At 38.2% G+C, this 254,744-nt stretch overlaps 5 protein-coding genes across 5 annotated transcripts; 3 read left to right on the top strand and 2 right to left on the bottom strand.

Moving 5' to 3' along the window:
* Positions 1-4,861: 4,861 nt before the first annotated feature.
* DHCR24 (24-dehydrocholesterol reductase) lies at positions 4,862-23,882 on the bottom strand. The gene is made up of 9 exons (XM_070939518.1): positions 23,212-23,882; positions 10,735-10,890; positions 10,126-10,231; positions 9,795-9,913; positions 9,444-9,707; positions 8,386-8,529; positions 7,117-7,314; positions 6,407-6,585; positions 4,862-5,681 (listed from the first exon to the last, which is right to left on the bottom strand). Exons 1-9 carry the CDS (start codon positions 23,440-23,442, stop codon positions 5,528-5,530), a joined length of 1,551 nt encoding a protein of 516 aa, XP_070795619.1. The 5' UTR covers positions 23,443-23,882; the 3' UTR covers positions 4,862-5,527.
* A 12,442-nt stretch (positions 23,883-36,324) lies between these two features.
* Positions 36,325-55,517, top strand: TMEM61 (transmembrane protein 61). Its single transcript, XM_070939517.1, has 3 exons — positions 36,325-36,403; positions 51,928-52,346; positions 54,904-55,517. The coding sequence occupies exons 2-3, from the start codon at positions 51,997-51,999 to the stop codon at positions 55,193-55,195; spliced, it is 642 nt and encodes a 213-aa protein (XP_070795618.1). The 5' UTR covers positions 36,325-36,403; positions 51,928-51,996; the 3' UTR covers positions 55,196-55,517.
* Positions 55,518-67,518: 12,001 nt separating this feature from the next.
* On the top strand, positions 67,519-73,316 carry BSND (barttin CLCNK type accessory subunit beta). Its single transcript, XM_070939516.1, has 4 exons — positions 67,519-67,695; positions 69,695-69,822; positions 72,011-72,244; positions 72,890-73,316. The coding sequence occupies exons 1-4, from the start codon at positions 67,519-67,521 to the stop codon at positions 73,314-73,316; spliced, it is 966 nt and encodes a 321-aa protein (XP_070795617.1).
* A 22,958-nt stretch (positions 73,317-96,274) lies between these two features.
* Positions 96,275-134,620, top strand: PCSK9 (proprotein convertase subtilisin/kexin type 9). Its single transcript, XM_070941303.1, has 12 exons — positions 96,275-96,366; positions 112,968-113,159; positions 118,137-118,260; positions 119,323-119,456; positions 121,145-121,286; positions 123,299-123,495; positions 124,932-125,115; positions 127,713-127,883; positions 130,797-130,945; positions 131,093-131,273; positions 131,889-132,070; positions 133,557-134,620. Exons 1-12 carry the CDS (start codon positions 96,280-96,282, stop codon positions 133,755-133,757), a joined length of 1,944 nt encoding a protein of 647 aa, XP_070797404.1. The 5' UTR covers positions 96,275-96,279; the 3' UTR covers positions 133,758-134,620.
* A 2,385-nt stretch (positions 134,621-137,005) lies between these two features.
* Positions 137,006-214,052, bottom strand: USP24 (ubiquitin specific peptidase 24). The gene is made up of 67 exons (XM_070941302.1): positions 213,630-214,052; positions 199,775-199,943; positions 195,929-195,996; positions 194,513-194,656; positions 192,276-192,398; positions 189,977-190,012; positions 189,348-189,413; positions 188,945-189,010; positions 188,496-188,570; positions 188,033-188,191; positions 185,947-186,061; positions 184,653-184,756; positions 183,485-183,592; positions 182,830-182,925; positions 182,529-182,690; positions 180,132-180,239; positions 179,183-179,332; positions 178,907-179,038; positions 178,413-178,524; positions 177,780-177,856; positions 176,793-176,933; positions 175,964-176,017; positions 175,560-175,675; positions 173,247-173,313; positions 171,498-171,608; positions 170,435-170,533; positions 170,198-170,359; positions 168,860-168,945; positions 168,622-168,715; positions 167,693-167,848; positions 166,622-166,719; positions 165,071-165,166; positions 164,741-164,969; positions 164,424-164,583; positions 164,113-164,268; positions 163,319-163,389; positions 162,432-162,592; positions 161,333-161,394; positions 160,412-160,603; positions 159,185-159,302; positions 157,881-158,025; positions 157,569-157,688; positions 156,311-156,436; positions 155,766-155,864; positions 155,587-155,669; positions 154,956-155,097; positions 154,249-154,368; positions 153,564-153,784; positions 152,778-152,902; positions 152,099-152,240; positions 151,178-151,328; positions 150,216-150,311; positions 149,412-149,515; positions 149,204-149,317; positions 148,793-148,889; positions 148,341-148,457; positions 146,901-146,993; positions 146,113-146,215; positions 145,845-145,966; positions 145,476-145,589; positions 144,833-144,898; positions 143,805-143,871; positions 142,574-142,652; positions 141,939-142,014; positions 141,632-141,718; positions 140,912-141,022; positions 137,006-139,013 (listed from the first exon to the last, which is right to left on the bottom strand). The coding sequence occupies exons 1-67, from the start codon at positions 213,963-213,965 to the stop codon at positions 138,951-138,953; spliced, it is 7,818 nt and encodes a 2,605-aa protein (XP_070797403.1). The 5' UTR covers positions 213,966-214,052; the 3' UTR covers positions 137,006-138,950.
* Between the last annotated feature and the right edge of the window lie 40,692 nt (positions 214,053-254,744).

The following is a 254,744-nucleotide window of genomic DNA, read 5'->3' as shown; positions in this document are numbered from 1 at the left end:
GAGAATAGATGGGGGCGGGGCCAGTCAGAGGTGGTATTTACCGGTTCTCCAAACTACTCAAAATTTCCTCTACCAGTTCTCCAAAACTGGTAAGAACCTGCTGAAACTCACCTCTGGTTAAGTTTAAGAACGTGAGCTTGACTCCTGTTCTAGCTGAAAAGCAGCAAAGGCAGTTTTATCAGGGGGAGGAGGTAGGTAGGACAACCCGGTGGTGTATCCGTTCCAGAATTGATTCAAAGATATGTGTAAATAGATAAAAGCCCTCTATGGATGTTCACAACTGGGGTGTGACAAGGAGAAGACCAAATGACAAGTGCCACCTCAGCTAAAGCTCTCCTACAGAGCCCCAAGGAATAATTGGCTAAAAAGTAGTTACTCTAATGGAATTTAGACCTCCTTTTTGCCTAGAATGATCCTCATTTGAGAAAAAGGAACAAAGGATTATAAACATGGATTAATGATTCAAGGGCATCATCTGAATGGTCTGGTATGAATGAATGGTGTGAACTGATGCCAATGCTATAAACTCAAATGCACACATCAATAGCAAATCAAAACCTCTTGACAGGGAGGATGTCTTGGCTGAAAATGGACTGCAAGGATAGGCTTATATTTTGCCTATGAGCAGAAACATACTCATGTTCCGATAGTGATAGCTTTATCCCATATTACATACTCAAGGCTCCAGGGCCACAAGCTGTTCCCCCACTCACAAACTCTCTAGACAGTTTCATATTGTTTTTGCTGTTGCTGTATTAGATTTTTATTACATCCCTCTCAGCCAGTTATAAAAGAACTGTTTATAAATATACTAAACTTAAGCGCATTGTATAACATTTTGGTTTTGTTCTGGATTGCAGCCCATGACAAAAAATGTGTATCCTGCTTTATCCCATTGGATCTCCCCTCCTCAAATAGTAATTGTGAAAGGGGACTGGGTTTTTCATGGTCACAGGGGCAGTGGTGAAATCCAATTTCTTTTACTACCGGTTCTGTGGGCGTGGCTTGGTGGGTGTGGCAGGGGAAGGATACTGCAAAATCTCCATTCTCACCCCACTCCAGGGGAAGGGTATTCAAAATCCCCATTCCCTCCCCGCTCCTGGGGGAAGGATATTGCAAAATCTGCATTCCCACCCCACTCTGGGGCCAGCCAGAGGTGGTATTTGCCGGTTCTCCGAACTACTCAAAATTTCCGGTGCTGGTTCTCTGAACTATTCAAAATTTCCACTACCAGTTCTCCAGAACCTGTCAGAACCTGCTGGATTTCACCCCTGCACAGGGGTGATAAAGTGGTTCAGAAGAATTTATATTAGCATAGACAATTATACTAAAAAGATTAATCCTCAGTAAACATTTGTACTTTTTGAATGTATCATTCCTTCGTTCTCATGCTTCCCTCTGGAGCTTGCTAGTTGGAGAATTCTGGGAGTTGAAGTCCACACATCTTAAAGTTGCTAAGATTGAACAACATTGCTTAGGAACTTAATATTGAATGATATCAGTGGCACTTTGTTATTTAACATACAGACACTTAAAATATTAAATAGATATTCATTGATTTACAACAGTTCGTTTAATGACCGAAATTACAATGGCACTGAAAAAGAGACTCATGACTGTTGCAGCATCCCCAAGGTCATGTGATCTGAATTCAGTTGCTTGGCAACTGATTTATGCTTATCAGGACTGCAGTGTCCCAAGGTCACATGATCACCATTTGTGACCTTCTGAGAAGCAAAGTCAATGGGGAAGCCAGATCCACTTAACAACCGTGATACTTAGCAGCTGCAGTGATTCACTTAATACGGCAAGAAAGGTCATGAAATGGTTCAAAGTTTACTTAACAACTGTCTCTTTTAGGAACAGAAATTTTGGGCTCAGTTTGTGGTTGTCAGGCGAGGATTACTTATATTTGGTATGGAGTAGAGATAAAATTGAAGCATATTTGGGAGCCAAGCACTTAATATTCATTCCTATTCTCAATATATTTAATTTTTTTTGAGAATCCAAACTTGAAAACAATGGAATAAGATCGTGACAGCCAGAGAAAGTCTACTAATTAGTATTTCTGACAGCACAAATGATTAGTGTTGGTATCCTAATCTCATACATTTTTGCCTAGGACTGTACTATTCATCAATAGATTTTTACCAAGGATAAGAAATCAATTTTTTCCTAATTTAAATGTTAACTAAGGGCAGTAACAGCAGATCCATCACATACCTATGAATCCCATTGCACCAAATGACTTATATTAGATGTATAATAAAGGGAAAAAAGTATTGTCAACACAATTTTATTCAGGCACACCATAGCTGTTATTATAAGGAAATAGTACAAGTTCTGCCCAAGTGCAGCAGTACATCACTGACAATTGCAAAACAAAGTATACTGATGCTGTTATTATATTTACCTGCATGATTGGAATAGTGTGCTGATTGTTGCAACAAAAATCAAACTTGCAGATACAGTAATACCTTGATACTCAACTGCTTTGAAACTCATTGAATTTGTATTTTAACATGTTTAAAGTGAAAATTTTGTTCCGGTACTCATTGTTTTGATAGTCAACACAAGTCAGTGTCAGCTGACTTGTGATTCACTACATTATTCCTTATGACTAAAATTTGTTTGGTGCTCATTGTTTTTGGTACTCATCACACCTCCTGGAACCAATTAGTGATGAGTACCAAAATACCACTTTATTTATCTTACTGTATATAACCCGAGGCACATTCCAGAAATTACACACAAATATTGAGCCCAGTCTAATTTCTGATTTGCTTCTGCATTCAACTTATGCCTGATGCTCTGATGTCATTATGCAGATATTTTATAGGTTCCACCATATGGGAATGGTCCTCAGATGTCTGGGAAGGCACTAGAAGAGTTGTAAGCAAGTTTTTCTCTCAAGGAATGTTTAGATTTCAACATGGATATGAGCTATTTCTGGATTAGTCTAAAACGGGGGGCTCCAAACCTGGCAACTTTAAGACTTGTGGACTTCAACTCCCAGAATCCCTCAGCTACCATAGCTGACGAATTCTGGGAATTGAAGTCCACATGTCTGAAAGTTGCCAGGTTTGGAAACCTCTGGTCTAAAATATGCTCTTACTGGTTCACTCTACCACGGGTGTCAAACATACATCATCATGGTAGAGTCATGTGACATATTAGGACTTTTTCCCCCTTCGCTAAACTGGGCGTGGCAGTGGCCAGCTCATGAGGCATCTGGCCCGTGGGCCGGGAGTTTGACAGCCCTGCTCTAACCAATCTTTCCATTAAATACCAAAAACTGTTTAAAACTCTATAGACAGTTCAGATGTTAAGATATTGTAAGTATTAAATGCAAATAATTAATTATTTGCTAGAACTGTGCATATCTTAGTCCTTGGATCCAATTTTGGTTAATATTGGTGACATTAAAACATACACAAAACTCAAATAAAACCCCTTTAAAATCATGTAATTATCGACTGTTCTTAGGGCTAGCCAACCACCTATTTGCTGTAATATTAAATTATAGGAATACATTGATGCAGGAGACACTTTTCTAGCTTATCTATTGTCACTCCAGTCAAAAAGCAGAGAAAGGTTTGAGTGTAAACTATCTCAAGTCTGAATCAATTATTCCAAAGTGCAGGTCACAATATGGGACAAAACTCAGAATACTATTACAGTATCTATTCCAAGCAGCTTTGTTTCAAGTGTTTCAATTATCAACAACATCCAGATAATTATAAAAATTGATATATCAGTAGCGTGTATTTATCTAATGGTGAAAGCTCCCAGCAACGCTGCCTTTACCAGTAATGTTAAGTGTTAGGTGGGAAGTGGTTAAAGAGATCCACCCTCCAAGTAGTTTTTTTCAAGCATTTCTCACATCCACTGTATTCCTGAAAATAAGAAGGCCTAAAACAATCCAGTTTCTTTCAGGTGATTTAAGGCACTAAACAATCTGAGTAGAAGAAAAATATGACAAATCCTATAACAGTAACAATGGAAAGAGGAGGGAGGGAGGAATACTTCTTCTATATGATGCTATTAATAATTAACCATCTACCATATAAATCAGAGGTCTTCAAACTTGGCAGCTTTATGACTTGTGGACTTTAATTCCCAGAATTCTCCAGCCAGCATAGCAGTGTATTCTGGGAGTTGAAGTCCACAAGTCTTAAAACTGCCAAGTTTGAAGACCTCTGATATAAATCTTCACCACCACTCACAGGTAGTCCTTGACTTGCAACAGTTTGTTTAATGAACATTCAAAGTTACAACAGCACTGAAAAAAGTGGCTTATGACAGTTTTCATACGCTCAACCATTGCAGCATCCCCATGGTCATGTGATCAAAATTCAGATGCTTGGCAACTAGTTCATATCAACGGTTGCAGTGTCCCGGGGTCATGTGATCCCCTTTTGCGACCTTCTGAGAAGCAAAGTCAATGGGGAAGCCAGATTCATTTTACAACCATGTTCTTAACTTAACAACTGCTGTGATTCACTTAACAACTGTGCTAATGGGGGACAAGCCATTTAATAACTGTTTTGCTTAGCAACAGAAATCCTGCACTCAATTGAGGTTGTATGTCAAGGACTACCTTTACCATGAATTTCATGAACAAAATAAGCATAAAATAGGTAGACCTGACAATGAATAGAATACCGTTGCTATTTATATCAGATTACTGATAGCCCTCTTTACTATTAAAACAGAAATACAAACTTGTACTATGGAGAAATACATTATGGAACTGTTAAACCAGCATTCATAATCCAACAGACAGATTACTGGAAGGCAAAAAAAGCAGTAACATTTCTAAAACAAGGGGGAAAAAACGTTTTAAAAAGTTTTTGTCTTCTTCCTGGGGACATGTCTGTAACAGTCTTTTTTTTTCCTTCAGCACATAAAACTTTGATGAAAACTATCAAAGAAAAAATGTCAGCAAAATGAGAGACACAGAGAGAGGGAATTGTGAAGAACATATACTAATTCAAAAAATAGTCTCCAATCCATAGTATTCAAAGCGTTCAGACAGGTTATAATTATGACTTTATTGCGAATTATGACTTTTCAACCCTGGGCAAAGAAACCTATCTGATATAGGCAACTGTGACATTAGAAAGGCAGTTTTATTTGGCACAACTCTCAGAAAGAGCCTATGGTACATCTGTAATAGCAGACCTTGTATACATCTCCCACTCATTTATCTATAAGTTATTCTTCTATTTTAAGGTTCTGATTTTTCTATTCCCCTTCTACTAAATATATCAATCTATACCTAAGCTATCATTAAACCACAGTGGTCAAAAATGGAAATTCCTAGAAAGAAGATAAAGAAGCATACACATTTTTAAGACAAATACTACCAATTATATTTTCATACAAAGGCAGAAGTATTTCTTCTAAATTTCACATTTTGAATGGAGTCTCTGAAGTAGCAACAAGAGGGGTTTTGGAAAAGAGCAGAAGAAATAGTTTTTATTTAGACCCAAATTTTTCCAGTTGCTTCATGGACCAGCTGGACTTAATGTCTTGCAGCTTTGCAGACTTTATCATACACTTCAGGAAAAGCCTTGTTACACTGAAGTTCTTGTCTCAGTTTGTGATAGAGGGAGCCATCAAACATTTCCCAGAATTCTTCACGGGTCATATAGCAGTCTGCATATAACATCTGAAAACTAAAGGAAATAAGAAGGATGTTAAGAGCTCTTGCATTAGAAGGTGACTATTAAGATATTTAATTTAATAGCTGGAACAATAAAGTGTATAATGGGCCAGAACACACAGTTGTAGTTGATTGGTAGGAGAGAGTGGGCTCCTGCATGAGGCAATCTACACAGTGATGGGATTCAAGTAATTTAACAACTGGTTCTGGGTGTAAAGGGGGAGTTTCCCTTTTTTCCCTGCCTTTTTCTTCTGTCTGCTCTGTCTGTTGTGTGATTTACCTGACGATTTACCTCATGATGTAGTGATGTGCCTATCTTGTCTGCTGCAAAATATGGAAGTTAACTATATTTATTTATATAAAACTACAAGTTTCTATCAGCGTCTTTGACTTAATTTGGACACCTGTTGCACACAGTTTGCATATATCATATGAAAACTAAAGGAAATGAGAAAGATCTTAAGAGTTGTTGCATTAGAAGGCAACAATGATCTTTGCCTGCAAAACAGGGCAAGCCACTCAGTCAGAATTGATGTCTTTAGTTCATGTTTTGTTCTAGCAAACCAACAAACCAAACCTTTCATTCAGCTGCGTATCCCAGCAAGTGCGCTGCAGAACCAAAGTTGAACTACTGTACAGAATAGCAGGATAATGGGCTCCAATCATGGTAAGAATTCAATTGCTAGAGAGTTCTATACTAGTAGAAACAACTCTATTTTCCAAGGTTTAGATTCTTACCCATGAACGTTCCTCACAAACTTTTCTAATTGTCTGGTAGACGCCATGGCTTCAAAGTGTTTTGTCTGGGGAATCCCATAGGCTCCCACATCTACATAGAGTTCCTCTTCATCTCCTTTTGGGTGAACCATTCCAGGATTGTGAGGCAAGATGAATGGACACAGCCATAGGGGATAAACCTAGGGAAAAGAAGAGGAAAAAGAATGCACTATGGGCCATGGTAGCACAGTGGTTAGAATGCATTATTGCAGGCTAACTTTGCTCAATGTCTGAAGTTTGATCCTGATCAGCTCAAGGTTGACTCAGACTTCCTTCCAAGGTTGGTAAAATGAGGACCCAAATTGTTGGGGGCAATATGCTGATTCTGTAAATCGCTTAGAGATGGCTCTACAGCCCTGTGAAGCAGTATACAAGTCTAAGTGCTGTTTCTATTCTATTCTATTCTATTCTATTCTATTCTATTCTATTCTATTCTATTCTATTCTATTCTATTCTATTCTATTCTATTCTATTCTATTCTATTCTATTCTATTCTATTCGTTTGATGGAAGCTACTTTTGTGCTTTCTGAATCCTACCACTGATCAGAGAGTTTACTATAAGCATTATTTATTTTTGGGCTTTACAGAAATGATCTTCATGTATTAAGTAAGAAACCAATCTTATTCCTGCTCCCATGACCCATCTTGGATTTAGGAAAGTTGGTCTTACTTTAATGACACTGTGGAAGGTTTGAATACATTGTTCAAGACTCTTCATGGGGATCATCATGTCTTGTATCACGTGGTGCTGCTCATAGAGCTTTCTCATGGCTTCGCCTTGAGTCAATTTTAAAAGGGAGATTTTAGGAGGGACCATCCAGCCAAAGAGATAACGAAAAATTGGATGATTGCCAAACGGGATGATGTCCTGTAACAGAAACAATGCTAATAGTAAGAAAAAAGAAAGATTTAAAATCAGTGTAATTACATGTATCAGTAACTTTAGTCAGTATTTTAAAAAAATTCTCCATGACTGAATGTGGTTTGAAGGCCTGGCTCTTTCTCTAGGCACTGAGTAGGGTGAGATGTGCAGTCCCTTGTTAATTCATCTTTTGTTCTATCAGGAAACTATCTCTCTCTCCCCACCCCACCCCACCCTGTTTGTACCTGTTTTATGTCTCTGTTTCTATTTCTATATGCTACTCTGCTATTGCTGATGAGTGACTTTAGAAATCTGAATTATCAGTTTATATACTTGTCAAGATATACTGGATTGGAATAATAAGATTTAAGGAAAAGTTTTAAGAGCTAATTGGGTGATATAAGAACCAGCCCTTTAAAAAAAATACCAACATTTGTTTTAAAAATCTTCATGAACTGATACCCCCGATTCTTGATTAACAGCAGATCTAGATGAAGTAAAAATGCTAAGATAAATAGTAGGCCTTATCTACACAAGGACTATTAACTCTACTATCGTAGATACTAATTCTTCCTCTTTATCCTTTTGGCTGTGAACTATTTACTGGCTTGAATGACCAAACAAGTTAGCCATCTAACATTTTACACATGGCACCTAGTTTAGGTTTGCCTTTTGTCTTGGAAGAGGAAAAAGAGAGGTATTAGGTATTAAGGGTATTCAAAGCTTCAAATGGGCATTTTGCTTCAAACAAAGAACTTGTGGAAAACTATTTTGCAAAGCAGCTTGGCTACCTCACTTGGGTAAGAATGAAATGAAATGACAATGCTGCTTCACCTAGCTCTTTTCCAAAACTCATTTCAGACTTCTGCAAAACATACCTCCTCCAGTGTTTTTATATATATTGAATGTTGTTGTTTCTTAAATCTTATCAGTCACAGAGTTAGTTGATTAAGACGGTTGGCCATATAAAACTACAGAGTGAATTAATAATTAAGATAGGAACTATCCATAGGCTAAGCTGACAGAAAAGCCGTTCTTAAGTATCCACAGTGTAATAAATTACAAGTAGATCCTTACCTGGAGCTCCCAGAAAATGCTCCTTGTATGCCTATGATAATAATCTCTTGCTGGAATATATTCTGTTCCTGTGATATTAGCTTTCAAATAATTCTCCACATGCTTAAAAAACCATGGCTTGTAGTACGTCGCAATTCTATTGACCTTAATGGAAAGAACAGGGAGATAATGAAAATATAATTCTACTGGATGATATATCCTTACAAAGTTACAGTTTAATTGATACAGTTTAATTGAAGATGTGTTTTAAGAATGAGGCAACTTTCTACTACTATTGACATAATGCACCAAAAATGCAATGCATTCTGTTTGACACATTTAATACATGATTGTATAGGATTAATGTTGGCAGTGTATCATTTCTACAAATGATGATTATTCTGGATGCCAATAATGGACATTTACACTAAATGTACCTCACTCACACGAATGCAGACACCAAATGATGAAAAGGCTTGCTGGGCTGGAACCCTTCTAAACATTATAAGCTCCTTTAGTCAAGCCTTTCCTTCCATACTGCAATTCAACTGTCTTTAACAAGTCTCGTAATTTTAATTTGCAGAAAGCTAAGAATGTCTTAATTCATTTAACTTAGGTTTTTCTAACTTGATTTCTGACAAGCACTTCTATTGTCCCGTCAGCATAGATGTTGACTTGCTGGAGATGTTAGAGCTAGTTATTTCACAGACAGTTTTAAAAGGCATACGCCAGTCCTAAAGGACCTTTAGAATTATTATTCTGCATGGAACAGTAGAAAACAATTTTAGGGCAATGTTTTTCAAACTTGGCAACTTCAAGATGTGTAGACTTCCTAGCTAGCCATAGTGGCTGGGGAATTCTAGAAATTGAAGTCCACACATCTTAAAGTTGCCAAATTTGAGAAACACTGCTCTTGTGGGAGACATAGTCTTTACAATACATAAATATGCACTGACAGTATAAATGGACTCTCTAGTTTTTAGAAGAAACAACTTGCTTTTTCCTCAGATAAAATACAATTTTGTCATTCTGTCTCCTGTGCCTCCTTTTACTTGACAAGGATAATAAAGTTAGGTTACCTTTTCTTGCTCAGCTTCATTGGTCAAAACTCCAGTCATTATGACAGCCTCTTCCAAAGAATACACAATGCCCTCTACAAAATGATTCTCTTTCTTTTCTGATTCTTCAGCAAATCTCTTGCAGATGGCTTTCAGTCCTCTCACGGGCTCATAATGTATTTTCACATAGTTCTTAGATGGGATCATTTTTATTTCTGCTGCAACCAAAAAGCCTAATGTGCCGCAAGACCAAGGCACTGCATAAAATAGATCTGAGTTCTCCTCCTGCAAAAAGCACACCACACTAAGCAGCAACTCAAAATCAAACTGGCGTAACTTCTTAAATCATGGCAAAGGAATATAATTTCTTACCGGGGTACATCTCACGTGGCTGCCATCAGCAAGAACAAGCTCATAGGCCACACAGATATGCTGAAATAATCCATAGATATGAGAGGAAGATTCAATGCCAGTTCCCATGAGCAGACCACCTATGCAAGAGACCATAATCAGGAATAAGCTGAAATACTTGCTAAACCTTATAGAACAGTATTTCAAAACAAGAGAAATAAGAGAGCCAGCAAAACAAAAGAAATATTATAGGCATGGAACGTCTCATGCTTAACATTCTCGTATGTGAAATTATGATTTGGTGGTTTAATAAAAGTAGTAGTCCTTATTTCCATGTTCCAAGGCTTCTCACCTACTGTAAGATCATCAAGTTCTGGTACCACTGGAATAGTCCAGCCTATACGATTCAGGTGTGCTGTTAATTGCCCCATTGAGACCAAAGGTTCCACCCGAACAACCTACAACAGAACACATTTTGGGGCTTACATAACACCCATCAGTTTGCATACAATTTCCTTCATTTGAACAATAACCTATACAGTAATAGGATCATCTGAACTGGAAGTGATTGATCAGGAATAGGATCCTAACATCATAGTGATCAGCAGGATGAAAAATGTCAACCCAGTGTGTATCTGTTATATAAAAAAGGCAGATTCTATTCTTGGAATCATTAGGAAGGGATACGAAAATAAAACTATTGACTATAGCAAATGCCCTTATGAAAATTAGGATCATACCACACTTAAGAGGATCATGTACAGTTTGGTCATTGCATCTTAAAAAAGATTATTATAAAGCTAGAAAACAGAGACCACCAGAAGTCCAGAGCTGGAAGTAATTGCAGTGCTGGAAAAAAAAAACATCCTGGAAGAAAGCAATGACAACCCCACAACAACCATATGGACTAGTTGTTTTGCTCAGCATAAAAGCAATTTCATCTGGAAAATCCTAAAGGTACCTGTCGCTCAGTGTCTACATCTAAAATATCCATCAAGTTGATTGTGATGTTCTTTAGAGTCTTCTTGTACTTCCCAATACGAAGAGACATAGTAAGCCAGCCAGGACGGCCTGTGCACATATATGTTTTTTGGCCTTCTGCTTTCCATTCTCGAACCTACGAGAAAAGAAAATGGAATCACTTCCTTGTACAGCTTGAAGCTAAGGCCAAATAGGTACTAGCTTTGGGCACTAAAACTCAGGGGGTATCAAAGCTGTCCCTCCTTCCAAATCATTCTAAAAACGTAAATCTTTGCATTGTTCGGAGGTGGCACTATCAGTCAATGTGGCCATAAACTGACACCAATCTCATGTATTATTAAGAAATTTACTCCCAATTTTAGTTGTTAGCAAAGAGCTTGCAAACAAGAAACTTAGTTCTGACTGCATCCTTACAGTATATAAAGTTTTCAGGAGAAACATGTTAGGTGAATGCCAACTAAACATGCATTGTTTATTAGCTAAACAGGGCTGCATTGTTTATTAGCTAAAAATCAAGACCAAAATAAGAGCTAAAGGAGTCCAAAGCATTAGAATGTCAGTGCCGAGGTATAATTAATAAAAATTTGTTCCACGTTAACTTTCAATGTTATTATCTCAGTTTTTAAATAACAGTGACTCTTGCAGAGAACCAAGAAACAATAAACTGAATAATAAATTGTTATTAGAAATAACAGCAGATTTGCATAGATGGGCTTCATTCATATCGCGTATCCAACGGGGAAAAAAAGCATTGAAAACCAATGTTTTATTTGGTATGGCATTCAGGTAAATATTCCTAAACTTAAATTTAAAGCTTTACCATATCATAAGCTATAATTTTCTTCTTTAATTAATGAACAGGCTGTCTAACAGATGCCTAACACCAAAAGAGTAATTGCATTGTCTTGCTCGCAATTCTGCCTTTTTAAAAACTTGCCGTGCAGATGCTCCCTGAAATTATCATAGCTCTTCAGGAAGGAACATAGTCAGTAATCCTTGTAAGATGGAGAGTGTGAAAATATAACTACCTTGGAAAGTAGACTCTACCTCTCAGGTGGGTCCAAAGAAGGAACAGCAAGAGAAAGCCCCAACCCATCTTCAGACACTACATGAGTCTCCCAAACCTATTTCCCAGCAAAACGGGGCAGTGAGATAGCAGAGTATTGTGGATATCCAGCTCATCTGTACCACCCTCTCCCTGCCTGCCTTTCTCCAGTTGCCCTTTAAGCAGTGGTGGAATGTAATTTTTTTTTACTACTGGTTCTGTGGGCGTGGCATGGCAGAGGAAGGATACTGCAAAATCTCCATTCCCACCCCACTCCTGGGGGGAAGGATATTGCAAAATCTGCATTCCCACCCCACTCTGGGGACCACAGCCAGAAGTGGTATTTGCCGGTTCTCTGAACTACTCAAAATTTCCGCTACCGGTTCTCCAGAACCTGTCAGAACCTGCTGAATTTCACTCCTGCCTTTAAGTCATGCAATGAAGAGCTATTTTTTTTTAAAAAAAAACTGGAGTACTGGACTTTCCTATCTTGCTCCATTTGGCCACTGCTGACTTTTTGTCTTTACTATCACTTTTATACACTTTGCTTATCTTTCCACAAAAATGTGTTTGTAAGAACAGAAATCCCACAGCCTCTCCCAAAGGCGACACAAGTGTTTTCCGTGTTAACAAGTGTTAACACACACACATACCCCCATGGCTGGCATGCCTCACTCCTGACTACTTCTGTGACTATTCTCCCATACTATTTCACCTATATTTATGCTCCCTGTTCCCTTTCTTGCATAGCCAAACAATTCCCAGATACCCATGGATTGTGCACAGTTCCACTATCACGTTCTAATCTTTCAGGGTTGCTGGAAAATTAGCTCTCTTGCCTCCTGCTCCCACCTGGTTGGTTGTGCTGGGGGAAGGGAGATACTATTCAACCAGTAAGGGTAAGTCACATGATTTGTGGCTCATTGCCAGAATTAACCCCCCTCCCCTTTTTCTGGAATACTTTATGCCACAAGGCAAACCATAAGGGTATTTTTCCATGTTATATGCAGCGCCCAGCATACAGCATTGATTTGCAGGGCCCACAATAAAATGAAATCAGCACATTATTCAAGATAATTACTAAATTACTAAAGTTGGCAGAGTCCTTATTCCGCACATCAAATTTAAAGAGTTCAAAAAGGATACAGATCCAAGAAAGAGATAATGCTCACCCATGTATGAACTTTCTTTTATTACGCTTATTACAACAAACTGCAATGTAGCACTGCTAATTTTTCTCCCAGGCAAGCCAATATAACTGCAATGGGCAAAAGTTTTTAGAGGGATCTTTTTTTCCAGGGGTGGGGGGGATTTATTTACTATAATTTATTAAGGTTTTTTAAATAAAAAAATGAAATTAACTGCACGATTACAATATACTATTTTCAAAATTATTTCTATTGGTCTTCTAGTGATGTTTCTATGTTTTACAATTAAAAAAAGAGAAAATAACAAAATATATAAGTGCAAATGATGCAAACCATTCTGGGAGTGTTTGCATAAGCACAATTCAAACGTATCAACTGTAAATATCCAGGGGAAAAATATAATAAAACATCCTCCTTCGTCAAACGTGTGTTTTTTTCCTAACAGAAAAGATTATCAGACATACAGAAACACCTTCCAACTCAATATTGCAGAATAAATGCCATTTTCAGATTTTAGACTTTTAAAAAACTCATCCCCCACCCCCAAATAGTTCTGCTCATCCCAACTATATTTTATATGTTCAGAACTTTCAAGTCATGATTTTGGAGAACATTCCAGGTGTGGAGCTGGTAGTAGACATCCAAAGGACAGAAAGATGCAACAAGGAAGCACACGAAAATGAATTATCATGTATTCCATTGAAGGGAAACAATAAGGATATAATAAATAATACTAGAATATGATATACTGGTATACTAGATTCTGTAACCATTAAGTTCCTGTAATACATATATGCTTTTGTATTTGTATGCCTTTATATTTGTATCTCCTGTAACAAACATATTCTGTTATTAGGCCTCTGTAATGTATCTGGTATTTGTCAAGCGTATGTTCCTGCCATTTAATCTGAACCCATATCAATCTTCTTCCTGTTTTTCTTGTGCCATCTAAGAGCATGGTACGTTTCTCACATCATTGGAGGGATAATTTACACTTCAGCTCTAACTTACACCTTTGATCTGTATAAGCTCGTTCCTTGCAGAACCAGGGGGCCAAGTGAGCAATTGGGAGAACAAAGGAATGCTCAAGGAAAAGATAATGCTAATTGGGAGGCTTCTATTCCTTTGCAGGGCAACAAGGAATACACAAAGCTAAACTAGGAGGCCAGAATTGGGTACGAAGCTGTTGTCTCCGAGGGTATAAAAGGATGCTATATCTTCCCCAAGGTGTGGCTATCTCCTCGCATGCATTGTATCTGTATGTTCTGGATATAGTCCCACCCAGTATTTTGTTTTTGGCTATAAATAAAATCTGCTTTTTTTGCAAGCCTCGTCTTGATTCTCTCTCTTTGGCATTCTGGTGACTCAAGTATATTTTGGGACCTTACACCATGCCCCTGCAATGAACCCAAAGTAGAAGGCCAATCTCTAGAGACAGAAAGGAGCCCCATCTTCAGCCTCTCCACCAGTTCTCAATTTCAGCTGCTCTCTTAATGCGGGCTGCAAGATCCCACCAGGCTGTTGACCACCCAGATCGTCTGCCGCCCCTTCGAGTCTCTTTGACAATTGGTACTGATCTCCTCACGCCCCGTCTTGCAATCGAGAAGAACGACGTTCCCACGCCTTTTAGCCCCTTCCGTCAAAAACGCCGGCATGGTGCCAGTCTTTTCCGCCCGCCTCATTCCCCATTTGGCTGCAAAGCGCTCAAGGAGCCGGATTCTATCCAATCTATGGATCAGCTGTAGCACCAAGTTTGGATTGGCCGATGGCGCAAGAGACTCGGGCAACCAGAAGTGGAGACCACCCACACAGTTGACTCAAATGTTTCCGAAGAGCAAGAAAGAGGCGGGAGGATTTCTCTGTCTCAACCTATTAAGGCAAGAGTTTGGCAATGAAGCGCAAATTTCGGATTCCCAAGCTTCGTGCTAAAAAAAATTCAGGATTCCCGGATGTTTGGTATGGATTTTTGTTTTGTTTTGTTTCATTTTTCATAAAATCGGTATAGGAAGTTAGCACCTACCCCTTTCCTAGAAGAATGAAATATTTTAGGAAATATTAAAAAGTCCACCATTAAACCATCTTTCCAAGCAGTCTCCATGTTTCCAGTGTCTTTTCTCCCACTTGGAGCTGAACCCAGAAGGATATTTCTTCCAACACCTGCTTTGTCATGGTGAATATTTTCTTCCAGGGTTAATTATAATCACTCCCTTCGCCTTGAAACATGGACATAAATAATAATGATTTAAAAAAAAAAAAAAACCTATGTTGTAGGACACAGAATTTCAGCGAATTTGAAAATCCAGTTGGTGCTCTTGGCATAAAATAGTTGCATTGTACAGTCAACTTCAAAGAAGCCCATTCTTTCACTTTCCCTCACTCTGGTTTTGGTTGCTGATCCTTTTTTTTTTTGTGAAGGGCCTTATATAAACCAAGTTTTGTCTTTTTTGTTTCTTTTGTTTTTGAGATCCATGGGAACTCACGTGGCATACAATTCTGCATCAAGAATCAAGAATGAATAAAGAAATGTCTTTTGTTATCACTTATCCTCCTCTCCCTGAAAAAAAATCTGGGGAGAGGCATATGATTTAATTTAAATTATCTTCTGCCCTACATCTCATGTTGTGGATAATTAATCCTACCATTATCTTCCAACCCACAAGTAGTAATATTGTAACATTTTATTTATTTTATTTAACATATTTAGAGACTGTCAATTTCCTTCCTAGAGGACTCTGAGCCATGCACAAATAGATATAAAAACAGAAAAGCTATATATAAATATTATAATAAAGCAGCTAACAATAAGAAGAAATAATTAAAATCCAGAATTAAAAAGACAGGGTTGAGGGCTTCAGTGAGCTAACCAGCCCCATGGCTGCATGCCCCTCTGTGGAACATTTAATAAATTGACTGATCTGTTTCAAAAGAACAGCCTCTGAATCTATTGTAGGTAAACATGTTTTAAATACATGTTTTTCCAAGTTAGCAAACTTTGTGAGAAAACAAGGAAATTAATTGTCCCGGGTTGGCTAATTTAAAACTACTGATCGTATAAGTGCTGCAAAGAAACACAGTACAATATTAAATTCTGTGAGATTTGGAGCCCAAGATTTCATTGCCGGTCCCTCAAAGTTTGCATCAGGATTTGAAGACTTCTTGCATGGAGCACTGAGTAAGCACTAAGATTCTGGACAACGCCACTAACATGATTGCATTGATTTGATGCAATATCCAAGGGATGAGATGAGAGGACATAAACAGAAACCAATTAGCAAAAATTACATGGTTGAGAGGAATGCTGATGTCCAAACCCAAACCACAGGTGGTTGGTAGGGAGCCCATAAAAACACTCTACTGTTCTTGAGTTCTTGTGTTTTTCTGCTGACTGAATTGTATGGTTTCTAATTGTTTTAATGTTTCATATTGTTTGTATGTTGGCTTTATTATTTTTGATACTGTTTTAAATTGTAAACTACCCAGAGTCATGAATGTGAGATAGATGGCTATATAAATTGACTTATCAATAATTAAATAAATAAAATGGTTAAATCCCAGGTATATTATCGTTTTTACTCTTTTTATTTTTTGTAAGCCACCTAGAATGACTGAAAGTGAGTTGGCAACTATATAAATTCTCTAAATAAAATAAATTTTGTAAAAAATCGTCAGCAGTTGAAAGGATAGGCTTTCCTCCAGCTTTGCAAAGCCACAGGAAAATCCCCTTCAGTATTGAAATTCAGGCAGGAAAGGTGTTAAATAATGTACATTGGCTTCTGTAAGTACCTTTGGTGAACAATATTGCCTTTTTTATTAATTAATTTTAGATTAAGAGTAAGAATCATAAAATAACAGCAACAGAATTGGAAGGGACTTTGGAAGTCTTCTAGTCCAACCCCTGCTATGGCAGGAAACCTTATACCGGTGATGGCGAACCTATGGCAAGCGGGCCACAGGTGGCACGCATAGCCATATCAGAGGGCACGCAAGCTCAGCTCCAGCGCACATGTGCGTACCGGTCAGCTGATTTTCGGGCCTTCTGGGCCCACTGGAAGTAAGGAAACAGGCTGTTTCCTGCCTCTGGAGGGCCTCAGAGTGGTGGTGGGGAAGGGCTGTTTTTCTCTCTCCTCAGGCTCCACAGCCTTTCTAGATTGGACCGGAAGTTGACAAATGGCCCATTTCCTGTCTCCTGAGGGCCTCCGGGGGTGGCGGTGGGAAAGGCCTTTTTTGCCCTCCCCAAGCTTCTAGAAAGGCTCTGGAGCTTGGAGAGAGAAAAACGGGCCATCGCGTGCCAGGAGCGGGGGGGGGGGGGGAGGTCACGCACACATGCACAGGACACATCACTGCCCTATACCATTTCAGACAAATGATTGTCCAATCTCTTCTTAAAAGCTTCCAGTGTTGGAGCACCCACAACCTCTGAAGGCAAGTTATTACATAGATAAATTGTTCTAACTATCAGGAAATTTCTCCTTAGTTATAGGTTGGTTCTCTCCTTGATTAGTTTCCATCCATTGCTTCTTGTCCTGCCTTCAAGTGCTTTGGAGAATAGGTTGATCTCCTTTTCTTTGTGGCAGCCCCTTACCAATATTGAAAAATTGCTATATGACACACCTAGTCCTTCTTTTCATTAAATTAGATATATCCAATTCCTGCAAGCGTTCTTCATATATTTTAACCTCCAGTCCCCTGATCATCTTTGTTGCTCTTCTCTTAAGAATTTAAATGAAAAGTTTTACTTGAGGCGATTGGATTTATAAATGAGCAGAATAAGATAAACGTGAATAGTAAATTATGGATTGTTCCAATATCTCATCCTTCTAATAGATGTTTACTTTTTTTCAAATTAAATATCAGAAAAATAAATTTTGAAAGATACACACACACACACACACACACACACACACACACACACACACCAGGGATCCTGTCACCTACAGTTTATTGAAGTTGAGGGAGATGAAATGGGGGAAGAGATGCCTAGAGCAGAGGTTCCCAATATCGGCAACTTTAAGACATCTCAACTTGAATTCCCAGAATTCCCCAGCTAGCAATTCTGTAATTGAAGTCCACATGTCTTAAAATTGCCAAGATTGAAAGCTCAACCAATGATGAACTTGACCAAACATGGGTTAGAGCCGCTATTAAGGCCTACCTTGTGGTGGTAAGTGTGAAGAAGTGACAGTACTTCTTTACCCATATTATGTCTACAGATTGCTGTCCCAAGACTCTATTTTGGTTGATGCATAGGAAAAGGGGTCCAAGGAATCTTTGGAAGGCTGGGTGGAGTATCTCACAGTCACTCATACTCCAGTCACCTCTAGTTTGGACTAGTGTAATGCTCTCTACATGGGAATGATCTAGAACAGAGGTCTTCAAACTTGGCAGCTTTAAGACTTGTGGACTTCAACTGTCAGAATTCTCCAGCCAGCATAGCTATGCTGGCTGGAGAATTCTGGGAGTTGAAGTCCACAAGTCTTAAAGCTGTCAAGTTTGAAGACCTCTGATCTGGAACCTTCAACTCATGCAGAATGCCATAGTATGTTTGCTCTAGAAGACCACATATTACATCTCTGCTCTAGCAGTGGCATTCTTCCAGGTCCAATTCAAGGTGCTGGTTTTGATCTTTAAGGCCCTTCATGGCATGTGACTAGCATATCTAAGGGATGGCCCTTCCCTGATTACATTAACCTGCTCTATTAAATCTGGCAGACAAGGCATGAGGTACCATTTGCCAGCAACATACATTTAGTGGGTCCCAGGAGGTGGGCCTTCTCTGCTGTGGCACCAGACGTATGGATCTTTCTTTCTTTCTTTCTCTCTCTCTTTCTTTCTTTCTTTCTTTTTCCTTCTCTCTCTCTCTCTCACAAACACACATTAGGTTGGCTATTTTTCTGGAAGTCCTTCAACATTGGATTGTATCACCAGGCCTCAGGGAATTAAAGATGTTCTTAGTTGTCTCTACTGTGGTTGATATATTCATTGTGTGATTTGCATATTTTGGACAATATTTTTATTTTTAATAATGACTTTTTAGAATGATCATTTTTAGGTATCTATTGTATTATGCAATTGTTGTGTGCAACAAGTAAATAAATAAGTCTGATAAGCAAGCATACAGCGACAAATAAAGCAATATATTCTTTGGTTTTCATTTCAACAAGAAAGATCAAGTAAGTATAGAATTCATTTGCTAATTATATCTGTGGATCTTGCTCTTAGGCAACATCTGAATTCTGAAGTATTTTGAAGTCTATTGTTTTTGACAATTAGCAAAAGAATGCTTTTGGCAAACATGAAAGACATATTGTTGGAAGAGGCTACTATAGCAGAGGGGTCCCCAACCCCTGGGCCGTGCACATGGTGGGCAAGTACACGCAGCTCCACTTGTGCAAGAGGCAGGCACACTCACTCACATGTGAAGCTCCATTTGTGCAAGCAGAACCATCCCCTCTTCCCCCACCCTGCCCCCAGTCTGCAAAGCTGGAAAGTTTGGGGATTGCTGAACTATAGTATCTGCTTTCTTAAGGAATTGATAGAGAATAAGGAGTTACACCATACACCCACAGATGTGAAATGATAGCCTATTATTATATGGGAGGAATAAAAATAAAATGAGGTAGTGAAGTATAATGTACCCCTTTCACCGATTTTAACAACTAGCAAAATTCTTGCCAGCTGCTGCTAACAGTGTCCTAACAATTAAGCCTGGAACACAATTGATGTCTTAAATTAGGCTGACTAGTTTCAATAATTTTTGCAGCCTTAACCCCCCATTTATATAGCATCAGATTAATAGCATGTTCTCCTCAGAAATAGAATAAAATTCTTTATTAACCAGGTGTGAAAGAATGTCTCCAGTGCATAAGCTCTCAGTGTACAAACAAATAACCAAGTAATAAGATATCAATGGAAGGTAGTATGAAAGATGAGAATAATAATAATAATAATAATAATAATAATAATAATAATAATAATAATAATAATAATAATAATAATAATAATAATAATATAGCCCTATTATATGGGTAAATATCCCTAGAGATGAGACAATGCTGTGGGAATTGGGTGTTTAGCAGAGTGATGGCATGGGGGAAAAATTGTCTCTGTGTCTAGTTGTTTTGGCATGCAATGCCCTGTAGCAATGTCCTGCGGAGAGGACTTGAAACAGTTTATGTCCAGAATGTGAAGGCTCTGTAGATATTTTCTCTGCCCTCTTTCTGACTTGTGCAGTATACAGGTCCTCAATGGATGACAGGCTGGTTTCAATTGTTTTTTCTGCAGCCCTAACTATCTGTTGAAGCCTATCCTGTTTGGTTGGTGTACCAAACCAGGCAGTTATAGAGATAAAAATGACACACTCCAGAATTCCTCTGTAGAACTGTATCAGCAGCTCCATGTGCAGCCTGAACTTTCTGAGTTGATTTCAGGAAGAACATTTTTTGTTGTGCCTTTTTAATGATTTTAATGTTAGGTGTCCATTTCAAGTCCTGGAAGAATGTAGAACCCAGAAACTTGAAAGTCTCTGTTGATGTTGTATTGTCTAATATTATAGGAGGGGTAGAATAGGAGGGTTTACTTTACCTTGTGCAGTGGAACAGCTTTCCCTCTTACTCAGAATACAAGCATCTGTGCTTCCAATCTGACTCAAAATCCAGTATTCCTTTCGTACCTTGCCATTCTCCCTCTCTGTAATTTATCTGCTCTCTGTTGCCAAGCTGATTATGTTTAAAAGCTCATTTGGACAAAAGCGCTACATTTCAGCCTTCTACTTAAAACAATCTGACAAACTGTGCTAAATTACAATCTCTGGGATGGGTCTGAAGTAGCTTAGCCAACTAATGGCACATTTCCAAGAGGACTTCCCATCTCAAAATGTTTCAGCAACTGGATACACCCCCCATAAACATTTGTTATTCAATGATTCACAGAATTCCCAGGCACCCAGTTAGACTGCACCTGGAAGTTGTAGTCTGTGACATCCTAGTGGGGATCCAAGTTGTTTGAAATTGTTTCTATCCTAGGACAACGTTTTGAGAACTCTAGCAATGGTATGCTGTATAAGATAGACTTGATTGTCTATAATCGTGATGGCGAACCTGTGGCACGTGTGCCAGAGGTGGCACATGGAGCCCTCTCTGTGGGCGTGCAGTCACCAGCTGTTCTTCTGGGTTCTGTCACGTGCATGCGTGTCGGACAGCTGGTAGACCAACTGGACGGTATACATGCATGTGCCGGAACCTAGAAGAGAGCAGCTGGCCAGTGTTCATACCCATGACAGAACCCAGAAGAGCTGCTGGCAGCTGCACTCTCTTCCGGATTCCAGTGCTCCGACACCCACATGCGCTCCAGTTTCGGCACTCAGTGCCAAAAAGGTTAACAGTCACTGGTCTATAAGTTGTCAGCAACCATTTCCACATTGCAAAAAGCAGATAATGAATAGAAAAGCCTATGAATTTCTCAGCCAATTATATAGTTGCTTTTAATTACCTTCAATATATAAGCTAATTTTTTCCAATCTACAAACTTTTAGCACTCTATTCATTTATTGCATTTGTAATAATGCTTGAACCTTTAAACTTAATGTCATATCAATATGAGGAATCTGCTAGTTTTCTTTGCTCATTCATTTCTAGATAAAATAATTGATCTGGTTTTGCTTTGCCCACTCAGCAAAAGCACTGCATGTAATATGATAAATATCAAGAACATGCAGATAGTCTATTTCATGCCATCTCATTAGAGGCATATGAGGTTGGCACAACATGAAAGGCTACTCTGAAGTTAATTATCTGCTCTTGATAATTATCTGCTCTTGTGCAAGCTTGAAAACTACAAATTTTTTTAAGCCTAACAAAATGATAAGAGCATACTTTTGTATTTGACTAACACTTGTTCATGATAAAGGTATCACATATAATTACATTGCCTGCATATATGATATAAATCTCAGTGATTTATATCACAATTTGTAAGGCATTGAAACCCTAAAATAAAATTTGCTGGCATGTTCAATGCAACAATACTGTAGCATTTTATTAGCCTGTGAATAGGCTTGAACTTGTAAAAGCGTCCTTATTTTGTAGTCTGAAAGTAACACAGAGTCCCTACAGATGGTAGAGTCCATGTTCTGCATACAGAAAATTCTAGAGTCAGTCTTTGGTATCTTTAAAAAGAGCCATCAAACACCAAGAAAGACCACTGGTGAAGGTCCCTTCAGCTGCTCTTGTCAGAAGAGGTTCCATCCTGTTAATTAATCCTAATTCAATCCTCCAATCCTAGAATAATTGAAGAGTAAAAGCAGGGCTGAATGTTGCTATAAATGAAAATGTGGAATTACTACTTCCATCAAGGCATTACAGAAAATAATGCCAGGCATGACTGATCAGTGGAAACACTGCATAAACTAATTTCATCACTACCTGCCTGTTTCCTCATGGATACACTTACCCTGGTAGCCATAGGCAACGTGAAACTCCATGCCGGCGAATGCACCAAAGCACAGTCAAGTGAGTGGACTCCCAAGGGTAGCATGTTCTGGGCATCTATTGCAAAAACTACAAAGACTACCCCCCCTCCTCCATATCAGTCCCAAGTGAAGTATTCCCTCTGTTCCCTGCAGTTTCAACCAACTACTATATTTCCCACCCCTCAAAAAAGTTATTAACTGGGGTGGGTTGCATTGTAGGATTTACCAGGCTGACCAGTGTCACGAAGAAAATAGATTTGGCTTAGGTAACATAGTACAAAACAAGCAACTATGCCAATTGGCATTGGCTTCAAGCATCTTTCCCTGCTCTTCCAACTCAGGCACCGCATTGATAGAACTGCGGGGGGGGGGGGGGCGGGGGGAAGCATGGTATAGAAAATAAAAGTCAAGCGCATCTTAAGGATTTCCTTCCTTATCGACAAGTTTCCCCTCCTCACCCACCCAATGTTGATCAGTTAAAATCAAAATAAAGGAAAACCCTAAAAAGAAGAGTATTCTCATCAGTCAGATTCCTTTTGGCTGAATAATAGTTCAAGAGAGCCAGACAAATGCAATTCGGAACTGGGAGAGGAACTCTTGTTAAGTCACGCTTGCAGCCTTTTTCCCCTCTCTAATCGGAAAGCCCCACAGAAACACCCTCAAGCTCATTCAGGTCACTGAACAAATGCCTCCCCCCCCCTTAGCCATTCTGGATTTGAAAACAAAGCAAAACAAAACAAAACTTTTCCTCCCCCCCCCCCCGCCCCTCTCAACCCAAGTAGTTCCTTTGGTCCTTACCTCTTTCTGGATCTTCCGAACGCGCAAGTCATGCTGCCGTGGAGCACAGTGCAGCTTCTGCACAACCCAAGCCCGGAGTTGGTAGTAAATGTCGAAAAGGACAGAAAGGGGCAACAGGAAGAGGCACACGAAAATCCAGCGGTGGTGGACTAGCACGTACTCGAGGCCCCTATAGCGAGCCCAGAGCAAGAAAAGCAGAAGCCCAATCCCTAGAGACAGCAGAGGCCCCATCCTCACGCAAGCCTCTTCCTCTGGGAGCTCGCCAATGCCGCTTCTCTCTTTATAACCCGGGCTGCAAAGTCGCACCAGGCTATGTACACTCCTTTCACGTTAACAGTCACCACTTTCACCAACCTGCGCCTTCCTCTCGGCCCCACCTTTCTCCAGCCGCTTCCTATGTCTTGCAATCCAAAACTGCGCCTTTTTTAAGGATACCTCCAGATTGTTCTACTATGCTGCTTTTTCTTCTTCTTCTCTCTCTCTCTCTCTCTCTCTCTCTCTGGCTACTAATGCGTAGCCCCTCTTTATACGCGGCGCTCAAGGAACCCCCAAAAGTGCATTCATAAGGTCAGAATAAGATGCTTCCCACTTCCAATCTTCCACTCAAGAACCCCTAAAAGTCTATTCCTAGCGGGCTTTGACTCCCGCTTCCCTCTCGGTCTGCTGCACCCCCCCCCCCCCCCGATGCGAGGTCCCCTTAGTCGAACGGATCACTGAAACCCACGGATCGCGCCCACCGGCACTAATCTTTTACAACGCCGGCAAGCCACCTCCCCGCGCCCCACTCCGCTCTCCCGAGCATCTCTCTTCGGGTTGGCTGAGCGGTGAGGAGAGGGATACCGTTCGACCAATGGGAAAGCGCCGTTTGGATCGGATCAGGCGCCGAGCGGTGGGATTGGCCGAGGGAAGCCAGGGCCGGTAGAAGGGACGAGGGGGGGGGGGGGATACCCGAAACTGGAGATCGGGTTTTCGGAACGGCGCGAGAGTGAATGGGCTCTTTGTCGTCCGCGCCCTCGGAACGGGTTTGCAAAACGTGTTTTGGCCGGAAGGAGGGCTGAGACCCAAATGGAAGGTAGCCTCTGAGCATGGGGAGATTTCCCCAGGAGCTGATCCATCAGAAAGGCACGAGCAGGTGTTTGTTGAGAAAAACCGGGCAAAAGGATTTATTGGCAGGATCGAATTTGATTTTGTCCCGAGCTAAGAAGAGAAACTTGCTTTTGCCGCCCGGCTGGAAGCGCGGATTAAAACCTTCGCTCCAGGGAAGGGAACAGAAATGAATTGATCTTTACCATAAGTAATTTGGCTGCCTCTGAGTAGCCATAACTGCTGATGGTATGGTTTTTTGGGGGGAGAAATAAGAATGCAGGCTTCAATACATTCTTCACGGACAGTTTCCTCCCTGCAAAAGATGTCTCATCCTTCACAGCTTGTACGACTGAATATAGCTCTTCACCTGCCCTGGATTATTAATTATAGCCGGTCTCTTCCCCATGAAATGAGTTTAGAAAATAACGCTGGGCAACCGACCATTTCTATAAGCTTGAAAATGTAACTGGCATGCTCGCATGAAAGAGCAGCCAGGCATTGGCACAAGCACCGCGGGGGTCCATTTCAAGGCACGCGTTGATTTGTGGCACGTTGCCTGGAATGGTCTCCGGGTCTCCTCTTGTCCCCTGGCATGATGTCATGGCACGAGGCAAACCATCTGCAGGATCTGGGTATTTGCCATATTACATGCAGGGCTGAACAAGTCAGGAGTTTGCAACGTTTGGACATGGCAAATTCATTAGTAGGCAAAATAAAACCAAGTGGATCCGCATGTTACCTAGAACGAATGGGCAGAGACAGTTGGCAGTGCCCTTAGACTGTACCACAGCACATTTAAAGGATTTGAGCAGGATACAATAGCATGGCAGGGATACCTTTCAAGGCACGTGCTGATTTTTGGCATGTTGCCTGGAATTCTGTAGGTTTAAAGTGTGGCCCAAGGAGTTTCCCAAGACCCACTCGGTAGTCCACGAAATCAAAATGGTTTGCCAGATATGGAAATTTTTTACAAAAATTTAAAACAATGCCTGTCTTCTCATTAGTATTTCTATTTAAAATTTAAGATTTTTTTTCATGAAAAAAGGTTTATGTGAATGTCTAGGTCAGGGGGTATAATATTCTTATTTTCATATGATTCAATAAATATTCATTTGTTTAATTATTATTTAAAGTTACAGTTTTACGGAAAATCTGACTTACAACTGGTCCTCACACTGATGATTGTTGCAGCATCTCCAAGATCGCATTATTAAAAATTGGGTGCTTTGCAACTGGCATGTATTTATCAAGGGATTGCCATTTGTGATCTTTCCAGCCAGCTTCCAACAAGGAAAATCAATTGGGAGGGAGGGAAGACATTAGGAATCACTGCTTAATGACCTCATGATTCATATAGCCACTGCAGTGATTCTCTTAACAACATTGGCAAAAGGGGTTATTAAAATTAGACTCTCTTAACAATCGCTTTGCTTAGCAATGGGAACTTCAGTCTCTAGTCACGGACTTTCTGTACAAAGTCTATATCTATTGGCAATCTGCCCATAGGTCGATGTACAATCATCTTCATTTTTGCAACAAATACTCCCAAATTCTATAGCAAATGAAGGTTGGAAGGTGATAAACCTTCATGTTTTATTGGTTTTGAGAAAATACTTTACCCCTTGATAACAATAGTATTTCCCTTTGAGGTAGATGAGGTTGTGTATGTGTAGGAATGCGGAATATCTTGTGTGGTGACAAAATAGAAATGTAGTATCGGTATTACACAGAAGCCATGTGCCAAAACGTATCTGGAAGTTCCAGTATAAAGGCCGAATGGGTATAAACTAAAATTCTTTACTTTATAAAACTAAAACCCTTTCTTAAAGATTTTTTCCTGTTATCCAAATGAATACCCTATATTAATTCAATTCATTTTACTGAGAGGCATGTAAGTGATTTCATCTTGCTTCTCCCAAACTGTATGGTGGAAGTTGTAGTGCCACAGGCCTGGATTGTGCCAATTTGTAAAATGGTTATTGATGAATTAGAATGATTAGAATAAGGCAAATAACCTTATGTTATTTCTTTATATCTATTTTAACCTATCTACTACTAGTGCTTTTGTAATCTTCTCATCATTTTAGTAATTTTTTTAAAAAGATAAAACTAGAAAGAAAATAGTAATTTGTAAGATTACCGCTATTACTCCAAGAAACTCAATTTTCATGAATATTTTATTTCTTTCCCTGAATTGTTTTTCTTGGTCTGATTCACATGACCAGTTGACCCCAGGGTCAAAACAGCTCAAAGAGTGCAGACTGGTTCATCTACATTTCACTTAATTCTAGGCAAACCGTTCTTCTCTTCCTCTTCCCCCTCCTCCTCCTCCCCCTCCCCATCCCTCCTCCTTCTCTCCTCTCCTCTTCCCATCCCTCTCCCCCTCCTCCTATCCCTCCCTCTCCTTCTCCTTCCAATATATCTACCATTATTTTTTATACAAGCACTAATGAAACAGTGAATCACTGAACCAAGTTCATTGATGTGATAGTGGAACAGTAAAAGGATGGCCCTGTCTTTTTTTGTCCTATTTTTACCAGAGGAAACTTGACAAGCATTCTGTCACTTCTTTGCTAGTTCAAGGCACATGAGAAATGGGAAAGAAAAGGAGCAATCCACCGATCAGGAGCCATGGTATATAAGAGATAAGAACTTCCAAGCCTGACTGACCAGCCTCACCACCAAGCCAAACCTTAATGCCACTCATCAGACATGAAAGAGAGGACCCTGAGATGGACAAGTAGAGACTAAAGACTTTTCAATCCCCAGAAGACAGCTGGAAAGACTATGGGGGAGGGTGGAAATTCATTGTGAGGTTTTCTTTCTTGCCTCATTTATGTTGTAATCAGTTAAATGGATTCATGGAGGGATAGCATTTGGGAGGTGACGAATTAGCATACAGGGAAGAGGTCCAAAAGTTATCCACATGATGCTCAGGAAACAACTCGCACCTAAACATCAGCAAGATCAAGGAGATGGTGCTAGACTTCCGGAAGAAGAGAGAGGAACCTGCCCCACTTTATATCAAGGGGGACTATGTGGAGAGAGTCTCCTCTTCCAAATTCCTGGGAGTCCATCTTAGTGAAGATCTCACCTGGAAAAATAATACGATCCAGGTGGTCAGGAAGGCTCAACAGAGACTCCTCGGGATCTTGCAGAAAAACAAGGTGGAACAACGACTGATGACCTTCTACCGGTCTATGATAGAAAGCGTTCTCATATATTGTGTTAACGGTATGGTATGCTGGCTTGACAGCTGCAGATAAAAAGACATTACAAAGGGTGATGAGTACAGCACAAAATATCAAGGACTGGCTGTCCCCTGACCTCATTAGACAAAATCAATGTCTTAGCAGGGTGAGGAAAAGGTTTGAATTGAATTGCGAGTGGTTGGCACAGCAAGTTCTGAACATCTTGGACTTCTGTCTGGTGGGAGGGAAATTTGTCCAGCATATTTGTAGAAAGTAGCTACCCACAGAGACACAAAGACACACCCCATTCAGAATCAGACTGAAGCTAACTGCTTCACCTAATTCCACACAAAGCGTCTCCTAGACTCGTTTTTGCTCTGTGGCACTAAGGCCCCAACAGTCATATCTCCTTGCCAATTCCATGGGGGAAAGGACATCCCCCTCAGGCAATTCCCTCACTGAAGAAGTAGCAGAAAAGAGATCTCCAAACCCAAGTCCTGATTGTGACTCACAAATGATGCTGCCCAGTTGCCCAATAAAAGCAGGATATGTTGCACTGTTGGTCTCATTAGTAGGAGTCCCAGGGCTCATTGTGCCCAATTTGAAAAATACTAAATAGCCTAGATTGCACACTGGCTAATCCCAATTTGGCCTCACAAACCCTGCATGCACTAAACAACAAGCTAACGCAGGATCAGGAAGCAATCCTTGGAAACGGGCAGCCTGTAGTTATTTAAAGCAAAACCATGGCTGTGTAGAATTTTGGGGATTGTGTTTGCTTAAAACCTGACTGGACGCTCACAGAAAGTGATATCTAACATCTGAAGGCAATTGGCATAGAAAATTGGACACTGAATTTCTTTCCAGAACTTTTGCCCTAGTTGCTAGACCTTCATGGGTTGAAAGCTCTCCTCTTGGGAGTTAAGAGCTACTTTTCTGCTGCCTCTATCAATGCCTCAGCCTTTGCATCAGAAAAATTAAAAGCACCTATCAAGTCTCCCTGATCAGATCAATTTTTAATTTTTTGCCAATAAAATGTGTGTGCTACCCACATATGACAAAAAGTGGGGATTGTAGAAAGTTAGCACCCATCCCTCCTAGAAGAATGAAGTATTTTTAGAAATATTAAAAATATTATATTTCCCTAAAGGAGAAACATGTTTCTAAAGGCAGAAACACAGAACCTCAGCGTCCTGCTCCCAAGCAAATACTAAGATGAGATCGACCTTTATAAATGCAGATTTGGTAATCCATTACTCCCAGCAGCAAGGTCTGAACAAAGGTAGGATTAGCCCTCAGACCTTTCATTGCATCAGCACACTTCAACCAAACTTGACTTCAAGGCAAACATGACCCCACATGGCTCCATGGGAGTTTGACAGCAACCAATAGAATACTGTACATGCCCTTGCCCAGGAACAGGAATTTCAAGGGCAAATCCCAAGAGAGGGTATAAATAACCCTCAATCTCCATTCCATGTGGTCAGCTACCCAGAATCACATCAATCCTTTCTAAGGTAGGTTAAATGAGGACCCAGTTTGTGGGGGCAATAAGCTGACTTTGTATAAAATATACAAAAGTATGAAGGCTATTGCTGAGCACATTGTAAGCCGCCCTGAGTCTCCGGAGAAGGGCGGCATATAAATCAAATTAAAAAAAAAACAAAACAAAAAAACAAAACATGTGCTTGGTGGTCCTGCTTTACCATTAAACCATCTTTCCGATCAGCCTCCATGTTTCCAATGTCTTTCTCCCCACTTGGAACTGAACCAGATGGATATTTCTTCCAACATGAAGATCTTGACAAGTTACTTGGAACTGAATGGGTCTCCATCTATTCTTTGGATTCCTGCCCAACATGGAGGATATCTTCATGCAATTAAGTGTCGAAACAGGTCTTATGGACAATAATGCACCACAGAGATGGTTTTTTGAAATAGCTAGATCTCTTCAGAGGCTATTCCGGATTTTTGCAGATTAATAATTAGAAGCTGTTTTCTAACTTTCATGGTTGAGAAAGGTAACAGCGGAAGTGGTTAATCAACTTTAAGCAAGAAATTGATTATCTAGATCTGTTTTAAGTTAGAAAAATGAAGCTAGAAATGACTTTGGACAGCCTAGCAGATGAATTTTGCAAATTACCTGAATGAGAGAATGCAACCATATTGATTATTTTAGGTGTCATTTGAGATGTAGACACTGCATTGCAGTAGTTTTGTTTTTTGGTTTTGTCTGAGGTAAATCTCATGATGGCATTTGGCGCCAGTTGGTCTTTAAAACAGAAGCTGTTATAGGGAGTCTCTTGGATTTCATTCTGTCACTATTATCTATATAAAATTGCTGGATGATGTTGTTCAGGAGATTTAGTGCTTGGTGTTATCAATGTGATAATGACAACCACACCATCATTTTAAATAATGGCATTATCTTCCTAAAAGCCCTATTTATATGCATAAATGATTAAGATGATCCTTGAGGTCCCCTCCTATTCTATTCTGGAGACATCTGGATTTGGGTCTGGTGGTCTTTTGATCAGGACTTCTTAATTATTGCCCCTAGACTAGAGTGTGAAAGGTTCCCCTACTAGATATGTCTATCTTCTTTAGAACAGTGGTGGGATTCAAGTAATTTAACAACCGGTTCTCTGCCCTAATGATTTCTTCCAACAATCAGTTTGCCAAACTACTCAGAAAGTTAACAATCAGTTCTCCCAAAGTGGTGCGAACTGGCTGAATCCCACCACTGCTTTAGAAGTATTTAAGAGACTCTTAAAGTCTCCCCATCCCCCTGGGGCATCCAATAAACTCGTCTGCCCTCCCCATAGAGAAAGCTAGTAGGGCTAGCAAAGGTTTAGAAAAGTAGCTTTTGGGGAATAACTGTTGAAAGTATAGCAGCCAGCTCATATGTTGAATGTAGATATGTTTGCATCTGTGTGGATATAATACTGGGAAAAGTGATTTGTAAATGATGGTTGCATTTCGGAGAAATTGTTCGTTTAAAGGTTATTCCCAAAATGTATTGGCATCCCAGGTGGTTTCTTGGAACAGAATATTCAGTTTCTCTTTGTTTAGATTTCAGGTGCTTTTCTAAGAAATGAGTATTTGTTGTTGTAACTGTAAATGTTCACAGTCCCTGGCAACCACTCTATGATGGCACCTATACAGGCTGCCCTCATTTAGACATCACAGTTTGGACCAGCAACTCAGTTGTTATGGTCACTAAGTGAAACTATGTTTATGCTGACAATCTTACTTCAGCTTTTGTTTGCTGTACAGCCTGGGGAAGGTCATGCCTTGGTGGTGCAGCGGACTAAGTACTGTTATGTAGCACTTAGCTGCCAGCTGCCTGCAATTAGTGCGAGTTCAAATATCACCAGGCTCAAGGTTGACTCAGCTTTCCATTCTTCCAAGGTAGGTAAATTGAGGACCCGGATTGTGGGGGCAATAAGCTGACTTTGTAGAAACACCGCTTATGGGGGGCCAAAAGCCCTAATAAGCAGGTATATACAAAAGAATGAAGGCTATTGCTATAAGTGCATTGTAAGCCGCCCTGAGTCTTCGGAGAAAGGCGGCATATAAATTGAAATAATAATAAATAAATGCAAAGTCCGGTTGTCAAGTTATTTTTTCTTCATCATCACTGAACGAAGACCACTTGTGATGCTTTTTCAAAAACCAGGAGTGGAATTTAAATCCCATCCTACTGCCTGAAAAAGTTTCTTAATTTTGTCAGTAGAAAGAAGTGAAAGAATGAGCAATGAGACAAGAGATTTGGAGTTATTTAAGTGCTAAACTACATGTCATAGAGTAGACTATCCATAACTCTTTCTTCCAATACTTCCCTCTCCCTTGAAAAGAAATAGCAAAATGCTGAATCAGGGAGCAGGGCATTGAGAGACTGGAGAAGGCCTGTTGAATGCCTTTTATTCTTGAGGAGTATCTATTCTAATTTACTACCCATCCACAAGATCTTCTAATTCTTGAAAAGAAAATAATGCAAGGTCTGAATAACTTTCTTTTGGGCTGAGAAGTCAGCATGCAGCTGGAAGAGAATGGAAAAAGATCTCCCTTCAGTAATTTTGCTCTAAATTTTCGCTTGCAGCTAAGGATAGTTAAAGGTAAAATTTGAGAGAAAGATTCTCTCAATCTTTCTTTGTGCTTATTACGACTAGCATTTTGAGACATGTTAAATTATAAGTCCTAGCATAATCTTAGCCGCCTGTCAATATAAGACACGCTCATAGAGCTGATTTGATCAGGTAGGGTTGGTAGATTTCAGGATCCTTCAATTAAACAAATCCTTTCAACAGGAGATCCCAGGGAAGTAGAAAGCCTGTGAGGCAGGGGTGAAATCCAGCTGGTTCTATCCGGCTTGGGCGAACCGGTAGCGGCAGCTGCGGGAGGCTCTGCTCCACCCACGCGGACGTCATGACGTCGCTTTTTTGCAACATTTTAAGCCTCCGCGCATGTGCAGAAAGCTTTGCACATGCGCTGATGACGGTGCGTGCAAGCGGAGGGAGCATGTGCATGGCACGTGCACATTGGTGAACCAGTATGGAAGGTAAGTAAATTTCATCCCTGCTGTGAGGTAGCTTCACTGTGTGTAGGATGTTGGGCCATTCTCCTTGATTTCAACTTTTTCAACTGTTATATTCAACTGTTATTATATTGTTTTATAATTGTTTACTTGATTGTTTTATTGTATACTACTTGGAGTCATGTATATGAGTCGGGTAGTTCTACAAATCTGATAAATAAATTTGTGAGGAACCCAGAAGTGTGCTTTCACTGTTTTAGTACCTGCCCTCTGGAATGAGGTTCTCCCTACCCAAACCCTCCCGCCCCATCCCCCGATTTGAATGGCCTTCACTCTGTTGATGTTTTGCCCAGGCCTTTGACAAATGAGATTGAAGCTCCTTTTTCTACTTTTTCTTTGTTCTCATCTGGGTTTGTCATCTCTGACACCTTCGCTCTTTTTGGTTTTGTCTGGTTTCCTTGTTTTTAAATGTAGTTAACAATTTGTAAACTGCCCAGAATCCAGGGGTGAAATGCTCCCGGTTCGGACCAGATTGCCCGATCCGGTAGTGATGGCAGCGGGTAGTTTGGAGAACCAGTAGCAAAAATCCCTGCCCCCCCTCCATGCCCAGCTGAGCCGCACGCTCATCAGAGGCTTTTTTTTTAACTTAAAAGCATTTTTTCTACAACCTCTTCCTTTAATGCTTTTAAAAGTTTTTTTTAAAAAAGCCTCTGATGATTGCGTGGTTCAGCTGGGATCATCAGAGGCTTTTCAAAGCATTTTTTTTCTGCAACCTCTTGGCCGAAGAGGTGGTAAAAAAAATGCTTTGAAAAGTCTCTGACGATCCCAGCTGAGTTCCCTGATCACTAGAGAGGCATTTTTTAAAAAGCCTCTCTGATGATCCCAGCTGAATTCCCTGATCAGTAGAGAGGCATTTTTTAAAAAGCCTCTCTGACGATCCCAGCTGAATTCCTGATCAGCAGAGAGGTTTTTCAAAGCATTAGAAAAAATGCTTTGAAAAGTTTTTTTTTTAAAGTTGGCCACGCCCACCCAGTCACATTATCCCCCATCACCAAGCCACGCCCACAGAACCGGTAGTAACAGATTTTACATTTCACCCCTGCCAGAATCCCTGGGAGTTGGGCAGTGTGTGAATTATAGGAATTAAATTTATTATTAATAGCAGTAGTAGTAGTAATTGTAGAAATATATCTCAACCATAGTGAGGAAAAATTTTGCCACTGTCTTTTTTCCAAATAGTTTGCAGTCTCCCATTGAGGCCTACTGGCAGGCCTGAAGATCCAATGCAAAAGATGGCTTCCAAGCAATAGCGCTAAGACTTATATATCGCCTCATAGTGATTTACAGCACTCTCTGGGTCATCATTTTACCGACCTCAACCTTGGAAGGATGGAAGGCTGAGTCAACCTTGAGCTGGTCAGGATCAAACTCCAGACTTAGGGCAGAGTTAGCCTGCAATACCACATTCTAACCACTGCGCCACCAGGGCTCATGGATTTCTGATGGTCTCACACCTAAGTATTAATCAGATGCAATACTACTTAGCTTTTTAAGACCAGCCAGAACCAGCTAGGTGTTGCCATCTACCATACTAAAAACCCCAAGCACTCCTCTATGCCAAAATTCTAGAATTGTCCACATAGCCCTGCCTATTTTGCCTAATTCAACCACCACTCTTTCCTCGTCTTCCCCCTGCCACAGATGCTGTGAAGATTGGTCTTTGGCTGGCAAATAGACCTTTACCTTGGATTCTGTTTACAAAAATCAGAGATGGAACCCTACCTTATGATTGAATTGTGAATTGTTCAGATGGATCAGTAAAATGGAGAGTATAAAAAGAGAAACAGCTTTCTTGGTATTCATTTTTTTTTTAATACCAAGGGTTTTTTTTCCCTTTTGAAAACTCCCTTTTCTTTTGTATTTATGGCATTTTTTTTAATAGAGTTCTGTTATTGGATTATGTTTCCTTTAATCTTCTGGCTCTTTTCTCAGCAACACAGAGATAATAAAAATTAATCTTTGCTTTAGCTGAGAGCTCTGAAAGATGCCAGATTTGCTTGAGGTAAGGACATATGCAACTTGGGAAGCCTGTATCAAAATTAAAATCAAACTGAATATAAATGCTGGGTGGCTTTTTCATCTGGTTTTGCTAATCCAGCCACGAAATCAACCAGGCAAAGGTGTCTATAGTTATGACTGCCTGGCCTAGAAGACATGCAGTCTATGCTACTGTGTGGGCTTTGCTCCATAATACAAATTGGTACATAGCAGAAATGGTCGTAAAAGAAAGGATTTGGTTAGAGTCAGATGTTTCAAGTAATCGGATATGAATAGCTGCATGACTTCGTTGGAGATTCTTCAAATGGTAATTTGGTGGGCTGTTGAAATGTATGACTCCAGATCCAGATGATGTTGTTGTTGTTGTTGTTGTTGTTGTTGTTGTTATTATTATTATTATTATTATTATTATTATTATTACTTTTTCCTTTTCCTCTTCCTCCTTCTCCTTCTCCTCCTCCTCCTCCTCCCAGGTGTTGAAATGTATGACTCCAGATCCAGATATTATTATTATTATTATTATTATTATTATTATTATTATTATTATTATTATTATCATCATCATCATCATCATCATCATCTTCATTAAATATGGAAGTCAGTCAACTGAACATTCAAAAATGCATCACAAATACGATTGACTGGTGCTAATGATTGATACAGGTTGCTGCCAGCGTCCTAGGTATCAACCAAGAACTTCTTATTATTATCTTCTTCTTCTTTTTCTCCTCCTCCTCCTTCTCCTTCCTCCTCCTCTTCCAAAATAGTGGCAAACCTCTGTTCATTCTGGTATGGCTCTGTTCCTCACCTGATTTTATAATAAATTATTTAATTAAATGGATTAAATGTTATAAAACCAAGGATCAACTTCAAATATCACATTCATGTTAAAAGTGCTCCTGGCTCTTGCATGGATTTCCAATACTGTGTGAAAAATGTTAACATAATAAACGGATGATGGATAAGTGTGTTGTTTGGGATTATGGTGACATATTCAGAAAAAAATGCTAAAGGAAGACTAGCTGCATTGGAAGAGAACATCTTGAGCAACTAAAAGGGGTGGCCAACAAGCATCTTTGTCCACTTATTTCACTGATTGGCAAACTTGACAGCTTTAAGATGTGTGGATTTAAGCTCCCAGAATTTTGCCACCACCAATGCTGGCTGGGGGATTCTGGGAGTTGAAGTTCACACATCTTAAAAGTTGCCAGACTTGAGAAAAACTAATTTACTTTTTAATAAATAGATATTTAGGACAAGTCATGACTTTTGTGGAAGCTATTTTGAGAAAATGGCCTTTAAATGTGCTCAAAACCCCAAATATGTCATTGACGTCCCCTTCCTGCCCCCAGGTCCCAAAACTACAGAAAAGAGTTGTTAATGAGTTATTATTAACTATTGAGATGCTTTGCACTTTTCTCTTAAAGAGACAGGCACACTTTCTAAAACCATCCTACGCTTCTACGCCAGGCTCTCTCTAACGTTAGAGGGCGCCTCTCAGATATCTGCCCCACTTCAAGAGTGAGCCTGGTGGCGCAGCAGACTAATAGCCTGTTATTAACATTCAGCTGCCTGCAATTACTGCAAGTTCGAATCTTGCCAGGCTCAAGGTTGACTCAGCCTTCCATCCTTTCTAAGGTAGGTAAATTGAGGACCCAGTTTGTGGGGGCAATAAGCTGACTTTGTATAAATATACAAAAGTATGAAGGCTATTGCTTAACGCATTGTAAGCCGCCCTGAGTCTCCAGAGAAGGGTGGCATATAAATCAAATTAAAAAAAAAAAAGTGCTGAAATGCAGGGCTCCCCACCCGCGTTCCCTCTCTCTTTCCCCCCTCCTTTTTGTCCAGGGATGTGGAACAGAAGAGTATTTAATGCGATCATTTTGCCTCATTAGTATAAGGCCGTGTTTCTTTAACTGACAACTTTTAAGATGTGTGGACTTCAACTCCCAGAGCTCTCCAGGTGGCTGGGGAATTCTGGGAGTTGAAGTCCACACATCTTAGAAATTGAGGAACAATGATAAAAACCGCTTCGGCAGAAAGCATCAGCGCAGAATTTCTGCGCCGGGATGTCCTCCCCCCCCCCCCCGCCAATTCCAACAGAAGTAGGGCGGGGAGAGACAATCCCGACTTTTCCCGCTGGAGGGCGCTGTTGCAGTTTTCAAAGTTAGCGGCGAGGACTGTCAGAACTGGCGAGAAGCCGCGCTTGCAAGTCCGCTTTTTCCTCTGCCGCCGAAATCTCTCCGCGGGTGGCTTCGTCCGTTTTGCGAGGACCGCCACTTAAAAGTAGATGGGAAACACCTGAAACTGCGGCCGATTCGTAAGTACATTCCGGGGTGGGTGGGGGGCGGCGGCGGGAGGGGGTCGCAAGCCGGGTGGGCGCAAAACGGGCGGGAAGGCGCAAGGTTGGTCGCTTCTGCGGGAGCGTGTCTAGCAAGGCGCTACGTGCTGACCGGGGCTGTTCACGAACTGTGCAGTATGTCTTCCTGACTTGAATTAAGCCATTTTGCCGCTTGTAACATAGCGGAGAAAAGAATGCCTATTAGGAGTTTTCCCTTATTTTTTTTTTCCCCTTTAAAGCTGATTTTTTTTTAAAAAAAGAGTTGAACCTAACTGAGGAGGATCTCGCCTAAGAGGTCGGATCCACTTGGGGTTCTGGAATCGAATTGCTTCCAGAGAGCCTGCCGATTTTTCTAAGGGGCATATCAAAGTGACAGATTGATGATGATGATGATGATGATGATGGAAAATGGTATTGACTTTATATCCCCTTTCTCCTTATTTATCCTTGTGCATTGGACAGCCAAAACTTTCCTTCTCTTGCTTTTTATACAGTAAAAGAATGAGATTTACCCACAGGTTTATTTATAGAAAGTGGTTTAGATTCAGGCATCCCCGTTTACAGGGTTTGAAAATGAGTCATAAGGATGAGCTGAGTCTTCAAACCATCTTTTGCTCAGTTGTGGGTAATGCTGTTCTTGGATTAGCTGTAAGCATGAAGGGTGGTAATCCGAAGGAACAGTCACACACAGTGAACCTGAAGCTGTTCAACCAACTTGTTGTGTTGTTGCCTCAACTCCCTGCGGACAGGCATTTTGGATCTTCTAATACCCCACAGCTGTTTTTGATAGAGCGGATTGTATCATAAAATGAAACGATGGGTGCTTAGCATGCAGAGCTGCATAAAGAAATTTAGAATTTTTTTTTGCCTGTTTTGCACGAACTTCCATAAAATCGTAGAACTGGAAGGGACCTCAGAGATCATCTAGTTCGGCTCCCTACTTGGTGAAGGATCTGCTAAAGCATTTCAAAGAAATGGCTGTCCAGTCTCTGAAGATCTCCAGGGAAAGGAATGGATCACTTCACGAGGCAACTTAGAACAGTTTTTCAATGGGGACATTTCTCTTCTAACCTGGGTCTGCTTCTGTGGAGTTTCAAACCATTGGCTCTGGTCCTGCCTTCCAGAGCAAACCCTCCTCTGTGTGATAAACTCCTTAGATATTGGAAGAGGGCTACTGAAATTCTCCTAAATCTTTTTTCTTTTTTTTTTTTACCAGCCAAACCTGCCCTGTTCCTTTAACTGTCATAGGGTCTGCTAGTCCCCTCACCTTCTTGATGGCCATGTTCTGAACATGTATCTGAGCTCTACATACTTCGTTTTGTAGATTGGAGTTCCTAAAACTGGAGCCAGTATTCTCTCAGCGACCTGACTAAGAGGGTCCTGCCCAAGGTAGGGTAATATGGGGCAGTTCCAGGGGTGAAATGCTCCCGGTTCGGACCAGATCGCCTGATCTGGTAGCGATGGACGCGGGTGGTTCAGAGAAACGGTAGCAAAAATCCCTGCCCTCCCCCCCCCATGCCCAGCTGAGCCATGCGATCATCAGAGGCTTTTTTTCTTTTAAATGCCTCTGACGATCCAAGCTGAGTTGCCTGATGGTTAGAGGCCTTTTAAAAAAGCCTCTGACGATCAGGCAACTCAGCTGGGATCGTCAGAGCCTTTTGAAAGCATTTTTTTACAACCTCTTCATCGAAGAGATTGTAGAAAAAATGGTTTTAAAAATAAAATTTTAAAAAATTGGCCATGCCCACCCAGTCACATTACCCCCCCCCCCCCGGCCCACCAAGCCACGCCCACAGAACCAGTAGTAACAAATTTTAGATTTCACCACTGGGCAGTTCTGCCCTGTTATAAACACACTGTGTTCTTCCTGTTAATACCCCCCAAATAGCAAGACCTTTCTCAGCAGCTGCATCACACTGTTGGTTAATGTTTAGTTTATAATTTGTTAGAACATCTAGATTCTGTTCACATGAACCCAAGCCAGGTCTCCGTCCTCCAACCCATACGTGCCTTTCATTTCTTCTCCCCACATGTAGGACTTTGTATTTTTCCCTCTTAAATTCAGTCTTGTCTGTTTCAACCAGAGGTGGGTTTCAGCAGGTTCTGACCAGTTCTGCAGAACCGGTACCAGAAATTTTGAGTAGTTCGGAGAACCGGTAGTAAAAATTCTGACTGGCCCCACCCCCATCTATTCTCTACCTCCCAAGTCCCAGCTGATTGGGAGGAAATGGGAATTTTACAGTAACCTTTCTCTGGAGTGGGGTGGGAAGGGAGATTTTACAGTATCTTTCCCCTGCCATGCCCACCAAGCCACACCCACAGAACCGGTAGTAAAAAAAATTGAAACTCACCACTGATTTCAACCTACTGTTCAGAGCAGTGTCCAACCTTGGCAACTTTAAGACTTGTGGACTTCAACTCCCAACTCAGCAAAGCTGGCTGAGGAACTCTGGGAGTTGAAGTCCACAAGTCTTAAAATTGCCAAGGTTGGAGACCCCTGGTCTAGTTCTTTTTGAACCTTCACTTACTCTTCTGAAGCATTAGCTACCCCTCCTAGTTTTGTGTCCTGTGTAGTCTTGATCGTGCTCTCCTCAATCCCTTCTTTCATCCAAGTCAGTAATAAAAATATTGGTCCTAGGCCCAGGACAGAGCTTCATGGCACTGTATTTGATGCAAATCTCCAAGCTGATATGGAGCCACCTCTTTGGGGTGGGTATCATTCAGCCACTTATGAATATATATAATGGTTGTATCATCTAACCCAGTGGTCCCCAACCTTTTGAGTACCAGGGACCAGTTCCATAGCAAACAATTTTTCCATTAATGGGGGAGGGGGGCATGATTCACATGCTACCTAGATCCTGTGCCCATACAGATGAAGCTTCATTCACTTGCCCCGCCCAGTTCCTAAAGGGCTGCGGGTCTGCAGTCCAGGAGTTGGGGACCCCTGAACTATCCTATATTTTACGGTGTTAGTAATGAGGATATCATAAGAGGTTTTGTCAAATGTCAAGTTCTCATTACTACTCAAGTGCTCAAAAACATGTTGATAATTTGCTCAAGGACCTTGCTCAGCGTCAACATCAAGTTGACAGCTCTGTAGTTTTCCTAGGTCTTCAGTTTTTCCTTTTTTGAAGATAGGAACATTATTTGCCCTACTTTGGACTTCAGGCATCTTGTTTGTGGTTCTGCTTGGTCACATCTGCTAGTTTCTTCATTACCCTATGATGAGTCAGCAACCCGCGGCTCTGGAGCCGCATGTGGCTCTTTCATCCCTCTGCTACGGCTCCCTGTCACCAGTTGGCTCCACAATTGATAGGGCTTTTGGTTAGGATAGGTAGAGGAAAAAGGATGCCACACTAGGAGGAAATGCTATGGTGGGGGAACCAGACTTCCGGTTGGCTCCAAACTTGAACAGGGGACTTCCGGTTAGGACCTTTGTGGCTCTTTGAGTGTTTAAGGTTGCCGACCCTTGCCCTAGGATATAGCTCATCTGGCCATGGAGACTTAGATCAATGATACCATTTAAGTGTTCTTTTACTTGCCTATCTTGAGCTGTCATTTCCTTCTTCAACTAGAGGTACCCTGAAGACTAGTTAGGGCTTCATTTCCCTTCTGAGAGTAACAGACGTAAAATACAAGTTAGAACAATCTGACATCTCACTATTACCTATCGTTTTATGTTTCTGACATCTGTGATTTAGACTTTCCTGGAAGTGTTTATAAAAGCCATACATAACTGTCTCATTCTTCAAGTTTCCTCCTGAAAATGACATTTTTTCCTGAGGTTTAAGGATCTTTCTTTGGGGACATAATATTCAGGTGGAAATTTAATCCATTCAGAATTTCTGTATCGGAGAAAAGACATTTGAAATTATCATCAACTTTCGACAGTTGGCAGGTGACAAAAGGTATAACTAAATAAAGATAAAGAAAGTATGTAAACCATATTTAGAGGCTCTGGATATGTTCTTTTGGGGCACTCTAACCCTGAGAAAACTATAAATGTCCCTCTCTATAGAATTGGCAGGGGAAGGAAGAGTTTTATGAGGAGAAAGTACCGCTGCTAAAATCTTTCTATCAATGCTTAGATAGAAACTGAGCTGTTTCTCACCCGAATACAGGAACCTATGAATTAAAAAGCCTCACATGCAGCTGTGAGCTGGGCTTACAATACTGCCTTCTGAGAGTCAGTGATTCGCATGGATATGAACAAATGCTAGGCATTGAAACTGCTAGTCATTTGATTTGTGTCTTTTGGGAGAGGGGTCCAAGTTCATTTCTAACCATTTGCACAGTCTTCTACTAAGAGCTGGAATTTTGGCCCATTTCTGCACACAAGCTAAATGCAGAGAGATCCAGGACCAAAAAGAAAGAACACCACTTCTTTACACAGTAGTTTCATCATTTATTCATTGTCCGAAACTAATATTTCAGCGAAGAGGATATTACAATACATCAAATATAAAACAGTGACATACAGTTTTTAAAAAATAGAACTTGTACAGAAAAGCCAGAAGCAATTAACAGAGTAGGGCATCAGATGATTCATGCAGGCCATGGCTATTGTTAAAAATTGAGTAACTTTATTAGAAATAGCTGAAGTCTGTTTATTTAGGAGAAAAATGATGACCTGCTCAGAGGATGTGAATTATGAGTTCTAACATCCATTTATTATATGTACATGTGAAACAGATTTTACTTCTGTATCAGAACATATACAAGTGTAGTCTTCTTAATCACATTTCTATAATATGAGTTATTGCCCTTACATGTACTTTTATGATTTGGCCAAAGTGAATAATCTCCTATGGGAAATATGGGAAAAGATAAAAAGGTATCTGGGAATGGAACAGGGGAGAGTGGCTATTATGCGGTAATGGAAGTGGGAGATCTGCTTGGAGATCTAAGCTTCAGATCATCAGCAAAAGGGCAACTATAATTTATCAAGGCTGGGACCAACTAATGTCAGAAAAGAAAAACCTCAGAAAACCAGGTGAAGATTGTTTTGTCTTTTTAGGGAAGATTCACACCTGTCTGATAAGATGAAGTGAACCAATAATGTTCTTCACGACAAAGTCTTAGGTGTGCTCCAAAGGAAATGCAGCCTAATTCCAACTGGTTAAGGTGGAGTAAGGAACTCATATTATAGCCTTTACAATTTTGGATTAGGTAGCTTCTATCTTAAAAGCACCCTTATAACAACCTAACTGGGCACCATATACATCGAGGCCAATATTTTAGCCTTGAATAATTTAACAGCTGCTAGTACATAGTTGTTTATGACATGCATATTTAATAATGGCAAAGGATTTTTTTGTGGCTTTTATAAAAAGGTCCTTTTCTGGATTAATCCAACTCATAGGTGGTAGGAGAGATACGATGATCATAAAGGTGATTTTCCCAGGGTGCGTCTCATCCGTTGCAGATTGTTCAGTTGACTTGCCATGCGTGAAGTGATGGTTATCAATTCTAACAGTTTTAAAAGGACTCCAGACTAATTTATGGAAGGGAGGGTTCTCGGTAGCTACTAGTTTTCCTGACTGCATTTAACCTCCAGAATCAAAGATTGGGTGCCTTAAAGATCAATTGTTACAAAACAAGAATAGAAGAAAGCTTATGCCCGTCTGTGATTTATTTATTTATTTGCATCCCATCTTTACTATATATTTCTCCTGCTATTTTTCCCACAGCAACAACTTTGTGAGGTAGGTTGGGCTGAGAGAGAATGACTGGCCCAAAGTCACCTAGTGTTGTGACCTAGACCCAAGTAGTTATTACCAGACACAATCAGTCCTAAACAAACATATTTTATTAGAACAGCTGAGAATTACTTCATTCTCATCTTAGTCCAAATTAATTCCAAAACAAGTCCTTCAGAAAAAGTCCTTCGGCCTTATCACAAACCTTTGGCACCCTGCCAAAGGCTTTTCTTGGCAAAGCTCCACAAAGTTCAGAAACAAGAGTTGCCAACAAGAAACAAATGTAGCAACGTTGCTTTCCTACAAAGAGCCCAAGAGCTGTTGCTGCTCTTTTAAGTCTTATGGGAGGGACCAATCATCTCCTGGCCTTATTCCCGAGTCGTCCTTTTTGCTTTAGCTGCTCTTGCCTTCTTCGCATGCATGCACTAGGAACAGGCTCTTCTTGTTCCTCTGCCTCTCTGGTGTCCGCCTCTGGAAACTCCAGAGTCTGCGCATCACTCCCAGATGGCCCTGGCTCCATCTCTGCCTATGACTCAGAGCCCTCATCCAGGCCTTCCCCTGACTCCAGGACTGGCCCATTGTCCTCCCCAGCCTCCTCACTGTCCGACTCCGCTGCCAGCTCCTCAGGCTGCTGGTGGACCACAACACCTAGCTGGCTTTCATGGCTAAGATGGGACTTGAACTCACAGTCTTTTGTTTTCTAGCCTGGTGCCTAACCATTAGATGAAACTAGCTCCCCATACTCTCTCTGTGGATCTGATCAGCTATTGTGGATTCAGAATGTTAGGTGAGTCTACAGTGGTTGAACTTCTTATTGTCTCCATGTGCTTTGTATATTTTTAGAATTTCTAAAGTGCTTTTTTAAAAAAATATATGACTTTTATACTTTTTATGATGATTGTTTTTTTTATACATTGCTGCTTTAAGTGATTGTAGTGCACTCCCCAGAACAGTTTTAGTTTTATGAGATAGGTTTAATTAACAAATTAATTAACAAATAATTAACAAATAAATTCCAGGGTTGTAAATGAGACTACATGTAGATTGTGGATTGCCACCCTGATATAGAAATTGTGTTGAGACTGGTGACGAGGTCAAAGAAAGAGAGATTTGATGCTATTGAATCCCTTTAAGAAATTTTAAGGTCTTGATACCAGCATAGGAGTGTTGGAAGAAATGTCCTTCTGGGTTCAGTTTCAAGTGGGGAGAAAGACATTGGAAACATGGTGGCTGCTTGGAAAGATGGCCTTAATGGTGGACAGGACCACATGGTTTGAGGTCCTGGGGAAAAAGGGAAGAGATGCTGAGAGTCCCTGGGTTTTAGACCCTCTCTGGGCTTTGAACTTCCTGGGGCACAGGAAGAGTATCCTGATTGGTTGCTGTCAGAGGCCATAGCTAGCTTTGTAGGCTGTCTGTGTCCCTTGCGGGCTGATATAATCTTCCCAGGTGCCATGTGGTGAGTTCTGTTGCTAGATGGGTAGAGGGCTAATCCTACCTTTGTTATGTAGAATAGACTGGCTGGGGCCTTAATGGCCATTGACAAAGGTATGTATGGGGGGCCTGAGTTTCTGCCTTCCTTTTAGGGGAAATATTCTGCCCTTCTAATATTTCCTAAAATATTTCATTCTTCTAGGAGAGGGGTGGGTGCTAACTTCCTTCAGGAGAAAGATGAGCAGTGGTACAGATTGCAAGTATTTATGATAATGACCGCCCATGTTCCAGTGATGTTCAGCAGCTGGTTGTGTTGGAAGAAACATCCTTCTGGGTTCTGCTCCAAGTGGGGAAAACAGACACTGGAAACATGGAGACTGCTTGGAAAGATGGTTTAATGGTGGACAGGATCACATGGCTTGAGTTCCTGAACAGAAAAAGGGCAGATACAGTAAATCCTCGGGTTTTTATACTCTCTCTGGCTCTGCATTTCTTGGGGCCCCGAAAGAGTATCCTGATTGGTTGTCAGACTCCCAGGGGGTGGGGGCCTTGCTGGCTGATGGTCACATGTGCTTCCCAGGTCACATGTGGTGAGTTTCTGCTGCTATTGTGTAGAGGGCTAATCCTATCTTTGGCAATTCCTACTATGGCTCTGCCTGAAGGAAGTAGATCTTTGTTATGTAGAATAGACTGGCCCAGGCCTTAATGACCCATTGACAAAGGGTGGGGGGCAGGAAGGTGGGAGCTGCTTTGTCTGTAAAATATGCTTCTCATATTTCTCATCCAGGGAAATATAATATTCTGCCTTTTTCATATTTCCTAAAATATTTCACTATTCCAGGAAAGGGGTGGGTGCTAACTTCCTACAGTTGCTACGTTGCCACATTAATGGCCTGGTTCACCCTCATGCACCATTCGTGCACTTTTGCAACTATAGTCTCAATGCATGGGAGAGGTCAGTGCATTGAGTGTCCTATCGGCACCATCCCTGTTGATCTTGCCATACATTTTTTCTTTCTTCTAAGTAGCAAATGCAACATTGTGAATTCAAATTCTGGGTTTTTAAAAGTATTCCAATCATGTTTCTGGAAAATTAATTTTAAAGAGCTGGTTTCTTTTTTCTTAACATTTTATTAGGTTATTAGGTAGGGTACAAAATACAAAAGTAAATAGGAAGACTGTGAGGCGAAAGGGAAGTGAGGAAGGGCTGGGAAAAAGAAAAAAAAGCGTTGACCTCCGACTCCCTCTATTGCAGTAAAATAAAGCATTAACATCAAACTGCAACTTTTTGCTTTTGCATAGTCATGTAAACTAGGCATTTCTATAAACTCCTATCAATCTAATTGCTAAGACCCAAATTTTAAAGAGCTAGTTCTGAGCAAGAGACCCAGTTTGTTGTAATGATTTAAGACAGGGGTCTCCAACCTTTAAGACTTGTGGACTTCAACTCCCAGAATTCCTCAAAGCTGGCTGAGGAATTCTGGGAGTTGAAGTCCACAAGTCTTAAAGTTGCCAAGGTTGGAGACCCTTGGTTTAAGATACCAGGCTAAAAACCAGGAAATTGTGAGTCTAAAGAATAAAGCTACTTTGGGCCACTCTTTTCTCTGCCCTAGGAAAAAGGCAGTGGCAAGCCACTTCTGAGAATGTTGCTAAGAAAATTGCGTGGATTTGTCCAGATGGTTGCCAGGAGTCAAAAATGACTTGAATGCACATGTACACACACACATATACACATTTCAAGGCAATCTACTGACAGAGTTTAAGCTTACTGATTAATTTTAAAATTGCTGTTTTCAACAATGTAACTGTATTGTGTAATCAAATGACCCTATTATATTCAACAGGGCTTATTCTTGAGCACGTATTATCAAATTCAATGTACAATAACAACAGATCTGCAGCTTAGGAGTTTTTCTGGACTCATGGCTATTGGATGCCTAGCTGGAGGTCCAAAAATGACTCACATCCCCATCCCCATCTAAATGGACTGCACTAATAATGAATTATATGCAGTGTTTCCTTTGAAGACCATTAGAAGGCTAACTATCTATCTAACCTGCTGACAGGTAAGAGCCACAGCACATGGGTGTTGCAGGTGCTACATTGTCTTCCAGTAGGCTTCCAAATGCAATTCAGGGAACTTAAGGTTGACTATAAAAGCAGTGCCGCAAATAGAAAAGCTGAAGATGTCCCACAGTTGTGAAGGGAAGGTGTGTTGGCCCAGAGGTAGGGTTTCTCTGAGTGGTTTCTTCTTATAGAATAGCTTACCTGAAAAAGTTTGGATTGCACATGCTTTAAATATTAGGAGAAAGCCTGGAGGACAGAGTTCTTCCAAACCTTTTAGGAATGAGTAGGGGCAGCATTATGATAATTAGGTATTATTTCGTTGCTTTGATTACGTTGCCTTTTTTTGTTGCAAAGAACTCAGATTTCACAGAAGCCAGTCGTGTACAAGTTAACCAATCAGCCAACCAACCATCTAGTAAAATGCATACATCCAACATTATTTAAAGCTCGTGTGTTGAACTGGGAATCGTCTTTAATCTTCCCAACTTTAGGGGTAGAACGTTAATTTTTCTGTAAAGAAAAAAGTGAAGGACCAATCACTTTATTTTATGCATCCAACTGTATCCGACTTCCAAAAGCAGATTTTGTCTTTAGGATTGCCTCACCCTTAACAAATTTGCTTTATTTCCAGCAGGTCCCATTTAAAGATTTAATTTGTTAAATATATTTCAAAAAGCTCTTTATGATGAGAAGGCCCGTTGGGATAGTTAAAATGTAATCTAAGTACATTGGACTGTGGCTGATGCTTAGAAATTTTAATCCCGAGAAGACTTGCACAGAATTTACCGTAGCAATTCTCAGTGAGGGGACCCACTGTATCTGTGTCTCCTCCTTTCCTAGCTGCGTGGGCTGGGGATGTTGGAAATGTTGCTGTTGCAGCTTTTTTTTTTTTTTTTTTTTTTGCCAGGGAGGGAAAAATTCTTTTTTTTTCTTTCTTTCCTCCTATAAAACTGTCACTCTCTTATTATTTTGTAAGCGACAGAACATGTGTTCAGCTATTAACCTCCCCCACAAAAATCATCCTGGAACGTTGAACTGGAGAATATTTGCTGGGTTGTTTCACATGGCAAAAAAAATAATAATAATAGCAAACTGGTCTTGGCTGAACTGCAAAGAAACTCTCCATTTTCAGCTACACTTTGGTTTATTATCTCTGGCTCTTCCATTCACAAGGGCAAACTCCTCTTCATTTCATCTAAGGCCTTGCCCTTATGTGAAGGCCAAACTAACTTTTTATCATCAGAGTTTGGGACATTGCGAAGATATAAACGAAGAAGAAAATGCTTTTAGCCAATTCAGACTTTTTCCAGTACAGCCCAACATTGCCTGCTTAGTCTCTTATCTGCCTAGTGAGTTTAAGTTTGAATTAGATATTTCACATTGCAAGGTTTTAGGATTCTATTTTGTTTATGCTTCCTAAATGACAATGAGCATAGCAGGTCTTATTTGGAGAAAGTTTGTGTGAAATGGCCCTCTTAGGAACCATCAACTAGTATTCTTTGTGAGACAATGGTGGAACTTTAAAAAAAAAACAATTTACATTGTCTTTCATAGAAATAAAGGACAATTGGCAAGCCTGTGATTGGGAGCTTTTCCCCATTCAGGTTTCGTCAGATATTATAAAACTTTCCCTCTCATTATCTTTGACCATTAGCCCTGCTATTTTAAGATTATTTGAATTTTTTATCCCTATGTCTGGAGGCACCAAATTGGGGAAGACTGGACTGCAGCAACAGACAATCTAGAGGCTATTTTGTGGCTCCTAGATCATTCCCACTTTGCCCCACCAAAATTTGGCTACAAAATTTATCATTTGGAGCAGTTTGATTTTACAAGGGTTTGTCTTTGGCCTCAAAATGCAAAATTGATCCAACTGAAGCTTAACAAACTTATTTTGCATTGTGCCACTTCAGAAAAATTTGACTGAAAAATATTGCCACCATCTTTTACAATAAAATTACACTAATTACTTCCCCCTTATTTTTTAAAACATCTCCCATGCAAAATGGTAACCTGTTCCTGATCTAGAATTGTCTCTTGTCTTTAAATGATAAAATAGGAATGTATCCTGCCTTAATCTGTTAATGTTCCCTCTTTTTAGTTGGTTAGAAGGGCTGAAGAGGAAGCAGTGACAACACTGCTTTGAAAGTTTGGTCTGGATTATCCAAGATGTTGAGAGATACTTTATGAAAGCTTTGAGATGCAAGGAGCCTGATCCCATAATCCAATTTACCGAAAACAGACTATTTCAATAACATTAATTAATTAGTACTGTTCAGATGTGGTAGTCAGGCTTAATGCAATCCTGTATAATGCAAATCCTTCTAAAGACTTTAGAAGGAGTTGACAGAACTACAACATGACATTCCTATAAAATCAGTACGAATTGTTTCAATAGAGCGAATTCTTACATCACGTTATAAACATGATATTCCTATAAAATCAGTACAAATTGTTTCAATAGAGCGAATTCTTACATGAAGGGGTCATGTAGCTTTGGCCATAGTGCTTCTTTTCCTCAAAGTACCACTGGAAATGCTTTCCAAATATCTTGAGGAGAAACTGACAAGATGACCTATGTCAAAGCTAAAAGCTCTTGTTATTCCTCTTTTCCATCTAAGTTGAACATGTTACCAAGCATAACTCCAACTTTAGAGATCCAAATGGATTTAATAGATGTAAGAATCTGTGCCACCAAGATTTTCTGGGAACTAAAGTAAATAGAGAAGAAAAGACTTTAATGAGGATGGGATGAACTCTGTTCCCCCCCCCAAATATAATTGACTAATAAATGCTTTGATTAATTAATTTATTTATTTTTGGCTAAAGGGTATATATTTTGTCCTTCAGCAGAGGACAAGCTCTACAGCAGCTTTATTTTCCTTGACTAGAGATTCACTGTTTAGAGATTCATATCTAGAACTGAAACAATATACTGGATTCATTAACTTCCATCATCATTCTGTCTGTAGCTTTAATAAACCTAATGTCACTGTATTAATAAAACCTGATTTTACAATATCTTTTCATTAGATAAGGATAAGATCATGCAAGATTTCTTTCAGTGCCTCATAATTCAGTCACCCATAGCCCAATTCAAATGAAATGCAATTTTGCTTGTCATAGATTTAATGAATGTCAGTTTTCTAGATTTCAATCCCTCTGCATCATCATGGATTTTTGTCATTCTGGGAAATACAATACCAACACAGCAACAGGAAAGTTGTTTTAGAAAATGTATTTTAGAAGCAGGTGAAATGAGAACCCCTGATTCTCAAGCCAGAAAGAGACATTTGATAAACAGGTGGCAGAAAGTTTTAAGGTTGAGAAAAAAGCATCCGAAAATCCATTATAATAGTCCTCAGGTTATGATGGCAATTGGGACCAGTGATTGTCATCACTAAGTGATGCAGTAGTAAAATGCAATATCACTTGACTGTGTTTCTTAGCAAAAACAATCCTGGCACTCCCATTAGCCACAACATGCATGGGTTGTTAAGTCGAAAGCAACGGGAGTCCCAGGTAAGGAGCAGAAGGATATCACTGGGGTGGGGGTGGGGTCCTTGGGAGCAGATGGTGCACAAGTGCAGGAAGACCTGGGGATGGAGGGTGTGATGGGGTGTGAGCACAGGAAGGAATGAGCGACTTACCAGAACGGCTTTGGAGTTTCCTGCTGGCTTCCCCATTGACTTTGCTTGTGACAAGCCAGCAGGAAAAATAGTAAACAACAATAATGCAATTGTGACTCCACTGTATCCATTGGAAGTGCAAGTCAATTGCAAAGCCAGAACTTTTGAGGACTGGTCATAAGTAACATGCTTTCACAACTTTAAACAATTGCTGAACACGTGGTCAATAAGTGAAGCCTCCTTTTAACTTAAAAAGGTAGTAAGGACAGGTCCAGGAATTGAACTTTGGGACTAACATATAGGAGTTGAATCTTGTTCCTGACTTATACGTTTACTGTGCACTGCTCAGTTTATACAGAATTATTGGAATGCATGGCTTCCTAATTCCGCACTATAAAGCTAGTGATCTACACTTTTTGCATTTGTTTGTGAATACAGAGTGGAGAGATTTTCACAGCCATTCTCTTTACTAAGTTTTGACAATAAACAAACACCTACCTCTATTTATGGTAAAAGATTATGTCTAACCGAATAAATACATTTATTTCTTTCTCTTCCCTTCTGTTTTTCATGCTATATCCAAGTAGAACCATGACTTAATATATATATCATATATATATGGGACCATTAATGGAATTTTTATATCCTGCTGACATGAACAGCTAAATGAGGTAGTTTTTGAAACATTATTTTTCTTTATTTCATTTTGCCCTTTTATTTCACTTGAAACCACATGTATGATGATTAACATCTGATTCACACCAAGCCTTTTTACACTGTTAGTAGCTCCCCCATATAATTACAGTGCTCACATTGCACATAGATGTAGGGGTGCATCTTGAGAGAATTCATTCCAACATTTAGCTACTGTGCTAGCAGCTGTAAATACAGGATGTGCAAAATAAAAAATCTTCCTCAATCTGCAAATTATTGGTCATTGGATGGGGGCAGTTCATTCCAAGAATGGAAACTCGTTGGTAGATAGGGGTTGATTAAGCCCTCTTTGACCTTTGGAAATTATGCCTTGTATCGTCTCTGTAAATGAGTGTAGAAATGAGGACAAAAGTGCTAATTCCAGCCTTATAAAAGTTTTTCAGAGTTTAAAAATCCTGGATAATTCAAGCTTCTAAATTCTGTAGACTGTCGAAGCCTGTGTTTTCACAAATGAAGGCAAATATGCATGTCCCAGGATAATGTTGCAAGTTCCAATCTGGGTCGGTCACTGGGACCAGAGATTTATTCAGTAAACCTCTGGTTCCTGTGACTGACCCAAATTGGATCTCACAAGACTTTTCACACAGTTACCTGGCAAAGGAATATATATAAATCTGAAAGCATAAGAGAGTGTTGCTTGTTGTGAAAGAATGAGTTGATTAGTAAACTATGCAGTGAGAGATTCATAAATCAATTTCTTGGTAGTGTCAAGAGTTGAATTTGGGAAGAATGGATTGGAGAAATGGAAGTAATAGAAAGAAACTAGAGTGACAGTAGAGCATTTGCAGGAAATTAAAGTAGAGATGCTCAGTAGGAACAAGGTGAAGGTAGAGCTCTGAGTCATTGCACAAATGAGGGGCCATGGGCGTGATCCCATCAATACTAACTGAAACCAAACATAGAAAAAGGAGAACAACCATAAAATAGGAGCTCCCACACCCAAAAGCTACCAAAGCACAAGATAATAGGGGTTTTATCTACTAACATATAATTGCACGTTAATGGTTGTACGTCAGGTAGCATATGTAATGAAAACTATGCCATCCGTGTACCACAAAAAATATCAACAGGTGCTTGATAAGAAAAATATTAATCCGAACAAGATTCCATTTACTTTATCTCATAGAACAAAACAAATGTGAGCTCCTCTCCTTGGTCATGGTATAATTTGAGATTTGTTAGGAATTGACGTGTGTGTGTGTATGAGATAATGAAAATATGCATCAAAAAAGTATAACATAACCTTTGTTATGTGTGATTATATGACATTGGCTTCTCAAATCTGAATCTCCTCCAGAATTGCTTAGAATGCACAGATTACCCTTTATATCCTTTTCTCTTTTTTTTCTTTTTTCTTTTTACTACAAAAGGGATTTTTGTGTTAATCTTTTCGTCTGAATACAAAAATCATATGGCAAGAGAATACACATTAAGATGAATGTCAGATTTTAGCTGAGCTCACAGCTGAACTGAATACCATCTCGGTATTTCACTCTGAGTAGGCAAAGTTGAACGAAAGGTTTAAAATGAACCTGTGATGAAGTCCTGTAAAAATAGGATTGCCTAGTGTTGTTTGGATCAAGATATAGGTAGATATGTAAGACAGTAGGGATCTTCTTTATTGATTTCTTAAAATTCTGTAACTTCATCTAATTTCCCTGTAAAAAGTGCATATAAAATGAATTTGCTGTAAATTGTAGCGGGATTTATAAATCCATTTGACTGATCTCAAAAGCAAAAGCTGTAAATTTGCCTCCCAGGATAAGTTTAACTTTTATTGAAAATAGCCACAAAATGGCATTTGATTTTTTTCTTCCATTAAGAAAGCTTTGGGCTATTTTAAAAGGCAAAGAATAAATCTTAATTGATTCTCTTTGAGTCTAAAGTTTGTGCTTTTGTTTTGTTTGTCTTATGGTCTGCTTGTATCTACTCACCATTCATTTTCTTGCTTCTTTTCCAGTCTGAGTGTTGACACCAGGACCTATCCTTGTAAAGTATTTTATAATCTCTACAGGCCTCAGTCTTTAATATGGCAATAGCTTCTTTGCGTCACGGAGTGACCATCGCTGGAGCTATCCTGCTGGTGACGGGAACGCTGTGCTTTGCTTGGTGGAGCGATGGTGAAATGGGGGTCACTGCACCCAGCAGTGATCCCAAAGTCACGCCTCAAGGAGAAACGGAACTTATGACCAGGGCTTCCTCTTCCAGTCCTGTACTCAGGTCAATCAGCTTCTTCTGTTGTGGAATTGGTGGGCTGCTTCTTCTGTTTGGACTCCTTTGGTCAGCCAATGCTGGAATAATTTCCCGGCACTACCAGTACCATTTTTCCAGTGACCTTCAGTACTCCACAGTCGAACCTCTTGAAAAGCAGACATGCAGGTTAGCAAGATCTTCGTAGCCAGACCTGAGAGATCAACATAAGCCTTTTAACTAGCCCAGCAAATAATTGTCAGGAAGTGTTACTTCAAGAGAAGCATCATACAAGAGAAGAGAGGGATAGAAGGTTAATTTGTCAGAAGCCATCTAGCTAAATGACATTCTGAAACAGGTCTTCCTTTGAAGACTTTTCCAGCACCACATTTATTCTTGCAGACCATTAAGCCTTTCTCAACCAAAGGTCATGCTTGTTGAGCCATCACTGTTGCCAAAAGAATATCTCCGTTGTAGTCTACCTCAGTTTCATGATTTATAAATGTGTTGTACATGGTTGTAAAATTATTCAAGTTAAGCTTGACTTTGGTAACTTTATGGAACTGTCAATATAGAAGTAGTTTGCCATTACCTTCTGGGATGTTTTTCAAATTCCTAGTCTAGCCAATAGCCCTTTTTCTTTGCAAACCTTACATCCACGTTTTAACCAGCCCTAACCATGATTAGCTTTGGAGACAAAAACAAGGATAGCTAGGTGCTAAACTACCACTCCATAATATTCAGCCAGGACAGCAAGTGTTTGGACACAATAAGAACGATAGTCCAAATTTTAGGAGGGTATCATATTGAGGCACTTCATTTTAGTCAGTGTATCAATTTCTGCAAAACTGAACAGTGACACAATAAGAGTATTATTAGCCCATTTTAAATATGATTGTGAAACTCAAGATGGCTGAATTGTTAGAATTTTGATTCTGACAAAGAAATTTGATTCACTTGCACCCCTTTCTCCCAGGATTGGGGAAGGGTGAGATTAAAAGTGTAACTCTTATACCTAACGATAAAATTACTTTCTCCAATTAATTCTCCATATCAGAGATTATGAAACAATGATTACATGCTATATTACAGCCATTTTCACCCCTTTTCTTCCTTTTAGTCTAGGTAGAGCAGTCTCTGCCTGACTAATCTGGTTTCATGATGATTTCAACAATCCCTATTTGTAGTTATTTCCACTTCTAAATTATTTTCCCCCTTGAAAAAGAGGAAATGAGATGAGCAAAGGTTATGCGAAAGTTTTATCTGTATACAAACCGTGTTGTTTAGTAAAATACAATAGAAAAAAAATGGGTCTGTTTTATGGCCCATGCAGTAAAGATTAATCAGTGGTCATACCTTTGAGTTTTGATACTGGGTGTTTGTTAAGAGTGTGGAAAAAGCTGAGGTCCATTGTTTGTGAATACTACACTAACACTGAAGAAATTTGCAGCACGATCTGCTTCTTACCTTGCTCTCAGAGGCTGAATGGGTAAGACAGCCTCAAACTGTCTTACACGTTCAGTCACTGTTTTCTAATAGTGAGTTTTTCTGTAGTGAGTAAAGGTTTTGGGGCACCCCCAGTTTAAAGGCATTATGGTTTCTGTTGGTACAGGGCAGGGGTGAAATCCAGCAGGTTCTGACAGGTTCTGGAGAACCAGTAGCGGAAATTTTGAGCAGTTCAGAGAACTGGTAGCAGAAATTTTGAGTAGTTCAGAGAACCAGCAAATACCACCTCTGGTTGGCCCTAGAGTGGGGTGGGAATGGGGATTTTGCAGTATCCTTCCCCTGGAGTGGGCTGGGAATGGGGATTTTGCAGTATATTTCCCCTGCCACACCCACCAAGCCATACCATGCCCACAGAACTGGTAGTAAAAAAATTGTGATTTCACCACTGGTACAGGGTGAAAACATTTTTGTTTACTTTCACATTTTCCTCACTCTGTCTTCAAAGCCTGGAAAGTGATCATGTAGGGGTATGACTTTGATTGGGCATAGAAAGTCTAAATCCTGCCAAATGCACTTTAGTTTTCCTCCCCATTCTGTTTGGATAACCATGTTATGTGGGTGGAGCAGGAAAAAAATGGGAGCCCCATATATATATATTTGTTGAGGTTGTCAACATTTGTAAACTCCTCCTTCAACTGCAGCTTGTAATGCACCCTCAATTTTGTTTCTCCTGCTGGTGATAAGGACAGATTATTATGATTTATGGAACTTGGCTGGTGCCGGAGGATGAGAATTTCATTACAATAAGTTTTTATTAATACAGTATTTGCATATTTTTTTCATATGTGGCAGAGGAAGAACTTGAGATGTAAAAGATTTGAATTTAGGATTTTGCAAAATTGGCAGATTCATTCATTCTTATAAACCTACAGGAAATTTCTTTATGCTCAGCATGACTTAGCTCCAGAGATATATAACCACAATTTCAGAGCTATTTGAATATATCTCTATATTCTCCCCCTCTCCCTATCTAATATGTCTGTCTGTCTATCTGTCTTTCGGTCTGTCTGTATCTATCTATCTGTCTATCTATCTATCTATCTATCTATCTATCTATCTATCTATCTATCTATTTTATGGGACAAGTGAAGATAGTTCCCCCCCTCTAAGATTCTAGCTCCTCTAGAACAGGTAACAGTGCTCATGCTTGTCTTTGTAAACTTTATTTTAGAATGAAATATTGGATTTTAGGATACACCCACCCCAACTGATTTTCTTTGTGGTCTTGATTCTGTTTCAGCACCTGGGAGGCCACCAGTATTCCCACTTACGAGGAGGCTTTGAATTGTCAACCTGCTGAAAATGCCTCCAGTGACATGCAGTCTCAGATTTCAAAGGAGATCAGACTGCCCTTATATCAGGTGGTGGATGAAAATCACAAAGGGCAGGGGAGCCGAAGACGCAGTTCCTCTGACGGGGTTTTGTTTCGGAACATTCCACCCAAGCCAAGTTTAGCGTCACGGGATGAAGCTATTATTGTCTGTGACACTCCACCCCCAAGCTATGAGAGCATAGGCTTGGGTGATGGATGATCCAGGCATTTTTTATAGCACTGTGTAGGAATTTCTGGATTGCTGTAGATATTTGTTTTCGTTTAATTAATTGTGGCACTTTGGGATAAAATAACTGCTGTATATATTTTTTTGTAGGAGCTTTTGCTAAATTATCCAAGGGTAGTCTCAACATTGTTTTGTAGTATGTGATTAATATGTATCCAGTCAACCTCATGGATGTTCAGATTCTTTGGAGGTGTATCCAAAATATGAACTAAATATAATACAATTAACTTGTGGAGAACTACTTGAAAGAGGCTCATGAACAGGCCTAGAAGGAAGGTTCACAACAAATTCAGGTTCTGGGTTAATGGTTATTGAAAAAATAAAAATGTTCTTAATAAAATCTATTATCAATTGATGGTCAGCTCAACTTTATGTGCATAATGGGATATAGCTGGATATAACTGCTTTCTGAACATTTCCAGTAGCAGCAAAAAAAAAAAAAAAAAAATCTGAATTGGAAGGATTCATTTATCTGTGGCCAGAGATTGCACTGGAAAATTATAATCAGAGAATGAAATGATTTTTAAACAATGAAAATTCTCTTACACCTCACTCACCCATTTATAACATATGCTTTCTCATATAACCCCTCTGAGATCCTTTACAAGAACACATGCTCTTATTGGCTTTCACTATTATATCAAGTTGCCTGGGACAATGTTTTATTACTATTTAATCTAATTGTTTGGTACAATGTAACTCAGCCAGTGTTGCATATCCTATTGGTGGTACCACTGAAGAGGTCTAAGGACTTTTCCCCATTGCTGAACTGGTGTTCTTCATTCATCTTTGAGCCAACTTAAAATTATGCCAGCATGGTTGACTTCACTGCAGTCCCATATCCTGTGTTGGGCATTTCCCCTTCTATTTGTAGTTAGCTGTGACTTCCCATTCCTAGGGTAAAAACCTGTATCTCTTGAGTCCGCCTTTGGACAGTGCTGGAGAAGTGGGGAAATACTCCTTTAATACTGATGTAGCTCAAGGAGATTTAAGCCTGTCTCACTTATGAATTGGGAAGGAGATGAAAGTAGCATCATGGGAATATGGCATAAAAAGATGTTGCTTGTAGTGATGTGCAAGCAGGGAAAAACCACAAATGGGACATAATTTATTTCACAATTCGGAAAGACCCCATGAGAAAGAAAAGAGAAGCGGGCAAAAGAAAAAAGAAAAGTCAAGTTGGATGAACGTGGAGAACTGAGCAAATTAGCAATGTCTATTCTGGAGCTGAGAATTGGAATTCTCTCAGAAAAGTTAGAAAACAAAATAACATTTTGTGTTAGTTAACAATCTCTCTTAATGTATTCCCTGATGTGTGTTTAAGGAATGTTTCTCTCACTAAATCAGCCCAAATTAGCTTTCTCTTATAAATGTAGCAGTAAACATCATTTTCAACAACATTACTGCTTTTGATATGACCTTAAAACATACAGTAACTAAAAAATAGACTTCTTATTTCTAACTTGGTGAGACTCGGGTTCTTTGATGGAAGGATTGGTAGAACCTCATATATGAAAGATGGAGAACCAGGAACCTAAGAAATCTTCTGAGATGCAAATTCTAGGTTTCAAATCCAATGGGACAAAAATATTCATGAATGTTTCATTAGTGACTTCAGGAGGAAGAAAGCTGCATTCATATTAGCCATTCTTATACATATACAACCTTGAAGCCTAGCGACATACAGTTTTTTTTTTAACCTTGACTATGTGTGAATTTCATGGCTTATAATAAACACTAACCTTGTTAAGGTTGTTGGATTTTCAGTGGATCCTTATTGCAGTTTACCACATCATATGATCCAATGGAATCATAACTACACACATAACTAGCTGGTTTATATTTTATTATTATAGCTATTGCTTTGCAGGTCAGACCTTCATGTAGTTGTCCATTTTGTATAGGCTAATAAAATATAACAAAGACACTGTGGTCCATAGCGATTTCTGTTATAATAAAGTCCTTAAAATTCCCCCTAGCTCTTTGTTGGTTTTTGCTCCAAGAGAATATGACTCTACATTCAATTGAGTTACATAATTAGACTGAATTTGCATTCTGCTTTACAAGCCCAGAATTCAATTTTATTGGTTGGCTGGGTTGACAAGCCAGAATGTGATTTGTTTGATTTCGCTTAGTCAAAATCCTCTACAGGATTTTTATTTTAACAGAATAAGAGTTGGAAGGGAGTTGGAACACTCATTAAGGAGCTTCTATACCTGGCAGAGGGATTCATCCTCAAAGTTGCAATGTAGATAAGATACCACTGAGAAGTCCTGGCCTAAAAGTGGGGGCGCAGAGGGGCATTAGCTGTCGATGTTGGAAACAGCATAGCAGAAAACCTTCTTGGGATGGAACTGACTAACTCTAACTGCCCAGAGTCAGGAGTTCAATCCTGATCGTCTCAAGATTGACTCAGCCTTCCATTCTTTTGCGGTCAGTAAAATGACCCAGATTGTTGGAGGCAGTATGTCGACTCTAAACCGCTCAGAGAGTGCTGTAAAGCACCATGAAGCGGTATATAAGTCTAAATGCTATAAACAGGCAGCAGCCAAAACTGGCAAAGAAAGCATGGCTGAACAGAGGGTAATCCCACCCCTTCCTATCTACGGTCTGAAGTAAAGATTCCACCCTGCCTGGTTATATCCAATCACAAGAACAAAAGCTTGGTAAACGCCAGAAACTCTGAACGAGGCATAGAAATGTTGCTTTTGAAATTTACTTTAAAAGTGTTAGGAAGTGTCTTTTTTTTCCAAAAGCATTGGTTGTAGTCTATTTAGTGCCTCACAATTAACAAATCAAGATGAGGAATAATCACATATAATCTGACACACGGAGGTGGGAAGGAGGACATGAATGTCTCCCTTAACCGTTTTCAGCTGAAAATATGTCCAGTCGTGCTACCGAGTCTGCCTCTAAATCTGAAATCAGTGAGGATCCAAGATGCAAATGAATAACTTATCATCTGAGTGTTTTGTTTTCTGGATGGCGAGGTGGAAATATTAAGACTGAGTCACTTGTTTATTCTGGGGTGATAACAGGGCATTAAATGATTTCACTGCTGCTTATATACAAGGGAGGTTATGGTCTCAAATATTGCCTTGGTGAAACTCAATATATCAAAAAAAAAAAAAAAAGAATCCAGACTTTCTCTGAAAATATAGTACAGGTAGTCCTCAACTTACAACAGTTCATTTAGTGACCATCCAAAACAATGGCACTGAAAAAAGTGACATGACCATTTTTCACATTTGCGACTTTGTAGCATCCCCATGATCATGCAATCAAAATTCAGATGCTTGGCAACTGGTTCACAGTTATGACCGTTGCTGTGTCCCAAGGTCATGTGATCACCTTTTGCAAGCAAAATCAATGGCGAAGCCCAATTCAGTTAACAACCATGTTACTTATCGACTTCAGTGATTCACTTAACAACTGTGGCAAGAAAGGTTGTAAAAGGGGGCAAAACACACTTAACAAATGTCTCACTTAACAACAGAAATTTTGGGCTCAATTGTGGTTGTAAGTCGAGGACTATCTGTAATGCAGGAGATTTTCACAATGCTCAATTTCAGAGACTCCTCATTTTCAAATGAGGTAGTCAAACTTACCCCAAAACAGATTTTATAGCTTCCAAAATAGTCATAAACCTATCTTGAATTATTTCCTTGTTCATTGTTTAACATAACTGATTAAAAAAAATCTTTCTTTTAATTTCTAATCTCTTTTGAATTCACAGTTGCTCATTTCCCCTCAAGTCTTGTTACCAGTTTACTAAACTAGAAAAAAGCTTTCATCCATATAGTATTTGGAATATTTCCTAACACTGTGTGCAAATATCTTATTTCATATGAGTAATTAATGTTCTCATTTCAATTAATGTTTGTGAGCAAAAATATAAGAATGTCATCTTTTGGATGGCATGGGGTGTGTGTGTTTTTTTTTCAGAATTAATTGCTTTAACTCTGCTCTAATAATCATTTGACTTAAAATAATTTGCAAATGACAACTGCAAATAGTCTCAGATGAATATGCCAGAGGATAGATTTGAACAATGATTGCAAGGCTAAGAGTCAGCATGATGTAATCAACCATCATCTGCTGGCCATATTTCCCTTCTCTGGCTTAAGGACACAATCTTATAATAATATTAATCATCATGAACTAATGATGATTAATATTACACTTTAAGCTGCTGAGGCTTTCATTTGCATATAAGAATTAAAGGCACAAGGGAGTGATGGAATATTATTGATTGTTTTAGCCTGTTGTAAATTTAAAGGGACGTGGTGGCTCAGTGGCTAAGACGATGAGCTTGTCGATCAAAAGGTCGGCAGTTCAACGGTTCGAATCCCTAGTGCCGCGTAACGGGGTGAGCTCCCATTACTTGTCCCAGCTTCTGCCAACCTAGCAGTTCGAAAGCACGTAAAAAATGCAAGTAGAAAAAATATAAAAAATAAAATATATCACTTCACAGTGCTTTTACAGCCCGCTCTAAGTGGTTTACAGAGTCAACATATTGCCCCCAACAACCTGGGTCCTCATTTTACCTGACCTCAGAAGGATGGAAGGCTGAGTCAACTTTGAGCCAGTGAGAATGCTTTAAACAGGAGTCCAACATAGATGAATTAAGGGTCTCAGACATGATACTCTTGGTCCGGAAAAATTTCATGTGCTTAATTTGTATGGTTCTGGCTGCTGCCAGATGCATAGGATCAGAACTTGTAGAAGAATCATTAATTCTATCCAGGTATGTAGACCTTGACTTACAACCATTTGTTTAATGACTGTTCAAAGTTATGACAGTGCAGAAAAAAGTGACTTACGAATGGTCCTTGCACTTATGACTGCTGCAATCATGTGATCAAAATTCAGACACATGGCAACTGGCTTGTATTTATAGCACCCCGAGGTCACTTGTTCACCCTTTGCGACCTTCCCTGGTGCCTTCTGACAAGCAAAGTCAATGGAGAAAGCCAGATTCACTTAATGACGGCAGGAAAAAGTGTAAAATCCGGTGCGACTCACTTAATGACACATCACATAGCAACAGAAGTTCCAGTTCCAATGGTAGTCATAAGTCAAGGACTACCAGTAAATGGGTACTTTTTGCTTCTTAAAAGAGGGATGGATGACTTACTGTATCTTCCTTTAATTAAAATGTTTATTTACAGGTTTAGAACAATGCATTTTTTTTTAATCTTTGGGGACTTAAAATTAGGACAGGAAAGCTGACCCCTCTGACCTGCTAGGCCTCAAATTAGATTCCTCTCCTGCCAGCAGCCCATACCTGTTCCTCCAAAGTAGATTGTGTTCCATCTGTTCCCCTTGCAGAAGAAAGCAAGGAGCTATTCCTCCCCATCTTCTCCTGCAACAAAAAAAAAAAAGCCTAGAAGACGTGCTCTGTCACATGTTTGATCAATTCTTCCTTCAAGCTAAAGAATAGGTTATGTGGGTGTTAGACAATGGATCTGGTGGCAGCATCAAGAATGCAATTAAGTCTCTGATATTTTTAGCTGGGTTGCACCCTTTTATTGGTTAAAAGGAAATATTCTTCTCTAAAATTAGTTATATACAGTATGGGATTATTTTAAAATTGATTCGTTTCATCAACTTCCCCCATAGTGTTCAGGGCAATCTGTGCATGTTTACGTAGAACCAGGCTACCAGGGCAGAGTTAAGTGGGCACAGCACTATGGCCATCATTGGAAAGTCCATTTCACCTCACAAACAAAGAGTTGCCAAGTTTCTAATAGTTCTACTGCTGTGCCTTTTTTTTTTTTTTACCTCCACCTCCAGTCATTTTATCTCCTGGTCTGTCAGGAGACATATAATTCATGTGCTTTCTGCCCATTGTCATGTTGTCTAAAGGCAAGGAGGAAAAACAAAATGCCAAGGAACACTACATGAAAGATGGCCAGCCAAAGAAAGTATTTCAGTTTTTAAAAAACTATATATAGCTTCATTTAGAAATTAAATTTTACGGTCCTCAAATTATATTACTAATAGTAATAATTACAATACATAGATTATGTGTTTCCAAATACAAATGCTGTAAGCACAGCCAATTTTTAAAAAAGGAAAAAATGACTGCCATTATTACTGCCTACATGCCATGCCCTTTAATTCCTAACTCATATTTATTTATTATTTATTAGTTCGATTTATATGCCGCCCTTCTCCAGAGACTCAGGGCAGCTTACAATGCATTAAGCAATAGCCTTCATACTTTTGTATATACCTGCTCAGTAGGTCTTTTTGGCCACCCCTGAGCGGTGTTCTATTTTATACAAAGTCAAACCGGGTCCTCATTTTACCTACCTCGAAAGGATGGAAGGCTGAGTCAACCTTGAGCCTGGTGAGAATTGAACTCGCAGTAATTGCAAGCAGCTGGCAGCTAAGTGCTACTTTAACAGCAGTTTAGTTTGCTCCACCAAAGCCCTTATTTTCTTTTCAGAATATTAACAGCATATTATGATCTTGGTCAGTTTCCCTTTTATTTGTATGTATTTCTCTTTATATAATAGATCTGTTGTTGTCTACATTACATGATGCTTGCTCTACAAAAATGGATACGGAGGGGGCATTTCCATTTTAAACATGTTAATTAGGTTTAGCTATGCTGCAAATCCGTGATAATGGGAAGGAAATTTGGCTTTTTTAGGAGATCTTGTGTTCAGAGCCTCAGTTTGATATCCCTCAACTGTATTGGACTACATTACTATCAATAAATTTAATAAATAAACAAAATCTATTCGGCTACAATTGGAGTATAATACAATGCAACACAATGCAATGCAATGCAACACAGTGCAATGCAATACAATGCAATGCAGTCACTTCCAATTGATACTGCCATGATTGTAGATAAAGTGACTTGTAACTCTACATTGCTGGAAATTACCAGTGCTGAATACAAAGAATCCATCCTATTGGAAGAGTAGCTCTATTCTTTTATGGATATAGGGATTATTTGTTTTTTAAGCTAATTTGTTTTTGTAACCATGTATATTAGAACCTGATTGCAATTGTGAAAGAGCCTAATTGCAAGCTTAGTGGATGTATCTAATTCACCATTGTGGCCAAAGAGATGCTGAAGTATATGAATCTTGAACGGATCTTATCTCCTCGTGAAAGGAATCTCATAAATGTGGACAGTTCTTGAAAACCTGATAGGATCAATAGCTAGATCCTAAATGAGCTCAGAAGAGTTTAAATGTTAGATTAGTTCCTATTAATTCACGACTTCTGACTCCGTTTTGTTCTTCTGTCAAATCTGAGCCTCCTAATTTGCCTTGAGTGAAAGTGGCACATTCTTTAATTATATTAGTAAAAGTAGTGGTCAGGATCAGCAGCAGCAAAGTGGAGCATTGGAGTCCAGCCATCCTATACAAAGGCTGGCCAAGCCATTTGAACTGTCAATTTGCCAGGTGACGACATCCGCTATCAGCTATGCATGTATACATATATTTAGACAAAATGGAGAAGCCATTGAAGTGGCTGTACAGAATCTTAGTCAGGATATGGCACTTCAGGAACCATGGGCTCTGAAGTAGTAACAAAAACAACAACAACAACAGAGAATTGGAAGGGACCTTGGAAGTCTTGTAGTCCAACCTAGTGCTCAGGCAGGAAACCATTTCAGATAAATAGTTGTCCAATCTCTTCTTAAAAAACTCCAGTGTTGGAGCACCCACAACTTCTGGAGGGAATTCATTCCACTGATTAATTATTCTGTCAGGAAATTTCTCCTTAGTTCTAGGTTGCTTCTCTCCCTGATTAGTTTCCATCCATTGCTTCTTGTCCTGCCTTCAGGTGTTTTGGAGAATAGGTTGACCCCCCTCTTCCTTGTGGCAGCCCCTTAGATATTGGAACACTGCTATCATGTCACCCCCTAGTCCTTCTTTTCATTACACTAGAAACCAAACTAGTGCTTGGTTAATTTGATTTGCCTCTTTAATTGGTTCACCTGGCATTCCCACAGCCCTTCTTAAAATCCTCCTCAAAACCTGATAGATGTCCCATAACCACACAACTAAAATTTGACCATATTATTATCCAATTTTGATGGAACACTGTCAGGGGAATGGATAAAGGGGGACAATTAATGGGTTGTTCATTGTTATGCTACAGGAAGCATGCGGGAGAATAATATTTTTGGTTCTCCTTTTTCCTGAAACTCCTTGTGGCTCTTCAAAAGCTGCTTCAAATGGTTGGACATCCTTCTGGATATAAGAAGTCCAAGTCCAATGGCATGGATTCCTCAGCAATTCATAATCCACTGACCATAATGGGACAGTAGATTGTACATAGAAAGTTAAGGATTCACTGTGGGTTCCCTCTTGGTCTATAATTTTTGCCATCGTGTGCCAAAAGTGGGGGGAGCAAGGGTGGGTCACGCGTGCGTGTGCCCACATCCATAATTCAATGCGCCCTGCTCCCCTGCATACGCGTGTGACCCCCCCCTGTGCTCCCCCTGCTTTTGGCACATGATGGCATGGTAGGCCCGTAGGCCTGTTTTTTGCCCTCCCCAGGCTCCAGAGGCTTTCTTGGAGCCTGGGGAGGGCAAAAACGGCCTTCCCCCCCCATGGAGGCCCTCTGGAGACAGGAAACGGCCCGTTTCTCGACTTCCGGTGGGCCCAGAAGGCCCAAAAATCAGTTGGCTGGCTCACGCATGCACGCCATAGCTAAGCTAGGGCAATGCTTGCGTGCCCACTGATATGGCTCAGTGTGCCACCTGTGGCATGCGTGACATAGGTTCGCCATCACGGTTCTAGTCTAAGAGTTTTAATTTGAGCTTTCTTCTATTTTATTTCTCATGCACATGTACACAAAGCATGTGGTCTTTGATTCTTTGCCTGATAGAATAGAGTCACCTAGATGCTAACTGACTAAACCATTTCATTAATTATGACAGGTAGCCGTCAATTTACAACCACAACTGAGCCCAACATTTCTGTTGCTAAGTGAAACATTTGTTAAGTGAATTTTGCCCCATTTTACGACCCTTCTTTTCACAGTTGTTGTTGTGACCCAGGCCCAGGTAGGTAGTAGTCGATGCAAACAGCTCCAAAACAAACAAACTTTATTAGAACAGCTGAGAATTAACTCATTCTCAGCGTAGTCCAAACTAAATCAAAACAAATTCTTCATAACACAAATTCTTCAGTCTAATCACCAACCTTGGTATAATTAGGCAAACTGGCAAAGGCTTCTCTTGGCAAAAGTTCAGAAGCAGAAGACGCTGACAAGAGATAAGTGCAGCAAGACAACAACAAGTCTATCAGTGTTGTTTTCTGACAAAGAGCCCAAGAGCCGTTGCTGGTCTTTTAAGCCTTATGGGAGGGGCCAATCATCTCTTGGCCCTACTCCCGAGTCGTCCTCTTTGCTTTAGCTGCTCTTGCCTTCTGGCAGCTCTTCTCATATATGCACTAGTAACAGGCTCCTCCTGTTCCTCTGCCTCTCTGCTGTCAGCCTCTGGAGGCTCCGGAGTCCGCACATCACTCCCTGATGGCCCTGGCCCCATCTCTGCCTCCGACGCAGAGCCCTCATCCGGGCCTTCCCCAGCCTCCAGGACTGGCCCTTGTTCTTCCTCAGTCTCATCGCTGTCCGACTCCATTGCCAGCTCCGCAGGCTGCTGGTGGACCACAACAGTTGTTAAGTGAATCACTGCAGATGTAACATGATTGCTTCCCCATTGACTTTGTAAGAAAGTCACAAAAGGGGATCACGTGACACTGGGACATTGCAACCGTCATAGATATGAACCAGTTGCCAAGCCTCTGAATTTTGATTTTTTTTTAAAATTTGATTTATATGCCACCCTTCTCCGGAGACTCAGGGCGGCTTACAATGCGTTAAGGAATAGCCTTCATACTTTTTTATATTTATACAAAGTCAGCCTATTGCCCCCACAAACTGGGTCCTCATTTTACCTACCTTAGAAAGGATGGAAGGCTGAGTCAACCTTGAGCCTGGTGAGATTTGAACTTACAGTAATTGCAGACAGCTGGTGTTAATCACAATGCTTTTAGTCTGCTGAGCCACCAGGCCCTTGATCATATGACTTTGGGATGCTGCAACCGTCGTAAGTGTGAAAAATGGCCATAAGTCAGTTTTTAAAGTGCCATTGTAACTTTGAATGGTCACTAAATGAACAGTTGTAAGTTGAGGACTACCTGTACTCAGGTCAGGTTCTGCTTTCAGGAATATTCACATGCATTCAGAGAATATAGCAGAGGTGCTTCAGGATAGGTAGTAGAAAAAGGTATAAATGATGATTGCCAGCCTGATTCTTCCAACATGGAATTTTTATTGTATCCCAGCATCTTTGATAAATAGAAGGATCCTTCTCATGAATGGGATAGCTAGTCAGGACAGGACTAAATCCAATGAATATTCATTAGGATCTCCATGGCTTCTCTTTGGAGTTCAATCTCCTTTAGATGCTGACTATCTCTCAAGAAATAGAGACTCAAGCTCTTCTTGTTTGAGAAAAAAATATTTCCACTGGGGACAAGGTAACAATTAAAGCCACCATTCCAGGTACCAAATTTTGACTAGTAAACCGAGATAGATCCAGGTTTGGTCAAATTTGACTGTTGGATTAGGGTTAGGATCTATGCAAAAAGCAAGAAAAATGAGAATAAAACAGGTCTGGGGAAGAATATTTAGAGTCCTTAATCCCCCTTTCTTCATAGAGAAACAAACTGACATCAAAATCAAGCACCAACAAGCAAATTTACAGTGAGTAACTTTTCTATTTGCAAATTGAAAGCCCCACTAGATGGCAACCTACTCCCAAAATATTTGTGTTTATACTGTAAATCTGAAATGCTTTTAAGGACTGCTGTTATAGGGAAGAAAATAAAGTGCTGTAATTGAAATATTGTTATCCATTAGAAAAAAGAAAGAAAGAAGACAAGAAGAAAAGGATACTTGCTGTAACCCACAAGCTTGATTAGTACATTAATATATATATATTGCCAGGTTATACTGCCAGTGTAACCACAATTTGTATTAGATTCAGGATGAAATGTTTGAAGAGTCTTCTGAAAAAAGATTAAGTATGGAAAATCTTTAGATGAATTAAGAGTAAACCCAGAAGACTAAGTGTGATTGGAATAACGGGAAAATACACTCTTGGATTACAATTTAGATTGTAACTATTGAGACTGGAGTTTTTAAAAATAATATCTAATGAAGGAATGTAGAAACTGAGGGATGATTATAAATATAGTAAACACATCAATCATATTTATTCACATTGATGTAGTGCAGTTCAGTTGAGTATTTTTCCCCACTGGGAAAAGAACATGGCTATAGCTGAGGATTCCCATCAAAATATGACTCTTCTCACTAATTAAGAAAGTAAATAATTCATAAAACTTTCTTGTCATTTGCCTTTCTTAATATGACAATTTCATTTTTCAAAGCTTGAAAATTTTCCAGAATACTTCATTATTAATTTGCACCAATGGTTTTATTCATATTTTTGTATATTAGTCACTGGAGTAACTGCTCATACATAATTTAATTTTATTCATAATTTTACTCATAACTCGTGTTATATTTTAAAATTATTCACTACTTTGGTGTTTTATATTTTGATACACATTTTATATGTTGTTTCTGTGAATTTTATATACCATGCTGCATTTGCTATAATCCCTGGACAAAGGATGTTTAAGAAATGTTTTCAATAAATAAACCAGGTTAATTACATACACACACATATTACTTGAGAGAAGTTATATTTTAATTTGAGAGTAAAGTATTGAAGTATGGTGTAAATAGTACTCCCTTGGCTGTCTACCTCCTCCCTAATTCACCATTCACCAGTCAGACCCTTAGCTTTGACTCTGATTGGAGCCTAGAACCTCTAACTTCCTCTCCACACACCCTTGGCAAATCATTGGCAGCTTTTGCACTGTCTGTAGCTAGGAGGAAGGTTATAGTAAAGCTCCCCCCAGGCAGAGTTACTCAAATGTGAATTTAAAGATCTTGTTTGCATTCATTACAAACCCATTTAAAACTGGCTGGCTGAGATCAGGGCAGGACTAGTCTGAAGGTGGAGCTGACACTTGTCCCCTTGCTGCCTCTGGAAGAGGTACCTGTGGATTGTCTGGGTCAGGGACAGGTGAAGGGCTACCCTGGATTTCCTTCCTTCCTTCCTTCCTTCCTTCCTCCCTCCCTCCCTCCCTCCCTCCCGATTCCAGTTCAACCTCCTTTTATGAATAAGCCTGTCTACATTAGATTAGTTTGATGTCAATTTTGCTTTCCGAAGGGTAGAGGTTACAATGGCTGAAGAAAAAACATTTCGCTATGGACTTATTGTCCTGGGATTCTTTCTGGTCATGATTGGCATGTTCATAATGAGTGTGGAGAAACCACAAATCTATATCACCTTCTGCACCCTGGGAGTCTTGGTCATTGCTGTGGGCATCATCTGGAGCATGTGCCAGTGCTACCCAAAGGTAGGCAGCATGTTTTTTTTTAAAAAAATGCCTAAAACAATAGTTAACACCTCTTTCTTTCTTTCTTTCTTTCTTTCTTTCTTTCTTTCTTTCTTTCTTTCTTTCTTTCTTTCTTTCCTTCCTTCCTTCCTTCCTTCCTTCCTTTCTTTCTCTTCCTTCCTTCTTTCCTTCTTTCTCTCTTTCTTTCCTTTCTTTTTCTCCCTCCCTCCCTCTCTTTCAAAACAATGTTAGAGTGATAACTTAAATCTATTGCCTGGATATCTAGAATTAAACTGAAGACATGTTTCTGGATGTATTAGCTTAACAACAATAACAAAAATTCTATACATGTTGCATTTTCAGCCTGTCATTTCACAAAGTTGTCCCAAAGGTGCTTTTTCAAGAGGCAACTGGACTTTCTTGTTTCCTTTGAAGACACTTTTCTTCTCATCCAAGAAGCTTCTTCAGCTTGGATCTGAAAAAGCTTCTTCGATGAGAAGCGAAATGTCTTCAAAGAAAAACAAGAAAGTTCAGTTGCCTCTTGAAAAAGCACCTTTGGGACAACCATGACCTGGATGACTGAGAATCTCCACAGACTGTGTTTAACCTTTACATAACTGAAACGATAGCTAGGGTTTAGGTGTAGAGAATTGTTCAGGATGGGCTATCTAATTAACTATTATTGAGACTGAAACTCTGCGTAATATTGATTTTGCCAATGAAATGTGTGTTGTACATGTGTGAATCTCTTAATTTGATTGAAACTGAGGAAGGAAGGAAGGAAGGAAGGAAGGAAGGAAGGAAGGAAGGAAGAAAGAAAGGAAGGGTTGACAAATACAAACCAATTAAAACTCTTTTATGGCCAATGGCTGGTAGTGATGGGAACTTCCGTAACATCATTTTTGACCCTTGACTTGCTCTTTTCCTTTGAACTCAAACTAGATGGAGAACTTCCTGCAACCCTTGTTTTTACTTATATCTTTACTCTCAGACAGGGCAGGTACACATGGAGCAAAAGTAGGAATCCTAACGCAGTATAATGGTTATATGGGGTGACATCATCTCCTTTCTCCAGGAAGAACTTGACATCCCATAAACCTTGGATCAGGAGACTTTTGACATCGCTACATGAACATAATTAGCCTACTTCTTCATTGGCCAGACACTAGATAGGTAGCAGGAGGAGCAGGTTAGCATGGGTTATGTGGTACCAGGTTTCTATTTTCTGAATTCTATCACAAACTTCTGTTTGTTTTTCAGCTGTTTTTTCTCCCTAACTCTTTAAGTTGGGAAGAAATTCACAATGGGTTTAAGTATTTATTTAAGTATTATACAACTGGTTGGATGGAGTTAATTTAATCCTTTGAATGACTGGGATAAAATTTAACTGCCTGCAAGTTATTTGATTAGGTCAGTTAATTCATTTATGGTGTTCCAACAATGTTACTTTCCATTAGCTCAATTAAGGATGTTGTGGGAACAGGATCATTCAGACCTGGTGGGTACCAAAAGCATTCTTACAAAGAAATGTATTAGAGACTGGTACACTCCAACTTCCTGTTAATATTTTTTTTTATTAAAATAAACAATTATTTTTTAAAAATTAGGTGGGAGGGTAAACAAGATTGGCACCAAGGAAGGTGCCTAGGGCAACATTTGTTTCATGGACACCATACTGCGAATGGCATTATTGTGGGAACAATTACATTATTATGGACACAATTATATTATTGTGGATATCATGTTGCTTATTACATTATTTGCTTATTATATTATTGCCTCCCTAGAAAGAAAGTGAGGTAATAATGTAATATATAACTAAAGAGAAGCTGGGTAGGAGAATGTATAATAGGAGATTGAATTGGATTTCTGCAGTTGTATAGTCCTTTACACGTACTCAACAATGCAAACTTCTAAGGCTTGTTGAAATGATACCTAGTGAAACTATACTGCTGTTTGCATACTTTACACAAAACACAAATGGATCAATAGAGCCATTTTTTTCTAACTTTTCCTCTAGATCAGAGTTGTTTCCATTGACTCAGAGACTGAGAAGTTTCTTGTAAAGAACCCAGAATCTGAAAAGTTCCTTGTGAAGAAGTTGGCTGCCTCATCATCAATTGAAAATAAGATTCCTGAGAAGAAAAGGTATGCTTATGAAGACGTCAAGCCACCAGGCTTCAACTCAATAGTCTGCAATCTACATTTTAATTAGAGTACTAGCCAGTAGATGCTAGAGGCTATGTTCCTCTGGAGCAGGGGTCTCCAACCTTCTTGAGGACATCAACTCCCAGAGTTCCTCAGCTAGCTTAGCCAAGGTTGGAGACCCCTGCTCAGGAGGACAACATCAAGGATGAGAAACACTGGCATGGGATAGCAAATTGCATTAAATATATCTGTTGATGGTTTTTTTAAAAAAATTAAACTCACCATTACCATCTGTAAGAAAAAAATGAAGGGCATCTCGAAAACTATTACTCATTTAAAACAAACTCATGAAATTACATTAGATTTCCACCTGCTAGAAACTAAAGGGTAATCTTGAGGTTGTAACATTCAGCTTCTTCTTAGTATTTACCTAGACCTGGTAAATGTTCAGGATTTGAGGTGAGTAAAGAATGTGCTTGCTGTTAGAACAATTGATCTTTTGCCTTCGTGCGTCTGTAATGTGTTAAGGCTAAGAAAGATTATACAACCCATTGAGAAGATTCCCAAAGAGAAAACAATAAATCCCATAGAAAAGTGTAAATCCCATAGAGAAAACTATAAATCTTGGACTCTCCATCTAAGTCATACAGAAGATTCACTTTTCTGAAATTGGTATTCCTCAAGATTGTAAAGGATGGCAGAAACTAGGGCCATATGGTTCATTTTTATGAACTCTGCTAAGAATTATTTTCCTGATTTAAGATCTGAATGTCATTTGCTGTGAATTAGTCTTAAGTCATTCATCAGTCTTTCTTAATTAAGGCCTCTTAACAAAGAAAGCTTTTCATAAAACATGGTTGCATGCCGAGTTATAAGCTAGAGAATAGTATTCCCTTTGATGCAGCCATTCTAACGTCTGACAAAGATGCACCACAGTTTAAGTTTGGTTTATTCTTGGTGCTAGCACAGTTTACCGAATTAACAAGGGTTCGGATTCCAACTGGGAAAAAGTGGCCTGTACTGAACTGCAAAATATTGACTCAAAATATTCAAACTGGTCAGCATCTTCTTCAAGGAACAACCTTTCATTCAATGGGAAGGGCCAGAGGGCATCTTCAGGGAGAGAGGCAAAAAAGTCCAAGTAGAATTCACAAATGTTTTATTGAAATCCTATTCCTTTCTGAGTGTGTGAAATCAACACCTGTACAAAGGAGGTGTGTGCTTTGTGGCCCTCCCCTGAGCACACCACTGGCAAAGGGGCATATCTCAAGGATACGAGAGTGACCCTCTAGCCTACTGAACTTGGAGCAGCCCTCTCTTAGCAAAATTTTCATAGGACGATGGTTTATTTGAGGACGTCCCCTGATTTAAGAGCTATCTGGACCAGGTGGGGAAGGATGGCCCTTTTATGACTTGTGGACTTCAACTCCCAGAATTCCTTGGTAAGCACTGATAAGTCCAGATAACCTGTTCTGTTCACAAAGGGAACAGGAAGCACATACCTCATAAGTGTGGAAGAAGGAAAATGTGATAGTGGTTTCAACACATTATTCCTTTCCTGTATGTCTCAGTTAGTTTGAAAAAATAATCATTCCTTTTTTCAACACCAGTCCTTCAAGGGCCCAAGATACCTCCTCCTATATCTTCCTCTTGTTCAGTTGCCAATGCTCTAGTTAATTGCCCCAGCTCATTTTAGCTGTTCATCCTTCCTTCCTTCCTTGTTTGTTAGATTAGATATTGTGTCTTTCCTCCACAAACTTAAACCAGCAATGTAGCACTTTTTCCTCAGATTTGTGTCTACGGTAACCATCCAATGGGTTATGTTGCCCTACAAAAGACCAATTGGCCAAAGACAACCAGTGAGTTCTATGGCTGACAGTAGAATAAAACCTTGTTTGCCCTATTTGTAGTCCAGTCTCAATCAATACATCACTTATTGTTAGTTTCAGTTCCATCTGGTCAGTTTCATGTGGAGAGATAAAATACAATAAAATAAAAAAATTATTATGATTTCAATATTACCATCAATGCATGATGACAATATTCTCCATAGGATCTCCCAAAGATCAAAGTCATGTTAATAATATTAGGAGTGAGGTCCATCTTTATGTCCAGGGATTAACTGTCTTGAAAATAAATTCATGGATGGATGGATGGCTAGAAATGAATTTTATCCTACTTTGTCCAGTTTGCAAACCCAATACACAAGCCAGAAAGAAGCTGACATATATGAGAAAAGCCTGCCGACTTATGAACAGATCCAGACAAACAGTTCTGCAGAATGCTTGGGAACTTTGCCTGTCCCAGTACCACTGGTCAGGACAGGAAGACATCTCCAGCCTCATGGACATGCCAAAGCAGAGGTACACAGGGACTCAGAGAGTAATGGGAGCCCTAACAGAGATGCAAGAGGACTGAACTGGTGAGTAACATATATGAAATGTCCCTGAATTAGCTTATATTAGAGCAATAGGATTTGGACTGCAAAAATCTAAAAGACTCGTAGTTGGAAGCAAGGAGATACAGAAACCCTTAATTTTTTAATTACAATGTAGGGGTTGTCCAGATTTATGTAGCTGAGATCTGGCAGTGCTAATTTATATTGCGTAAAACTGATGAATTATCAAATCATGTTCTGATCCTAGTTAAAGGAAAGATGAAATTTCTAAAAAAATAAAAAGGGTTGTTGAATAAAATAGAAGCAATCTGGTTTCCATCTTTTAAAAGCCAATATGTTGCCTAGTACAGTTTATTTATTTATTTATTTAAATTTCTATACCGCCCTACTCCCGAAGAACTCAGGGCGGTGAACAGTTTAGTTCTCCTCCCATTCTTTTATCAAGATGCTGATGTTAGACTGGGTTGGTCAGTAATAAAATCTAGTCCTAGCAACCAAATTCATAACAAGGAAATTGGTCATTCTGGACTAATAACCTGGTACAAGCTTAACATACACATTGCTTCATTTACTGTAAACTTCTCAGTTGAAACCCAAAACAGTTCGGCAAACAGCCTTAGAAGGAATGCCCTTCACTGAATCCTTTTCTTCTTCTTCTTCTTCTTCCAGCCCATCTAAGAGGTTTCGAAAGGCTGCACCATTAGCATCTCTTCAAGAGGAAGTGGACACTTCTTCCCTGGACTCAACTTCCAACAGCCCATTTTTACAGAGATGGAAAGATGTCCCAAATCCTGTGTCTCTAACAGAAAGCCAGCTCCAATTCAAGCTTCCTTCTTATGAAGATTTTGCCTTGATTGATTCCCTGGCGGTGGAAGGTCAGGGGCAAAGCAATGAAAATACCGTGGCCCCAAGCCAGAGCCATTGCTCTGTTCCTCCTACAGCAGGCGATGGCATTGTGGGAATAATAGACCGTGGTCCTCTGGAATGTAGTAGAGTCTTGCAAGAGGCAGAAGAAGATGATTTATATTATGGGATCCAGGAGGATCCAAGAGACACGTTTCCTTCTGCAGTCGCTGTTGCTGAACCAAAGCCATAAACCTCCCCCCACCCCCCACCCCCCATACCAAGATGGAAAAGTACAGAATTTTCAACATCTTTACATTTCAAATTCAGGGAGAGTGAAGGGGGATGGAAAAGAGATAATTCAATCAAATCCATGACATTAAGGATTATTTTTGCTGTGGGATGGAAAAGAAAAAGATGTGGGGGTGGGTGGGAATGGTCAGAGTAAGAAATAGTAAAAAGAAGCAAGGCAGAGAGGGAAAAAAAATCTATTCCAAATCCAAGAACAATATGGAATGTACGTGCCACTGTGTCTAAGGAGAGTGTATATATGTTTAATATATGTTTATTTTAGGACAGTGTTTCTCAACCTCAGTGACCTTAAGATGTCTGGATTCCAACTTCCGGCCTGCTGGCTGGAGAATTCTGGGAGTTGGTCTACAAATTTTTAAAGTTGCTGAGGTTGAAAAACACAGCTTTAGAGCAGGTGTGGGGAACAATGGCCCTTTTAGGACTTGTGGACTTCAATTCCCAGAATTCCTGAGCCAGCCAAAATCTGTCAAGTGGGCTATGTCTCCTTTCATAAGAGGAAGCCTCAGCTTCGATTATTATATGGGATAAATAAACCAGCTACAGAGACTATCAAGTCCCTTTTATCATTTTTATTGATTATAACAGACCCTTTCACCCTCATTTGCAGTAGCAGATTTCTGCAGATGTTTTGGAATGCAACTTTTTCATTATGGTGTTGGCTACACATTATGGGAACTGTACTCCAACAGAACTACCACTCACTCTAATCTGCATTTGATGCCTGGAAAGTTTATGTATGCCTCCAATTAAGTTCATGTGTTTGAAAATAAACATATATTAAATATGTTTCCAGTGACTTCCTTCTGAAGGAAACCGAATCTTATTAAGAAGTTCTTAATGTTCTAAGAAGTGTGATGGAAATAATGATACAAAGTAGGTACTTTCCTATTGGGCAAGTTCTGCATTTCTTCTAGGTCAAGGACATCAGGATCTTCACTACCTAATCCAAAGTTGGACACAAAGCTACATTTTATATTGCTTACTTTACACATAATATTAATGTTCAGTCATCGTTTCTGTTGTCTGGAAACGATTGCACAGAATATTTTCAAGGGTTGCATGAAATCCTGTAGGCTTAGGTGGTATGCTTTTGCTGCAGAGGCATAAAACAGTTGTGTAGTTCTTCAGATTCTGTTTCCAAAAAGTATTTGGCAGTGCATCGACCTGAGCACAGCACTTGGCTGCAACTCCTGAAAGCAGCTGCATCTTTCCTGTCATCCGAATCATGATTTTCCCTCAATAGCCGAATGCAGTTAGTACCTAAAAATGTAGCAAGATGATTCATGGTTGACTTGAACATCATTTACTGATGCTTTTTTTTTTCTTTTTGGAAAGTATGAAATAGTATTCTCAAATGTACAATAGTATTCTAAATTACAATAGATGTAAAATAAGTGTGCATATAAATTGTCATATACATGTAATAAGTAAATAAATAAATTTACTAACTCCTTTTTGCTATGTGTTCACTAGAGTGTTTGTAAATCATAAACCCATTTAAATTTGAATGTTACTGCTAGACAAATTTTAGATGATTTTAGGCCTTGCTTCAGCCCAATTTCCTTCTAAGGCTACTCTTTCAGTAAGCATGAATTCAAGAAATTCACTTAAATATCCCTTGATTTTTGTGGGAAAAGGACAACTTCTATCTATCACTTTGGATATTTAAAGGGATGACATTGTATCTCTGCACAAGAGGCAGTTTGTGCATCATCTCACTGGTCTGAATTATGGACGTGACACAACAATTGCGTGCAGATTTTTTCCAACAATTTTTCCTACACAGCAACCTGTTGATATTAGTTGCAACATATAAAACTGGAGGTTAAAACTGGAGGTTAAAAAACACTTCTGTGTCAATGTCCAAGCAGCTTGCTTGCTCATGCTTCGTTGCTCATCGTGATCTCAAGTGAGCAGCAGATGTATGTGAGCCATTGCTGGACAGAAGGGCCCTCCTGCATTCTCTGCACCTTTGCTATGGAGGTATGGTTTCATGGTTCATTTCCTGCCTCATGGCTATTGAAGATCAGCTTGTTGTGGTGGAAAATCTGGAGTGATTTATAGCATTCTGTTGGCTGTTTCTACGTAGAAAAGAAGCAGCGCTTCGGGGCAGCTGAGGGACTATGACAGTTCGAAATTTGACAAATTGTGGCAGAAGGACTTGATGCTCACTTTATCCATTTCTAACTAGGCCGTCTTAAGCTTTGGTCTTAGGCAATATCAATATTTGGAAAGCAGTCCCACTGAGAAGTATTTCTCTAGCAACTTGTATTTAGAATGAAAATATTTAGGAATTAGAATAGAATAACAGAGTTGGAAGGGACCTTGGAGGTCTTCTAGTCCAACCCCCTGCTTAGGCAGGAAACCCTACACCACTTCAGACAAAAGGTTATTCAGTATCTTCTTAAAAACTTCCAGTGTGGAGCATTCACAACTTCTGGAGGCAAGTTGTTCCACTGATTAATTGTTCTAACTATCAGGAAATTTCTCCTTAGTTCTAAGTTGCTTCTCTCCTTGATTAGTTTCCACCCATTGCTTCTTGTTCTACCCTCAGGTGCTTTGAAAATAGCTTGACTCCCTCTTTGTGGCAGCCCCTCAGATATTGGAACACTGTTATCATGTCTCCCCTAGTCCTCCTTTTCATTAAACTAGACATACCCAATTCCAGCAATGGTTCTTTATATGGTTTAGCCTCCAGTCCTCTAATCATCTTTGTTGCTCTTTTCTGCACTCTTTCTAGAGTTTCAACATCTTTTTTACATCGTGGCGACCAAAACTGGGTGCAGTATTCCAAGTGTGGCCTTACCAAGGCATTATAAAGTGGTATTAACACTTCACGTGATCTTGATTCTATCTCTCTGATTATGCAGCCTAGAACTGTATTGGCTTTTTTGGCAGCTGCTGCACACTGCTGGCTCATATTTAAATGGTTGCCCACTAGGACTCCAAGAACCCTCTCACAGTTACTATTACAATTGCCTAGACTGATCTATTTCTGAATTAATTCTTAACAATGTCCTCATCCTTCTGAATGCCAGTCTATTGGCATTCTAAAATATAAATCTTGCTGCATACAAAAAAACTGATAATTCTAAAAACAAATGGAGTATCTTCACGCTGAATATATATGGCCAAGTTTTCCTATTTCTCCTCAGGATTTAGTCATGTGAGATTTTTGGCTTTTAACAGCTATGGGTTATCAAGCGTATTTCTTTATTCTCTGCTATAAATGTGGAGGGGTTTGCCAATTAATATGGGCATTAAATAGGGCTTAATAAGGACCATCACTTTCAAGTATTAGTTACATATAATACGAAAGAATACTTTGGCAAAACCACTAATAACCATAGCTAGCCATCACCACATGGGATTAGGGCAAAAAATTATCAATATACAACCAAAATACCCATATTATCCTCTTGGGTTTTTTTTAAAACAGAGATGTCAGGGTAGTTATTTAAGAGCTGACCAGCTGCTATGATGATGCAATGATGCACTGATGTAATGATGGGAATGAGTCAACAAGATTTTTAGTTGTTATCCCTTTAAGAGCCTGTATAATAATAAGAGGCCCTGTTAGGGTGTCACTTTCTCGCCGTGTGTTCTTCCCTGCTGTAATTTACTGATTGTTTGACTTCTGCCTATAGTACATGTATATATAGTGTACCGTACTTTTCGGAGTATAAGACACACTTTCCACCCCCCCTTAAAAGAGGGTGAAAATGTTGGTGCATCTTATATACCGAATACAGCAATTTTTGGCTTCCCAAAGCCCTGCCCTGCGTGTCCCATTTTTGTGAAAAATGCGCCCATTTTTCGCAAAAACAGGGCACGCAGAGGCTTTGGGAAGCCTGCAGAGTGCTCCTGTGGGCTGGGGAGGGCAAAAATGCTCCCGTTTTTGCAAGAAATAGGCCCTTTTTTGGTCTCCCAAACCCCCCATGAGTCATGCTTTTGCCCTCCCCGGCCCACAGAAGCACTCTGCAGGCCCCCCAAACCCTCTGTGCAACCCGTTTTTGCAGGAAACTGGATGCACAGAAGGTTTGGAAGGCCTGTAGAGTGCTCCTGGGGCCATGGAGGGCAAAATCTTATTTTTCTTGCTTACCTCTTCAAAATCTTGGCACATCTTATACACCGGTGCATCTTATAGTCCGAAAAATATGGTATATTTTTTTGTAGATAAAAACAACTATTTATTACACACCTGTTTGCTGTTATTGCTCCTGGGTTGTCTTAAGCAGTAAAGTTGTGCGCACTCTGACAAGATATATGACCGTTGTGACAACATAATAACAGTATAAAATACCTCAGCTGGCATGGGATTTTTTTTTTGGTCCTCTTCCCTTTAGAATATATTACTTTATTAAATATATATTACTTTGTTAAATTTTTAAAACTAAAATCTGGCCTTTAAATTGAAAACAATATGTTAAGATTAGACAACAAAAACATATCAACATACCCACAAGTCTAAAGAAGGTCTGCTGAAGGACCCACCCCTTTTGAGGTGGTGTGGACCATGGGGGCAGATCTTTGCACAGGTAGTCCTGATCTTACAATCACAATAGAGCCAAAATTTCTGTTGGTAAGCAAGATAGTTGTTAAGTGCATTTTGCCCCCTTTTACAAACTTTCTTGTCACAGTTGCTAAGTGATCACTGCAGTTGTTTAGTTAGTAATATAGTTGCTAAATTTATCTGGCATCCCCATTGACTTTGCTTGTCAGAAGGTCACAAAAGGTGATCACACGACCCCGGGACACTGTAATCGTCACAAATATGAGTCAGTTGCCAAGTGTCTGAATTTTGATCATGTGATCATGGGGATGCTGCGATGGTTGTAAGTGTGAAAAACGGTCATAAGTCACTTTTTCAATGCTGTTGTAGCTTTGAATAGTCACTCAGTGAACCATTATAAATCGAGGACGACCTATAGTTATAACCCTTACATTTTGGAATCATCATCATCATTCTAGGCATTGTCTATCCACTGGACAATGAAGGCCTCTTACGTATGTTTCCAACTGATATGGTCGTGAGCTTTTTTTTGCCAATTGGGCCTGTAATACTTGCTGATGTCATCACTCTATCTTGTTCAAGTCTCTTTGGTGGACCCTTTTTATCAAGAGGGATCCTTTCTATGACTGCCTTGGTTGACCTGCCATCAGTACTTCTTGCTATGTGACCAGCCCATTTCCATTTCAATTCTTTTACTCATTACTTCCCCAATGTACATTTGGACCTGACCTTCCTTGCATTTCACAAGGTTTTGAAGACCATCCTGTTTAAGCATGCCTTTGATCTTGGATGACTTGAGGAGATTACCGTATTTTTTGAAGTATAAGACGCACCATAGTTTTTGGGGAGGAAAATAAGAAAAAAAAAGCTGATTGGCAGGTGGATTGGCCTCCCCTAATACCCCAATCAACTGTTCCCAGAGGTGAATTTTAGCAACAGGTTCCTTGGTTGTGAGCTCTGTGCCTTGCTTTTTTTTCTGCCTCTGAAACTTCTGAAATTCTGTTACACAAATAACTTTTTTTCCTGCCCCTGAAAGCCTCCGAAACAGAGCTTCAGAAAAAAAGCCTCTGAAGCTCTGTTTGGGGGCTTCTTTTCTGAAGCTTCGTTTCTGATGCTTTTTTCAGCCTCGGAAATCTCTGTTTGAGAAGCTGGGTGGGGCTACATTCAGAGTATAAGATGCACCCAGATTTTCACCCTCTTTTTGGGGGAAAAAGGTGTGTCTTATACTCCGAAAAATACGGTATGTTTTACCATATTATTTAGTTTTATGGTTGATTTAATTTGCTGTCCAGACTCAGAATGATGAAATGGTTTGCAAATACATGCCTGCAAGAAGCTAGCTAGCTAGCTAGGTAGATCAAAGGATACATACTAGGTAGGTCTCAACCAGAACATTAATCTAGAAGGTCTCTTTCATCTTCCTTCCAAATGTGTCTGTTCTATCCTGGACCACAGCAAACTTATATGGGACAATTCACATTTCTAACTTCAGGTCTTGTAGAACAACTTTTGAATTGTGTATGGACAACTTTGGTGCTTTTGATAAAGTTTATGTGAGCTTCAAGACTTGAAGGACGTTTTGTGTTATAAGAAGATATAGTCACAGCAAATTGTCTAAGAAGTCTTAGGTTGCTTGTACTGTACCTGCCCATAGCTTTCTGGATTAGTTTGGCTGTAGTTCCCAAACGTTTTGCAAAGGAAGTTTTACAGTGAGTGCAGTGCAGTAGCACAAGAGGGAAGTAATGATGGCCAGAAACATGACATCTACTTTGAATGCTTAGCTGAAGAATTTTATTTTAGTAGAAGTTGCACTAACAAAGGTAATGCAGCCGTTCACCATGTCAACAGACACTTGAGATGCCTTGTTTATATTAAACAGAAAAGCCTAGTTAATGACCCCAAAACGTCCTTCAAAGTTATGCTTCAAGCTCACGTAAGCTTTATCAAACGCACCAAAGCATTTTTGCTCAGATGTTCTTATTCAGGGATATTTTTCATATCTTCCAGCTTTTTTGGAAAGTTTTTATCTGTTCTGACAGTTCTGACCAATCTCTCCCCTCCTCGTTTGGGGCTTGAGACTTGTGATCTGCATCTCTGATAATTTCCTTTAGAGTGGCAATAATTTAAGGCTTGTCCATCATTGTCTTCCCTTCAATTGAGGAATTTTTTGTCTTCTCTTTAGGTTTCTTCTAAAGAAGAAGGACTCTGAGCGGGATTTGGCAAGGGGATTAGATGACTGTACGGCTGGAATCAGCAGGCAGTTTCTATTTCTGTTGCTCCACAATGCGATATCAAATGTTGAAGACTTTGGAATCCAAAGTGACATACAAAAATTAAGGCATAGGTACATAAGTGGAATCAAAGTTAGCTCTCCTTTGATGGACCTTTTTCAACTGGGAGATGCCAACTCTACCCTCCCCTGAAGCTGCAATATGCTCCTGAAAAGATGTACCAAGCATCTTCTAAAACTGTGAAGGGACCATCAGACTTGCCAGGAAGAATAAGAATTACAACTTCCACGAATAGATTCTAACCAAGGGGAATAATCAAGAAAGAGCTAGGTAGGCTGTATGTCATAGAATCATAGGGACGGAAAGTTTGGAGATCTAATCCAGAGGTCTCCAATCTTCCTCCCTGGCCAAGGCTGGAATATCATATCCTCCCAAATGACTGCCAAATATTTGATTGAAAATGTCTAGAGTTGGAGCCACTCATAAGTTTCCTAAGCAGTCTATGTCGTTGCTTAATAGTTCTCATGGCTTTTTATATTTGGTTATCCATCTGTAAAGCATCCATTCGCTGTTTTTTGTCCTAACTTGGAGCTCTGGTGAATAAATCCATACCCTCTTCCTTGTGACAGATCTTCTAATATTTGAAGACTGCCATTATATCTCCCCTCTGCCAACTCTTTCTTACATAGTTACTATCAACCCTTCATTGAAAAGTAGACAAGATATTCAGCAAATAACATCAACTAATAAAACAACTAATGTTTATTTATTTCTAGAAAACAGACAACAGTGAGAGGGTGCTCCACATTCTTAAGGTGAATATCTGGAAAAAGATGCCAATATGGTGCCAGTACACCCAGTTAATAATCTGGATCCAAGTGACTTTGAATTAGAATTAGAAATATAGTAGATGCCAGCATACTTGGTAGAAAACTGGAGTTGTGTGTTTTCAGCAGCATATTAAAATAGTCTTGCTTATCATAATTATTTATCTTTTTTCCATCTTCTCTGGGCATTGGCTGCTTTTTTATATTTATCCTCTTGACATAAAGTCAGTAAAAATTGCACGATGACCTTCAGAGCTTGGAGCTATGCCTGGGTTTGATCCTATGCTCCTCTATGGAGGAATTAATACAGAAAAAGGAAGCAAAGTCATAAGCAGTGTTGCTTAGACAACCGCAAGGGAGGTTTGCTAGTGGAGGAAGAAGTGAAAGGTGGAAAAATGAATGTTTCCTAAACATTGTACTCAGAGAACATAAACTCTTAGGAAAAAGAAAAGGGATCCTGTCGTGTTTACTCTGATCAGCAATTTTCCAAACACCTTTGAACTGGTTTCTTTGCTCTCTATCATATTACGGAGGTGGGTTGTTTTTTTTTTTACAGTGCTTAGCTTTTTTTTTTTTTGATGGAAACTGCTTTTTCTTCAGATTTCCTCTGAATGACATTCCAAATAAGGAACTCACCAACCATTTGTTAATGCTCACAAAATCGGTGTGATCTTTTCTGGAGCCAGCAAGACCAAACAAAATACTATGGCTATTTGATATCCACCTGGTGCTTATAGAGAAGGATCAGTGATCTATGGTTAGCAGTGTATGGCCAGGGCCCTTTTGGCTGGATGGTAGTCCTGTTCACTGCTGAAATGCATCTGCTAATGAACTGGCCCAGTGGCAGTTTTGTCTGGCCATAAGAAGTTGGCAAGAGAAGCCTACTGACCTGAATAAAATTTGCCAACGCACATTTTTATTTACAGGGATTTGCTTTAGGTAAAATTGTGGGCTTGTATTTTCTCGCACCATATTTCCCTATAAAAGAAGGTTCTTTTTTTGTCCTTTTTATCTAAAGCTGCTTGAGAATTTATTTCTGTTTATTTTGGAAGTGTTTTTGAACTTACTCCATGATGACGGAAGATATCACTGCTAATTGTTGATGTATGTATCTGCTTATTTATTTTCTATCATGCATCTTTCTTTACTTCTCTGGCTACCATACTTGCCAATCTAAAAGAGCCCGATGGGATATTTACACAGTTTCAAAACATTTGCCACCTTAATCTTGGTTGAACTAACCAAAACTGTCCAATGATCCCAGGGGGGAATGTACATCATAATCCCCACCTCTTTTTAATGTGCATTGCATGTATGGCACACATTAAAAAGGGGTGTGGCATCAATTGTGTGACTGTGCCACCTTCTTGGTTCCCTCACAGAGACTCCCAGATTGAGCAGAACTTGGTCTATTTTCTAAGCATATCAGACAGAGGCGAGGTTCACTTGATAAATAGTAAAAAAAGGAATTCATTCTGGCTTAATGGCTGCGTTCACATGTTGTGCTAAGACAGAAGATGGTTTGGCTTTAGCATATTGTGTGAATGTCAAAAATTGCCACTGATTCAACAACCATGTATAGTACCATGTATATAAGCATGTCCCTTCCTATAAAATCATGAGGCTCATGGACTTTCAGTGAAGTAGCTCAAATCCTGGATACCCATAGGGGTTAAGTATTTTAGGAAAAGGGACATTCCTGCATGAAATTAAAACATAGATTGTTTTTTTAAGTGCCCAAGTTGTAAGCTTCCTATTTGTAGACAAGGCTGAGGCAACGATCAACAGCCTTGGAAATAACCTTGACCTAGGGCGAAGGAGCCAAGCCAATTAGTTACATTACAGAAATAGCTCACCTGAGTAGAAATTAAAATCAGGAACATTTGGAGTGAAAAAAAACAACAACAACTCCTGAGCAAATCATTACTATAAGCAGCAAGCGAAGGCTGGAATAGCTGGGGATTTTGGGAGCTGCAGTCCCCACATAGAACTGGAGGGTGTCAGGTTGGGGAATGTGAGAGTAGGGGCTGTCAAGGCAGATGGATGGGACTTTGGCTTTGGGGAAATGGCCTTGCAAGATTATGGGCTACCTAACTCCCCAGAGCAAAAGAAATGGTGAAAAAGATCTTTCACCTTTTATCTGGGAAAGGATTCATTTGGCAGTAGAACACTTATAGGCCAAGAAGGGAGTATATTTTATTGTGTGAAATTAGGACGTTTAATCTAAATTGTACTATTGATTGTACTGATAGAAGAGAATATTGGTAGCTGAGGATTGAATTGTGGGGTCTCTGGTGCTCTCTGAGCTTGGTGGTTTTCATCAATGCACTGATGATGTCATCTTTTTGGGTAATAAAATGTCTGCAAGAAAACCATCAAGCTCACAGAGCACCAGTGACCCTGATGATTCTATCTTTTGTGCCCTAGCCAAATCAGATGCAAAATACCTTGGTAACAGAAGTATCCAGGGAGTGTATCACTACGGCAAAAAAGTCAAGATGGTGACTGCAATTGAAATCCTTACTCTTTTTAAAATGATCATTATACAAGCAATGCCCATGAGAGAAGCAGGCTTCCATCAGATGGTCAAGGCTGCCATCTTGACTTTTTTGACCCTCCTCCTGCAAACAGCAGTCTTGGAAACGCTGTTGAGCACAGGGAGAGTAGAAAAAACGGGAGGGGAAGAGAAGCATTGAATCCTTAGCCTACATTGCAACCTCACACCTGAGGGCTTCAGATATGGGAAAAAGTTTCTGTCAGAAAGGCAGGGAAAAGGCTCAGCGTTTCCCCTAAATAACATCCATGCTCCTTATTCCAGATCATCTGCAAATGAATTCAACCCGTATTTTTGCTTTCCCCTTTCATAAAGAAAAACAGAAGGGAAACTACAAAGACTGAGTATACAGCAGTCCTTGACATACAACTATTCGTTTAATGACCAAAGTTACAAGAGTACTGAAAAAAGTGATTTACAACCAATCTTCACTTATGACTGTCAGAGTCCCTTTGGTCACAAGATCAAAATTCAGGTGGTTGGAAACTGGCATGCACTTGGAAAAGTTGTAGCATCCCAGGGTCACATGATCATCATTTGCAAACTTCCCAAGAGGCTTCTGACAAGCAAAATCAATGGAAGAAGATGGATTTGCTTAACAATCGCACGATTCACTTAACAACCAGTGGTTTACTTAACAGCCATACCAAAAAGGGTTGCAAAATTGGGCACGACTCAATGACCATTTGTCTTGCTTAGCAACAGAAGTTCCTGTCTCAGCTGTGGTCGTAAGTCAAGGACTATCTGTACTCATTCTCCTAGGGAGTGATGGCTGTGGAGTGGAACTCTGTAAACTAAATCACACATTAATTAAAACATCAAGCCACCATTCATTTAACTATAGTCACTGAATAAACCATAATTAGTTAAATGCACTTAACCCAGCCCATCGTTATTTATAAGGCTTGCAGCTGGGTTCTGTCACATGCTAATCTACAAGAAAACTGTGTGACAATGACTTCGGTTCCTGTAGGAATCGAATTTAACACACTGGCAGGGAAAGATTATTAAGGTATAAAAAATTAAATACATACATATGTACATACATACCGTACTTCTTAAGGCATCTCTATCCAAGAAAGGACAAGGATGAGGCACTAAAAAACCAAAATACAATAGGTTGAATCAAATCATATTTAGAATAAATCTGCTGAAATCAATAGGATAGGAATGAGTCATAATCTTCTCAGCAATTCCATCAAGACTATTGTGATTAAATCTGGTTCTTGGTTATTTACATTCCCTATCTTGGAACCAAAACTGGGCCCTTCAGTTGGTAAATTTGTGCCAGTCTGCCCTCTAGTGGAAAAATATACACTCCTTTGGGTATCCTTCAGAATGATATATATGGTACGGTCCATCTTCCCTTAAACTTTCAGAGCAGAGAGAATAAGAATGTGAATAATAATGTCAAGTCCCTGTGTAAAGGTTTTACATGACTTCCACCCCATACCCCCATCTTGGAGAGGAGGTGGAAATTTCATTAAGTCAGGACTACCTGTACTGTCATATCTATAGTACCTTTGTCTCCATCCATCCATCCATCCATCCATCCATCCATCCATCCATCCATCCATCCAGTTGCTAGGAATGGAAAACAACTTATTTATTTATTTATTTATTTGATTTGATTTGATTTATATGCCGCCCTTCTCCGGAGACTCAGGGCGGCTTACAATGCGTTAAGCAATAGCCTTCATTCTTTTGTATATTTTATACAAAGTCAGCTTATTGCCCCCACAAACTGGGTCCTCATTTCACCTACCTTAGAAAGGATGGAAGGCTGAGTCAACCTTGAGCCTTGGAGAGATTCGAACCAGCAGAAATTGCAGGCAGCTGTGTTAATAACAGGGTGCACTAAACCCCTGTACTATCAAGGCTGACTTGATGCCACTCACTCACTCAACTGGTATGGTATAGTATGGCAGGGGTCCACAACCCCCAGCCCAGGGATGAAATGCTCCTGGTTCGGACTGGATCACCCGATCCGGTAGCGATGGCGGCAGTTAGTTTGGAGAACCAGTAGCAAAAATCCCTGCCCCCCCCATGCCCAACTGAGCCGCGCGATCAGTTTTAAAAAACTTTTTAAAGCATTTTTTCTACAACCTCTTTGGCCAAAAAAATGCTTTTAAAAGTAAAAAAAAAAAAAAAAAGTTGGCCACGCCCACCCAGTCACATTATTTATTTATTTTATTTATTTATTGTTTATATTTAGTGTATATAGCGCCCTTCTCCCGAAAGGACTCAGGGCAGTGAACAGCCAACAAATAAAACACAAGAAATACAAAATTTAAAAACAGTATTAAAATCCAATTAAATTAATTTGGCCCACAATTAAAAGCACCCTTGTATTAAGACCCATAGTTAAACAATTTAAAAATTAAAACAATTTAAAAATTAGGCCAGCCCGGCTTGTTGAAATAAAAACGTCTTTAGGGCACGGCGAAAGGTGCGAAGATCCGGGATCCGCCGTATCTCTGGGGGCAGCTCATTCCAGAGGTTAGGTGCCCCCACAGAGAAGGCTCTTCCCCTGGGGGCCGCCAGTCGGCATTGTTTTACCGACGGCACCCTGAGGAGCCCCTCTCTGTGGGAGCGTACTGGTTGGTGGGAGGCTATCGGTGGCAGAAGGCAGTCTCGTAAATACCCGGGTCCTAAGCCATTACCCCCCCCAAAGCCACGTCCACAGAACCAATAGTAACAAATTTTACATTTCACCACTGCCCAGCCCACTACCAGGCCCTGGATTATTTGGAAGTGGGCCATGCGAGTGGCAGGCCACTTGTGCAAGTTGAACTGAGCATGCATACACATGCATGCTGGTCCCATGATCGCATAAGCTGCACACATGCATCGGCCTGCCATTTGCGCAGTCCAGTTCTCCTCCCCCGCTGCCAGGTCACCAAGTCGCAAAAGTTGGGGATTGTCATAGTATGTTATGTTATGTTATTTTATGTAGTATAGTTTAGTATTAGTATAGCATAGTACAATAACACAGAGACACAATCAGGGATTTTTTTGTATCTGTTTGTACTTACTAAACCTATAGCCCAGTGTTTCTCAAAACCTTAGTTACTTTACAATGTGTGAACTTCAACTCTATGCTGGCTGGGGAATTCTGGGAGTTGAGGTCCACACATCTTCAAGTTGCTGAGTTGAGAAACACAGTTCTAGCGTCTTCATCCAGAATTATTCTGCACCATTCTGGACCATTCATGGTTAATTTTAGATATCACGATTCTTAGTAACTTTGCATTGTGTGCAAATCTGGTTATTTATATGTTCAAAAATGATGTCAAATTAGAACTAGAGCTATCATATTTGGATGCAAAAATCCAGAAAAGCACTAGAGGGCAGAAAAGAATCACAATAAATGAAATATTGGCTGCATCTAATGATTCTTCAGATTTTTGTACCCCACATTTGATAGTCCTATCCCCGACACCGGATCAAATACAGACATTAAGCAACAGTAGCCTTTTAATAGCAATAACAATGTTGAACAACTTGATTGTGTATTTTCCCTTTATTTATTCTCCTGCTGCTTATTGCTGCTATAGCCAAACTGCAACAAAGTGATCTTATCTCATAAATACTATTTTTTTCTTGAGAAATCTAAGAAGAAAAACCTTTTCTTCCTTATGCCCGAAAAGAAGTTTTCTCCAATATGTTGTCTTATTGATATGTTGAGATACATTATCCATTGATCCAGGCGGTATAGTAATCATATCATTATTGGTCCTCCAATTTGACTTGTCAAAAAGGCTATTTTTGGACACAGATTTAGTTCTCTTTCTGAAAAGGGCTAGAACCAAGCTCAGAAGTAGCCATCCATGGGGTCACAGGCAACCTGTTACAGTAGAACCTCTGGTCACGAATATTTCTGACCATGACCAAATCAGGTTCCAACCAAAAAATTCACATAATTTTTGAATCTGGTCATGAACACATACTCGGGTGGCGAGCAAACATGGCCGCAGACGGTTTCCCCTTCTGCGCCATTTTTTTTGTAAGCGCCAAATTTTCACACACCCATGTGTGGTTGCTGCATTAATTTTGCAATTAACCATGGCCTCTAATCAAGTGAAGAGTGGTAACGTTGGTGAGAAGAAGGTTTTAAAGAAAATTGAAATCGAAGTGAAGAAGGGAATTATTGAAAAATATGAGCGTGGTGAGCGTGTTGCCGATCTTGCTGCAGAGTACAAGAAATCAAAGTCTGCGATCTCGACTATTTTGAAGCAGAAAGAGGCTATTAAAGCAGCTAATGTTGCAAGGGGAGTGACAATGCTAACCAAGCAGAGGCCTCAAGTGCTGGAAGAGGTGAAAAAACGTTAGTATGATTGAACGAGAAACAACTTGCAGGTGATAGCATAAGCGAGGCGATCATATGCGAGAAAGCAAAGAAGATGAGCTGAGGTGGCGCAGTGATTAGAATGCAGTATTGCAGCTACTTCAGCTGACTGCTAGTTCAGCAGATCAGCGGATCAAATCTCACCGGCTCAAGGTTGACTCAGCCTTCCATCCTTCCGAGGTGGGTAAAATGAGGACCCAGATTGTTGGGGGCAATATGTTATTTAGTATACTGTCTTTGGTGTAAGCCGCCCAGAGTCCTTGGAGAGTGGGCGGCATAGAAATATGAGTAATAAGTAAGAAATAAATAAATAATTAAGATACATGGTAATTTGCGTCAGAAATACCCTTCTTTGAGTAGAGAAAGTGATGAATTTAAAGCAGTAGAGAGTGGTTTGAAAAGTTTTGTAAGAGAAGTGGTATTCATTGTGTTGTAAGGCATGGAGAGGCTGTTAGTTCTGCTGTTGCTGCTATGGAAGCGTTCGTGAAAGATTTCGCTAAATTTGTGGAGGCCGAAGGATATGTCCCGCAACAAGTGTTTAACTGCGCCAAGATGGGATTGTTTTGGAAAAAGATGCTGAAGAGGACCTACATCACACAGGAGGAGAAGGCTATGCCAGGCCATAAGCCAATGAAGGACAGATTGACCCTTTTGCTGTGTGCGAACGCAAGTGGCGATCTAAAAATTAAACCGCTACTCGTCTACCAATACAAGAACCCTTGTGCGTTCAAGCAGCAAAATGTGAACAAGGTCAAACTGCCCATGATGTGGAGGGCTAATATGAAGAGTTGGGTCACAAAGAGCTTGTTTTTGGAATGGCTGCATGAGAGTTTCGCTCCCGCTGCTAGGAAATAACTTTACGACAATTATCTGCCTGAAAGGTGCCTTCTCCTGATGGACAATGCACTGGCACAATCTCCAGGTTTGGTTGACCATATGGACAATGAGTACGACTTCATTGAGGTCACATTTCTCTCCCCAAACAAGACTCCTATTCTGCAGCCCATGGACCAACAAGTAATTTCCAAAGAAGCTGTACACTAAGGGACTCTTCACCAGGTGTTGTAATGTGATTGAACAGAGATCTTTGACCCTGAGGGAGTTCTGGAAGAACCATTTTAATATTGTTCATTGCATCAACCTCATCAACAAAGCCTGGGAAGACGTCATGTACTGGACCTTGAACTTGATGTGGAAGAAACTTTGGCCTAAATGTGTTGCTGAACGAGATTTCAAAGGATTTGAGCCCACAGTTGTGGAGGAGATTGTGTCCATGGGTAAGAGCATGGATCTTGAAGTCGACAGTGACAACATTGAGGAACTGGTCAAAGATCACGATGAGGAACTGACAATGGACAAACTCGTTGCACTCCAGAATGAGCAGTATAAGGTGCTCACTGAGGAGCAGTCATTGGAGGAAGAAGATGAAAGGGAGGTGATTAAAACTGATGTGTTGAAAGACGTCATAGGAAAACAGAATGAGTGCCAGAATTTCTTTGAAAAGCACCACCCCGACAAAACTCTTATGAAGAGTGTGGAACATGATGAACAATCATGTCATCTCTCATTTCCGTAAAGTTTTGATGCGCAGGAAAACACAAGTCATATTAGATTGGCTTTTGGTGATTGTTGGCCCACCAGCTAAACGGATAAAAAAATAAGAAACTTCTGACCCAGAAATTCCTGAAGACGAAATATTAGAAGATGAAAAAATCGCAAAAGAGAAAACACCTGAAGGAAAACATCCAACTCTCCCTCAAAACAGGAACCCCCCCTCTCAGAATTGACTGTCTGAACAGTTTTCTCTCTTGTTCAAGGTTTTCTCAGTGTTATTAAAGGATTTTACATTTTATTATTACACTGTGAGTTCTATGGCATAATTAACTATTTTTGTGCTTAAAAATCTTTAAAAAAAAACAATATTTATCATAGGGATCTGGAACAGATTGATTTGCGAACCGGTAGTGACGGTAAGTGAATACCACCCCTGCACACAACATTAGAGAATGGTGGTCATTTTCATAATAGAATGAGACATTCAATGAGAAGACAAATGAATGGATGAAATTTAGCATCACTTTCCTTAATTATTCTCCATTAAAAATGAAGACAGCATCAATTGATGGCCTTCTTATAATAGCAGAGTAGGGCTTGATTATCAAGGCAGCAAATTTTATGCCAACGTGCTTTCCTGATGGTTCCAACGCTGATAAGTAGCATACTGTGGCTATCTAATTGGTTTTTTTTTAAGCATATTATAGTTCAGTGATGGCTAACCTTTTTGCCATCGCGTGCCAAAAGTGGGGGGAGCGCGGGGGAAGTCGTGCATGCACGTGCCCACACCCATAATTCAATGCACCCCGCCCCCATGCATGCGCACATGACCCCCCACACTCCCCCCACTTTTGGCACACAATAGCATGGTAGGCCCGGTAGGCCTGTTTTTTCACCATCCCCAGGCTCTAGAGCCTTTCTAGGGGCCTGGGGAAGGCAAAAACAACCTTCCCCACCCCTCCGGAGGCCCTCTGGAGGCCGGAAAACAGCCAGTTTCCTGACCTCCAGCCCCACCGGAGCTGAGCTAGGGCAACACTTGCGTGCCCACCGATATGGTTCCACGTGCCACAGGTGGCATGCGTGCCATAGGTTCGCTATCACGGCTATAATAGTTTCTTTCTGCTACAATATGAAAGCATTCTATTTTTTTTTTCTCTTACTACCATAGTAGAAGCAACTGGCATTCTTCTTTTTGGAAGAGAAAGACAGGTCATAGAATTTCACTTTGTTCCCAAATTATTTGCTTTCCTCTTCTTCTGGCAAGGAGACCTATTGCTATTTGGAGCCCAGCACAACACTGCCTTCTGCTCAGGAAATGAGATTGGACTTGCCAGTCCATTAACTCTTCTTGCTCCACCAATATTGGTGACCCAGAATAAGCAGTGGATATACACAGACTGCAGTCAAGGAGATTTTCACCTTTTTTCTTGCAAGATCCTGCATTCTGCTACACTTTATGCTGTGTAGGCACTCTTTTCCATGGTGGAAATCCGGAACAGCTCATGAGAATTCAGGATTCTGCCAACATCCTGGCTTACCAACGTGCCTTCAGTACAGAGTAAGTGCCAATGTTTTAGGGGGCATCAAGCCAAAGAAGGACTGAGTGAAATTGACCATGAGTGGCAAAGAAATTGGAAGGCAACCATTATTTGCTCCCTTCCCCATTTTATTTTCCATAATGATTTCAAATGAAAAGTAAGAGAAGATCCAAATTTTCCTTATATGTATGCCAATTGTATCCAACTATTCACAATGTCATAAGTGAGGCGCGGTGGCTCAGTGGTTTAATAATGCTGGAGATGGTCTTTGATCCAGTGATTCAAGTCTTAGCATTGCATGGTGGGGTGAGCTCTGTCACTTTCCTCAGCTTCTGCCCACCTAGCAGTCTGTTATTTATATGCGAGTAGATAAATAGGTACCATTTAGGTGGGAAAACGAGCTGGTGCTTCGTGTTGATGGTTAGAATCCTGCCAGTGCTGGACCTTCCCGGTTGTGATGCCTGTTTGAGAGGCAGCTTCGGTGGAAGGAAAGTGCCCCAGATGCTGCTGCAGGATGGTGTTCATCCTTACTTCTGATGCATAGCTAGGTCATCTCCGGTCACACCTTGGAAAGCACATGAGCATGAACTGAACAGGGCAAGCAGTGTTAGGCAGCCAAACTACTACTCTGTATTAGCACTGTAGTCTTCCGGCTAATGTAATATCACCATATTACATTAACAAATAAACAAACAAACAAATAAAATTAAGCAGGTTGTTTGAGCTCTAGAAGAATCGTGACAGGAAAAACCATTATGCATCCTACCTGGTTCTGTTCTATGTGATGGCTCCCATACCCCATCCAGTTTTGTAATTTCTTTTTTAATAATAATTTTATTAAAGATTATAATTAAAACAGTTAAAAACTAATAAAATCTAAAAAGAGAGAAAGGAAAAAGAGAAATGGGAAAAAATAAGAATGTAGTACGGAAAAGATGTATTTGAAGAAGTTACTTCCTACCTTCATCACAAATGTACACAATTTTAGTAAATTTTTCACCTTTATGGATAAGAGATGGGATATGATCCCCATATCCCATCTATAAACAAATCCCTAAAGTCTTGTCATTCAGTCTTGGTCAGCAAAAGTCCATTAAGGATTCAGCAAAGATAATGTATCAATTTTAATCTTGATTAAATAAGACAACTTTATATTCCTTCCTTTTATCTTTAACAATATTGAACTTTTAATTCTTCCAAACAATGTCCTAGAACTTTTCATTTTTTCTTTGTCCCTTGTCACAAATTTTACCAAGCTTCTTTTGTAAATACAATATAGGAAAGTTATTAAGGGCACTCTTTTAGTTTATTATTTATATATCTATTTTAATTATTAAGGTATTAGCCGGATTCATTTGTATATCCAATTTATCATCTTTTCCCATGCTATTCTTATAGCCTGTCATTTTAAAATCCAAGTTGAGATGAATTTCAGTTTTGTCCAGTAAAACCTGTTCTTCCATAACATTTTTAAATAGTCGATCTATAGAGGCAGACCCCCTCAAAATTAACCTCTGAGTCCATTGTTCAAAAATATCCTTCAATATGTCGAGTTAAGGTATTTTGTTTCATTCTGTATGACCTTCAAAACCATGGTTCTCCAACAAGATTCATTGTTTCAAAATCTGGAGCAGCAATTTGGGAGTATTTTGGTTGTTTCATAAAGTGTTGTGTTACACGATTCTCACAGTTCTAGTGGTCATCCTTTCCCTCCTACATCAGTGCTGTGAACATTTACCAAATCTCTTATTTTTCTTTTCCTTCTTCTCTTTTCATTTCAGAAAGATATGTTGCCTTGTCCTTCCTGCAGAGCATAACTGCTTGGAACAAATCACACAGAATCAGCTTTAAGAAGTTCTTGGTATCCAACTCCAAAGCAGTGATCCATAAAACCTAAAATTAAAGGATGCAGAACATGTGAGTGTTTTGTTTAAAGTGGCTGAGCTGAATTAAGTACTGAACTTCAAACATTCCAAGAAGACCACAGAACAGATTTTCCAATCAAAGCTTTCCACTTGGTTCCTGCCTTTGGACTTTATTTCCTGCCAATTTTCTCTAGCACTACAAAATACTTGTCCAGAATTTCATTGCTGTCCTGGATATAATGAAATAGCATAAGGGGGAAAAAAAAAACCCTTTATTGTTTATGGTCACTTTCTTTCTAGTATTCAAGTAATAGGCATTGATCTTTCTTTGCTGTCCTTCCTGCCATATGCTCTGAGATTCGAAACTTCAAAAGTGCTTCCATTGATAGTGTTAGGACTCAAGTGGTGCAACTCATCAAGTCTTGAGGCTTCTTTCATAACTTTTCAGGACTCAAAACTGGGCCCAGAAATTACCTGAAAGACCAGCTGGATAAGAACACTAAAATATGATTCTAACATTGGTTAGAATCAAATTACTTGACATTTATTTTATGATAAAGCAGGATACCTTTAATTAAAATGTAACCTGATTTGTCATAAAAAAAACCATCAGTAATTTATTTTAGTGTGTAAAGTATCTAATATTAATTAAATTTAAATCCCTTTTAAAATATAAATTGGGCTTCATTTTGGGTACATTAATCTTAGTTCAAATTCTCAATGAGCCAAGTCTTAAAGCCATTGATTTATATCTACTGAAATCAGTTAGCTGCATACTTTTTTGCATGTCTTACGTCAGTCTTGACTCCTGCTAATGGATATGTCCATCAGTTTTCTAGTCAACATTTTTGGAAGTGATGTGCCATTGCCTTCTTCCTAGGGCTGAGAAAGTGATTAGCCCAAAATAAGGCAGGCCTTGAACTTAGGTTTTCTGTTCTTAGTCCAATGCCCTAACAATGCACCAAGAGAAATTCCTTGTGTGTTCAATCACACTTGGCCAATAAAGAATTCTATTCTATTCTATTCTATTCTATTCTATTCTATTCTATTCTATTCTATTCTATTCTATTCTATTCTATTCTATTCTATTCTATTTTATTCTATTCTATTCTATTCTAACCACTAGACTAATCTGCCTCTCTACATTAAGAAATATTTACTTCATCATATTTTGATATAGTTTGAGAAATATATATAAATCCATATATCTTACGGAGTCTATGCAAATTGTAAAGCCCAGTTTCTTAGTTAAAATTCCTGCAACATCATGCTAATCTGACAGATTGCTGGAGTTTTAGACCTATTTTGCCAAACCACAACAGTAATAGTTCCAGGCCCAAATTATCTACCTAACGTTCTGGTGAAGTGAAAAGCTTTCACACCCATGCATACCATCTGCTCTGAGGTTAGAGTCAACCAGTAGAGTAATTCCAAGTAATCTGGATTAAACCTAAATTGGTTTTCAAAAGCAATCCAAGCCCAGCATCAACTGAACATCAGGGATGTTAGAGAAATAAGAGCAATACAGTATCTGCGCATTGGTGACAAGACCTTCCAAATATCCAAATGACCTAATGTGAGTGGGTTGATATATTTATTAAGTAGGATAGAAGATAAGATGGAGTGATGTGGCAATGTAATACCACAGAGTGGAGCAACCAGCCTACTCTCTGAAAATGTTAATTCAAGAATTGAATCGACCCATAACTCTAACAATCTGTTCCAGAAAGGCACTAAGGCTGGTGGAATCAATAGTGGCCAAACATTACATACAGAACCAGCAAGGTTCTGGTGGGCGTGGCCAACTTTTAAAAACTTTTTTTTAAAAAGTATTTTTTCTACAACCTTAAGAGGTTGCAGAAAAAAATGCTTTTAGAAGCCTCTGGTGATCAGGCAACTCAGCTGGGATCGCCAGAGGCTTTTAAAGGCGTTTTTTTCCCTACAACCTCTTCGGCTGAAGAGGTTGTAGAAAAAATGCTTTTAAAAGTTTTTTTTTTTTTAAAAAAGCCTCTGATGAGGTGGGCGGGGTAATTGAGTGGCGACCGGGCCAGGGACTGGTTCGGGGGTGTGGCCAGCCAATGTTATTACTGGTTCTCCGAACTTTACTAATGGTTCTTGCAAACTGGTGTGAACCGGGAGCAACCCACCACTGCAGGCAAGTGACTGTCCAGTCTCTTCTTAAAAACCTCCAGTGATAAAGCAGTTAGTTTAACTAATGGGGATGAGTGTTGTTAGAAGTTATATAAGCTGAAATATGCCTAACAGTGTTATGCGGATATTTTGTGTACCCTAGGAAGTCACTTATTAGTTTATCCTCTTTTATAGATGCCATTTAAAGGATCCCATTTAAAGCTGTGTAGATTTGAGCTATCCACATCAAATTTAGATGGGAACATTTAGGCCACTGAGTTCAACTCCTTGTTTAATATAGGAATTCAAAGGGAAGTATATTTCGGTCATGAATTACACAACTTAAAATAGTGCCCTGCAAAAGAGCTCAGGAATAAGGCTTTGTTACCTGCACAAAGTTCTCAGCCCAGTTCCCGGTTCGGCAACGCAAAAAAAAAAGGGAAAAAAAAAAGAAAAAGAAAAAAAGAAATCTGGTCCAGAAGCCGGAATCACTTGCTGCTCGTCATCTGTAAAACTGACGGACCTCAACTTTGACTGAGGGTCAAATATTTACTTAACACAAGGGTGACTTTTAATCTCGGTGCCGAGTTTAACAACAAGTTGTAAGGTTCACAAAAATGCGATGCCTGTTGGAAGCATACAAAACGCTCCCAAGGACTTTCTGCAGAAGAGGCAGCTTTTTTCCTCCTTTGCTTCCAGGCATAATTTTCTAATCGTGTTCAGGCATAGAAATACGGGTATTTGTCTGGTTGGGGAATTTAAAATAAATAAATAAATAAATAAAAACATCCCTGTAATACGACGCCAGGAAAAAAAAAAGAAAAGAAAAGAAGGGGGCAGAAACTCCAATTAATGTTTAACAAGGTAGGATGGTCCGATGGGAAAACGGTGGCGTGATCCGGCACATCCCCGCCCCAAAGATTTAGAGGAGCACAGGAACATCTGGGCCGGTGGGGAGGGAAAGCAAAAGCAAGCGGAGTTGCTGCGCGTGTGAGTATGCGCGCTCGCTCGGATGGTCACTTAGCGTTTGTTACTTCCGAGCGACTCGCAGCGCGAAGGGCAGTTTATAAACCCAAGTCGGTAGCGCGCAGTTCAGCTCCATAAAGAGGCTCGCCTCGAGGCCGAGGCGCCCTGGCTGTACTGACGCCCTTTTTCCCGGCTACGCTCTAGGCCGGCGCTGCGGGTTTCCCGCGCTCTAAGGCTCGCTTTTTTGCAAAGCGCGCCGTGATGGGCAGCCGCGGCTTTTGGCGCGCTTCGCGGTTGCTGCTGCTGCTAGTCGGCGCGCTCGCTTGGTCAGCTTCAGCGGCCGCCGCTCACTACGAGGCGGACGAAGGCGAAGACCTGATGCTCTCCTTGGCTTTCGAGGAGGAGAACCTGGCCGAATTCGCCAGGCACCGAAGCTCCCCGGCAGCTTTCTACCGGAGCAGTAAGGTGAGGCGGGTGGAGAGGCGAAAAGGTGGCGGCGAAGGGAAGGGGGACTGAGACGCGCCTGGAGCTCCCCACTTCGGGGCTGGGTCTCTTTCCCCTTTGCCGCCCCACTGCGCTCCAGAGGCGAGTCGGCGGTTGCATGTTGCCGGTGCCCGGGTGAACTCCTGCTGACGGTTTGGAAAGAAACGGTGCTGCTACCGGTTGCGATTGGTGTAGCGATGGCATCGCTCGCTCGCCTGCCCGGGCAAGGCAGCTTAAGCGCAGCGTTTGCTGCGTGCGGGCGCGAGTAGCCTCGATGGGCTGGTTTAGACCATGTTGTTATCCGCGGTTTATATCGTCAGGTAGCTGAGTCCAGACCTCGACGCCACAATCGTGACGGTGAAGCCAGTAGAGGACGTTGCCTAAGGAGGAATTGCATCTGCCTGGTGCAACGACCTGATGACCTCAGACTGCCCCGTTATGACCGCTTCCCTCGGAATACGCCCAGTGAATGTACAGGGTCTTCTAGGGAGGCAGGCTGTAGGTGAAGTGGGTTAGGATTGTGGGATGGTTTGTATGAATTTGGCCTCCTTAAATGTCATAAAAGAAGAAAAAAGGGAAGGGAGATGTGGGGCAGTTGTTAATATTCCATATTAATATCCCTTCTGAAATCTCCTGATTCTGCTGACTTGGGATTTCTTTACGGTAGTGGCCAAAATTGTGGAAACCTTTTGGGAAAAGTATTTTCTAAAGCTAGCTAATAACACCACTTCCTTTTTAGAGTACTACCATAAAATTATATATCAATGAAAAGATAATTTAATCAGGAATGTAAGGCAATAACTTTTATGAAGGATTTGCTATTAGAATAGCAGTTACAGTATAAAGAAGAAAAGTGAAACACGTAGAAAAAATGAGATATACAAAAATTATCACCATAGAAAAAACGAGATACACAAAAATTATCACCATGTCAGTTAATAGTTGGGTAACCTTTAGCATGAATTACGGCTTTACAACCTCTTTTCATGGAGTGAACCAAGTCTTTTAGTTCTGCAGCTGTTATAATGTGAAACCAAGATTGAATGATTGCTCCTATTAACTGTGTTTTATTGGTGGGTTGCTTCTGATTAACAAATTTCTTTAGTTGGCTCCATAGATTTTCAATTGGGTTAAGGTCTGGACTTGTCAGATGTAAATGCCTTATTCTCTAATGTGTAAATAATGTATATATGGAACATCAGGGGTTAACTTATTACTTGAGCTTTAATGTATTCATATTTTACCACTCCCATTCCTGGCTCCGCCCCTTGTATATAAAAGGAGCCATCCTCCCCATTTTCCTTGCTTCTATCTTGAATATTCAGCGAATATAGAATGCCTATTATGATTAAAGAGAATTATATTTAAACCTATAACTTCTATTATCTTTATTGAGTCTGATCCTGAAAATATTGCAACAAGCTGGTAGCAGAGGATGGTTAATTGACTCAATAAGTAATTAAAAATGTCCAAGAAAGATAGGCCCAACACCAGGGCCTACAGCAAAGAAATAGAAACTGATCAAGAGATGATCAACGAATCCACTAATGCGATTTCGAGAGAATCCGAAGAATACACCACTGAAGAAGAAGAACTGATGAGTGAAAATAACGACCAGGAAGAAATCGAGATAGAAAATAACGAACTCAGGTCAGAAATATTAAAAATACTAAAAAGCCAAAAGAATGATGAAAGCCTCATCGCGGACCTCCAGGAGATGCTGAGGAACAGCGGAGCAGCGAGAGAGAAAAACATCATTAAAGAAAAACCCAAAGATCAAAAAACTGTGAGTGAAATGACTACTGAGAAAATAGTTGTAAAAAAGAAAAGATGTGACCCCGCGCGAAATTTTGAACGGCAGCCATCTTGGTTTCAACGAACTTCAAAAGAGAGTGAAGCAGAGCCAATCAAAACGCTCAGTTCAAAATTTCTGGCGCGAAAAACGCTATCAGACGAAGAAAGTGAAAAAGAAGTCTCAAACTCTTCAGATGAACCAAAATCAGAAAGTGAAGACGATTTAACAAAGTCTCAAGTAGAGTCAGCAATGAAAACACTTTTTGCTGCTTTTGGGCCAAGATTGAAAATTTCTAAGACATCAACGAAGAAGCAAGCAATCAAACCGACAACTCAAGACCTGCACGCTCCCATCCTGACTTCGAAAACGACGACACCCGAGCCCAGAGAGCCATGCCGATTCCGTCCTACACCGCAGACAGAATCGAGTGCCAGCACACACAAGAGAAAGAGAAGAACCGCCGCCATCACCAAAGCCCCAAAAACCGAGCCAGAGACCGACTCATCTGAAGAGGAGCGGATCGAGAGAGCTGAAATGGAGAGAACCTTCCACAACGGCGCCAAAGAAGAAATGAGCAACGCGCATGTGCAAAACTACGTAGACGGCCCCGAAAGACTTGAACTGGCCAGAGAACCGCGCAGACTCGTTACAAGCATCCCAATGCCGTTCTGTAATTTCCTGCACTTGAGAGACCACGGACTGCCTCAGGTTGTAAGTAATGGACAAAATAATGTGGGGAACTTACCCAGTGACTTCCCAAAACTTAGAGTTGATGGCATTAATTTACAAGAGTGGTACCAACAGCTTCAGGTTATTTTTATGAAAGAAAATTTACTATTCTTTATAACTAGTCCTCCAAGAAGACCTTGGACTTTAAAAATAGACTGTTTACATCATAGAGCATTTTTCATAATAATTTCTAGCGTGTCTCCTGCAATGTATCATAGCATCAAACCAAACCTAACTGTATCAGAAATAATTCAATGCATGTTTAATCTATTTCACAGCGATAGCGTAGCCACAACCACAAGAATGTCTAAGGATTTCTTTTCTTCTAGAGTGAAACCAGGGGTTTCTATAAGTGAACATTTGATAAATCTAAACAAAATAAGAGCTGAGCTGCAATTGAGGGGGGAAGTGATTTCAGATCAAACTATGAAAAGTGTTATTATCAATTCACTTGATCCATCATGGGATAGCTTTATGTCACACTTAGATACCATTAATTTGGGATATTTATCAATAGAAAGTCTATCTAACAAATTGATAGCAGAAGACAATTCAAGAAAAAATCGTTCCAGTAACCAAACAGAACACAAATCTTTTAGGAAAGTAGTCTTTCAAGATAAATGTAATGAAGCCTTTAGATGCCACAATTGTGGATCCAGGGAACACAGTAGAAGAGACTGTCCCAAAGTCCCAAGGGAGAGACATAGGCCAGAATATAGGAGCAAATACAATTACAGACAATCTTCCACAAATAGACACAAATATAGAAGTCCACCAAACTACAGAGAAAGTAGAGGGGGTAGAGAAAATTCAAAAGAGAGAAAATCTGGGTCACTAAATGGGCTAAATAAACAAGACAGCACCAAAACACAACAAGATGAGAACAATAATTGGCTTATTGATTCTGGTGCAACAAATCACACCACTAATAACAAAAGTATATTATCTTCATTTACAGAAGATAAGTTTGTGATAAAGGTAGCTAATCAAGAAAAGGTTCAAGTATTAGGCAGAGGAAATGTGACCTTGCCTGGTTTAGGGAAAATAGAGGGGGTATTATTAATCCCAGAAATACCTCACAACATACTAAGTGCTATAAAACTAAGCAGAGAATCTGACATCAATATAGTTTTCTCAAAGGGGAAAGCAACTATAGAAAAGAACAAAACAAATGTAGGCACTGTGATGATAAAAGGGGGTCTACCCTATCTGATAACCAAAGAAAGATGGTTACATAACATTGATTCAAATATGGAAGATTGTATTGAAGCAGATGATGAAAATGTCAGTAACAGTGACAATGATGAATGTAAAATAACTCATGATAACAAAAATACACACAATGAGAAGAAACCAAAAATAGGTAAACCAATTCATGATGAGTGTGCTCATATCTTACATAGGAAGTTAGGACATGCAAGCTTTCCTGTAGTACAAAAAATGACTGAACACGCAGAAGGTGTAAAAATAAAAAATTGTGAAAATTATTTAGAATGCTCAGTATGTAAATCCACCAAACTAAAAACCAGTCCTAGACCAAAAAAATCTAACAGATCAACTAACAATATTTTTGATTTGGTACATATGGACTTAGTTGGTCCATTAACTCCATCAATCACCTATAGAAAACGTTACTTCCTAACAATAGTGGATGATTACAGTCGCTATGGTTTTGTTTACACATTAAAGCACAAGGATGAAACCTTTCAGAAATTTAAGGAATTCTACAAACGCATAGAAACACAACATAATATCAGAATAAAACAAATTATGACAGATAGGGGATGTGAATTCATGTCTAAAGAATTCTCCCAATGGTTAAAGGATAGAGGGATGCTACATTTCACGTCCAATCCATTTTCTGCCTTTCAAAATGGGATTGCAGAGAGAAAGAACTCCACACTACAAACCATGATTAGATGCACATTAGAGGATGCTGGTTTAGGCAAACAATTTTGGTCAGAAGCCTTACATTATTCAAATTACACTCAAAATAGAACATGGTCCAGTATTGTGAATAAGACACCATATGAGGTGATGTACAATAGAAAACCTAAATTAGCACACATGCACATATTTGGAGTTACTGCAGACGTGCACATACCTAAACAATTGAGGAGAAAGGGAGAAAACGTATCCAGGAGATTAAGATTCATGGGATACGAAACTGGAACCAAAGGGTACAGATTCATCGATAATAATAACAAATTTATAGTATCCAGAACAGCTGTGTTTCATGAGCAGGCCAATTGGTCTAAGTTGCACCTTAATGAAATTTTTCCTAATAAAAGCAAAGATAATATATCTTGCGAGGAAGGAACAACAGAAAATCAAAATATTAACAAAAGTAAGAACAAAACCAAAACTTGGACAAATAGTCAGCATAAAATAAAGACAGACACATTAACAAAAAAGGAAGCCAGATATTTGCATGACAACCATAGCAAACCTGAAAGAAATATTAGAAATAATAGAAACCAAATACCAAATAAATACAAAGATTATATTATGCATATGGATGGAGAACAAATAACACCTAATACATATGAGGAAGTATTGAAACTTCCCCGTGAAGAAAGAGAAAAATGGGAACTAGCTATGGAAAAAGAAATGAAAAGTTTACAAGAATTAAATGTATTCACACCTGCGATCGCACCTAAGGATAAAACAATTATAGGTACCAGGTGGATTTATAAAATTAAGAATTTAGAAGGAGGTAATACCTTATACAAGGCCAGACTAGTTGCACAAGGTTATGCACAAAAATATCCAGAAGACTATACTGACACATATTCACCCACAGTGAGAACAGAGAGTGTCAAAACAGCTCTTGTAGTAGCATCTGCACTCAATCTAGACGTGTTTCAATATGACATACAGACTGCATACTTACATGCAAAATTAGATAAGGAAATATATGTAAGAGCACCACACAGTCAATACACTAATAAGAACGAAATTTGGTTACTAAATAAGAGTCTGTACGGATTGAAGCAATCTGGCAAAAGATGGTACGATTGTTTGGTAAAAGTACTAAAGACCATGGATTTCAACGCCACCACTGCTGATAACTGTTTCTTTGTAAAAAAGAGTAATGATCATATTGAATTTGTATTAATTTATGTGGATGATATTTTATATATTGGAAAGCATAAAGAGAGCAGGGAAATCTTTGTAAATAAGTTAAACGAACACTTCTCATTGAAATCACTAGGTAGAGTGAATAAATACCTTGGTGTACAAATTAACAAAACAAAAAGGGGATTCAAACTTACTCAAAAAGATAAAATCATTGAACTCCTAAACAAATGTAACTTAAATAATGCCAAAACATGTGACACACCTATGCAAACTGATTTTCTTAGAAACAATGATGAATCTTCCCCTGAGTTTAAAGACAACACATTTTACAGATCAGTTATAGGTTCACTCCTTTATATATCTAATTGGACTAGGCCAGATATTGCATTACCTCTCAATTTATTGTCAAGATATGTTAGCAAACCAACCTTGTATCATTGGGAAGCTGTCAAAAGAATTTTAAGATATCTGAAAAGTACATTAGATTTTTGTTTAATATTGGAACCCAATAATGACAAAGAACCAAAAATTACTTGTTATGCTGATGCAGATTGGGCTGGTGATACATCATGCAGAAAGAGTACCTCTGGTTATGTTTTTCTATTGAATGATTGTCCAGTTTACTGGTATACTGGTAAACAAGAACTGGTAGCCACCTCTACCACAGAAGCAGAATATGTTTGCTTGTCTAAAGCTGCAAATAACCTTGTATGGTTCAATGATTTGATCACAGATGTTTGGAAGAAACCTACTTTACCATTTATTATGCATGAAGATAATAAAGCGGCCATTGAAATTTCTAGATCCGATGCAATTGGACAAAGGTCCAGGCATATTGATATAAAATTTAAGCACGTGAGACAACTATCTCAAGACGGATTTATCAAAGCAATACATTGTGATACTTCTGAACAATTAGCTGACATATTAACAAAACCCTTACCTTCTAAACAACACAAATATTTAACTTCTAAATTATATGTATTATATTGTCCTGAATCTGAATGTAACTGGTGTTGTATAACGAACCGGCATTTAGAGGGGGATTTGTCAGATGTAAATGCCTTATTCTCTAATGTGTAAATAATGTATATATGGAACATCAGGGGTTAACTTATTACTTGAGCTTTAATGTATTCATATTTTACCACTCCCATTCCTGGCTCCGCCCCTTGTATATAAAAGGAGCCATCCTCCCCATTTTCCTTGCTTCTATCTTGAATATTCAGCGAATATAGAATGCCTATTATGATTAAAGAGAATTATATTTAAACCTATAACTTCTATTATCTTTATTGAGTCTGATCCTGAAAATATTGCAACAGGACTATTCCCATATTCCCGGTGGAATATGATTATCTTGAAACTCCAAAAAAAAAAAAAAAAAAAAAAAGTGGTGTTATTAGCCATCAAACCTCAAAAATACACTTTTCCCAAAAGGTTTCCACAATTTTGGCCACTACTATATGTACAGCTGTCAATTCCAAAAGAGATGTATTGGAAGCTCTGTTGCTTTGCCTTGAAACTCCCCACTATAAATATGCAAGGTGGGCCTGGATTTATCTAGTCAAGAAACATTACTGTGGGCAATCTTTTACTACAATCTGCTTAGTTTGCTCCAGAACAAGGATCTGGTGTTTTAAACAGCCTCCCGGGAAGGGTAATTAAGACAATACTAACAACAGTACCATGGCAGGTGTCCTCTGTCTATTTTTCCGTCGGTTTGAACTTTGGGTTTCCTCATATGGACTTGGGGTTCTCCCTTGCCTGGGGCATTCTGCCATATTTGGACCTCTGATGGAAGGCATGATGAGAATTGAAGTGATGGGGTGGATGAATCAGAAGGCACACACTGTTGTGGCCTGCCAGTGGCCAGCAGAGCTGGCAGCAGATTCGGACAGTGAGGAGGTTGGGGAGGAACGTGGGCCAGTCCTGGAGTCTGGGGAAGGTTCAGATGAGAGCTCTGCATCAGAGGCAGAGAGGGGGCCAGGGCCATCTGGTATTTAAGTGCTGCCTCCGGAGCCTACGGAATCTGACATCAGCAAGGCAGAAGAACAGTGTGAGCCTGTTCCCAGTGTGCGCATATGCAGAGCTGCCAGAATGCAAGAACAATTAAGAAAAAAAAGGGCGACTAGGGAGTAAGGCTTGGGGATGATTGGCCCCTCCCATAAGACATAAAAGAGGAGCAAAGGGACGTGAGCCTTTGCAGAAAGCAATTAGTTCATATAGTCAATTCAAGCTCTGAGAAACTTTGACTCTGTGGTCCGTTTGGCCTTGCAAAACTAATTGACAATTAGGTCTCTGGCAGCGTTTCAAGGGAGATAAAGGTGGGTGCTTATCAACATTACCCTGAAAGACTGTGTCAACTCAAGCACACATCTGTTGGAATCTTCACAGACTGTTTGTGAATCATTACGGGCTGTGAATGGCCATAATTCACAGCTGTCTTAATAAAAGAGGTTTTTTGGGACTAAGATTGTGATTTATGCTTTCTCAGGAAGCCTAGGTCAGGACACACACTCTCTCCATTGCGATTTTACTAATCACTTATAATGGGCAGTAGGAATAACCTTGAGAAACAGGAGGAAAAGAAACAATCCAGGCTACTCTCAGACAAAAGAATCTGAGTTCAGAGCAGAAATATAATCTGAGTAAGTATCTCAGGCATGACCTTAGTTCTCATGAAGATAAAGGAAGAGGGAGATTCGCATTCAAACTTACAAGATTCTGTTACTATAACCTTGTAATAAACTAGTATTACCATTCATAACTCTGTTGTCCTTGTCTGATCTGCCTTGAAAGGCTTGCACTATGGGGGAAATGACAAGAAGGACTTGATTTAGACATGATGAAGGCCCTAAGTTATGGGAAAATGTAGAAGTAACAGAACAAGGCTGTGCAATAAGGCAGAAATGCTATGAAGATGCACAACAAACCTATGATGGGATGGAGAAAGGCTCCGTCTGAATAGAAAAGTAGGAATACATTCAGAAACAAAATAATAATAATAACAACTTTATTGTCATCATACGTGTATACACAGAAATACAACGAAATTCACTTAACACCCAAAGACCAGGTCCAACACACATAACAATCCCCAAACACACTCCCACCCACCACAATTCCTCACCCCTAAACCACCCAAACATCCACACAACGGACCAAGTAATTCTGTCCAACAGCTCACTGATGGTGGCCCTTTAGTTCATTGTTGAGTCCAATTATAGCTCTGGGATAAAAACTATTCAGAAAACTATCTTAATTAATTAATCCATGAGGATCATGTATGCCATATACAGGAAGCTTAATTTGAAGACTTTCCGATATAAAATTATAATAAACTACTTTTTAAAAATCTGAAATTTTGAGAGGCTCCTTCAGACTTCCTGATCCCAAGTGTAGCTTATGCTTAAATCTAGCAATGCTGGGAGAGTGTGACACAAGATCATTTTATTTTTTCTATAAAAAAATTGCTTGGATATGTTGTAACTATAATTGGTGACTCACCAGTGATTTACAGCATCTTCTTAACCCCATTCAGCTCAATTCTGACATAGAAAAGGTTGGATGACCATACTAATAAGTGGCAGGTGAAGAAATAATATAAACTATGTTGCCATTATGCTTAATGAAACAATAAAGCTCCCTTGGAGGGATTTTTAGAATAAAGCACAACAGTACTGTAATGTAATGTTCTGTGCAGCAAGAAAAACTTTCATTTTAGAAAATTGGCCAGACATCAAACATTTTGACTCTCTGTGACCTAAGGCAGCTCTCCCCAGTTGATGTGATGTGGTAATATTCCCATAACCTTTCCTTGCCGAGAATTGTGGGCAAGGGTTGGAGAGTGAGTAACTATTACTTCCTGGTGGTTTTCCAACAAGTGTATGCTTGTAGCATCCTGCTTAAAGAACCCAAAACTTCTGAAAAAGTCCCTGTGTTGTTTTAAGAATTCTTGGGCAATTCTTAATTAAAAAGGAACTCATGCATATGGGTTAAGCTGTTCGATCCAGGAAGTACAGTCATTTGAGCAGAGGAACAAGTATCAACCACACAGGATTATATTCGCTTGATTTGTCTTAAGGCACCTCTGAACCTTCCTTGTTCGGTTGGAATGTATTTATTCTGAGTTATTTGATTCCTATGCACTGGTTGCACCAGGCAGGCAGAGAAGGGCTGTAAAATAACGATGTGTGATGGAGACTAAGTTGCTTAATTGCTGCAAGACACACCAAAGAAATTTTAGCTGATGCTTTACAGGATCCTAGAGTTCTAGTTCACTATTGGATCAGGGATACTAACTGAAAAGGGTAGGCAAGCAAGTGACAATGGGGTTTCTAGACTCACAGGTATTTTATCTCTTTGAGATGGAGGGCATTTTCTCTTTTTCACCAAATAATGGCACAAATACACCTGGTAGTGACTTTTTTTCTGTCTTCATCTTGCCTCATGAGGCTTAAGCTGTCCTTTGTGATGGGGCATTAAAGTATTTTCCCCTTATTCTAACACTAAAGAAACCATAAAGTGTGCAAAATCTCCCAGATTATTCAAACATTATTTCAAAGGAAATTCAGGAGATTGTAGGGCCATTCTTGTTTTGGCTGTAAGAGAGTCATATTTTTAGGTGGGCTCCCTCTCTGTATCTGCCAGGTCTCTTGAGCTGAGTCCTGCCTTTGAGACCAGAATCAGTTTGAACAGCATCTAATCAACCGTCCTAGGGTGGAGTTGTGAGGTGAGGTGGAAGAGAGAGCTGTCTCTTTGATGCTCCCTGGCACAATTGTTATTTGTTAGTTGTTGCTTGAACTGCTTTTAAGCATGACTTTAGAGCTCTTCTAGAATAGCATGTAACTCCTGTTTTGCTCCTTTTGAATAGAGATTCAGTGATCTTTTGCAAGAGCGCTAAGCTGGATCTAAAACTTTCCCAATTATCAGCTGATGGGCAAGTCTACATGAAAAACACTTGTACAAAAACAGAATGAGTTTTGATTGATGGCTACAGTCTAGTCAAGCCAGTCTAAAAGGTAAAGGTAAAGGTTCCCCTTCCACATATGTGCTAGTCGTTCCTAACTCTAGGGGGCGGTGCTCATCTCCATTTCAAAACTGAAGAATCAGTGCTGTCCGAAGACGTGGTCATGTGACCGACATGACTAAACGGCAAAGGCGCATGGAACGCTGTTACCTTCCCACCAAAGGTGGCCCCTATTTTTTTACTTGCATTTTTTACGTGCTTTCGAACTGCTAGGTTGGCAGAAGCTAGGACAAGTAACAGGAGCTCACCCCGTTACGCGGCACTAGGGATTCCTAACTGCTGAACTGCCAACCTTTCGATTGACAAGCTCAGTGTCTTGGCCACTGAGCCACCATGTCCTTCAAGCCAGTCTAGTCAAGAGTAAAAACCTATCTCTACCCCAGCTTCATCCAAGACTTGTCTCTTCAATTGACATAGGTAGAGTGATTTGAAAATTGCTAAATACTTGTTTCTTCTCCCATCAGCAGTGCCAAAGCAGTGTTGTTTGATTTCTCTCCCTTAAGTTTCTTCAAGGTTTGCAACAACCCTATTTTCATAAACAAAACCAATTAAAGTATATAATTAGACAGAAGGAATGTTAAACCAGGATAGCAGTTGATGAATGTGTTATTTGAAGGCAATAAGAAATTGATGCATTCCTTAAATGAATTAGCAGAGAATTATACAATATCCAGGGCATAATTAGGGATAGTGTGGGATTTGAAATACTAATCTTGATTCAGCTACAGTTTTATGGATATGAAATCCCGTGTTTCTTCTTTACCAACCTTTGATAAAAATGAGTATGGAGTGCAATAGTGTTGATGAGTAAGATTACATTGCATAGAAATTCAGGAAAAGAAACAGTTTTTCTAGAACCAGTGCTGTGGAGTCGGAGTCGGAGTCGGAGTCGAGGAGTCGGAGTCGGAGGAAATTTTGGGTACCTGGAGTCGGAGTCGGAGTCGGCAAACAATGCACCGACTCCGACTCCGACTCCTACTAAATTTAGATTGGAATTTTAAAAAAAGCAAGTTTAAATGTCCCAATTCACAAAAAGTTATAATTAATGACTTCTCTACTGTAAGAATAAAGACCAATGCATGCAGTGCCTCACGTAACCGCAAAATGAACACGTTAAGTGACCGTGAAGAAGCATGCTTTTCATGTGCTTCACTATAAGGCACGCAACGCACAATTAGGAGTGGCAATACTTATACTTTCCATAGTGTTGTGTTCTGCTGTTACAGGGAACGCAGCGCCCATGGGTAACCTAGCCTCTCACTGATAAGGGATTAAGTAAATATGTTTTTTGCAGGACTAGAGACACTTGCATAAGTGAAGGGAATGGAGGGTCAATAGTTCAAGACTGAAGCTGTAAACCATTGGAAAAACTGCTGTCATTCAGCTAAGGCTATAAAAACTTGTAAACTCTGATTGTTAGCTTAAACTTTAAACATGACTATGGGATTCTACTAGGGAAATCATGTTTTATAATAAATGCCCCTTCCTGGATCCTCCCACTGCCCTATCTTCAGCAGCAGATCAGCACACAAAAAGGAGAAGGCAGCAGCTTCTGCCCAACTACCTGTTTTGCTCAGTGCTCTTTTGCTTGCTTGGAAAGACTGCAGATTTTTCCCCCCCTAGCTATACTGAAAAACGAAAGAGAAAGTAAAGCAGGCTGTTGGTTTTGCATGTTAGAAAATTAGGCAGGCAGATTTCTTTTCTTTTTCCTCACCAAAAAAGGTAGGTGCAAACAACGGGAAATTTAGGGAAAAAAGGAGATTTTAAAACACAAAAGAAAAAAAGCTCTATTTAACTAGGGAATTGTAATAATTGAGATACTATTAATTGTATATTGTGTTGAAAGCAGAAATGGTTAAGTTGTGGTTTGGAGGAATATATGGGGGAAATTATTTGGTTTATTATTATTGGTAAATATAATTAATTGATTTGTAAGAAATTGGATTGCATGGAAATAATTGGAATATTCATGTTCATATTGATTAATATACAAAAAAGGTAGTTATATAACTAATTGATTTATATTAAAATGTTGAATTCATATTAAACAACTGTAATATTACATAATTAACCAATGTGAGGATGGATATAAAAATAGATGACAATGGGAAGGGGTATAATATAGAATAGAAGGGAAAAATTGAATTTGATTAAGATTAGAGATGCGGATGAAGGGTAATATTGTTTTTTTACAAAAATAGATGAGGAATAAATATGGCAAAAAGGAAATATAGAAATTGTAAATTTAATTGAAATGACTAAACACTGTTTAAATTTATGAACCGGCCAAATACTCTGTTCAAAGAAAATACATTGTATGTTTGTATGTGTGTTTCTAATTATTGTTATTTATTCATATTTGTTCTCTTTTATTCTTTAAAGTTTAACAATTCATTCTTTATCTTAATATCTTTATATTTGTTTGGGGTTGGCTTTCTTCCCTTTCATCTTTTTTATTGTACAGCAATCTTTCTCCTCAAACCTACCACCTCTCTCTTTTCTTTCCTTCTTACTTTCTCTTCCTCACCCTCTTCTTCTCCTCCCTACTTCCTCTTCCTTTCTCCTTCTCCTCCTCTCTTCCTCCCTCTCTTACCCTCACTCCTACTCTAATTTCCCTTCCCTTCCTTCATCCCTATCTATTGCTGTATCCTTTTATGTATATGGACTACTCAGAGGGCTGAAAAAGTTATTTCTGACTGGTCCTCTCCCTTTTGACCAGTCCTCGAACTTACGACTGTCCTTACATTTTACGTTTTTGCCCTATCTTGTCACCATGGTGAAGAGAAGCAGTTGTGAAATGAGTGACATGGTTGTTAAAAATGCTGCACGGGCATAAATGTGAGGATGGTCATAAGTGTGAGGACCAGTCAAAAGTGCGAGGACCTGTCAGAAATGACTTTTTTCAGCCCTCTATACACATAGCCATGGCCACCCGGTCACATGACCAGCTAGCCACACCCACCCAGTCACATAACCTCCAAGCCATGCCCACAAAATAAGCCACGCCCACAGAACCGGTAGTAAAAAAATTTAGAACCCACCCCTGGTTGGGGGTCACCACAACATGAGGAACTGTATTAAAGGGTCGCGGCATTAGGAAGGTTGAGAACCACTGGCTTAGAAGAACTTGGTGGAACAGCTTCTTGGATTCAACTGTAAGTGTTTATATTGTATAGGACAAATCATGTCTAGGTTTAGTGCTGGGATATATAGCTTATTTGTTTGTATAAAGCCATGTACGTACAACTTACAAGACTGTGTATGTTGATATTAAAAATCTAATTATATGCCAGTTAGTATAACATATTTTATATTTTAGGGAAAGAGGCATCCTAAACAATGGCAAAAAGACTGCTAACAACAAACACAACAAAGTCTACTGTTTATGAGCACTTTGCATTATCAAGTGATGGAAAACATTACGTGTGCCAATGTATTAGAAAAGATGATGATGGTGAAAAACAATGTGATGCAAAAATTAGCAGTTTCAGTGGGCCTGATAAAAATGCACCTACAAGAGCATCAAATTTGAAAAGACACTTACAGCGTTTTCATCCCAAAGTGTTAGAAGCCGTGAATGAGAAAGATAGCAATGAAAACATTGCATCTACTTCTGTGACAAAAAACGTTCAGAAATCTACTGGAGAACAATCACAAATAAGAAAATTCTTTATATCTGACAAAGTTACCATAAGGATGACACCAGAAAAATTCAAACACCACATTATTGAAATGGTAGTAAAGAATAGTGTACCACTATCCTTCTTTTCACAGACAGCCTTTTTAGGCCTAAATGGAGAAATGGCAAAAAAACTTGGTGTTTCTCTGGAAAGAGAAAGTATAAGGAAACTTATAATTGAGGAGGCCAAATGTAAAAAGGAAGAACTACAGAAAGTTATGAAAGGACGTTTTGTCTTCCTTAAAATGGATGCATGCACACGTCACAGAGTCAATTATTTCGCTATTAATTACGGCAAGTAACTGTTGCAGCCAGGGCCCCAAAAACAGATGCAATTTTGAAAAGACGTGCAGGAAAAGGAGCCATTTTGGATCAAACAACTCGCTGGGGAAGCACTTATTTAATGGTGAAGCGTTTGCTTGAACTTAAAGACTTCATAGAAGAAATGGACAATGAAAATCTTGCATTAACTGCAAGCCAGTGGACACAAACAAAAGAGCTGGAGAACCTTCTTTCTCACCCCTTCACTGTCACCAAGAGGTTGCAATGTGATGATCTAACCCCGGGTAAATTCCTCTTGGAATGGAAGAGCCTGTTATATCGCCTGAACAAAAATGGAGGGTTAATAGCTGAGGGCATTGCATCTTCAATGATGAAAAGAGAGAGTCTTTTGCTGGAAAATGAAATCTTGTTAGCGGCTATTTATGTCGACCCAATGAGCCGACTTTTATTGAACAGTAAACAGATTGCTACTGGGAAAAAGGCCCTCTATGATGTAGCAGTTCGCATGAAGGGATTACGACCTGAAATACCTCCACAGGAGGATGGAGTTCTTTTAAGCAATAGTGGTAACTCAGAATCATCTTCTTCAAACGAAGAATTAGACTTTGATTCCTTCTTAGACAAAATGGAAGTTGCTAAAGGAAAGCGACGTCGCATAAGCGTTACAGAACCAGTAAATGTCCAAATAAAAAAATTCCAACAGGAGTTTTATAAAGCACTAAAAGAAGTTGAAAAGTATGATCGCTCATCATAACTTACTGTTGAAGAAGCCATCCTTGTTTATCCAGAGATCGTTAGTGATGTGGCCAGAATAGTTACTGCAATGCCACCCACCCAAGTCAGTGTCGAAAGATTATTTTCAGCCCTAAAAATAATAAAGTCTGACTTAAGAGCCTCTATGAAAGAGGATCTGGCAGAGGCAATTCTCTTCCTTAGAACTCTACATTGAATTGATTTGCATTTGCTAAGCCTATAACTACATTTCAAGATTAATATAAACCATTTCTAGGTTTTACAGATTTTGTTTTTGGTTCATATAGATAAGCTTTGTTTTTGTTCTAAAACAACCAAATAATGTGGTTTGTATTTTTGAACTGGTAAAGTTCCTGTTCCTGATGTTTATGCCTGCTGCTACTATCCAGCAACTTGATTAATTAAATTAATAAAAAAAAATTAATAAAACTTTGTTGTTTTCATTGTGTTTGTCTTTTGCTTAAACTGTTCAATACAGTAGACTGTTGGCTTCCCAGCCAGTAGTCCTGTGGTAATGACATGTATGTTGCCTTTCTTTCCTTCAAGGAATGTATAAAATACATTCGCATATTAATACAGAGGAGTCGGAGTCGGGGAGTCGGAGTCGGAGTCGGAGTCGGAAGTACAAAAAACTGAGGAGTCGGAGTCGGAGTCGGAGTCGGAACATTTATCTCCCGACTCCACAGCTCTGTCTAGAACAGTGGCCCCCAACCTCTTGGGCACCAGGGACCGGTTCCTTGGAGAGAGGTTTTTCCGTGCACCGGGTGTGCATGTGGTTTCATGTGCTGCCTTTATCCCGCAGATGGGACTTCACTTGTTTGCGTGGCTTGGTTTCTGGCATGCCACGGACCGGTGCTGGTCCACAGATCGGGGGTTGGGACCCCTGCTCTAGAATGACTTTTCTGGCTATTTCATTCATTCAGGAGTGGAACTGACCCAGACCATGTAATTTAGCACCAGTAATTTTGTTCACAAACAGAGGGAGTAAACTGTCACTCTTCTTTATAAATTTCTAGTTATAAATGGTACAACTGAAGTGTACTTCAACTTCCATAATCCTTCCCGTAAAATGACCAACCAAGGGATTATGGGACTTGAAAGTCAATCGATTTGGAAGAGCATTTTTAAATCAATGCACCCCACTTGATTACTGCATTTTATCAAAAGAGATTTTTGCTTCACCCGAGCTTGATTTCCCCTCTGACCCTTCTCTTCTTCTTGTCTAAACCCAGGAGTCATGGCGCTTATCTGGACATTATATTGTAGTGCTCAAGGAAGAAACCCTTAAACCCCAAGCCCTACAAACTGTCAAGCATTTGCAAGCCAGAGCAGCCAAGCATGGCTACATGACCAAAATCCTACATATCTTTGAGGAGCTAATCCAGGGCTTTGTTGTCAAGATGAGCAGCGATGTGCTGCATATGGTAAGTTCAGTTCTAACTTGATTGTCCACATGCTAATTTGCCAGTTAAGGATGAGAGTCTGCACATAAAAAACGGGTGGTGTACATAAACGTAATCCTCACTTAATGACTGGTCACTTGGTAACCATTTGAATTTATGACACTTTAAAAAAAAAATATTTAAACCCAAAGGAAACCCACTCTTTGCAATCATGTGATTGTATTTTGAGTGCTAAGCAACTCCAAACAACACTTACGGCTATTTGCAATGGGATTTATGATTTTGTTAGCTGGAAACTGATATTGTGCTGCCCCGCTTTCCCGCTACCACATGTATGGTAAGAGTTCTTTAGGTGTTTATTCAAACCCCTCAAACAGGTTCTTGAAAAGCAACCAACTCCAATGGGCACATACAAAGTCCAGGAAAGCAGGCCAGGAGTCAAACAGGCCAAGAGACAAGGCACAAGCACACATAACTGGATGTGCTGCTCCAGCGATGCTCAAATCCTCAGGGCAGGGTTAAGTAGGCAACACCAGTGCAGCCCCTTCATGAGAGGCGAGGTTGTCTCCTCATGAGTAGTCTGGCTGACCGCGTTGATGCCTGTCTCCTCTTGGCTCTTCATGTCCCTGGATCAGGAGGAGGTGTGGACTGCACCTCCTCCTCATTGTTAAGGGGCGGCAGCTGCTTCCGGTCTCGCGTGGAGCCTTCTGGCCAACTTGCTGCAGCTCACCTCCTACAGCCCCAGCCTATAACTGGCCCAATGGACCCAGCTGAGGCTGCTCCGTCAGGCTAGCATTCTCTGAGCCCTGATCCTGATGGATGTTTGGCTCTACACTTTCCTCTGCAGACTCTCGCAGAAATCTCCTATTGCAGACAATGGATTTGCTTAGCGACAGTGGTGTTCATTTTTAGGACTGCCATAAAAAGTGTCATAAGATGAGGTCAGCCATGTGTTGACCTGCTTAATAACTGGCATGATTTATGACTAACTCCAGGCTCAATTATGGACATGCATTGAGGACTACCTATATACAGTGGGCAGGGCTTTGATCAAGCTATCATGGCAGCCATCGTGACTTTTATGACCATATCCTGCAGACACTCCTGCTATCAACTAGTTATTAACACAACTGTCTCAATAGCAACTGAATCTATAAACAACAAACCTGGCAATATTCCCAATAACCCATTTACTGGGAATGTTTGCTATAAATTAAAATTATGTTACCTCTGTTATTTAATAAAAATAATATTATTCTACATGGGAGAAATATCTTTCTATTAGTTCCTGATTAGATTCCAAATCAGAATTTGTTCATCATTTGGGGTGGTCTAGTGCAAGTCTTCATTGCAAATAATTAATTTTACTATATTTATAGAAGATTTCCATGTCTGTCTGTCTGTCTGTCTGTCTGTCTGTCTGTCTGTCTGTCTCTCTCTCTCTCTCTCTCTGTATCTATCATCTATCTATGTGTGTGTGTTGATGATTGCTGGCTTGAGATAATGTTGAATACATGTGGAAAGCATCACTACGGATGCATGTCATAAACAGGCTTTATTTATATTAAATTCATCCTCATCAAAGAAAACAATCAACCTGTGCTAAACTTAACTAAAGATTCTCTTGAAGTGACTTCGAGTGATTATACAAACAAGCCCACATCATTTTCTTGGCAATAATAATTGTTATCTTCTTCCTAATCATGGTATTTCTTAGTAGTCTCCCATTCAAGTACTTACCATAGGTTAGTAAAGGTTGGCTAGGTGTTGCCACTTGCCATGGGAGATAACCACCTCTGAATTATTTTTATTTTCAGGAGTGACAAAACTCAGTATTTTATTCAGCAAAAAAATCAACATATTGCAGTTACTGAATATAGCATTCCAGCCGATTTAAAATCTTACTTGGAAGCGAGTTGTATTTTGACAAATTGCTTAAGCTATGACTTTGCTTTAAGAACCAGAACACACTCTGAGTTGGGATTGTTGACATACTAATTTTAGAATTCTCAAAGACTGCCATGAGATTATTCTTATCTACTATCACACACAGGGCATGTAAACACATACTTTACACAGACAGTTCACTGTGAAAATTAGCTACAAATTTGCATCTCACCATCTTGAATGGTATAGTGTCCAGTCTGTTTCCTTATATTAGTAATTGATTTTTGATTATTTTCTTTGCATTTCTCAAAAGGGTTTTTTCCTATAGAAAAACATTGTAAAGTAGATATTTTTCAGGTTGTACACCTGTATGCTTTAGTAAATTGTTTTGTATAATGATAATGAGACTCATTTTCTGAATCTTCACAGACCCATGATGGATAAAAGAAAGATGTCAATAGTTACCATATCTTTGTGGTTTCAGCCATGTTTGCAAAAATGGCAGTATATGTGTAAAGTATGCTTTTATTTAAAGGTTAAAGGTAAAGGTTCCCCTCGCACATATGTGCTAGTCGTTTCCAACTAGGGGGCGGTGCTCATCTCTGTTTCAAAGCCGAAGAGCCAGCGCTGTCTGAAGACGTCTCCGTGGTCATGTGGCTGGCATGACTAAACGCCAAAGGCGCACGGAACACAGTTACCTTCCCACCAATGGTGGTCCCTGTTTTTCTACTTACATTTTTTACGTGCTTTCGAACTGCTAGGTTGGCAGAAGCTGGGACAAGTAACGGAAGCTCACCCCGTTACACGGCACTAGGGATTCGAACTGTTGAACTGCCGACCTTTCGATCGACAAGCTTAGTGTCTTAGCCACTGAGCCACCACGTCCCTCATTTAAAGGTTAGGGACAGGTAATCTGCATAGTTGACCTCTGTTTGGTTGTGGCAAATTTTGCTGGATTACCCTATCATGAGGCTGTATCCAGATTTGTTAAGAGGGCATTTTTTTAGGAGTGACTTGCTTGCCTAATGATAGACATACTTCCACTCAGGCCACATAATTCCTGCCAGCATCCATATCCTGTGTAGCTACTTCGCAATCTCAGTTATGAATCATTCCTGTTCCCATTTATTCCCACAGAAATGGGTAGGGGAGGCATTTTGCAAGACCTTTGCTCTTTGGTTTTTCAGCTTGAAAACCAGGGAGTTTTTTAAGCAATTGCTGATTCTGTGCAAACATTTCAAAAGTTTCAGATAATGGTGCAAGACCCAGCAAGCAGGATGAGCAGGGGTGTTTGGTTAATGCTTCCCTGATGCCAAATGGGTGCCAGGTTGCTTAGTACACAAACGTGATCGGAAGACTTGTGCAACAGCACAATGGCCTAAAGTGGATGCACTCGTGTATCATTTGAGGATGGCCTTCCCTAACTTGGCCTCATTGGCTGGGAATTTTGAGAATTGAAATCCAGTCCACTCGGAGGCACCTTCTTGGGGAAAACCTTTTAAGTGAAATAAATGATTCATTGGGGAAGGCATGTTTTTCTGAGATTTTCTATTCTTGGATGAAAGTCTCTGCAAAGCAAATTTCTCCATGTGGAGGCAATGATATAGATAGAGCAGTGATGGCTAACCTTTTTGCCATCATGTGCCAGGAGCGAGGGGTGGGTTGCGCATATGCGTGCCCACACCCATAATTCTATGCGCCCTGCCTCCGTGCATGTGTGTGCGCCCCCCCCCATGCTCCTGGCACGTGATGGCACGGTAGGCCCGTTTTTTGCTCTCCCCAGCCTCCAGAGTCTTTCTAGGAGTCTGGGGAGGGCAAAAATGGCCTCCCCCCCTCCCGGGTGGCCCTCTGGAGGCCAGAAACAGCCCGCTTGCCAACTTCCGGTGGGACCTGAGCTGAGCTCAGCTGAGCTGATAGGTTCACCATCACGGGTATAGAGCCAAACCTTAACCTTTGGGATTTCAACTCCCATCACTTGAAGCAGATATTTTCTCATTTTTTAAGATTTTTAAGATCTTCAAGGCGTTTAATTCAATGCAGAAAAGATGAGAAAGGGGAAAAGGGATGTTGGAAGTTAAGATTATGCAGAAAGGGAAAGGGAAAGGCCATTGGAGGTGTGTGGCCAATACTTTTAAACCAATCAATCTATAAAATAATAATTAAGTGACCCTCAGAGAGTGTTGTGGATCCTTTTGGGTAGATTATCTCTAAAACCAGACAAGAACCTGGACAAAACAATTTGACTACAAAAAAAATACTTCAAAATAAAAAATTTTCTGTAATACAAAGAATTTGGTGTTTGTTTGTTTGTTTTATTCCCAGGAATTACTGGGAATATTTTACTTTTTCTGTATCTAACTATCCATTCTACTCAATTTAGCATTCTACCCTCAATTCTTAGATTTTTTTTGCTCCTGCATTCTAAAGACAAAACATTGAAAATATTCTGTTCTTACAGTGCACTATGCTTGTGGCCAGATAACTGTCTGCATGTTCTCTCTCTCTCACTCTCTCTCTCTCTCTCTCTCTCTCTCTCTCTCTCTCTCTCTCTCTCTCTCTCTCTCTCTCTCTCTCTCTCTCTCTCTGTGTGTGTGTGTGTGTGTAAGTAAGTAAGGTATATGGCCCTCCAGGGGGTCAGGGAGGCACATAACCCACATTGTGAACCTCCAGTATAGAGTATAGAACATAAAGCATATTTATAGGTATGTATTATATAGATTGGATCAGGGCTGGGCAACTATGACCCCTTTATCACCTGTGTACTTCAACTCCCAGAATTCCTGAACCAGCATGGGTTGGGTGAATGAAGGCTCAATGCTCAGATTCGTCCTTTACATTCTTGTTTGGCTCTTGTAATGTCAAACAGTTTTACATGCTGGGTTGAAACATATATTGGGAAAATGTGTAGCAAAATAACCTGCCATTTACTGGTACTGTATTTGCGATGGCTCTCCATAGAGTCAACCTATCTGGGACAAGCTGTTTTATAGTGTGGTAAAGCAGATGCAAATATAAGATGCTTCTTTCGCATAACCTATGTAATTTTTGCAAAAAGAATACGGTGGTCCTGTTGCCTGTGCTACAATACTTTCCTCTGGTTCTTTTGTGCAGGCTTTGAAACTCCCACATGTGGATTACATAGAAGAGGACTCTTACGTGTTTGCTCAAAGCATTCCTTGGAATCTTGGCCGGATTGTCCCAGAACAGTACATGCTGAATGAGTATAATCCCCCCAGTAAGATACCCCTTTCATCTTTTCCACATTTTTTTAAGAAGCAGTCAGGGACCCTCTTATCAAAAGCAATGGACATTTATTCCAACAAAAATTGAAGGAATGGGATACAAATTCAAATTCTGTCATGGAACATGAGTCAAATTGAGTTTATTCTTCATTAGGGATTACAGCACTACAGTAATCCTAATCCTCTTGTTTCTATCAGAGTAAATGAACAATAGGAGGTCCAAGAGAAGAGACAGTTGTTTTCTGTTCAGAGGCAACTTCTGATGCTCTTCTAGTTCAAAGTCATTGATGCATTGGAGTCTCTTCCATGGTATATATTTAAGAAACACTTAAAAAAAGTAAACAAAAACCTTATTTGGAGCGAGAGTATTTCAGCCTAAACAGAATAGCACCTACATGAGACTGGAGACCTTCTGATTCTATTTTGGATATTTAAAAAGAGCTTTTGGAGGTTGGGTTGGGTTGGATTGGGAATATATTATGAGAAGACAGCAGGAAGATTCATCTGTTACTATTGCTATAGTTTTTATTGGGATTGCATTTTCCTTCCCTGTTCCTAATATTCATGGTTGGAGACAAACTCATTTTGATGTTAATGGGGATCTTACACCAATTGCCAGTAGAAGTGTGTTGGAGACAAGAGTCAAAATAATTCATGCTGTAGCCTCAGCCACACCTTCTCATTTTAAGATAAACTTCAGAATGACTTACTGTGTTGCAATTACTATGTCCATATATTCACAACAGTCCATAGTTCACCTTCTAGCACCCAGATTTTTAAGTCTGACTTTCTGACACAGAATCACAATATTTTACTCTTTTCCTTCCCTTGCTAAAGCACCAGAGAAGTTAAAATTAAGACCACCCTTACAATGTTGTAATATTTGACTGAATAATTTGGAATTTATGGAATTTATTTGAAATTCATTATCATGGAATTTGCCATAATCAGGATTGATCTTCCTGAATATTCACAAACAAAATAAGGAACACATTTTAACTATTTCAATAAGTATCGTGGACACATCCTTCTGGTATCATTGATTCTCTCTGTAGACGCTGGTGAACTGGTTGAGGTTTATCTGCTAGATACCGGTGTCCAGAGCACCCATCGAGAAATAGAAGGCAAAATATTTGTGACTGAGTTTGAGAATGTCCCTGAAGAAGATGGCACTCGCTTTCACCGTCAGGTAGATACTTTTCTTTCTGGGGACAAGAGATTCTGGAAATGGTAATTTCAGTACACTTGTGTCAGGCCCAAAACCAAGAATAACACATGGCAATTCTTCCAGGCTGAGTTCTTTATTGCTTCACACCTTTAGACAAAACCTTGCCAGACACAGAACTCTACTATCTTGTCTTGCTTCTATAGTATAGTCTGTGAACTATTAGGGAAGGGCTGTCCTCACCCTCTTTCTCTCACACATAACATCTGGACCAGTGGTGAAATCCAAATTTTTTTACTACCGGTTCTATGGGTGTGGCTTGGTGGGCGTGGTGTGGCTTGGTGGGCGTGGTGTGGCTTGGTGGGTGTGGCTTGGGTGTAGCAGGGGAAGGATACTGCAAAATCTCCATTCCTTCCCCACTCCAGGGGAAGGATACTGCAAAATCTCCATTCCCTCCCCACTCCTGGGGAAGGATATTGCAAAATCCCCATTCCCTCCCCACTCCTGGGGGAAGGATACTGCAAAATCTTCATTCCCACCCACTCTGGGACCAGCCAGAGGTGGTATTTGCCGGTTCTCCGAACTACTCAAAATTTCCGCTACCGGTTCTCTGAACTACTCAAAATTTTCGCTACCAGTTCTCCAGAGCCTGTTAGAACCTGCTGGATTTCACCCCTGATCTGGACTAAGTTACTTACTTACTACTTTTCTGGAATGTCCCCCTCCCTCCTGGAGATCCCTCTCCTCACTATATTCCATCAGATTCTGGAACATCTGGTTTATAAGGTTTGGCTAGGTTCTACTTTTATAGTTATAGGGTTAAAACCCAATCAGCAGTAAGAGATGTAATTTGTAGCTCTTTGGAGCACTTCATCGAAAGGTGTTGGATCAAGTATCTATGATGGTGCCTCTTGGATCCAGTACTTCTAATTATATCTATGATGAGTTTTATTCCTTCATTAGAATATGCTAGTAAAAGTAAATCATTTGGGAAATGGGTGATGGGTAAAGTTAGCTACAGTATACAGGTAGTTCTTGACTTACAACAGTTCATTTAGTGACCATTCAAAGTTACAACAGCGCTGAAAAAAGTGACATGACCATTTTTCACACTTACGACAATTGCAGCATTCCCATAGTCATGTGATGGAAATTCAGGTGCTTGGCAACTGACTCATATTTATGACGGTTGCAGTGTCCAGGGGTTATGTGGTCACCTTTGATCACAAGCAAAGTCAGTGGGGAAGCCAGATTCAATTAAGAACTGTGTCACTAACTTAATAACTGGAGTGATTCACTTAAACAACTGTGTAAAGAAACATTGTAAAATGGGACACAGCTCACTTAACAAATGTTTCACTTAATAACAAAAATCTTGGGCTCAGTTGTGACTGTAAGTTGAGGGCTACCTGTAGCTGTCTCTCTTCCTGCCCAAGACTTTGAAATCTTCTGTGGTTTGCCTCTTCTCTTTCTCCATCAAGAATGCAGAAGAGCTTGTTCCTCTTGGAGACTGACGCATTGGGTGAGAATGCCCAATTGATGAGTCTTAAAATCTTTTTCATGACTACCAATAATTAAAGCTCTGGTTTGCTTTTAATTTTTCAAATTGCACGTTGCCTTGAGCGCTATTTGGTGTATACATCTTATTATTATTACTATATGTGTTTGGACTTGCAATAAATGCAAAACTTTGTTGTTATGCTCCATGGAAGGCCAGTAAGTGTGACAGCCATGGGACCCACATGGCAGGTGTGGTGAATGGAAGGGATGCTGGAGTTGCCAAAGGGGCCAATGTCCGCAGTCTGCGGGTGCTCAACTGCCAAGGAAAAGGCACCGTAAGCGGCACACTGATTGGTGAGTAGCAAGTGCGGGTTCAATCATTTCTAAAATTAAATTCATTCTCTCATTTTTATATGGATTTGCAATTTGTCACAGATTGTTATGAGCATTTCTCTCAATTTTATTTGCTATGTATTTTTGGAAAGAATGTTACACAATACATTTCTAAATATTTTTCTTAATATACATTTTGTCTGAATATTGGCTTAATATAAATGTATATATTTATATATTACATACACACACACACACACACACACACACCGTATTTTTCGGAGTATAAGACGCTCCGGACTATAAGACGCACTTACCTTTTTTGGTGAGGAAAACAAGAAAAAGAAATCTGCCTCTACCTCTCAGCAATTTTGCCTCGTTGCAGCAAACAGCAAATAGCCTGCTTTACTTTCATTTTCATTTTCAGCATAGATTGATTAGCACAAGAAAAAAAAAATCTGCTCCCAGCAATTTACCTCCTTGCAGCAAGCAGCAGAGGCCCATGCAAAACAGCTGAGAGCAAAAGAGCTGAAAGTCGGGAGCCCGATCCAATCAACTTGTGCTAATTAGGCTGTGCTGAAGCTGAAATGAGCTGTTTCTTCTTGCTGCTTGCTGCAAGGACGTAAACTGCTGGGAGGCAGAGGCCAAAGGGTGGGGACCAGTGGGTGAGCGGGGCTACATTCGGTGTATAACACACACCTAAATTTCCACCCCCTTTTAGGGGGGAAAAAGGTGCGTCTTATAGTCCGAAAAATACGGTGTGTATGTATGTATATATATGTATGTGTGTTTGTGTGTATGTATATAGATGTCGCCCCCACCCGATCCCCACATAAAGCAAACTAACACACACCATGAGCACATGACAAGACCTCAGACTCGGAGCCAAACCAAAGCCCGGGATGTTGCATCACAGCCATCTGCTCAAGACAATACATCACAGAACTCAGGATGTTACAACATCAAAGCTCAGGATGTCACAACACAACCAACTACCCAGGATGTTGCAGCGCAGGACTCAGGATGTCACAACAATAGAGCTCAGGATGCTACCACACAACTCATTACCCAGGTCGTTAAAACACAAAAGACTAATGGGCACACAGCTAGGACCTTGCCCACACAGGATGTTATGAAACAGCCGACTAATCTGCAAACATCAACTCCATCAACTAGTCAAGATGTAACAACACAGCCAACCAACCCACCTACAGCAACAGAGCCAGCACTTCACACCTCCCCACCAGTATTTATAGAGAGAAATTTAGGCTGACATTTCCTCACTCCATATCATAGCTTATAGCTTTGGCCTATACAAAGGAAAAAAACTATGGTTATCCAGAGGGGGCCAGTATTGCGTTTCTTAAGAGGTGAAAATTACAGGCCAAAATATTATGTGAAAGACTTTGTTTATTTATTGCAAACATTATAAATACTTTGATAGTATTTGAAAAAAGACCCCAAAAAGAAAGCAATGCAATCTACTTCTGTATTGTGTCCCTTTAAAAACTGCATGCATTTATCCATGTGGTCACTAGGGATCATGTTCAGTTAGAAAGGGTAATGCCTTTAATACTTTCGTTGAGACAAGCAAGGTTTTAAAACATTTTAAGATTTTGAGTTTATCAAAATTCTTTGCTGGGCATTGTGGTTAAAGGTCAGAGAAGGAAAAAGGGGAAAATACTTTGGACTGATATTAGAATTATTAAATTCTGAACCCAATTGAGTCCAAAATTAAATTGTGCTTATTCTTTATATTTTCATAAATCAATGCATATGTCTGGTTAGGGTTTAAGATACAAAGAGTTCAATTTATTTTGACTGATTTAAAAGATGGAAAAATGAATTGTTTTTCAGTTTTACACAGTTTCTTTGAGGGCTTTCTGTTTTTCCCCTGTGTCTCATTCCCAAAAAACACTTTTTTAAAAAAGCTAGAATGTTCTTCCTGTTTGTGTCTTTAAAATGTGGAGCTTCCATTGGATAAAAGAAATGCAATGGCACTAATCCTTTGCCCTTTACCCTTTGCCCTATAGGACTAGAATTCATTGCAAAGACCCTGGCTGTCCAGCCCTACAGTCCCCTGGTTGTTTTGCTCCCCTTGGCTGGCGCCTATAGCCGCATCCTGAATGCCGCTTGTCGTCAGATGGTGCAGATGGGAGTAGTTATGATAGCTGCAGCAGGCAACTACAAAGACGATGCTTGTCTATACTCTCCAGCGTCAGAACCAGAGGTAAGCGGACAACGAGGTCTTCCTTTCAGCCCCAAACCCATGGAAAAATGGTCCAGAAATGGTTTGTAATCCCTTTAACACACGGGTGGGCAACTGCGACAACTTTACGACTGTGGACTTCAACTCCCAGAATTCCTGAGCCAGGAATTCTGAGAGTTGAAGTCCACAGGTTATAAAGTTGCCATAGTTGCCCACCTCTGCTCTAATAAAACTCCAGCTCATCAAGATCTGCCAGTTATCTCACTGCCTGGAATGCAGTGTTTTTCAGTTGTCGCAATGATGTACCAACTCATTTAGAATATGGGAAGTTGAGAAGCTTCACCCATGCCATCCTCTCAACTGTTCAGATGGTGTGGATCACAACCTGTATGCTTGTGGAGTGCCAGGATGTCACTACGATACTGGCTTATCCAAGGTCTCCCACATAGCCCATTCTCTAGCTATCTAAATACCCTGATGGTGTGATTCTGTTGTGGGTTTGGTAGTGATACATGCAATTATGTTATATAGACACACGATAAAGAACAGAGCTAGCCTATTTGGTCCCACAGTCTCTTTTGAACTTTCTTTTAATGTGGTATGGTAGTTTTTTATTGACTGTTCCTCCAATATGCCATAAACCACAATATGTCAAAACCACAGGTCTCGATTTCATTGAGGGCTGCATTGTATTTGACCTCGGGGCTGGGGGGCTGGGGTGGGTGTGGCCAGCTTCACGTCACTTGTGTCGGGGGTGGCCTGAGTGTTCTGCCAGCGAAAACAGGCTCCCAAGCTCCATTTTCAGCCACAACGGCCTCTTGCAGCCCTCTGCCAGCAAAAATGGAGCTGGGGTGGGGGGGCTGCGTGCAGCTTTTCTAGGCCCCATTATCGGCCGCAACGGCCTCCTGCAGCCCTCTGCCTGAAATAATAATTGCACAATATTTTTGGTATTTCCGTGTAACATTTTCCTGTGTCACAAAACACCTCTGATCATCTCAATCAAGAAAATCAATTACTTAGGAAAATTTGGAGGGAGGGTGTCTCTCAGTGGAGAAACAGGGACTAAAGGATCGTTTGCAAAGGATTTTAATTTTTTTAATTTATTGCATTGAATAGAGTTAGGCGAAATGGCCAGCAAATCTTCCTCTAAATATAGAGTGAGAATAAACTTCTATATTGGAGCTAGAGGGAGCGGACAAGGAAATCATCTTTGTGAACCCTCCTTCCTTCAACATTTCTTGAACAAAATGCTTTAAAAGACTTTGAGAAGCTACTGGAGCAGTATGAAGAATGATAAAAGGAAGAACTGGTGAAGAACATCTTGTCATCGCTTTCCTCAAAAGTACTTCTCTGCTGGATCCAGACACAGAACAGGAGAAACTTGTTTGTTCATTGATCCACCTCTGATTCTGTTTCTCCTGTTTGCTCAGGACTGACAAGATGCTGTCTTATCATAGGTTATTACAGTTGGAGCAACCAATGCCCAAGACCAGCCTGCATCTATGGGGACTTTGGGAACCAACTTTGGACGTTGCATAGATGTGTTTGCTCCTGGAGATGATATCATTGGTGCCTCTAGTGACTGCAGCACCTGCTTCACATCGCAGAGTGGGACATCCCAAGCAGCTGCCCATGTCGCAGGTAATATTGTAGGACAGAAATATGAAGAGTCCAGCAAGTTGCTTAATTCTTGTTTATTATAATGAGGTTTTCTCAAGATGAACTATCAATCATGCATGTCCTGTTAAGTGACTTTGAGGCAAGCATGACAAGATTTTCAATAATGAAAAAAATAAGCCTTTAAGAAAAATCATTCCAAATATACTCTCAGATTTGTAAAATTCAAATCTATAGAACAGTGCATGGTGGTAATGCATTGATATGATTGTATATTAAAGGTGATGACCAAGGTGATGACCAATATGATTGCATATTAAAGGTGATGACCAAGGTGTTGGTCATCACCTTTAAAGCGCTCCATGGCATAGGGCCTAGCTATCTTCGAGACCGCCTGCTGCTACCGATGACCTCCCATCGACCCGTGCGCTCCCACAGAGAGGGCCTCCTCAGGGTGCCATCAGCCAAACAATGTAGGCTGGTGACCCCCAGGGGGAGGGCCTTCTCTGTGGGGGCACCTACCCTCTGGAATCAGTTGCCCCCAGAGATAAGGAGAATCCAAGACCTCAATGCCTTCCGCTGTGTCCTTAAAACCCACTTTTTCCAGCAAGCTGGGCTGGTTTAAGAAGAAATTTTTAAATGTTTTAATTGGTTTATGATTTTTAATTTTTGGGCCAAATTTATATATATTTTAATTGTTTTTTAATATTTGTATTTCATGTTCTTAATTCTGGCTGTACACCGCCCTGAGTCCTCAGGGAGAAGGGCGGTATATAAATTGGAAATAAAATAAAATAAAAAAAATAAAAAAAAGATATCAGTGGGAAAAAACGGGCAGAAATTTTTTATTTGCATGTGGGATTAAGGAAGGGAAAATTGAAGTATTAAGCCTATCAGGTCTTAAAGACACTATTTTTAGTATTTAAAATGAACAAAGGATGACAAAGTGGTTTGTATCAGCTTGATACAGATCAGCTTTGTCGCTCCAGGGGCTACAAAAACAAAGCAACTAGCTTTGCAAAACCCACCAGTGGTACAAATTAAACTGGTACAATCTGGACATTTTCATTGCATCTATGTTTTATGGCACCAGTGGATTGCTTAAAGAAGTGGTAGACTTTTGACTGCATTTCCCCTTGTCTTGTTCTAGAAGAGGCAGCTAAATAATTTTGTGTGTATTCCATTATCAAGATAGGCAAGTTTAGTCCTTTTTAGATTTCACTGGTTTCCAGAAGACATGTTTAAGTTTCTGATGAAACTGATTTATGAGAAACTGAATTGATATTTAGGATTTAGAGTTTTAATTGAGTATGGAACAGGGACTTTTTGTTGATGGATTGGCTCCTTTCTCTCTATAAATCTAATACCATATTCACTTTTCCAATCACATTCAGAAACAGGAAAGAAAATTATTTGACTGAAAGTTCCCAATGTTTTAAATCAAACGGGCATTTATTTTTCCATTCATTTGCTTTAATCACGAAGCAGAAATGCAGGGGCGAAATGGGACAAAACCATGAAAACCAAAGATATTCACATATGTAACCTTTTAAGCCGTTAAGATTGGTATAACTTTGAAGTACATGTTACTGGGGCATTAATTCAGATTAGAATTTGAAGAGCATAGTTGGTTCATGCTTATATTATTCATTTGCACACACATATAGAAATCTTCCCTGATTCAGGCAGGAGGATTTGAGCATAATTTTCTTGAAGGGAAACTGCGAGAGAAAATCTTCATTTGTATTAAGTTGCCTCAGATTTTGCCAAGCAAATAATCAGTATCAATTGGACTTCCTGTTAAAAACCCATGCAAGCAGGGTGGATAAAAATCAATGATTTTTTAAAAAAAAATAAAAAAAATCTGATTTTTTAAATTTAAATCTGATTTTTTTGATTTAAATCGGATTTTTTTGATTTTTATCGAATTTATTTTAATAAAAAACTTTTGGGGTAAAAATCTATCGTAAGATAGTTTTCTATTTAAGATACATAAATAATTTAGTTTATTCAGCATGAAATGGAGCTCAGTTATGTAGCATGAGGCTGTATATTCTGCAACACTGGGACTATCGGTGAGTCAACAGTGGGTCAAAGGAGTAGCAGAGATGACAGATGCTCTTTAAAAATTATGATTTAAATTGAGTTGATTTAAATCAAACCTTTTTACTAGTGATTTAAATCATGATTTAAATTGTGATTTAAATCAACTTGATTTAAATCAAATCCACCCTGCATGCAAGCATAAAGCATTTTGATGTAATTATACAAATATAAAATGTAGAACTTCTCCAAAGCATCTGAAGGCAAGACAAGAAGCAATGGATGGAAACTAATTAAGGAGAGAAGGAACCTAGAATTAAGGATAAATTTCCTGATAGAACAATGAATCAGTGGAACAACTTGCTTCCAGAAGTTGTGAATGCTCCAACACTGGAAGTTTTTAAAAAGAGATTGGACAATCATTTCCTGCCAGGGTTTCCTGCCTGAGCAGGGTGTTGAATTAAAAAGCCTCCAAGGGCCCTTCCAACTCTGCTATTCTGTTCTGTTAAATACATAACCTAATCCATCTTCACGTGTGTTTTTGGAGGGATAAATACAGGACTTGTTTGTTTTCTTAGGTATTGCAGCCATGATCTTGAATGCCAATCCTGCCCTGTCCATCTCCGAGCTGAGGCAGAAATTGATCCACTTTTCTGTCAAAAACCTTATGAACGAGGCTTGGTTTCCAGAAGACCAGAGGCTGTTAACACCAAACAGAGTGGCTGGGCTTCCCTCCAAAATTTTAGCAGGTGAGACTCTTGTTGATATTTTCTTCATTGGTGCAGGCCCGAACCATTTCAGATCCTGTGTGTTCAAGCCAGTTGTGACTCCTGGCATATGTCTATGAAGTTTTATTAGCAATATTTTTGGTAGTGGTTTGCATTGCTTCCTTGCAGGGGCTAAGGTAGAGTGACTGACCCCAAATTACCAAAATGTCTCATGCCTAAACAGGACTAGAACTCACGGTCTCCTGGTTCTAGCTTGGTGATTTTACCAAACTACACCAAACTAGCTATTTGAACTTCAACCAAATCATAACTGAATGTGAACTTTAAAATTGGAATAATTTTTTTACTGTCTTGATCAAGCATACTCCTCAAGAAGCTGAAGACTATACCATGACTTTGAATTGGCTTATAAAACTATAGCCCCAATGCATTTTTTTATAGCCAAATAAAGCTTATTTTTAGTGACTTCTAGTGACAGCTCGTTATTCTTATTCCACTAATCATGTGTCATAGCACCTTGTTCATGATTTGAAGTCTGCCAAAGAACTTGGATATGGTAAAGGTAATAATGTCTGTGTATGAGATATATTATTGGTTGTGTTTGGTCTGTTGTAAATTCTAAATTTAGATAATTCAATAAAGGATACCATTGTTAACTTGTTCCAAATTTTTGCAATCTACATTTTGCAGATCTCAGCATTTTTTCTGATTTCTTGTCTTCAAAGTTACAGCACCACGGAATTATTACATAAATAAACTAAAAATGATTCTTTACAAAGATACTAATGGGGTGTGCGTTATATTCAAAGAGTTGATCAGTCTGAATTTTAAATACTTAATTTTTTTGCCCTGCGACTTTCAGTGATATCTGTAATTTTATGTTTCTAGCAATTCTTAATTGAAGGTGAATTTGTACTCTCAACCAAAATGCCAGTGATATCTTCCCAATTCAACTATGCCTTTTTTGTAATTAACTTCAGCATCCAGTTATTATATGGTCAGTGGTTTCTTCCTTGGCACAACCAGCATTTACTATCTAAACTTATCTTTTCTACTTTTGTTTTGATAACATTTGTACTTAATGCTTGTTCTTGAGCAATAAAAAGCACTCCTACAATACTCCCTTTTTAAAATATTTCACTCTTAAGCCATTTTCATGTTTTACTGTTGTCTAATTTTCCTTCAATATCTTTCAAGGAAGATATTGCTCTGCTTTTCCAATTTTCCAACCTCATTTCAAGCTGTTGCTTTTTATAGTCACTGAAATTCCATTTCCCCAAATAGCCTTTCTTTCTGAGATTAATTCAATAAAGCTTTGTTATTGTCTTGATGTAATCGTTAAGCTTTATTTTCGTTCTTTATTTTACCTTTAATCAGTGCTAGCCCACCAGTCTTTCTTGGGGGGGGGCAATCTGTCAATAACAATATGAGAATATAGGACATTATTTATAGGCATCAATTTTCTGATTTGCTGGTCAAGATGAACAAGGTTCAAAATTCCTGTAATAGATCTAATTATTGATATTGCACATAAATTGTTTGATTCCACCAATTAGGTGAGATTTTAGGATTTTCTTTAACCATTTGTATTAATTTGAGTTTATAGTATTTTTCTCTTTGTTGTACAAACTATCTGATGTTTCCAAAATTTCCAGATATTTATAAACTTACTTAGGTGCTAGACCTTTGATGCTTGTTTTACTTAAGAGTTGAATACCTTGTAAGTTAATTGATTTACTTTCTTTACTGCAATGATCGCATATTTATTAAGTCCAAATTGTGTTGCACTATATATATTTGGCCCTACTCTTTCTCTTCACTTTCTTTATTGCAATGATCGCATATTTATTAAGTCCAAATTATGTTGCACTATATATATTTGGCCCTACTCTTTCTCTTTAGAAAATCAACATATTAAGTGACATCTCTTTCACTAGTTTTTTAAACTATTAATCTTTTTTTATCTATTTTACTCTTAAATTGAATCAGCATTTGTAACTTAAGCAAATTAATAACCAAAATGGAAGCATATTTGCTAGATAGGCAGATAATCTAATCTAATCTAATCTAATCTAATCTAATCTAATCTAATCTAATCTAATCTAATCTAATCTAAATCTAATCTAATCTAATCTAATCTAATCTAATCTAATTCCTCCAAATAGCCAATTTTGTTTTATTCATGAACTGCACTCAACTTTAATGTGGTTTGTTTAATATTGGCCTTAAGTGTTATGTGAACTCAACCTTTGCAATGTATAATTCTTGTTTTATGGCAAGAATGACTAATCTTTTCAACTTTTGCCATCAGTCCCTCCTTGGAGATCACCGGGGACATGTTTGTGGTATAGTGATGTCACCAGGTACACTAAACTATGAAACAGACACCAGGCAGTTGTAAGCTACTTTTATTACAACAGCTTTAGCAACAGGATCTTGCAAATCTGCATGTGTGCCATCCTCCCTCCCTTTTTCATGAGAATGGCGGTGGGGTGAGAAACTCTCAAGTGTTTTCAAATTATTTCCTTGGCTTGGACTCAAGCTTCATTTATCTAATTGTTAGCTTGGCTGTGGATGTTCTATCTGTTCTCCAAAGCCATTCTCTCTACCTGCTCTACAAGGTGAAGTGAAAACTTGACTCTCTTTAGTGTTTGGAAAATATAACCCGGAGGGGGGAGGGGCGCTTAGCCTGCTAATTCCTGTCTTTATTTTGGGGTTTTCAAGGTTAAAATAATGCAAGCACATACAAGACATTTTTCAAACTTCAACACCTGGTTTATGGCCAATTGTGGCTTATTCAGTTAACTATGTGCGTTAGCGCAATGTGTTTTCCAAAGGTAGGATTTTTCCAAGTGGAACTACAGCCTGGAACTAGTCCTAAACAAATGGGATTCGGCTAGTCCTTAGTGGTGACCATTAGCCACTCTCTTTCAGAGGAACAACTGTACTGTCGCTCTGTGTGGTCTTCCTTGTCTGACTCAACCAGTGCAGCAACAGCTGTTGCCCGATGCAACAGCGATGAAGACATGTTCAGCTGCTCAAGTTTATCAAAGAATGGCAAGCGGCGAGGGGAGCACATTGAGGTAATGTTCAAAGGCAAGATGGTGTAGTTTGCTATTTGATTTTAATTAGTTGTATACGCAGATCTGCATCTGGGCCAGATACGGAAATCAGATTTGATGCCATTCTTGGTATCTTATTCTCACTTCTTTCCCTCCCCCAAATACTAGGATATTGGAGGCAAGAAGGAGTGTGTGGCTCACAACAGATTTCGAGGCCAAGGTGTCTATGCCATAGCCAGGTGTTGCATTTGGCCCAAGGCTGACTGCCAGGTTAATAGCCATTCACAGACCACAGAGGGCACAGCTATGAAAAGTGTTAGCTGCATCAAAGATAGCCATGTTTTGACAGGTATGCAATGACAGCTCTCTTGATAGTAATTAAAGAAGCAACATTTTTGATGTAGATGTAGATATCATTATGTATAAGTTATATTGTAGCAAATATGATCTGCACTAAAATAGGTCTTCTATGCATAAGATACTAACATCATATAAGATTGGGTGACTAATGGTATGGTACTGGAAGAGACCAGCTTTAGCAGCACAACAGAAGAAAAGAGATACAATTCCTGCTTCTCACCATTTTCTAGCATTTGCCATCTTAAGTGACTACCTAAAACTGTTGAATGATACAGCTGATCTGGATTCCATTTTGTTCTTGTGCTATAATGCCTGTCATTTCACATCTGGTCCACTGTGAAAATGTTAGAATATTCTTTGAGCACTTTGGAAAAAATTGAAAACCAAAGTTGGTAGCTCTATTTTCCCTTTCCTAAGGATTTTTTTTTTTTTGCATGTGAGAATACAAAGACTGAGGGAAGACCGCCATTTATTTTCTAATCTTGTGCACACACACAAAAAAACCAGTACTGTTAGCTAACAGTGATAGCCATGTATATACTTCAGGTGAATCTTTTACAAAATGCCACTGAACAAAATGCCCTAATATGATCTACACTGGCAGGCTGCAGCATCCATTCTCTGGCTGGAGATCTCAATGGCGGCATCAAAGCTGTACACCAGGCAGACAGTAGCCGGGCCCACTGTGTAGGCCAAGGAGAAGCAACAGTGCATGCTTCCTGCTGCCATGCACCCAGCCTTGAGTGCAGAGTTCAGGGACATCCTCCTCTGGAATACTCAACAAAGGTATGTGCATATCATTCTTGATGGCATCTCTCAGTCTAACTATGGTAACTTGGTTCCTAAGAAGTGCAAGCTCCCATGAATTGAAGAAGAAAATGATTCTGTGCAATCCCTTGCACGGCCACTGAGTAGGCAGGGAAAGGCTGTTACAGATTGCTCCATGAATTAATCAAATGGGTTGGGCTTCTGTAAAATGTTAGCTTCCGGCAGCCAAAATCAAAACTAATCAACATTAGCATTAATTAAAGTTAACACTTGTCCACAGGAAGTTTCTTGTTCTTTACCTGACCTGGTTTATGAGTTTTGTGGATTCTGTCACAGATAGTCCAACAAGGATTTGCTGTGAAGTTCTGCTATAAAAGGAGGTTCTACAGAGAAGGAACTACTGTGTTTCCCCGAAAATAAGACCATCTTATATTTTTTTGAACCCCGAAATAAGTGCTTGGCCTTATTTTTGGGGAGGTCTTATTTTGGGATGCATGGAGCAAGATGCGGCTCCTCTTGCTGTCTTGCCTGATTTCCAGTTCTGTCTCCCTAACCCTAACCAGAGAAAATGGTGGGAACCAGCTGCACACGTTAAAATATTTTTGGGGAGGGCTTATTTTCGGGGGAGGGCTTAGTGCATGCACTCAAAAGCCCGATTGGGCTTATTATCCAGGGAGGTCTTTCTTATTTTTGGGGAAACACGGTAGTGCCTCATTCTTGTTCAATATGTAGGAAGTCATCTAATGGTCATAGCAGACAGTTTTGTTTCAGTTAATTGTTGCTTCACTTCTGAAAATTTCTTATGAAAAAATGTATTATTAAATTAGAAATGACCGATTCTCCGTGCAGCATTTTGTAGAGCTTCATTAGCAGGAGAGAGAGGAAAAAATACTTCTATGCTTCAGCAGCTCAGAATAATAATTTTCAAAAGGAAAATAATCAACAGAGGAAGAAAAGTCAGTAAGACAAACAGGGCAGGTAGCCTCCTTTTCATATATTTCTCATGATCTTTGATCACTGGACATACTGGCTAGTGTTGCTAGAGTTGAATTTCAGGTGGATTGGGAGAACCTATACTATTTTGGAAACTTTTTTTAATTACTAGACAACCTGTGTCTTGTTGGGTCATAATTTCAGATATATTTCCTTGCCAGATTTCTCAGTGCTTTCAACAATGGCATAGCTTCAAAGACATTAAAAGATGTATTGCTTGAAAGTAGCCCATATTGAACTGTATAACACAAATATCAGTTGACCACAGGAAATATTTTGTACCATGTCATAAAATGCTTTATTATTTTTATATCATAAAATGTTTTATAAAATTTGCCAAATTTCAATTCTATGGGAGTCACAGGTCCTGGATTTTTGATACATTCTGTAAATTAGCCCATCTGAGGTACTTTTGAAAATGTTTTGCCCTGTGATTGCCCAGTTAAAGACTACAGACATGAGAATTTTAGCAGTATGTTGATTAAAAGAATCTCCAATTCTTTTTTCTTAGGTGATGGAGACCTGTGATGATGGCTGGACTCTAACCGGATGTAATGCCCAGTCACATAGCTTCAACACTCTTGGGGCATATTCAATGGACAACACCTGTGTTGTAATCGGCCGACCAGGAAGCAAAGGAGCAACCGCAGTTGCCATCTGCTGCAGAAAGAGGCTCTTAGAGGATGAGAAGCAAAGTTCCAGTAACAAATGACAATTCTACCTTTCTCCCCCTCCAGCTATCCAAAGGTCTCACAAATTTTGACAATTGCCATATAGGGTCACACTGGCAAACACGGTAGTCCCTAGAGCAGGACTCCAATACAGTTTGGGATTACTTGTGATAGCCTTAGCACAACTATTTCAGATACTGCAATTGTGCAAAACGTTGTCCCTCTAGCAACATTCCCATTGTGGTTATCAAGAGATGGGTGTCGTTGATGTCTCAGTAATATCAATTAAGCTACATTTGTAAAATATCTTTGATCAATCATTGTACATGACTGTTCAACAACTTTTTAGTTGCAATCAGTGACTTCCAGGCTTTTTAGAAAATCTATTTTGTCAACCATCCATTAGTTCAATGCATTATGCTTATAGCTGTGTAGAAGGCTAGGGGAGGAGCAGGCAGAAGAATGAAGAAGGTAAAAGTTTCTGTGTAATTCTTTAGCTTGGTCACAACCTTTCATTTGGTTGAACTATAACCAGAAACGTCCGTGTATATATGATGCTTAAAACTGTAAAAGGTGAAAATATTAATACTCTAAATCTGCCCAGGATAGCAGATTAATTGCAGAGCATACTAATTAACATTATATCCTCCTTTTAAAAATATTTTTATATAGTAAGTTGTATGGTAATATTTTGCAGCAAACATAGGCAAACCATGGGCTGTATTAACCCTTCTTTCTAAAGGCCCCATGCAATAAATAGAGTATTCTTTGTAGTTAAACTGTTACATAACAATTTAACTGTTTAATGCTTTAAAAGGAAACAGGCATACCTGGGAAATATTGCCGGTTCCTTTCCAGATCTGCAAATATTGCAATAAAGTGAGTCACACAATTTTTTTGGGAGGGGGGGAGGGGGTTTCTGACTGCATATAAAAGTTATGTTTACACTCTATGTGTATAATATTACTATGTCTAAAAAAACAGTGTACATACCTTAATTAAGGTTCTTTATTTGTTCGACGCAGGGTTGCCATAAGCCTTCAATTTACTAAAAAAATGCAGTATGTGCAAATTTGAATAAAGCAAAACACAATAAAATAAGGTATGCCAGTATTCAAATACAATTTGATAAGAGTTGGGAAGCGTTTCTCCTGCTTCTGCTCACTTCTTGAAATTCTATGGTTGTTGCAGCTCTCAACTTGAAACAGCCTGGTCATCTAGGATCTAGATCAGGGGTGGTTGCATTGTGGCTGGCCATGACCACCCCCGGTTTAGCAAAGGGGGAAAAAGTTGAGATATGTCACTTGACGTGTCGTCGTAAGTTTGACAACCCTGATCTAGATTGTACACATTACTGTTTTCTGTCATCATTCTCCAGTGCTATTATACAAAACTGCTTAACAATGGGTTGTAGCCGGTCTGAAATAGGATTTTATCCTATTGTATACTTATACTAACCTTTGAGAAGCAGAAGTTTCTCCTCTTTCATTTCACACAGGAAACAATTACCTTAATTGTATTACTTAACATATTAAAATTATTGTAAATGAACTGTGTTAGCTTCTGTAGCCATGAACGGAGGAAGCTTTGCAAAAATGCGAGCAGTTTTCTCTAAGGAGACTGGATCAATGTAGAGAACTACTAGTCTCCTAGATATCACTGAAGCATAACTCTCAGCTCCATCCTCTTATGATGAGGATTCTGAAAAATACTGGGAACTATAGCTGAAAAAAAATTATCATTGGGCCCCAGGAAAAGTACTTAATCAATGAAAAATAGTTTTACACAAGCAAACCTGAAGCTTTTAAAAGCGCTGAAGACTTAGGACTCCTGCATGAGTGGCCTTAAGGCAACCATGAAACAAAGTACACGCTGGGTAACTCGCACCAAACAGTGTAGTTTCCTAACAAAGTATTTGGTAGCAACCATTTAAATTGGCTTTTTAAAGTAGGCTATTACTGTCATCTAAATTTCTCTTACCAAATGTTTAATTGCCTATGTAATTGAATCTTTAACCATGTGTATGTCAAATTACTAGGTAAAATTATTTTTAACTAAGGGACCATATACATATTTTCTTAAATGTAAGTTTAGTTCAAAATAAATGTATATTGGAGCCTGTTGCATTTCTGCTTTAGAAAGGGCAAAAAACACCGAATCATGAATAGAATAAACTGCATGTGATTCTTTATATGTTGTTTTGAAGTTAATACTCAAATTTATTATCCACTGTAATTGCTTGAGAAGGTTTCTTTGTGCTGTGGTTTTTACATTTTTATCTGGAATATATTTATTCTGTTTTATATAACATTTTATAAAGCAATTTCTTTTTGAAATAAAGTTTCATACAATTTTAATGTGGCTGCATTTATGAAGCTGTACTTAAACACCTCCTCTGCATTTTTCTACAATTATATTTAAGGAAAGAGAAAAGGAAAAAAAATCTAATTTTTATCATACCTTGGGTTTTTTCATTAAGTGATTCAAAGTCATATGTGATACCCATTGTAAACTGTGTGGCAAAACAAAGTACTTTAGGAGATATATAAATTACCAGATTATATAGAAGATAGGTATGAAAAATATCCTTAAATACCCTCACATCTTTTAGTATAAAATAGCATACTGATATTGTTCTGGTGGCGCAGTGATTAGAAGGCAGTATTGCAGGCTAATTCTGCCCACAGCCAGGACTTGGAATTCTGATGAGCTCAAGGTTGATTCAGTCTTCCATCCTTCCGAGGTTGATAACATGAGGATCCAGATAGTTGGGGGCAATATGCTGACATAAACTGCTCAGAAGATGCTGTAAAACACTGACACCTATGTGGAATTTGCAGCAGATATTTTCTCTTTGCACCCAGAGAGAAGAAAATCTACCTAGGATCAAACTCACAGCTTCCTAATTGTGAGGTGAGACCTAGACCTCTAGGCCACCACACTGCTGTTTTTTAACTTAATAATCAGGCATCTTTTTCTTTTTTTGGTGAGAGGGATAACCTTTATTCCATTGACCAGGATTTTTTCCCCCTCAGGGAAACTGCCTCTCCCTTCCATTTTTCACTGCCTTGGGAACTAATTAAATACAATTGTACACAATGAGAAGAGACAACAGAATTGTAATTGCCCCAATCCTAGAGAATGTTATGTGTAAAATGCATTTTTCATCCAAAAGGACTAGCAGTAAAAGAATTAGCAACATAAAACGTGTGACAATTTGCATGGCAAATTAGTTTCTTTTAAAAAAAAAGTCTTCAGCCGATTGAAGTGATAACAGCTGGAAGCCAAATAATTGACCAAGTATTATATTTGAAACCATAGCCATTAACTCTCTACAAGCTAGGAGTGAAGCAGAAAACAGTTTGCCGTGGTTTTAGAAAGTATAGTGGTGAAACAGATCATCCTGTGATTCTGAAAAAAATGCCCTGCTTCAACTTGGGATGAGACCCCCTTTTCCGTAGGAAACGATGCAAATTTAAATGATTTTGGACCGATGCTTTCCTCTTCAGATCAGCTCTCTAACTTACTTTCATTTAAATTAAACGGAAGATAGGGTGACACAGGATGGGATAGGAACAACATTTATTCTAAATTTTTAAACATTGTATTAAAATGTTTGAAGGCTTAATAAAATATCTGAGTTCTGCTAACTTCACTGAAAGTACTACCTTCAGAGAAGACATTCAGCTGAAAAGTCATTTTTAACAGTACTTCTCTGACTCACCCGTATGGCAGAGAATTTCAACCGGAAGATGTGCAGCTGTTTCCAGCAACAGTGAAATGACCTGTTATATTCACAACTAGTGCACAGCAGTGAAGTAATTTATGTGCCAGTTCAGTTTTTGTAACAGTAATAAAAGAAAAAAAAAAAGAGGCACTTTTTGGCTGCTTGTGCCTTTGATTTGGCAAATTGTCCAGGCACTCTGAGCATTTCCCCCCAGTTCATGTGCATGGTATATTTTGTATAAATTAAGGCAAAAATCCTTGAACAAAAGCAAAAGGAAAAGCAAATGAAGAAAAAGCTGAAAAAAAAAACCTGGGATTCAACATTGGTGTGGAAAAAAGTGTTGAGAGTAGTTTAAGAGATTAACTGCATTTCACGTGGTGAACAAAAGCTTACTCATATTAAGTTCAATTTGTTTCCAGTTATGAAAGAATTACACTTGTATTTCAAGTGCTGCCTAGCTAAGCAAAGCAGCTTGCAATCCTTTGCCTGTGTTAATTTTTTTAAAAAATTGAAATGTCCCTACTTTACCCAAGTAATCATGGAAAGCCAATTTCTACTTATTCAATTTAAAAGTATAAGCAAATGATTGCAGATCACATTATTAACACAACGGTTTATTCAATATGTCTCCAAGTAGTAGAAGGATGATTTAAGGAGGCAAACAGCAATAAAATTCTGTCTTAAAGTGCTTTTTTTGTTAAACTTACTCATCATTTTCTACAAAGTTCTACTGATGCCATAATTGTATTCTTGGAATAAACAAAGCTCTTTTATTGCTCTTACCCTTTAAGCACACAGCATCAGGAAAAAAGGTTACCGATTCCAGACTAACTTGTACCAAAACCATTCCATAAGGAATAATCATCCTTACATAAAAGGCTCTCTTAAAAACAACCCTTTATGTAAAGCACTATACAAATTACCTAGAGACATATTAAATACAAAAGTCCTTGTGTAAATTTATTCTCAACTAATATTTTACAATGCCAAGTGAAAATCACACATTTTTTACATAAATTTGAATATTCCTATTCAATATTTAAAAAAAAAAGATTAAAAATTTGCCATTTATATGTAAAGGCAATCTGATTTCTTCTTCTGTATAAAAACCCAAGTCTTTTTTTTTCTTTTTTTCTTTTGTTTTGCAGCATCACAGAAAAGCAAAAGTTTTACATTCACTCATTAAATGTTCACATAAAAGTTTCAATTACTTGATAACTGTTCTTAAATGGGTGGAATCTTGACAGGGTTTTGTTTTGTTTTGACTCATGCCTAAACTAGCATCTATAAGAACCATAGCAGATGTCGGGAGACTTTCATAGCCTAATGCTGTAACTTCTCAACTGAAGAATACTTTTAACTCATTACAAAGTACCTATTGATCTTTTGAAAGCATTTACTTCAGATTCCTCTAAAAGTGAAAACAAAAGGATTCCAGCCATATCACGAAAGTGCTGGGTATTCTCCACTTCAGAGGAGCTTTTCTCCTTCAGCTTGCAGCCATCAATTAAGTATCCACATCTTCAAGGTCACTTTTAGGTTCACCAATCATCATGGGAGATACTGAGCCCTTTTAAAAAATACAAAAGAATTAGAAAGGTTATGCTGTTGTTTAAACTGAACAAATAGTTATTGCTGGAAGGTATCATAAATGATGCCCTGTGCATCATTTAGCAACTGCCTTTTGGAAACCAGAAATTAACCCTACAGTTTTCACGAAAGGAACAGATGGACTGAATGTGAAATATAGATAGTCCTCGGTTAATAACTGTCCTGGTTTAGCAATTGTTCAACCTTATAGCACAATGGTTGCAGCGTCCCTGTGGTCATGGGATAGTGATTTGGGTGCCTGGCCACTGGCTTGCATTTACAATGGTCAGAGTGTTCTGCAGTCACATGATCACCTTTGCAACTTTCACAGCCATCTTCAGACCGACAAAGTTCATGAAGAAACCAGCACAAAGTCATTAAGCCTCCGGCATGTGCTTAACAACTATGGGCGATATGCTTAATGACCAAAGTGGAACTGATGTTGTAAATCAGGTATGGTCACATGAAGTTTCACTGAATGATCTTGACACATAGCAACAGGGTTGCCGGTTCCAATTGCAGTTGTTAAACGAGGACTACCTATATTAGACTAGGATAACACACCATGATTAGGAGCACTAAAACGGAAGTATGTATGGAATTTGCTATATTAAAAAGCAATGTCCCTCAACATATGGTACCTAAAACAAATTCATGGAAGACAAAGCTATCAATGGCTCCATGGCATGATGATTTTAGAACTTATCTAGAATCAGAGATAACTCTCTTTTAATATTGGTTGGTGGTGAAAATGAGCAGGAGAACGCAAATGTACACAAGTCTTCCTGTTACTGGGTACAGAAACTATATTGTCATATGTTGTTTAACAAACTAAATAGAGCTTTTATTTGAATATTTTAAGGTTCGAATTGTTAATTTCATCTAAGGAAATACTTTCAAAACTTTGACAACATCAAAGGTTAGTTTAGAAATAAATGCAATATAAATTAGATCAGCACTACCATGAACTATCAGAGGACAGATGGAATATAAATACAGTGTAATGTAATAATATAATCTTGCTATGACTCTATTGTGACATTTTACCTGCTACATAATGTTTGAATATTGCCCATGTTCACCATTTCCTTTAGCGCTGGCCTGCCACTGAAGGCAATAGGGCCTTAAAAACAAAGCACATCACATAAGCTATTATTAGGACTATGTGAAGCTTCAGATGAATGAATTAATTCAAAGTTCGATTTCAATCATCCCTTCAAACAGAATCTGTGCATTAATTGAAGGTATTACACTGAATCAAGATCCCTGGAACAGCTTCAGAGAAATTTGAGAATCGTTAAAGGTTGTGATTGACATCTTGTATTCTATTAGTATATGTTTAGTTTATTTGGAGAGGGAAACTGAAATTTGTTTTGTTTCTTCTTTTTGTTCTTTTGTTCTTTTCTTCTTTTGTTTTCCTAAATTCATGAGGTTTTATCCTATTATTCCAGTTTGTGTCTGATGTACTTACAGTTCTCCAGTTTTTCGATCTTTTTATTTCTCCCTCCATTTCTACTGATTGTTGTTTTTGTTTCTGGTCAGAGACTATTCCTGTCTTGTGTTGGTTGAGGTGACTTAAGTCTTTTTTTATGAAGTGGGTGAGTAGATCTATAGAGGTATGTTTAGTATTATAATTGTTGTATATATGCAAACTCTTTCTTTGTATTATAGTATATTACGGATGCAGTAGTGATCACATACACATTTCTCAGTCTCAGCACATAATATGTAATTCCTATAAGAGGCTAATTTTTAGAAGTTGGAATAAGATATTTCCCAAGTCATCTTCTCTACGTTCTTTGCTAGACGTTTGACAGGCTGCTTGATTTTGTCAATACGTCATATATTTCATGGATTAAACAAAACCACTCTACGTACCTGTTGTAGATGTCTGCCTCCATTCTCATTGGCTGGACTGGTCTCAGATCCATTACTGCTTCCTGATTGATCTTTTTCATTCAGCAAGGCTGTGGCATATGCTAGTGTGTCCTAAAAGAAGAATGTGAGAATTAAAAGCTAAGGTAGTGTGTTTAGATGCAATTGGAAGTCACCGGGGAAAAAAGATGTGTAGTAGTTGGAAATGAATTCAAATTACATACCCATCTTTCCTTCCAACCCAAAAATCAATAGAACTATTCCACTTATAATATTCCCACATAGTAGCCATAATATCTATTTATCACTGTACATGTTCAGACAATGGTTTAGAGTATATGCTTCAAAAGCAAGAGCAAGCCCAGCGCCTTTTTCCAGTCTTCTCTGAGTTTCCCCCCCATCTCAAGAGACAGAGGTGAATGCTTTAATGATTCTTGTTAAAGAAGCAGCTGCTTTAAAATACTCTAAACTTTAAAAGTACTTTAAAGTACTAAAGTACTTGTCTCTTCCTGCCTTCTGAAACAGTTCCTCCAAATTATTTTCTATGCATGCATAACTCCAAAAATATCAAAATATAACTAGTATGCTAAATTCTATAAAGAACAAGAAAGCTCTTACATAGCAAAATCCTTTTGTTTCACCTGGGTATTTAAAAAAAAGCAACTGTCACTCTTAAAGTAAAAGCAACGAAAATGCAATAAACTTACAACCAGTTTTACTGACCTGTGCAGAAATAGTACGCTGAAAGGTTTTGGCAGTTGAGGTTTCATTGGATATATTACTTTGTGGAGCCCAGTAGTGTTCAGACATCTAGAAAAATGTGAAAACGTGAAAGCAACAATTAATGAAAACCGCACAGCAAATTGTTACTGGACTGAATTTCAAAAGGAAATCAGTTCCAAGAACAAAAATTTCCTGCTCCCTCTTCCTTACCATTGACTCACTGAAGGAACTTCTGAACCATGGTGAATAGGACTTATTGATTTACATTATACCTATATATATATATATTTGTAATAATAAGTATTACCTTTATTTGAAGCCACTGAACAGCCCAACTCCAATGATGAGAATTCTCCTTAAAGTAATCTTTAGCAGCAGGGCATCTTTAAGAAAGAGAAATTATGAAAATTATGTATTTGAAATATTAAAGGATTATGTTCCCTCTTTAAATTATTCCAATTTACAAGAGGTTCCCTTTCTGGTCATATAGAAATAATTCTTGACATCGACTTTGTAGCCAATACAAGGCAGGAAGGATAAAATATTTTAAAAGAATATTAGTAGTAGTTGTACTACACATGGCTATTTACAACCCTATTTTTTAGTAAAGGTGTCCTCTCTGTGAGCCTTCCTATGAGAATATTTTTCAACAATTTAATGGTTTGTTAATATTGTCTCTTTCACCAATATTTCTATATGTTGGCTAGTCAGCAGCAGTCACTCTGGCAATGCTAATATTTTCACTGCCTTGATTACAAAGGAATGGGAGTGAAGTAGTAGTCCCACGTTCCCATTGTGTTCTATGGCCAGAACACTCCAACCTTTGAATCTGGCTTTGAGTTTGATACAAAAGGTATTTAAAATGTCATCCACATCCTAGTATATTAAGAGCATATACCTGGCATGATTAGCACCCCTTCTTCACTTTTACTACATACTTACTTTTGAGCAAGTGTGACTAAGAATTTGACACACTGATAGCAACGACTACTGTCCACATGGTTACTGTGATGCATCAGAGCTGTTAAGAGAGGGTATGAAAACAATAATAATTTATAAAAGTAGTCACCATCTTGAGCAAACAGATTATAAACACAGTCTCAATGCTGATATGTCAAGCACAGTTTACAGCTCTTTTACACCTTCCATTTTACTTCAACTTATCTTTGTATGTCCACAGTTAAACTCCATTTCATGGTGCATTAACTGCTGCAGATCATGACATTTGCTATGATTTTACATTTAGATATCATGCCAAACCAAGCTGCTTTTTAATCAGCTTGGCAATGTCTGAATTTAGGCTGTGGCTCATTATCTTTTACCCACAAAGGAACTCTTTTTACAGATTAATATACAGAAAAATAAGCTTTAGCAAGCAAATTGCAGATATTTTAAATCTGCAACACAGCCTGAATTTATAATCTTTTATTTCTCCAATATCATCTACTTAAGTTGCAGTACTCAAAATGCCCAAAAATACTGCATATGAATCAAGTTGCTATCATGAGAGAAATAGCTCTTAAGGAGTTTATTTACTTTATGCATAATTCATACTTATATGGATGCCCATCTCACAGAACATTCTTGAACTACCGTATTTTTTGGAGTATATGACACACCTTATTTTTGGGGGAGGAAAATAAGAAAAAAAAATTGAGAGGTTCTGTTTGGGAGGCTGCAAATGCAGCCTCCAAAAGGGTGGAGGCTGGTGGGTGGGCAGGGCTATATTCAGTGTATAAGACACATCCAAATTTTCACCCTCTTTTATGGAGGAAAAAGTGTGTCTTATACTCTGAAAAATATGGTATGTATATTATTTCTAAATTCTTTTTCTGAATACCAAAAAAAAAAAATTCTTTTATGAATACAGAGACTTGCAAAACATTTCTTCATTTCAAAGTGATTTCCCAAGTAATTAAACATCAGGAGTCTGGTGCACTTTTTCCAACTAACAAATGTTATTAAAATTTTATAAAATAATTAGAAAAGCTGCTGCCAGTCTTCTGTTTTTTACCCATCTCAAAGAATAGCATGGCTTTCCTCTTACAATGCCTACAACCAGAAGCACTCATATAACTAAAGTCTTGCAGTATTTGAAAATACCGTTATCTTGTTGGGATTCATTGCATGATTCTCTGAAACTCAGTTACTAATTCTATGCAGTGGTACTAACCCAGCAATCCATTTTCAGTCTCAAATGCAAATTTGACCCGCTCTATTTGTAAAGGATCTTCAATAATCTGTGAAACAACAGAGAAGGTTAGGCTAAGCTACACTGAATCTAAATCCAACATTTCAAGTCTACTTAAACAAGAGGTATGATCAAGTAAAAAAGTTTATCACTTTTAATCAGTTACACTGAGGCAGGGGTGAAATGTAAAATTTGTTACTACTGATTCTGTGGGCGTGGCTTGGTTGGGGGTGGGGTAATGTGACTGGGTGGATGTGGCCAACTTTTTTTTTTTAACTTTTCAAAGCATTTTTTCTAATGCTTTGAAAAGCCTCTGCCGATCAGGCAACTCAGCTGGGATCATCAGAGACTTTTCAAAGCATTTTTAACCACCTCTTTGGCCAAGAGGTTGCAGAAAAAAATGCTCTGAAAAGCCTCTGATGATCCGCGCAATCATCAGAGGCTTTTTTTTTTTACTTTTAAAAGCATTTTTTCATCGGAAGAGGTTATAGAAAAAATGCTTTTAAAAGTAAAAATAAAAAAAGCCTCTGCTGGGCATGGGGGGGGAGGGGTGCAGGGATTTTTGCTACCGGTTCTCTGAACCACCCGCCGCCATTGCTACCGGATTGGGTGATCCGGTCCGAACTGGGAGCATTTTACCCCTGCACTGAGGCTTGTGGTGCACAGCTTCTACTGAAAGCAATTAGAATAGAATAGAAACTTTTTGGTTTAAGCAGAATGCTATGTCAAGCCAGATAATGAAAAATAGGCAAAATTTTAACATTAGTCACAGCTACATATCTACGAAAGTATAATTTAAAAGTCACTAAAACATATGGCATTTACAAATTAGGTCTAATATGTAGAGATATTAATTTTGGGGGGCATTTTTATGAATATTTTAAAGTGCTGAGAATAAAGTCAAAAGCTTTAGTACTAAGTTCAATAGCATACCCATTCAGTACCATTTCTAAGAACAACAGAGACAAGCTTGATATGAGGGAGATTTTATTTTTTATCTTACTACTTACCAATAACTCATGTAAGAGATGGAAAATATTCTTCAGCTCATGAGGTGGAGCTGTCTCCAGTTGATTCTGCAAGTGAAAAATATAAATTCAGGCAAGCAGAAGGTACACAGGTAAACTATTTATTTGTATTTTAGAAACATTCATTGTAAAAGATTGTACAATGTAAAAGGTTCATAAATATTTTTGTTAGAAAATAGTTAGAAAGTAATGCTGTACTTTTCAATAAGACTTTACAACTCATTTTGACAGAATTTTTTAGCTCGTGGAATTTTTCCTGAAAAACATTTGTGCGGGATACTAAAGGATAGATAATAAGAGTGGTTTATGCAAAATGGAAATTTTGAGAAAAAACATTTTCAAGCATACAAGTTATGGATATATACTGTATACTGATGGAATATATGGGGAATAAGAAATCATAGACATTTTGTAACTCCTTAAAGTAATAGCATTGAAAACTAAAGTGTGTTTCAGTCCTTAAAATTCAGAAGGATCACACAATGGAAACCAAAATTTCCATTTGGTTTCAGATCATGGAAACCAAAATTCCAAAGCAGAATGCATATTCTTAAATCAGTGCTACAGGCGCTGGGTTTCAGTTCCAGAACAATTCATGTCTTGAAAATTTATTAAGAAAATTTACCTTGATGAAATGCAACATGGTAAGGGAAAAGTGCTCATTGCAAAAGCAACAGTAGATCACCATCTCAATAAGGATCGAGAGTGATCCAGTTAGCTCCCTTAAAGCGTGCATCACCTTTGAGAGAAGAGCAGAGGATTATCATTATTATTTTAAAAAACAGTACACTGTATAAGTTGGTATGCATTACATACTTGCATTACATACTTATTTGGTATCTCTTCACTACTTGGGTTGTACAGTAGCATTGTAGTTGCAGTAACATAATTTCTAAACAGTGTTGCGAGACTGGATTCTAGACCAACTTGATTAAAGCCTTAGTTCTGTATTATATTTAACTCATCATAAAATAGATGTAAAATAGCTGCTTACTTCCATTAAATAAGGCTTCCCCTCAGATAGGAATATCAAAGCTTCCACTTCTTCATGAAGGGCCAAAAGTGGCCCTGAAGTAGTAATGCTAAGGGGTGAATGCAGGGCAAACAAACCAGGAGCTGTAAAAGAAGTACAAATATAAAACTACACTTGGTCCTGAAAAACAACTGATAATAAATAATAATTTAAAAATGATCAGGGGTGGCAAACATACTGCAGCTATAACATCTAGCTGAGGTCATCGAGAAAAACTGAGAAGACTTACCTACATTCCTCTGTGAGGAGACATCTGAATTCAAGACAAGCAATGCCACAGTATTATGGAGGAAGCCAAATTCCCGGGCTTGTGCGGAACTCCATCTGCGATTCTGTTTTGTTAAGTATATACCAAACATTGTATAAGCACTCATAGTTCATTTAATGTATCTTTTCATGAATAAAGGCATGAAGCCTGATTCAGCCAGGCTGAATGGCAACAGCATGCTTTCAGAGTGATTTGATGAAAACGTTACCACAGCCAAAACAGGTAGATGTTGTCTATTCAAGAAGAGCATAAGCTACACCATCCTGAACTTCCAAGTAGCTCCAAAAGAATGGGCAAGCTGGAGGGCAAATAGATTAGACTTTCTAGCACAGCCAGCATCTAAGCTATGTATTCCCTTAAACTGTCAATACCCGATTGAAAATCCCATTAATGAGCATACAGGGTACTTCAAGTAGTTATTCAATCTGAATCACATTTATCCGACAGTCCCATAATTGGCAGATACAGGTAATTTAGGCCAAACAGCTGTCATACTTTCCTACTTAGGGGATACTTCCGAATGAACAGAAGCTGTAATTGCAGGGGACGTTGCCCATTCTTGGGGAAAAACAATATGATTGCATTTCTTGCAATCTTCCTGCATTCAAAAGCAGCAGTGATTGTGCCAAGGCCTGCAGAGTGAAGGGGTCTTCTCAAAGTCCCAACAATTAGGTTTACTACTAAGTTTCTGAACTAGACTAAAGCACATACTCTGCTCAGAGACTGAAATGTTATCTCTACGCTCATACCTGGTTATTCTGCCTGTTGGGACCAAGAAGGAAATTGATCATATGACTCAAGGCACTATGCCTGAGGAGGAGGTCACAGGCTCTTATACCCTGCTGTAGAAGACAGGAAAAACATAGGGTTATGTTCTAGAAAACATGGAGAAACCACAAAAACAAGTTAAATATTTGAAATATTTAATAATTGATCAAGCATTTACTCTGAAATGTTTCTTAAATCTTATCTGATTACATTCAACTACCAGTATATTGATCTACAGACTTTAAATGGCTCTGTGACACCAATCTACCTGGGCATTTTTACTTTGATTTTTTCCTTTGGGTTTTTTTCCCCCTATTAGCTCAATAATAAGATGTGATTGATCTGCCAAAACTATAACATAACAATTAAGAGGTAATTATAGTATAATATCTATAACTAAAATATACTTGGTATAATGTTCTGTGAACTACTATGCAAAGAACAGCAAAGGGTGGCATTTGAAGCAGCATAAGCAGTACAAGACTATACGTCTTCAGACTATTTTAAGTTCTTAGGCTTAGAAAGAAATCTGCTTCCTTTTCAACACCAACTGGAACTGGCCCTGCAGAAAGGAGGAGAACCATTGTAACATGGTACCTCCCACTCCAATCCCCTGAGCCATCCCAAAAGAATATCATGGTTTATAGTATAGAAAGCCTCAGAAAGATCAAGGAGGGCCAGGATGCACTACCCCTATCCCACCAGATATCATCAACAACAAGCACAGCCAATGTTGTCTCAGTACTATAACTAGGCCTGAATTCTGATTGAAAAGACTCAAGATATTTCACTTCTGCAGGCTCCAATCTGATTTGGTCTGAGCTTTCAGACTTGTGCTGGAGCCCATCCTCAGGGAACTTGAATTACCATCAGCTGATTTACCACTATCTTATCAAGTAATTAAGAGGGAGGGTTTGGCAGCACAAGGAAACAACAGCCAACAACTTAATAGCCAGCCTTCAACACCCCAATCAGTATCTAAAAAGTCACACACAACAGGCACCATATAAATACCACACACAGAATAGCTCAAAGCACACACACTGCTAGAGAGAAGTTCCCTGAGAACGGGTTCCAACACGAGTCCAAAAGCTTGTAAGACTAAACCTCTGGTCCCACTGACTGAATCAGATTGGAGCCTGCATCTTGGGACACATTTATTCGCCTTCATTCGTGATAATCCACTTCTTCCAGAGTCTTTTGGTGCTTCCTCAAAAACCTTCCCTAAGAGAACTTTGAACTTCAGTTTACTTTTCTTATGGAATAGCAAGTTGAAACTATCACTTTGCATGCTATAGAGAGCTTCCACTTGGCAAAGGACAGATTTTTTTTCCTATGCGATACTGGAAATTTTTTGTAATATAGCTTCATTCTTTTATCTAATTACAGCAATCTGAAAAGTAGAATAGTTTTTTTTTTACCTTTTGTACAAAATTGTTGAACAAGAAGAAGTACTGGGCACAATTTTTACAGTTCTCGGGGACATCTTTGTCCAATAGACTCAGCAACACCTCTATTAGCTGATGCAAGCTTTTTAGCTGTCAAAAAAGTAAAAGTAAGAAGGCCCTTATTTGAAATTATCAATTTAATAATTCAAGTTTACAATGAATATAAAATATTACAGATGAAAGCAAAAAATATTTTTCCAAAGCTTGCAATAAAGCTGACACTTTCTTAAAGTCTTAAAAGTCAGACAGATTTGAAACAAGCTTTTAAAAGAATCATAGCAGATGTTTTCATAAAAAAAATCTGCTGAGTGTAAACATTATATTCATAACAATTAGAAATCATATGATTCTTGTCAACTAACAAATTTTAGAAATTTACTAATATGCAATGAATAAAAGAGCAGTGTGGTTTTTACATTACTGACCTTTTCTTGATGAAACAAGGCACTGTCTAAGGTTTTTTCAAGAATTGTGGCTACAGCAACTCTCACTTCTCTTACACTGCATTCCAGCAAAAATGTTCTGAAAAATACCCCATCATTGAGAAATGAAGCCAAGCTGAATTCTTTTATGCTCTTATTTAAATTATATTTGCTTTTTTATTTTCCTACTGGGAAACCTAATATTCACAGGTGTAGAGAGACTAGATAAGATAATTGCCTCTAGGGTTATCTACAAACCAAAGGTTATTGTGGGCCTGCTGATATCTCTGCACATTGTTTTTTCACAACTACATAAACAGGGGCTATATAAGTAGGGGAAGACTTGAACTGGAAAGAAGGATACAATATCATGGAATCTTATCAAACAGATTGACCAACTATGTTAGTACTTACTTAATAAGTTCTCGTCCTTCAGCTTCAACTAAATATTCAACTAACCACTGACAAGCATCAAAACTTTTAGAAACTAAAGCATCAATGGTTGCAATCCATTCTTCTGTATCAATCCTTAAAGGAAGCAAAGAGAGAAATATTGGTACGACCAGAAAAGAATGAGTGTATGTGTATTCTTCAGAAAAAAGAACTTTTCCAAAAAAGTCACCTGAGTTTTTTCTTCGTTCGCAGATATGTTTGAAAGAGAAATTGGACTGCTAGTTGTAGACTCACTCTTGCCATAGATGGGTAATGCGTATGCTTCAACTTTGTCTAGATAGAGACATTAGGTTATATAAGACTGCATTTTAGTTTAGTTCCTTAAACATAATTCTTAGAACTATAAGTTGTAAAAGCCACTTTTAACAAGAAACTGGAAAATAAAGGTTTCTTTCAGAGCTACCATTCAATGAAATAAATGGCTACTAAGTCAACCTCTTTCTCCCCATAACCAGTGACTTAAACTATTCATTACTAAACAGTACTTGAACTCTCTAATTCTTGCATTGGTTCACAAAAATATGATATTCAATAGCATCAAAAGCTATTATGGAATCCAGCAGGTCCAGGAATGGCACAATCTATTTGTTTAGCTCCTAATAAAAATTGACCAATATGAATCCCAATTAAATAAATATCTAGATAATCCATTTCCTCTAATATGCTTAACAGTTGATCCCCTCCATTCTCTCACCAATCATCCCTACAAAAGGAAGTATTTAGGATTGGGCAATAATTATGCAGAATAACTAGAACCATGCAGCACGTCTTTCAAGCCTGTTGGCACAATCTTTGCAAAATATTGATAACCTATGAGATCTGGTGACCATAGCTCTCCAGATCTCTGAAGGAGCTTGGAAGAGCCTGCTGAGATAATTCTAGGGACTAGCCTGTCCACTTTGTCTGAGTTCACAGGTTAGCATATCCGATATTGCATGGACTTAATAACTGAAATATTAAATTCACTACTCACAGCATTTAATGAAGCTAATGACAGAACAAAACTAAAATAGTCACTGCAGTAGACATCCCTGTTCTTCATAAATTTCAGGTTTTCATCTCTCACCATCTGAAAAGCAACATGTAATAAATCAGTATCAAGGAATTAATTTAAAAATATGATACTGTATGAGCAATAAAAATATTATGGTAGGAGTACAGGTTATTCAGAAGCTATATATACATATATTAGAAATCTCACTAAAAACTTTTTTATAGTGCTTCATACATGCCTAACAAGCATACCATTTCCTTTCACAATAAACTGGATTATGCAAGATACTAAAAAAGAATGTAAATAAGTCTATGCCTTCCTTCTTTTATCATATGCACCCACACTAACTTTTGTTTTATCCGTTTATACTTCTGACATATATTTTGGGCTTTTCAGTCCTAATTAAACTAGACCTTCATTTTCCTGCATGTAGTTCACTGGTTTCACTCCATTAAGATGTTTTTCAAGGGCAGAAAGTTATGGAAAGGTACTGTTGGTGTAAACAAGATTTTGTTTATACTAAATAAAGCTTTTGATCTTAACTATTCTTTCAATTTTACTTCAGGTATTCTTTATGAGTAGCTACCAATATATATATACTGGTCATTCTCCTTGTCTTCTACATCTTTTCCTTTCTTATTAACACAAGATTTTTGCTTTTGTTAAATGCTTGTGATGGTAAATGCTTTGGACTGCTAAAGGATTGTAGCAATGTCATTATAAACACGCATGGATTCTTCAAACAGCATCTTAAAGCATGTGCTTTAAATTAACTGAAGCAAGCTAGTAAGATCAATTTTTGATAATGAGCAAAATGTAAATTTCCAGTATTATTAGTGGTTTGTTTCAGAACTGAAACTACTATATATTTATACTTCAGCAAATGAACATGAAAACCTAACTTTTTAACAACGTATCCAGCTGCTGTAATTATGGCTTACCTGATATATTCGAACTGGCATCTTCTCCACAAATAAGCCTTTTTTCTCTCCTTTTTTGACCAATTTAGTCAAAATGGACAGACGGTCACTACTAGGTCTGTGGGGCCGTGGAGATGATTGTGGTGAAATATCTGGAGAAGATGGAGCAGACCTGAAGAAAATATTACGAACATAATTGTCCATCAGTTTCCATACTTCAAGTTTAGCATTCATCCTGCATTGTACACCTGATTGCACAGCTTGTAAGGGAACTCAGTCCTGTCCTATATTAAATACGTATAGATTATACAACAATCCTCCATATCAGAGGAACTCTCACCTCTTTGCACATTTTTGTGAATTTGTGAGGTTTATCACTCCATAAATAAATCTGGTGATTCGTTTGAGGTTAGTATAGGACAAGAAATACATATTTTAAAAGGACAGAAATCTAAAGGAATGGATAAAAACACTGCATCGCTAACGTGGTCAACCACATTTACAGCCAAGGCAAAAACTTGTTAATATAACTAAATGTCACGGTCGGAATCACTAGCTGCCAGGAAGCCATCTGTCAAATTAAAATATTGCTGTGATTGGCTGAGGATTCTGATGGCTAGACCCATGGGTTTAGATAGCACTCAAAACTTGCTTGCTTCCTCACGAAGAAAAAAAAAACTATATAGATAAGGAGAAGTTTGAGTATTATAAATTAGGAAACCCTTTTCTTTTCTTCAGTATCTATTTTCAAACTTCTCTTTCTCCACGCTCTAAACATGTTGCAACTTGTCCTGGGATTATGTGTAGTCAGACACAGGCTCAAGGATACCCTTCTAAATAGGTTTTGTCCTATATGGACATGATAACTTTAATTTTGGAGTCAGAAGTACTGAAATTCTGCACATGAATCAAATGCTGGAATTTAAGGATAAGGAAGCTTACAAGGTGAGATCCTCAGCTTCTTGGCGCACAACACTGACTCGACTTTTCTTTGGCAAGACTGGGGAGTTCTGTTCAGAGACTCGTTGATAGAAGAGCATGTAGGCATTCCAGTAGCGACGGCGAACATCAGGATATGGGTTTGCTGAAGAAGAAATGAAAGAGGGAAGGAAGGAAATATTCAGATTGGGAGATCTGATTTCCTTAGTAAGAGTACACATTAAGTATATTTTCATAAAGTAGTTTCTCATGGTAATGATAATGGTGGCTGTAGTAAAAACACTCTAATAGCTGTGTGTCCCATCTAGAGAGGACTAAACAGAAATCTGCCTTCCCCAGTTTATTCCTGAAGTCCCATTAATTTTGGCACAACCAACGCTAATGATGTATCGTACTTATTAAGATTTCTGGGGTAGAAACATAGCATGGCAGGTTACATTGCTCATCTGGCTATACAGTTTATTACATTTTTAACCCCGAATCAACTATTTTTTTGTACTTATTTTTTTGTTGTCTATTCGATAAAATGAATTTGTAACCTAATTAAGCTATATATAATAGCCACATTTGTCAGTTTCAAGACTTGATTAAAGTTTTTTTTCAAATGATCATTCCTAATAAGGAGATTAAAATATGCTAAATATATTTGTAAGAGATAATTAAAATGTAGGCTTATACTTACACTGATCATAAACCTTTGGTCTATACTCTCCTCCAAAACATTCATACTCCAAAGTTTCATCATTAAGATCAAATTCTTCAACAACAGTGTCATTAAATTTATACCATTTTCCTTTTCCACTTCCCCTGTGGTTACAGGGGGGGGGGGGGGAAAGAGAGAGACTACATTAATTTTTGAACAGGGTGCTTTAAATGTTTCAGGTGATACATTAAAAGAAAACTTTACCACAACTTATATTTTAAATGCTATTTTTCTGGTTTTCAGTCCCATTCACTCCCTCATCCCCAATCAACATTCATCAGATTTATTAAGTCTTTGTGGATTCTGAAGATTACTTTTATTGTTTGTTGCATTTCTGGGGTTTCTAGAAATCTAGTGGTATCTTCGAGGCTGTCAATAACTCTTTTGTATAGCTATGTTACTTTGCATACATAACATTGGCACTCTGAAAAAGAGTGTTATATAATCTATCTTCTGTCAAACCAAGTTTGCAAAACATAAATGTTTATGAACATACAAATATTCTAGTTTACCAACATACACTGAATTTCACACCTGTCTTTACATCTATAGCTTCATGAACAGCCCTAGGCAATCAGTTAATAGGAAAATATTAATCTAATCTGGTGGCATTAGTTCAGGGAGGATTTTTCTAATGCTTGGTGTGCTACATAAAAATTACTGCCAAAAAAGATTTATAATTCAACACCTGATGACCTCACTGCTTTTAATCTAGCAAATGACCATCTGACTACTATGCATGTGAATAGAGTTATTTCCAATTACCTCCTATCTTTTATAAAAGAATAGTAGTGGCCTGCATGGGCTTGACCGCTGTGCACAATTACACCAACCAGTTCATAGTTTTCTGAAGGAGCCACTTTCTTCTGTGGAGACCCTTTACATCCCTGATCTAGATTTCGTCCATTGTCACCAACTTCTGAAGAAGAATCTTGGCGAGCCATTCCTGAAACTGTATAGGGTTCCATATTCAGCATCCAAGGGAACTGTTTAAAATGAAACAGATTAAATTTAAACCTGAAGTAGGTTGCATGTTAATAAACATTCTTCAATTATGCAAAATGTATAAAACCAAGTTGAAGATAGAATAAAATAAATTACTTTACTGGTTGGAGAAATTCATACCATTTTCAGTTTCTCCAAACTCTGCCTAGCTTTTTCAAAATGACCTTTAGAGGCAAACTAAGAACTTTAATTTAAAAATAAAGCCACAACCAATTATTTTATATCTATAGAAAAAAGTTATTGCATTTTTTAAAATCATCACCACCACCACCACCACCACATATCTTTAGGCAGAAGGTTTTTTTAATCTTTAACATTACTAGTCCATGCACGTATTCTAATATAGACAGGATATGCGTATATTTGATATAGAAGAGATCATAAAAATAAAGACCATATTACCCCTAAATATGTAATTAGACAAATATAAACACGATAAGCTTACCTTGATCTGTTCATCATATTTTATGGAACGTCCACTTTCCCAGTCAAATCCAAATCTCATGAGGTGTATTACCAATACACTGGGTAGAGCTTTAATGCAGGTCCGTTTCACAGTAGTTCTCTTAAAAAATAAACCAAAGTTTTGGTGAAATATTTATTTTGGTCCACTGTTTGTCTATAGGAATTTTATTATTTTACCCATATAGATTTTAAATTTGTTCCACATTTGTGTTAATTTCCTTTCTTTTTGCAGCATTTTTAAAGAAATAGTTCTTAAATTCAATGAATCCATTGAAGTCTTTAATATGTCTACTGAAAATGTATAAATAAAATAATTATTTTCATCTGGCAGGAAACCAAAATTAATTCCCAAATATAAAAATAAAATGAAAAATCGAAGATTTTTAGTAATCATGGCAAGAAAGTTAAAAGTGTTGATTTCTACAAATTTTCAGTGATTAGAAATATATATATAAATACAGGATTGAAAACAAAGGACACAAACAGGAAGCTATAGGTTGGAAATGGTCTTATGACAATGTTTCATATTCTTTTTCAGCCTGAAAATCAAAAGGAAATCTTAAAGATTCACTACTATTCAAGGTAATTGTAAGGAAAAAAAATAAGGGACCTCTCTATGCATGTCATCTTAACCCTGAAGAAAAGTTGAATAAAGATTTCATTTTTTAGATAAGGTAGAAGTATTACCTTTTCTTTACATTTTTCACAGTAGTATGCATTACTTCCTTCCAGGATCTCTCCTCTAACAAATTGATCCAGTGAAATTTCTAGACTTTGACATGAAGTGACCCCTAAATTGAGAGCTACAAAGGCTTCCTCTCGTTCATACCTACAATATAAAACAAAAAAAGAATATTAAGACATTTAAACAAAAACAAAGCATTCACAATTGTATCCTATATGTCAACAATGCTGTAAGATTTTATCTATTTCAGTAATCACCTTTATTATTTATTAAAAGGATGGCAAACTGCTGAATTGTACCACTTGTATATGGCATGCTTTTTCTTTTCTCCTTTTTCTCTAGTTTTTCCTTTTTCCATATTAAAATACCTAAAAAGGAAGTATGCCATTCCAGGATCTGTATACATATCCTCCCCCCACCTCCACCTTAATTCTAGAAAGTCAAGAAATGCAACAGCTTTGAATTGGTGTATCCAAAGATTTCATTTGGTACCAATGGCAGAGTGATAAAAATAGAGATTTTTGTGTTTGCCATGCATAAGTTTACAATAGTGGATCTCTTTCTTCACCTATAGATTTTCAGTATGCGGAGACTGAGATTTGTTCTATCTTGTGACACCTGATCTTCACTTACCTGTGAGGACAATCCTTACAGATTTTCTGATCAGAATATATGCCCTGAAAGGTGTTTTTAAAGATCTGGTCTCTTCCTATTTTCTGTAAGAGATTGAAAGGCCAATAGCAGATTAAGTATACATTCATTGAAACAATGACACTGAATTACTATACCAATGTACCAAAAGTGTAATTCACCTTAAGGTATTCATCCATTTGATCTATAAGGCTGGTGAAGAATTCATAAGCATCTTGCTGTTCACGAACATAAAGCTCTTTGTTCCACATCTTAAAGATCTATAAAATATAGATGTTATCCACTCAGTTAAATGCTTCAAGATCTGTAAATGTCACTAGAATGCACTAAGCAAGCCAATCGAAACAGGAAGAGAAAAGTGCCTTCTTATCTTTACCCAACTCTTTTTATGAGAAAATATCCATTCTCCTGAGAATGGATTCTCCTTGTGAGAATTATACTAAAGAAAAGAATACTACTTGAGTCTATTTGCAGGTGGGAGGCTAATAAATTTAAGCAAACAAACAAACAAACAAACACAAACAAACAAACATTAGGATTCTGTATCACTGAGAGATTATAAGTAGGGCTAACTAAAATTAAGTGTGAATCCTTCAAAACATTACTGTTTTTTCAAAATGCTGTGATCTGAATTATCATTTTAAATCATGATGAGAAAAAAAGAAAGGGAAAAAAAAAAGGATTCATACTTAAAAAACAGTAATACCTTCCAGAAGTTTTCCGGTATATAATATTGCAGCTTGCTTTCCATTAAATGACCAAAGAGGGACTGAACTTGATAGAATACATTATCATCAGGATTGTCCATGTTATCATCAATTGAAAGCAATGCCTTTAGAAATAAATTTAATAGTGTTTATTGAAAATGCAACAATATTTATTTCTAAGTTAGTATACATTATTTGTATTCATTATGCCACTGAAGCAATTAATTATAATGTTCCGGTACAAACCCTTGGATCCACTGATAATCATGAGCTTTGTTCATATTGTTATCAGAAAATCATAGGTTAGCATTAACATTAACATCTTGGTGACAGAAAGAACCTTTGTTTTAAGTAACATGGCTCTGTCTCATTGTCATCTGTTTCTCATCCTGAGCAGTTATGTCATAATCTGTTAAAACAGCGATGGCTAACCTTTTCCAGACCGAGTGCCCAAAGCATGCGCAAACCCCCAAAATGCAATGCATGCTGCATTCCCACCCGCCCCTCGTGCCCGCAGACAGCCCCCACATGTGTCCTCCCATGCGTTGCAGACCTGAAAACCAGCTGGTCGGTGGGAGGCGCGTGCGTATGTGCAGCAGAGCTGAACTGGGGTGAGGACTAGCATGCCCACAGAGAGGGCACTGCATGCCACCTCTGGCACGCGTGCCATAGGTTCGTCATCAGCCAGCTATCTTGGACTAGTGGTTTTTTTTTGTGAAAAACTAAATCCATGCCTCACATCTCTACTGCAACCCTTGACAATCAGCTCAGGAAGGAATATCATCATTCCTTATGAATGCCCCTTATTTTTGCACAAAATTCTCCCAATTTGGCATTTATTTTCTACCATAGGAGGCCACTAAATCCAACAGGCATTTAAAATTGAAATGTTTAAAAGAGCCTACTTAAAAACTCTCCGATTCTTATTTCAATCCTGCAGATTCCTTACTAAATTCATTTTATAGTACTAAAACACAAAATAAAATAAAATAAAAAGATAGCTGTTTGCCCTGTATTCATATTAAACAACTGGAGAATCAAATTTAATTTTTCTTCCTTACCTTAGCACTCAATCACGTTTGACTATCCCAGGACAGACCTAGTCTGTTAACCAGTTGTTAACATGGGTCAATTTCAAGTTGCTGCTTATCATCATAGTTTTATATAGCTCTCTTTCCTTCCTGAGAAACGTCTATGTATATAGTTAACAGGCTTGTTAAAAGCATTTTTCACAAGACTGTGAATAAGAAATATTACCTCAGGTAGACCTGGTTGCATATACAGTTGTTGGAAAACTGCATTCATATAACAGGTAGCTCCACCATTCTTTAGCCCCACAAATCCAAAAATGGATCGACCATCTACAGGTGGGAGATACTGAGGGTAGAGGCAAGTAAGAAGAAAAAATTGTAACATAGAAGAATAGATGTAATTTACAAAGAACTAATGTTGCTGATTGAAATATTTGTTTTAAGTATGGAACTTCTCCATATTAATTTTATTGAATATATTTTTATGTAAATCTCTGATAAGTATTACTGTTTGCACTAAAAAAGTCAGTTTACTTACATCAAATTCCTTGGAAAGAGCTGGATCAAGCTGGTGATGCATAGAAAGCAATTCTTTCGTAATAAGCTGAAGATTTGAGGGTGAACTATCAGCCAACATTACCAGAACTTCATATGCTGCCAAGCGACTATTCACCGTACTGCACCTAAAACAAAGGAATCGATTATTCATAGTCAATATTCAGCTGTTAATACTTGTAAAATATCATAATCTGTTTCCAAAGAGAATCAATTGAGGTTTAGTGCCTTTCTGTTCAAAGCAATTCTAAAATCATAAATTTAATTTCCTGGATGAGTTAAAGCTGCTGTACTGTACATGCAGACCAAGGAGATAGTTATTATTGATTCCACTTTATAAAGTAATATCTGGTGGAGGATGTAATTAAGAGTGGACAACTTTTATTGGGTCATGGGCCACAGTTACCATTTGATTCTGCACATTTGATCTCAGAAATGGGGAGGAATTGAATTCCATACCAATATTAATACGGTAACATTAACTGATGACTTGGTAACCTTTTTTCAGTATGAACTGCTTGAGTGATTTGTCTAAATCAAACTTGATGGAAATTATCAAGATGTCAAAAACATTACCCTATGAACAGTTTCCAGGGTGCTCTGGAAGCTGTACTTTATACTGTAAGAAATCTAGAAATATACATGATAATTAAAAATCATCAAATTGGAGTAAAATAAATTACTATTTAGAAATAGCAATAGATTTGGATAAATGAAGTGATATAAAATTGAGAATATGGAATAAAACAAATCTTTAAAGGTTATTTCTCTACACATCCAGAAAATACTATTTATTTAGCATATTTTTAATTTATTCAATCCTAAATATTTTAGTTGGATTACAAGAACAAGAGAATTACAAAAATTAAAAGCACAATGAAATTTAACATCCATTCCACATTCTATCTACACGAACCATTGAATATTTTTGCTTGGTTCCGAAGAATAGCGAGGCACAAGCAGGCTATCATAGCTAAGGGAGCTCTCTCTTCTGACAACCAGCTTAACTTCATTCAGCAAAGGTATTTATTAAAGTAGGTAAATATTAATAAATGACCTAGGACTGATTTATAATGACGATATCATGAAACTCCTTAGTAACCTTTTTGAGGACATTTATTTTAGTTAGTGATTTCAGAATGAAGGTAATGGAGTGAATGATAGGAAATGCAGAAATTTAAAAATGAAAATGCCCCATTTTGATTTAGCTGATTGAACAAGTAACATAATACACCCCATACCCTACACTATTCTTTACTACCATCAATACACTAATATATGCTTTACTTTGGGTGAAAATCTTGTTGAGTAACAGCAATGCTGCCAGCGGGAGAATGACTATTCAGGATAATCCTAGATGCTCGGAAGAGGAAGTCATCTAATAATGGTTTGATCAAAGATGAACCTATGTAAAAAAAAAAGCAAAACTATTATTACCAGCTAAGCATTAACATATTTGCAGAAAGCATTTATAGAACAGACTGGTATATGGCTAGATACACTGGTAATCAAAGAACATGTATTTCTCATAGTTTTCCAGGTTCAAATCTGGCTTCCCCATTAACTTCGCTTGTCTGAAAGACACAAAAGAGGATCACATGATTCCAGGATACTGCAATTGCCATAAATATGAGTCAGTTGCCAAGCATCTGAATTTTGATCACATGACTAGAGGGATGCTGCAAGTGTGAAAAACGGTCATACATCACTTTTTTCAGTGATGTTGTAACTTCAAATGGCCAGTAAACAAACCATTGTAATTTGAGGACTACCTGTATTTATCCTATATCATATTAAAATGTTCCATTAAAGTTAGAAAAACTGTTAAGTATTGGCAATGTTTGAATTTCAGTTCAACCATCCAAACAGGCACAATAGGAGGGAATACTAGCTCTTGATCAAATGTAAAACTCTTGTCAGCATTTTAAGTATAGCAGATTATCTACCTTGGGGATGGAGGACTTTTCAAATGTTCAGAGGCAGGAAATATGCAGGGGATGCCTCTGTCAGAAATCTTCCATTGACTTTGAAGGAGGAACTTTGATATTTTTCTAGTGGGACTTGGAATGCTATTCTAAAGGCCACCCCTTTTGTTCTCTAGGTATCTATCCTGGAAATAATATTTTAATCGCATTTGCACAGATTTCTTACAAAACTTTTATTGTGTTTATATCTTTATGTATCTAAATTATATACATACACACAGACACAAACACAGATACAAACACAGAAATAACTGAATAGAAATAAACTTGTTTGTATTTGATTTAGTGCACTGTATGATCGTAGCATCTTACACACCGTGCTGAAAAAGTAAAATTCCCATACAGCAGCACTCCCTGGTTTTGTAAATAAAGATTTACCTGCAAGCTTCCACATAATAAGTCAAAGATGATACTGATAGTAGCAGAATGTCATAATTTTTAACCAAAGTTGTATTTACATTCAACTGTGCAAAAGAGTAAATAATTCAATTGCATTGAATTACAATGCAATTAAAACATGAATAGTTACCTAACATTTCCTTTTCTGCTCCACAAAGTGAGAGAAGAGTCTTAATAAGTCTTAAATGTCCTGCCAATAACACATTGTCAGCTTCACTGGTTTCACACTCAGCTGCACGAGTAGGTTCAAAATTATCCAACCAAGTGATTTCATCCTCCAACATGGCAGCTGGACTAATTTTTAATTGTTCCATTTCTGAAGCTATGTGATAGAAATCAAACAAAGGAAAGGGAGAAGGAAAATATTAACCACACCACTATATTCAAGTAGCCCAAACAGAAACATAATTGAAATCAACAGTAATGCTAATTTAAGGCATGTGACATAAAGCAAGCATTTAGTTTAAAAATTAATGTAGTTCCACTCCTTAAAAATGACACGACTGAGATCTTTCAGATAGTACAACCTGTGGTTCTGTTACCAGAATCAAATATGACTATTTACATTATTACAATAATTTCACATCTTAAAAATCATTTTAGAAATAGTTATTGAAAAGGTATAGTTTTTCCATTTACTCATATAGTTTATATAACTATATAACTGTATGTATATATGTATGTATGTATAATATCTTATGTATAGTTAGTTTAAAGAATCTCAGAATTATTCTAGCTACTTATTAAAGCTCTATAAAGATGTTATTTCTATCAACAAGATAGAAGAGTTTATTTCCTTAGCCTTAAAAGTGGGATTAACAAATACTGTTATTCTTCTGTTTATTCAGGATAAATATAAACTGTGGATTTTGAACTAAATGACAGAGCGTTTAAGACAAAGTTCACAAGGAAACATTGTAAGAATAAAATAGTTTTAGTTGGCTTTTTCAGAATAAAAGATTTTGGTTGTTGTATACCTAGAATTCTATTTTTTTTTTATAAAGAACATTTTCTTTTGCTATTTAAAGTAGTTTTTGTTTCCACTACTTACATGTAAGATCGTCCAATAATTGGCATCTAAGATCAAAGTACTCTGTACATTGGGACAAGTGTCTAAAAATGAATTCAAGCAATTAATATTATGATTCTTATAAGCATATGACATAATTTGTAGAAATCTTTATTTATACATACATTGTTTTCTCATATAAAGTTTATTACGGTCATAGAACAGCAAAAGACAAGAATCTATTTTCAATAATATTAATATACTAAACCATGGATAAATTGGGCTGAGAGATAATTATCTTAAAGTTACCTAGTGACTTTTTACAGGTGAAGGTGGACCTGAAACTAGGTCCCCTTTTTTCTAGTTCAATTTAAATTATACACATAGTCCTTACTTAACAACCACTCATTCAATGATTCTTATATTATACCAAAGGATAATAACGGTCTAGCTGTTCAACAATCCTTCCACAGCACCCCATTCTGGGCAGAGCCTGACAAGAACACAACAACCATAGTAAATCAACCTTGTAGGACATCATGCCTGATAGTACTGAAAATCATAAATGGCTGTAACATCACTTATTTACCAAAGCTAAAGCTATTGCATAATCTTTGTACCATATCCCTGTCTTCCCATCTGAAATGGGTACAGGTAATATTCCACAAATGTGAAATCAGTTTAAAGTCCGTCTTCTGTCTGTTTTCCACGACAATTATTTTTTGCTGATATTGTTTTGACTTCAAGATTTAATATCTTATTTTGTATTTAAATTATTTTACCACACTAATTGGAAGCTATTTAGAATAAAGGGAAGGAATCCAATTCAAAATTATTAGCTTGACCTATTTTGTTTGTGCATATTATACAGTCACATAGTTAAGAATACATTAACTTGGCAAAAGGCTATCACAAATTACTTTCTTCAACTCTCCATTTAAAAAGATCTTACATGAAGAAATGGGTATATTAGGGCCCAACAATTTCTATATGATGGCATTGTTTCCACAGGAGATTGAACACATTCAGTTCACTTCTAGCACTTAGGTATTTTGCTTCTCTGGCCGAGTTATTTTCATTTAAGTATACATTTCAGACAAATGCTATGTTTAACTCTATTTAACTCATGTCTCCAGCTTACCTCTGGTTGATTCCTCTCATGATGCTGGTAGGTGACCAAAGGGGCAGCTGGGCTGTAAGAATGACACTCAAGAGAAATTGGTTGGGTTTCTGAACCTCAGGATGAGCCAATGTATCTGTCTGACTAAGGGTATATAATTGATCACAGGCAACACGACGAATCTGGAAAAAATAAAAGCAAATATCTGGTCACAAACCTTTTGAAACAGAAGTGCTTTAGGAATCTGGAAAACCAACTTCACATTTTGCTCACTGCACATTAAGCTAAACTTTTTAGCATGGATTCATTTGAAATGCCTTTTACAGCTCATTTCTTTTATTGTACTATCTTTTTATTATGCTACCCCCACTAAGCTCCTTTTTTGTTTCGAAATTCTGATTGGCAGTTCTACTACCCAATCATTACAGTCTCCCTTGCTAATGGTCTGCAAACCAGAAATCAATTGATAACTTTAAAAACAAACAAACAAACAAACAAACAAACAAACAAACAAACAAACAAACAAACTATACTACTATGCTAACAGTAAAATTAAATAGAACTATTTTATTTTATTTAATAACTATGTTAGAACATTTTTAACTGGATAATTTTCTCTATACAGGAAATGCTGTCACTCTGCATGAAGCAAATATAATTTTGATTTTAAACTTGTATACATGTATTAATAACCTTTAAAATATTGTAATGTATGTGTGTCCTCGCCCAAGTGCACCTCTCTTATCCTAGGAGTTATATGCAGCATGTATCAATCATGTAAAAGTAGCTTATGTCAGTAGCAAATGTTTATCACTTGTCCCTGATACAGATCTGTCCATGTAAAAGATGTTTATGTTGCTAATGTCCTGAAAAAAAAAATCTTTGAAACAGAAATGCAAACTACTCACCTCAGCGCTTGGTGAACCAAGTAGTATGTCTATGATAAAATCAGCAACACAAGGGAGATTGTAGAAAGATCCTAAGATAAAAACATCCTATGTTTTCAAGGTGTTTTATTAAAATATGTTGCATAATTTTATACTATTAGCATTCATATGTGAGAAAATATGCACACAGATGGTCCTCGACTTACAACCATTTGTTTAATGACCATTTGAAGTTATAGTGGCACTGAAAAAAGTGACTTATGACTGTTTTTCACACGTATGACTAGTGCAACATCCCCTTGGTCACATGATCAAAACTTGAATGCTTGGCAACTGGCATGCATTTATGACAGTTGCCGTGTCCCAATGTCATATGTTTATCTTTTGCAATCTTTTGACAAGCAGTCAATGGGGAAGCCAGATTCACTTAACAACTCTGTTATACTAACTTAACAACTTCAGTGATTCCCTTAACAACTTGGCCAGAAAGCTTGTAAAATGGGACAAAGCTCACTTAACAACTGTCTTGCTTAGCAACAGAAATTTGGGGCTCAACTGTGGTTGTAAGTCGAGGATTTATCTGTATGTAGCATTTATATCATATAAATTATGTGCTGACCAACTTCCAAGACTTTGAACATGTACATGTTCTTACAGCATAAAGCAAGCATTGATAGAAATAAGGAAAGGATGAAAGCAAAATTTGGGAAGGTTGGATTGAATCTTCACAACATAATAGGACCCACTTTATGTAGCACAATTATTAATGGAACTGACATTAAATATAAAAGTGTAACAGGTTCCCACAAGCTTACCTAGTTGTTGGCTACGAAGTTGTAGACATGTAACCAAGAGAGATAAAGCCTCTCCAGCAATCAGTGCATCTTTGGTGGATACTGAGTGCTGCCTCACACAGATTCCAGCATGTAGAGTGGTTGGTTCCCCTTCACTTCCTGAACTGCAATTGCTTCCTGCAATAGATTGAAAAGAGAGATCATATAAAAGCATCTTCCTTTTCAGTCTTACATTTCTCTCAGGTTTGGATTGAATTAGCTACTGGTAGAATCAAATGTCTTACGGAGAACAAACTCTCTGCTTTTTCAATTAAATTAAGCTAACACAGTACCTGAGCTGCTAAGCCGATTACGAATCCCAACAGGAAACAAGGTGTTGCTTTCTTTTATTGGCTGGCTGCTCCCCACCAGATCAAGGCGTCCTGCAGCCGCGGCCCATGAGAGTCGCATGAAACAAGCAACTGTAGATGTGAAGTCACTCGCATCCATGGTCTGTGAAGAAAAAGGAAATTCTTGCTTGCTTGAGATAAAAAGGCAAGGTGACACTTCAAGTAACCACAAATCAGAGGGCTGTTGTGATCAGTCTATTAACATTCTACACAAAAAATATGTAACCTTTTATTTTAGTAGAGCTGTTGCTATTACTTACTTGTATTGCGACTCGTGCGGCAGGAATTATCTCCTCTACTCTAATGGAGGACCTGTCTGAAACAGACAGTTGCCGATATGAAGACTTCTCTGGAGTTCCACAAATGGACATCTGCCTGGTAGTTTGCCGAGTCACGTTACGGAAAGGGCGTGAAGAAAGTGTTTCCACTCCACATTTAGCTACATCTTCATCTAATAAACTTGGCATTGTTTGCCCAACAAGCAAAAACCTAAACAAAAAAATGTGCCGTTTGAACTATGAAGAGCACTGACTACATTAAGATCAAACTATTCAGCATGTTACAAATTTCTCAACAAATCAAGCACATACCTTGCTAGCTGCAAACAGATGGAATATACTCCCTGTCTGGTTTCATAGTCTACTTCTGAGGGGATGGAATCTCTCTGCATGACATTCACTACCAAACTAGAAAACAAAACCATTAGCTTTCTTTAAATAATAGAATTAAAGGTGTAGAAAACTAGTAATGAGACAGATCTTTTTTACAATAAAGTATCAAAACTGAGCATTGCTTGTTTAACTGCATGAAACTGCATGAAAAATTCTTACAAACAGAAGTCTGCTAAATGATTTACATCAGGGGTGTCAAACTCAATTTCATTGAGGGCCGCATCAGGGTTGTGTTTGACCTTGGGGGTGGGGATGGGGAGGCGTGGCAAGCTCAATGTCATTCGTGTTGGGGGCACCTGTGTTGGCCTGAGCACTCTGTCAGTGAAAACAGAGCTTGGGAGGGCTGCCCTCCAGAGCTCCATTTTCGCTGGCAGAGGCACCATGGGCCGGTCCTTCGCTGTTTCCAGGGTGGCCTGCAGGCCAGATCTAAGCACCCCATGGGCCTTGAGTTGGACACCCCTGATTTATGTGACCACTACACTACTTTGGCAGAATTAACTTTATGTTCCTTTGCCATTTGGGACAGTAACATAAAGTTAAATGTTCTACTTTCAATGATGTAAAATTCTAGTTTTTGGTATACACAAAGTAATACTCCTTCCTTCCTCTCCTTTCCCTGAACAATGGCTGATTCACTGGTACTTCAGTTGCTAAGCTGTGTAGGAGATGAATTAGTTAACATTTTTGGAACATCCCTGTCTAATGTCTGAAAGTTGACTCATGGCAACTGGACTTCTTTTCTTTTTGGTTTGAAATGTTTCACTGTTTATCCAAGTAGTTTCTTCAGTCTACTTGGATAAGCAGTGAAATGTTTCAAACCAAGAAGAAAAGAAGTCCAGTTGCAGGACTCAACTTCCAGATAACTCTACCTGGATGATTGAGAATCTTCATCTTCTTCCCTGCCTAATCCTTATAGTTTTACAAGCCAAAACACTGGTCAATTGCCAAATATATACAGAAATATGTTCAATGTTAGTATGGTTTCCTTAGTGATCTTGATACCTATGATAGCTTCACATTTCAGCAAAACTATTTTTTGGAAAACAAGTTCCATTTATCACACAATTCTTTAAATAACAGCTTCATTTTCTTTCTTACAATAGGACTTGTTTTCTGAAATCAACCCAATAAGAGTTATGCAGAGGTTAGGACTAAATTAAAGACTGAGAGTCAGTTGTAGTTGGTACCCCTATAGTCAGCTTATTTACAGAAGACCTATAAGTGAAAGGAGAGGACAAATACTTTCAGTAAAATTGACCACTACCATGTATGTAAGTTTGAAAGCTACTTAGAAAGTAAGAATTGTGTATAAACAAATGAATTAGTAAGACAAAGTAACTTATCTTCCTATAATATTCGGAACAGTTGCCCAAAAATTAAGTTACAACATTTAATTTCAACTGACTTGTAAACATTCAACAATTTGACCTTAGGTAACCCTTCAGCTGATTGAAATATTTAAAAACCAACCTCAAGCCTCCTGCTCTAAGGAAGTTTTCACAAAACGATTTGGCACAATTTCTTGCCATTTCATCATCTGCTGTAGGCATTAGCTTGGAACTCAATACCTAAAAATATTCATAATTTCAGAAACGTGCAATTAAACCTATTTCACCAAATAGTTTGCATGATTTCCTACTTGGCAACAGGCAGCAATATCTACTTTTGAATACTATTCAGAATATTATGCAATTAAAAAAAATTATCTGAATTCAAAGGATCCTTTTGATCACTTCCCACTCACCGGTTATAATGGTGAGTGGGAAATGAATCAATACAAGTAATAATATAGCTTCCTGAACATTAACAAAGCTTTTTAATGTGTTAAGTTTAATTCAGTACCAAACACTCATTTCAAGGAGCAATTAGGAGACATTTTGATACTTATAGTACATAAATATAATGGAAAAACAGAATTATAAAATGATGAGTGATATGTATGATCAATGCAAAGCAAACAATAAAGAGTTATTTGCTTGCAGAATCTCTGAGGAGACTGTAAAAAAAGATAATCTAAACCAAGAACATGGCACTAATATAAAATAGGCAAATTGGGGCCTTTTCAAAATGGAGGACTTAAATTCTTATTCATTTCAGGCAGCTGGACCAGAGATAAGGTATTGTAAAAATTATAGTTCAAAGCAGTAGACTAAGTTACATTAAGTTGTTTACTCCTGATTTATGAAAAGTTTCATTTTAAAATGATTGATTGATCTATACTGCATTACAGTAACCAGACTTATTATAAATACCTTAATTATTATAAATAATAAGAATAATTGCAAATTTACCAAATTTTGCTATAGCGATCATAGCAAGCATTGAATAAATGTATTATTTTATGCTATTAAGAAGTCTCCTAGCAAATAAGCATTGGTTAACTCAGTACCTTTTCTATTGACTGACAGTTTCCCACAGTTTTTCTTTTAAGACAGAAAACTGTTCTAGCCTTACATGAAGATAATGGGAACTGTACAGATAGGCAAAACATGTGTTATATGTCTGACTTTGGCTTTTCTCTAGCCACAATTTCATTCTTACCTCAAGATTATAAAGCACTCTAAAGGTAGACATTCCTGGAGCAAAAGACCTGAAAAGACTTTCAAGAATTGAAGCTGCACTAGGTTGGTGTTGGTGCTTTGCAGACAGAGAAGGAGATTTTGAAGACTGAGCATTTGTTTCAGAGAGCAGTGTTTTCTAAGAGAAAAAGAAGCACAGAAAAAATGAGTAGAAGGGTATTCTTACATGGTCTGTGAAATTATTATAAATAACTCTGTGTTTAAAACAATCTTACATACCGCATTTATAAGCCCTAACGAAGTTTCAAAAACACTCATTACATTTTAAGCAAAATATACTGCTTTTTCAGAGCCCCCAAACTAATTATCTATAAATAGATTATCCTGTAATCTGCTTTTTCCCCCAAAGTAAGCTTTGCCTAAGAATAATTTTCCTATCTCAGATTATATATGGAATATATTTAGGATTCAGTGCCTGTTGGCTGCTGGCTTGTGAAGGCAGTTCAGCCAGGAGTATTAAGATTATATTAAATGAGCCTGTAACTTAAACAGACATACATTAAAGATAATAAATTCTGCTGTACTTTTAGGGGAGGCTTGCCAGCTAATGCAGAGCTATGCCAACACTGCACTATTTTCCAGTCCCAGTGGCAGTAAACACATTAGACACACTGTATGAATCTCTAGAAATGAAGTACTCATACTGAGCAAATAGGGAGTACCCACTTTACAAAATCAATATTCCATTTTATCCAAACTATCAGAAACCATTTTAATGTAGCCAGTGACAATTTACATTTTATCCTATAAGAACTAATAGGTTGCTTCAAGCTAAATCATTACAATTAATATCATTCTAGTTCTCTTTTCACTCATTTCGGTATGAAAAGTTAAGAAGCAAATAAAACTTTATTATTATTAGTTTTTATCATTCTGGTTGGCAACTGGTACCTTTCGTCCGAGTGAATCTAATTGATCAAGAGCTTCCTGAATAGCTGGATCAGTAGGAATCAATAAAAGAAGCCTCCGAACTCTCAAAGTAATCCTGAAGAATTTAAAAAATACACGATGTACTTAGATTTCTGCTGGAGGACAGTCTGTGTGTATTTGCACATACTTTTAAAGAATCTGGCTCTTTAAACTCTGCAGCCACAGCATTTCCATACTACATTAACAACACTTAACTTACCTTGGCTCTTCCAGGTTAGCAAGCTGGTAAAGCATATCAAATACATTGTATACAAGGGCCATTACTACACCAGGAAGGGATTTTTCCTGAGGATTAAAAAATAAATTATGAGTTCTTTCATCTCTTTTAAACAATCTTATTTGCAAGCACAGCAGCATAAATTTAAAACTTTATTTAAAGACATAGTTTTTCTTCCTTTTCTAGCATAAAACTTTTTACACCAACTTCCAGCTATCTCCACAAATTAAACACTTAATATGAATCTGCAAAGAAATCAGGACAACTATTCTGGTTTTGTTTTGTGTGAAAACAACAGAATTAGCAGATTACATTTCTGAGATCTGAATTATCTGAGTTCTGGGATGAAATTTTTCTCTTTGAACTATTTTAGGGACAGCTCTTACTTTAGCACTTTCCCCGTTGTTATTTATAGCTGGCATTATTTCAAACAATTTGGATGCACTTGTTTCTGAAATTCTAGTAAGACTTTATTTAAGTCTTAAACAGGTTTTTCATTTTAAGTTCATCTCACTTTCAGAACATCAGCTTTCACCACCTTTCTAGGTAATTTTTAAACTTCATGAGCAATTTGGGATTTTCCAGGAAACAAATGACTAAGATGCCCAAATGCATGTACTATGAAAGGATTATTGTAATCAATTAATCAATATACTTTGTATCTGGATAAAGGGGACAATATTAGAGAGCAAATCATGGGTGAGCAGAATTCATTTTAGAAAACCAATTTAATAAAAATTGGGTATCTGCAAAAAAAAAAAATGCTAGAAAAGGAGAGATAGAAGATGTAATCTCTTCACTTAGAACATAACTCTATCCCAAAGGTGCTTTCAAAAAGGAAACTTTTTATTTATTTATTTGTCAAGCATATATAAGATAACAGGTAAAAGTATAAACATAATTTGAATACATGAAAAGAGTAAAAGGAATATTAGGACAGGGACGGTAGGCACGCTGGTGCAGTTATGCATGCACACCCCTTACAGACCTCTTAGGAATGGGGTGAGGTCAACAGTAGACAGTTTAAGGTTAAAGTTTTGGGGGTTTGGGGAACTGGACTTCCTTGACTTTTCCTGAAGACGCTTCACTTCTCCATGGATTCCCCACCAGTTAATTAGAACTGAAGAAGCTAGTTGGACGACAAATGAGAAGTCTTCAAGAAAAATCAAGAAAGTACAGTTACCTTTTTCAAGGCACCTTTGGGACAGCCATGACTTGGAAGACTGATAACCACTATAGACATAAACCTAACTCTGACAGACAGTACCATGACACTTAATGAAAAATATGAAATACACATTTCAGTCTTTCATGCTTTACCTGTTCCATTGCGTATGATGAACTGAACACATTGCTACTGCTGCTGGATGAATCGGCAGAACTTGCTGATGGAGTTCCACTTCCCAATGTTTTTACGGTAAGTGATTGTTCATCAGAGAAGCCTAGCTGATGAAGCAGCTTCTGATCTTTATTCACTGTTAACTGAAATATTTAAAAAAAATTCTTAGATTTAGCAGACATTACAACTTGAAATATACTTATAAGCAATTAACATACCAAACTATCGTTGGCAAAGATCTGAATATTGTCCACAGGGGCATTCAATAATTTTGCTATTTTCCATCTGACACTTCCAATGATTTCATTGCTATGAGCCTGTAAAAGTAAAGATAATTTTGTCATTCATACTCTCTTTCTTTCTGCGCCAAGCTCAAACTGCCCAAGGAGCTTCTGATACATTTCTACAGAGGAATTATTGAGTCTGTCATCTGCAGCTCTATAACTGTCTGGTTTGGTTCTGCAACCCAACAAGACAGACACAGACTTCAGTGGATAATTAGAACTGCCGAAAAAACAATTACTACCAACCTGCCTTCCACTGAGGACCTGTATACTGCACGAGTCAAAAAGAGAGCTGTTAAAAGTATTTATAGCTCCCACACATCCTGGACATAAACTGTTTCAACTCTTACCCTCAAAACGACACTATAGAGCACTGCACACCAGAACAACTAGACACAAGAACAGTTTTTCCCTGAACGCCATCACTCTGCTAAACAAATAATTCCCTCAACATTGTCAAACTATTCACATTAGGCTGCATTACTGTTGCTATTGGTCTTCTCATTGTTCTCATTGTTTCCCATCTCCTCCCACTTGTGACTGCATGATTGTAACTTTGTTGCTTGTATCCTGGCAATTTATATTGATTGTTTCCTAGTATGATTTGATTGCTTATTGTGCCGTATGACTGTACCTGGGTGTTGTGCCTTGTGATTCTTGACGAGTGCATCTTGTCTTTTTATGTACACTGAGAGCATATGCACCAAAGACAAATTTCTTGTGTGTCCAATCACACTTGGCCAATAAAGAATTCTATTCTATTCTATTCTATTCTATTCTATTCTATTCTATTCTATTCTATTCTATTCTATTCTATTCTATTCTATTCTACAATCATATGTCATCACCATATGAAAAGTGTAAGTGCTCCATGCTGTCTGTCAAGTTCTAGTGTTTTTCAACATATTACATATTATCCCTTAAATCAATTTCTTTTTCTTTTTTACAAGGAAATTCTGCAATCCTAGAAGTATTACCACACTATAAAATTACATACCTCTACTGTAAATGTATCTTTGGTAGACTCATATGTGACATTGAGAGTTAAAAGATGACCATGAAAGGAGGCACCATGAGGTAGAATAGTACGAGGAACAGAGTAAAGATCCTATAGAGGGAAGGAAATATATATATAAAGTGCTTTCTGAAAGAGAATCCAATTAAATAATATATACTTTTGGATCATTTTCCTCAATAAATAAATGAATATGTTTTGACTCAGTTGCTTAATTGGTTTCTTTTTATCTAGTTATGCTACTTATATAGAGAACAGATCACATCACAGGTCATATTTAGGCAAAATAATAAAAATTCAAAAGGATTCACAAATTTTTAAGCACCACTGTATATTATTCAAATTACTTCAGCAGCATGCAGGATCTACAATCAACTGGCCTCATTTATGACAACATGCAGTTAAAGGAAACATCCTACTTCACTCCAGAACATACAACAAATCAAATCTTTAGAACCAGGCTCTCCATTATAATTGCATTAATATTGACACAATAGGCAGTGATACTCAACTGGCAAAAATAAATCAGGCTGAACTATCCACACAGTGAGATCAGTGTGTAGATCAACACAGACCAATTCCCAGGGGAGAGCCTATTAAATTACTAGCAAAACAACAGAATATGCTGGGTTATTATTCACAACTACTCAAACACACCAATAATAATCAGCAACCAGTACTGGATGTTACACTTTCATAGTTTTTGGTGGCAAGCCCATATTTGCATATCCAACCTGAAGAAGATTCTTACAAGCACCAGGATAAAAAACACGGGAACCATACCTTGCAGCAAGACCAACTGTCTACTTTATCCCACATCTACACAAATGTTTCCCTTTCACACAAAGCTTTACACACAAAGTTAGAATTGCTTTCACATGTCTTCTTCTAATGTGCCATCATTTGTCAGCAATGCTCTCTGGATTCTACATACAAGAAAAACAGGCCAGACCTTGCACAAAAGAATTAATGGACACTAGCTTGTCATCCGGACTCAGAATAAACTCAAGTTGACAGCAGTATTTTAAACTTCCAAGACATTCCACCATAGAGTTCAAAGGGGAGTTTGGAACAAAGAAACTTTTCTAGAACAACTGAGTTGGAAACATAGCAACATACATGTATACATTAAGAGATTTTAAGCTATTTTAGAACAACATACACAATGGGTTCTTAATACATTCCCATTACTGATAGGAACTTGTATTCTGCCTCCTAAGAAATGTCTATTAGCATAGCCACCCTGTCTCCCCCTCCCTTCCCTTCATCATCCCAATATATTTAAACACCACATTAGTCAAGTCATTCCATGTATTTGATGAAGCCAGCTTCAGCTCATGAAAATTTATGTCTTAAATAAAATGGTCTACAAGCAACCAATATGACACTCTTACAACTGTGACAAAGGATAATTGAAAGCTATTATTGATAATTCCAGGAGTCAGTTGTCTTAATTTTCTTGTCAGGCATTTTCTGCCCACAGAAATATGTATAGAATCTGCAGCTATTAAAGCTGTTTTCTAATCACACTTGTCCTTGTCCGTCCCCCCAATCCCCACTCTCTGCATATTCTCACTGCAAGATTTCTTAAAGTTGGACTGAGTTATACTTATTTGAATTAAGCTGCAGAATGAATCCAATTATAGAAAAAGAAATTAAATAATTGATTCCCAGATACAAACTAAGCATTCAGTAAATCAAAATATTTGTACAAAAGTATGTTTCTTTTACCTCTATTGTGATAACATAGCGTTCTGCCAGAAGTAGCAGTCTCTCAATGATTACAAGTTTTGTTGACCTAGAGTAGCAGAGATTTAAAGTAGCAGAGATTTAGATAACTTTCAAACAATATTTGAACTGATTTTGAATTGGGTAATCATTATTAAAAATGTATATTTGAATGACCTTTGAATAAATAACAGAGATTTGAATGAGCTTCTGAAGAATATTTTCATTTTCAGAGAAGTGGCATTAACTTGGAGTTGTTTTCTGGTATATGATATAAGTACATATCTTACCATGAAATAGTATTAAGTCATACATGTATACATACATGTGTGTTCAGGTCCAAGGTAGCAATTAAATAGGGAGCTGATTATTACTATTTCTAAAAAGCAGTAGTCTAACTATATTTTAAAAGAAAAATAAGTGCTACTATTGAGTAGAAAAGCCCTTCCATCTCAAGTGACATACAGAAAGCATGAAGCAATTATTTTAATATACTAGACTATTTCAATCAATGAAATATATCACACGTGAAGATTCAATTACAATATTTATCTCTTCCTTTATGTACAGTCTGTCCAATGGCTCACAGCAAAAGAAGAAGAAAAAAGAAAAGAAAAGAGTACAAGTTTTCTATATTTTTTGTATTTGGTATGAGTTTTTATTTCAGAATAATATTGGAAACAAATATGTTACATTAGTAAGTTAGAAATATGATGCAGGACATCCACATTAATAGAATAGAAATATGTATCAAGAAGGAATATGCTCATAAGCTTGAGAATATGTTAATACTGCAGGTGGCAAATAATTAAATATGTGTTTGCCTGTTTCAACAAAATTAATAGGACAGTGCATTAAGAAAAACTCTGAATTTAGCCACGTGCCCAATTTAGCCATTTTAATTATTTTAAAAAGCTACCCAGCAAACAATAAAAAAACTGGTAAGGACTCTTTTGTGGCTTCTGCTTTCAAAAACTGCCCCAGAACAGAATATAGCAATGAAGCACGGTCTAAACAATTCATTTTATTTTATTCTGTGAATAAAATAACATTAACAATAGCAGAAATATAATTTAATGGCTTTTGGCTTGATATTTTTTTCCCTAGTGCTCAAACATACAGATATTTGAACATTAGGAAGAAACTTCAAGCCAAAAGCCATATTTCTGCTATTGTTAAAGTTATTTTATTCACAGAATCTATTTGCCATATATATGCAAATAGCAATAGTTTAAACAGATCTTTGAGTTTATGTGATGTGAAAATTGAACACTATTCCTTCCTTAACATTATTGCGGTCATTAACCAGCATACAATGCTATTAGTCACAGTTCTGCACTCCACTCATATAGTTATCATTCTGGCATTTCACTACCTGACTGCAAAAGAAAACACAGACAGAAATGATTACATTATTTGTAATTGTTATATTTCTGTAACAAAGAACACAGTGTCCATTTTCTCTGCCCCACAATATTATTAAACTTTCATCATGTATGCAACGGTCCCCTCCAAGGACACCTCGTCCCTCAACTAATTCTAGAAGCATGACTGGAATCTATGGATTGCTAAGTGTCTACTTCTTGGAATTCTTTAGAAAACAAAATCCACCATTCACGGAAGGCAGCAGCCCCGGGATAAAATGCTACCAGTTTGGGCGAACCAATAGTGATCAAAACTACCGGCTCGGACGAACCAGTAGTAAAAAAAAGCTATCTGTTCGGGCGAACCGGTAGTTTAAAAAAGCTACCGGTTCCTCTGAAGCGGTATTTCCGATGAGCAGCTGTGCTGCTGGGTTTAGCGTTTGTTTTCTAGCAAAGCTAAATTGCGCAGCACAGCTGATCTCCCCCCTTGCTGTTCTACTTACCTTCCCAAGCCTCCTTTTGGTGCACTCTGCACATGCGTGCATAGACAGCATGCGTTTGGTGCGCATTGTGCATGCGCATGCAGCACGCATTTGACATGCAGCGTGCATGCGCAGCCAGCAAATCGGTAACAAACCGATTCGGATTTCATCACTGAGCAGCCCCCAACCTTTTGGGCACCAGGGACTGGTTCTGTGGAGAGAAGTTTTTCCACAGACAAAGGGGATGTAGTTTCGCATGCTGCCTGCATCCCTCGAATGGTGCTTTGCTTGTTTGTGCAGACTGGTTGCTGACATGCCAGCATCGGTCCACGGACTGGGGGTTTGGGGACCCTTGAGCTTCAGGCATTTTTTGCACACCCACAAGTCATTTCTAAATATTTTGTATGCAAGTCCTGAGAATTGAGAAGGAACATGGATAAAGTCTACGTACTGTGGAAGTGTAAGCTTACCTGTAAGGAGATTGTACCGATGTTGCCACAGTTGGCATTGCAGTTGCTGTCAGCATTTTGGTAGCTCTGGTAACAGCATGGGTCAGCGTTGGACCACCAAGAGCTGAACTGGCTGCCTACAATGGAAAACATTATTGCTGAACTAGTCAAGGCTATTCAGATGACAGCAACCACTGAGGCCACATTGGGAAAATAAAAAGGAGATATAAGCCAATAGTTAAACTTTGGTGTCAATGAAGCAAATATTTCATTGATGCTGTAGTTAACGGGCAGAGCAATTTTGTCCAGAATTATTGATATTCAAGAACTTTATGGAACATTTGATTATGACGTTAGAATTGTACAAGAACAAAATAAAACAAGAAATAAAGAAGAGATATTTATTTTAGAAAGTGAACTCTTACTTCTAATCTTGAATAACAATCAGCAATGAATTTCTTATGGAGTGACACAGAATCCTAAAATAATAAAGAACAAATCAGTTAAGTATATATAGAAAACACAGCATTATTTAAAACATAAATTGCTTAATGTAAACATGAGTAAGATTGAGAAAAATAATGGCTTAATACACTTGTCTTTTTAAATTTTGTGTAATTCAAACCATCCTAATCTAATAATTTGCTAGCATAACAATGAGCAACAATTTTCAGACTTTTTTCTTTCTTCGTGTCCCACTTCTAGGATGTGACAACTAATAGTTTATTGTATTTCATTGTGTTTACGGAGCATATCAGATTGCTAAATGCCTGTTAATATGTATTTTGCTTTTACTACTGGTTCAAATTTTCTATTTTGTTCCAAAAATGGCATCCAAAGTAAATTTCTAAGTATCAAAAAATTGTAAATGTTAACAACTAGCCATTGTCTTTTGGCATATTTACGCAACGTAACAATATAAACAATAGGACATATTTCTCTGTTATTCCTGCTAACTCTTTCTATGAATTCAGCAAACATGCTATGGATGACTCCATCAACAATATGTTTAGCATATTTTCCAAGCTATGATTTGGATGACATGCTAAAGAAGACAAAACCATCTGGAGTTTGTCAGCTCACAGGAAGAGTTAGTGAAAATGATCAAAGCAGCATGGACCAGCACTTGCTCCCAAGTCAAATTCCCTCACAAAACAAACAAAAAAGAAAACAGAAAAAAGGTAAACCCTGGCCTCATATATATGTATCAAACAGCTCTACCCATTGTACATGAAATAAATTCAGAATTATTACCTTTTTCAATCGTGGATTTAAATTAATGTAACTATAGTTTATTATTAACTGGATAGCTTCATTAGCTATTTCTTCATCTGGTGACTCCATTGCAATTTTCCAAATAAAATCCATTCCTATTAATTCCAGTTTTTCTACTTGCTGCAGAAACAAAAGTCAGTACTTGGAGCAGATAATATGTTACAGATAACATCAAAATAATCAAATTTACAAGACTTTTAAACATAGTAACTGACATCTTAAATATGCTGTGGGTTCATGGGTCACACTAAAGCAGTTGAACAAATTAAAAATAACACAAACTCAATCTCAATCTCATAAATGAGCAACATTAATATACTTGCAACCCATGTTTGTTTGACCAATCTCTTTTTCTTTTAATTTCTTTCTTAGCTATTCTTCCCTTGTATTTCCAAAGACCAAGTTAGAGGCTTTGGAAGGAGATAAAAACCTAACTAGAAAACAAAAAAAAAAAACACAAACCCACCATGCATTCCTGTAGTATATCGTCAAAAAACACAGTTATCTTTATAAACCAATTTACAACAATGGCTTAGCACGCAGTTTTATGAAAGTAAATGGTACAGACTGCAATTTATTCTTTGATACTTATGTTGAGTTTATTCCAAGAGAAAACCAGACTACATTATAGTTTAATGTGCTATATTAACATAGCAAAGCTATTTTTTATTATTTTAAAATAGTTTCTGAGTATAAGTCAACTGCACTCTTGCAACATATACAAATTAAATACCAAGTTGAGTAACAGAATTGATAAAATTCAAGTGAATTGACATAAAACTAAACCAGTAATGGATTAAGGGTTTAGATTTGCCCTATTGTTTAATTTTAGATTTAAATTTAGGGCAAATCTAAACTCCTAATCCTAAAAGAACGAGCATCTAACCATCATTTTTTTTCCATTTATATTATTTTGCCTGTGAAATGTGAATGGTATACAGTATATGATTATAGAAAGGTGCTTACCAATTGAGTTCCTTGTCGTTTTAATCGATGATCACAAAGATTCACATTTTCAAAAAAGGTCTTAAACAAACCAAAACCTGTTTTTAAAAATGAACGGTGTAAAGGAATCCCACTATTTTTATTTAAGTACACAGCACAAATATTGGCTATATGAAACAGCTGCTTTCAGGCAAACTGACAATAGGTCAATATTGTTTAGATTTAATCCCCCCCTCCCCCGCCCTCCCCTCAAAAACCATTCACTAGATTGAATTCAGAGAACTACAAAGACAAAAAGGGCTAGGTAGTGGAGATTAGTTTCCCACCTCTTCTCCTGAGTTACAGGGCCTGGAAATGAAATGTAAGTACATTCCACTAGAGAAGGTATCTCTGGCCAATTTGGATGTCTCCTTTTCTGAGTCTCCAGTGCTGTATCTGACATTATCCACGCCCGGATCTCAGAATGATTATTTAGAGAGTGATTGGCAGATAGAGGAGCAACAGGAAAGTACTTCCTACCTACTTGACTCCCTAAGGATTTCTCTGAACCTAACACGATTTACAATATCAGAAAATTCACTAGTTTTATCCCAAAGTGTCTGACAGACATTCAGGATTATTCTGAAATCCCAAAAGGCAAAAATACTTACATACCATTCATAGTGATTTCATAGGACTCCAATTTAAGAATTTTTTCTTTAAAAAGCTGCTGTTGCACGTCACCTTCAAGGTCATGCTGTCCTTTTGTAAACCATTCAAAGCACATCTGTGAAAGAAACACATAATTTCATAACTTTTCTTACTTTAATAGGCAAATACATTGTTGCTTATTTCATGAGCCAGAATTTAGTTAGTAAATGCCTATTATTCAAAGTAAGTTTTCTGTATGCATAAACATCCAGTAAGGTATATTTATTGATATTTATTCTGCCTAGCTTTATGTTTATCTTATATTTCCTTTTTAAAAAAATACTGTTTCAATTTCGTAAGTTGAATCAGCTCAGCAGGGTATCTATATAATTGAGCTTACAAATGAATAAAAATTGGATGCCGTAATATGGGTAAACAAGAGTAGCTACTATAGGAACTATTCCGAACCACCTTGCCTTTTTACATGAATTGCTTGCCTACCATTTGTGGGATCTCACCTCTCGATCTAGCTCACAAACATCTTGGCCCGTTACAAGGCATTCCCAGATTTCCCGAGCACGATTCCATCCTAAATAGAGGGTGGCTTCTTGAAGAAAAAATGCCAGAAATTTGAGGTGTGCCTCTAAATACTAGAAAGAGAAAAATAATATATTTGAGTTGCATTGAATATTTTTTAAAGAGATTCCTTTACATTATTTAGGTGCTTGTATTTCTCATATGTATTTAAGTTTTTTCTCAATGGTTTCAGCTTTTATAAACCATTGTTTGCTTACCTCCCGATAGGTGTACCGGCCATCCACCAATGTTGCTCCTGACAGGCCTCCAGCGCCTGCTACTGAGGCAGCCAATCTGTGGCAAGCTATTAAGCTTCCTGTTACCAGTTTCACTATCTCAAAGTTTTTCTTCAAGTCTTGAATAATGCTCTTGACAAAAATATTAAAAAAAAACTTCTGTTAAATAAGGTGTTATAGTATATACAATAAGGTTTTAAATAAGTGGAAGTTTCCTGTATGCATCTCTGACCACAAATGCTATAGAGGCATAAGATTATATAGTTTCTATCCCCTTCATGCTCCTGGAATAAACTACCAAGTATTTAGAATATATGTTGAACATTTTCATGTTTCTTAACCGTGAACAAAATACTTCCCTTCATTTCTAAAATAAACATAATTTATTCATTAAATTTTAATATTAACATAAAGAGAATCTTGCTTAATTTAATACTTCAATTTATTGTGACACTAGCACAAATTATTCATAAAAACATAGTCACAAGTTATGTATTTATTTACAATATAATTAGTAAAGCATTCTTTCCTCTTATACGGTTTCACTGCTAGGTGAACTTTTCTTGGTTTATTTTTTTAATGTTTAATCTTGCTTTAAATTGGATGTTATTTGATATTTTCATAAACACAAGCCCATGATTTAATTTTTTCTTTAATCTTTTAGATTTTTAGCTTTTAATTGCTTGTGTTGTTTGCTAAGTAGGTTGTATAATGTCTCTCCAGAAAGATAATATGTACATTCAAATATTACATACAAATTATTTCTAATCCTGATTTCATTGCTAAGGTCCAACTATCCTTTATCACGATATGATAATATGTAATATGTAACTTGATAAACGTACAGTAACTGTTTAAGGTTTCCCATTTTTATTTTTCCACTTCCACTTCCTTTCTGTGAATGTGTGCATGAAAAATATACAGTACTCACCTTATCTTGCTTTTGGTAGGTTTGTTTAATAAATGAGCGCGTGATCTCATGGAGTTGGCGTAAAGCTGGTACCACCCACACAAACTGTGGATTATTGTGCTGGGATGACTAATAAAAGATATCAACAAGTTAGATACTTAAAATTTATGGATACATAGCATAGATTTTCTTAGCTCTGTTTCCTATTTTAGACTACTTTTATGATTTATACTTACTTTTCCTAGATTTAAAAGATTACTTTTTTTCAAGTTATCTTTTAGAAATCTGTATATAACACTGATGAGATAGCCATAGATACTGAAACTGAGTTGTGGATCTGGATGAATCTGAAGTGGATTCAGAATAGATGTACCCAGTGGATGTCTTTAACATATTCTGCCTCAGTTTGAAACCCTCTGCAAAATTCTGATCCTGGTCTGCTGTTCTAGTATACTATAGATAGCAATTCAGTTACTATACCAAAAATAAAAAGTTTGCACACTGTTGTAGGATGACAGATGAGAAGCATGGGATTCAGGGATCAATACAGGCTATTCAAGTTATTTTTATAATCAGATTTAAGTAGTACTTGAATTATAGCTAGTCATTTAGTGATCACTCAAAGTTACAATGGACCCTCCAAAAGGTACTTGTGACCATGATTCAAAGTTCTGATGGCCCCCTCCCCCCATATGGCCGATTGCAGTATCCCACAGTCATGTGACAATTTATGAAGTTTTTTTTGACAGAACCCAATATTTATTTCTGGTTTCTGACAAAAAGCAGCCATTGCAGGCAATGGCTAGTTTAATGGCCATGGTGTTCACTTAATGAATGCCACAAAAGTTTAAAATGAGGTCAGTCATATGATGATCCACTTAATGACTGGCATGACTTACGACTTACGTATGACTCAATTACAGTTTTATAAATAAATAAATAAATAAATTCATTATCACAATCACTTTTTTGTATGCCCAGCAAAACCATGGGAACAAGGCCTTTTGTGCACTGATCAGACAATGCAAGAATAATCAAAGCGCTCATGGTCATAAATACAAATGCTAAATTTCATTGGGAATTTGGGGAATGATGAAGAACAGCAAGATATTGATAAAAGCAGAGGAAATTTAAAAAGAAGAGTATGAGGTGCCAATCAGGCTTTATATCATATTCAGACAAAGGGTTGCAATCCATGATTTAAAAAAAATCAAGGTTACAGTCATCAGAAAGGAGAGCAGTTTAAAAGAGGATATTATGACATATCCTTAAAGATTAAAATAAATTATAGGACAAGTACTGACACTGGGAAAGGAAGTCAATTTTTCTGAGGCTGAGTTGAAACAAACAAAGAGTAACAGCAACAAAAAGCAAACTGGTACTTGCACAGCCTTGTATCTGAAATAATTTGCATTGCTTCTGTAATGCAAGATGATACTTTTATTATGGTGTTTCAAAGCTAGTTATGCATTGACTAAAATCATCAAACTATGTTTTTTATTTAGTGAAACATTTCTAGATTATATTAAACCTTACAGTTATTATAAACATTACTGAATTAGTGCAGAAACTGGCCAGAATGGCAAAGAAACTAAAGATACTGGAATATGACCTGGGAGACCTAAAATCAAATCCCAACCCTAACTCCAATGGAAACTCACAAGGTGACTTTTAGTTAGCCACTAACTTTTCACTCAAGTTGAGAAATATTGAGGATGGAATAAAGAAAAACCTCTGTGTGACACACCTTGAGCTCCCAAAGGAAAGCTGAGATATAAATGTATAAAATAATCATAATTATACTCCCACTAAAAAAAACAGCAACAACAGACATCAGATAGATTACATTATATAAAGAATTAAATTGGCATATTTTGGACTAACATACTTCACCCAGCATTATATTTTTCTTCTGAATACTTCTTAATTTATATTTAATGTAAAATACTATTTTCTTTCTTTTTTATACAGAAAAAGCACTCAAAATAATTAAAATTAATTTATATCAGAAAAAAAACTAACATTCTTTGACTTTATAAACAATCTCTAAAACTTTCCAAAATTGTCTAAACTTGATCTTTAAAAGTCTTTCACTATAAAATCTAAATTGTTTAAGTATCAAAAGTTTAAATTTGCTTAATTCCTGGATTTAGCTGAAAATTTCTTTGTTATAATCCAATAATTGAACCTTTGAGAAATAAAACAAAAACATAAACTTGAAACAAAAGAATGAGATTTACCTCACCCAATCAGTCTTGATTCTCTACTGCCTTCAAAAGTACTAACTAGAATTAGTTACAGGATAACTAATTCTTGTAGCTTGTATGTTGAACTAAAAAATGCTAGAACTCGTGATAATAGAAAGAAAATGTATCTTAAAAATATGAATTCTGAAGCCAATTCTAAAGACAAACCAACCTTCTTAATATCTTCTATACATTTGATGATATAGCTTCTTTTGATTGCTTCCTTCACTGCATATGCATCACTAAGGATTGTCAAATGCTCCTCCAAAGCCTGCTGAATCAAGCTGCTAGGTAATGTTGGAAGATGAGCCAAGTCCCAGAGAACTTCAAGAACCTAGAACAATACACATATCACTGTCTGTTGCAGAAATATTTCTTTAATTTAAATGCTGTCCATCTTGCCTAGAGGTGACTTTAAGCGGCTTATAACCACATAAGCCATATGCATTTTGTTAAAAAATGGTTCCACGTGCCTTTCCAGTGGTTGCCTCCACACGTGCTTCCCGTCCAATACGTCCTATCAAGCTTAAGAGTTTCTGTCGTACTCTATCACTCTCACACTCCCAACTCTAAAAAGCAAAAAAAAGGAAAAAATAGATAAACACAAAACCAACTAAAAACATATTCTAACATTTTTCAATACTTAATTTAACCAAATACAAATCTGAGAATGTATAAAGAAACTGGAAACAAAACGAATGCTTAATTTAATTCCACCCATACAAATCTCAATTTTAAAAACACATAAGAAATTTGAGGTCTGTAGCTGAGTACACTTAACAGCCAAATGTATTTGACCTAAAGAAGAGTATAATATGAACTACTAAAAGCAGTAGGCTACTTTGAATTGGAAATTTAGAAAAAGGGTTTTCATTTACATTGAAAATTGTATTCAAAAGCCAATTTATAATTAAGTAATTAATAATGCTGTAGTCTTCTTCTAACAAATTCAATTTAAGAAAAACTTGTCAGACATACATGTAACTTGGTAAATATATTATGATTGCTAAAAAGTAAAACTAGGCTAGGCTTGATTTGACCTCTCATCTGGTCTTTTCTATACGATTGTCAGGTTTCATGTTTTTAACTGTAATAACAGAGTTAAACTAAAACAAAAACAAAGCTTACCTTCTGAATAAGGATAAAAAGATGACTTAGCTGATCTGAGCTGAACTTCACAGCGGCTGCTGCAATAATAGTGTGGATGTTCTCTATCACAGTTGATGGTTGTCCTGACTTCAAAGGAATTGGGATTAGGGGAAGAAGGGAGAAAAAGGGCACATCAAGTTAAAGAGACCTGGCTACTGCAAATTAGAAGACATCCTTCTTTCAATGGACAGGGTGTATAGACTTTTTATAACCACTGTAGGTTCCCCCTTTGGGGGCCAGGAAGAATATGAGCAGCTGGATTCACAAAGGAGATAACCTTTTTTTTTTTTTTGGTAGAATATGTTATCCAGAAGAAGGTGCTCAGTACAGCTTCTGATAAAGAGGTTGTCTCTAGATTTAGTATATTGGACAATTTCTATCTCCTTCCAAGGTACTAAAATTGGAGCCATCCAGCACCAAAACCCTTGGAAATTCCAACATCAGCCATGAAATGGTGTCTAAGAGTTCATTAATGTCTGCTGTCAAGCTGCTTGACATTTGATACACTCCCAGCAATCCTAAATTGTCTTTGTGCTAATTCTATGCATTGGATTTGCAATCAATTTCCTCCTGTTTCCAATCTTTGTGAGGGTATTGCATGCAATCATGGCCACCCTTCCTCTTTGCTCTCTGTTGCAGCCTAGTCTGAAATTTGTAAAGGGCAATTTCCATGGTGCTACATCCCTAATGTTGCTCAACAAAGTTTACATAATAATATACCAGTTCTATTTACTCATCTCTTGCCATATCAGTTCATGTCATCTGCAGAAATAAAATCCTTAAACTCCATGGATAATTATAATTGAATGAATCAGTATTTCTAGTTGACGGCTTAGTGAATTTCTGAGGTTTTTATATATTGCCACTGACACACATATGTTAATATAAGACAAGTATTCAAATCTTTTAAATTCTATATTTACCTATATTTACTGGTAAATGCAATATCATTGTAGTTTCCCCTAATGTACTGTAGATTTGTGTTGTAAAATATTCAGTTTTTTAAAATTCTTTTTCTCACAGAAGTTTTTAAAAACAAACCTCATTTCCTGATGTGCAACTATTCCTGAAAACACAGATGTGAACATTCTTTCTAAGCTTTTCAAGAACAGGATGTAACTTAAAAATAACAGCTAAAAATCCTCACCTGTATTCGCCAAATTTTGGTCAATTCGTCTAGAGACAGCTTGCTGCCCAATAGCTCAATAATTCCCTTGATACGATCACAATATTGTGCTTGATCTATGTTACCTAGAAACAGAAATACAATTTAGACAACAGATGCAATAAAACAGCATTAGCTTCCTAGCATTTTTTTCCTATCTTACTCAATGCATAACCACCATAGTAAATGAACATTTGGTACGAATTCTGTTAAACTCATATTTGGGGATACAGAACTGCCATCTTCAATTGTCCCATGTTTGTTTTTTAATAGAAAGCATTGAAAGTATATATAAGAAGCCTCTGTGGGGCTTCACACACCTATTTCCTATCAATTCTTTTACATAAAAGGACAAAACATTCAGCTCTGTCCCTCACTGATGGCATCATTATCTGACTATCACATGCTCTGAGGTCCTTGGAAGATGAAAGAAAAAAAATAAAAGGGAAACAAAACCTCACATACAGAAAACAGCAACTGAAAAGAAAGCGTATTCCCTTCTGACTGCTTTTGCCTTAAAATAACATGATTTCTTTTCAGAAATGTAACTAAGAAGTTGTCAAAATTTGAACTTCAAACAAGAGTAATCTTGAAACAACACTTCTTAAATATAATTGGCTCAAGTGTAATGCATCATAAGAACAAACTACAGTGAGCTGTGCGCTCATTGATTTATTTTCCTTGTACAACTTAAAAGAAAGTTTGGAAATATCTTTCATTTGAGATTTGCCTCTCTCTTTTGTGCAAGTCCGAGCCAAGTAAACAGTGATTAATCTTTATTGTGAATAATGAAAACAATTCAACTTTAATATATTAGCTTGCTTGAATTAACTATGGTTAAGTTTAAGATTAACCATAGTTCATATAATTCAATAAATTGTAGTAAATCTGAGCAAAATTTTTAAATACTATTTGCATGTCTATAGAAATTCTTAATCATCTAGGTCATGGATGTCCCAAAGGTGATTTTCCAAAAGGCAACTGGATTTTCTTGGTTTTTTTTCTTGAAAATATTTCACTTCTCATCCAAGAAGCTTCTTCAGTTCAGATTTCAGCTTCTTCTCATCCAGGCTTCTTGGATGAGAAGTGAAATGTTGCCTTTTGGAAAAGCACTTTTGGGACTACTATTTGTATGATTACCCTAAAAGAGGGAGAAATGAAAAGCACCTGAACCTTATGCTCTCAGAAGTTATTTTTCAATTCCAAACATGATTAAACCTTCTAACTGAACACAGTCAGAATGTCAGCGAAGTTCAGAAGACATTTGTATACATACCTTCTAATGCAATGGACAGGACAGAGTTTTCTACCAGCCAGTTTAGTAAACGATCTGTATCTATTGCATTTTTTACCGATTTGGATAAAGTGCTATCTTCAATAAGTTTTGTTACCTAAAAATAAGGACAGATAAAGCTATAAAATATTTACAGTAAAAATTGCCCTAGCAATAAAAGTTATGCAAAGCCTGAAAACAGTATCTTCTTGCCCATAGCAGAGAGAAAATATTTTAGAAGAATTAACTAAACTTTTTCCCCCAGTTTATTACTATGGAAAGAAGAAAAGTATCAGAAGATTAAAAAGCCTTAACTAGACACATTATTATTATAGCGATCAAACAGATGTCAGTGCAAAGTCCACATGAGATTCAATCGTGTCTTGTCTTCTATGTTTCTCAACTCCCTTCTGTTCTTTTTTTAACACTTTCTCCCCTAAATTAAGTATCTCTAAATAGTATAACATTTTTAATAGAAGAATTGCTTTGTCCTCTTGACATATTGATTGCCTTGGGGTTTTGGGGGAGGTGGGTTTTTTTTTTTTTTGGATCCTCTCCAGATCACCCTATCCTTTTTACAGCCAGAAGTATGCATGGCTTTAAAGTGTAATCACATGACAAATCTGAATCAAGGCATTATAATGGCAGCTTTATTTTAAGTTCCTATCATAACCATTCCCAAATGGGTTTTGCTTTTTTCACTGCAGGTACCCTATCATGTACAGGGCATATTCTAAACTCAATCACCCTTTTCAGCGGACACAATAAATATATGGAGAGGAATACTCAGCTATTTGAAAAACTGATTCCCAGATAACGCACCATCTTGAAACATCTGAATACTTATTCACCTAAAAGCAGCAGACCTTGCACAGTAAACAAATATCTAAATTGCACAATGATAGACAAACTCCATAAATTATAGTCCTGTGCCCAAAATATAAAAGACCACTGGCCCTTCAATGTTATAAAAGGAAGAAGCTTACGGCTACAATTATTGACTGAATAAACATTGGCAGGGAAACAGGTAGGATGACAGACAGCACCTTATGCTGTCTGCAAAAAAAAAAAAACAACAAAAACAAAAACCCTCCACTTGATTTAAAGTGCCCATGAAGCTAGAGCCACCTAAAATACTTGTTCCTGGGGGTTCAGTTTCAACAGAAGTGGACTTTCAATATACTTTTTGCAATCTGCATGGAAAAGCTTTCTTCAGGAACAAGGAGTTTCCTTTTACATTCAGAGGAATATGAAAGGGTGAGAAATGGTGGCTGCTCTAATTTCTTATTCAGTTATTCACTGGGTAATAAAATATTTGTATATCTGCTTTAAAAAAGACAAACAAAGGAAAAAGTGCTTGAAAGTTGTTTTTTTAAGAAAATTAATACTGGTTAATACAGTATTTGGATTGAATACTATCGGAGAATACCAGGGCTGTAGACCTATATTGGGAAGTTGAAAAACATTCCAGAAAAAGGAACAAACCATTTTCATACATTCAATAATAAAACTACACAGACATGTACTGAGAATCATCAGGAATAGGTGAATCTACTTTTTATAATAATATTTAACTGCCACTTATTCTATCACTGTGCTTCAAACATAGTAATACAGAGGGTTAGAAAGAAGACTTAATTTCTTCTCAGCCTAGGAATCAATTTACTATCTGAAAAGTATCTGAAAACTCTGTAACATTGTAACTAAAACCAATAACCCAAATTACGCTTTTATGCCCTACAAAAACTTAGCAGCTGCCTTGAGTTGAACTCTACTTTCTATGACTTGAGATGTTAATATTATTTGTTTTTCCCAATAATTATGGAACCTATTTTCCATTAACTTATTGTTTCATCTTCCTAGTCCTGGTAATCCCCCATTGAAATACTAACTAAATCTAATTCAGTTTATCTTTTTTAAAAAAACATCAGCCAAATTTAGTTAGCTGCTACCAACTGCTGTTGCTTTTCTTTAAATACTGAGTGAACGAAAAATCTCTAGTACTTTAGTACTAGAATACTCTAATATCCCAGTACTCTATACTAACCCAGTTATGATCAATTTTAAGATTTTAGCCTAATAAACTTACTTCTTTTAGAGAGTTCATTTTTGCACTGAAATGAGGTGATTTTAACATACGCAATAGGATATCTAGCCGCAGATCATCTACTACTGTTACTAAATCAGGCTGAAATCGCATACAGAGGAGCTTGATGGCAGACAAGAGTTCAGGAATACTGACTAGCTTCTGTGAAGGAGAGAAGTTATGAGTAGTATATACATTTCACAGGAATACATTTTGTCAACAGAGATTATATCATTTAATTTGGTGAAGAGTGGAAATTTGCAACATCAGGAAACATTAATTAAAAAAATACAACAAGGATATAGTATCTGATATATAGTATATACCAGATACAGTGCAACTGACATCATTTAGGCAAAAATCAGCAGAGAATTTTCAGGATAAGCTTGAATAACCTAGGTGCAGCAGTTATTCAGTTAACATTACAATGACAATTCTGGATTATATTTAGGAAATCCAGGACTACCTTGTCTTTCAGGTCTTTCTCTTCAATGTTTTGAACGTATTTAATCATATTATGAATGACTGGATCCAACATGGGCTGTAAAATGAAAGAATACTAATTTAGGATCTTAGAAATAAAAATATACTTGTAAGTCTTCATACTGCAATATTTCCATCCTTTTAAAATGGGAAAATTGGCTGGGAGTCAGCATAGTGCAAACTGCAGCAAGTCAGTAAATTATAATTCTGATCTGTGAGTATAAGTGGTTGCCATTTATTTAAGAGACAGCCCATTCCTCTTATCCTCATTTTGGCTATCATTATAAACATATCTATGTCAATATTGGACGAAGTACCTGAAATCATCTCTATGCAGATCTAAATTTATCCCCACACAACTGTAATAACCCTATTACTATTAAGAAGAAAATCCAAACTCTATTTGCTGCATCATTATTAAAAATTAATTACCTGTACCACTGAAGAATTTAGATACTCGGCACAAACTCCCAAAGGCTGAACCAATGAAGAGACTGCCTAGAAGAAGAAATATTTAAAAACAAACAGAGAATATTCCCTACATAAATGCTTCACAAATAGACACATGATAAACATGTTAAACACATATAAACATGACTAAAATGAACTAATAAATAACTAGGACCAATGTCGTATCTGATAAAATAACAAATACAATTCACTGATAATGCAACCATAGAGTTTTACACCAGAGTTGAACATATAGTAAAAATCCACAGAAATTATATTTGCCTAATCCAACACTGGTATTCCTTTATTTCTACAACACCAGAAAGTTCAGAGACATTAGCTACAATAAACTACAATTAGTTTAACCAAATAACATTTAACTTACCCCAAGTTCAATGTCTTCTGAATGAAGTTTAGACTGAATTGCAGAAAATCCTCCTAATTCTGCAAACTAAGCAAAATCCAAATTGGCAGAAAGTAGAAAAAAAACTTAAGTACATAGACATGCCCAAATATATATACTAATTTAAATGAACTTTCAATCACCAAATAAATAATCATGAAATTAGTACAAATAAACCCCCGTCTGAAATGTCTCAAAAAGGTAGAATACTGTAACATTTATTTCATGCTATTGTTCCCTGGAAGGAAAACAGTAGGGCTTCCTGGATCACTTCAACAAGATAGGGGAAAACTAAGACAACTCATACTCACATTTCATAAGAAATGAAAACCAATATTAGCGCTGCTTCGGTAAATGTCTTTCTTCCTGAAAACTCTATTATCTCACTTCAATATCACATTAAGGTATCTCAGATACAAATTCATACTAAAAGATGATTTTTGGCACATAACTACAAATTTCTTTCCATATATCCTGGATAAAAGTTAGAACAACTTTTTTCTACTCTGAACTATATGCTCTTTAGAGCAAGTATTTGTTATTTTTTTAAAAAATTAAAGTTTTATAAAGGTACACGTGATATAGAGTGAACAGTATTTTTATTTACTTACCCTATTCACTAAGTCTACTAGCCATCCATGTGGTTCCTGTATGATTGAGAATACATTTTAATGTTGGAATTTTAATTGTTTTTGTTTTCTGAATCTAAATTACTTCTTATATTAGCAATCTCTGCAAATGCAAAACATGATTCTTAGCAAGAATCATCTGAAAAAGGCACCTAAAGAGCTGAATGTTGTCGTTTTCTCAAAATAAATCATTGGCTAGGGCAACATTTGATAATAGATTTGTTATCTAAAAAATAACAATAACTCCCCATGAAGCACCATGTTAAAAACTATTACTTTTAAATCTGGAAACACTATTTGATATAAACAAATCCAAAGCTAAATCCAAAAGTTCCATTCTGGAAGCATGATATAATGATATTAAAAATAAAAGAAAACTATAGTTTTTTTCAACTCATATTTTTAAAAAATATGATAACGGATTGCATTGGTGTAGTAGACTGTCATTACAGCTACTCTTCAACTTACAATAACAATTGAGACCAAAATTTCTGTTGCTAAGTGAGATATTTGTTAAGTGAATTATGTCCCATTTTATTTATTTTTATTTATTTATTTTTCATATTTGTATACCGCCCTACTCCCGAAGGACTCAGGGCGGTGAACAGCCATAATAAATACAAATACATATAGAAGTTAAAAACTATTAAGAAACAGATTAAGTAATTTAGGCTCAAAGATTAAAAAACATCCAAATTTATCTAAAGAAGTTTAAAACCCAATTTAAAAGACAGTTTAAAAGCCAATTAAAAAGGAAGAGTTAGGCCAGACCAGCTTGTTGGAATAGAAATGTTTTCAGGGCTCGGCGGAAAATGCGTAAGTCTTGGATGTTTCGTAACTCCGGGGGAAGCCCGTTCCAGATGGTAGGTGCCCCCACAGAAAAGGCTCTCCCCCTGGGGGCCGTCAGTCGACATTGTTTGGCCGACGGCACCCTGAGGAGTCCCTCTCTATGGGAGCGAACTGGTCGGTGAGAGGCTATTGGTGGCAGGAGGCGGTCTCGTAAGTACCCTGGTCCTGAGCCATGGAGCGCTCTAAAGATAGTAACCAAAACCTTGAAGCGCACCCGGAAGACCACTGGGAGCCAGTGCAGCTCGCACAGGAGGGGGGTTACATGAGAGCGCCACATTTCTCCCATTACCACCCGCGCGGCCGCATTCTGGACCAGTTGGAGCCTTCGGGTGCTTCTCAAGGGGAGCCCCATGTAGAGAGCATTACAATAATCCAGGCGTGAGGTGACAAGGGCGTGAGTGACCGTGTGTAACGAGTCCCGATCCAGAAAGGGATGCAACTGGCGAATCAGGCGAACCTGATAAAAAGTCCTCCTGGCTACGGCCGTCATATGCTCTTCAAAAGACAGCCGTGAGTCCAGGAGGATGCCCAAGTTGCGAACCCCATCTGTGGGGGCCAACGACTCGCCCCCAATAGTCAGAGATGGCGCCAACTGACTATATCGGGACGACAGAAACCATAGCCACTCGGTCTTGGATGGGTTGAGTCTGAGTTTGTTCCTCCCCATCCAGATCCGTACGGCCTCCAGGCACCGGGACATCACCTCGAGGGCATCATTGGGGTGGTCTGGGGTGGAGATGTACAGCTGGGTGTCATCAGCGTACTGATGGTACTTCACCCCAAAACCATGGATGATCTCACCCAGCGGCTTCACATAAATGTTGAATAGAAGGGGCGAGAGGACCGATCCTTGTGGCACCCCACATATAAGGGGCCTCGGGGTCGACCTCTGCCCCCCTGTCAACACAGACTGCGACCGGTCAGAGAGAAAGGAGGAGAACCACTGTAGATTATGACTTTTATTACAATTATGACTTTTGTCACAATTGTTAAGTAAATCACTGCAGTTGTTAACTTAGTGACATGGTTGTAATGTGGCTTCTCCACTGACGAAGGTCACAAAAAGTGATCACATGATCCAAGGACACTGCAACCCATCATAAATAGAAGCCAGTTGCCAAACATCTGGATTTTGATCATGTGACAATGTGGATGCCGCAAAGGTCATGTGAAAAATGATCATAAGTCAATTTTTTCAGTGCCATTGTAACTTTGAATGATCACTAAACAAACTGTTGTAAGTCGAGGACTACCTGTATTAAATATAACTTAAGGAGATACTTCATGAATATTGTCTATTTTGTTGAAAAATGTAACCTAGGAAAGACTACAAAAATCTGCTGCATTGTTAAAATATAAAATGTTGCTATACATATCTCAAACAATATGCATGTAACACTGTCCGTTAAATAACCATACATTTTATATTTACCTTTTGGAAAGCAGTAATAGGAGAAACAGCATATAGATTCCCTTCCCCAAATATCTCTGTCCAGTTCCTTTGGCACATTTTCATTCGGTTTTTGAAATGATACTCATTGTCAGGATTAAAAGCCTTAATAAATTAAAAGAATATGATGAAAAACAAAATCCCAAGCAACATAGTGAATTAATATTAAAGTGAATTAACAGAATATGTGTTTTAAGATCTCAAAGTTTTAATGCATTTTACAACAATTTGTTAATATATTTTTATCATACTCTGTATTATTTTTATGTTTAACTTTTTAATAGTAAAATCTTGAATATATTGAATATAGAGAAGCATATAGGAAAATATTTTATACCAGCATACATTATTTGTCAATATAAGTACTGTTAGCACCAGTTCTACACAAACGTATTTTTTTCATTCATTCCTAACTTTAAAAAAAATTGGAAAGATTAAACATGGGGCTGTATGGCACTAAGCATGCGCTGCAACACTGTTGGCAAATAACTATGCTAATTTAGTTAAATAACAAACTGAACATTTATATTCAGCTACCAGTATATATCTGTACTCTGAGATATACAAACTGTATGGTGAACAAAGACTGCCTCAGTGAATATGAGTAAGAAAACTACACCCCCACCAAACTTTGAAGCCTGGGGTAAACTAAAATTATCCTGTAGGAAGGAAGTAGAATTGGACACATCCCTGTGTCTTTCCGGCATAAGAAAGATAAATTAGAAGGAAAAACTTCTGTATCTGTTACTCAAGAGAGGGAAAATGTAGGACTGGATAATCTAAAACTAAGTAGTTTTAGTAGTTTAGTAGAAACAGTCTTGTCATAGGAATCATAAAGGTTTCCCTCTTACCTTTCCAATAAGAAACTTGTCTGCCTGCCTGCCTGCCTCTCTCTCTCTCTCTCCGTCCCTCCCTCCCTCCCTCCCTCCGTCCCTCCCTCCCTCCCTCTCTCTGGGGTGTGTGTGTGTTTCTTAATAAAGACATTTGTCTCCATTTTATTGATAGGACAAATGGATCCGTTGACAACTCATTTAAAAAAAACCAAGAATTTGGCAAGAACTGAAAAATCTACATGCTGGTATTGCTATGTTAATCAAGTCTTAAATTTTATTAGTAAACAGTATTGTGAAATAAAATTAATCTTTATATTTTTAATGTAAAGAAAAATGTGTATGCTGAGGCTTTGGGACATAATCACACAATCAAGAAAAACAATGGTGTAAAATGTTAACCTTTTGGGGGAAGTGGAGATGGTTCAAGATGAAAATAATGATCTTACATTGCATGGTTTTAAAAATCAAAATAGCAAATAACAAAAATAACCCCTTTTGCCACCAAATTTGTATAGCTTTCTATAGCAGAGAGGTGTTCTGGGACTCAAAACGGGAGCTATGGGCTTTATTTTTGCTGTATATAACTATGTAAATTAAATCCTATTCATCTCAAATGTTGAAATAGTATGCATAGAAATTTGAGTGTTATTATTAAACTTTTATGTAATATTTCCCTTTAAAATTAAAGTTCTTTATTTAAGCAAATCTTACAGTAGCACTGCAGAAAAGGTAAGTATAATTATTTTTGAAAAATTATCTAAAAATAGCACATTAGCATAAATTTGTCCTTTTTCAAAACAGTAATAATCATAGTATATCTGCAAAGAAGTCTCAGAAGCAACAAATATCTATTAATGTACAGTATCACAATATTCTATATCTGTGAATCTGTCCACTACAACTTGAAAGCAGTTGAATGTATTTGAATACCAATTTTAAAAATCTAATATTCAGCATACTATACTGTATTTTTTAATGCTGTGACTTCATTATGGACTATAAACAAAACAAAGAAATAATCCAATATGTAGGAGAAATGTCAGTGCATTGATCTGGACATCTTGCTGAGCAATCAATTATCCTGACTACCATTTAGAAAGCAAGAGTGCAGTCTTGGAAGTGGACAAGACAGAATCAGGGGTGTCAATTTAGAGATCATGGCATACCAGTTACTATAAGTCAAAGTAACAGGTTTAGCCACTTGAAACCATTATTTCTGATTATATCATTTTGGTTGATCAAATCTGTTAATTTAGAAATCACATTAAACCACAGTTAAAAGCTAACTTTACCACAATTTCATATGATGTCTCACTTGGGCCCTTAATGTAAAGCACTAATATTTGCAGGCTGAGCAGTCTCAGAGAGATGTAGTAGTTACAATACCATTGTAAGTACAGTTAGAAGTCCAACAGGAATAGGATCTTGTTTCACTCTCTCTGCAGCCAGATCTACTAATAACATCAACATATTGTAGATTCCCTCATGGATTTCAGTACCCCATTTATGAACTGCACTTGATGTCAGCAGCTGGAAAGAAGCAGAGTCTTTGTTAACACATCTTTCTGTATACTACCAAAATCCTGGCTGCAGTGACCTTTAACTGGGTGAAACCATGGATCATAGCTCAATAATTTTTCAACCAAGGTATCTCAAATGGGCTAAATTACAGAATAAGTCCAAAATCTATGATCCATGACTCCAGAGGAAATGAAATTTGGGAAGCTGTAACTGCTTCAGTACTACTGCTGTGCTCATGTGATCATTTGCAATGTTCCCTGATACTTCCCAGCTATATGTGCAATCCCCCTCTTCCTCTCCCACCTAGCAGCTGCCTGCTGGGAAGGGAGGGAAGGAAGGGAGGGAGGGAAATGCAGGGAGGGAGACAGGGTTAGGGACGGACAGCAAACAAATTTAATAAATGAAATAAAAAAGACAAGGTGGCAGGAATAGGGAGCGGAGGGGGAGGGAGGGAGGGAGGAAGAAAGGATTTCCAATGATCACTGCCAGTTCCCAAGGAAATTCTATGGGGAAGCTGACAAGCAGTCAAAAGCAGTTCCCATTCCTGATTTCTGTTCACCCATAGTCAATCGTGGTCTGTTTCTCTGTTTAGATAAGGAAATATCTCTAAAACAATGACTCAATGGGTCATGGGCTGTCCAGTAATCAATAGAGCAACAGGGCTATTTTCATGTAACTATCAGCAACTGAGCTCAATTTGAAGATACTACAGGAAGAGAATTTGAAAGTGATTTTACTACCTTTGACATTTAAATTGCATTTTTCCGGTCTTAAAAAAGCTTATTTTCACTTAGCAGGTTAAGTGAAAATAAAATCTTAAATAAATCCTCAAACTAGAAAAGTCATGGGTGTTTTTTTCATCCAACACTGTTGCCAGAATGAATGTCAACTTGCAAAGCTTTCAAGTTGCCATGAGCAGGAGGGAGGGAGAACTGAAGTGAATTCCATACATTTTTCTGATGGCAATCAGAAGGAGGGTGTTAGGTTTCACAGCCAGCCAAAGTGGTTAATTGGAGAATGTGATTTATGACATGGCCAGGGGGGAAGGGAGAGACAGGGTCATAGGGGAACGTAAATCTACGTGAGGTCAGTCCTGACTGCATCCAAGTATTGCCGGAATGGTGCTCCAAATAAATCACTATATTTCCTTTGAAGTTTGGATCATGGCTCATGAATTAATTAGGGCATCTTTCGGAAACTTGACAATGAAAGCAATTCAGTTTTGACTATCTCCAATTCCAGCTATAGCAATTCAAATTTGATTTTTATTTTTGCACTTACCTTTTTAAAAGCTTCAGGCATACATCTCTCCATAAATCTCCTGCAATTTTCATCAGAATCAGAAAGTCCTTATTTAAAAAAGAAAAAAAATAAGAAGTTAGAATTCAAACTATTCTATACTAAGAAATATAAGAATGAAAAATAACTAAAAAGTTATAATAATTTAATAAAGAAATATAGAAGAAATAAATATGGTATATTCTAAAACATAGCAGAGTGCTGATGCTTTTAAAATCTTAATATATTTGGTGCTAGTTGAGTTGTTACAGACATATTCCAAATCTGAATGAACCTAGATCAAAATATTTGGAATTTTGAATCACTGAGGTAATTTATGTATTTTATTGGTATTTTATTTTATAGTTAAACCCCAGGATAATGATATACCATATTTACTAAAAGAGAGAAAAGTTTAGATAATGATATACCATAAGACAATGAATATATTTACCTAAATTTAAGATGATTCCTTTAAAGAAGAGTAGATAGAAAAAAAACAACAAAACACAAACACACAGAACCCAGTGCATGCCCAGTTTCTTCTGCACAGTTCTGCCCCTCCCAATATATGTGTGCATATATCATTATTCATTACATGTGTATAGATAGCAACACCTGCCTATCTACCTGATAAAAAATAAGTGAATTAGTTATGTTTGCAAAATTAATTATCCACTTATAATAACCTATCTCATTTACAAAAAACATTATCTCTGTCATATACAAACCACACTCAGAAATCAATATTATTCAGACGTACAAATATTTGTCTCATGAGAGGGTGGGGGGTGTAGGGAAAGAGAGATGTAAAGTAAAAAAGAGAAATGGAGAGGTTGAGACTTTGGAAAAAGTTAGGGTTTTTATTAATATGAAGAGCGATTGCAAGAATTGGGTATGGCCAGTCTAGAGAAAAAGACTGGGGTGACATGATAGCAGTATTCCAGTATCTGAGGGGCTGCCACAAAAAGAGGGGTCAACTTATTTTCCAAAGTACCAGAAGGCAAGACGAGAAACAATGGATGGAAACTAATCAAAGAGAGAAGCAACCTGGAATTAAGGAGAAACTTCCTAACAGTGAGGACAATGGAACAGTCCTAACCAGTGGAACAGCTTGCCTTCACCACTGGAGGATTTAAAAAAAGACTGGACAGCCCCCTATCTGAAATGGCATAGGGTCTCCTGCTTGAGCAAGGGATTGGACTAGAAGACCTCCAAGGTCACTTCCAGTTCTATTCTGATTGACTGATTGATGAAACAAGAGGAAGTAATTGGACAAAGAAATTGAAAAGAGATAGAGGAAAAAATGCTGTTGAAAAAATGGTTAAAGACTAATCTTTGGAATAACTTTAAAATGTATCCCATATCCGCTACTTTTTTACATCCAGTTGCATCTTTGCCTATTGACATTATTTCCTCCATCCCTCCAATTCAGACAAATATTATAGTAATTTCTGAACAAACTACATACAGTATTCAGTATTCACCATGCTGTCAAATACATACAAATAAGTAAAACTGTTCTTTGAAATTTGAGTTCTGCAGTGTCATATATCATCCAGTAGTTACTATATACTAGTATATGTTAAGTTTCAGTGGTATAGAACTTATGTTCACAGAACTTGGTTTAGCAGTTGAACACAACTATAGTAGTACTATTTTTAAACAAAATATGGTCACTAAGCATCCACAAGAACTACTGTATTCTTAAGTGGCAACTTAGCACACATCTCCAGGTTCAATGATTTCCACGGCTTGTAAAATCCAGATCCCAACTGTATAGTCTTCTACCTGTAATAGCAATTTAGACTGCTGTATGATGATATATGCTGACATTTTGTTCAGTTTCCCATGGGAGACAAATACTACCCAAACGAGAGATTGTTGCATCATATTTCAGAAAGACATGGTATGGCTGTCAGTTTTAAAAGCTAGGTTTTGTTCTTGGTTTAATAATTCAAAAGACGAACCAACAAAGAATACTAGTTGATTCATACTGCTAAACAAACCAGAGCCATGCTTGATGATTTAGCCACTCCCGATGACAGAAGCCAAACAGAAGCCTCATGAACTCTATGCTTACTTGGAATCTGGATAAGCAAATTCTCAAAAACTCAGGTTTATTGTTATGTGAACATAGTCAATAACAGATAGGTAAAGCTGTGTTGGATGTGAATACTCATTTGCATGTAGCATGTCACAGTCTATGCCAGAAGGATGGGCTAAATGGCAAATATGCTGCTTCATACCTGCTAGGTCTATCCATTAGCAGGAAGAGCTACTAAAGCACAACAGGTGGTTGGTTAGTCAATTTTAGCACAACAGGATTCTAACTTCTGCCTAGAATATGAGTTCATTCTCTGATTTATTCTAAGCAAAAAAAGCAGAATTGTTTCCATACTTCATATTATGTTTAACTACATAACTACATCTTGTAAGTATGTTTACCATCACACCAACTTTATGAAGTTTATATATAAACATATATGAATTGGCCCACTGCATCTGTTTGACTCTCTTTCTATATATCATGCTCAAATAACTAGGAAATAGTTTAGCTACTTCATAATTTCAGAATTGGCCTTTCATAATTAAAAAAACAGCAAAGTCCATTGATAACCAATGCTGCAATCTTTATCTTCCCAACCAGGACAAAATCATTACCTCTGGATATATAAAAAAGAGTGCAAAATATGCTTCCATTGTTGCTAGCCAGTGTTTATGTCACATATTGTAGTCTGCATATTTCAAGCATGTTCATGTCAAATATTACTGTTAAATTAGTTAATAATAAAAATCATTTAATTAAAAAGTTTCTATGTTAAAAAGATAAAAAACATAAAATTAAAATGGCCAGCACTATATAAAATGTTATGCTTATTTCTACTCATAAAGTATTTTGTTTAAAACGTTAATAACACATAAATGGAACACAAGAAGTTAACAGTGATTTTTGTGGGGGGTTTTCCTTTTTATTATGTTGTTATAAATCATGATAGATTGCATTGTTTCAATAGAGATGTTTATATAATGCAATTAAATATTATTAATATTCTATTATTTAAATAGCTTAGAGAAGGGTTGTCAAATTTGATTTCATTGAGGGCCGCATCAAGGTTGTGTTTGACCTTGAGGGGCCAGGGTGGGCGTGACCAACCTGTGGTGCCCCAAGTGCTCTGCCAGCGAAAATTGGCTCCTGAGCTCCGTTTTTGGCTGCTATGGCTTCCTGCAACCTGCTTATGGCCATCCCGAGCTCCATTTTCGCTGGCAGAGGCACTGCGGGGCAGTCCTTTGCTGTTTCCAGGGCTGCCCTGCAGGCCGGATCTGGCCCCCGGGCCTTCAGTTTGACATCCCTGGCTTAAAGTATATGGGTATTCTACCAAATTGATTACAATTTGGTATGTCAATATTGCAAGCATAAATTTGGCATTTTCAAGTTGAGTATAACATTAAAGAAAAATATTATGACACACATCAAATTATATTACACAAAGAGCTTAACATGATTACTTATTATTAAAGTCTCTTTTGTATTATTTAGTATACATGTGTATGTATGCATTTTACACATACACACACACACACACACACACACACACACACACGGGAATTGTTAGAGAAATGTTAATAAAAGGGAAAAAAAGAGATAAAAAGATATTTTAACAAGAATTGAAATATCTCAAAGTAGAAAAAATGAAAAAGGAATAAAGAAAGAAAATTAACTGTGATTTTAAAATACTAAAGATTTATTTTTTACCAGCAATACAGCAATTGAATATTATTTTTATTAGTATTAGTAGAAAATGAAGTATTTTAAAGTTTTTTTAAAAAAAGAAAATGATAACTTACCTAGCCTTACAAGATACGTTGATGCAATTAAACATTTGCCAAGAGACTCTTCCCGCTTATATGGTATGGACCAGTGATCTGTTAATACTCTGCTCTCCAATTCATAAAGATTTGTTGTAGGAAACTCTATACCTTCTCCAGAGCAGTTACCATTTTCATCGTTCTTCTGCTGAGAAAAAAGCCATACGTGAGTTCTAGCTAAGAAAAGATATAAAAGGCAACATGCCAACTCTGTACTGAAAAATTTAATATACTAATTACTACAAAGCTTTCATTATAAGCAGAAACCTGAATTCACTTGCTCTGTCTACTTGCTATTTCTAGACGCAGCAAGAAAATCAAAATGCACCCCAAATTGGGAGAACTGTTATTGAACCTAGTATGTGCATACTGTAGTACAGATGAACCATATTGTTTTTCAAAAAAATATATATATTTGTATATGTTACAAATTACAAAAAGTTTCTATACATATTTTTTTCCTCAAAATTATAAAAGCAAAACAAAACAAACCTTAAAGAGAATATGGGGAACATTAATTCAATTAATATAGAATACTTAAAGAGAACATGTATAAAAGTAATGTATAATTGTTACACTGATAATTTATAAAGCCAGATGATCATGCTTCACAAATCAGGAGCCAATGTACAGCCACCGTTTTGCAAATAAAAATAAAATAAAATAATATAAAATATAAAATAAAATAAATAAATAAATAAAAAGCAAAAAGGATTATCCATTCAGAGATACTCTTTTCATGAGGTCTCAAGCACCTTCCCTATCATGCAATTTCTCCTACTGTATCCCAGTTTTGCTTATAAGCAAGGATGGATAATCAGGCAGTTACCATAATGGCCTTGTAAGGGATATAAATTGCTCTTGGCAATTGGGACTGGAATTTCCATTGCTTAGTGACATGGTCATAAAATGTGCTGTCGCGTAATGTGCTGCTTAGTGGCGACAGTTCCGACATTTCTGGTTGCCATCGTTAAGTGAATCTTGCAATGTCATTGTGACATCACATGATTGCCGTTTGTGACCTCTTGGCAGCTTCTTGGTTGACTCTGTGTGAAGCCAGCAACGAAGATCACAAATGGCAATCATGTGACCGCGGAATGCTGCATCATCATAATGAGCCAGTTGTCTGAATCGCAGCCATTTGACTGTGCGGACTTTAAAGATCTGTTTATAGGTAAAAGATGATATATGGGAAGAAGATACTTGTTGTATTTTCCAAGAAAGTGATATTACTCTGCTAAAGTAAAGGGAAGGCACATGAAGGTTTATGTTAAAATATATGTTACCAATATTTCTGAGAACACTTAATGGACTTTTGCTGCCCTGGCTAAATTTATTTATAGATAAATAAGATGTAGGAAGAAGAGTTTTTTTAAACTGTATTTTCAGAGGAAGTGGTAAATTACTGATATTGTAAGATATTTCAACTGATTACTAAATTTGTTTGTATTTGCTGTGATGAAGTTGGAAGACACTTTATATATTTTTCTTTTTCTTTAGTATATTCTTATTTTTTCTTTCTTTTTCATTTTTTTACTTTCTGCATCTTTTCTTTTAACTTGTTTATTCTTTATTAGTTTTTTAATCTTTGTAATCATAAAGTTTAATGTAAATATGTTTGAAGGGTTACTGTACAAGTGGTCCTTACGGTGAAAACCACCTGTGTTTTTCCAACTTTCTTGACATTTCCTCTAAAGACAGAGGTTTTACAGATGCTAAACCAGTCGAAACTATAATATAAAATCTATATTTTTAGATTTTGGGGGTTTTAATATAAATTATATACGTACATTATATATTTTATATTTTTAACTGGTTGTTTTATTGTTGTGAGCCGCCCTGAGTCCTCAGAGATAGGGTAGCATATAAATTTTATTAAATAAATAAATAAATAAATAAATAAATAAATAAATAAATAAATAAATAAATAAACAAACAAACAAACAAACAAACACACACACACACACACACACACACACACCCTAGAGGTTTCTGCGAGTTACACCTGTATCTTTCTATTATACTATATATGCCGTTATGTTATATGCCGTTCATTCACATACCTTTTTGATAGATATTCTTTACTAAAAGTAAAAGGAAACTATTCAAGCTGGGAGAAAAAAGCAAGCAGAAAAGGAAAGCAACACTAAAGTAGAAAGAAGCAAGATATATAATTTCTGTCCAGAAGCAAGTGTCTTTAATGTAGCTGCATGTTGACACAAATAAGATAAACAAATCCAGTCTAAGTGAACTTAGTATTCAATAATATCTATCAGACTCTAACTGTTTGCTGGAAAATTAAGTACGTAGATTATCTATAATTAAAATATATTGTAAATAATCATTGTAATTAATTTTTCCAATAAAGAATGAACTGAAAAAAGGGTTGACTTAATTTATTATGTAACCTTTAGCAAAGCATTTAAAGCTCTGTAGTAAAAAAGTTGCTGCTGCATCTCAATTAATTTATAAATCATTCATATAAAACACAAAGTTGAAATTGGAGAAGATCTTCACTAAGACTAACTCAAAAGCCATGTGAACTTTTCCCTTCTTCCAGTTTAATAGAATGCCCTTCCATACACATTGGGCTATATGTCTCTTAATCCATGATGGGAGTTGAAATTAAAACTGCTTGGCATTAAGATGTATACAAAGCAATGAATGGGAAAAGAAGCAGAGGCATCCAACCATCAGGCCAGGTTTTCTAGCCACAAGTCTTATTGCTAGCCTCAAAACGGAGATCATAGTATCAAAGACATTAATAATTAGGAACTGCTGCAAATATAAAATGGATCCTTACATTCCACACTGGAAAAGTAAAGGCAGACTCTCCATTCTGATAACATAAAGGAGGCCTATTTCTGTATCAGGTGCAGCCACAGGAATTACAGACATCAAGGATAAGCAACAATTTGTTATAAAAACAAAACTTCCTAAATTTGTTTTCAACTAATGTAGCCTACGGGAATTGCATATTTTTTCCACTTCTTTTTTCTGCTGTCCAACTAACTCATTAGAGGTAGTCCTTGACTTACAACAGTTTATTTAGTGACCATTCAAAAGTTACAATGGCCACTGAAAAAAGCAATTTAGGACTGTTTCTCACACTTTTGCAGCATCCCCACAGTAACACGATCAAAATTCAGACGCTTTGTAACTGACTCGTATTTATGACAATTACAGTGTCCAAAGGTCATGTGATCACCTTTTGCTACCTTCTGACAAGCAAAGGCAATAGGGAAGTCAAACTCATTTAACAACCATGTTACTAATTTAACAATCACAGTGATTCACTTGACAATTGTGGCAAGAAAGGTCATAAAATGGGGCCAAATTCACTTAACAAATGTCTCACCTAACAACAGAAAAGTTGGCCTCAGTTGTGGTTGTAAATTGAGGATTACCTGTACAAAGTAGTGCCAAATATGAGTTTAACAATAGAGCAATAAAGCTCCAATAAAACCTCAAGTATCTGAAAAAGACAAAACAAAATGGGACTCATTGCACACTGGCTACTCACTGAACAGGCTATTTTAAATCACTGTGTACTCGGACAAGTTTCAAAACCTGTGACTGCTAGTCATACGTTTTCTTTCCAGAGCCAGGTCACCGTGTCATTTATAGCCTTTGTACTTTTTGCTAATGGTTCCTGTTTCTAAAATACACATCAAGAAGTATAGAGCAGGAAACTAGGAAAACATAACAAGGAAATGACAGAGGGAGTATTAAGTAATGCAATATTCATATTGCACTTCAGTAGCACGAAAGAACACATTGCAGTTAGCGAATTGCCTCCAAAAGCACCCACAGGGCAATGTGAGCAGCACAGATAAGGACAGAACATCTTAAGATGCAGCAAAAATCTAAACTCTTGCTTGTTTTTCTTCAAAATATATCGGGGTGTGTGTGTAATTTCTAATGTCAATTAGTGCCTCAACTAAAGTAGGTCTTGCTCTACTTTTCTGTATATTGTGGTTGATCTAAGATAATGGCTAAAAGCAGGGTATATTTCTACCGTGCTTCATATGTTTCTTACAGTCAAATCTAGGGCTATATGCACTTTGAAAATGATTCATTAAAAGTATGAGACCTCACACAACCAAAGTATCTTTTTAGTGTTCGTTAAAGGAGTCTGTGCAAGCCTGAAAAAAGTCTTATTATAAACTTTTAAAGAAAAGCCTGAATAAAGGGCGGCTGCTTTAATAAAGAGCAGAGAAGTCCTGGGTTCATGTGAGTTTTGACACACTTGCTCAATTCATTTTTGAAGCACACATTGTCCTATTAAATACAATGTGTGTGTGTGTGTGTGTGTGTGTGTGTGTGTGTGTGTGTGTGTGTGTATGTATATATATATATATATATATATTATCTGTATATAGGCTATTATAGCAATAGAGCATTTTTGTAGGAAGCTTTAATTTGGAATTTCTCTAATTACTGTTAGGTGGAATATGAGAAGCATTGACCAATGCTTCTGATACTCAAGACTTGAACCTGACAAATAGAAATTAAAGAAATTAAAATTGATAAACTTTGGTGGGGTCAGATGACTACATGGCACTATTCAGGGTCTGATCACATGAAGAAATGTATTAGCAATGACATTCAAAACTAACCTTGCTAAATATATGCAATGATGGAGATATTTAAATATTCTATGACAAATTACAAGAAGAGATACATGTAATATTCGTAATATGTAATAGGTGATTAGAACGGAGGAATTAAAATTTCTGGAAAAATTACACTAGGCAAATCAAATCATACAGGATGTAGGTAACAGAATTTTGCAAAGAAAATTATTTTATTACTTACACCTGCTTCAAGTGACACGGACTCTACACTACAGGGACAACATTTGAACAAACTGATTACATAACAGAAAAGAGCAAATGGGGAGGTGCAATCAAATGAGACAGAACACTTCCAGGTGTGAACATTGTTCAGTATGGAACAGTAAATTAGGCTTCGAAAGCTAAAGAGAGTAAATGTAGCAGAAAAATTTGAGCTGGAAGACATGCAAATCAGAAGACAAAAGCATTGTAAGGAAATTACAGTTATTTGAAAGAAAATCCAGGGAGCTATGGGAAATAGTAAGAGACATTGTGAAAGTGAAACAGACACACCCAAAATACAAAATTTCAAAGAGCAAAATATCCATGTGTATTCAGAACAAGCTACCATGTTCACAAATAAATGAAATGAAACAAGGCAAAAAGTTAAGAGCTTAGACAACAAGACCATCACTTGACTCAATAGATCTATTTTTTTTAAAGGGTCCAACCTTTCCTTTTCAGGGAAGGTTGCTGTCTTATAGTTCCAGAGGGTCTTGAAACAAGATTATCTGGACCCTTTTTAGTCAGGATCTGTCTATCTAGTAGGGGATGTGGTGATACAGAGGCTTAATGACGCTGAATGTGCTAAGCAATTGGTGGTTGCTCTGCTGGTTCGAGTCCAGTTCTGCAGGACAGGGTGAATTCCTGTCTCTTGTTCCTAACTACTGCCCACCTAGCAGTTTGAAAGCATTGTTTGCGAGTAGATAGATAGGTACCGCCATTTTGGTGGTGGGAAACTGCTGGCTGCATTCAATGTGGGGAGCTGGCACCAGCACCACATTTGCCTGGACACAATTGGCTGAGGAAAGTCCCAGATGAGCCAACTTCCACTGAGAACACTGCAGGCCAGTCGGTGTGAAGCTAGTTCGTCCTCTTATGGCAGCGGTTCTCAACCTGGGGGTCACGACCCCTTTGGGGGTCGAACGGCCATTTCCCAGGGGTCGCCAAAGCCCTCTCTCGCCCCCCCCACGCCTTCACTCACCCTCACCCTCTGCTGGATCGCCCGGTCGCCGTTCGTTTACCCCGCCCACTCCCAATCTATTGCTGCCTCCGGAGTCCCAGCTGATGGCTAGAGGGGAAAAAAACTTTAAATTCTTGCCGCGGGGCTTCAAAGAGCCGCCCTACTCTCAACTGTTTTGCGGAGGGCTCTGTTACTAGCTAGCTGCAAAGAGGTAAATTCCTGGAGCAGATTTTTTCCCCCCTAGCTATGCTGAGAAAGGGAAATTGAAAGTAAGCAGGGTCTTGGCTGCAACGTGACAAAATGAGGCAGAGAGATTTCTTTTTCCTCACCAAAAAAGGTAGGTGCAAACTGCAAACAATGGGAAATTTAGGGCAAGAGGAGGTTCAAGATTTTAAAACACAGAAGAAAAAAAGCTCTATTTAACTAGGGAATTGTAATAATTGAGATACTATTAATTGTATATTGTGTTGAAAGCAGAAATGGTTAAGTTGTGGTTTGGAGGAATATATGGGGGAAATAATTTGGTTTATTATTATTGGTAAATATAATTAATTGATTTGTAAGAAATTGGATTGCATGGAAATAATTGGAATATTCATGTTCATATTGATTAATATACAAAAAAGGTAGCTATATAACTAATTGATTTATATTAAAATGTTGAATTTGTATTAAACAACTGTATTACATAATTAACCAATGTGAGGATGGATATAAAAATAGATGACAATGGGAAGGGGTATAATATAGAATAGAAGGGAAAAATTGAATTTGATTAAGATTAGAGATGAGGATGAAGGGCAAAATTGGTTTTTTAAAAAATAGATGAGGAATAAATATGGTAAAAAGGAAATATAAAAATTGTAAATTTAATTGAAATGACTAAATACTGTGTTGGAAGAAATATCCTTCTGGGTTCTGCTCCAAGTGGGGAAAAAGATACTGGAAACATGGAGACTGCTTGGAAAGATGGTTTAATGGTGGACAGGATCACATGGCTTGATGGGGCCCATTGTGTTAGTTTCTGTTGCTATTGTGTTGCAAATGTCCTTTGACAAAGGATTGAGTTTCTGCCTCTGGCCCATTAACAAAGGGTGGGGGGCAGGAAGGTGGGAGTTGCTTTGTCTGTAAAATATGCTTCTCCATTTCTCATCCAGGTAGGGAAATATAATATTCTGCCTTTTTAATATTTCCCAAAATATTTCATTCTTCTAGGAAAGGGGTGGATGCTAACCTCCTACAACTGTTTAAATTTGTGAACCGGCCAAATACTCTGTTCAAAGAAAATACGTTGTATGTTTGTATGTGTGTTTCTAATTATTGCTATTTATTGCTATTTGTTCTCTTTTATTCTTTAAAGTTTAACAATTCATTCTTTATCTTAATATCTTAATATTTGTTTGGGGTTGGCTTTCTTCCCTTTCATCTTTTTTATTGTACAGCAATCTTTCTCCTCAAACCTACCACCTCTCTCTTTTCTTTTCTTCTTACTTTCTCTTCCTCCCCTTCTTCTTCTCCTCCCTAGTTCCTCTTCTTTTCTCCTTCTCCTCCTCTCTTCCTCCCTCTCTTACCCTCACTCCTACTCTAATTTCCCTTCCCTTCCTTCATCCCTCTCTATTGCTGTATCCTTTTATGCATATGGACTACTCAAAGGGCTGAAAAAGTTATTTTTGACTGGTCCTCGCACTTTTGACCAGTCCTCGAATTTACGACTGTCCTCACATTTTACGTTTTTTGCCCTATCTTATACCATGTTGAAGAGAAGCAGTTGTAAAATGAGTGACATGGTTGTTAAGAATGCTGCACAGGCATAAATGTGAGGATGGTCATAAGTGTGAGGACCAGTCAAAAGTGTGAGGACCTGTCAGAAATGACTTTTTTCAGCCCTCTGAGTAGTCCCTATACATATAGCCATGGCCACCCGGTCACATGACCAGCTAGCCACGCCCACCCAGTCACATGACCTCCAAGCCACACCCACAAAATAAGCCACGCCCACAGAACCGGTAGTAAAAAAATTTAGAACCCACCCCTGGTTGGGGGTCACCACAACATGAGGAACTGTATTAAAGGGTCGCGGCATTAGGAAGGTTGAGAACCACTGTCTTATGGTATACTGGTGCAACAAATGGATTAGCAATCATTGGCTGCCCGGACTTTTACTGTGTGCATAACATTATAGCCTCCCTGGCCTTGTATGCCATGTGCTAAATAAGTAAATATCTAGTTGTGGGATATAAAAACACATGGCATACAATTAAGCAATTGATTTTAGACAGGATTCAGGCCCAGTTATAGCACTGAGATGGCATGCTTATGGATTACTCTGGTGGACTTGGGATGGAGTTAATGTATCCATCCTAGACCTCCATGATCTCTTAGTGGCCTTGAAGCATGGTATTCTTCTGGCCCGGTCTAGGGGATTGAAGGCACCAAATTACAGTGATTCTCTTTTCTTCTTTCAAGGCCGGTTCCAGTTCAGTATTGATAATGGAAGAGGTCAAGTCAGAGGCCCTTGTTTGTGGGTTCTTTTCTCTCCCTGCTCCTATTTACCATCTACATGAAAACACTGGACAAGGTTATCTGTTGGCATAAGGTCCCAGTCAACATTGGGGGTTCTCCTGAACTCACAGCTCATTTCTGAACTGGAGGCCTTGTTCATGTTAACTCATGAATTACTCACCTTTTGTTTAGATTACTGTAATATGCTCTATAGGAGACGCTCTTAAAGAGCATTTGGAAGCTGTAGCTGGTCCAGAATGCAGCGACATAGGCAGTTTTTGGCATTGTTACACTCATGTAACACCGCTGCCTCATGAGCTGCACTGGCTTCCTAGTAGTACTTTCTAGTACTATTTAATTTGCTGGTTGTTACCTATAAACTCCTACATGGCATAAGGCCAGGCAAATTGAGGGAACCACCTTTCTTTCATTGTTTTTGCTCATTCACCAGATCTAGCAGAGAGGGCATGCTCCAGGTTCCCTCCCATAAATGACGTCATTTTGTTGGATCCAGGAGCCACGCCTTCTGTTACAGTGGCTGCATTGCAGAACAGAAGTCACCCAGAGATCTGAATGGTTCTGTCTCTGTTGGCCTTTCATAAAGCTCTGAAGCCCTGGCTGGTTCCCCCAGACATTTGGGCCAGGAGATTCAGCACGTTCTATTGAAGTGATTTTATGATTGGAATTTATTACAAATAGTCCTCATTTAATAATTGCAATTGGGACCAAGAATGTCATCACTAAGAATGCAGTTGTTGAAAGGTGCAACATCATGTGATTGCATCGAATTATGATGGCAATTCTGGCAGTCCCAATTCCATCCAGGCAGTATATGCAAGACAGCCAAAGACTACCCTGAGTTGAAACAATTCTACAATTACTAAATTTAAAATTTCATATCCTTTTCTAATAAAGACAGTAGATATTGTAGGGTCAATGTGGTCAATAAACACATGACACAGTTGTGTGTGTTGTTTATTTAACCAGAATCTCTTTGTCTGTTAGTAAAATCACATACTCAGTTGTAGTATTCACATACTCAGTTGTAGTATTGCAAGTTATACAAAATTCTAGAGTTCACAAAATTTCTCGCAACATTGTATATTTAGGAACTCACTGGAATGTAAGATATGACAGACAATAGACCATCTGAAAAACTGGAAAAGATAAGACACATGGGCAATCCTCATTGATCTGCTTAAAATAACAGAAAAAAATAGTCAAAGAACTAACAACTTTGTCTCAGCAAAAAGGAACAAGACAGCATAGCCTGGAAATGGAAAAAAAAAAAGATAAGCGTATATATACTTAGATTGAGGGGAGATGCAAAAAAATGTACATTCATAAACTGATGCACTGTTCATCAAGTTTTACATAAGAGTTTTCACAGATTATCATCATTCATTGGAACAGATATATTGATCAGCAGAGAGTTATACAAGATAGATGATGGAAGCAGCAAAAACATGTAAAAAAGGTATTTACCCTGCTTTTATTGACTAGAACAGGAGTGTCAAATTTGTATCGTCACGTTGTCGGCACGTGACATATCGCGACTTTTTCACCCTTCACTAAACCAGGGGTGGGCGTGACCAGTCCATGATGCCCCTGGACTAGAACAATGTCTTTGGTCATGGAGCTCATAAGTAGAATATAGAACAGGGGTGTCAAACTGAAGGCCGAATCCGGCCCACAAGGTGCTTAGATCTGGCCCGTGGGTCTGGCCCCTGGAAACAGCAAAGAACTGGCCCGTGGTGCATCTGCCAGTGAAAACAGTCACGTGCGGCCCTCGCGAGCTCCGTTTTCACTGGCAGAGGATTGCAGGAGGTTGTCGCAGCTGAAAACAGAGCTCAGGAGCCTGTTTTCTCTGGCAGAGCGCTCAGGCCACCACAAGTGCCACCACAAGTGACGTCGAGCTGGTCATGCCCACCCTGGCCACGCCTACACCCCCCCTCCCTGAGATCAAACACAACCCTGATGAGGCCCTCAATGAAATCGAGTTTGACACCCCTGATATAGAATATACTAAACCCATAACCTGTTGGGTCATTGTTCCAGAGAATTTACTTACCATATTCCTCAATGCTTCAAAAATGGCAGAGATTCTAATGCATTACCTTCACTAGAAAAGTTCTTAAAAATTCAGGGAAATATTCAGTGATGTATTTTCCTTGAAAATAGTCCATGTTGAACAATGGACTATCAGTCAAAAATCAGGAGTAACCACAGGAAATGTTCTATGATAATTTTTATCTATAAATGTTTCACAACATTTGCCAAATTTCAATTCTGCAGGATCCCGGATTTTGGATTCATTCTGTAAATTGGCCCATTTGAGGTACCTTGGTTCAAAAAGTGTTGCCCTATGATATACCATTTCGTCCAGTTAAAAGATCAGGACAACTAAGGTTTTGGTAGATAGATTAAAGCTAACAGGTGTAACAAGACACCTGATTGTTTTTCTGAGAAACAATTTATAATAAAGAAGCTACTATAAGATGTTTGAAGGAACAGAGTAGTTCAAAATAAGAAGAATCTATATTAACTGCAAATACATTTTAATAAATGTGCATAGCACGTATCTTTTATAAGAAAGGTTGGATTGGAAGAGATAACAGCTGGAATCAAAATTGTGTCATGTGGATGATACTTTTTTTTTTTACATAAGAGTAAAGATGACTTAAAAGAAATCATTATAACAAAAATGGATAGTGAAAAACCTGTGATAATACACATTGAAACAAAAAAGGTAATGTTAACTAACTTAACTCACAGCTGACTACATAGATGAAAGTGGCAGACAGTTCTGTTTTCTTGCATTCAAGAGCAGCTAAAGGCAAACAATGTGATAGATGAGCAACAGGGAACAAATTTTAGAGTAAGGTAATTACAACCTTAAACAAGATCATCAAGCTTAAGGATACTACTATGACAACAGAGAACAAAACAGTTAAAGCAATTATTTTTCCATTGGCAACTTATTTATAAACTACATTTATAAATAATACCGAATCATGATGACAAATAATGTACGTATGGGAAGCAGTAATGTATGGCCGTGAAAGCCAGTCACTCAGTTAAAGTGAGAAAAAGAAGATAACTTTAAACTATGGATTTGGACAGTTATTCAGAGCATCATGATCTAAAAGAACAGCCGTGAATTGGTTCTAAATGAAACAGACTGAGTCCTTCCTTGAGATGAAGAAAAACTCACATATTTTATGCATGTACTCTAGAATAAATTATGAAGGAAATTAGTATGCTTGGAAAGACATGAAAGAGGCAGAGAAGATCACAGAGAAAAGGGATAGATGGGATCTGGAATATCTCTGGAAGAACTTCAGATTATTGTTGGGGAAATGGTGAGAATTGTCCATAGTTGCCCATGGTTTAGGTCCGAATTGATGGCACCTTACTATTTTATGTTAAATTTTATTTTTACCGACAAAGAAATAAAGGGAGACTAGTATAGATTCTTTGTCGGTAAAAATAAAATTTAACATAAAAATAGTTTGTTGCGAAAGCAACTGTCTGCGAAGGTTCCTGGATTGGGGCTGAAAGGTGAAAGCGGAAGCAGTATGCTCCGTCCCATATTTGCATTGACCAGGTTGCCCTGATAAAAAACGACATTTTATGTTCCACTGTTTGTGGGGGGAAGACTACAGGTAGTCCAAGATTTATGACTAGTTGCTTAGTGGCCAAAATTACAATGGACCAGTCCCAAAAGCTACTTGCAACTTGGCTTCAAATTTACAGTCACTGCAGCACCCTACAGTAATTCGCCCTTACAACTGATTACAAGTACACTGCAGAGCCCCCCCACCCATCTCCCTCCATCACACCCTACCCAGTTCATTGCAGGACTTGGGCATCTTGTGCTTTGCTTAACCACCATACTGGGGAGAGTAGAGGTGGAGGCTGTTAAGTGAGACAATCATGTGGTCACCTCACTTAATGATCGTAATGATTTGCAACTGTAATATAAAAATCCAGAGTCATCTGAACTTTTTGGGACAAAACTATGCCTAAGACAACCAAGTAGTATTTTTTGGATGATGAGTCATTGAGAAGATGGAGACTGTAAACTAAATGAAACAGTAGGCTAGTAAATCCTGAAGACATCAGATGATACATACTACCCTTAGGACAAAGCAGTAATGACTGACCATATATTTCTAAAAACATGAGAGAATCTGGCTTTTTCTAAACAAAATTCCAATAATTATAGTTAGGCAAAAAAGAATGAAAAGAGAAATATGACATCAGGCCAAATAGTATATTTTTGTTTTTGCTGTTCTAAGATTCTAGGTATTTATTAAAGGCTAATTCACAAATTTATAATCTCATCTAAACATGTTTCTTGGTAAATTTGTGAACTGCCTTTAATAAATGGGTTTCTTCCTCATATCCATATTTTTGTACCATCAGAGGTTCTTTCAGACAGAAATCTAAAACCTCACAAGCTCATTTTTGGCAGTTTTGCTGGTATTCATACAGACCTACAATTACAGGTGCCATAATATTTTTCTCACAGACCAGAATAATTCAGCTTGGGGTTTTTTTTATGAGCCCAGTATCATGCAATTTCTTCTGCCCTTATGTCCCATTTGTAACACAAAAACCCAGCAACGTAAAAAAAAAAAAAAAAAGGGACAGTGAAATAAAAGTTATTGCTACAGCCTCAAAAAAAAGCCACTGAAATTACTAACAGGTGTATTAGGATTGGAGAAAAGTGCCTTGGTTAAACAGCAGCAAAGAAAAACAACATACAATATCAGCATCTTTTTAGAAAAGAAAAAAAAAACCCGTGAAACTACATTGCAGTCTGCACAGACCGGGTGACAAAGAGAAGTCACAACTCATCAACTTTCACTATTACAGCCCAAACAGGACTTTGCACGGAAGCCTCTTTTCCTAGGCTTGAGGCTACAAAGGCTTCCGTGCCAAACAAGGACAACATGCACAAGACTAGCAAGCAAGCGGTTTAAATACTCCCTTTAGTCCTCTTGACAGGCCGCTTAGTTGCGACTGGGGGAATCGCGTCGGCAGGAATTGGGAAAAGGAGCTTCCCCCCACCCCCGGTTCCCCTGCCCATATGTGGTATTCAAAAAGATCCCAAAATTGGAATCTTTTTGAATCCCCACGAATGGCTGGGGGGAGAAAAACAAAACAGGGAGAAAAAGAGGTTTTTAAGAAAAAAAAATGGGGGCAGCCACCTGTCTGAAACGGGTTTAGGGTCTCCTGCTCGAGCAGGGGGTTGGACTAGAAGACCTCCAAGGTCCCTTCCGGCTCTATTCTGATGGAAAAACTGAGGGCTGTCAAGAAGGGATTCCCCAGCAATGCCTTATATGTGCCTCGTTTCCAGCCTTGCGAGAGAGAGAAGGGTAAAAGCCGAGCGGCCGCTGTCTCACACAAGGCACCTAGGCGGGAGGGCCGTGCTTGGACGCTCGTCACCGAATTGTTCCGGAATAGATCCGACCGAGTCCCCGGCTCGCTCCCCCACCCACCCACCCCCAGCGACCCCTCTCCTTACCTCGTTTTCCACCACCTCATGGTAGGCTGGGGGTGGGTCGAAGCCGGTGGTGCCGCCCCCGCCGTTCCCACCACCACCACCGCCGCTGCCGTCGCCGTCCCCTCCGCCGCGGGAACCGCCGCTTTGCTGAGGGCCTCCCGGTCCGCTGTTCTCGCCTCCGCCGCCACCGCCGCTGTCCATGGGCTCATAGTGCAGACCGGGCCGCTCATTGGTGAGCAGCGCTACGGCCTCGTTGATGTCGTTCTTGGCCAAGCGGAGGGCCCTTCGGATGGCGGCTGCATCCGAAAACCCCATGCAAAGCAGCGTGGTCATGTGCTGTTCTTCCTCGCTTTCCATGGCGTCTCTTTCAGCTCGGGTTCAAGCGCTACTCCCGGTCGCGTTACCGTTGCCGCCACCCGCTCTGCGCGCCGCCATGTTGAGGGGAACCTCCTTCTTTCCTCCTCCCTCTCTCCCCCCTCCCTCCCTTCCCCTTCAACGCCTCGGGGCCGGACGAGAGTAAGGCCCACGCCCACCCGGAAGCGCCGACTGAAGCCGGGAGACTGGGCACGTGACGAGGGAGGCTGAGCTGCGGCCTGAACTTGAATGGAACGTAGCGAGAGGGGTGAGAAAGGAATCCCGTTGTCATGGAAACCGCCGAGGCGGCCGGGGAATGGAATGTTACAAATAGGGATTTAGGTAGATTTATGACTCTTGCACTACGAGATGTTTAAAGAGAGAATAAGAAAGCCTTATTAAAAAAAAAGAGGATGGCTGCACGGCATACCGTTCATGCGATGACTCGTCTGTCCTCGGAGAAGTGGCTCATATTTACTGGGGGTTTTTTTTCTTCTTCTTTTTCCTTAAAATATTAGCATTTCGATGTTGCAGCGTTCCTGCGGAAAGTCCTTTGAATCGGCGAATTTAATTGTCAAAAAATTGGAACTGCTACACCAAACTTAATTTGGGAATAAATCCGACGGACTCAGTATTTTGAGCGGAGAGTATATAAGCAAGATTGAAGAGCTGGGGTCGGTTCAGAGTTGGGTGGTGACGAATCGAATGAAAGAATAAATAATTAAAATAAAATTTGGAACTGAAATTAGAAGGATAGGTTGAAAAGATTGGAATGAGCTGTTCAGTTTTCTTTCTGACATTCATTTACTAAATTTAAAAGCCACTTAACTCCCTGATGATTCTGGGCAGCTTACATCATAAAAGTAAGAAAAAAAATAATAATGGTGATTTCTGCTCCCTACTAGAATACTATTCTTAACATCCCTCTTTAGAGATAACAAAGTTGTATTAATTTAAGCATTTTTAGTACTGCTTCTTGGATCAGGATTTATCTCAACACAATATGCATATTCTTGAACATGGCCATAAACATCTGCTATAAATCCTGATAAAAAAGTAGTGTTATCATTTGCCTTATGGGTGTTTAGGAATATATCTGAGTAGCAGTAGTTAGCATTACTTCCTCAACTGTGTGTAATATGTGAAGAACCAGGCACTCTACCAAATATCTTGATTGCTGCATCGGTTGCAACTTTTGGATCCCATGTAAAACATGCCATAAATACATTAATGATGAACATGAACTTCAATGTTTAGACCAAAATTTTCTAACCAGTTTTCTTTCAAATAAGTGGAAGTCTGCAAGTTGACTGCAATTCTAAGAACGCCAACCCCAAAGGTTGAGAAACAGTGACTTAGGGCAGGGGTCCCCAACCTTTTGGACCTCAGGGATCACTAAATTCATAATTTTAAATCCCACAGACCACTAATATGATCTGCCTAATGATCAGCTGGGTGGGCATGGCTAGATGGTCATGTGACTGGGTGGGCATGGTCAACTTGATGTCACTCACGTTGAAGGGTGTCTACTTGCTATTTGTCGCCTGCCCGCCCAAGCTCCTTAGGGCTTCAACAGGAAGCAGTTGCTGGAGCTAAGCAACCACCACAAGAAAGAGTTGGCAAAACAGCCGGCACAGTTCATATTGGATCTGACCGAGAAGGAGGCTCAGCAGAAGCACCTCACTGAGGACTAGGAGCATAGGCTTTCCAAGCAGAGGGAAGACCTGCGGGAGTGCAAGGCCAGGTACCGGCGCCTGGAGGCTCAGCAGGCTGAGATGGTCAGTCAGTTCCAGGCCATGAGGCAGTCCCGCTGGAACAAGCCCCTCCGGCTCTTCACCACCAGCGGCACTTCCCTCCAGCCTTCACCCAAAGCCCCGCATCAGGAGGCTGAAGCAGACCCCAAGTCAGAATTTCTGCCCCCCTCCGACCCACACAAAAAGACACTGAAGGGGGAGACTCTCTGCAGCAACACAAATTTTCATTGCATGTATCTGTCCCAGGGGCCGTCGTTTGAGGACCCCTGATTTAGTGCAATATAAAAAATGCAAATAAGTTTTCTGCGGACCACCAAAATTTTCTCCTGGACCACCAGTGGTCCACCGACCACCAGTTGGTGACCGCTGACTTAGGGTATCCCTATCTGTGAAAAGCACACATGGTAGTAGTTCCAACAGAGGCTAAGGCTACCTCACTGGGAATGCAAAAATCTGGATGACAACTAAATAGCAGCAAAACAGTACAACTTCCTGCTGCATCCAGTGACAATCCAAATTTTAATTTAATTTAATATTACCAGTTATTAATTCAGTCATTTTTGCTCATCTGTTTCCAACTGGGTCGGTCCAAATGATAATATCCTTGGATCCTGAGAATATTTCCCACAGAAGTCCTCTGGATGTATAAATGTTACAGGAACAGAAAGCTGGAAAGACATAGCTACGGTTCAAAGAGGTACTCTCAAATTCTGTGCTGCTACAAGCTCATCTTAATTTGGTATATTGTCTGATTACCTAGCAGCCAGGTAGGTAATAAAAATTGCACAAAATAATGCCTGTTTTTCCTTTTTATTATTGAAGCACTGCACCAGAGAGGTGCAGAGAGGGCTATTTCCCATTGAACCAAATTCTTCAGCCAACCTAGAAGGTCTTTTAAAGAAATGTTGGCTTGACTTACTAGGATGAAATTAACAAGAATTATGCTAATTACTTCCTTGGGTACAACATAATGTATTTTTCAGAGTATAAGACACACTTTCCCCCCCCCCACAAAAAAGGGTGAAAATCGGTGCGTTTTATACTGCGAATGTAGCCCCACCCAGCCTCCCAAACGGAGATTTCAGAGGCTGAAAGAAGCCTCTGAAAGAAGCTTCAGAAAAAAAAAGCCTCAGAAAGGCTTTTATCTAAAATAATATGGCAAGCAACAAAAGAAGAATCAGTAAAGGTTCTAACCAAACTATGCTAACAAATCTGGAGAATGACACAATAACCAACAGATTGGAAGAGGTTAATCTACATACCAATACAAAAGAAAGGAGATTGAACAGAGTACAGATAGTCCTTCAGAATAAAAGCCTCTGAATGAAGCTTCAGAAAAAAAGCCTCCAAACAGAGCTTCAGAAAAAAAAGCCTTTTTTTTCTGAAACTCTGTTTCGGAGGCTTTTAGAGGCAGAAAAAAAGTTTTTCCTGAAACAGAGTTTCAGAAGTTTCAGAGGCAGAAAAAAAAGCAAGGCACAGAACTCACAACCAACAAACCTGTTGCTAAAATTCACCACTTGGAACAGCTGATTGGGGGTATTCCGAGAGGCCGATCCATCCACCCACCAATCAGCTTTTTTCTTATTTTCCTCCCCAAAATATACTCCGGTGCGTCTTATACTCCGAAAAATACGGTATTCAAAGCACCAGACTGCTTGGTTTTATTTTATTTACTTTTGATGTGCAATGAGAAGAGGATAAGTTTTGGTTATACCACTGGAGTGTAAACAGTAGTATATGGAAATACCATTACAATTAATTCCAGTCTTTATGGCCTAGAAGTTTAGAATTTGTTTAGAATTAATCAGCTCCTCTTTTTTATTTTAGTCACGGTGGTTGTTTACATCTATGTAATTTCACTCACCTTGGCAGTTCTCAAAGGGATTCTTAATATAGGAGAAATTACGATTTGTTAGCTATACAGCTTCATCCTGTTATAAAAACTCCATTATTATGTTTACTATTGTTGATAATGCTGTTATTTAATGATCAAGTGAATGCACACAACATATACTGAAAATCAGAGGTTAGAGAAATTGACCTGTTGAAATAACCTGAATTTAAGCAATTTTGAGATTAGAACATTTCTGATAAAATCGAATAGGCTATTCTGACATTGAAACACATTCTATAAAATTGAAATAATCTAGCCTGGGATTGCAATATTTTGATCATAAAATGTTTAGAACATCCTTACAGGAAGCATGTTAGCGTTAGAATTTATTTTATTTCTCTTCTGCAAAAAAGAAACATTTTTTTAAAATAAAAGTGTCATATTTGTAATTTATAGTATTCATTTTCAAAATATGGGGGAATGTATAGTGGAAGTATCCAGCAGTGGTTGTTTAGGAACCTTTGCAAAGCTTTGTGTATTAATATGGCCAATTCCCCCAAGCATTTTTGGCTCACTGATTTGTTTTAATAGTCTAGTCTGGTTGTCCTTCCTTTGGAAATATGTAATCTTATTCAACCCAGTTAGATGGTCACACCAAGCCAACCTCTTGAAAGGGGCTGCTTAGCTCATAGGATAGAAAACACCAGTTCTGCAGGCTAGGTTGGGAAGTCTAATATAGACCTAAATATAAAGAGCCATCGTGGTGGAAATCTAACTACACTTACATAAATGTAATGGGCATGATAAAATATTTATTTGGAGTTATGTGTACATAAGGAAGAATGCCTGTATGCTCATTTAATTTTAGGCATATTTGGGAACATGCTGGCTGACCATTTTTGGGTTCAGAAGCTAAGTGGAGTGGGAATGCCTAGTGCAATAGGTTCAATCAGTAGTTAAAAAAGCATCCCATACAATAATTCCATACCATTGCGAAGAAAACCACATGGTGGCCTCTATGAAGTCAATAGGAGCAGAACTTGGCTTGAAGGAGATCGCTTTTTTCTATTTAGCTGCAGGTACATCAAAATGCATTGGATTCAGTGGTGGGTTGCCCCCTGTTCACACCGGTTCTATAGAACCGGTAGTAAAACCGGCGGGAAGCTCCGCCCACTGACCCCGATGTCATCACAATGCTTCTGCTCATGCGCAGAAGAGCGTGCGCGTGGCCCCACTGCGAACCGGTAGTAAAGGTAAGTAGAACCCACTCCTGATTGGATAGTTATTTTAAAAGTTATAGAGACTAGAAAACACTATTTGTTCCAAGAGAGAGAATGGATAGAAATTCAATAAGGTGAACTTTTCGCATTGACATGCTGAATATGTGATATTAGATGAAGACTATGGAATTAGGAAAGAAAGAACAATCTAAGCAATGTAAGTAAACATTTGTGGAATTTCTAGACATCAGTGATACTTCAGATTATCCCAGGAAAACTCTTAAGAATTTTTAGGATTCTGAAATTTCACCAGGCTAAAAATAGGTTTTAACTGAGTTGAACGTTAATGGTTTTGGCAAGGATTTGGTAAGTGTAAGTAATTAATTCTGAAACTAATTCAGCTAACATCTTCAGGCTAAACAATTGATTATTCTGGCACATTTTATTTAAGGAGACATTATGAAAACGTTTAATAATCGCTGCCCTCCTGATTACATTTTCAGCTTTTTATCTCAGAATAGCTAGCAGAAGTCAGCCAATGATGAAGAAGAGTAACATTTATTATATTTCAAGTGTTAGTACTAAATGCACATTGGTAGAAAGTCAGATTTTTACTCGATTTTTAACTGAAGTATATTCTTAAGCTTCAGCTCACAGTTTATTGGTTGTCATTAGTATTTCCCAAAAGCATTCTTCAAAGAACTGCTGAACTATGCACAGCCTCAGAACAAGGTCATTATTAACAATCTTTCTCGGCACAGGTTATTCAACTTTTTTATAGCTCTATTGTTATACAAGAGCAAAGCAACTATTATGCAGTTGACTTTGGATGCCTTGAAAGCATATGAAATGAATATAATTTACATAATTGTCTCTTACAAACCACAATGATGCCCTGTGCATCATTGTGTCCTCACACAAAATACATGAATTATGAAATATACATCAGATGTATCATTTGCTTCCTTTCACCCTGCAGAAAATGAAGACTTTTTTTACATGGGCACTGGTGAGATGACGATATTATGGCACAAATGACAAAACTTACATGCTTTTGCTAGAGGTCATGACATAATTACATACTTGTGCTATTTGCACCTTGATATGATTGACATGTCATTTAGATATTGCTGTTATAGATACAGGTATGTCTAGATTAGTGCTGATAATGAATCCCATGAAATGATAGCATTATTTGAATTTGTATTATTAAAAATGATGAAATATAATATTTCGATGAAATATAAGAGAAATTTTGTAATTGATGAAAGTAGGAAATGAACATTTTAAAATATGTTTAAATGTTTATTAATAAAATATAACAGATTAAAAGAATATACTTACAACTTAAATTTATTTTTTAACAATGTCACAGCATAGTTATAGAAAGCAAAATAAAACAAAATATTTCTAAATACCATTCCTATCCATTTTCTAGACAGAGTTCATAAGTATTTAAAATAAATAAATCAAGTGAACAGAGGACAAGCTGGAGGATAAAACCAAAGCACACCTAATTTTCTTGTATTTGGCTGTAGTTCTTCAAAATGAGGGTCTTCCACTTTGAGTTTTACTCAAATGGAATTTTTCTTTTCTTCATTCTGCATACATAAGGAGTAATGTCTATAACCCAAATGACCTTTTTGTCATCGCGTGCCGAAAGTGCAAGCATGTGCCAGCACCCATAATGCAATGCATGTGTGACCTCCCTACGCCCCCTGACCCCCCTGCGCATGCGCACGCTCCCTCAGTGCTCCCTCACCCCCCCACACATATGCGTGCGACCCCCCTGCACCCTATTTTGGGCCTAGCAGGCCTCCCTGCAGCCTCCTAGAACAAAAAATGGGCCACAGGTGTGTGTGCTGCACCCCCATGCTCCCCACACACCCCATGTGTGCTTGCATGACCCCTCCACGCATGCACACATGTCTCCCTCATGTCGCCCCCACATGCGCAGCAGAGACCCGAAAATCAGCTGGCTGGCGGGAGACGCACGCACATGCACGGTAGACTTGAGCTGGGGCGACAGCTCACGTGCCCGCAGAGAGGGCTCTGCGTGCCATCTGTGGCACTCGTGGCATAGGTTCGCCATCACGGCTATAACCCATCAACTGTGCAGGCACTAACCTTAACTACTCGTGCACTAGCCTCACATTAACTGAATTTTGGCTCACTTTGAATGTGACCTGGGTATCAAGCTGTAATTTGCCCAAAATCAAATATCATGCTATTTGAATTCACACTAATTGCAACCTATTTGTACTGTGATATTTGTTATGTAAAGTCTATCTACACTTTCTAAAAGTTGATTATCTCAGATTTGCTTATTCCAAAACAATCTTATTTGTTTTAGCGACCTCAAGTCTAACTCTACTATCTAAATTAAATAAAGTAAATACATTCTCATTAAATAAAGTAAATACATTCAAATTAAATAAATACATTCTAATTCTAAATAATAATTCTAATTTTATCTAATAAGTTCATCAGAATTAATAAACCGCATCCCAAAAGTTTCAAGGTGAGCAAAGCCAGCTCACCATTCAGCACAATAAAGCAAGCACTTTGAGCATCAGACCAAGATGGGTTGGAAAAATCGAGCCTGCTTCCAATCTGTCATTTTGCTTAGGCACACAGCTCTCAGGAGAAGAGAGCCATCCTCACTGGCTACCTTATGCATGTCATTCTGGGATCAGGGACAGTCAACACAGAGATACATTATGGCATGGCTTCACTGTGAGGTCCTTAAGGCTTGGTGATTTTCTTGCAGAGATTTCATTACCAAACTAGGCCATCATCATCATCAGTACTAACAATGGTCTCAGTATTGGACTGGATCCCCTCTAAGTGATGCCTACTGGGCAGCTGTCGTAATTAGTTGACTAGAAGATGAGTGCTGTTTATGGTAGTGCCATCAGGGAAGCAATGTACAAGAAATAATACACAGAGAGGAGAATGTTAAATCCTTCTTCCATGTCAAGTGTGGTTCCTCTTTCTTTGACAAGGATATGGTCACCTTTGGCAGTTGGATGGGATATTATATGCACCTCTCAAGCAACACAACTATCTGCACTGGTATTGTTTATGAGCATGTGCCAGATTTTTGCCTAATCTAAATTTTTAAATGTGTATATTTTGCTTTGGGTTCTGTATTTGAGCAGGTCTGGCATCAATAAAGGATGGTACATATTTTAAAACATAAGCAAAGTAACTAATTGGGCAAATGTAAACATATTTCAAACAAGCACAATAGAAATGATGCTATAGTTGGCAAGATTTTGTTATAAAAGCAAACCAATCTGCTTTGGGGAAATATGCTGTAATAGCGAACTACAATAAGGGTGTGTAAGACTAACAATGAAACTGGTATTATTGCAATTCCTATTAAAGCTGCTTATTCTTATCTCAGAAAATTTTTGGTAAAGTAGTCGTCCTAATTACAAATGTAGTTGTGTCATTTTGATAGGCTGTATGATTATTAAAAATATTGAAAATTAAATTTTCAAGATGAGACAAAAATTGGTTCTTGAAAACATTGCCTTCTAATTGATATTTTTTAAAAAATTGATGATTTTGACAGTGTGTATATTTTCCTCTGCTTTCAAGGGAGTGTAATCCCATTCAGAACCTCTCTGATTCTCCAAAGGATAGAATATAATTCCAATTATGTGCTTTGATGTACACTTGTCAGCCTAATGTGCAGTTCCTTAACATTAGAACTATAGCCATCATGTGACCTGGTTGAGCTCTCCAGATAATTCAGCAAGTCATCCTGGCTTCCAAAGTTTTGGAAATGGTACTTGCATCGTCATGTCAATATTTCATTGCATCTCAGGAAAGGTCTTTTGAGCGAAATACAAAGTGCAGGGAAACTGATAAATATGAAGATATTGTTAGGTAACTTGAATTCAAAACCTTTAAGGCCTTAATGATGGAAACCAGCACTCCTAACTAGACTTGAGATGGACTGGCAACCACTGCATTTGGCACAGTGTGCATCTCCCAAATGCCGACTGCCTAGTACTTGAAAACCTGGGGCAGTTACATTCTGTAAAAGTAATCCAATGTATTTAAATAATCCTACTTGGATTCCATTCTCTTCATGAATAAGGCAAAATTAAATCTGTCCAGAAAGGACTGAACTGAATCAGGAAACATCCTTTCTTCTGCCTTCCTATCTTTCCCGCTATACCTGTCTATTCCATCTTTCTTCCCATCTAGAAAATTGACCTCTCCTGGCTTATAGAAATGATTACTGAAGTAAGGTGCTTAGTTTTTTGCTTCTTCAATAATCACTACAGGTTGCAACAAGTAGTTGCAGCAAATGTTGTTTCCATGCTACCCATCCATGAGATGCAGGGCTGGGATTCAGCCAGTTCGGACTGGTTTGGGCGGACCGGATGTTAATTATAATCCGGTTCACTGAACTGGTTGTTCCAAGGACTTCCTGACCCTGCCCACCCCACCCCTCCCAGGAGTCTCCACATGGCCCATTTTGGATGCCAGATAAGTCCAGGGCATGTGTGGAGGCTCTGGGAGGGCGAAAAATGGGCCTACCAGAAGTCTGGAAACAGGCCTGCTTCCGGCCTCCGGAGGGCCTCCGGTGCCCGGGGGAAGCTTTTTTCACCTTCCTGGAGGCTCCAGGAAAGCCTCTGGAGCAGGGGTGAAATCTAAAAATTTTCACTACCGGTTCTGTGGGCGTGGCTTAATTAGTGGGTGTGGCTTGGTGGTCAGGTGACTGGATGGGTGTGGCTTGTTGGTCAGGTGGGCGTGGCCAAGTCGACATCACTTCTTTGCCCTTTTTTAACTTACAAAACACAACACAACACAACTGGCTCACCCACAATGTAAAAGCAGCTGTGCTAGACCCAAAATGGCCCCTGCAACAAGCAGGAACCTCACACAAGCCCAAAAAGCCGAAAAAACCAACTTTCACACTTTACACACACACAACACAACAGAACACAACTGGCTCACCACAATGTAAAAGCAGGGGCAAAATGGCCCCTGCAACAAGCAGGAACCTCACACAGCCACAAAAAGCCCAAAAAACCAACTTTCACACTTTACACACACAGAATTCCACATACAGCTTTGTGAGATTTTGTGTGTTTGTATAGTTAGAGTGAAACACTACAGAAACATACAAAATCTCAGAAAGCTGCACAAATATTATTTTATTTTATTTTTATTTTTATATAAAAGCAGCTAAATTTAAAACTTCCTAAACTTTAAATGGCTAGGTCTAAAAAAAGAACAACTAAAAAAAACCCCAATTAACTTTTTTTTTTAAAGCTCCCAAAGGGGAAAAAAACTTGCAGGCAGGCAGGCAGGCAGGCAGAAAGAGCTGCTCACCGATGAGCTTGATTGCAGGCAGGGAGATTCAGTTGCTTGCTGAGGCAATGGATTACAGGGATTACAGCAAGCGAAGCAAGGCTGGCGTGCGAAGGTAAGCAAGCTGGAGGCTGTGGGGGGGGGGGGGGGAAGGGATTGTTGCTACTGGTTCTCCAAACTGCCTGCCGCCATCGCTACCTACTCACCTGAGCCGGTCCGAACCAGGAGCATTTCACCCCTGCTCTGGAGCCTGGGGAGGATGAAAAATGGGTTTACTAGAAGTACCTGAAGTCCAGAAATGGGTCCATTTCTGGGCTCCGGAGGGCCTCCAGTGCCCAGGGGAGGCCGTTTTTGCCCTCCTGGAGGCTCAAGGAAAGCCTCCGGAGCCTGGGGAGGGCGAAAAGGCCCCCCCTGCCTTGGTGCAGAGGCCGATAAGCCCCACCCCCATGGCCATGCCCACCCAGCAATCGGGCAGCGAACCGTTGCTGACATTTTTCAGGCCCACCCCTGATGAGATGTAAAATACAAGTGTAAAAAGCGAAGCTGCTGTTCATACAAGAAGGAAGGAAATAATATGGTTTCTAAAAGATTATTGGAAGAGTCATGCTTTCTTTTTAGGAACATTGCTGCCCTCTTCTGAATCTTGACAGATTGTCATGAAATTTAGGGAGTTATCAGACGAAGGATGCCTAATGATCCCTGCAAACAAACAAACAAAAACAATCCTTATGCAGCTTTTACTACTTCTTCCATTTAGCAAGTTCTGTCCACTAAGGAGAAAAGTTATAGAAAGATATAAGAAGGAAACAAATAGGAGACAAGTGAGAGGTACTGTATGGTGACTAAGGAATTCTGGGAGATGAAGTCCACATATGTTACAGTTGCTAAGCTTAAGAAATACTGGTCTAAAGATTAGGATAACAAAATAGGAACAGGGAAAATGTGATGACTTGTTTTACGTTTGTCCTGACTTATAACTGGAGTTGCCAACTCAATTACAGTCATAAGTGGAGGACTACCTGGTATATATAATTACATTACCACAATCATGTCCTCAACTAAGACCTACTTTCATAGCAATATTCAAAGTATTAATAACAAATATCCCTACATATGTTAAACCCAAGCTCCATGTGGATTATGACTAAACAATATGGTGACAAAAATGTTATCGGGTAACTGCAAATGTTATATGGATTCATTAAATGCTGCTATACTTGCATGACTATTTATCTGACTCAATTTAATAAATATCCTGCTGTTAATTAACCTAAAATTGCAAGGTTTTTGTTTTTAGATTTTAACAAACATTTTGTGAATGCTCACTATTTTTAAATAATTATCACTGTTTACAGTCCATGTTTGCGGTAAATCCAGACTTATATCTTACCTTGTAGTCAGGAACAGACATTGTCCTCTATTGATCCTGCAATCTTTCTGAAAGCAATTTCCATGTTCTAAAATACATTATTCTTCCATATGTTGGCTAGGATGCTCCTATCCATTTGAAATAGACCACTTTGCTGAAGCCTAACCTCAGGCAAGTTCCTTTTGCAGAAGGAGGACCATCTCTTCAACCAAGCCAATGCTTACCATTAGCTCTCCATTCTTCTTGTAGTTCTAGTATCTTCTAAACCTCCACCTTATCCAGACATTTATCAGCCAGATTCTGCTTTTTAATCTAAGTGGTGCTGGTTTAAAATCCACATTTTTGGGGGTTAAAGGTAAAGGTTCCCCTCGCACATATGTGCTAGTCGTTCCTGACTCTAGGGGATGGCGCTCATCTCTGTTTCAAAGCTGAAGAGCCAGCGCTGTCTGAAGACATCTTCGTGGTCATGTGGCCAGCATGACTAAACGCCAAAGGCGCACGGAACGCTGTTACCTTTCACCAAAGGTGGTCCCTATTTTTCTACTTGCATTTTTTACATGCTTTCAAACTGCTAGGTTGGCAGAAGCTGGGAGCTCACCCCGTTACGCAGCACTAGGGATTCGAATAGCTGAACTGCCAACCTTTCGATCGAAAAGCTCAGCGTCTTAGCCACTGAGCCACCGTGTCCCCCTTTTTGGGGTTAATTATTGCTTTTCCTTCCAAGCTTCCCTGTCTTCGATTTTCTTCATTATTTATGTTAATGCAGCCTCAACACCTCAGTGATTTTCCAGTCATTTGAGGTAAAAGCCTTCCACCCTCAGCTTTCAGATTGTCCAAATAACCTATGGGCTGGGGTTTTTTTTTGGCGGCGGGGAATAGGACTGGAGTGAAAGATTTCTAGTCTTTGATGCTTTAATCTTGTAAATATAAATTTAATTGGATAAGTATACATGTATGCATGTGTACACATTTGAGAAGATAAACACACATATAAAAGTATGTATGTATGAAGATCTACGTACTTACAAGAGTTTTAAAAAATGACCATTGCTTTCTTAATACAGAAAAGTGAGAGAGAAGCAGGAGAGTTGTCTAACAGGAGATCATGGTAACCTGCAAGCCAGACTGAGTGTCTTGCAAGCCGATGCCAATTCATAAAGAATTTTCTTAAACAAGATTAAAGTCAAGCCAGCAAGAGTAGCTTAAGCAGTAAATGTTGATATGCCTTTAATAATTCTCTCCCCACCACTGTTGTATACATATTTTCCTTTCTGTGGATAATATTTCATGCATTCACTAAGTGCATAGGGTCACTAATGAATGCTATCATACATTTGTTAATATTTAATGCAAGTATTTCACTACTCTGTATTTTTGCCCTAACAGATTAATAAAGCCACTTCTCTTGGAAACTGCTAATTTATCTGGTAATGTTTCTTCTTTCCACCAGATGGCATTAATGGATAACATACAAAAAAGTTCTAACAGAAAATTAAGACAAATGTCTCCTGGGTTGTTGCTTTATAACAAACTATCTCCTCCTCTTTTGGCTTAAAAAGATTTAACGTCCTTGATATTCCTCACTGTGATAAACCTGCTGCCATTGAGTGGAATGCTGATGATTTCACTTTATATATCACCCAAGGTTATACTGGCCTCATTTTTTTACTTCCACTGGGTGGCACCTGATTTCTATGTAGCACATCACCCTTGGGCATTTCAAAGATCTCTCGCTGAAGCTCTTTGAAAGATCATTTGTGAGGAGAAGGTTTGCATTTAAACTAAGACTGAGGCTAAGGACTTTCTGTCCTTGCATCTAAGCCTGATTCAAATACGCCCTAGCAATGCGTTTTCCACAGAACATGGCCTTCATCTCATCTCTGGATTACGAGTTAGAGACACTTAGGCCATCCTTACGTGTTCTGATGTTCAAGTAGCATTTCATCTTCATTCCAAGGGCAGGATAAGATATCTTTAGCCTTTGTCGCCTGTCACCCAGAAAGAAAGACAGGTAAATTCCAATAAATTGAAACAGAGGCAGGATAGAAATTGGTAACGGAGAGAGCACATTTCATGTTTCTGTTCAACTGAGGAGAAGTTCTTCCTAGCATACACTCACACCTGAAAATAAACTCAAGGTAACACAGGATAGCTTATTCCAGAGCAAATATGTACAGGTGGTCCTTGACTCACAACCATTCGTTTAGTGACTGTTCAAAGTTACAAGGGCAATGAAAAAAGTGATTTATGACCATTTTCCACACATATGATCATTGCAGCATTCTCATGATCATGTGATCAATATTTGGATGGTTGGCAACTGACTCATATTTCCGATGGTTGCAGTGTCCCAGGTCATGGGAGCAAAGTCAATGGGGAAGCCAGATTCACTTAACAACCATGTTACTAACTTAAGAACTGCAGTGATTCACTTAACAGCTGTGGCAAGAAAGCTTATAAAATGGGGCAAAACTGACTTAGCAATTGTCTCACTTAGTATAAAGCATGTTTCTGTTAGATTCTTCCTTCATAGATATGCTGCTCAGGATAATCTGTAATATGTTTTTTTTTTTAAAAAAGGAGGCCAAAACACAGACCCCTAAAAAGGATCTTAATTTGCCCATTTTTGACAGGGTTTTTCAAACTTGCAATCCTAAAACGTGTGGACTTCCAGAATTTCCCGGACAACATTCTGGAAGTTGAAGTCTACACATCTTAAAAGTTGCCAAATTTGAAAAACACTGATCTGTCAGAACATCTTAAGATCCTTAAGATTTATATTGACTGTTTTCCTATGACTATCATTAAGTGTTGTACCTTATGATTCTTGATGAATGTATCTTTTCTTTTATGTACACTGAGAGCGTACGGACCAAGACAAATTCCTTGTATGTCCAATCACACTTGGCCAATAAAGAATTCTATTCTATTCTATTCTATTCTATTCTATTCTATTCTATTCTATTCTATTCTATTCTATTCTATTCTATTCTATTCTATTCTAGCTAGCTCAGGGGTATCCAACCTTGGCAACTTTAAAACTTGTGGACTTCACAACGAGCCGAAAAATGGGTGGGAGCAGGGCCAGCCAGGGGTGGGATTAGCCCAAACCAGTCCGAACCAGCTGAATCCCACCTCTGATAATCACCCGGAAATGTACAGAATGAGGAGATAAGATGGCAGAGGAAAGGGAAAGTCAACTGGAGAATATGTGGCAAACACTAATTATTGTGAGAGTTTCTAAACACAATGTCCACCTTCCACAAGACCTCAAATGGATGATTTTCATGATGTAATATTTCTGCTGCTGATGCAATGGCCAACGTCTGCACTCAATCGTCATTCATTCCTATTCCCTGGAACGGCCTCCAATTTCTGCTGTATGAAAGAAAAGGCTAATCAATTTGCAACCGCTACCTAATTAACTTCTCAATTTATACAGTAATGATGAACCTACTGCAAATAATTCAGGAAGAACATCAAACAATACAATTACTTTTTCCAATGACATCCTTTAAGAAGGAAATCCTTCCAATAAGGAATAGTTGGAATTCTTCTGTGATTATTCAACATCATTACAGGAGATATTTTTATGTCAGACCCCAACCAGCAAGCCAAATATGTTCAAATTTACTTCATGGATTCTCAAGAACAGCATAGAATTGGGGGGTGGGGGTGAGGTGAGGGAGGAAGGAAGGATTTCTGATGCTCCCTGACAGCTTCACAGAAGAAAACTCAATGGAGAAGTTCACAGGACTTTGGAAGTCACTCTTGCTCCCACTTCTTTTTTTTCACCCATGGTTAATCTGTTCTTCTATTTAGGTAAGGAAACATCTCTGAAATGATGATCCAATGGGGCATGGGTTGTCTAGTGAACAACTAAATCCTAAGCATGTTTTAGAGTCCTAATTTAGCACTAGCATTTTTTTATTTTGGAATGTTCGTACATACACATGCAAAATCCACAAACCTTACTCAAATTCCTGATCAAGCTATTCTAGAAATCCTACTCTAGTTGCACATATTGTAAAATACAAGACAAGCTTATTCTAATTTAGGGATTCCTGTTACTCAAAGCACAGATTAGTCAGGTTTTTAAAGACTCCCTCTTCTATCCAAATCAGAGATATTTCTACAAAGCCTTTGTTTTATTTGCAGTTAATCAAGTAGGTCTTGAAATCTTGGCCAAAGTTTTTGCAGGCTAGTAATAGGAGTCAAAGGGCACACTCCATATAAAAGCTTTGCACCAGTTTGAAATGAACTCCGGTATTGAGCAATTACACAAAGTTAGCTGCCTTCAAGAGCTGAGTTATTTTTTTTCCCCCTACAGCTGAAAACAAAGCAAAGCTGGTGTTCCTGTTGCAATACTGCGGCTTCACTGAGCCTTTGCAGATTGTATTTACCAGTTTGGCCACAACTTTTCCTTCACTCCACCATGCTGATTCAAGCAACTATTGTGTTGTCTCTATTGACTCTTAAGCTTTTATTAAATTTTGCTTGGTACCTGTTTGTTGGGCTTGTATAGAATTTTCTCTGTCTCTCATACAATCAAGGAACCTGGAGCGAAGGTTGCAGTGTGTGGAAAACATTTTCTTGCAAAATTAGCACCACACTATCATTTCATCATCAAAGATTGCAGAGATTTTGACAGCAGGAGGAAAAGCAGCTTTGCATCTGCAGATAGTCAGCTTACTGACAGTTCATCAGTAAGTTCAACAACCATTGAAGTTACAAATATTTCTTTGTTCAACAACCTTTCAAAGTCACAATGGTGTTGAAAAAGGAGACTTGCAACCGGTCCTCAAAGTCCCAGCACCCAACTATGGTCATGTGATTGCCATCTGGGAGGGTGTTTAGTAACTGGCTCACACTTGTGACAGTTGCAGCGTTCCGTGCTCAGATGATCACCATTTGTGATCTTCCCTGTTGGTTTCCTAGAACAAAGTCAATAGAAAGGGAAGGTTGCATGTTGCTTTAGTAAGTTGCTTGTACCCTCCCCCACCTCACAACAACCACCCTTGGCTCTGCCATGCTTGTGCAATGGGATGTGCATTACCTGCCTGCTGGTGTGCTTGCAAGCTATCTGGGACTTGCTTAATGACCCACCATCCTTGCTTAGAAATTGTGACAGGAAGTACCTGGATTGCCCTTGCTAAGTGATGCAGTCATGTGATGTCATGCTTTACAACTGCATCCCTCAGTGATAGAAATTCCTATTCCAATTACCTTTGTCATCTGAGAACTACTTGTATCAATTTTCTCCTTATAACAGCTTCTCAGATGGATTGAATTATGTCCTATGCATTCTTTTGTTGCCTGGCGGCACTGAGTTAATATTTTGGTCTCCTGTGCTTTTATTTAAAAATAATGGCTGAATTCACACTAAATTTATCTTAATCATGATTTGTTGAGCAAGCTGACATAGTTTGGTTCTCACAAAAAGCTAAGCATGAACTACAGATTACAACCCAATAACTGGGTTCAGAGATTACATTAAACTCAAAGCCACCTCTTGATACACTACAGTAATCTTGTCCAATAAATCTTGCCTGGCATTAATAGCCTACTCTTGTCTACAAACGAGCAAGAACTAGACATTTTTCTTCAATATCTTTATATATTATGATATTATAGTTTCCATAGCTGCCTAAGTCCTATATGAAGATCTGCAGAGGTAGATATACCTACAGGCATGGAGAATTCTGCAGAAGCCAAAAAGTTATACAGGTATAAGGTATTAGGTAGAGAGTTAACCTAACATGTGATATTGAGGTAAAAGTATTCAGAAAGGTTCAGTCCTTCCTTGTATGCTGTTGTGCATTCTTTTAATTATGTTCATTAATATCCCACACAAAAAACAACCCATTATTTTAAAGTTGATCAAATAAACCAATTTTGTATTCTTTTCTCTTTCTCCAGTCTTTAAAATCCTCAAAGAAAGTTCTAGCATTTGCCTTCTCATTACTCTCTTTTTCTCTCCTCTCAAAATCCTTTTCCATAATTATCAAGTCCCTTTGTATTTCAAACATAGCAACACCTGCAACCATATCAAATGATGCTAGTAAAGAGTCAAACATTTCTTTTAAAATAGTCATCTAGTACCCTCTAGTGTATAAACGTCAATGTTTTTTTTAATCAATTAAGAATATAAAAAAGAGGATTTTCTTATGAGAGAGGATTCTTGCAATGAAGTTCAAAATCTTAAATCAAGTCCATCTGAACTCTTAATGTGTATGCAACTTTCTAAAGCCAACAATAATAATCCTCTTGCTGTATATTAAAAAAAAAAATCTAATCCTTAAATTTATACTGTACTTTTTGGGTCTTTTGTTTGAAAGATGAGTGAAATTTTTATTGAAATCCTAGTGATTTCAATAAAATCTGCCAGTCTGAGAGTTCTTAATCTTTAAATAAAACCAAAGGGGGAAAAATAAGGGCTAAAGAGATCAAAAGATGAGCCACTAAAGTGTAGAATCGAATAGGTGACACTAGTGGCTATAAGCATGATGGAATCCCACGATCCCCAGCTGATCACAAGGTAACCACAAAAACTATTTAGAACATAGAATGAAGGAACACATACAAGCCACCAAAGTATCAGCTGGATTGGAAGGCAAGAACAGAAACAAAACTGGAAAAAGAAACCTAGAATAACTCAGTTTTCCAGGATTTCACTTGGCTCTCTTTTTCAAAAATCATTACACTTTGTGGAAAAGAAAAAAAAAAAGCAGAAGAGTTCATCACAACCCCATTTGGTTTGGAAAAAATATTTTTGACAACTTATAGATGAAGTAACATTTAGCGTTACATTTGAATTAAATATGAAAAAGTGCTTCAACCGGGGGAATAAATGTTTCAGTTTTAGAGTCTGCTTTCATGGGGTGTATGCAATCCAGATATTTTACCAGAGGTAGGTTTCAGTAGGTTCTGACCAGTCCTGGAGAACTGGTAGCGGAAATTTTGAGTTGTTCGGAGAATTGGTAGTAAAAATTCTGACTGGCCCTGCCCCCATCTATTCTCTGCCTCCCGAGTCCCAGCTGATCGGGAGGAAATGGGGATTTTACAGTATCCTTCCCCTGGAGAGGGGAGGGAATGGAGATTTTACAGTATCCTTCCCCTGCCACACCCTCCAAGCCATGCCCACCAAGCCATGCCACACCCACCAAGCCACACCCACAGAACCGGTAGTAAAAAAATTTGAAACCCATCACTGTATCTTACATACGAGGCCAATAAAAAGTTGCTTATAGCAGGGTAAGAGCTGATTTAAATATTCAAAAGAAATGAATGTTCTTCCTCAAGAGCCTGCAGGTGTGCTTTTGAATCCTTCCGGCTGAGTCTTGCCTACAAGAGATGTCCCCGTCACCAGTCACTGTTTAAAAAATAAATTATATGAATAGCTCACACTTCTAAGTCTTTGCATTTTCAAGATCAGATCTTATTTCACATTCAAATAATTTCCTCAGGGGGAAAAAAACCCCAAAATAACATGAATTATTTAGGGATGTACTTGCTAGAGCCATAATTGAACATAGTGCACTATTCAAAGGAACCTTAGCCATGCGTTTTAAAATGTGTATATTGATTTCAAATCTCCTTCCCTCTTGATTCAATCATAAGGCACCTCCCATATCAAAACAAAGTTTGGAATAAATCAGGAGTTTATATTATGGCATATTTAAGAAACATTTTGAGTCGGGGGGGTGGGAAGGATTTGACAGAAGAACCAAGCTCAACAATTTTCATTTCCAGCACGATTTCACCTATGTGCGGATTTTATTTTTGAAAAGTACTAAGGCATTTACTAAAATGCTAACCAGAAAAGCTTGGCTTGTGGATTCCTAGCAAACAGTATAAAAACACTGTCAGAGAGAATCAACATCCTTAAGAAAGTGGCCTCTTAGTGGAGTGCTTATTAACTGGAACCACTTTAGGATGCATAATTGGTTTGGACACTCAAGCTGATCAGACCCTAGGTCTCCTCTCCTGTCGGCAAATTGCCCATGACAGTTTTGATCATTTAACATTTTAAAGTTCAAATCAATATATGCAAATCGTTGAGAGATGGAGTAGGAAAGAGAGAAAGACACTAAATTTTTTAAAAAAAGGGTTGCCCTGGATCAAACTGTGAAATGGTAACCACATGAACTGGCCTACATGTATGTCAATTAGTAAAGAAGGCTGCTCTTGGGGTTAGCAAAATTCCTGACCCTCTGCCTTAGCCTTAATTAAGAAATGGAGGGAGGTCTGCCATATGAAATTAAAAATTTGGGGGAGGAGGCCACATGAAGCAGGACAAGGCTGGCATTATAAAACTGGCTTCTGGCTTTGCTGGTGCTCAGAACTAATTAACACACTTAATGTAGTGAGCTCATGCATCAGTTATTCTTCCAGTTCCTGAAAGCAACAGTGTTTCTCTCAGCACATTAGTGCTTTCGGTTTTAATTTAGACAGACTATGGAAGGATATATGAAATGTCAAAACGCATCTTTATTCAGCCAGATGATAGGTTCTGGCTGCTTTATTTGGTTCCAAATGCCATGCCAGTCATTCAAAAGGGAAGAAATTTAGCTTCGGTTTATGAAGAATGTAATCATTTCATATTGAGAAGTAGACTTTAAAATCCCGATTCAGAGCCCCTTTCAAGGCTTCAGGTATTCTCTTAGTAAAGTTTTTCTGAAGGCAAACAATCCAGGAGCTCACCAGGTATTTTGGACAACAGAGCCAGAACAGTAGTGGTCCACTATGGGACTTCTTAGTCAAGATACATGGCTTTGAAAGCATGTTCAAAGGGAACATGGGAATTGAAGTCCACAAGTCTTAAAGTTACCAAGGATGAAGAACCCTGCTTTAACTTCTTTTCCACATTGTCTCTCAGGGACAATAGTATGGCTAGTATCACCAAATCATAAGCTGAACAAACTAAAACAGTTTTTTTCTCGGATTTTCAGACTTTCATAGCTGTGTATTAAGAGCAGATATCTTTTACAGGTTCTTAATTCATATAATTTCTCTTCAGGACTTCACTTGAATGTGTGAGAACTCCAGCCTGCCTAAGTGTGCAAACTGGTTGCATCTTGCCCTTCTGTTTCTCAGGATTTGGTATGGTTAAATATAAATTCCAAGTACCAAGATTCTGAGGGGGGGGGGGAAGCAGCAAATCAAAAACACAAAGTAATCCATAAGAAAATACTTCAACTTCTTTCTTTGTCAAAACTCTCCAGTTTAAACCTATGCTTGGATTGCGCATTAAACAGAAAAATTTTCTGAGCTGTGAGCAAAATACAAATCAGTCATACATGATACTCAAAGCTGCACATTAATCACAGTCACATTTCAATTTTGGAATGGAAACTGAATTTTGCCTAGATTTTGTTCACTACTTAATTCAAACAGTGATTTCCAACCTCTGGAAGTCAGCATTCTTCAGCTGCCCCAGGTAAAAGGAACGGAAAAAAAAGTATAATTAACTTAATGGTTTCATCACATTTCATCATTGAAGTAGATCTTTGTAAGATCTTTACTAATTTTAACATACTATGGATTTCTGACTAGTTCCTACTAGTTCTTGATAAACCCATGGTTTTGCAAAAAGGGCAGCGAAAACAATGACTAGTGTATATGAAGAACTGTTGGAGAGGATTTTTTTCAATAAATAAACCCATATAAATGGAAATGGTTTTTCCGATTCATGAAGAGAGAGAGTTTTAGTTGTTATTGTGACATGTAATGCAACTCTACTTCCATAATTTTGCTTCAGCCTAGAGTCAAAGAAATAATGGAAAGGTAGTTCTTGAATTACCACCACAATTGGGCCCCAAATTTCCATTGCTAAGCGAGATAGGTGTTAAGTTAGTTTTACCTCATTTTATCACCCTTCTTGCCACAGTTGTTAAGTGAATCATTGTAGTTGGTAAATTAGTAATCCGGTTCTAAAGTAAATCTGGCTTCCCTATTGACTTTGTCAGAAGGTCACAAAAGATGATCCCATGACCCCAGGGCACTGCAGTCATAAATATAAGCCAAGCATCTGATTTTTGATTCTATGAGCATGAGGATGCTGTAACAGACAAGTGTGAAAAACAGTCACTTTTTTCAGTTCCATAGTAACTTTGAACAGTCACTAAACCCATGGTTGTAAGTCAAGGACTACCTGTAAGTATCTACCTATTTAGTGTCCAGACAGCATACTTGCAATCTATCATTGGAGACTTAGGCTGGCATGTATTATGTGAAGAGGGGGACCCAGCACAGATAAGATAGCTCCATCAGTTCCCTTGCCGCCTTTGCACAAAAGACACTCCCTATGATGGGGATCATTTACGATACTGTTATGTTCTGGGTGAAGAATGGAAGTGAGGCCTGAGTGATTTCTAACAGCTCTTTATTCAATACTGCCTGTGAGGCAATTTTTGCTCCCTGGCTGACACAGCTCCTTTTATAGGGAAGCTGATCAGCCCACAACCAATCAGGAGAGAGTATTTTCCCGCTCCAACAGAGGACCAGACTGAGAATTTCAACTGACAACTATATACAATACATAACAGATACCTTGGTGTTTTGTGCTGATAGCTACATACATACATGTCTGCTAACAGATGCAATGTATGAGAAAGGTTCTGAACCTTTTTCTTTGCCCATTATGTAGCTGTGGGATATGTCTCCTTTTATCTGACTGTTCTGTAGGCAGCATCTCTTTGCCCTCTTTGTCTTGGTCTTTCTCACATACCATCACAGGGGAAATGGGAGAATACCTAACTTTTCTAGGTTAATTATATTGTGCATTATTTTTTTCAGATACTGAAAAAGCCCAATAGTGAGGAAAGGGAACCAACCTGGGTAAAAGAAATAAATGAATACAGTCTATATGAATTGTCATATGTCAGGCATATAAAACCTTTGCCAGACCTATACTTGAATACTGCTCACCTGCCTGGAACCCTCACTGTATTTCAGACATTAATACATTAGAGAGAAGGATCCAGAGATATTATACTAGAAGAGTACTCAAATCTGCTCAAAATAAAATTTCCTATACCACCAGGCTTGACATTTTAGGTCTGGATAGCCTTGAACTACGGCGTCTATGTTCCGACCTATGCTTAGTTCATAAGATTATTTATCAAAATGTCCTACCTGTAAATGAGTACTTTAATTTCAACCGTAATAACACAAGGGCTATCAATAGATTCAAACTCAATGTAATTCCCTCTAATCTTGAATGTAGGAAATATGACTTCTGCAATAGAGTAGTAAATGTCTGGGACACTCTACCTGATCCTGTTGTTAGTCTCGCTAATCCCTATACCTTTTACCTTAAACTGTCTACTGTGGACCTTTCATGTTACTTAAGAGGTCCCTAAGAGGGCGTGCATAAGCGCACCAACGTGCCTACTGTCCCTGTCTTACTGTCCCCATTTATATGTAATCATTCTATGTGTTTATGGCTAAGTTTTGCTTATTTATATCTTTTTATTTGTGCCAATTTTTTTCATGTGTCCATGTCCATGTCTATACTGTTACTTGTTTCCTTGTACTTGTTGATGAATGAATGAATGAATGATCCAATAAGGTAATCCAGGGGAGGAATGGGCTGTGTCTTTGATATTTATTTATTTGTAAATTAATTTGTAATTTATTTGAAACTCGGGGCGGCTTACAATATTAAAAGATAAACCTATACAAAACCTAATAATATAAATGGAATACTATACTATAATACTATATACCAGTGGTGAAATCCAAATTTTTTTACTACCAGTTCTGTGGGTGTGGCTTGGTGGGCGTGGCAAGGGAAGGATACTGCAAAATCCCCATTCCCTCCCCACTCCTGGGGGAAGGATATTGCAAAATCTCCATTCCCACCCCACTCTGGGACCAGCCAGAGGTGGTATTTGCCGGTTCTCCGAACTACTCAAAATTTCCGCTACTGGTTCTCCAGAACCTGTCAGAACCTGCTGGATTTCACCCCTGCTATACACATAATCTTAAAGCTTAAAGATGGGAAGGGAGGGAGTAGGATGAGAATGGAAGGGGTGGATCTGTTGTGAATCTATCCACCAGTATAAAGAATAGACCTCTCTCACTCCCTTTCTATAACCAGCATATGCCTGTTGAACATGCCCATTTCTAGGGTGCCTGCCAGTGTGCACAATGAAACTCCATGAAACTTATGAATTATTTTGCATGGAAAAGTTTTTTTTCTTTGATCCAACTAACTCAACCCAGGAAGGCTGCTCAAAATTTAAGGGGAAAAAAAACTGTTTTCAATTAAAGTAAAACAAAGAGTAATATTGACTGACCAAGAAATATTACTTAATGTAAAGTGCATGTTTTAATTCCCCTCCTCTAAACGTTCCAAACTGAGAGGTGGCAGGATTTGTGACTCACTTGGCTACTGGCCCACACACATTGTTCAGCAATGTTTCAGTTTTGTGCGGCCCCTCCTGTCCCTCCCTCCCTCTCCTCTAAAATGGCAAGCAGATCCAGGCAAATGCAAGCCATAAGGGCACATGATATTTCTCAGCTCTGCAGTTGACATTTTAATGGTTGGTTGATATTTAAAAGAAGTAGGGGAAGGATGGCCAACAATTTTAGGGGGAAGGTATTGCCAAATCCTTGCTTAATAAGCAAGACAGGAATGGCAAGAAATAATCATTTGCAGGATTACATGCAAGGATACTTGTTATTGTTAAATTCAAGGTAGCACAACTGATGTATGGTTCCTTGGTTTATTTTGTGTTTCAAAATCAGGAGGAATTTAAATAACTGGGAGAATGTAAGCCTGAAGCTTGTTTATTTGTCTGAAGCTTTATTTAATTGTAGATAGATCTCTCAAGCACCTCCTCTGATTTTCTGATTTCTATGTGCTTAAATAAGGTATCAGCTACAGTATGTCCCTGCAATGATAAAGGAAATTTAAAACCCCAAGGTTATCTATCAAAAAGTATTGTGTACGTATTCCATTTTTCTTTGTAGATGTTTTGATGGAAGGAAACACCAGGAAGGAGGTAAAATAGGTAGGCAGACCCAGGAAAAAATGAAAGAAAATATCACTGAGATTTCTTGCAAAGGTCTGCATTTGAGGCCGGGTAATGGTTGCATAGAAAACTTGTCAGGAAATATTTTTTATTTCTTAATTAATAAGTACTCATGTTTATATCTATCTTGACAGCCAATAATTCTGTCTTATGGTTATTCATTGTACATTAAATTCTTGAAGGAAAGGCAATTTTTCCTTCCTTCCTTCCTTCCTTCCTTCCATCCATCCATCCATCCATCCATCCATCCATCCATCCATCCAAAGATATACTGAGACTTACCATGATACCTGAACTCAGAAGCCTCTGAAATGTAAAGGTTTTGGGTAGGTTAGTTTACCTTAACCACACTTTGCCATAACATCTGAACCAGAGGTGAAATGTAAAATTTGTTACTACTTGTTCTGTGGGCGTGGCTTGGTTTGTGGGGGTAATGTGACTGGGTGGGCGTGGCCAACTTTTTTCTTTTTTTTACTTTTAAAAGCATTTTTTCTACAACCTCTTCGGCCAAGAGGTTGCAGAAAAAAATGCTTTTAAAAGCTTCTGACGATCCCAGCTGAGCCGTGCGAGCATCAGAGGCTTTTAAAAAAAAAACTTTTAAAAGTATTTTCTTGGCTGAAGAGGTTGTAAAAGTAAAAATAGTAAAAAGAAGTAAAAATGCTTTTAAAAGTAAAAAAAAAAAGCCTCTGATGATCGCACAGGTCAGCTAGGCATGGGGGGGGCACAGGGATTTTTGCTACTGGTTCTCCGAACCACCCGCTGCCATCGCTACCGGATCGGGCGATCCAGTCCGAACTGGGAGCATTTCACCCCTGATCTGAACATAAAGAATTGCTGGCTAGTGAAATACAGCTGTCTACAACCAAGAAGACCCAGACTGACCTCCAATTTCAGCTCTGGAAACTCATTCTCTTGGTCCCATGTACCCAATAGGATTGCTGATAGAGGAATAAAATTAAGGGTAATTCTGAAGTAAACAGCTTTGAACTTCTGAAAGAAACATAACAGAATAACAAAGTTGGAAGGGACCTTGGAAATCTTCTAGTTCAACCTCCTGCTCGAGCAGGGAACACTATACCATTTCAGACCAATGGTTGTCCAATTTCTTCTTAAAAATCTCCAGTGTTAGAATCCCCACAATGTATAAATATAAACAATATTTTATACTTAAGGAGCCATTAGTCCTGGTGGAAATGATGAGGGTGCAGGAGTGGCCACATAATGGAAATGCTATGTATTAGCTATTTTATTATCTTTGGTTTTTTTGGATATGTGGCCCTATTTCTGCCTACAAAGACCTTGGTCTTCTAACCAAGACTGAGTCGCACAGAATTTTTGCATTTGCTATGAAAAAATAAAAGTAAACATAAAATCTAGGGAATATTGATCACAAAGAAGGTGAGCTGGCAAACTATGATTGGCCATAGTTTTTCAAGTCATCTGACATTAGTTAATGACGTACTTGGTTAACACTAATCCACATTTGGCATGCAATGGGCTGTTCAGAATCAGGTACAGTTCTGAAAAAGGTAATGGCTGTACCTTAAAAGAGAGAAGGTATGGCTTGAAGAAATGCAAGGTATTAGTGAAAATTTCTAAATAAAGTTATTTGAGGCTTTACTTGGTAGGATACAGTACAATTGAGACCAACTCCCTCTTGCTAGTTTTTAAACGGTAATAGGTTTTTTTTTTCCTATTACAGCATTTGATTAACCTTAATGGGCTCCTCTCCATGTATTTTAATAGAGTTATTTATTTGCTGTAAAGGTTTGTGTGAAATGAGGAAATATGCCTATCTTTGGCAGATAATATTGGTGTTTGGGGATGTAAAGATTACTTGGTCCTCTTCTAAGATCCTAGTTTGGTTTCAAACACTTATAACAATTAATGTTTGCTGCATAGACCTGACTTTCCAAATAGCACTCCATTTTCAATAACATCGAAAGAACCGTTCATATTTTATTATGCTGTAATATGAAGAAGCCTGAGCTTTCTCTGTTATAATTTATTATTTTTCATGACCTTTTCTTCACAACCATTTGTTTCACATTTGTTCACAGTGCTAGTCAGCCTGATCATATATAATTATAAATACAAATTTAGAAACTACAAGAAAATTGCTTTTCTCTGGGACTGGAGGAGCAGCCAACAAAATACAGCATTGTTTGATGTTGCAAAGCCATCAGTTTACAAGCGAGTGTATGCCAAGCTTGTTTTGGCATCAAATGGAGTGACACCTGTTTTAGTTTTAGGCTGCTTGCTATGTATTTTCAAACAATGGATAATTTTCCTGGATCAAAAATGCAGGTTACAGTCCAAACCTGAAAATTCTCTTGTCCTTCCTATGATACCCTACTAATATTAGTGATCAAATGACAAAGACAAATTCTTTTTTTTTTTATTCGATGGTGTCATGACGGCTGTGAATGATGGCTACTGTAAATTGGAGGCTCTAAGTATAAAAGTCTGCTCTAGGAGGTATCAGCTTGGGGTTCGTTTTAACATCTCCAGTAAATGAAGCATTGCTTTCTGGTTTTTGGTTTGAGTTCCTGCAAAGAAAAAAAAAACATTCAATATATAAAACCACCTAGGCAGATTTTGGTCATTGTTCCAACTATTTGCATAACTTCAAAGAGCTCTTTTAGTTGTTTCTCTGCTAAGCTTTTCTTATTCAACCAGAAAAGGGCAGGGATGATTTCTTTAACAATGTCTAAATATTCAAAGATGTGTTTATCCAGCATGTAGTAAGGTTGTGTCTCTTAGGCTTCAAACAATGAAGCTACTCTGTGTTTTTATATTACATTTGACTGTTAAGACCTTGAGAGCTTTTGGGAAGAAAGGGAGATGCAATTTAAAAGAATTTCTCTTACTAGTTCATTACATTGCTGGGTTTATATCCCGCCTTTCCATCAGGAGCTGAAGATAATGTACATAGCAATTTCCCCCCTCAACAATAACCTTGTGAAATCACTTGGGATGAGAAATTACAGTCATGTAATGGGCTTTCATGGTGGAGGATGGACTTGTGTTTGAATCCCTCTGCTATCAGTCCATTATCCTAACCGAATGTTTCTCATCCTTCGCAACTTTAAGATAGCAATAGCACTTAGACTTATATATCATTCCACAGTGCTTTACAGCACTCTCTCAGAGATTTACAGAGTCAGCATATTCAGTGGTGAGAGTCAAGTAATTTAACAACCGGTTCTCTGCCCTAATGATTTCTTCCAACAACCACTTTGCCAAACTACTCAGAAAGTTAACAACCGGTTCTCCTGAAGTGGTGCGAAGTGGCTGAATCCCACCACTGAGCATATTTCCCCCAACAATCTGGATCCTCATTTTATGGCTTCCGAACGAGAGAAGGCTTGAGACAGTCTTGAGCCAGTCAGGATCGAACCTGACTGTGGGCAGAGTTTGCCTGCAATACTGCATTCTAACCACATCCAAGATGGATGGACTTCAACTCCCAGAATTCCTCAGCCAGCATGAGGAATATTTTTCTCCTCCTACTAGAAATATTTTTCTTTTCCTACTAGAATTCATTTGATAACCTCCCTATTGCTTCAATATCAAAAGTTTCTACTGATGCACTACATAGAACTGCTAACCTTTCCCTCAGTCTTTGCAATTTTATGACATGGGAGTAAATCAACTCATGGCTGGCAGGTCAATTCAGGAGTAAAACTGGCTTTTTCTTCATCATTTCCTGGCTGTTTCTGTCTTACAGGATACTATTGGGCTTGCCACACAATGGAAGCCTGTTGTCAGTAGTTGCTATGAAGGACACTGTCCCATTATGATTGCTTCATGTGCCAAGTAAGGATCTGTCATTGGAATATCTGATATAGAAGTGTCCACAATTAATAGTAAAAATGGCACTTCCGGTTTCCTTGTCTTCGGCGACGGCGGCGCTCTTTGAAGCTCCGCCAGCCCCGCCGCCTGTAGAGCCGCTTCGAGACGAAGAAGCGGCTCGAAAACTTCTAAATCCACAGGATTGAAGAAGGAGAGATCGCAGGGCACAGGTTGAGCCCCTGTAACCCCCCAGGGAAGTTTCTGGGGAGAGAACAGGCGTGGCTCCCTCCCAACCTGCTGAAACTCCGGGCGACGTGGGACGATTCTGCTTTTGCAGAACAAGCCGGCTGCAGGAAACTTAAAGCGAAAGAACCAGCTTTAATAAACAGCGAAACTACTGAATCCTGAAATGTGGAAACGCAAGTATTAGCACTTTGTTGACTTTTTAATCTGAGAAAATGCGAGTGAGTGAAAGTGCTTTGAAAAAACATGGCGCCTAGCTTCAGAGTTAACGAGCCAGCGAGTGTGGATTGGTGAAGTTACTTTGCTTTGTTACAAAGTTTCCAAGTTGCTACAAAGTTGCCTTGCTTGTTATAAGAGAAACAACTGGGAAATTTTTCCCTTTTCAATATTGGACTTTGCTTTATTTTAACCCTTATTTGATCAAATCTGGGGGACTTTTTTAGAAGTCTTTGTACAGGAGGGAAAGGAAAAGGAACCTCCCTCTTTAGAAAAACCAGATCACGAGCCAGGATGGCTTCAAAGAAGCAGGAAGGGAAGGTATTAGGGGGGGGATCCCCCACACACAAACATGAAACGAAACTTCCCCCTGCTCAACAGCTACAAACTCAGAAAAAAGAATTTGATGTGGGAGATTTAAAAGAATTTATTTCTAAAACTTTGGATGATAAATTTCAAAAATCTCAACAGGAGATAGATGATAAACTTCAAAAATCACATCAGGAATTTATGCAGGAAATTAATGAAGTTAAAGACATGGTGAAACAGAATCAAAATAAGGTGACCAAAAAAATTTCAGAAGTGGTGTCTGGCCTGGCAGAATTTATTGGGACAGTTGATTTTAAAGTTGAAGAATTTAAATCAGAAGTTAATGTTAAGATGAAAGACAATGATTATAAAATTGATGAAGTTGACAATAAAATGCAGAGAATCGAAGATGAGATTGTTATGATACAATTCCGGGCGATGGAATTCGCCATACGGCTTCGGGGAATTCGAGAGGAGGAGAGACAGGATTTGAGACAAGTTTGCTCTGAAGCCTTGGCTAAGATTTTACAAGCTAATCCTGATTTGGTATTTCATAAAATAGATAAAATTTACAGAGTGAACTCTTGGGTGGCCAGACAAAGACAACTGCCCAGAGATGTGGTCATATATTTTACTGATAGAGAAATTAGAAATGATATCCTGCAAAAATCTTTTCACACTTCTGTACAAGTGGGGGGTTCACGACTTGAAATTTTTAAAGAATTACCTCCTAAAATGCTGAAAGCTAGAAAAGAATTTGGTTTTCTTGTTAAGGAATTGAAAAATTTACAGATACCCTTCCGGTGGGACGCACCAGCTGGGATAATTTTTAGATATAAGGGAGAAGGATATCGGTTGAATACCGTGGAGAAGGCACAACACTTTTACAGTACTATTCTTAAAGAAAGAACACCATCTCCACGTACATCTACAGTTTTGGAGATTAAGGAGAGTGAAGAGAGGCAATTGAAAGAACAGTCTAAGCAGGAATTAGAAATAGTGCAAGGTGCAGAAGGAGGTTTTCTGAGTGAGCCCTTGTTGGATTCTTCTCCAATTCTGGATTTGATTCAGTTGACTGAAGTTAAAGATCAACGTATAACTAGAGCTCAATCCAAGCTACTTAAACAAAAGCAACAACAACAACAGGAAAGACAAGACAAGAAGGCAGTTAAGAGTACCGTACAAGAGAGTGGCGCTATGGGAGGAGCGAGATCGAAGCTCTCGGATGAACTTCAAATATTTTGCTCTGCGCTCCAGAAAGAGGCTGATGACCTTTAAGTGTCTATCTTGGAATGTCAATGGGTTGAATTCAGCACAGAAAAGGAAGAAATTATTTACATATTTGAAACAATTTAATAATGATATAATATGTTTACAAGAAACGCATATTACAACTCAAGATCAAAAATATTTGATAAACTCAAAACTAGGAGCACATTATATATCTTCAACTTCGCAGAAAAAGAATGGTGTGGTTATTTATGTAAATAAAAAACTAACAGCGAAAGTTATAGAAGTAGATCAAGATGGTAGGTTTGTAGCAATTGAATTGCTCACAGCAAATGGCCAAATTCTTTTGATTGGAATTTATGCTCCCAACCAACAACAGGACTATTTTTATAAGATGTTACATACTAAAATATTGCAATGGGACTATAGATCTATTTTAATTATGGAAGACTGGAATGGAGTAATCGATTCTAAACTAGATAAAAAGAGCTTGGCAAAGTCTAGAATTAGACTACCACAGACTTTTTTTGATATGAAAGAAGATATGGAATTAAAAGATGTTTGGAGAATACATAATCCAAATGAATTGGATTACACTTTCTTTTCTGATAGACACAGATCCTTTTCTAGGATTGACTTTATCCTGTTGTCAAATGATCTACTTGTTAAAACAAAAAGGACAAAGATTTTTCCAAGAACTTTGACTGACCATAGCCCTGTATGGATAGAAATTGAGATGGATAAGGTTGAGAGACGTTCTTGGAGATTAAATGAGAACTTGTTTAGATATGAAAAAAATACAATAGAACTTAAAAAGCATTTGAAAGAATTTTTTGAAATAAATTTGAATAAAGGTACCCCAATTGAAATTGTTTGGGACGCAAGTAAAGCTTATATGAGAGGGGTACTTATCTACATGAATTCTAAACATAGACTGTTCCGACAAAAGAAAAGATCTGAGTTGGAAATGGAAATAAAGAATAAAGAACAGTTACTTATTAAAAACCCAACAGATGAAAGAATACGAAGTGCTATAAAACTTTTGAAAGACCAATTTCAAATGCTTATGGCGGAACAAGTTGCAACAAGCCTACAATATGCGAAGCATAATACATTTTGCAACGCTAACAAACCGGGCAGATGGTTGGCTTACACATTGAGGAAAAAACAAAGTATACGGACTATTGATAGTATTGATATTGGAGGGAAAGAAATTTTTCAACAAAAATTAATTAAAGAAGCTTTTGTGGACTATTATACTAAACTATATGCCAAAGAAGAGGTGCAGAATGGACTTATAGAAAAATATTTAAATGATAAGAGAGTTACAAAAATTACTGATCAACAAAAGGAAAGAATGAATTATCCTATAACAGAGGAGGAGATAACAGCAGCAATTAAACAGTTAAAAACAGCCAAAGCTCCTGGCACGGATGGTTTGACTGCAGTGTATTACAAAACTTTACAAGCTGAAATGGTGGGACAACTTAGAGATTTATTTTGCAATATTCAACAAGGGGGTAAAATACCCCCATCTTGGACAACTGCTTATATATCTTTGATACCAAAAGAACAAGTTGGTCCTAAAAAACCAGAGAATTATAGACCAATATCTCTTTTGAACACAGACTATAAAATTTATGCGAAGGTATTAGCCAACAGGTTGATGCCAGTAATTCAAAAGGTGATTCATGAGGACCAAGCGGGATTTATTGAGGGCAGATATATGAAGGACAATGTAAGGCAAGTAATAGACTTATTGGAATATCTTGATAAGAATAAACAGATCCCTGCAGTGCTGGTTTTTTTGGATGCAGAGAAGGCCTTTGATAGAGTGGACTGGAATTTTCTACTAAAGACTTTAAAAAAGATGGGCTTTGGGGACCAATTTATACAGGCGATCTCAGCAATTTATCAAGAGCAAAAAGCACAGATTATTATTAATGGAAGTCTGACGACAGAGTTTAAAATTGAAAAAGGTACAAGACAGGGATGTCCGTTGTCCCCACTTTTATTTATTTTAACATTGGAAGTCTTGCTAAATACAATACGGGATTCTAAAATGTTGAAAGGTATAATGATAAGGCAAGAGGATTATAGAATAAAGGCATTTGCAGATGATCTGGTTGTTACCCTATCACAACCAATGGAATCAACAATCCTGATGAACGACATTATACAAGACTATGGTAGAGTTTCAGGTTTTAGACTGAATTCAAAAAAGACTAAAATGATAGTTAAAAATATGACACAAGATCGTAAACATGAGCTTGAAAGGAGGGCAGGTTTTGAAATTGTACCTAAGGTAAAATATCTTGGAGTTCAGGTTGCAGAATCAAACATGAAATTGTTCCAAAATAATTATGAGGTGTTGTGGCGAGAGGTCCAGAAAGACATAGAGACTTGGAAAAAGCTGCAACTGTCTTTACTTGGAAGAATAGCAGCAGTTAAGATGAACATTTTGCCAAGATTTCTGTTTTTGTTTCAAATGATTCCGGTGCTTAAAAGTGACAAACAATTGAAAGTTTGGCAGTCTGGTGTGAATAAGTTTGTCTGGAACGAGAAGAAGCCGAGAGTGAAATTGAAAATTATGCAAGATGTTCCAGAAAGAGGAGGCCTTAAACTCCCAAACCTACAGTTATATTATGATGCAGCAGCTTTAACTTTAACAAGTGATTGGTTTGGAAGTAAAAAGACTGGAATACTGAATGCAGAAAGTTTTGATCTTGAATTTGGATGGCATGCTTATTTATTTTATGACGACAAAGTAGATAAAGTATTTAAAAGTCATATACTTAGAGAATCTTTGATGAGAGTTTGGAAGAAGCACCGACTCAAATGGGATTACAAAATACCGTTATGGCTGGATCTTGGTCATACTATGTGGAATACAAATATAATGTCACTCGGGGGGTTTTTATATAAAGAGGTTCTTTTCACAGATGCGGGCAGATGGCAGTTGAAGACATTACAGACACTGTTGGATGAAGGAATTAATTTAACTTGGTTACAATATAATCAACTACAATTGAGATGGAAAGAGGACCAAAAAACTGGTATTATGTTGCATGAGGAAGAATTGGTTAGACATATAAGAGAGAAAGGTCCAATGCATATTAAAAGGCTTTATAATGTTTTGCTAGAAAGGGATTCAGAAACTGAATTAGTTAAAGATTGTATGATTAAGTGGGCACAAAATTTTGAAGAACCAGTGATGTTGGAAACATGGGAAAAAATTTGGGTTCAGAATGTTAAATTTACACAGTCGCAGAACCTGAGGGAAAATTTTTATAAAATGTTTTATAGATGGCATTTAGATCCTAAAAAGTTGTCATGTATGTACCCTAATGTTCAGCCAAAATGTTGGAGATGCGAATGTTTGGATGCTACGTATTATCATGTTTGGTGGACCTGTAGGAAAGTTAAGGCTTTTTGGATAAAAATATGGTGGGTTATGCAGAATGTTTTGAAGAAAAAAATTCATTTTTCTCCACAATTGTTTTTATTGGGTATAGTTAAGGGTTTTACACGGGGTGAAATAAAACTAATATTGTATATGATAACAGCAGCAAGATTGTTGATAGGTAAATATTGGAAGAATGAAGCTTTGCCTACTATCGAGGAATGGACTTTGAAGATGGCTAGTTTTGCAGAGATGGCGAAGATTTCAGCATATTTAAAGGATTGTTCACAAGAGACTTATGAATGGGAATGGAAAAGGTGGATAGAATATGTTCAGAACAAATACCAAACTAGAAAGTATCAAATAGCTTTTATTTGAAAATAATGTATTAGAAATATCTTAATGTAAAGAGAAAAAGAGGAAAAATTATATAGGGGGAGGGATGGGTTCAGGTTTATATATCAGTGTTATTAGTTATGAGTACATAATAGGGAAGTCTGGGGGGGGAGGATTAGGGAGGGTTAGGGAGGACGGGAAGTTTGGGGAGGGAGGTGGGGGGGTGAAAAAAAGGGGTGAAAATGTAATTGTAAAACTTTTGCAATAAAAAAAAAATAGTAAAAATGGCAATGCACAGTCCAGCTACATTAACAACTATTCATTTAGATGCTTATCAGACATTCAAGGGTGTCTGAATAACACAATAATAGAGATGGAAGGAACTTTGGAGGTCTTCTATTCAACTCTCTGCTCAAGCAGGAAACCCTATACCATTTCAGACAAATGGTTGTCCAATCTCTTCTTAAAAACCTCCAGTGTTGGAGCACCCTCAACTTCTGAAGGCAAGTCATTCCACTGATTAATTGTTCTGTCAGGAAATTTCTTCTTAGTTCTAGGTTGGTTCTCTCCTTGATTAGTTTCCATCCATTGCTTCTTGTCCTACCTTCAGGTTGGCTCCCTCTTTTTTATAGCAGCCCCTTAGATATTGGGACACTGCTATCATGTTACCCCTAATCCTGCTTTTCATTAAGAATTTTAACTTCTGCATGGAGTTTAGGTCAGAAAAGTCAAGATGGTGGCCACAACTGAAGTTTGGCATTTAATACTGGAGAAAAGGAGGCGGGGCTTCAATCAGGCAGCTGCAGTTGCCTATTCAGTTATTGTTTCTGGGGTAGGGAATGATTAGTTCACTAATCAAAGAGAAGGAAAGAAAATACCTTAGAAAATACTTCTTTTTTCTAGAAGCAAAATATTTTTAACAGGACTGGGTCTTAGATAATCCCATGTTTCCCTGAAAATAAGACCCTGTCTTATATTTTTTTGAACCCTGAAATAAGCGCTTGGCCTTATTTTCAGGGAGGTCTTATTATTTTGGGGCCTGTGGAGCAAGATGGGGCTCCTCTTGTTGTCTTACCTGATTTCCAGCTCTGTCTCCCTAACCCTAACCAGAAGAATCGGCGGGGACTGGCTGCGCATGTGGGTTAATATTTTTGGGGAGGGCTTATTTTCAGGGAAGGTCTTATTTTTCGGGAAACACGGTAGGGAAATGGGAACTGTTGGACATAAAGTTATGTGGAGACATTTGGTAATATCGTGTATGTCAGTAGGATTTCATTAAGTTCTATAGGAAGAAATATATATATATATGAATGCCATGACACAGCGCTACAATATTGCTTAGTGTGAATATGTTGCATGATTGAATTAGTTTTAAGATCTTTACAAAGAATTGTCATGGAACAGGATCCATTTGTGTCAGTCAGTCTTCTGTCTCATTAATCTAAATGTTTAAAGAAAATAAATCATTATGTCTAACATTTCCAGACTGGTAGAGTGTATTTCAACAGAAATTCCATGCACAAGGTTACATATGGATATGAAGAAAGATCTGTTTAGATCTCATTGACCTCAGGTGGCCTAGTGTTAGGGATTTTGTGGTATAGGAGCATAGGAGCAAGACCTCTGATCCCTGCCCTCTGTATGCCAGAAGTATGCAGAGGGAAAAGTACAGTTCTTAAACTTTGAGCCTAATAGAATTTAACAAATACATTCATTTTACAATTTAATATGTTAAAAGAAAATAATAACTCAATATTTTATTGAGAATGCTAAATTGATCATCGTTATAAAAACCAGAACACTGCACAATCAAATTAACTATAAATAATTATCTGAAGTGCAGTTCACATACAACTTTAATAGTAAACTTGGTTTTGTACTACTATACTTCTAAAAACATTTTAGTAGAGATAAATTCTAGAAACTGAGAAGTCTGAGAAGAGGACTGACTTATATTGGGGAAAAAATATTTGCTGAGTTGCTTTTTCTGGGAATATTGGAGAGAAAATGTTACCTTTAACCTGTTCCACCTAACAGGTTTTTCACAAATGTGGGGAAGGATTGCCCTTAACTTAATAATTTTTCTATGCTTCTACTGTATAAACATGTCCATCAGATCTTAATCATGGTAACTGGTCACAGAATTATATTAGCCTCCAATTCTGCATCAAAATATAAAGGTATAACTGCTCAAACGTAACTTGTAGTGGCTGGTTCCCAGATGTTTTTAATAGCCAATCTGAAAGCCAGCTGTTCCCAAATAATTTTTTAGTTCAGCAGCGACCTATGCTAAACCTGTAATGTAGACAAGTCCCTAGTTAAAAAGATTGAGTTACATATATTGTTTTGTAGGTATCAATAGTGTAACAGTTATAGAATATAAGCAGCCCTTCTTTTCTCCTTTCTCTATTGTAAAGGAAAGCATTTCTTTTAAGTAGAAACATATTGAAAAACAGTAATATTATTTTCTTTTGCATAAACTCCACTACTTCAATTAGAAGAGGGTGAATTAACTCAGTCTCCAAGTGAGTCTACAATCTGAGATTATTTATGTCTCTAGGAAATACGGAAGTGATTTTTTTCTTGATACAAATTTTCGTGATATTTCTTGGATACAAAAGACAAGCATGAGGCTAGTTCTGCTCTTTTAAGGAAAAAGAATAAGCATGAATCCTCAGTGACATAAACAAACAAATAGCTTGTTTTGTTCCAAAAGGCCTGCAGTAATCAATTACCAGCAAAGGATAAAGAGCTGGAATTCAGTATGTGTTGTCTTAAGAGTTTTTGTATTGTAAAGAAACACAATACAAACACCAATTTTGATTCCTGGTAAGATTCTATACTGAGCACTTTCTAATCTGCTTTAAGATAAGACAGGTCATGTCTAAATAAATAAATTTAAGTCTGTGTCGTGTACATTCCTCTTATGAGGTTATATCAGCTTAAATGGCTAGAATCATACATGTTTTAACAACAGTGACTGAACTCAGAGCAATTTAAATGCTAATGGTTTTATTCTTTAAAGCCCAAAATAGTTTGGGATCAAAGTTAGGCTACCAACATTATGCTGCAAAAGTCCAGAAAATCTATTTCCCCCTTCTCATTCCCCATAATTTAGGAAACCAGGGAATGAGGTCAATAACTTCTTCCCAACTGCGTATGTTCTGTTTTAATTGCTTGAATTATTTGGGGTGACAAAATATACTACTGTATTTGTATAAATTGTGACAAATAGCTATTGTGTTATAAAACTCTATGACTACTGTGCTAAATATCTGCACATGTGTAGAATAAAAGCTTCAGATGAGATTGGAAAAAATACCAGCCCAGCTCTGCATTAAAAATAAAAGCAGCTTTTGAGCAGATCCTAGCCAAGTCACTGTAGTGCCTCTTCCAGGTACTATCCTTGATCTGCATCTTCAAGACCCCGCCTGCTCTCTCTTATAGTTCCTTAAATTAAACTTAGTCTAAAAGCTGTTCATAATGGTGGCACATTTGAGTTCAGTCCTCTCCCTATAAAGACAGATATGACCATTCTGACTGTCTAGGAAAATCCTCTTCACTTTGCTGTATCCCTAAAGGTCTGGGGCTAACATCAATTTTATTTAATATCTTTCTCTGTTTCTTGTATGAAAATCGCTCACCGGATGTTGCAAAAGGATCACCTGGATAATCTGTTTGAATGTATCCATTTACCTTCGGGTGTTGTGGTGAAGGATCTTCCACCAGTTGGCACAGCTGGACCTTCTATGGCATTTTGAAAATACGTAGTTTGATAGATTTATTTCCCGTGGATTATCGCAGGCCCTGAATGATTATTTTGTATTAGTGTAAAGACTCAAACTGTTTTAGAGATTTTCTTTTGTCTCTTTTGTCATAGCAATAGCACTTAGGTTTATATACTGCTTGACAGTGCAATGCTCAAGCTATAGCTATCTGGACAGAATTAGTTTGATCAGATGGGACCCTCTTCTGCTATCGGAATCTGTCATGAAGAGTTCTGCAGAACATCCAATCAGTAACTCAAAATAACTAAGTCTCCAAGTGCAGATTAGGCAATATGGAGGATAAAACACCACATTTTTTGGTTGCTGGCCTGGACCATAGCTGCCTTGTAAACTTCCCATGGCAATTTCCCAATAGTTCTTCAACAGTCAGGTCATGATTATCTCTCTGGTCTGAATCTCTCCATTGCATAGAAATGCACGCTGCAAATGTTTTCTAAAGACAAAACCATACCCCCTGCTTTTATATAAACAGAGCTGAGTATGACTTATTTCTTCCCATGACTTTTAGAAAAAAAACATCCTGGAACAAGTGGATTTATCAGATTATTTTAAAAGAAACTAGAAGACATGATTGGGACTGAACTTCAAAACATTAATTATTTACTTGGAAAAATGAAAGAAGAATCAAAACTAAAATCTAGAAAATGAGAGAAAAGTTTATGTATGTATGTATGTAGGTTTAGCCAGGTTCTACCTACGTAAACCAAGATATTATGCAGCTCTAGTTCAGTGAAATCACAATTCACTAGTTTCTGGGCTTTTTTTTTCTTTTTCTGGCAGCCAGCAGACCCTTTGCTGCCCATTGGGAGACTAAGATAGATCTATTTCGGCCTTATAAGGCCTCATCAGTTAGCCACACCCTCATCTCATGTATCCTCCCTGTAAAGGTACAATATTTGTTGTTCTTTCTTTTTCGTAGGTTTTATGTGTATGTCTCTTTAGCCAGGTTCTACCTGCGTAAACCAAGATATTATGCAGCCCTAGTTCAGTGAAATCACAATTCACTAGTTTCTGGCAGCCAGCAGACCCTTTGCTGCCCATTGGGAGCAAATAAGGCCGAAATAGATCTATCTTAGTCTATTGTACCTTTACAGGGAGGATACATGAGATGAGGGTGTGGCTAACTGATGAGGCCTTATAAGGCCGAAATAGATCTATCTTAGTCTCCCAATGGGCAGCAAAGGGTCTGCTGGCTGCCAGAAAAAGAAAAAAAGTCCAGAAACTAGTGAATTGTGATTTCACTGAACTAGGGCTGCATAATATCTTGGTTTACATAGGTAGAACCTGGCTAAAGAGACATAAAACCTACGAAAAAGAAAGAAACACACACACACACACACACACATATAATGCCTCGTTCACTGGTGTTTTTGTAGTGAATCTTTACATTTTATCTTTAAATCCAAATCTTAAAAAACTTTAAATCCAAATATTAAATTCTATGATGATAATAACCATATCGATATCATTTTAGCTTGATAAAAGGGAATCTCAACAATATATGTAATAAATCTAATCAATGATAATGATAATTCTCCACTATTGAAGCAAATGTAAAGGAAATGGTTCATATTATCTGTCAGTCTCTGCTTTTATATTGCTTGCTTGCTACGGCTGCCATTGCAATGGGGGGAGGGGGGAGCTGTCTAGATAGTTGGGAGGGGGGAAGTGAGCTGATGGAGTAAATTGGAGAAAGTTTCCTCAGTGTTTCTCTGCAGCTGGGAGGTGCACGGTTAACCAGTCAAGGTCAACCGTCCTGGCATTTCAAAAGGATGGAGCCATCAGAAGCTGCACCCCACATGATCCCTTCGGGGGATGTGGATTGGATAATCCTGACTGGACCATGGGGGGGAGGGTTTTAAGGATGTTTTCTATATGTGATTTTCGCGCCTATTGCCTTAGACCTTGCTTTTCTGTGGTTGCATTCAGTTCATACTCAGTAAAAGTACCTTTCTCTATGAAAATGGAGTCGGGGTTTTTCTTTCTTGAGTATTGAAAGGAGGCATACCTGGTATTATCATTTATTATGGTCTTGTAAAGTTGTTCGATCTTTTTGGACTAACATTTTATTAAAAGAAGAGAAATCATAACTCGGCCATTATACTAGATCCTAAGTTGGCCTTATTAAGATTTTGTTGAACTCCAAAAAATATTTGAAAAAGAAGGTTGATACCATGTTTTCCCCAAAATAAGACCCTGTCTTATATTTTTTTGAACCCCAAAATAAGCGCTTGGCCTTATTTTTGGGGAGGTCTTATTATTTTGCGGCACGTGGAGGAAATCAGAGAAAATGGCGGGGACCGGCTGCACATGTGTTTAAATGTTTTCGTGGAGGGCTTATTTTCAGGGTGGGGTGGGGTTATTTTAGTGCATGTGCTCAAAAGCCCAATTGGGCTTATTATCAGGGGATGTCTTATTTTAGGGGAAACTGGGTAGTATTTTATTGAAGGAGTCCTAAATATTTCCCTTATCCATAGTTCTCTGTAGCTTCTGCCTTGTCACCTTCTCTATTCTACACAAGTTGGAAATTGTCCAGCATGGCCAGATTGAGGATGACTTCTTGAGCAGGAGAGACCTATTGCCTTTTTCAAGGCTGGTAACACCAAGTCTTTCAAAGACAATTTCATCACTTCTTAAATGCATTTCCTTGTTTCCTTTTGCAACTGTAATAAACTAGGAGGCACAATAATTCAGGCCACATGTGGTGGATCTCATCCTGAGAAATCTGCCACTTCTTTGGAATTCACAAATTGACGGGAAAAAAAACCCAGTTAAGTTTTTCTAACTTTCAGCTGAAAAAGGAAAATGGAAAGCTGGGTGGGGGATGAAATGGTCTGCTGGAGAAGGGCACGGCTAGCTGGTTCACTGGAATTCTTGATTTTTACAATAGTAAGAATATTGTTGTGATAGG

Source organism: Pituophis catenifer, unplaced genomic scaffold (assembly GCF_029215685.1).
Source record: "Pituophis catenifer annectens isolate HBS135680 unplaced genomic scaffold, rPitCat1.0.hap2 SCAF_3, whole genome shotgun sequence".
NCBI lineage: Eukaryota > Metazoa > Chordata > Lepidosauria > Squamata > Colubridae > Pituophis > Pituophis catenifer.
The sequence above is the reverse complement of the archived record's forward strand: the minus strand, read 5'-3'. Positions and strand labels throughout refer to the sequence as shown.

Bases quoted from the DNA above. Each gene is read 5' to 3' on its own strand.
- BSND (XM_070939516.1), top strand. From the start codon at position 67,519: ATGGCTGAAGAAAAAACATTTCGCTATGGACTTATTGTCCTGGGATTC. The intron at 69,823-72,010 runs GTATGCTTATGA...TACTTTGTCCAG, and splicing joins AAGATTCCTGAGAAGAAAAG to TTTGCAAACCCAATACACAA. The intron at 72,245-72,889 runs GTGAGTAACATA...TTCTTCTTCCAG, and splicing joins GATGCAAGAGGACTGAACTG to CCCATCTAAGAGGTTTCGAA.
- USP24 (XM_070941302.1), bottom strand. From the start codon at position 213,965: ATGGAAAGCGAGGAAGAACAGCACATGACCACGCTGCTTTGCATGGGG. The intron at 160,604-161,332 runs GTAAGTAGTGGA...TCTATCACATAG, and splicing joins ATTATTGGACGATCTTACAT to CTTCAGAAATGGAACAATTA. The intron at 144,899-145,475 runs GTAAATTTTCTT...TTTCACTTGCAG, and splicing joins CCATGTTGCATTTCATCAAG to AATCAACTGGAGACAGCTCC.
- TMEM61 (XM_070939517.1), top strand. From the start codon at position 51,997: ATGGCAATAGCTTCTTTGCGTCACGGAGTGACCATCGCTGGAGCTATC. The intron at 52,347-54,903 runs GTTAGCAAGATC...ATTCTGTTTCAG, and splicing joins CTTGAAAAGCAGACATGCAG to CACCTGGGAGGCCACCAGTA.
- DHCR24 (XM_070939518.1), bottom strand. From the start codon at position 23,442: ATGGGGCCTCTGCTGTCTCTAGGGATTGGGCTTCTGCTTTTCTTGCTC. The intron at 8,530-9,443 runs GTAACCTAACTT...CTTTCCATTAAG, and splicing joins ATGAAGCTGAGCAAGAAAAG to GTCAATAGAATTGCGACGTA. The intron at 5,682-6,406 runs GTAAGAATCTAA...TATTTCCTTTAG, and splicing joins TTTGTGAGGAACGTTCATGG to TTTTCAGATGTTATATGCAG.
- PCSK9 (XM_070941303.1), top strand. From the start codon at position 96,280: ATGCTCTCCTTGGCTTTCGAGGAGGAGAACCTGGCCGAATTCGCCAGG. The intron at 113,160-118,136 runs GTAAGTTCAGTT...TCTTTTGTGCAG, and splicing joins GCAGCGATGTGCTGCATATG to GCTTTGAAACTCCCACATGT. The intron at 132,071-133,556 runs GTATGTGCATAT...CTTTTTTCTTAG, and splicing joins CTCTGGAATACTCAACAAAG to GTGATGGAGACCTGTGATGA.